The sequence below is a fragment of the Castor canadensis genome, chromosome 11 (assembly GCF_047511655.1).
Source record: "Castor canadensis chromosome 11, mCasCan1.hap1v2, whole genome shotgun sequence".
Taxonomy (NCBI): domain Eukaryota; kingdom Metazoa; phylum Chordata; class Mammalia; order Rodentia; family Castoridae; genus Castor; species Castor canadensis.
The window spans coordinates 118744801-119033158 of NC_133396.1; the positions used below are offsets into that span (position 1 = coordinate 118744801).

General features: G+C 37.1%; 1 protein-coding gene and 1 pseudogene across 8 annotated transcripts; one reads left to right on the forward strand and one right to left on the reverse strand.

Annotated features, from left to right (window-relative positions):
- Positions 1-6594: 6594 nt before the first annotated feature.
- Kcnk2 (potassium two pore domain channel subfamily K member 2) lies at positions 6595-197354 on the reverse strand. 8 transcript variants are annotated; one of them, XM_074048329.1, is made up of 8 exons: positions 196931-197330; positions 154767-154896; positions 122577-122887; positions 87646-87763; positions 53371-53531; positions 50865-51051; positions 39209-39348; positions 6595-9680 (listed from the first exon to the last, which is right to left on the reverse strand). In XM_074048329.1, exons 3-8 carry the CDS (start codon positions 122763-122765, stop codon positions 9363-9365), a joined length of 1113 nt encoding a protein of 370 aa, XP_073904430.1. In that variant the 5' UTR covers positions 122766-122887; positions 154767-154896; positions 196931-197330; the 3' UTR covers positions 6595-9362. The 8 variants fall into 8 exon arrangements, with proteins under 8 accessions (XP_073904430.1, XP_073904428.1, XP_073904432.1 ...); XM_074048327.1 differs by lacking the exons at positions 154767-154896; positions 196931-197330 and adding an exon at positions 125803-125936 and having other exon boundaries at positions 6595-8818; positions 9329-9680; XM_074048331.1 differs by lacking the exon at positions 87646-87763 and having other exon boundaries at positions 196931-197354.
- Positions 197355-268238: 70884 nt separating this feature from the next.
- LOC141414409 (small nucleolar RNA SNORA70) lies at positions 268239-268332 on the forward strand (annotated as a pseudogene).
- Positions 268333-288358: the final 20026 nt, after the last annotated feature.

Below are 288358 nucleotides of genomic sequence, written 5' to 3' on the forward strand. Positions count from 1 at the left end.
TACTCCCACTGCGGTAGGGTTGGGGCTGTCCCAGTGAGGTGACTACTGATCTGCAGAGAACTACTCTATAAAAAAAAAGCGATGGGGTCACTGGCCCAGCCAACTCCATCTGACTCAAGCAACGAGAGTCCACAAGCATTATTGTGTATGTTTTCATTTGTTTTTCCAGTTTAATGCAGGAGTTAATTACAATTCTGTTTCTGAAGAAGAGAAGATGTTCTGGGACTATATGTAAAAATTAACAGAATGAAATCAATTACTATAGGCAGGGCTAAAAAAAAAATCACCCTTGTTCATGCTTTGTTGCTTCAACGTTCTTACCATAAAGAGCATGCACACAGTAGTTACTATAGTGCCAGCCCACTGGTAATTCTCAGTTAACATTTGGTTGACTATGCTTATTTAATTCATATGAGAGGGATTTTGATCTGTAATGAAATACCCCTGACTGGGCTTATATTTAGAAAGGGCATTTTTTCTTACCAGCATTGACTATAGTGACTTCTAATGTCAGTGATTCCCACTTTTATTTCTCTAGCAGTGATCCCTGACTTGGGCTCAAATGAGTATTTTAGATGAGCATGGATGGTTTCATGTCGTGACTCCACAGGCACCTTAAATTCAAAATCAGTCTCACCCTCAAACCATCTCCCCTTTTCTCCTGGCTCCAAGATCCTAATCCCAGCTGAAGTGATCAGTACCCACCCAGTGCCCTAAAATGTTTCAAACCTGAATCCTTCTCTCAGGCACTGCTGAGGAATTCTCTGGTTTTTCTACACCCACCTTTGTGTGTCCCCCGAGTGCCAATTACACACTGTTGCTCTAATGTGCAGATCGACTCACATCACCGTCTAGTGTCAACTGATCCACTGTGAAGTTCAAAATTCTCCAAAAGGCATTATGATTCCTTCTGAGCAGTCTGGCTGTAAGAGGCCCTTAAACCTACTCCTTAGTTGGGCCCATAAATTAACTAAAGCCAGGAGAGAAGATTGGTATTTTTGTCTCCATTTTTTATCTGCCTTTGTCTAAGCCATTCACCTTAGAGTCACCTTGGAATCCAGGAAGGGCAGGACTTATTGATAACTTGTTTATCAATAAACAAGGGATGGAGGAACTGCCCCACAGGAAAGGAACATCAGAGCCTCCCCAGGACAAGCCTTAACAACTTCTGCAGAATTTCTCCCAAAATGAGGGCTGAGGTAATGACCCACTGGAACACACCCATGGCTGGGACTACTTAACTGAGCAAACCTTTCGCCCCTTGCCCTAGTTCTTAATCTATTGAATGCTCAAGCTTGTGTCTGTACTCTGAAAATGGCTACTGATGGGCTGAAGTGCTTACTTTGTGTCTTTCCACAGTGTGTCCTAGGCTGTGGAATAAATCTCCTTCTTTGCCTTTCACCAAGTCTCTTTATTTGATGTGTAGGGGTGAGTGGCCAAACCTGATAGATGGAAGCCCAGGAATTTTGCCCTGGGGTTCAAAACTCTGGTTTCATGGCTCCTGGCCAAAATTGCATGTGTGATCTTTCAAGTCCAATCACAGGCAACTTGGAGGCTTTCCTGGGAGGACTCCTGTGTGCCGATATGTGGTAGGGGAGGGGTGGGGAGGATTCTCTCTTCCTATACCCAGGACCTTGTGTAGAGCTAGTGCTCTTCAGTTTTCTGGAGGGAGTTGAAATCAACAACTCGGGCCCAGGAGCCTCCATTTAAAGACCTATTTGGAGCCTCGGTTGAGACCTATTTTTCCACTCTGACTCAGTCACCTTCCTCTCTTTGTGTTTCCTTCCACCCTCCTCACCTCCAGCCTCCAGGCTCCAGGAAAAGAAAAGAGGCTTGTTTTCAGGATTTGTGTGAGTAATCTTTCTGTTGCTGTGACAAATTGTCTGTGATAAATAACTTAGAAGGGGAAAAGATTTATTTGAGCTCATGGTTTCAGTCCATGTTCACTTGGCCCTGTCACTTTGTGCTCACAGTAAGGTGGAACAGCATGGCAGTGAGGATGTGAGAGAGTAGAGCTGCTTACCTCATGATAGCCAGGAAGGAGGGAGGGAAGAAGGGAGAGAGAAAGAGGAAAGGAGAGATGAGAGGGGGGAGAAGAAAAGGGAAGAGAGGGGGAGAGAGGGTGGGAAGAGAGAAGCATCAGGGTCTCAGTATCACCTTTAAGGGCACACCCTGATGATCTAGCATCCTTCCATTAGGCTCCACCTCCTAAAAGTTCCACCACCTACCAATAGCACCACTATTGATATTGGGGGATGTTTCAGATCCAAACTATAACAGGGCTACTCGGTACTGTGATTGTCCCTCTCATCTGTGTAACAAGTTCTCTGACTGTCACCTAGCAGCATTCCTGAAGAAATGAATCACTAGGGAGCCTTTGCCTGTCTCATTTGTTCTCCAAATGAGTGAATCTAGGCTTTTTATTACTTTAAGTTTGGTGATTTGTGTTAATTGATCGTCTCAATGCCTGGCAGCTGAAGGTCTTAATGACTCACCTCCAGTCAATCTTTCTAACATCTTTCTTCTTATTTATACACTATGTATTACTATCAGTTATAGTGCTTATAATCAGTAAATATTTGCTGAGTCCTTAGAATGTTCCAGGAATTGCACTGACCACCTTACATGGATTTGTCCATTTAAACCTCAGAATAAGTAAGAATTGTAGCTCTTTATTTTTATTGTTTGGATGTACTCAGGTTTGAACTCAGAGCCTCAAGCTTGCTTAGCAGGAGTTCTGTCACTTAAGACACATCCCTAGACCTAGAATTGGAATTCTTGTGTGTATACTTAATATATTAAGACAGTGAGGCATGCATATGTTGAAAAAAACTGCCTAGAGTATGGCAGGGAAGGGGGGCTGAACTGAGGCCAGGTAACTCCATACTTTGTGTCCTTACCAATTTTTCAATAACGTCAGGCACTCCCTGCTTGGAACACACAAAGCAACATACAAGTGTCTAATCGTGCCCTGCTTTTGTTTAAGATTAAGTTAATGTATGCCTGGTTTTTAGGGGGAGAGAACCAGAGCCTCTTGATCCTAGGCAAGAGTTCTACCACTTGTGCCATGCCTCCCTTTCGCTTGTATTTTGTTTAGAGCTAGGTTCAAACTAACTTTGCTTGGAGGCTGGCCTCGAACTGGCATCTTCCTGCCTCTCCCTCCTGAGTAACTGGCATTACAGGTGTGTGCCACCACACCTGGCTTCCATGTATCTTAAATCCTATGAAATTCTTCCTATTTTTTAAGACCCGACTCAGACATGATTCCTCTATCAGCCTTTTTCAACTCAGATCAATGGCTTTCCTTTCATCAAGGTACTTGTGGCACTCCTAGTACCTTTTTGCATACCTTTTTGTAATATTTATGACCTTGTATTTTAGGAGTTTGCTCTCGTTTCTGTCTTACTCATGACTTGCCATCCCTCAGAGAGAGAACATTGATTCATCTTAGTATTTCTAGTGATCGATGCATTAAAGGCTCTTGATAAATTCTGAGATGGTAAACCACACGCAAGGTAATATTTAGTTTGCACATATAATGTGCTCATTGAAGGAATTTATGTATTTGGGCAATCTGGTTGTGTATGTCTAGAACTTAGTAATATGACAGTAAGCTTTCTTAATGCATGTATAAACTTTGAATTATGCTCCAAACTTACTAAGAAACAAAATGAATTAGTTAGGTTTCTTGACAGTATCTTGACACTCTATCTTCCTAATTCTGAAACACTCGATCAATGGCAATATTTGAATCTGGGCCAGAAAATGTCATTTGGTGAATGTTTGATAAAACTCCAGAAGCATGTATGATACAAAAAGGATGCTACCTACAAAGATCAGGCACCAATTGGGTGAAAAAATAACGTTTATTCTATGAGTTAATTTTATAAAGTATACCATGTAAGTGGTTAATACTACCTATTGGATATATTTAAATGTCAAATAATGGATCCTTTCCCAGACTCCTTATAAATTTGTTTAAGCATGAAAACACTGAATTTTATTTTGCGAAGATACTAAATGTACATTTGGCTTTCTACTAATAAAAGGCACCCATTTATTAGTATTAGCAACTATGTTTTAAAGTTAATTTCTAAACAAAATTTCAAGATTAAATTATAATTGAAAAACTTTGATAAGTGTCTACTATGAGTCAAAATTTGGAACTGAAAATAAAACCCCTGTTGATAAGGAGTAAGAGTGTATAATGACAAACTGTCTCTGTACTTGAAGTAGTTTTTATATTTTTGTATATGCATTTGGTAAGAAAAAAATGCAAGTGCTATTTGTATTACGTTTACTAGGAAGCCACTAGGAGAGGTTAAATTAGTGTTTGAGGAACTGAGAAATTTTCAGATAACATGCACAAGGATGTTTTGAACTGTTACAATAGTTAAATCCCTTGATGTTTTTTGTTTGACATTTGTCTGATTTTTTTAGTGGTGGGGACAAAACCTAGGGCTTTCCCTTTGCTAGGCAAGCATTTTACCACTGAACTAAATCCCCAACCCCTACATTCCTATTTTTATCTTCATTCATTCATCATGTATTTTTTGAGAGATACTAAGTGTACTATGCAAGTATCTATGAATAAAATAGTAAGCTAAAACAAATGAATTCCATCCTAGCAAAATATATAGTAATGAATATCTAATCATAAACTGAGTGAATGGAATGGAAATTTGTAGAGAATATTATAAAGGTGTGCTCGAACTGGTGCCAGGGAAGGCTTTCAGAGAAGGTGACAGTTGAGCTGAATTCTGAAGGGATGACTTGGAGTTTGTCAGGTGAAAAAGGCTGAGAATGCATTTCAGGCAAAGAGGACACCACCATCTGCATGACCTTGTAACAGAAGAGAATGATCTAGTGGGCAGGGACACAGAGAGGCAGAGAATGATACAGATGAGTCTGGAAAGGACACAGGAATGAAGAACAAAAGGAGACTTTGTGGATCATTTAAAGGATTCTGGTTTTACTCCTAAAATAGTGAAAGAGAAGTTGCAGGTTTGAACTAAAGAACGGATTGGCATATTAAAAACACCGTTGCACCATGAACAACAGAAGCAGAGAGCAATAGAATAGGAGAAAGGGAAAGACAGTGGTAGCTTAGATTAAGTTAATGTAATGTGTTCAAATTCAAGTCTCATGTACGATACAAGTCCATAGAGCTTAGTGATTGGGGGGGTATGGAGTTGACGAAGAGAAAAAGACATCAAGGAAGATTTGCTAAGGCAGACCGAGGGTGTACCATTATCTAAAATACATGACACTAAGAGATGGTCACCAACACATCTGGAGAAAATGATAGGCATGTTAGATATGGGATATCCAATGAGAGCTAGATGGATGTGGAATCCAGACATAAATTCAAGTTCAAAATGCAAAATAAATAAATAAAAATAAAGACCAGGCAGTGAGCTTTGAGTGAATGTATAAAATTTCTTTTTGGAGAGATAGAGTAAATCAAAAGAAAAAAAGAGTTGTACATTGAGACATGCCTAACAGAGAGAAAACACTTTATAAAGCTAATACTAGGGAAATAATAAATAGCTGTATGAGTATTAAAAATAGTAATATCTGGGATTTAGTGAAGAAACAATATTGAGTCGAAACAAGACTAGAGTAAAAAATGTTGGTCCTTGGAACCAACTCCTGTCTTTCTGGAAGAAAGAGTTGAGTTATAGGTGCAAAAATATCACAAAACAAATGAAATTTAAACTTTTGAGGGGAGGTGGGGATAAAGAAAGCAAGTAGAACCTATGATGTCTTCCCATCATTAAGAGAACAATAAGTTACTCTCAAAAGTTCATCAAAAGTAACTCGGTTACTCCAGGCTACCTTGGGACTGACCCATGGCCAATAAGTTTCACTACAAAAAAAATTTCAGTAAACTCAAGCAAAAGCAAAAAAATCATATATTTTTAATTGGTATGAGATTCAAATAGAGACATCTTTATACAAAAACAAATTTATAGTAATACTTTAATAAGAAATGCAAACCACAAATAAGTTATGATTTTATGAGAACAGTAAAAATTTAAAGAAATAAGGAAAACAAATCCAAAGGTTGATGTAGACTTTTAGTTCTTAGGCATACATAGCTATTGTAAGTCTTCAGAATGTATAAATTTGATTTTTTTGGTATCTATCTGAAGTTTCCCTTAGTTTTCTTTTTTTAACTTCCAGCCTCAAGACTCAAAGGATTCTCCTGATGTTTTGATACAAAGTTGGATAAGATTTGGTCTCTCTTGTCATGTGCTCCTTGGAATTTGAGAAAGAAACAAAGCACTACTTATGGCTCCCCCAGTCCTTTTTTTGGAGGCCAAGATATATTCAGTTTCTTTTTGGCTTCAAGAATTTCACTTTTTCCTACATGACAAGAGTGAATATTACCAGGAAAAAAAAGTGTGTGAAGTAAGTTATGGAGCAAAGTATAGAGATCTCTGCAGAAGATGGAAAGAACTCCAGAGGGACTTCTTTACATTTAGCTGCTGAAGGGTAAAGAACTTCATCTGTACTCCACATCTAAGAATATGGATCAGAGAATTCCTGATCCTTTCTGGTTCTAGTACTTAATGTTTTTTCAGATATTCTTCAAGGCAAAACTACTTATTCTTATTCTGGTTTGAAAGAAAAATAAACTCATTAGGAAATTTAAGACTCTGTCAAAATACTTATCATTGTTTTCCCCCATAAGAGTAAACAACACAAAGCTTGAGAAAATCAAGGTGGTAGCAACTGGTATAATACAAAGGCTTTGTTAACTTTCCCCAATTCTAAGGATAAGGTTGAGCCAGTTTTCTGATACTTACTTAGCATCAAGTTGTTTAGGAATGAATCAATAAATTGATGTAGGATACTGACAAGATAAGTAGTCCAAATATCTGAGTTATAAGGTTTAGAAGGCTAGTTGGTGACTATCTTTTTAAGCGTCAATGCTATCAAGGATGCTTGATTGAGTTTTTCTTACAAAAAGCAATCAGTTGTTTGTGTTCAGCATTCATAGTACTTCAGTGTCAAAGCCAGTTGTGACAATGATAAATTGTCACAAAGCTAGTTGTGACAATGATAAAATGACATAGATACAACATAATGTAATAGAAACAGTCTTGGCTTTACATGATGTTTTAAATATTAATTTAAAATGACTTTCAGTATATCTACTTTTGATAAATAACCTCCAAAGAGTACTCTGCATATATTTAACATGGATAGTTTACTGCGTCAAAAATATTTCTTGAAGTCAAGTGTGATGGCATGGTCTGTAATCTTAGCACTTGGGAGGCTGAGGCAGGAGGACTGATAGTTTGAGGCTAGCCTGTGCTACATGGTGAGACTATATCACACACACACACAAAAAAAAGAAGAACCAAAAAATGTCTTGAAATTTGCGAATGCAGGAGCCACAAAAAATTCAGCAAGAAAAGTGATATCTTTTAGTTTGACTTAGCTCAAATCAGATTTAAATTCTTAGCAGCAAACAGGAGACTCAGGAAATGCTGACTTTAATTACAAACTTTATTTGTCAATACAATTCACAGTTTATACATGGTGCATTTCACCATATGAACTTTCAGAACAGTTAGTGAAGAAATGGGTGTTGCTTTCTTTCTAAAAGAGCCTGACTTCCTAAAATTTTGGTTAGAATTTTTTAGATTTATAAAAGTACCTCCAGCAAGTTAACTGAATATTTACACTTCTAGCTTAAATTTAAAGTTGGGAAAATAAGCATCTATTAGTTTGTTTTTAAAGATTCTGGGTTTATATTTTAAGACCTTAATCTGAATGCCTCTTGTTTAGATGTACTCATCTCCTTCCCCCCAAAAAAGTAAAATAAATTAGTTTTGCAATTGTATTTAGAGAAATCATTTTCCTTATGCATTTCAAAATTTCATATGCAATGTACAGCAGATCTAGGTATGAAAATAAAGAAAGGGTAGCAATTTTCTGGGTGCTTTTACTGATATTTTTCTGAATTTTGGAAACATTCAAAGGATATAAAGTTAAACTAAAAAGGATTATCAGCCTTTTCTATCTTCAAAAAAATAACTCTCAAAATTTTTAAGTTGTGCTATCACAGAATTTTCTCTAATGCCAGAGATGAATTATGCCTGCAATCTGCATTTTTCCATGTGCAAAATCACAGTGATCCCAGTTTCAGTTTCTGCGTTCACACCCAATTACAACTCCAAAGAGACCAGTGGAAGGCAGGGACTGTGCCTTCCTCTCACTGGGTGTCATCGCCTCTCGTTTGGCAAAAGTCACTCAAGGAAAGAAAATGATATAAGCCTTTCATACATCAAAAAGCAAATAGTAGCTGGCAGTATAATGTTTATTAGCAAATACTCATAAGACATTGTTTTGCTTTTTTCTTTTCATCAGAATGAAATCACACCAACTGTTTTAAATCACTTGTAGTGACAGCCATTTTTAACAGTTTTCTTCTATCAGGTCATTTATATGTATATGAACTTCTTCCACCTTTAAAAATGTATAGTCATTAATAAATGATAAATTCCAAGTACTGCCAGGATAAAAAGGGACTATTGGGAACAGCCATTGTTACCAGCCTGGTTTTAATTACACTGTATATCTGTACCATCGGTACCTGAGTCAAATAAGTACTGAGAGGGGTCGGCTTTGCACCTCCTTTCTCTGCAGTGCCTTTAATGCTAGCTTCTGGTGTTGCTTCAGTGTCCTTCTAATTTGGCATCTATTCCTTCTTCGGGTATCATCACTTCAGTCACTTTACCCACTGTTTTCCAGCAAGGTATGGTATTCAAATGGGAGAAGTGGGGTAAAAGACTGCGGAGGGAACCTAGGAGTGGGGGCGGGGAGGAGAAACCACACATTAGCTAGAGAGGTTCTGTTTCTTCATAGGATAAGGCACTGACAGAAAATTTCTTAGGTAAAAGGCTGTATAAGAATTTCTTGCCATTTACAAAAAGAAACGTCATCCATAAATGGTCCGTATCTAGGCTCAGTTAGGTAGACCCTGAAAAGTTAAGGACTGATCCCTCAAAGCTACATTATTCAAAAAACAATAATTCATTCTGAGGCCTTATGGCACATTAGGGGAAGGGGGAAGGGGATGGCAAACAGTCTGGGCACAAAAAAAGGCATCAGACATTGCTTGTCCTTCCACTGGCCAGTTAAGTGGGGGCATCTCACAAGCCTCCTTAGAAAGATAGTGCTGGCTCAGGATTTCAAATTCCCTTGATGGCAGGTGACCATGATGGGTGTATCTACTTATTTCCCCATTTGAGCTCATGCACAATGCTTAAAATGCTACCAGCAACAGTCATAAAGAGCACAGAGAAGTCCTCACCTATGGCTACGCCTAAGGCTCTTCCAAAAGAAGTCTACTTAATATTCTCAATCACAGCTATCTCCTCGCCAGGGCAGTGTGGCGTCAAACCATTCAGATAGATACTCTCCGTCTTCAGTAAGGGGGGCAAGACCTCCCTCTCGCTGGTCAGGTGGTTCACCGACAAGGTCCTCCTACAAGGAGTCAGCTCCTGGTTGTGGTTTCCAGCCAGTTCTGCAGAGAGCTTCCTCTTAATGGAGGTGGCACGCTGGAACTTGTCATAAATCTCCACACTCAGCCGCCTCCTGGTTTCTTTGAACTCGGCCGTGACGTTGGCCGTCCACTCAGCAGCATGTGCTCTGAATTCTCCCACCTGTAGACAGAAGATGAGAAGAGGTAAGGAGAGACGAACATGGAGGCCACTGTGGGCCATTTTACTGTCTTTGTTTTCTATGGGGGCTTCAGAAAGGACAGTGAAGTGGCCTTTTATAATACAGGTGGCCTGAAGTTAATGTAATCAGGCAAGTTGTACATGGTGTGATTCTATTTCTCATAGATATGGCTCTAAAAACTAATTATGAACTTAAGTTCTAGAAATCAAATTATATTTCAGAGGCACTGCTGTACTTGTTTTTTTGTACCTGACTCATGATATAGAAACTTAGATGTTGTTAAAACAAAAAAAAAGGCAAACTCTAGGTCAAAAAAATTGGAATATTTGTACTTACTCCATCTGTATGCAACTTCAAGAAGAATTTGGATGTGGGAAATAGTAGAAGCAGTAAGGCAGAGGAAAAGAATTGGAATATGAACCCAGGTGAGCTGGTGGGTTCTGATAGCAGTGATGCTGTTCAGTTAGGATGTCAACCTGCGTGCAAGAATGTCATATCCAACCTCATGGTGGTGATTTAGGAACTCTCCACTTCCTAGATAAGCTATAAAGTTCTGATTTTGCTTTCAGGGAAGCAAAGAAATGAGAACTGTCAAGACTACTCAGCTTGGGGAATGATGAAGTTCAAAGCAGTTTCTCAGTGAATGCAGTGGAATTAGGGAAGTGGTTCAACCCATATGACCTGCTGTTTCCTCACCTGTAGAGCAGGGGTCTTCACAGCACACACCTAACAACATGGCTGAGCTAATGTGCTCTACAATCTGCAAGATCCTATGTAGTTCTCTTTTGAGGGTTAAACAATGGAAATTTGCTCCATCACTAGCAGTTCTATGCACACATGCTGACAAATTATTTGTTTTTCTCAACATATCCCAATCTTCCTTTTCCATATTATCATTAGTACTTTCACACGTATTGTCATATACTAAGCACATTGTCTTGAAAACAGATTTTTTTTCTCATCCAATTTTAGTCCTCTTTCCATGTTACCACTGTGTATCTGTGTTTTTTGACCTCTCTGGCTTCAGTATCTTTGTGAAACGGGGGAAAACAAATGGAATCCTCCTATTGTTATAACAGTCAAGACGTTAATGACGAACACAAAGTAGGCATTATAAATACGTATAGAATTTTGCACTTTCATGACCCAGACCTGTGTTCATGGTGAGAGTCCTTTTTGCTCTCAGTGTGCATTGAGAAATATTTTCAGACTCAGAATTCTTGGCAGCTCCACTATTGCCTTTCTGCATACTCAGGTGCAAATTTTTGTCTTTTTCATAGCAAAAAGAATACCTGATTACTAGCATCCCCATAAGAAAGTTAAATAAATTGGGCAAAGAATGAAAATCTTCCTTAGCTCTAGTCCGAATTTTCCCAAGAAGCAAATTTCACAAACTCACCATGATCTCACAGGCTCCACTAATAATACACACAGAGAACTCTCTGTAGAGCCAATAGCTTCCACAAGTTACCAATTAGAAAAAGGCCAAATGCAAGAAAAGCTCAGACTTGCTGGAGTCTGTAAGCTTCTTTAATTTCTTATCTTTAATTGCACTTAATCGCTGGCAGAGTCAGGTACTTTTGTCCACTTTTGGGAACATGTTTTTTTCTCTACTTTCTATAGAATTCCCAAGGGTGGAAAAATAACCTCTGGAGGTCATAAGAGTTGCAGTGAGCATAGTCAAGGGGGGCAGGGTGAGTAGGAGATGTTCCAGCTCTGATCACCTCATTTTGTGTACCCACAAGCAACCATTTCACCTCTTCTGAGTTTCAGATTCATTAGTGTAAAATAAGGATAATAAAATACTATGAGTGAGATATATGATTGTGTGTGCATATATGTGTGTGTATGTTCTTAAAATATAAAGGACTCCCCAACTATAATAAGGTTAGCATTGACATAGGTTCCAAGGGTACCTTCATTAGTTATGAATTCTAAGGAGTAAATATCTTTTGGAGAAGTGCAAAACAAATTCACACTATATGGAAATACACTCTACAGCAGGTTACATTGAAGTTGAGTATGCACTGCCTTAAGTTCTTAACGATTTTGAAATCAATGAATTGACATGTAAAAGCAAGCCCATGTGTTACTCATCAAAAGCAATAATGGTATGTGTTCCCTCTTCATTGTCCCCTATCTTTCCACTATTCTTCATAATACTAGACTTAAGAAACATAACTGCTCAATGTGTGAAAATATGGAGGAAAAAAATCCCTCAAGGACCAAATTCTAACCTTATATGATTGTTTATGTATTTGTTAGTCATCAAACATATAGTGTCCTAAAGAATGGATTCATCTTTTAAGGGAGATAAAATTGTATAGTCTAGCATAAAATTGTATAGTCTAGCACTAATGGTATTTTTTTTGGCCATGCTGGGCATAGAACCCAGGGCCTTGTGCATGCTAGGCAAGCAATATACCATTGAGCTACACCTCCAGCCTTAAAAGTGCTATTTTTTCTTTTTCTTTTCTGTTTTAGAATTTCATTCTTTCTTTTATTTGGTGGTACTAGAGTTTGAACTCAGGGCCTCATGCTTGCTACGCAGGTGCTCTACAACTTGAACGATGCCCCCAGCCTTGTTTTTTGTTTTTCAAAAGAAATTCAAAATTAAATTCCTGAAAATATCATGTTTATAGACATAAAATTTTCAGTGATTGAAATATTAATGCTTGTGGTGTTCTGGATAATTAAAGTTAATCCTTAGGCATTAAAATGTTCCATTAAATTTTAATAAAAATCTTTCAGCAACCTAATCAAACAGCATTTTATCTCTCTGTGATTAAACAATTCACATCATTGAATAACAAAGCTGAGGACCAAACTGTAAGCAAAATCAGCTCTTCATGGGTCACAGCAAATGTCCTGCAGCTCATGCTCATCACTGCAGAAAGAGGTCTTAGCCTGAATTCCGTGTATTCCTGTCAACTAGTGCTCACCAGTGAGCTGATATACAAGTGGAAATGTGGGGCTACAAACAGGTATTTGCCTCTAGACTATTGGGACTGCTTTCATTCCCATCACTGAATTTAGTAGGCCATTTCATGTCCTTAATTTGTTTCATCTTCACAGCTTCAAATGGCATTGCTGATTGCCCTTTCCCTTCCCATCAGTCTTTGCTCATAGTTTACAAATCAGCACTTTCTCTCATAGTTCAAGTCAATTCTGAATCAACTCTGTAGACTTATTTTCTTTTACTCTCCCCTTCCTACCTTTGTTCCTCAGGATTCTAGTCTTTTCATTTTCTCTGGATGATCACATCCTTCCAACTGTGTCAATTACCATATATTTGGTGATGACTCCCAAATCCTTCTTTCTAGGTCGTTTCTACTGAATCTTCTATCTGTCTAAACTGATTTCTTATTGGATATCTCTCTTCAGACAACTCCCAGTCGTTCCAAATTCAACATATATCCCCGAATGAAATCACTGAGTTTCCTGAACCTGTTTTTTAACTATATACCATAGCTCAATTAAGCACTAAGTTTCCCAAGTAGAACTTCAGTATAATTCCTTGTTCTTCTTCTTATTCTATCTTACATCCCATCAATGCCAAAGTCTTACAGATTTGCCAGTTTTCCTGTCAATTTCTTCACTTCTCTCCAGATCAAAACTGTGGTCCATCTACCATTCCTTCTTGTGTGTTTTACCTCACTTGTCTCCTAATCAATCTTACTGACTTCAGTCTCTCTCCCTTCAAATCATTTTCCACAGAGCAGCCACAATGCCTATTCATAAACACAAAGTGACCAAGTACCTTCCCCTGCATAAAACTATTCCACTGACCCTCAACTCACAATAAATTTCTAACTCTTCAAAGTGGCTCATGTGATCTAGGGCCTTTCTACTGCTCCAGCCTCAATTCTATCCCTATCAAACTCAACTTCAGGGGCCATTTCTTTTTTTAAAAAAAGTTTTTGTTATCGTATTATTGTTGTACTGGGAGTACATTAGGATAGTTACAAAAGTCCTTACAATATATCTTAGTGAAATTTGCCCTCTCCACCATTCTCCTTTATCCATCCTCCCCATTCTTAAAATAGTTTCAACATATCTTATTTTTCTATTTTTATACATGAATATGTAATATTTATATCATATTCACCCTCCTACATCCTTTCCTCCTATCTACCCCTCATCCATTGGTACCAAACCCCAGACAAGATCTGATTGATGTTCCTGACCTCTGTTTTTGAGGGGAAAAGAAAGACATTTTTGTTTGTTTAACATATCTACACACAGTTTCATTATGACATTTCCATGTTTATCTGTATCCCAAACTGGTTCATCACCTCCATTTCTCTTCTTTTTACCTTAGTCCTCTTTTATGGTGAGTTCAACAGGTTTAAAAATTATATATTCATTCTTGTATAGAAAATACATTACCCCTATCACCTTGTTCACTTCCTTCTTTTGCCCTTCCTTTATTAATGCCTTCCCCTTAGTGTGACCTATTTTTCATTTCTGTCCTTCATTATTTAGGTGTCTGTTCATTGGCCAGTGAGAGCTTTGCCTTGGTATTACACCTATATATACTTTGTGCTTTACTCAATTTAACTCCCCTCCACTGCACTTCCTCTCTCTTTTCCACCATCCTATGTTTTCAGGTGTCTTGTTCCTACACAGATACGATATATTGGCTATCTTTCATTCCTCTTCCCTTGGTCTCTTCTACCAGTCACACTTATGGATGCACGCTCTGTGTGTATTTTTAATGCATATTTAACATTGCTTGTATTAGTATTGGGCCTATATTCCACAGATAGAGAAAACATGTGGCTTTTGGCTTTCTGAATCTAGCTGACTTCACTTAAGATGTTCTCCGGTTCCATCCATTTACCTGGAAATGACAAAATTTCATTCTTCTTTACAGCTGAATAAAATTCCATTGGATACAAATACCATATTTTGTTAATCCATTCATCAGTAGTGAGGAATCTTGGCTCTTTCCCTAGTTTAGCTATTTTTAATAATACTAATAATACTGCAATAAACATGGGTGTGCAGGTGTCTTTATTGTAACCTGACTTACATTCCTTCGGTTGTATCCCTAGACCTCTCTCCTAAGATCATAAGACAGTTCTATTTTTAACTTTCTGAGGCACCTCCATACTGTTTCCATGGAGATTCTACTAATTTACATTCCCACCAACAGTGAATGAGGGTTCCTTTTTCCCCACATCCTCACCAACATTTGTTGTTGTTTGTGTTCTTATGATAGCCATTCTAACAGGAGTGAGGTGGAAACTTATGATTTTGATTTTATAGCCAGGGATGTTGAGCATTTTTTCATGTTTTGGTTGTTTGTTTGCCTTGTCATTTGGACTTTTTCCTTTGAAAAAACTCTGTTCAGTATTTGCCCATTTCTTCATTGGGCCATTGATTTTCTTTTTTAGGGGGAGGAGTTTAGTTTGAGCTCCCTGTATATTCTGGTTAATTAATCCCTTGTCAGATGTATAGCTGGCAAAGATTTTCTTCCATTCTGTGGGCTGCCTCTTTAGTCTGCTGACCATTTCTTCTGTTGTGCAGAAGCTTTTTAGTTTCATGTAGTCCCATTTGTTAATCCTTTCTCTTAGTTGCTGAGCCACTGGAGTTCTATTTAGGAAGTTATTGCCTATGCCTATTAATTCTAGTCCCTGCTCTTTCCTGAAATAGCTTCAAAGTTTCAGGTCTTTCAGGTCTTATATTAAGGTCCTTATTCACTTTGAGTTGATATTTGTACAGGGTGAGAGACGTGGATCTAGTTTCAGATTTCTGCATGCAGATATCCAGTTGTCCCCATGACATTTGTTGAAGAGGCTATCTTTTCTCCATCTTACGTTTTAGATACCTTTGTCAAAAATCAGGTTTGTGTTGCTGCATGGATTCATTTCTGGATCTTCTATTCTGTTCCACTGGTCTTCATATCTGTTTTTGTGCCAGTACCATGCTGTTTTTATTGTGATAGCTCAGTAGTATAGTTTGAAGTCAGGAATTGTGATACCTCTAGCATTGCTCTTTTTGCTCAGTATTGTCTTAGCTATTCTAGGACTTTTGTGCTTCCATATGAACTTTAGAACTGATTTTTCAATCTCTGTGATCAATGTCATTGGAATTTTGAGGGGGGTTGTATTGAACATGTAAATTGCTTTTTTCACAATATTGATTTTTGCCAAGCCACAAGCATAGGAGATCTTTCCATCTTTGTAGTCTTTGATTTCTTTCTTCCATAGTTTATAGAGGTCTTTCACTTCCTTTGTTAAGTTTATTCTCCGGCATTTTTTTTGAGGGTATTGTAAATGGAATAGTTTTCTTATATTCTTTCTCATTTTGTTCAGTGTTAGTATACAAAAAGACTAATGGGTTTTGTAAATTGATTTTGTATTCTGCTACTTTGCTGAAGGTGTTTATGGTATCTAGGAGGTTTTTTTTTTTTTTTTTTTTGGTGGAGTTTTCCAAGTCTATTAGGTATAAGATTGTGTCATCTGTAAATATGGATAGTTTGACTTCTTCCTGTCCTATTTGAATTCCTTTTATTTCTTCATCCTCTATCATTGCTCTGGCTAGGAATTCCAGGACTATGTTGAATAAGAGTGGAGAGAGTGGACACCCTTGTCTGGCTGAACATTTCTTTAATCTTCCTAAAACATGACTTGTCATTCTCTCTATCTGGAATAATATTGTCTTCTCGGGGAAATTTCCTATTCATGCTAAATTGGACATCCTTAAGGAGGATCCTTTGTATCCCCTTGTATTCCTGATCCCCTGGAATACATTGGGATCATCTGTCATTTGTGCATATACCACTCAGTATACTTTGCAGTTGCCTAGTATTGTTTTCATCATAACTTATTACAATTATTAGTTTAGTTATTCATTGACTTCATGACAGTTCAGAGACTATGTCTGCCATATCCTATTTCCAGCTCCCAGATGAAAGCACATAGTGGGAATTCAATCAGCATTCAAATAAATAAATAAATTGCAAAAATAATCACATTTTTGAGGAACAATTGGGTAAAAAGAGTCTGCTTCATTGTTTCTCTTATAAGATAAGCTTGTTGCTTTCAGCAGTTTATGAAAAGCATTGACCCCACAGTCAGGTGTGTTCACAATAGAAGTACAGACTTTGTGTCTTTCAAACTAACTTTTTATTAACTTTAGAGCCTCCTTACCATTCCAAGGAGGCTGTGAAGAATCTTATGTGTGCCTCACAGACACTTTAAATCAGATTTCCTTTCTCTCCCTGCTCCTTGTTAGCCCCTAATCATTTCATTTCTCCCATCAGTTTGCATGCTAACTGCTGCCCAGAACCAGGGCTTTTAACATCTTTCTGGAATGCCTTCTCTAAAGTTAAGGAAAGGTTAACAGCATCACTGGAGAAGAACCACTCACATCTTCCTCAGAAACTATGAACTTGTATTACATGCTTTTCAAGGCAGCAAAGTATCATAATTATAAAGGGACAGAATTTGCCTACACAATAGGGGTCCAAACCCTACAGATCTTTGGTTCTTCATGTTATCCCAAAGAATACTAAGAAGACCACTGTAATAGCAGCAGCAGAATTTTAAAATAAGCACTTGCCATATCCCAACATTCTAGGGCAATTTTCCTACATCCCCAAGATTGATAGGTTGGCCTAAGAAGGATAAGAGTTCACTCTTCTGTGTGCTTGCAACTTATGAGCTTTACAGAAGCTCATTTGTGATCATAGGGTACTTATCACTCCATTGGCACTAATCAACTACACGGCAGACTCCTTGAGGGTAAAGGCCATGACATTATTTCTTATCAAGCTCAATATTTTAATAAGAATATTGAAAATCATAACTGTCACACAGAATAAAATATTTATGAGAAGTCCATTAGCTGTAGGAATTATTTTCTATGAGTATGATTACGTTAAGTGATAAAACTATATTTTATTTAACTGACAACAACAATGAATTTATATAGCAACAATGAATACATATAAGCAAGAATGCTAAAAGAACATAAAAATGAAATTGTGGATTTCAACAGTTGAGTATCTATTATGTGCCAGAACTTGGGCTTAGTGAAGACTTGTAAGGTGAAAACATTTGTATGTTTTTCTTTTAAATCTCCTGCACTGGACTATCATATTTTCTGTGTCTATTTGATACACAGCCAGCAGCACACTCAGCATTGAATAAGCTTTGTGAAGGCAGAGCTCTCCATGGGGGCTATTTATTTGCTCAATGTAACATAAGCATCAGAACTGGACTGCAATTGTTCTTGGGAATCTTTCTTTCCCAGATATCAAAACAACAACAACAATAATAATAATAATAAACTTGAAGGAATCTCTGACTTTTAATGTATGAAAATAAAAAATGACTAAGACTCTGAGTCTAGATTTCTGAATCATAACTCTACACTGTTCACTGTTCACTGTTAATTGATCACACTTAACCCTAAGGTGATGAAGTTGTTTATTTAATGACTTCACTTCTGAAAGCCTGCCCAGCTCTATCCCAGGCCAGTCATATCATTGAGTCAAACAGTCATTTCATTTTAACACAATGTCTAACGTGACATTTTTCAGTCTTTTCAGTTTGAAAGTTTTTTTCTGACATTGAAGTTTTGAAATCTTTGGTTTTTGTCAACTGCCTATCTATGGAGATTATTTTCCTCTAAGCAACTCTGCAAAATGTCAGCTACATATTTTTCCAAGAAAATAAAATCAATTTCAAGAAGCAGTACTTTCTTACACTTTTTTCCCCTCTGACTGAGTTTTAGTCATGCATTGTGACAGGAAGACTGTCCTGACAATTTTTTTCCGCACTGAGGACTGAACTCAGGGCTTTGCAAATGCTAGGCAAGCACTCTACCACTGAGTTACATTCCCAGGCCTACCCTGATGTTTGATAAGAAAATAGTTTCCAGGGTAAGTTTAATGGAAAAAACGTCTTCTCCACCAGCTGGAGCTTCAAGGAATATGACTGTCGGGTATTAGCTTAGATTATTTTGAGGACACTTGAAGGCCACTTCCTGCAGACAGCTCCCCAGTTTTAAACAATGCTGTCATGCAAGTCCTGTTTTCCATAAAATTCATCAAATAATCAAGAAATTGAATATCATTTCAAATCTGCTATCTAATTACCTATATTAATTTGAGAAACTCCTCAACTCAAAATTCCAAACAAAATTGTTTATTTACCTTAATTAGTAATAAACAGGTGAATAATTTGCAGTCAATTTTGAATTACATTTTCAGAGACCATCTAGACTCTTTCAATTTGACTTCCAGAGCCATTCAAAGCTTTGCCCTGCTGAACAAGTCTTCGGCCCTTCTGTGTCTTTCCATTAAATGGAAAACCTAATGTTCTCTGTTCTTATTTTTCACCCACTATCCTTTCCTTGCCTATCTGTTGGCTTTATGTCACACAATTCTCCATATAGTTTTGGTTTCCAATCATGAAGAATAAAATTCCCAAATTTGCTAGTATTCTAAATGTTCCCTCTACAAAAGATGACTATCCCCACAATATTAATTGTAATTATTTGCAGCCAGCACTTTAGAATGGAAATCTGTGGTGTGATTTGGGAGTGTGGTAACAGCAACTGCCAGTGCCCTGGGTCAGAGAGAAATTTGTTCCCCCCACCCCCAAGCCCCTTCCGCCAATCAATTCCTTCGAATCACTGCCTTCCCATTCTCACTTTATGTACAGGGACATGTTTTGCAGTCCTTCAACCTTATCCTAGTTCATTTTCTTCCTACAGAGCTTTCCCTGTCTTGCTTATTTTTCATCCTAATTGGCTTCATCTTCTTTTCTCAAATAATCCTCAACTAAGAATAGCAATCACTTGTGAAATGTAAGCCAGTCCCTGCCCTGGATCATCAGTAAATGAAAAATTTCTACCTGAATCTCTAAGCTTTTTCCAATTACCAATAGCCAATTCAAGTATTGCATAACACTCATAAGCTTCAACTTCTCTTCTTAAAAAATCCTACTTATGTGTAGATATAATCCTGTTTTTGATGTGGGTAAAGTAACATAGATAGAGAACCTTTTCCCTGTAGGAATCTGAAGCAAAGTGAAACATTTAGGGTTTCCTAATGGCCATATTTTCTTCACTAGGAATAAAACTAAAGAGGTCTTCCTCATTCTTGAAGAAAACTTTTTTTTCCCTGTTCCTTTTGGCTGTGGGATTTTAATTTACTTTTCTCAGAGCTCAGTTGCTTATATACCTTAATGCTTTGAGAAAAGTTAAATATTAAAGCTAGCTGAGTTGAACACATCCCTGTGGGTACATTTTTTAAAGTAACTGGAAGCCTACTTTGCATTCCATTTTCAGAGGCTGCCTGGACTAACATTCCTAACAATTAGCATTTATTCATTTCTGAAGAATTGACATTCTATTTTAGCATTAAAAAGAACACTTTAAATTGTTCTCTTTTCCAACCATGTTAAAAAAAAAAAAAACCTAAAAGGATTAGGTGTCACATTATTCCTGACAGAATAGTACATGATTTTTATTCTGGTTTTTATAAATTCTCCTTAATGCAAACTACTTTTTAAAGTTAGCAGTTCCTGACCTGAGTTTCTTATATCACACACATTAGTGTTACACACAATAGCACATGTTTTCTAACAGTGAATACCCTGAAAATTCTCCCCACCATTCTGGTTAATAAATTATTTTTATTTTTTTAAAAATAAAATTCCACACAGTTATATGATTGAATTGTAGTAATCAGGGTGTTTTAGTCTCAGGATATAATACAGAAACTCTACAAGTAACACTTAGTCCGATGTAGGGATGGTGGAGATGGGGCTGGAGGTAACCATCAGTTTGCTGTTCAAATTCTTAAAGGTGTGCAAAAAATACCATGTCAAAAGTAATTAACTGAGCTGGAAACTTACAGGCATTCATCACAAAATGTACTCTTTAGTTACTTGATGAAATCAAGATATTTAATGACATGTAAAAACTCTTCAGAAAGCCTAGATTTCATAATTGTCTATAACAAAAGAGTATTTTTATTCACTGCAGAAATACAGAACCAGTCCACTAAAAATATTTTGCTTCTATTTCACTTTCTCTTCCTTTCTTACACAATTCAGCCCCCACATAGTTAGATGGAACAGAATTAGTTAAGAATCAGTACCCAGGTTTTGGGAGGCAGCAGCCCAGAATGAAGTAACAGACAGAGTCTGAGAGGAGAGATAAGGGCAACCTAAGGAAGGGAGCCCAGCAGATAGTGTTGGAGATCGAGCAGGGTGAGTGAGAAAGGCCTCTCTGCAAGGTGGTGGCAGCAGTAACAGTTCAAGATTGGCTACATACAAAGAGATTGGTTCCGTAATAAGTTAAGAATAACAGGAATCAGTTATTTCACTCTAGGTAAAAAGTTGCAAAGATTAAAAAAAGCAGAAAACTAAAAGGGCCTCTGTTATATTAGATTGAAGTTGGAGATATTGATAAGAACTAATGGTTTGACTGACTAATAGACAGATAAATAGAAAGCAGACTTATGGAAATGTGTCTATGTTTGAATATAAAACATATTCTTATGGCCTTTTCTAGTGAGAGTGCCTGGGAACAGTACACTATCATTAGCGACCCACACCAAAATCTTTGTCTCTAGCTACCATTATCCTTTACCCAGTAGAAGAAGCTGCCTAGAATGTCTAATTGTGCCAGAGTACAAATTCAAAGAATGAAGGGGATATGCCAAGAAGACATGAGAGGCGGTTCCAGGGGCTCCCACTAACCAAGACTCAGAAAACTTAAGGATCAAAATAAATGACTATAACATATTGTAAGCCATGGATAAGACTTAAATAATGTATGTACTGACAAATCAATCAATCAACCAATAAACATGGAGAATGTGATGAAGAAAATACCTCCTCACAAAGTTTATATTAGTTACACAGGCAAAAGAGGAACTTCAGAGTGAAGTTTAGCAGACAGCACTTTATGTACTCTAGTTAGTACCCAAGTCTTGCCGTAATCTGAAATTATATGCATCTGATAGGAGACTATAAGAGTCTTTTCCTATGTTACTTAGATTTGGGTTGCTCATCAATTTGTTGTGATACATATTTTTAGTTGGTACTGGGGTTTGAACTCATGACAACATCTACTTTATTCTTATAGAGTTGCTGTAACATTTAGACAGAATGACACCAGTCCCTTCCCTCAGTCCCTCTAGTCTGTAGGAATGTTCAGGAAGGAGCAGAATGTCAGAGAGCGCCAGATATATAGGGTGCCCTCACTTCACTGCTTAAAATATAATGGTGAATTATAATTTATGGGTAGTGGGGTATCGGCAGTGGGGTGGATCTAATAAAACCAAAACCTTTAAATAGAATTTCGTGATAATAATAAGATGGGGGTGTAGCCATGACAACTCTTACATACCAACAAACTGGTTATCTTGTACCATAACAGTTAAAGATTGCCTATGCATGTTTCTTTCTAAAATTTATCTGCTTTGTGATGACAAATGTTTTATGCAAGATGCTATCTAGAAGATACTTTGAAACAAAGAAACCCAACTAATTTACCCCTTTAGGGGTTGTAAGAAACGTGAAACAGCAGCTGCTGTTCAAATATTTTTTCAATGTGTATAGAGAAGGAGAATTTTTGGAGGTGGGACTCAAGTGGTAGAGCCTGCTTTGCAAGCATAAAGCCCTGAGTTCAAACTCCAGTCCTACCAAAAAAATAAATAATTAAGGAGAGTTTTTTAAAATGTGTTTGGAAATGTTGTCATTGCTATATGTGTTCCAATACAGTGCTCCTTATCAAGCCATCCTTAGCAATCTGGGAAGAAGTATTTTACACTGTTCAGAATTTCTCCAAAAAAAGGGTTTCAGCAGATGTTGAAGGTAGACTGGGCTAAAAAACAACAGTTTGACATCAGTGGAGATGAGTGTTTCCTCAATAAAACTATTTGCACATTATTGAGTGACATCAAAAACTAAGTACCATGTTTAGTAGGCAAAATCAAACATGCACTTCTTTCATTTGGATTTGTGGATCTGCATGAGTTCCCTTTTTCAGATGTAACATCCATTAAATTAAGAATTCAAATCAACTGCACTTCTGAAGCAGAAAGACGATTTGCTATAGCAGAATGTAAAATACAGAGTTAGCACATCAAACAATAATAGAGCACACAAATCACACTGCTATTATTAATTTTTAGTGAGGGCAAAAATATTTTGTATTACCGGTAAGTATAATTAACATATTTAAATACTAGTTCACATTTGTCTTTTAACATGTATGTTTGCACCCTTTTAAAATCTATAGTAAACATTTTAGTACAGGAATACAGTCGTACATCTATGTAATATATGAATACATATGCATATAGTGGAGGTACTTGCGCAAAAAAAATTTTTTTTTACTATTAATTCACAGTAGGAATTTGGAGACTAGTGAAAAAAAGGATTGGGTTGTTGGGAGGGGAAGAGGGAAGGAGGACAAGTAGTTAGGATGCTGCAGGGTGAATCATGTACACAAACATGGTATACTTGTGCTGCACACATCCACTATGTGATGGTAGCATGGAGACAGTGCAGAGGAAAGCATTTAGACATACTGGGGTCATGGTATCAGTAGAATTTGTGATGTGCGGGTGAGCCATATGGGTGAAAAAGAACAAATATCAAGGACAGAAAGGCTGATGGCACGATCAACGTGATGGACTTTGGGTGCTATTTACTGAGAATTGGAACATCAGAGTAGGAGCCATGGAGTAGAGATATCAGGCTGTAATGCAGGGAATGCTGAATTTGAGATGGTAACTAAGTAGTTGTTTTGTAAAGTGTTTGTTCCCCTTACAGTTGCTATGCCATCATCTTGGAGGAATTTCCATCTCCATGTGAATAACTCATCGAGCATAACAGCCCCAGTCTTCTCATCACCGTACCCTTTGCTGTTGGTCAGCACTCAGTTGCGTGTTGATATCTTGGACATAATCTCTGACAATAACACTTTTCTCTTGCTGTTTTTCTCTCTTACTGCTATAATCCTATATTGGGACCATGATAAGCCCTGTAGACACGTGGTCTATCAGAGCCTTACTCAAGTGTTCCCCTTTGACCTCTTCCTTCATTATTCTAACAGCTCCCTGTGAAGCCTCCAGCACCCTGTGGATCTTCTCTTTACTCAAACATCATGGGTATACATACCTCTCCTGCACCACTGTGTCATGGCTGCTGGTTTATGTCTATCAAGTTAGACCCCGTTAGACCCTGGTAACTGTGACTTGAAACTGACTCATGTAACTTTTAATCTCTGGTCCCACTATCAATGCCTAAAATAAAATGCTTGTCCAATAAAACAGTAAAAAACTAAACTAAGCAGATAAAAATAACTGCTCTTTCTTTAAAATATTTACTCTAAACCTATAATAATATGTAAATCAAACATACCAATGTTCAAAAATTAAATTCAACAGATAAACTAAAGAAAATCATTTTAAAATTGAAAGCCATTAAATATAGTTCATAGTCATTAAACACAGCACATTGGAAATTCTATTACAAGCAATGCCAGATATGTATTTTTTTTTCTATGAAAGTCATGGGAAAAATTATCTCTGCTTTCCTGACTAAACCAGTCTCTGATCAAGTGTATTACCAGAAGAGTATCAGTATAAATTATAGATGCACAGCTGGTGAGTTTAAGAGTGTGAAAAGAAAGACAAGAAGTGAATACTAAGTGGGCAAAGAATAAGTCTTCATTTTGTTGCTCTTTGTTGCTGCTGTTTTCAGAGGTTAATGCATTTATCTCTGAATACATGTTCTATTGGCTTAAATATCTTTATCATGTTTTAACTTTGCGTAGTGTAATGCTGAAGCAAATATTCATGTGATATAAGCAGATCCAGAAAAAAATATATTTCCCCAACTTCTTTTTCAAAGGAAAAATTGCTTCCAGAAATTTCTTTTAGAAGTAAACTCTCCCATGTACAACTGGGTGGGGGAGGGTGGTCCACATTCACAAAAGTCCTCTCTGATACTTGGTGATCATAGTGGATGATCACTTTGACACACTGGATGAAATGCAGAGGTAGGAATAGATAGATATAAGAAGGCTTAAGATGTTTTCCAACAATTCCTTCAGAATGCGGAAAAAGTAAGTGATATGAACTTACACATTTCATTGTCTTTGTGTTTTATCTTTTATTCTTTTTCTTTCTAACTCCTTGAACTAAGGTTTATTAAAGACAGTAAAATTTCTAGGAGGAAAAACATAGCCTATGTCTTTAGCACAGAAGGGGTAGTATTGTTTAAGACAGGTTACTGCCAGAGATTCTGAGCTCAGCCCCTAGATGGACAGCCCATCTCACCAGTCACCACCACCGGAGCTGTTAGATGGGGACAGTTTTATGAACTATAAGTGTAAAGTACACTAGACTTTGAAACTTATTGCAAAAATTTTAAAATACCTTACTCATTATTTTTATATTACTCAATACTTACATCAAAAATGATGTTTGTATATATTGTGTGAAAAATATATTAAAATTAATTTTAGTGCTTAGTTTTTATAGAGTCTATTAGAAAATTTTAGATACATATGTAGTTCTCAAATTGTGCCTATATGATATGTCTTTTGGAAATATATATGTTTGTGATTTATAGCAATATGTAAATATATAGGATATATATGAATATTATTATGTATAATAACATTACACTATGTGGATATTATATATTCATTCTGTATCATATTACTCTATATATGATCTTTATTATTATATACATCAATGTATAATACAAATATGTGTTATATATTTGTAATTATTTTATGAAGCACTGGTCTAAAGAATGCCTTTTATCACATCTTTAAACTGAACTACAATGAATCATGCTTTTATCTTTTTTATGAACGTATAGAAAAACTTTCAGGAGTAGTTGGTAATACAAATAAAATGTAAAAGTGGCCATGTATTTTTGGAAATGTTCCCCATCCTATTTCAACAAGGAAAAGTAGCAGAGAGAGTCTAACAATGCAAAATGTTCATGCACGTTGGGCAAACGCTCACAGCTGTCTTTTCCCAAACCAAATATAGCTCCACCAAATTAATTCTACAGAAGAGCTGTCTAACAAGCATAGCATGCTGCTGTACTTTCATTAACTTGGCTAAACTGTAATGAGGCTGCCTAAGAAACTGGAAGAAAAGATAGAAAATAAAATAAGAGGTGATAGAAATACCATGGATGTGACAGGAAGGGAGGGCTAGCTTCTCACCCTGGAGGAGTGAGACAATATACACTCTCAGCCTGCTGTATTCATGAGCCTGTTTCCCCAGCTGTGTCCTCTGATGGCTTATGAGTTTAGAGTTTAGGAAAAAACAGAGCCTCTGAATATAAGCATAAAATATGGAAAGTTTCCACTGTGAATGAAAAGTTAAGGAGCTGCAGCACTCTGTGTCCTCTCAACCCGTGCTTCTCAGCAGTATTTGGCAGCCAACATGATGGGCACCCACAAGCCACCTCTTTTCTGTGGCCATAGGAGCTATCCATTCACTCACAGTACCTGAAAAGAAAGGAGTTCTGCCAAGACAGAAAATGAGATGGAGCCCCTTCACTGCCACTGTCAATCTCTTTGGGCAGGCTGACTTCCACATACATCACTTACAATATTACTTTATGCTTTAGAAAACACAATTTGACCTATTTTTGTTTGTACCTATGTAACAGAGAGCTATGTTGTAATAGGTTTCTGTTACAACTTGCTCTGGTTATTTTATAAAACTTGGGTTATATAGAGTACTAAAGAAATACTTAGGAAGATGTGAAAAGGCAAGGAGAAGCAATGACAAATTTGAACGTCTCTCTAGCACCTTGCCAATATTACATAATTACATACTGTTGTTTATTTGATATTGATGAAAATAAACCCAGCTACATTGTGTCTTCCACTAAATCAGTGCTTAGAGTGAACGGAGTTGGCAGACCCTGTGCTTGGGTCTGATTTAACATCTTCAGGGCATATAATAAACCATTCTCAAGTTTCCCTTTCACTAGCCTCCTTATTGTTTCTTTCCATTAGGTGTGAAAGTTGGTTGTTTGTGCCATTTGTACAATGGAAGGCAAAAACTTCCAGGGAAAGAGAAAAAAGAGGGAATTAACCAATTCATTTTCTCTAGAATCTAAAATTCTCACCGAACTGCTGGTTTCTCTACTAGGGGACAATCCAATCCAGGTATACCTGGCTGCTTTGTAAGACAAAATGCCAGAGAGCTTTAGTAAATACAAGAATATAAGCTACTCATGGTGCCAATTGTGGGCAGATGGAGCTTTCCTTTCTGGCTGAACTGAGGTTTGAACTCAGAGCCTTGTGTTTGCCAAGCAGGTGATCTACCACTTGAACCAGTCCACCAGCCCCAAGGAACATATCTGTAATACGAAGGTTTAAAGAGGCAATGACACAGAAATATAAATCTATAGCTATTTATGGCTCAATTAATAATGTCCGATTAGGGATGACTGCAAAGACCCCCCAAAGGGACAATAGGAAAAATTTATTAAAATGAGCATGTCTACCAAATATAAAATTCTAGAATTTTGACATTGTCCAAGAACTTTTAAAATAACACTTTTCAAGGATGTGCTTTCAACTTAGAGAATCTACGCTTATCATAAAACCTAGGTCCATTTATAAGGTAAGGAATCTAAAAGATTCCAAGTTTATATTCTTAACACTTTTTCGGTTTAAGGAAGTATGTTTTAAGAGATCCAGTTTTATCTAGAAGATTAATAATAGCAAAAATTTAAAATAAGTTTATAGCTTTAAACACTTATAAACATTTTGTAAGGTTTTAATCTGCTTATCTACAATAAGAATACTCTAGCCTTGACAACTTTTTGTCAGGTTCACTTAACAAAACCATTAACAATGGCATCATCTTTGCACTACACAGAAAGAACTGCACAAAGCAGGCCGACTTCCCCACTGGTAAAGTGTCTGTCGGTCTTGGATGTAAAACTATATAAAACATTTCCATTTTTGACAATCTTTAAACTGTATGTGTCAAACCCAGGAACACTTTTATTCCAGGTAAACATAAGCATCCCCAGCTGTCTCCACTCAACCTATGAGAGAGCCAGGCATAAGATAACTGTATTTTCTAATTGTAGGTCTTAGAAAAGCTATTAATTCCTCTTTGAAAAATCCTACAGAATTTCATGTTAAGAACATGGGTTTGCTAAGCACCCCTTTCATATTCATGAAATAATAATTATAATAGTGGTGTTTACTGTTATGTGTATTTGTCTCCAAAAAACATACCAGTTGCATACAAGTGGCCTTTCTGCCTACATTTTTCTTCACTCATGCATAAATTTTACTTTTCAAATCAAATGTATGCTCTTCAAGTGAGCAAATTTGCCATTTTACATAGTTTAAAAAAGCTTAAAAACATTGAAAGCTTCTAGAAAATGTTACTCAAGCTGAAAGTAGAAGCTGTTGTTGTAAGTGGTGTTTCACATGTGGAAAGGGGATACTTTTCAGCATAGCAGCAGAGAATAATGAGGACTAATTATTTAAAAATAAAGCAAGGCCAGGCTTTGTGCCTTACCCTTGTAATCTCTGCTGTTCAGAAAGCAGAGATTGGGAGGACTGTGGGTTAAAGTCATCCTGGGCAGAAAGTTAGTAAGATCCCCACTCAACAAATAAACTGGGCGTGGTAGTTTATGGCTGTAATCTACCTATGAAGGAGGTATCTGTAGCAGGATTGCAGTCCAAGGTCAGCTCAGTCATGACCCAATCTGAAAAATAACTAAAAGCTAAACGGGCTGGAGGCATGCCTTAAGTGGTAAAGCACCTGCCTAGGAAATTCAAACCCCAGTACCACCAAAAAGGACAAAGGTAAAATAAAAGTAAAGCAAAAGATCAGTAGTATTGAAAGTGCCAGGAAGCTTCCTGTCAGAACACCATGACTGCAAACATAAAGACAAAATTTTATTGCAGTCAGAGATTAACTTTTGAGCCAGCTTCTAATCTGATGTGTCCAACTTTGTTCTATGTCTTACAGTAATTACTCAAGATTTTTAAATTGAAATATGGATTGTTCTAGCGTATTAAAAAATTTAAATAGCTTATATGTCAAGCTACTTAACTATGAATTAATAATTTCTTAAATATTAACTATGATTTATTTGTATCTGTAAGCAATAAAAAAGTGAATAAAAACCACCCAAATAAATATACTTTGGCTCTACTGAAAACATAAAGAAATGAACAAAATTAAAATTTTACTTTGGATTTAATAGAAAGGGAAAACTAGCTATTCTATTTTTGTTACTGCAGTGTAAAATATGCCAACATTGAAAATCAGCATGAAAAGAAACTCCTTGCATTATTTTAGGTCTATCCAGAGTTTCTTGAATTCTGAATTGAATCATTTTATCTCTATGCTTGCTCCTTCATTCAACATGACAAGCATATGAGTGCTTGTTATTTACCAAGCAAAATTTCACTTGATTTTTATAATGTAAAACAGCAAAAATTTCTTTCCTTATGAATAATAGCTTCTAGGAAGATAGGCGGTAAAGAGTAACCCATAATAAATGCAGAAATCATGTAAGATGTTAGACACTGGTAAATGGGAAGAAAATGTAGAGCAAGGCTAGGAGAATCAAGGGAGCTGATGGGATAGGAGGCTGTACTTTAAACAGGATGGTCAAAGGTGTGTCTCATTGACAAAATGGTAATTGATAAAAGGACTGAGAATGGAGGGAACAGATAAGGGAAGGTCTTTGGGTAGGACTCTGCCTGATGTGGAGGAACAGCAAGAAAGGCAGTGAGGCTGGAGTGCAGTAAGCAAAAGGAAGAAGAGTAAGAGAAGACACACCCCCTACCACCAGAGTAATGAAGGTTAGTTACATCATGCAGAACCTTCCATGCTACTTTGCAGATGTTAACTTGAACTTTGAGGTCAATGGAGAGCCATGGCAGCATCTAAGCAGAGAAGCGACAGGACTCAGTTTCAAAGAAACAGTCAGGCATCTTTGTTGAGAAAAGACTTTAGAGCAAAGATGAAAGCTGGAGAACCATAAGGAGGCTTTCTGGAGTCATCTAACATGAGCTAAGGGCACAGGAAAGGATATGGGAGGTCAGAATGGGTTGGATTCTAGACATATCTGCAGATCAGTGCTACAGGTCTGTTTGATCAATTGATTGTAAAATGAAAGAGAGGTCAAGGTATTGGCTTCTTTATGCAATTTTCCCCATTTCAGTCCATTAAACTTAGTAATTAACATCTGTGTGCGCCACTGCACACAAAGCAGCTTCTTTTATGTCTGTTTCATGTCTGCCATATATTAATTATCAATAGACACCTACATGGTCCTATTCACCTTTAAATTCCTCCTTAAGAGCCAATGCTATGACTTTTCAAATATTTTAGTAGGTATCCCCAGCACCTAGTCAAATGCCTCACACACCACGGGCCATTAAATGCCTTTGGTAAACAAATGAATCAAGGAGAACTTGTGGAAAGAAGTCATGTGCTCTAGGCACCTTTTGTGGGTAGCATAATAATCCCCATAATGCGTGCTGGGAACACTGTTCAGTGAAATCCTTATTTCTTCTATACTCAGACTATCATGCCTTTTGGTGAATCAATACTTTCTATGATGTTGGCAAGCTGAAGTTCATGTGGTTTCAAAACAGGAAAGCAACCCAAAACAGAGCAGGCTCTGTTTGCATGCATCCTTGCCTAGTAATTCAGAAACATATATTGAACATAAGACAGTACTTATTAAGGTGAATTAGAGGTAGGCTAAATCTGTCCTAACAGGTTCTCAAAGTATGGTAGAAAGGACAGGAGTGAAGATGAAATACACACACACACACACACACACACCTATATGAGTACATATAACTAGAAGATCAAAATACCCTTACTAAAAGAAATAGCTTCTTATAAACAAGCACCAGGAAATTGAAGGGGCCACTGATGGATTACAAGCCTTGGCATTGGTGAGAAATTCTATAAAAAAAAAATCATATTTAGACTCACAGTCTCCAATTCTGAAAAAGATTTCCTTTGTATAGTAAGATTTTCCAATATGATGGATTTTCTACCTAACTTTAGAACAATATTTCATATCAAGCACATTGCTCAGAAGATATTTAAGTGCTTATAGTTGCAGAAAGGCAAAAAAATAGCAAATCCATAATGGTTTGAACAACTATGTGGAATAGGAATAAACTGCTATAAGATGTGAGAAACATTTTCTTTTCAAATTAAAGGTGAATAAAAGCAAACATTTCAAAGATTGTGTTTGGTGTATTGTTCTGGGTGGGATCTGGAATTTATTCTTGTAGAAGGACCTCCTACATGATGAAAGAGTACTCTGGTAAGCATTTTTGTTTCTTTTTCTTTTTTGTTTGGCTTGATTACTTATAGACATATAAATTAAGTACCTATTCCCCGCTCTTGGCAACAACCTTACCTAGATGAAAGTCTTAGAAGTTTACAGGGTTTTTATCTGAGATAATAATTTGATACTAAAAGTGAGCATTTACCTACAACATACACTGAACCAATGGCATATTACATACTTATAAAGAAGGTACCATTACTCCCATCCCATAAAAAAAATGGAGACTTAGATTTGGTATTGTGTGATGTTTGAGGGCTAGTAAACAATTGATGTAGAATCATACAAAACATTTCCATTCACTTAAAGGAATGTCAAAATTTTAGGTTTCAAGACATCACTAATCTAGGCATAGCACAACTAATGACCAAATTAAATTTTGAAATTTAAAAACAACTTAGCTACAGGACTGAGAATGTGGCTTACATTCTTAGACAGCACTTTGGAACTGATGCATCTTTCTCCTAGTAAGACATTCACTGTGGTCACGCAGTAATAAATAGGTGAGATTTAGGCTCTTGTTTCTAAAGAGGAAGAGGTGGGAAGGCAGAGGAGGAGGGATATGACAGCACATATGATCAATATTTTGAGCACTTGGGAAGTAGTATAGCAGAAGGGTGAAAATATGTGGCCGTGGAGTTAAGTCATGTGGGTGATTCTACCACTTACTACTTTAGTATCTCAATAAGGGAACAATGATAATAAAAAACACTAAGGAGAAATTTGAGGGGAAGAAAGTTTTGTACTAACCAGTGTTGTCCTTCCCCTGCAATATGTGAGAAATCAAAGCAACAACCGTAAGGTCAGATGCACAGTGTAAAAGTAAGAGGAAAGGAGGAAGGAAGCGAAGGACAGAGGGGTGGCAGAATGAGAAGGAAGAAGAAAAAAGAAAAAAGTAAGAGCTGATCCCTAGTCAAACACTAAATGCTTTCTTATTCCAAATTCCGTTTTCTTTCTTTTTTTTTCATTTTTTAATTTTATTGTTTTTACATTTATTCACATGTGTATACATTGTTTGGGCCACCTCCCCCCTCCCCCCACTTCCAGGCAGAACCTGTTTCGCCCTCTTCTCTGATTTTGTTGAAGAGAAAACATAAGCAATAATAAGAAAGGCATAGCATTTTTGCTGGTTTGAGATAAAGACAGCTGTACGGACAGATTCCTAGCACTGCTTCCATGCACATGTGTATTGCAGCCCACGCTGGTTCATCTCTATCAGACCCTTTTCATTACTTCCTGGTCCCCTTCCCATAGTGGCCTCTGCCAGTTTAAGATTACTACTATATTCGCTCCTATACAGTGAACACATCAACCACATTCAGGTTTTAGGTTTCCTTCCCTTTCCCTATTCCTCCTGTACACATTCTCCCCTTAGTGTGTGACCCATGTCCAATAATATTACTTCATTTGTTTTAGATCTATTATCCCCATATGAGGGAGAACATGCCGTTTTTGGCCCTCTGAGCCTGGCTTACTTCACTTAAGATGATGTTCTCTAGCTCTATCCATTCCATTTTCCATCTCGAGAGCAAGAAAAACCAAAGCAAACATAAAGACCAAGAAGGAAATGCACCACCTATGAACTCTTCCCAGCGAAGAGATGGACCACGAATCACCACAGGTAACATTTCTCCCAGCACCTAATGTAACACTTATCATATTATGTTTAATAGATATTTTTGAATGAATGAGGAAATAATTTAGGAATGAACTATACATTACATAATTCTAAATCTTACTGGTCCCCATGTCTCCAGTTTCTCCCTTTTCCAGCACTGCCCCACGATACCCACAGCTCGCCTCCCCGCCAACCACCATCCCGCTTTCAGTGCAAGTATGCGTGTGTGCCCAAGAACAGCTGGGATGGGGCTGCTCCAACCTCTATGCCAGGGCTCACAGGTTTCTATGAGTTGGGCTCCAAGGTCTCCCATTTCCATAGAAACACTGTGAATGTTAGCCTTCAGAATTGTGCTTGATGTGCCTGAAGAGCTACCTTGGAATATACCCACTGCATTGTACAGATTTAGAGGGTGACATTTATGCTGCTTTCTACAGAAGTGGCATCCAGGAGCACAACTTCACAGAGATCCTAGTTCTTTATTCATCTATTTTATGTTATGCTAATCTTTTCTTGGATTCCTTTTCTTTGCCCTTGTCTTTAGTCCATACGATCCATCACTTTCACCATTCTCTCCTTAAAACATCATCTCCCTTGCCTTCCCAACAGACCCTACCACAAAGCAATTCATTTCACTAAATTATTTGCTAAACAGCCCTTCAGAGTCTCCACATCCAGTTCCTTAAAAGCTTAAATGAAGGGTTTTCTCTAGGTTCACTTTATAAATATCACAAGGTGATTCACCTCTAATCAAAATTCCCATTATCATTTATGTAGTCATGACCCTAAACTATCTTCCCAGCTTCCATTGTTCCCTACATTCCAGACATCCAATTCAATTTCCTAGACTTAAGTTAATCACCTGGACATCCAACACATTCACCAATCACAATATGTCGTTCCTCATTCCTCCCATTGACCCAAACGCTCTCATTTTTCTATGTTCTTCCTTGTGTTGGGTGATCCCAGTCAACATTGGAATCATGGATGTCATCTTTCTGTTTCTTTTTGCCCACAGCTAATGGGTTAACAAATTCAATTCCTTCTAGTCCCAAAACAGATTTGAAATCCATATGTTCATTTCTATCTCACTGCTACCTTACACTTTTCATTCTGTATTACCTGGACTCCTGGAGTAAGCCCTCCCAACTGAGTTCTCTGTATCCAGCTCTGTTCGCTTCTAATCTCTTTTTCAGTGTTGCCAAAAACATTCATTCCACTTACTTAAAATGCTTCAATGGCTCCCCGAGGTTTTCAAAATAAAGTCTAAGCTATTTTAAATTGGCCTATAAAACCTTTCATATTAAAAGCACTTCTATGAGAAATGATGATAAATTTCTCAATTGCAAAATTTTCAGGGCCCAGCATATAACTGTTGTTTAACTGCTCATTTCTGGCCACAATAAGGAACCTCCACATCCTGCTGTTCCATTGAAAGAGTCATTGCCACCCTAAATTGAGTTCAGGGGAGACCAATGCGGTCACAAGGTAATCAATAAAACAAAACTATGTTCCTTCATATTCTTAGCTCCCAATACTGGATCCAGTTCAGGGACAGTCTTTCAAGGCTTCTTAACACTAGGGTTCCCCCAAATGAAGGGTGTTTTCTTAAATGATACAAGGTCATCTCATTAAAGTGAGTGTTTAATTACACAAACACCTCCAGAAAGTAAAGAAATGGTATTCCCAAAGAGATACTGCTTGGTTATCCTCCCACGATGACCAGCTGCACTCCTATAAAGCCTGGCAACATTGTCATGCTGTGGTAGGGGCTGAGCTGGTGTTTGTCCCACATGGACACAGGAAGTTCAAACGCTACCATGCATGGACATCAATAGAAATGGTACATAGAAATCACAACTTTCAAAGTGTAAGAAATGTGAACAGTATGTAATTCAGCAATGCCCATGCATAAAAAGGATGCACTATTCCCTGATCACTTTCTAAGCAAGCACAGGTGTATCTTCTGGGTGTTGTGGTCACATCTTATTTTTAATATACATGTCTCAGATATCAGTAATAGTGTATGATGCCAAATACCTAAATAATCTCCCTTTTCTAAATGGAAACTGTTTCCTCAGAAGGGGGTAAGTGGGTTCATAGAAACCATAATTAGTCTTTACTGTTAAACATGTGCTTACTCCCCACTAGAATTTAAAAAATAATGAAACAGACACTTTTCAGACATGCATATGTCTCCAGGGGAAAATTACTGAGCTCATTATTGCTTTCTTTGAAAAATGCAGATCAAGTCTAATTATATGTGGCACTTCTGAAACAATATGGTGTTGTTCCAACTAATCAATTTCTCTCCAAATATTTCAGATGGATTAGCGATACCAACATGTTTTATTTCAACATGCTTATGAAAAATAATAGTTTTCCTTACTTCCAAATATCACAATTTCACTAAAAGTAGTCATCATTGCAAACAGCATACTTTTTTATTGTTTACTCATTTATTCATATGTGCATACACTGTTTGGGCTATCTGTCCCCTCTGCCCCCCGCCCCTCCTTCTCCCCCTCGCTTCCAGGCAGAACCTGTTTTGCCTTCTTCTCCAATTTTGTTAAAGAGAAGACATAAGCAATAATAAGAAAGACAAAGTATTTTTGCTAATTGAGATAAGGATAGCTAAAAAGAGAGAGTCCTAGCATTGCTTCCATGTACATATGTATTACAACCTGAATTGGTTCATCTCTACCAGACCTCCTCACTATTTCCTGGTCACCTTCCATAGTGGTCTCTGTCAGTTTAAGATTACTTTATTTGTTCCTCTACAGTGAGCACATCAAGCACTTTCAAGTTTTGGATTTCCTACCTTTCCTTGTTCCTCCTGTACAAGTTCTCCCCCTAGCATGTGACCCATGTCCAATAATATTACTAGCATATGAAATAAGGCCATAGATGATTAGCTCTGTACATTCATATTTTACTGATATGGTTTAAACAGATTTAGTTTTGAAAAAAATAGTAGAGACAGAACTTATTATTAGCTAAAACCGACTCTTTCTTTTAAGGGAATGCATGTGTCTTAGTATTAGCACTTGGGAATCTGATTCTATGATTTAGTCTGTGTTTTTAAAATCCATGGAGTGAATTATTAGTTATTAAAAATATTTAGAATATTTATTCATTAAAACCAAAAGCTAAAAATAATCTTACTGAGCTGAAGGTGTATGTCAGTGGTACAGTGGGCCCTGGGTTCAATCTCCAGCACGATAATAATAATAATAATAACAACAGCAGTAATAATAACCTTGCTGTGTCTGAACAGCCAAACATTTTGGAAGCTTTTAAAAGTTGGAGTGTCTAGAATGGTTGAGGCATAGAAAGTAAGGATACGGATTAGTCACCTAGCACTGGCTCATCTACTTAGAGATTACAATGAGAATACATTTAGTAGGTTTTCATTTAATTATACCCTTTAGTGAGTTACTTCAATGTTAGAATTCTCAACTAACCTCTTTTTTCTATTGCCATAAACACTGAAGTACTATTTAATCTTTAAAAACTTTGCTCCTGATAATCTTCAGATAAATTATAAATTCCCTTCCCTTTCTTATTTCACATGCTTGGTTGAATTTGTGACCCTATTCTGCATTTCCCTAAATTGCATTATAAATCAGAAAGTACACATCTTCTCAAATTAAAAATTCTATTTCAGCTGGCTCAACAATCCAGAGCAGCTGCAGCCTCAGAGGACTCACATGAACTTTTGGTCACGGCCTTTACTCATGTGAGTTTTCTACAAATGCGACTGCCAGAAAGTACATGTTACTCAAAACAGTAGGTAGAGCTAAAAAGTTTGTGGTAAGAAAAATAAAGTTTCCTCCTTCTCCATGTTTAATCAGCATGGGAAACATGCACATAGTTGAGAGTCATGGAGATCCCTCAAAAGTACTCACATAACTCTGTTTTTCATATATAATAAACCACTTATGTAGAAATATAAATCAGTTTTAAAAGATAGTGAAATAGCTTGAGTTATGTCCTTCCAAAATGTATATGTTGAAGTGGTCACCTCCAATGTGGACTGGATTTGGAAATAGGGGTATTAAAAGGGTAATTAAAGGAAGTCATAATCTGATAAAACTGGTGCCCATGTAAGTAGAAGAGGAGAATTGTGTGCTCTCTCCAAACACAGGTACATAGAGAGGCCTTATGAGGACAGAGTGAGAAGACACTATCTGTGAGCCAAGGAAAGAGGTCTCACCAGGAACCAGCTCTGATAACACCCTCTTGGACTTACAGCTTCCAGAATGTGAGAACATGAAGGTCTGTTCTTTAAGCCCCCTGATGGGACGTGTCTGTAATAGCCCAAGCACACAATTATAGCTGGTCATCTTATACTAAAGTATGCTAAAGCTTTCTATCAGCTTGTCCTATCACAAAAAAACACTGGTTTTTAATAATATGAGTTTTAAAACTTTAAACAAATACTCTATACCAATTTCAGGAATTTCAGTAAGATGTAAAATTCCCCCCACCCCCGTATTGTATGTGTTTTAGTGGCTTTTTAAACTTCATGACTAAGATCCATAATATTAGTGTGTATGTACATAATATATAGTATATATATATAGGTGTGTGTGTGTGTGTGTGTGTGTGTGTGCATTATAAAATGATATTTTCCTAATTTTAAAATCCATTTAAAAATTAGTTTATGAATGTATGTTTGAGCAGTTCTCCTTTTACCTATGTTATCAAAAACATTTCCTTTATTCCCTTAGCTTCTCAAGATCCTTAAAAGTACACAAGAAGTCAGAATAATCAACTCCCTCCCTCCCTCCTTCTCTCTCTCTCTCTCTCTCTCTCTCTTTCTAACACACACACACATACACAGAGAGATAAATACACACCCAACATACAAAATGAGCCTAAGACTGAGGTGAATCCACTCAAGTCCTATTCAAGAGTTTTCACACAAGTTATATTGGCATATCAAGTACATTGTTTTTTGCTGATTTATTTAAAATAAAAAGATTTTGGTTTTATGGTGCAATTAAGATGTAGATTAATAACATACAGGCTAAGTATGTGACTTTTCATTTGGAAATATGGCACCCATGAGAAGGAGTGTTAGGTAACCTACACTACCATAGGCACCCTGGATATCAATAAAAAATTCTGTGATTTAGAGTCTTTTACTCTCATTTCCTGGGGGGAAGGGAGCTGGAAATGATTCTCTTTCTCCCCTCCATGCCCCACTTCTCTGTATTTTATCCTGCTATATTAAAATAAATCCTTGCTAAAACTTCAAAAAAATTGTGTGAGTTGACAAGTTTCAATGAAAATGAAGACAACATCTTCTGTAGAGATAAATCAATTTCATATCTTGTTTCATTTCTTTTGGGTATATCTTTAACAAACCTGTGCAGGTAGCAATCATAGACTTGGAGCAGATGTCTTTTGGCCTATGAACAGCAGATAATGAAATAGAGAAGACAATCAAGGGAAGACCATGAGAACTACAGGTGGGATCTATAGGCATATTATTCTCTTAAACAGTCAGTAGAGTTGACTAAGACCCAGAAACAAAAACTACAGAATTAATTCGAAAACTCTACTCTGTCTCATTCAAGCTAACAATACTTCTGGACATGCAAATATGCAGTCAAAACTTAATTTCCCAAAAGCATTTCAAAATCAATATTTGATTTAAAATTTCCAAAATTTCATGTGTCAATGTTTAGATCAGGCAATGGTGGCTTGCATCTGTAATCCCAGCTACTCAAGAGGAGGAAATCAGGATGATTGTAGTTTGAGGCCAGCCAGAAAAATTGTGAGACCCTGTCTCAAAAATACCCAACACAAAAAAAAGGGCTTATGGAATAGCTCAAGTGGTAGAGCATTTGCCTGGCAAGTGAAAAGCCCTGAGTTCAAGCTCCAGTATCACCAAAACAAAAACAAAAATCCAATGTTTATTTCCATATGTATAGTTGTACAATTAAGTAAAGGGACACCATTCTAAATAGCTGGAATATGTACAAAGGAGAAAGTGGCCATAATATATTCAGCTTTGGAGTGGAATGTGTGCGTACATATGTGCACATGCACATATGTATGTAGACATAAGAAAAAGAAAATAAATGAATGGAGTAAAAAATTCAACATTATATAAAACACTCATTACTTCATGCTACTGTTACCTTGATACAAATATTTCCTATTATAATTTGCTTTATGAAGTGAAAATCACTTTGTACTCTTGAGGGTGAAAACAAAAGGAAAAGAGAAATAAGAAAATATTTGAAATGACATCTTCTTTTCATTACAAATTAACTTCAGTTCCTAGACACATCTGGCACACAAAAAGTGTTGAGTAAATATTTTAAGTGAATGAATTATAACTCATGTGATATATTTCTCCATTACCTCATACAGCAAATTCATGTCAAATGCAAATACTTACAAGTACTTAAATAATATCTAAATATTTCAAAAAAACTATATTTTTTTAACTTTTTAAAGACCCCTTACAGAATTAGCTAAACAGAAGCATGTTTGTCACCCTCTTAATTCTCACCTCTTCTTTTGTCTTTTTAGATAACACTCGGAGCCAATCTCCAATCATGCTCAAGACAGCAGCAAAGTAAGCAAGTCCTACAAGGATCCAGAACCACACAACAGGCTTGTAGAAATCCAGGTATTCAATGTCTGACCCACCTGTGAAAGAACAACAAAGAGGAATGAAATAACTTCATATTCCCAAAAGTAAATGATCCAAATAGTCACTTAAATTATCAACTTAAGTTTTGCTTCCATGACACAGAAAGTCAATAATCTTTTCAATTCACCCATGTTTTTTCTTCATATTGAATTCTTTGTTTTTACTTATATAACCTTTATCTGTTTTTTCAGGAATAACTCAAATAAGTACTTCTTAATTGCTTGCCCAGGTCATAATGATTTTTTCCTTGCTCCATGTTTTTCTTTTCTTTTTTTTTTTCACTTACTATAATCCATGTCAACAAGCCTAGTACTTAATTATTCCATATGTACTGAATGTCTCTTTCCATTTCTATTACAATAAGCAGAAGGTATAGATTGTACTTTTTTTTCAGTATGCACTTAACTTTGCATTTACCTTATTGGAAATAACTGCATGCTTCCCAACTGACTTAGCATAAATTAAACATAAAGTGGGCAACTCTAGTGACAGTTCTTATGTTCACATCACCAGTACAGTGGATTGATAACAAATGCCAAAGAAAATATCTTGATGGATATAATGAGAACAAATCGTAATTGCAGGTAATAGTGCCATGATTATTCTCTGACTTTTCAGAGAAATTCCCATGTATGTAATAAATTTAAACCTAAGATCTCAAGAAAAAATTGGCAAAGGAACTGTTTTTCTTTACTCTCATCCTTCAAGTTTTTCTACATCCATTTGGTACAATAACTGTACCTATGAGAATCTGTAAACATTTCAACATGTCCTTTTATCCAGTGCCAATTAGTGGAGGTATTTACTAAGTCCAAACACTGAAACTGCTACTTATTTTCACAAATAAATAATCGTCACTGTTTCAAGAACTTCATAGTTTAGCTTGAGAAATAATCACATAGATCATGAACTACAATGGAATATATTGTGTAACAGCAAAAGAGAGTTTAAGAAAAGGATGGTTGTGAAGGTAACACACACGCACAGGAAATTAATGTGAGTCAACTCCCTGTATAGCTATCCTTATCTCAACTAGCAAAAACCCTTGTTCCTTCCTATTATTGCTTATACTCTCTCTTCAACAAAATTAGAGATAAGGGCAAGATAGTTTCTGCCGGGTATCGAGGGGAGAAGGAGGGGGCAGAGTGGGTGGTAAGGGAGGGGGTGGGGGCAGGGGGGAGAAATGACACAAGCCTTGTATGCACATATGAATAATAAAACAATAAAAAAAAAGGATGGTTGTGAGAGAACCAGAAGAACCAATTTTTACTTCTGGAAGGGGGAAGGTAAGAAGGCAGAAAGGGAGTCGTAAATAATGATCATCAGGATGTGGACTAATTCAGTGTGAAAATATACGTTTTATTCAAAGGATTTTTGTAGGGGATAATGTTCCATATGAATGGGGGACCGGGGTCAAGCAAGTAGGACAGAGGAATCTAGAAAAGTAGGTTGTGTCAGATGAGAAATGCTTTGACCCTAACCCAACAGGAAGTAGGTAAACAGTTATAGAGAAATAGGTCCTATATTCATGTTTGGCTATATGAACAGGAAGATACTGGTGACACAAAAAGTAGGGTCAACATGGATGCCCCAAAAGGAGTTGGTGTAGAAGTAGATGGAAAGTGATTTTGTCTGACCTAGGGCAGACAAGGGGAAGAAGAGATATTTTAGAGACACAATTATCAGGAACTGATGACCAATTAATTTGTGGGATACATGAAAGGGAAAGCTCTCAGATGGCCACAGCCCCTCACTTGGAGATGACACAGTAACTGACTAGTGGCTATAACAGTGACTAAAACAAAAGTGATTCAAGCTGAGACTTGATGGGTTTGAAGCACTTCAGATGCAAATATTTAAAGACACCTAAAGATCCTTAAATTCAGGTCTAACACTTCACGGCGCAGAGCAGGAGACAGGCGTTTTACCATCAGCAGCCTAGACACTAGTGATGCTTAAACAGGGGTCATGAGTTTACTCAGTTCTCAAAAATTCAAGCTATACATTCAGAAGAACAGCTAATAAATATTGAGTGTACATTAAACCCAAATATAAAATGCTGTGCATACCATTACTCTAGATAACTTAGACTTTGGATTAGCCACAATGACATTTTCAAATATTAAAGAGCAAAAGTTAAAAAAAAAGGAGGCACGTTTGTCTATCAGGTAAATAATGTGACTAGACACAAGTTTAGCTTTCTTTTGGGACAATCTATAACTTTAAGAATACAATTTACCAAGGGAATAATACTAACTTCAAAGTATTGTTAAAACTTTTTACCTCTTGCAGGATTTTATTTTAAAAATCATTTATGGGAGGCTAAAAGCGTTTTGTGATGGTTAAAATTTAGCCAATGGGGAACACAGCTCTACAAATTCACAAAACTAGCTTCGGAAATGTGTGGAAACCTGATATATGATAGGCTCACCAGCAAGTTCCATTTCTCAAATATTTCCATTTCAGTGAAACCAAAATGACATTTTTCCTCCAAGTACTTTCTCTTTCAAAACCAGAAAGTCTTCATCCAAATAGTTGTGACTCACTTAACACATAAGTTCACCAAGATGTTGATTTTAGGAGAGCTAGCTCATGTTCAAAATGGCTTTTTAGATGTCCTCTTTCTTATAAACAGGATGTTGCAGTTGGAAATGAGTAAATTAGCTTAATCACTAAAAGGCCTATATTTGGGTAAAATGCTCAACCCACAAGTATTGGTGGATTCTAAGCCCTGGGGTAAAAACAGGATTTTCCTTTCTTAATTGCCACTCTTAAAATGAAATACTGGCAGTCAGATGATTTAGGAAAAATTAATATGTAAGGAGTATTGTCAAACAATTCACAAACCCTATTTACATTCTGATACCTAAGACTTATGAATTAATTCCCATGTGAATCAATTCACTTGGTCCAAGAATCATATCCAAACTGGCACATTTGTATTGTTTAGGATAACTTGCTTTAAAGAGTTGTTAGTTTTATTTTAAAATTAGGAAATTGAAAAAAATCTTGCCAGTTACAAACATTAATTCCCTAGATATGTTCAACAAGTCTATTCACATGTCTGTCTCTTGCTTATTAATGATGTAGAGTAGCCATGTTGGTGGTCATGCCTATAATTCCAGCACTCAGGAGACTGAGAAGAAAGTGAGTTTGAGGCCAGCCTGAGCTACAAAAGCAAGACCCTCACTCAAACAAACAAATAAGTGATAATAATGACACAGAGTAATTCTTCTGTCCTGGATTGGCTTCTTGTTACCTCCCCACCACCATCTCCACCACTCCATGTTTTACTGTTCTTTTTTTCTGAAATGTAGACTGCAGATGCTCCATATTTTACTCTTCTTTTTTTCTGAAATGTAGACTGGGTTCCCCACTAACCTGGCAGGAATAGTCATTCCACTGCCTTTTCTCTCTGTTGCCATAGAAAATATGCACTTGAACTCTTTCCATTTTAAGAGTGTTCTGGCTCATTATAAGAGAACATACAGATGGTAATAAAAATAGCAAAGATGGGTGGAGGTAGAAAGGTTTTGGGAATCTTACAAAGTTTTCCTAGTAGTTAAAAGAAGTCTAATCTTTCTGGGTTTCTTACCTGATGTGTTAACAGCACCACACTCTTTTTGAACAGCACCTTCTCTCTCTGGATCTCTTTGCCCCAGTTTTTGCAAAAGGAACTCATCCTGAGCCTAATCCCATCTAACAGATTAAACTACTAAAAGCATAGCTCAGGGAAGGGTCAAGTTGTTCACACAATAAAGCTAGGAACTAACTCTCTCCATAAAGTGGAGAGATTTTCTGCAGACAAATCTTCCTCCTCAGCATTAAGAAAGCTCCTTTCTACCTATTCTAGATCATTGGTTGAGGTAGGGGAGAGAACAATCCATGAGGCCATTGCAGGCACCTCTGGAAGGTTTTTTTTTTATTCTAACTCTGGTAGCCCTAAATAACCCAGCTCATTTCAGCTGATGTGCAGAATATTCAAAATCTGACTGAGAGAGAAAAAGAGACACTAAGACTTATTGATTGCTTACATAAATAGAACCATTCCATCCTTTAGAATTGTAGGTAAGTGTAGAGGGGAGTTGTTTCCTTACCCCTCACATTTGTACTGACTTAGGGCAGGGATGTCAATATGATCATTTGGCCATAGATTAAAGCCGTGTCTCCAGCTGCCTTTATTTGTAATAAAGCTGATGAATTAGCTCCCAACTGTTTCAGTCCATTCAAAATTCAAGAGTGACAGACAGGTCCACATTGGTTCCTTGAAATTCTAACAGTAAGTATTCCTACTGTAGAGATGTAACAGTCTCAGTAGAGAAAATAACCTACGGCAAACCACAGAAGAAACAGGGCAACAGAGCTAGAATCCAAACCCAAGCCTACCTGTCTCCAGAACACAGCTCTTTGTATTGGACCCAATTGTCCATGTCACCCTCATTCTCAGCTGCTATCCTTCATATCCTTTAACCACTGACTTATTCCATTTTTTTGTGGCTATCACAGAATCTTGAGAGGACTTTTATGTTGCATTGTGGAAGGAGGAAAGGTAAGACAGAAAGCAAGAGGAGGACATACTTGCCCCCTTTATAAATAGCACCGATCCCACTCACAATGGTGGAGCCATGACCACAACACCTCCTAAATTTCCCACCTCTTAGCACCCTTACAATAGCAATTGAATTACAATATTTTTGAGGAGACAAATAGGTAAACTGTAGCATTTACCAACATATTTTGCCCATCCTGTCTGGGAGATAATTTAGCCAAGACTAGAAACACTAAGTCAAGCAGGCATCCTGCTTCCCCTTATCAGTTCTTACTGGGAAGCCATGTGGGTCTGAGGACAAACACTGTTTTACCAGGTGCCACCTTAGGTTGTCCTGTCCTTACACCAGTGGTTTCCAGCATTTGGCCTTGTCATGTTCTAAACAGCTTGAATACAATGCCCTTTCCCTCTTAAATTTAATATTATCTGTGATTTCTTTTCAGAATAAAAATATTTATAAAGAAAAGAAGAGAGATCCTGGTTTTAAAGGATAATCTGGTCATTCTGAGCTAAGGTTATCAACTTCATGGCATATATATTATTGAATTTAGATAAGCATACAACTTCACACTGAAGAAAATGAGTGCATTAGTTTCCCATTATTAAGACAAAATACCTAAGGCAATTTATTTGTAAGTGGTTTATTTAGCTCCTGGTTCCGAAATTTCCTGTCCAAGATCAGGTGGCCCCATTGTATTGCAACCCTGATAACATCACCAAAGGGCAATGGTAGGGAAGCGTGTGTTAGGAACCAGGAAGGTAAGAAAAAAGAAACAGGGTCTCTCCATCTCTTATGAGGGCACATCCCTCTCAATACAGCCTTCTTTGGGGGACACTCATCCAAACCATAGTAATGGGAGGGGGAGCATTTCTTTACACTTGTCTGTAAGTACTGTAGCTTAGATACTGACTCTTTCAATGATACTGTGAAGGCCTGTGTTCTTTTCTACAAATGGAAATATAGCCAGTAATAAACAATGGCTCACTTACTAGATCCAAACTTCTACAATATGTCAGGCTTACATAATTGTTATCTCTAGAAATTTCAATACCGAACAATTTGGAGACTTCATTATACTTAGCACAATTTACTCTCTGCTTCACAAAGCTAAAACTATCAGTCACTGAATGTTTTCCTCCTTGCTTTTCTCCTCCATGTTTCTACGAAACTTCTATACGTCAATTCTGAATCTTAGATGTCAAATAACTTCTTGGCTTGTCCACAATCCCTCAGTCCAATTCCATTAATTAATCATGCCAGATGACTATCAATTTTCTTGCTACTGGCTGGGACAAAAGATGAGCAGACACTTACCAGCATTTTCCTGTATTATAAAACAGGAAGAAAAGAAGGCTTCTTACTTGTGTTATGGATTTCTTTCCATAAAAACAGGAACCAGGAACAATCATTATCATACATGCTGAGCACAGTATCTCACTAAGCATCTGAATGAATGAATGAATGAATGAAAACCTCTCCCTAGCAATGATACAAACACTGCCTTTCTGATCAAAGCCATTTTTTTGAGCCAGGCCTGTGGTGATGGTGGAGACAGTGCCTGCTATTCAGTAGATCTCACTCCTTATCAGGTACTTTCTTTCATATCTGTTGAATTCCTAGAAATTTTTGACGTGATCAGCTTAATAACTGAAATTTTAATAGCTGGCCTCTGACATAGTTGCAAAACTCAGGCACTGTTTTCTAGAGGGTTTTGAACAATTAAAAAATGCCATGGTTTTTAAGCAAAGATTTATATTTTCATGACAAAATTCCCTTTGATAATGCAAGCTCTCGCTGAGTGAATCATGTTTTCTGTTATTCAAGAAAGTAATAGTTTGGTTACTAAAAGCTGCATTTCCAATGACTTCTAAAATATAATTCCAGGAAAACTTAATTCTTAATGAAAAATTCAAATATGTCTTATCCAAGTCAAAAATGTGATAACAAGTGATTAGAGAACTATGAAAATTTACAAAAATGTAGTAGAAGTAAATGTACCAGAGGAAGAATTTAAGCTGAGGAAGTCCCAAAATTTTTTCTTTATAAAGAGGAGCACAGAAGGCACTAGGCATGAAGCATTCAGTGTCTGTATGTGTCATGAAGAAAATTCCAGCAGTTAACTATATTATACTAAATTTCACTGACCGAAATTCCAAGAGGATATATTTGGACAGCTAAAAAAACTTATGCTAAGAAGAAGTGTGTGTTTTCATTGTATCAACCAAGCTTTCTTAGAATACCTTAGAAATCTTAGATTGTATTAGAAACTTAGGTAATGCAAAGACACTGCTTTGTGAAGCTATATGTTTGTACCAGGTTTTCGTTAATTCATATTACCTCTATGAACTAACCTAACTTGGAATATGAAATGAAGTATTTTCAAGGACTTCATTTTCCAAACAAGCTGTGGAAATGCATTTCTTGGCTTGCATGTCCCTCTCTAGCAATATATATTAGAGGAGCCACCAGCTTTGAAAGAAAATTTCAAATTGTGTTAAGTTAGGGAATTATTTGACTTTTCGCCAGGTTTGAAGAATAACCAAGGAATTTTCGTGGGGTTCGTTGTTGTCATTTTTACAGTCAGGAATCAAGAAAACAAGTTGTAAAAGCAAGCCTGAATAAGCAAAAGACAATTTTTATACATTTCCCTATGATTAATACTACTTTTTTAGATTTTAATGAAGAAAGGCTGACTTAACTATTAGTCTACAGGCAAGCATAACTTAACATCTTCCCTAATACGTGTTTGAGAAATAAAAAGACAAAAGTTAAGAAGTAGGACAAAGAAAATCAACACTAAATCTCAAATACAATTTTGCAACTAATTGAAATTTACCTCTGCAAATCTGACTGTAAATCACAGCACTTTGCTAAACTGCCTCCTTTCCCTCTTCACTGCACTCATCCTCAGCAAAAGGGGTCAGCTTATTCCTATGTCACATCACACAAACTTCTGTGGCCTCCCCTGCTATTTCTAGCCTCAGGACATTGAGCACTCGTGTGAGGACAAAAAAAGGCCAGCAGAAAGGATCAGATACCAATCACCAAGGTAACCATCAAGCCACTACAACATGTCCCCTGCATAAACAGAAACAGAAAAATAAATTTGCAATTTGCCTGGAGATCTCTTCCTGCAGATAGAGCACAAAAAGCTCAATTTCTGTGTTCATTTGCATCCACAGAGACACTTGACTGCTGTGTCTGTCCTTATGCTTGGTCTCTAAGTGCACTCGATTCAACATTGCCACCCCTGAAAAAGTATTGCACACACAAATTTAAATATATATTAATTTATGAATTTGTTTAGTGCACTTTAATATAATCTATCATATAAATAATGATCTATAAAAAATTAGATAGCAAGGCATGAGTTTTGAAAATACATGGAAATAAAAGAGTCATCATATTTTCTTCGAATGGCATAGTCTACCTGCATGGCTTTCTTGCTAATTGCTTGGATTCAAGTAAGTTCTGGTCTATATCACAGCATCTTAAGATGCTCCTAATTACTACATTAAGAAATATGGATATACTACAACCTGCCTCCTAAATGTTTATAAATGACTTTTCCAGACATTATTTCTGTCCCTTTAATAACACCACAGTTTGAAAAATAACTTTCTACTGAGTGTAGCAATCTAACTGAATTCTATTCGCAGTAGGTTTTGCAGGCTGAAGGCATTCGCTAGCTAGTGTGTTCTCTAGAAGGCTGTGCTTTTTTTGTTTTTGGGTTTTTTTTTTTTTGAGATTTATAACCTAACAGAGATGAAGTTTAGATTACAGTAATACCTCTTGCTGTTCCCTGGTAAAAATACCAAAATTAAGTGAGAACACTGTCTATCACAACATCTAATAGCAAGATGGAAGATTCTATGAAGTAAACAACCAATATTTCCCAGGTAGAGAACTTGACTTAGTGCAATAACTAATTTTATAGTCAGAAGGTACTCAGAAGCAAAAGCTAATTTTGTCTATCCTTTTGAACTATATGAGGCAATTCTTTTCCAAGAGTCTCCAACAAGAAAAACAACTCATGATTTCTGTTTTTCTAAAGATTCTTACAAAGGGCCTATATTTCCTACCCAGTGTTTGCCACATCTGTCCCCTTGTCCACATTCTCATTCGAAAAAATATTTCCTGGGCACAAGAACCTGGCAAACAAAGTCTGCAGTATGAGGACAAGGTTCTACAGTTTCACAAAGACCAACATAGCTATGAAATACGTAAAATAAGGAGACAGAGATGAGTCAACAAACTGTGTGTCATTCTGCCTCCCTCTAAATTATTCTTACCCAGCATTTGTCATTTTAATCATATCAAATTCCTGTGCCAATATTAGCAAAGAAAACTTCCACCATTTTTTACTAGTTCCTCTTCAAAACAAAATAAAATTTTATGAAATTAATGCATTTAATGAGGGATACAATTTCACAAAATCCTACTAGCAACAGAGTTGTTTATTTTTCTTAAGGGCAGGCAAGTTTCATTTTGTCACCCCATTTTTCTATGACACTGGGCCATGACTCTGAATTCAGGGTTCCCCCAGAGACACTTGAGATGTTTTCATCAAATGCCTCTCCTTGGAGAATGGTCACTAATAGACCAATGTGACCTAGCCAGTTTCAGAGTGTGGATCTTTTGAAGGTGAGTGGTTTTTTTTTTTTTTTTTTTTAATTTTTCCTCTTCTACAAAACCACGAAGTAAAATATTTGCTTTATTCCTAAGTCAGTTTATACAGTGGTCACAAATGAAATATTATTTTAGGATTCCACCCATATTTTTTATATTTATAATTTTTTTTATTTTTAAATTGTCTCAGACCCTGAGGCCACATCCCAGATTAACAAAATCTGTTAGTTGTTTAAAATAACACGTCATATGAAGCCATTGGCCTGAAAACATAGACTCATCACATAATATCTATATAATCCACAATTTTTGTAAGACCTTGTAAATTATGTTTATAAAATCGTAAAACAGCCTAAGATTAATGAGGCGCAATTATACTTTTTGTTGTTGTCAGCTGGATCTCACTTTTTACTATATTAACACACTTTTCACTTCTGCTTAAGCCAATTATATACACTTCATGGAGAGGCAAGAAAAATGTCTATTCTAAGACATTAGAATACATGGTTACAAATATCTGAGAGTCTTCTCTTCCTTTTGTTAATTATAAAACTAAAAGTTCTCCAGCAGAAATCTCTACCCTCTACTCCCAGTACCTCCATCCAGTACAGAGATGTGTGCACAGAGCATTTCTGGCCAAAAGCAAAGCTTTTCTCATGAAAGTGACCCCAGTCTTCAAGGACATGACACAATCTCCACAAAGGAGGTCTTTACCACCAAGTTAAGCCCTAATTAACAAGTCAGTCAACAGAAACAGATGAGCTATCAGTCCTCTCTGAGATTTTATAAAACTACAGAACAAATTTTCTTTTCTGAAAATATTTAAGGATGTTTAGGTCAAGGAAGAACAGTAAACAGCCAGCAAGTACAAAACCCTCTTAAAACTAAATTAGGCTGATGAGTTTATTCTGGGAAGCTTAATAACATATTACTGTTATACTATTTTTCACATTTTTCTAATTCTTCAAACTGGATTTGAGAAAAAATGATGGTTTTGATTTGGGAGAATCTGGTCAAAATGACCCATGATGGGTCATCAGCACACTTATTTTCACCATCAACATTATACTTTATGATTGGAGATTTAGTAATATCATAGGGCCAGGTATCAGTGGCTCACACCTGTAATTCTAGCTACTTGGGAGGCTGAGATCAGAAGAATCATGGTTTGAGGCTAGCCTGGGCAAATAGTTTGCAAGACCTATCTCAAAAATAACCAGAGAAAAATGGACTGGAGGTGTGGCTCAAACAGTACAGTACCTACTTTACAAGTGTAAAGCCCTGAATTCAAGCCCCAGTTCCACCAAAGAATGACAACCACAACAACGATGATTGCAATGATGATAATATAGCTAAGAAAGTGAGAGTTGAACTGATAAAGAAGATATAAGAAATACAACAATAAAGCAAACAGTAGTTACAATAACATACATAGAAAAGAATAAATAAAAACATGTGAATACAAAAATGTAGACACGACATGGCCTGCTTCAGGTAAGCTCAAAAACTCTACACTAAGAATTGAATGAGCAAGTATTATAGAATAAAGATTTTTAAGTAGCCAAGAACATGGTTTGAAGTTTTCAGCTGTTTTTAAAACTAAAACCTAAAAGAACCTTAATAGAAAGGAGAAAGATAAGTGGAATTTGAATTCTTATATACTGTGAAAAAAATCAAGAGGCAGATATTTGGTTTACAAAATTATGATAAAAATCTAAAATTCTGAACAACCAGCAATTTAACATTTCTTGCACAGAATAAAAAGTAAATGCTCAACTTATCCTTCTGTTTACTTCCAGTGTCAAGGAATCACCATTTGTCGTTGTCACTGTTATGAATTGATATTGTGACCTCTGAAAAGACATGTTGAAAGTCCAACACCCAAATTCCTCAGAATATGATCATATTTAGAAATAAGGCCCATGCATCTAAGATAGAGTCATAGTGGAATAGGATGGGCCCAATATGACCAAGTCCTTACAAAAAGAGAGGAATTTGTACACTAAAGCACAAATACAAGGAGAACATCGTGTGATGGAAGACAGAGATGGGAATGATGCAGTTGACAGCAAAGGACTGCTAAGGACTGATGACAGCATCCACCAGAAATTAGGAAGAGGCAAAAAACAATTCTACCCAGAGTTGTGCAGGGATCACAACAGCCCTCTGATTTCCTAATTTCCAAGAGATTGTCCTTGATGAAAGCCACTCATTTTGTGGCACTTAGATATGGCAGTCCTAGGAAGTGCATACAACCACTAGGCTTCATTATAAACCCAAGTTAAAAAAAAAAATCTAACTGAAGAGCAATGGCAGAGGCAGAAAAGCCTTACCTGCTACGTAGTCACCAAATCCGATGGTTGTTAGAGTGATAACCACAAAGTAAATGGCATCCAGTGCACTCCATCCTTCTATGTGCTTGAATATGATTGCAGGCAGAGCAACAAAAAGCACACAGCCGAACAGAATAAATATGATGGTGGAGATGATGCGAATCTTGGTCTGACTAACATTCCACTTCTAGGAATGAAACAGGAAGAGAGAGGAGGGAGATTACCATCATGCTGGCAAAGCTAACTTATTGAGTGTTATCAGCAAGGGAGCACATGACTTTACTCCTTCCTACACTTGGTTTTCCATTGTCTTTGCTTATGGAGATTGGTATAACATAAATAACTCAAAACAACCATGCTAATAATGATGCTACTGAAACTTACATAGCTTGCAACAGGTAACATGGTTTTTGAAAGTATATTACATAGCACTTGGAAATATGACTTCACATATGCACCATTATTTATTTACCTGAACTGCTTTTGAAATATTCCAGAAATTACAACTGATTGTGAGCCAAGCACACTCTCAAAATATATGCAAATAGAGAAAATTGAAATAAGAATGGTTTCATAATTTATAATTGGGAATTGGGAAACACAAATTGTGAAATTAATTCAATTGACTTGAGTATAATACTAATGGAAGTCTGAAGTTTGATTCCCACATAAACCACCTGAATTGCTTCTTCCCTTTTTGGCTTTACACTCTATAATAACAGAGCTACAGGATTTGTAGGTAAGGATAGGTTTCAACAACCCACAGTCATAGCTGTCATTGGAACAGCCATATTTTTATCTTCTTTCCAGTAAGAAATCTCTATAGTATAAAGTATTAACTAAAGTTTGAAGTCTGCACTTAAACAGTTCTCTATTTCTATTTGGGATTAACTGTCTTTTTTCTTTTCTTTCTTTCTTATTTTTGAGAGAGTCTCATTATGTAACTCAGGCTGGCTTTGAACTCACTATCTTCCTGCATTAGCCTCCCAAGTACTGGGATTACAGGCATTTACCACCATGCCTGGTTTAGTTACCATGAATTTTTAATCTTTGAATGGATCTCCCTTATGTACTTTTATCCTGTGCCATATGAAAATCACTACATGTTATAGAATGAGAATTTTTTTTCAGATGAAGATCTGAGGAGTCATAGAAAAGAAAGAGGTCATAGGAGTCTCTCACTATCTTCATCTCATGTGAGAGTTAAGTGAGCCTGTATTTGGAAAGTTTTTAGGACAGTGCTTTGTACCAGACACTGAATCATGACCCCAGGAATGGTATCACTGTGAAGGCATGGAATTTTCTAGTGCACTGACATGTATAAAAGCACTCAGAATCTAGTAAGCAGTCAAATATTTTTTGAATGGACAGATCGACAATTCAGGGTTATCAAGCTCATGTCACTAATCTACCCTTTAGATTAATATAAATACAGGATATTTTGATGACTATACAAGGAAAGTATAAAATTCCTGCTTTGGAACAGTCACACTTATTCCATGCTAATAATAAAAATGAGAGCTAACTTTGATCTTAAATAGTTAAAGTAACTAATGCTAAAATTGGCGCTGTAAACTCAATTCAAAAACAATATTCAGCAGTTTTATTTCATCAGTGAAGTTAAATGTAGATATTTTGTTGAACTTTATGCAAAAAAAATATTATTGAATAATAAAAAAATTCATTGTAATACTGGTGACAGTAGTAACAAATGATTTATAATCCTAACCCTCTAACTCAACCATTTTCTTCTTACATAATTTTCTTCAAAACTATAAGCTTATAATCATAGATGCATGATATTTTTACTTAAAACCTCAATAAAAGTACTTTTTTTCTATTGGACATATGCAACTATGAACATATTCATGTGTATTATCTTTGGTTCAACTAAATTACTTTCTTAGATAAATTTCTGTCAATGGCATTACTTAGTCAAGTTATATGATGATATATTTTGTGTTGGTTATTTAATACTACACTCTTCCCAATGGAGCTACACAGGTTTACAATGCCACCAGCAATAAACAAAGGTGCCAAAGAAATCTTTAAAGTAAGAAAATATTGTCAGTAACTTGCTACCTATGTTAGGGTTTAACTTATACTGCTTCCACCGCTCAAAGCAATGCCTCTGGTACCATTATTCATCTTATACAAATAAGAAAATAGAGCTTTGAAGGGGAAAAAAAACTACTTTAACAGAATATATAATTAGGAGGCAGAACATCTGGAATTTGAACCTAAGACTGTTGGATTTCTATTTTTTCACTTAATGTAGTTTTGAGTTTTTGTCATGTGCAATTTATTCACATAAATCTGAATACTTAATTCAGATAAGTATAAACATTATTAAAATATAGAGTTACATGCTAGTAGAGATGCACATAAATTGTTATGGAAATCCCAATAACTGGGTTTCTAACTCTACTTAAAGTGAGCTAGGAAAGGTATTATATTTTAACAATTAAACAAGAAATATATGTAGCTAGAAGTCCATGGTACTCACAATAAATGTATCTTCCACTTTGGCAATTCCTTTTCCAAATATCGTCCCTAGTTGATCTCCAACTCCAGCTAACAGAAAACCAAAGAGGGGAATTCCCAGTAAGGCATAGATAATACAGAATATTTTTCCGCCTTCTGTGCGTGGTGAGATGTTTCCAAATCCTAAAAAAAGAGAAAAAATTCAGTTCTTTATAAATGAGTAGTAATTTAGTTCATCTGACCTCAAGATTAATATGGAAATTTCCAAATATAACATATCAATTACTGATTTCTACTAGTTAAGAATCCCTTTTTATATTACTTTTTAATTTATTTTGATATAATACATTCATAAGCAAATATTCCAACAATATATCATGGACAGCTGTTTCAATCAAATTTTGATAAGAGGATGGGTACATGCTAACACGTGTCAATATTTTCATCACTTTTACCTCCATATCTCTGGCACTGACACCCTGACTCTAAGGCTTTTCCTGTCACTCAGAACACATTAAGTCCATGTTGCCTTAAATGAAGAGTTTCTAAATATGCTTAAATTACTTAAAAATTAAAGCTGAGTAGCAACTTTTATGTCTTTTTTATTCAAGTACACTCTGAAAATCAATGAACTAAAAACAATTTTTATAAAGTGCTGAGGATTCTGAAGTCTTTCCAGTTTTGTGGAGGACTATATACTTCATATGATCCAACTCTATTTACTTTATAATCACAGAAGCAGTCTGCACCCACGTTTGGGGTAAAGGACGTGTGCCTCCTCAAAGTGCATAGATAACCCTTTTACTGCCCTCCCTATTAAATTAATCTGGAACTTTAGTTTTAGTTTTCTCCTACTCAAAAATGTGGACAGATATTTTGAGGTTGGCTTTCTGTTGTTACTTTCTAGGTTTTTGGTTATAATTAAAGATTATGGTCTGTATGATTTTTACTTTGGAGGATATAGTGAGTTTTTCTTTGTGGTCTTATTATGGTCAACTTTCAATATTATTTGAAAGAATATAGATGGTTTGTCTGTTGGATGAAAAAAGGCATACATGTGTGGGTTATCAGTGGATTAGTATTTGGTCATTTTAACCCATGTGTTTTTTTAACCCACTTTTCCCTTCCTCCTCAAGATACCTTAGTGTTCATGACCAATCAACTTAGCTACTATAGGATTTTGTTCAATATTCCTCATTTTCAGGAACTTTGATATTTTTCCATGACTTTTTTCTGTTCTCATCATGAAAATAATAATTCCATGCATTTTTGTTCAGTGCTGTCATGTATTAACTCAATTCTTTGAGAGAAGTCCTACACTTCCTTTATTTAGGTGAGTTTCTCAAGTAGTTGATTATATGAAAAATCTCTTCTATTTTCATCCTTGTAAGCATAATTCAGTGCTAGGTTGATTTGTAGTTGTAGCTGGAATGTATTTCCCTGACTGAATAAGAATTGTGGTTGATCTGGTAGTACATGGAAGATTCTGGTTCAAGGAGCTGAGGTGGTTGTGTTGGTTAGGGAAAGGAGCTGAGGTGGTTGTGTTGGTTAAGGAAAGGAAACTGGCACCTCGTGTGAGTGTGTGCATCACCTGACTTCCAAAAGCTGCTCTTCCAATTCTTCTGGCAGCCACCAGTTCACAGCTGCGTTACTGTTTCTCAGACCCAGTGCCTGCTCTGGGAATATCTGTACATAACACTCTTTTAAAAGCTAATATTCACAGCTTAGTCTGAGGCAAAGACTGAGACAGCTACTGTAAAATTTTCAACTAGTGGTTCCACAAAACTAATTTATAGACTGGCTGCCCACAGACCCACTTCTGCTTCTAATTTTCGTGACTTTATGAAGTTCCCTAAGAAAAACTTTCTTTTTTAAAATCTTCTGTTTTGCTTCTATGGGAAACAGGGGTTCCTCAACTCAGAAAGATTTCACTATCGTTCTGAATCCATATGTTTCATAACCTCCCCACATCTACTCCCACTGCCATTCCCTCAAAATACCTTCCCTGCTTTCAAGAAAACTCTGGAATTTTCTTTCAATATTTTATAGGTTTTTCTCTCATCTCAATGCAACTTTTTAGAGATGTAAAATATTAAATATTGATTAGCTTATAAAAACCCACAGATTTATAATAAAACATGCAAAGCACAGTTCTTTAAAGTCTAAAATTAACTGATTGAGACTGTATCAGGGTAAAACCTCGGTGAGGATTTAGCAATGTATTATAGCCATTCCTGGTTCCATTGCTCATTAATTATGTGACCTTGGACAGATGTATCTGTTAAAAAGGCATAAAATATTCTTATTATTACTTCCTCAAGTTGTAGAAACTCAGTAAGGAGCTACATGAAAAGTGCTTAGGAAACTCTACTATATGATATGTATTCAATAAATGTCAGGTGCAATCACACTTATGATAATTATTAGTACTAATATTATTGCCCTATGATATAATAGCTTTTGGTTTTCCACACTCTCCCCTGCATTACAAACTGATACCCCCACAAACAGTCCAAAGCAATGGGTCTCAATCTTGCATTAGAACCTCAAAAAATTTGCCTAAGTAAATCCTTTCTATTTGTAAGTTAATATTCTCAGGTTTTTTGTTACAGCAACATGAATCTGATTAATATTATAAGGAAGATGAAGGCTTGGAATAGGTTGATTCTGATATGTCAGTGGTATAACCAAAGAAAAAGTCCACTGAATATAGCATACATGAGTCTGAAGCCCCAGAGATGGAGATATCAAAGCCTGAGCTGGATGATATAGATCATGATATAGAAGAGATAGACCATGATATAGACCATGGATGATATAGATGAACTACCCAGCAAGAATACATAGTCTCAGAAGAGGAGAGAGACTAGGATAAAACCCCAAGCAATACTTAACACTGATACAGGCTTCCCATCTAAGTTAAAGTCTACATTCAAATTCTACCAATTATCCCACTAATGTCCTTTATAACATTTTTCTCTATTCCTGGTCTAAATCAAGATCATACGGTACATTTAATTGGCATGTCTCTAGTCTCCTTTAATCTCCTACTTCCCAAACCTGCTTTCATCTTTCAAGACTTTTATGATTTTGAAAAAGAGAAGCCGGTTATTTTGTAAAATGTTCTTCAGTTTGGATCATATACTTCCTCACAAGTAGATTCAAGTCATGCATTTTTGGCAGGAATACACCTTTCTCTGTACTTTAGACCTAGAGGCCCATGATGGTGCCTTCTATAAATGATAATATTGATTTTGAGTACATGGTTAAAGTAGGTGCACCAGATTTCTTAACTGAAAGTTTGCTGCTCTTTTCCTTTGCCAATAGTAAGTAATTTATGGGGAAACACTTTAAAAATGTGTACCTATTCTACTTCTCAAGCTTTCACCAATTAGTTATAATACTAGGAATAAATAAAAATGTGAATAGTGCTAGAAAGAATACATGAAGGCAAATGAAACAATAGTATAATAAATCACATAATAATCAATTAAAATATCCCCCAGTGTATTACATACAAAGATACTGTTTTTAAATGTATAATAATTTGCTTTTCTGAGTTTTTTTATACAGAAGGGAAAAAAAATGTTCTCAACCACTGCTCCTGTTCTGCCCCCAGTAGATCCCATGGGGAGACTCAGAGGAGAAAATAAGTTCCTTTTCCACCACATGTCCCCTCAGTGGGATGCAGTTTTAGAAATCTCCACGAGTTGTAAAGATCCAGAAATTCTTGTCTGCTTGGAGGATGAAGAGGCACTGAGAGCCCTGGAGTGCAGAAGGAGAAGCCTAGAGTAAGGACAAAGGAGCCAGCCATGGTTGGAACCCCAGCACCTAGGGAAATCTGGCAGGATGGTGAACTCTGACATAACCAACCTCTGCATTTAACTAAATTGTCTCCCACCTGCTCTTGCTAACTAAAGCGATGGAATACTGCATAGCAGAGCAATAAGTACAAAAGATCCTTCTAGGGCAAGAATGATAAAGGTCCAGAAAGCTCCTACTAAGATAATTTGAAGAAGAGTAAGACCATCCCAAAGACTAAAAAGTCAGGAAATGTTTAAAGTGACTTATTTGGAACAGTGTACCATCCAAGAATGGAACTGAACAACTTCAAGTTCATCCCCCATGTTAGCATCAATAAACTGAGCACCGAGAACACAAAAGTCTTGCCAAGTCAGCAGGGCAGGGCACACTATTTGGATGAAAATGGGTCCTATAATTCCAGAAAGTCCTGAGAAGACCCAATGCTCCTTCTGTAGCCTTCTCCAAATGAGTAAGTATTGGGCTACATCTGGTGCCCTGGTACCCTACTCTGTCTCTCTGTCTCTCTCTTTGCATAGGAGGACAAATGTCTCTAGTCATATTCATAAGAAGTAACCAGCCTCCAGCAAGAACCAGGGAAGGAAAATAAAGGATACAACTTTTACTTTTTTATTTTTCATTCTGACTGGAGCATCACTGCAAATAGGTTTTACTGTTTAATAATAAAGGCTAAGCTGTTGGGAGAATTCAATTTGATTTACCACCATGCAAATTAAAAAGGCACAAGAAATGACAGCTCCAGGTTTTCATCAATCAGCAACTAGGATTTAGCCTAGAGGCTACTATGGAACATCTTCAGAAAAGCTGACAGAGACTTTCTCAGGAAACTTGTTTACATCACCAATGAAATGGCCCACATCCAAAGAGAATTCTAGATATAAGAAAAGCCAATATGCCTTTCACTGATCACAAAATGCAGACAAGTCTCCGATGGCATATCTGTACTTCATTTTTACTGTCTGTGACAAGGTTAACAGAAGGCAGACCCAAGAGAATAAGAATGAGGAGCCCTGATATAGCCTTCTAAATGTTCTGTTTCATCTTCAAAGGATTTCTCTAGGGACCATTAACTTGAGATCGAAGGCTGAATCTGTGCTTGGCATCTCTCACACAGTGACCACTCCCAGTGTACAAAAAAAAGAGTGAGCTATTTTCTGGCATAGAGAACATGCTGCTTGGAGCTCCTCAAGCATTTCCCTGGGTGACAGAGTGGAGTGGCTGTTCAGGGGATGCTGCCTCATATTTTCTTCCCTACATAAAGTAAAAACAGATGTCCCTCCACAGATTGTCCACAAGATCTAACCAAGGCCTAGGGACCTCGTTAAATGACTTAGATGTATGGGCTTCAGGTGAAAGATAGCCACTGATATCAGCAGTACAGTAGACTAAGCTTCTAAAACACCTAGATTTGAGATTGCCTGGACCTCTGACTCTTCCCCTGGTTAATCAGCAGCAGCTTTATTGCCTCAAGGTGAAATAGCACAGCAAGATGAAAAAACAAACAATAACTTTAGAAAATATTAAGTTTCACTTTGTTTTAACTCCTAAAATAAGGTGCTTATACATACTCAAAATGTGCTCCTTGAGGAATGCAAAGTTTTCAGTTTATGACATAACAACAGACTGAAGAGAACGATAGTAGATCCAACTTCCAAAGAGGTTGAGGGAACAGAGAAAACTGCACAGTGATGAGGTAGCGCAGGCCAGGGACCTCGGAAGGAGTGGAGAGGAGGAGGGGCTCAATGGAATATTGCAGCTGGCTTATAATATGAACTGCTACATTTTCAGGAATTTTGCAAGTTGGCTGACTTCATATTGGCAGCTTGGAACCAGCTGTAGTGGGGATATTTACACCACAGAAATTGGCAGGCACTATCATTTCGGTCTTTTATTTTTCCTCCCTCAGCCTGCTAATATTTACCAACACAGCATTAAATAAGACAGAGTCAGTGTCTCCAGGGAATGTAAGTAGTCTGAGCCAGGGAACTGGATGGAAGTCAAGCTAGTACACATAGGTCAACCCTTGATACTACACAAAACAGCTATCATCTCTTCTTCGCATTTACTCTCAGGGAAGGATCTTCTGTGGACAGCTCCTGTAAATTCACTGTAAGCAGATCATCTAGCAAGAGGTCTGTGTATGCCTTTATCTGAACAGTCCCAAGTTGACAGGCCATTTTTCTTAGTAGACTTTATTAATGATAAAAAATAAAATCTCCTTTAAGCACTGTACACACGTGAAATTATATAATTATTTGCAATAATCTAGCTTATGTCTATCTTTCCCATTTGAGTTCCACAGTTTATCTATTTATGTATCTGAAGATATATACAGATAGCTGATAGATGATATGTAGATAAACAGATAAATAGATATGGGATGATTTTAACATCAGAACTTTGAATGAGCAGTGGTTTAACTAGTACAAATTTAACAATCAAAAACTTATCTCTTGACTGGTTTACATAAATACAAACACCTCAAAATACTTTGGAAGGGGGGAAGAAGAAAAAACATATAAAGAAATATAATGCTTCTCTGTGGCAACTAATAAATTAAATCTCTGCCTAAGTAATTTATAAATTTACTATAGTTGCAGTTGGAAATTACATAGTTTGTAAACATTTTATAATAGTTATATGATTCTAAAATTCATTAGGATAAAGTGAACAATAATAGCCAAAAAGACTAAAGTGAACTAAAGTTTACTTCTGAATTAAAAGGATGTTATCTGTTGGTCCCATTCCCTACCTCCTTCCCCCATACTGGGGTCTGAGGTCAGGGACTTGTGCTTGCTTGGCAGGCATTCTACCACTTGAGCCACACCCCAGCCCTTTTTTGCTTTCATTATTTTCTGGGTAGAGTCTTGCCTTTTTGCCCAGGGCCAGTCTCAGACTGCCATCTTCCTACCTACAACCTTCCTACTTAGCTAGGATTATAGCTGTGTACCATGATGCCTGACTTATTTGTTCAGATGAGGTACCACTAACATTTTGCCTGGACTGTCCTGAAACAATGATTCTGATCTTTTCCTTCCTAGTACCTGTGATTATAGGCATGAGCCATCACATCTGACTTTATAATGTTTTTTTATTAAAACTATATGGAAAGTCAGTGAATAAAAACAATAGAAAAAGACTCTAGCATGTAAATAAATTCAGTATTGATAAATACATTACAGAATAGTGACAGTGACAGTATAAGTAGTAACAAGTTACTTAGAAACATTATCTCTTTATCTCACATAATGTACCACATATTATCAGATGAACTAAATCATTAAATGTTAAAAATGACCATAAAATAGTATAAAGAAAAAAAGGTAGAAAAATTATTTAAACATAACTTTGTGGCAGAACCACAAAACCCTAAATGGGAAGGATAAATATGATCACACAAAACTATACTGACTGCCACAAGGCAGCAAAGAAAGATCCATGTGCTGACTCGTCTTGATCAAAAATATAAGCTTTCATTTCCTTTTGAGGGGCAAAGATGGCCTGGATTCATTCCATCACCTCTATATTTTAGATATAATTTAGAGGGCTATAACTTAGCGCTCTATCACAGTTATTTAAACCTTGAATGATTACATAACAATACCTACTTACTGGAAATTTCAAATACCTGTCATAATAAGCCCTAAGTACATCATTAGTTAGGTGAGATAGCTAATAAAAGTATCTCAAATAGCCAACTTTTGCAAAAAATGTTTCTCTCCATTGAAAAAGGTGAGGCCAAATTTGTAATAACCAGTATTTTGGGATAAAAGTAGCCTTTCTAACTTCTGTTTGTGACTTCTAAAATTAAAAAACAGTGTTAAACTGTTTAGATTTGTTTGCTGCAATTTGTTTACTCCAGATACATAACAGTTCTACCTGAGTAGAAGGCACTTCATGAAAATTTGAGTCTCTTAGCCAATGGGGAGGCAGTAGTTTATATTTATTGACAAAAGTAATGATAAAAGTAGCAATAAATTTGAGATTACATTGAAAAGTATGCATATAAAGTTAAACACATTAAAAAACACCTCAATAATTTTGACATAAAATTTGGTAGTAAAACTCTTCTACCCACATCACATGGTGAGAATCTTTAAATAAGGAAAGGCATACTCTTATTTTACTCTGATCAATTCTATATCAGACAGTACCAAGCTACACTTGAAAATAATCAAATATTACCACTGCAAACAATATGATTTAATTCTGCTAAATGAAAAATATTTTTAAAGAATATTGTTTGCCAGTCACCGTGACAGATACTGAGGACACAAAGATGAACAAAATTCTTTTCTAAAAAAAATCCAAATTTTTCATAAAATCAACTAAATATGCCATCCACCAACTTTCACTAAAAACATAAATGAAGGCACACAAATGGACAATGACTTGCTATACCGAAAACCAAGGACAGCAATATGTGTCTGAGAAACATTCCCACTACAGCACTGCATTTAAATGGCTGAGAAAGCAAAATTTGGGTCCCATGTTTACTTTGATCTCTGAAATACAAAAGCAAGCGAACTTGGAAGCAGACAGGAGCATGTTTTTAGCAATTCTCCATTGACAATCGTGATGTACAAGTCCTGCATTTTCTGGTAGTGTCATAGTCGCTCATAGTCTCCTCTACCTTATCATAATTTACCCCTAAGTTTAGCTGTTAAAATGCTATATCTACTCGGGGATCTCAACATGCAAAGACATCCAAGAGAGCAAGGAAATAGCTCTACACTGGGCACTGTGACAACAACTTAGAGCACTACTTTAAAAAACTAGAAATAGAAAATCATTGTCTTATCATGACAAAGAATGTTTACCTCAGAACACTTAATATCATACTTAATATTAAAGTTCAACTAGAAGAATTCCCTTAAAATCAGGAAAAAAATGACATCCATTCTACAACAATTATTTATTTTTATTCTGAAAGGTCTACCAGGTATAATATTAGTAAGAAGTAAGAGGAACAATTATTATAAAGAAGACAAATAGATTATTTGTGGGTGGAATTAAATATCTGATAAATACAGAAGAATACAAAAACTTTTTGAAAAAGAAAAAGAAAAACTTGGTAAAATAGCTAAGTACACGATAAACATGCAGAAACCAACAACATTATAATATTTTAGCATTATCTTAGACATGCTAAATTAAATGGAAAATATTCATGCATAATATTAGGGGAAACACAAAATACCTTTTTAAATTTTATCAAGACAGATTCACAAGCTTTAGAGAACAGCTTGAGCTAGTGTAGAATGGGATGGAACAAACCAGAATAAGGTCAGAAATAGCACATATTTATTTTTAAATGCACAACAAAAAGAAGCATGAGAAATAAGTTGGAAATTGAACTATTACTCAATTAGTAATCCTGAGGAAATCGGTTACTCTATTGGAGATACAGTAAATTGTTACTGGGCAGAGAAAAGATTCAGTCAGTTAACCAAACTCCTTTTCTATTGACCCCTCTTAAGTTTCTTCATTTCCTCAAATGCACATACTCCCATACCTACTGCTCTTCACCTGGTTCACACCTAAGAGTCATTCATTACTTGGGTTAGACTTCAATTTCTCCATGAAGTTACCTGAACCCTCACTACATACTCCCACAACTGGGTTCATTCTGTTCTCACAAGCATGCTTTCCTCTCTTGAAATTATCGATGACATTGTAATCTTTAGTTTGTAATTAGAAGTCTGTAAGGTCAGGCACTGTGTTTTAGTTATCATGGTAGCTTTGTCATATTTCAAGTGGCTATCCAAATGACTACAAGCTTCCCAAAGCTTCCTTTCTATAGTCTACACCTCATTGCACCCTCTCTCCATTTACTCTGGCAGCTCCTCATTCTAAGTGCTGAGGTTTTTGAGTGCCTGATGAAGTTTCAGACCTAACATGTTCTCAAATAGCCATTCAGTCATAGCTTTCACAGAAATGGTGGGCTTAGAAAAAGATGGCATGTGAAGACACTGTTCTACTTTGTTACCCTTCGAAGTCTGCTCTTCACACGGGTTTTATTTGCAATTCCTGCCTATTGATTGGACTTCTCATTAGTACTTTTTCTTTTAAAATATTCAGACCAGCTTATTTCATCTTCCTCCCTATAATAATTCAGGGTTTTGTACTTAGGAAATGCCTAGGAAAGAACTATTACATAACTAGATTTGTCTTGCCTTTCTCTTTTAATGACCTTTTTTAATAAATACTTCACGGATGGCATTACAAACACATTTTGTTTGAATGGAGCAACTTTTCATAGAAACTGCCCTTTCTCTGGCACCCACATCCCCACTGATATATATATATTGAGGTGGCCCCAAACTCTGTGTGTTCCAGATAATATCCTATGCCTTCCTTCTCCCCAATGCTCATGTCCTCAACAACACTATTGTATCATGTTTGAATCATTCACCACAGGCCAGATTTCTCAAATTTCCCTCATCCCCAAATCCCAAAAACCATATGGCTTTGTAGGTAAGGAGGCCAACTCCCTGACCACCAAAGTCCTTCAGTTCTTCTTCCTTGCTTCTTAAGAGTTCCAGTGCCATTACCTCAAGGCATCAAAACAACCTACCTGTGGACTTTTCTCACCTGAATCCATTTCATAATAGCTAACTCTCCCTAAAGCACAGCTTCAATCTTGTTATTCTGTAGTTTTTAAACCCCAGAGCATTCCAAGATCTTTAAGTATAAATCATCACTCTTTATGCCCCAATACTTCCTGGTGTGCAATTACTCTACTTTCTAGTAACACCCAAGTCCTTACTACTCACTGAGAAAAGTAAACTGAATATTTCTGATGCCTTACATCTTTTATGTTGTTTGCTCCTTCCAGCTCTTCCATTGGCATGCTGAAATCCTATGTCTTTCCTGCTTACCTCACACACCATTGCTTCTAACACATAGATCTTCCTCACCCTGTCATCCAAGAGAAGGGCTCTTGCCTTCTTTCAACATACACATTATCTTCTATTTCCTTTAGAGGAACTGTGCCTGACTCCAACACGAATTCTTGCCATTTGGCTACCTGCGTTTGCCCCTCATCTAGACCATGAACTCCCTTTCAGTCACTTTTCTTTCCTTTACCCATTGCGTGTGTGAATTTGCTTATCATAGGTGTTCAAGAAAGGAGGTTGAAAAGCATTGTCCACAGATTCTTATTAATGCCACATATTTTAATTATACGGACATGCTCAGTTCTAGAGAGTTCCATTGCCCTCATTACTTTTAATTTTACTAAGGACTGACAAGAAAAAGCAAAATTCTTAATACATGCAAATTATTTAAAAATCAACCCTTAAAGTAATAATTAAAATACCGAGTGTAAAGTGACACAAGTTATTTTAGAAACAGAAAAACAACATTAATATCATAGGATAAAAGAGTAAAATGGTGGTGGGTTGAGAAAAAGAACAGAAAAAGTTCAACAGGTGCTCAGTTAGTTGTGTAAGAAGAGCAAGCTTTTCAGGAATCAAAATGAAATGACAGCTGCATCTTACCTTTGTAAGAAAGCTAGTCGAAGTCATAGTTTTGTCATATGAGGAAAGAACTTAAGCTAACATTGAAGAAAAAATATGGCTCCAGAAATTGTGATTCCAACTGAGAAACAATGAAATGGTGTCTTGATGGAAAGAATGCATTCATTTCAGAATGCTCACACTGTGGGTGCTGCTCTTCTCATGTCTCTGGTTTGGAACCAAGGATTCATGTCAGAGTCACATAGGAAACTTTACAATGTCCATCCTATGACAACTAAATCATTGTTTTCTACCTGGACTAGAGGGGAATGCACACATGCATTTTTAAGTGACTGATTTATAATCCTGTGACAGAGGCATGGTTTGGAGTTTAAAGCTATAAAATATGAAGGGAGAGGCTTCTGGAGGAGCAGGGAAGAAAATTGGGAAGCAACCCCAAGTAAGTACAGTCCTAACCTAACCTTTAACTTCAATGTAAGTCATCTTCTGTGCCCTTGTCCTTACGATGACCTTGATTAACCATCCCTTCTAGACTGTGTATGGTATCACTATATTAATTATATTTTCATTACCAACAATAAAATTGTAAAAACAATAACTGTCATTATCGACAAGTGTGGTAATGGCAAGCATCATTATTTATTGAACATTCACTCAGTCACTGTGTATCAGATATGGTGCTAATTCCTTAATATATATATATATATATATATATATATATATATATATATATACACTCAAGTTAACTTCCAAAACAATCTCATGAAGTTTAAGTACAACTAATTATTCCCACTCTCTGACTGTGGAAACTAAGGTTTACTGAAGTGAAGTAATGTATTGAAAGAAAAGCAAGTTACTCATCATTAAGGCTGAGATTTACACTATTAATAGTTCTTCTCACATATATAACCACAGGTAGAGAGCCACCTCTAGACACGCCATTCTGCAATGTCTTCCATTTTGATGAATGAAGAAGTACATCAAAAATAATGCATCCACAGTAACTAAGTCACAGGGTGGGTTTGACATTTTGTGCTAGCTTTAATATCACCCAACTTCCTCTTGGCCCAGAAGCCAGGTGCCTGCAGTTCAAACAGTATTTCACAAGATGGCTCCCTTGCTATTTTTAGGTGCAACTTACATAATAAAACCCAATATTACAGTTGTCGATTTGTAAATCTAAGGGAAGCTGAGCTTTCTTAAGTTAGGTTTTGAATGAGCTCCTACCAAACATTTTTTTGCTAACAAGATACATTTACATAACTTACAACTGCAGCTAAAAGTTGAGGGGAATTCATTACAAAGGAATTTTGTCAAAGATAAACAATAAAAATATATCTACATATGGTCTCCTAACTTCTTTAGCCTATTTCTTTTTTTTTTTTCATTTTTCTTTTATTATTCATATGTGCATACAAGGCTTGGTTCACTTCTCCCCCCTGCCCCCACTCCCTCCCTTACCACCCACTACCCCCCCTCCTTCTCCCCCACAGTACCCAGCAGAAACTATTTTGCCCTTATTTCTAATTTTGTTGTAGAGAGTGTAATAGGAAGGAACAAGATAAGTATAGCTATACAGGGCATTGACTCACATTGATTTCCTGTACATGTGTGTTACCTTCTAGGTTAATTCTTTTTGATCTAACCTTCTCTCTAGTACCTGTTCCCCTTTTCCTATTGGCCTCAGTTGCTTTAAGGTATCTGCTTTAGTTTCTCTGCATTAAGGGCAACAAATGCTAGCTAATTTTTTAGGTGTCTTACCTATCCTCACCCCTCCCTTGTGTGCTCTCGCTTTTATCATGTGCTCATAGTCCAATCCCCTTGTTGTGTTTGCCCTTGATCTAATGTCCACATATGAGGGAGAACATACGATTTTTGGTCTTTTGGGCCAGGCTAACCTCACTCAGAATGATGTTCTCCAATTCCATCCATTTACCAGCGAATGATAGCATTTTGTTCTTCTTCATGGCTGCATAAAATTCCATTGTGTATAGATACCACATTTTCTTAATCCATTTGTTGGTGGTGGGGCATCTTGGCTGTTTCCATAACTTGGCTATTGTGAATAGTGCCGCAATAAACATGGATGTGCAGGTGCCTCTGGAGTAACAGTCTTTTGGGTATATCCCCAAGAGTGGTATTGCTAGATCAAATGGTAGATCGATGTCCAGCTTTTTAAGTAGCCTCCAAATTTTTTTCCAGAGTGGTTGTACTAGTCTACATTCCCACCAACAGTGTAAGAGGGTTCCTTTTTCCCTGCATCCTCGCCAACACCTGTTGTTGGTAGTGTTGCTGATGATGGCTGTTCTAACAGGGGTGAGGTGGAATCTTAGCGTGGTTTTAATTTGCATTTCCTTTATTTTTAGCCTATTTCTTAACGTGGTGTTGAGGATATGGATCTCAAAGTTCCTCTCAATCCCACATGCCTTTCATAAGGACAGCATCTGACTATTCTGCATTTGATTTAAAGTATTTAAAGATAGGCAATTTTTTGATGAAATGAGCTCTAAATGTTGGCCAACATTTTTGACTCTCAAGCCAATAGAGATCTGTTCGAGGCATAATGGCTTTAAATTCCTGTGCTAATTAAATGCCTGATAATCTGACTTTACTCATATCCTAACAGGGGAGGAAAATGATACAAAAGCACCAAAGAAATGGGGACTTAATTCTTATCAAGAAATTCAAATAATGTGCATTTTCCCATGTACTGAAAAAAATTGTAAGTCAGGAATAAACTTCTATATGATGTATTTCTGGAAAATCACACTTTAAAGATCATCTTTAAAAGCCTTTTCCTATAGGAACTTTAGTATAAGTTTGATACTGTGTTCTTGACATTGGTGTCAAACCACAAATCATAAAATCAATAGCCAAGCTATACTGTCTATAAAAAGCAAGATAATAGAACTGTATAATTCTGTTGCCAACTTGCCTGAAAGTTATTTGATATAACAAATGCAAAACTTTATTTTTTTTCAGTTAAAAAACATGGAACCTGGTGAACATAAATAATTGAAATTGCCAAGATAGGTTATCTTTGATTAACCATAATTTTCCTCATTGCAGTCACACTATTCAAATTTATGTCTAAGTATATGACACAATGCTTTTTTTTTCTTTTATTATTCATACGTGCATACAAGGCTTGGGTCATTTCTACCCCCTGCTCCCACCCCCTCCCTTACCACCCACTCCGCCCCCTCCCTCTCCCCCCCTCAATACCCAGCAGAAACTATTTTGCCCTTATCTCTAATTTTGTTGAAGAGAGAGTATAAGCAATAATAGGAAGGAACAAGGGTTTTTGCTAGTTGAGATAAGGATAGCTATACAGGGAGTTGACTCACATTAATTTCCTGTGCGTGTGTGTTACCTTCTAGGTTAATTCTTTTTGATCTAACCTTTTCTCTAGTTCCTGGTCCCCTTCTCCTATTGGCCTCAGTTGCTTTTGAGGTATCTGCTTTAGTTTCTCTGTGTTAAGGGCAACAAATGCTAGCTAATTTTTTAGGTGTCTTACCTATCCTCACCCCTCCCTTGTGTGCTCTCGCTTTTATCATGTGCTCAAAGTCCAATCCCATTGTTGTGTTTGCCCTTGATCTAATGTCCACATATGAGGGAGAACATACGATTTTTGGTCTTTTGGGCCAGGCTAACCTCACTCAGAATGATGTTCTCCAATTCCATCCATTTACCAGCGAAGGATAAAATTTCATTCTTCTTCATGGCTGCATAAAATTCCATTGTGTATAGATACCACATTTTCTTAATCCATTTGTCAGTGGTGGGGTATCTTGGCTGTTTCCATAACTTGGTTATTGTGAATAGTGCCGCAATAAACATGGGTGTGCAGGTGCCTCTGGAGTAACCTGATGACACAATGCTTAAAGCTACAGACTCCAGAGCTCTAGCCTCTATTTGAATCCAAGCTCTGCCATAGTCTGTATCTCAGGTTCATCATTTGTAAAACAGCATGGAGGAGGGTCTAGCAAGCATAAAGGTCTTAGCACAAAGATGACACATGATAAATAGCCAATGTGTCACTCTACTGGCCACAAAGCTTGGCTCAGGTACCACCACTAGTGTTAGAATAAGTAGCTATTGTTGATAAAACTAGTGGCGGAAATGATGGAATAGCTAACAATGATGGTACTTTTCCTCCTGAAATGTGTTTAAGGAGGATGTGAGGCAGCATTCTGTTTTCATATTCTCTGCAGATCATGCAAAGGTATGAAAACAGATACTTGATATTATTAGGTAACACCATTTGTGATAGAGACGTGCAAAGGAAACCTAAAATGCATGATTCTTCAAGGCCTCTTAAAGAAAAACATTGTAATTAAAATTTCCAATTCATGCCTGCAATCCTAGGTACTCAGGAGGCAAAGATCAGAAGGAGCACTGATGGAAGCCAGCACAGGCAAACAGTTAACAAGATCCCCATCTTCAAAATAACCAGAGCACAATGGACTGGAGCTGTGGCTCAAGTGGTAAAGTGCCTTCCTAGAAAGCTCAAGGCCCTGAGTTCAAACCCCAGTACTGCTAAAAAACAAAAGAACTATTCCAATCTTTAACAGTCTTTGTTAAGAACAAAACTGTCCACCACGATCATGGAGTGTCAAAAGACATTTTTCAGTCACCCATCCTAAGGTGTCCATATCAGTTCCTGAAACAATAGATCTTAATTAACAAAACAAAGAACCTAGGTCTGTAACAATCACCTCAGCGGTCAGGTAAACCCAATAAGAGTTTGTACATTGTAAATTTGTAGCCCTACCTAACCTCCAGATCTTAACTGTGACTCCAGTCTGTGGGCTGGTGCTAAGGAGTGACTTAATGCTTCAAGCTCCTTCCATCTCAACAAAACTGGTGCCAGGGTAAAAATACCATTCTCTGTTTTGCTCTAGGGAAGCCCACTATACTCTATTGAAAGTGTACTCCTTTCCTTATGAACTTTGCTATCATTTTCACTATATTTTCATGCCTTCCCTGAATTCTTCTCTCACCAGATGTTAAGGACCAAAGTAGATACTTTTTTCAGTAACAATATCTAATCAAATAATCTATGGTGTGAATTGCTCTAAGCTACTTCAGTCCACCTTTCATTCTCAGAACCAAGTAAACATTAGCAGCTATCAGAATATTTCACCCTTCATTAGCAAATATAATAACCCTTTACCTGATCTTTTTTCAGAGCTACTCTGACAACCCTCATAAGATTGCCAGATAATACCTTGTTTGAGATGGCTTATTATATACTGCTATAGTCACAATAATAATAATTTTAAAAGTACCATGAATTGAGACAGGGAAAGCAGGTGAGTTTTTTAAAACAAAATCATAAAAACTAACAAATGAAATGGTCAATAGAATAAGAACCCTATCACTGTAGTAAAAAACAAAACCAAAGTCAAGAAAATCAAATATGGACAGTAATTAGGTAGCATAGATTAAAGAGATAAAATATAAAAATTTCAAGTACTGATTATTGCTATTTAATACAATTTGGCTTGAAATTAGTGTGTAAGGAAATTACTGTCCTTGCCTTGGCTATTACCTTGGGGCAATAATTCAACCACTGTTATTCTTACAGTGAGAAGACAGAGAAAGAGTGACAGCCAACCTACATGAAAGATGCACAACAATCCTACTGAATTTGAGTGATGACAACTGGGTCATTCAGATGAAAAGATACATCACCAAACTATTAACAGGTATCCATTAAGTTCAGTTTAAATACAACATCCACTAGCATCTTCAACATCCAGCTCTGGTATGGGATTAGACTATTTATGTTCTTTGATTTTAACAAATTAAATATCTTTGAACTAATTTATTTGTGTGTCTTATATTTCACAATGTACCTATAAAAGTTACACTGCACATACATTTACATATTTAAATATTTAAATGCTTTGCAGTTAAAGTAGAGTAATGTCAATTAGCTTAAATATCACAGTTTTCTCAGACATGGTAAATGAAGATAAACTTAATTCAATATTTATAAGTAAAAAGTATCTGAAGACACATCAAAGACATCAGTATGTTGTATACAAATTACTTGTAGAAAGTAATTTTCCAAAGATAGCAATATTTACTCGTAGAAACTAATTTCCCAAATAACAGTAGCATAGCCTTTCTAGTTAGGAAGGTGGAGTCTCAGAAGCAAGCCTCTGAACAAGTCACAGGCACAGACAATTGGATATCATCAGTTCATTCAAAACTTATGGTAAAACACATACTTTCATTTCTTTAAACTATGATGCATTATGGTCTGTTTCACCCATCAAAAGTGACAAATCACAGGTTACAAACGACAGCAGTACCACCAGGCCCTGTGGGCTTAAAACCACAGTGCATATACTCACTGCATGACTTAGGTACATTGTTTAGGATTTCAATGGTTCAGTTTACTTATGGCAGTACCTACCTTATGGAGTTGTTGCAAGGATTTATTCTTCTTAAAACAGTAGCCCCGTCTATGCTCCACTAGGCTTGAGGCATGGCTCAAGTGGTAGAATATCTGCCTAGCAAGCAGGAGACCCTAAGTTCAAACCTCAGTACTACCAAAAAAAATAAAAGTAGCCCCCTCTTATCTAAGCAATGCATTGCAATAAACGTTATTTAAAACCTGTGAATTGTTTATTTCTAGAATTTTCTATTTAACATTTTCATTTAACATGGCTAACTGCAGGTAACCAAAACAGCAGAAAGCAAAACCACAGCAAAGGAGAGACTGCTGTATACTCAAAGCACTTAAAACAGTACTTGGCTTTTACTGCATCCTATATACTATTGCACAAGAGACCACACAGGAGACAAATCCATTAGTCTAAAGTCATAATTTTCCTGACCTCTCAATGTTACTCAGATGTTATAGATTTTAACAATCTACATATCTTCTTTCTTTTTTCCAAACTTAGTATACTTTATTTATTTATTAATTTTGGCAGTACTAGGTTTGAACTCAGGGCCTTGAGCTTGCTAGGCAGGCACTCTGTCACTTGAGCCACACCCATTCCAACATCTTATTTATTTCTGTCAAGCAAAGAACCAACAAAAAGCACAAATAATTCATCCAATAATTCTGGGTGACTACTGGTGATCATAAGCTATAATCTTTTATTGATTCTGTCCTAATAAGGGAGATTTTTGCTTTACATGAGGAGTTTCTTTGCTGTCTAGAGTTTATTTGCCACAGTTCCCCATAGAGAATACAATGTACAATGTGTGCTATCAGACTTGGGATTGGGAGAGAAAGACAAAAGGAAGGTGCAGCCCACACTCTAACTGAGAACACTTGATCTGGAGAGACGTAGGCAAGGACCTCAACACTGACTGAGAATCGATGATGAGCGAGGCACTGTGATATACTATGACCCATGGTTTATTTTCCAGTTAATTCCCAAAGGAACATCCAGGAAAGAGTGTATTGAAACTTCTACCAAGGCTCAGCATGCTGAGGATAAAGTGGAAGTAGCAAAGCCAGTGTTTAAAGGAAGCTCTGCTGACCTCAGAGTCCTGCCAATGGAACCAGGCAAGACCTTAGATGACAGATCACTTCCCATCCTTGCCAACCACACACCACACACACACACACACAAATAAATCCACTTATCCTTATTATACATGTTAGAAACTTACAGGTTTTAATTTAAAGCTAGGATTCTAGGGAGGCACGAAGCTAGAAAAAATGGGAACAACCACTGTTGCACACCACACTGCATCCTCACACTCAATTCCTTACACTCCTTCTCATTTAACTTTGAAGTACCAAACACAAAACAGGTAATTACAAAAAAAAAGGGTTGCTCTTGCTCTAAATGTGGACTTTTAGGCCATTTTTCCCCTTTTTATAATCTGTTCACAGTATAGGTTAAGTCCTTCACTATACGTCTCTTCTAGTTGAAAACTTAATCCTACAACTGAAAACTTTAGCAAGAAATCAACAAGATCATTCCCAAAGACAGCTCAAACAACAGCTAGAAAAAGAAGATATTTCCTTGCTTCTGCTGCCATTCAGAGACTATATCGAGAGAATATCAGATGATTGTTCCACTGAGCAGAAAGCAGTGGGCTGAAATGCACCGAACTAATTACACCCCTACTATTCCACTTATGAGGCTGACTCACAATGAATAGAACAGAAAGGACTTCAGAGGCCCCTGATCCCAGTCTGTGTCCTTTATTCAGAATTTTAAAATTCAATTCCAGGATTAAGTGTGTGTGTGTGTGTGTGTGTGCGTGTGTGCGTGTGCGTGTGCGTGTGTGTGTATGTGTGCACACACTTTTATATATCCAGTGCAGGACTATTTAGTAGCAAACAATGAATGGTCATCAGTAGGAGATCAAAGAAATTATGAAATATCCTTAAAATGGAAGAGTACATAGCTGTTATAATAAGAAAGCAAATCTTCAGGAAATTATAGGAAAAAATTTTCAAGATCTGTTACGTAGAGGTAGCGAGGTACAGCACAAATTTCATTTGTATAATAAACATGTCTATATTAATTACAGACACATATACTTACATATGCAAGTATGTACACAAATGATCACTTGTATAATAAAGGTACATACTTATATTAATTATAGGTGCATATACTTGTGCACATATATAGATACATGATTATATATATATAAATGATGATTATACATGATTTATATATATATATATAAATGATTTCTAGGATGGCAAGAAATAGTAAGTGTGGCTGAAGCAGCTACAGAGGAAGTCCTACCTGTAACTTTGTATTATTTATATGGCTTATTTGACTCATCTGTTTACTAAATAATGTGTGTACTCCCTACTGATTTTCTTAAATGAAAGAATACAGCTTTTCAGTTAAGTGAGCATGCCATTAGTTCCTCAATATTTTATACCCAATGTTGCCGAGTTAAAAAAAATGATTTCCTTTCTGTATTGATATAAGCAAAACATCTGTCTTGAATTGCCTTGATTTATATGTGTTCCCTAAAGTTTCCGTGCAGTTTAAAAGGCAATTAGCACTATACATCTTCAGACTTTCAGCAAACATTCATAAAAGTCAACCAAGTCAATAAGGAGGCATTATAAAAAGAGCATTTGTGTAACGTGATTCACAGTTGGGAGTACACTATTTCCTTTCCATCATTAACAGAGTCTTTAGCATACCAATCTTCTTTTCCAGTGTCATAAATCTACAATTTGTACCCTCTGATTTAACTACAAAATAATATATTGGCTTCTCTTTGTGGTACTAAGAATTCATTTCCTTAAATTTTTTTTCCAAAGTCTAATTTTTTAAAATTTTTTTCATAGATTGAGATTGGTAGCACTCTAGTTTTCTAAGTTATAACATTTCTCATCATGCTTACTGAAAGCAACTCAAAATCTGCAAGAATTGGCAAGAACTGAAAATATCTGACCCTATAATATCATTCAGAGCTAAGCAGCAGAATTGTCCTTATTTTTATAAATGAATCTCCACCTGGCTTCTTTCTGGCACTGTACTCAGCTCTCAAAGCAGTCATTTATTCCATTCCTATCTATACCAGCAAATGGCTAATATGTTTCTAATATGGAATTTTCTCTCAAATTTTGAAGGATGACAAAAATTATATTTTTATAAACCTGAATATTAAGATAGAAATTATTCAAGCCAATGATTCTAAATTCTTTTGTGTTTTGTGGACCTCTGATGGTCAATCTTTATTCTCAACTTAATTGGATTGAGAAGTGCTTAGGCGATTAGTAGAACACACCTCTAGGTGTGTCTGTCCGGGTATTTCCAAAAAGGATACTAAGGGGGAAAGGTCCAACATCCCATAGGCTGGACATCTGGAAGGAGAAGGCTGATGAACACAGGTATTCTCTCTCTGCTTCCTGGCTATCATATGAGTTGCTCAGCTCTGTAACACCTTTTCCACCATAGTGGACCAGAACCTCTAAACCTGTGAGATAAAATAAATCCTTTCTTCCTTAAGTTATTATATCAGGTATTTTCTCACAGAGCCAAGAAAAATGACTAAGACAGAACCCCTTTGAGAATCTGATATACAGTGTGCATCTGCTCTCCAGAAAACATGTTTATTGACCCTTGAAGCTATCCAAGTACCTAACAGAGAAATTAAGTCACAAATCTTAGTTGGACCGTCATTGAACAACAAAGAAAAATGGAGCTATGTGGTATATGCTTAAAAAAACAATTTTATTTGCAAAATTATGGAATATTTTAAATATCTTATTCTTTGAGTTTTCATAAAATCCCATGAGACAGCAAGTGTAATAATATATTCATTCAATTGAAAGTCATTCTGACTACTCACATAAGAAAAAAATAGAAAGTTCTCTGATATGGTTCAACTCACATGATGAAGAAATACTAAGAACAGGATTCAAATCCAGGTTTTCTAATTGCTAATCTTTTTAATTTTTCTTGCCTCATATTCTTTTCTTTCATCTGGTGATTGACAAATTTTTTCTGTGAAGGGTCAAATAGTAAATATTTTCAGCTTTGGAGGCCACATGGTCTCTTGGTAACTGACTCTGCTATTAAAACATCAAAATTGCTAAAATCAAAGCAAAAACAAATGTGTGTGGCTGGGCCCTGTAATTACATTAAATAGATGACAAGTCAGATTTTTCCCATGGGCAATAGTTTCTGATCCCTGCCTCTTTTTTTTTTTTTTTTTTTTGGCTTCTTTCTGTTTTTACCTTTTCTGGTGGTACTGGGGTTTGAACTCAAGGCTCCATGCTCGCTAAGCAGGTGCTTTCCCACTTGAGCCATATCTCCAGCCTTTTTACTCTGATTATTTTTGAGATAGGGTCTCATTTTTTTTGCCCAAGATGCAGTTGAGATGGGGTTTCATGAACATTTTGCCCAGACTGGCCTAGAACCACAATCCTCCAGATCTCAGCCTCCCTTGTACCTTGAATTACAGGTGTGGGATACCAGCACTCAGTTTCTCCTTTTAATTTAATTTCCTAAGTAGTATGAATGCTTATCATTATGTTTTTGACCTTGTTAGGTGGTCATTGCCACAAAACATTAAATGCTTGAGCTGCTACCCAGTATCATCAACAACAGCAAAATCTTTGGCAAAAAGCTACATATTCATTTTCATTTTGAGACAGTTTCACTGATGAAATCACTGTCTAAGAAGGCCTTTTTGGAACACAATCCTTTTTGATAATTCGGCAGTAGTCAATATTTTATGGGAAATTTTTTTTTAATCTATAATGATAGTTAACAGGATACAGTTTGAAGAATCAAATTAAAATATAAAAAATACATTGTTATCATAATGTTAAATGAATTTGAATACTGAATAACATTGCAGGAGGGCATTCATTAGTAGATTTGTTTTAAAAGAGATTGTAATAGTTATTTGACCAAATACCCTGGCTCTTCTAATCACACAGTAGGACTTCATTTCCCCACGGTCACTCTTGAAGTTGGAAGGCCAACGTCATGAAGTGAAATTAAGGTGTGCCTTTGTATAAAGCTTGATTAGCAATGTGCCCAGCTCTCTTCCTAAGCTACAGTAGTTGTGGGAGGACTCAGAGAGAGAGAGAAAGGGAGAAGGACCCACAAAGGTCTCTAAGCAAGGGTAATGAGCAGAGGCCTCCTGCCTACCCACATTGGCATTCATTATGGAAAAAACAGAAAATAACTTAGTATATCCTAACTAATATAAAAGTTTAGACTTTAAAAAGTAGTATACTGATATTTTACTATACTCAGCTAATAGTATCACTTCAAGGAGACATTCTATATTGTTTTGATATTCATCACATTTTGGATAATTTACAGATCATTAAAATAATTCACCAACACAGTTAATTAAGTCAAAATATAACTTACTCAAGTCTTACACAGCTTTTTGTGAATAATAGGCTTGAGACTAAATTTTACACATTCAAAATATGTTCAACAAAATCTGAAGTTATGTGAAGGGAACCATTATATTTATTATAAGAATAAAAACATATGGAAAAGCTCTAAGAAAAAATGTGTTTTCTTTCTTTATAAACACTGCTGACATAGATTAATGCTTAAAATAGTATTGTCTTACTGAAATATAAAATAATAAAAATTACTCCATAATAAAATCAGCTTACTGTAAATTAGCATCATGTCATTCAGTGTAAAATCTACTTTCACATATGTAATCTTATTTAACCTTCATGACAATTCTGATTGTGAAAAATACTGGCTCCATTTGACAAATTAAAAAAAATAAGGATAATAGAATTGCGATTTGCTCAAAAGTACAACCCTAGCTAGAGGCAAAGACTAAATTCTGAACTTAGGTTTTCTGAAATTAAATCTGATGTTCCTTCTACCAAATTACTCCTTAAAAAGACATGGAGAAGCACTTTCATTCTGGTCCATGAAAGCAGAACATACAGCACACTATTTGGTCATAGTATAATAATAATAATAATTGTAGAAGATCTTGCTTACAATCTTTTTTGGACATCATCTAAAATTTTTTTTAAACATAGTTTCATTAAGTTGCTCATACGTACCATTGAAGTTATTTCTTAAAGCATCCACTCTTTTAAACAGTAGTTACTTATGTGATTATGACTTATTTCATACTCCTTGTAATACTGTGATTTATAAAAAAGAAATACTGACTTAGGTCTTCGTCCCCAGTTTCTGATACAGAGTAATAAGGGTACTAGGAGAATCTTTGATTCTAATATTTGAATTTTGACCCTAGTTCCTGGCACAGAGCTTCAAATACCATGGTATTTCCTGGGTAACAAAAGAGTCTTTTATTCTAACAAAATGGTTCTTGATAGGCTCCTGGATGAGAACTGATCACCACAGAGACCAAGCCATGAATAGAAGCTGAGAACTTCCAGCCCTACACCTATCTTTCCAACAGAAGAGAGAAACTGGGCATTGAGTTACTAATCAATCATGCCTACATAATGAAGCCGCCATGAAAATCCCTAAACTACAGGATTAAGGGAGGTTCTGGGTTGTTTCATTTCTATGTGGAAGTGCCTTGAGGGTGGGGCTCCCATACAGGGCATGGAAGGAACTCATGACCCCTTCCCACGTAGCTTGCCCACTTAGCACTTCACTTCAGTGTATGTGTAATCTTTTACAATATCCTCTTTAATAAACTAGTTAATGTAAGTAAACTATTTCTCTGAGTTCTGCAAGGGACTCAAGCACATAATCAAACCTGAAGAGAGATGTTTGGCAACCCAAGTTTAGAACTGGTGGATCAGAAAGACAGGAAGTTGGACCTGTGACTGGGTCTGAAGTGGGGACAGTTTTGGGGGTCTGAGTCCTTGACCTGTGGAATCTAACACTAACTCCAAGTGGATAGTGTCAGAATTGGACTGAATTAGACTGATATCTGCAGGAGAATTGCTCAGAGTGAGGGGAACCCCCACACATCTAGTGTCAGACGTGTTCAATGTGAAGTGGTGAGCACATAGTGGGAAAAACCATTGGTCTATTCATTTTTCCTTCACACCTCTTCTTGCCTATGCTCTTCTCTTTCTCCTTGCCTTTGGTAATTGTGTTCTCTTTCATCATCTTCAATAAGCCTAGAGGGGAGAATGTTTGACACATCAGCTGAACCCACTACTGTTTGTTATTTTGTTTTTAAAAGAAGTTTAAAATGAGTCACTAATGAGCATTTTTTGATAACCTGTAACTTTCAACTGTTCATATTATCACTATTGGTCCCAATGCTACGCTAGCACCAAGAGTTGGCTGCACGGAATTCCTTTCCACTTAGAGTGAGTCATATCTGCATTGTACTTTTCGTGCACGTCAACCACAATACTTAAACATGAACCTCAGCTGACACAGGTACTTCCTTTGTAAACATCATGCAATACTTACAATACCACATAACAATGCCAATTTTCCAAATGTAAGATTGCACAAGTCTAAAAAAAAAATTCAAGCCAAAGGGGGGAAAAAAGGAACTGAGAAGGAAGCAAATACGTAGTATAATTACCAGCTGAAAGTAGACAAGCCTGGACAAATGTTATTATATTCCTTCCTTGTCAAATGAAATACTTGATATTCTTACAAAAGATATTTTCTCATAATCATCACCTAGTTTTAATCACATTCAGGGCAATACCTGCATCTCCTGTGGTCAGTCAGACGCTTTATAAAATCTAAGGCAAGCAGCACTGTGGTGCAGAGGTTAGAAAGGGGGAAAACAAGAACAAATGGATTTGGTATTTATTCAGGGCACCACAATTCCTTCAAAGTTTTTGGATAATTTCAAGATCTCAACAGTCGATAGTGATTGTTTTCTAGAAGATTAAAAATATGTTATTGCAATCTTTTCAAAACTATGCAGAAATAGGCCAGGCATAGTGACTAATGCCTATAATCCTAGTTACTCAGAAGGCAGAGATGGGGAAGATTGCAGTTTAAAGCCAGCCAGGGTGAAAAAGTTCTTGAGACCCCATCTCAATGAAGAACAGGGTGCGGTGGTACACAGCTATTATCCCAGCTAGGCTGGAAGCTTAAACAGCAGGATTGTGGTCCAGGCTGGCCCACACATAAAGCAAGACCACATCTTAAAAATCACCAAAGCAAAAACAGTGCTGGCAGTGTGGCTCAAGTGGTAGAGCATCTGTCTAGCAAGCATGAAGCCCTAGGTACAAACCTCATTACTGCCAGGAAAAAAGTGCAGAGTAAAGAAAATTATGTTTTGTTTCAGAATATGAGCAACTCCTGATTTACACCTGAGATACAAATAGGTATGGTACTAATACCCAATGATCCAAGGACCACTTCTCATCTTTCTGGAGGGTCTGTGAGTTCTATATTATGCTGTTCTGTGTTCCTCTATTACAAAAAAAAAGTCTGACTCCCTACCACCCCCACATCCCTTTTAAGCAGTAATTCAGTTTTATTGCCCGTCTATTGTAATTTTGTACTCTGCAAGCTTAACCCTTATTCACAGCACATTTTCTCTTACAAATGTATTTACTATTAGAAAATAATCCTGTATGCAGATTTTGAATGGCAGAAGCATATGTTCTCATTTGAGATGAGTTTTATTTTCATTAATTTAAGTGTAAGGGAAGGGAAGAGCAACAGAGAATCAAACATCCAAAACAATTTAATTTCAACTTCTGTATTTTAATTTCACAACAACAGAATTACATATTTTAAGAAAGAATCATTCTCTTTACAACACCAGTATAAGGAAAATGCAATGTGATTATAAAGGCACAGTTGGAAGTCACCCTACAAACTTACTTGCCTTTTAAGTTGCCTAAAAGAACCTTAACTTTCATTTACAACAGGCTTTCAAAGTCAGTGCACAGTTCTCTAAGAGACTAGTGAAATGCCACAGAGTTATGAGTGCACTAAACTCAGAAGTTAGCATGCAACACCCAAAGCTGCAATGACATCATCTCCTGAGAAAGGGCTTACTGTCAAATTCTACACCACTGCTTCAAGTCCATTCGTTTTCAAGTTCAGATTGTAACTTGTGTGGTCACAAAGATAAACAGCAAACACTAAAAATTTCTCCTCACACTTTTAAGTTATCGTTGGCTATTCCATAAAACAGAAAATGTCCTAGACTCCTTGCCCAAAACAAACTTAAGGCTTTATAGTGTTCAACATACCCTGAATTTCCAAAATGCATTAGTTTTATTTTGTTAAAATTGTTTCAAATATTAAATTTTTCTCATGGTTTTTCTAATCAAATATTATGCCCAATTAGCAAAAGTTTGCTAATTGCAAAAATATCATGATAACAATTTAGCAATGCAATTTAGGTAAAAGAAAATTGAAAGCCTCAGTGGCTCTTTCAAAATATACCAAAATAAATAAACAAATAAAACCTGAAAAGCTGAATTCAATTCCAACTCTTAAGTGGTAGGGAACAAGAATTCTCTGAGAAATATTACTCCAAGGAAAGGTTTACCATTCAAACTTGACAGGGATGCTTTGGAATCTTAAAGTCACTGTAGACCAAAATGGCATCCTTGTGATTTGCATTCTGAAACTCAGAGGTTGTGACACTCAGAGGTCATGACACATGAGGCAAATCCCAACCCTGTCATTCCAATTCACTTGTCACTGGAAAAATTCACTATTTTAATATGTTAAATTAAATTAATTATGAGTATATATTAATATATAATTATAGTTACATATTAATATACAATTCTATCAATTATAATTGTTATGCCTTCAGGTAATAAAGTCATCTTCATTTTATTCTAATCTTTAAATTGACCTCAAAATCAAATGCAGATATCCATTACTTTTTATTCTTTTTGGAAACAAGGTCCCACTCCATAGCCCACGCTAGCCTCAAATTCACAGTCCTCCTGCCTTAGCCTCCCTAATGCTGGGATTTAGGCATGTATCACCACACTTGTCTCATTACATAATTTTTGTCAACTGCATTTCCAAGAGTTAACTGATTTCTTATGAGCTTTAAAATAAGTTAAATTTAAAAACAAACCTCCACAGATGACTTAAAATTTAAACCTTAATACTCCTAAGGCACTATTCTAAGAGATATGTATAGCTCCACCTGAAGACTATTTAAAATTCATTTGTCCACTGTTTACCATCCTCACTGCCACCTTTTTAGTTCAAGTCAAATCTTCTCTCATATTAACTAATAACATAATTAATACAATAACATCATAGTTAGGTTTTTCCTACACCCAATTCTCTGACTCTCTGACACAGCTCACTTCAATTCTGTGGGGCCCAGATCTACAGATTGAGGCCTCAGTCCTACAAGACTGGCCCTGCCAGAAGCCAGCAGTAAGTGACATGCCCAGGCTGCCTACACTTCTGCCTGGCCAACTACAAATTCACACTACAAACTCCTCCTCATGTTGGATAACTTCCAAGATGGATTCACAGAACTTTGGAATGCTCTGTACTTGCTAATACTGGTTGATCATAAAGACTGTAACTCAGGAAAAGCCAAATAGAAAAAAATGTATAAGGCATACACTGAAGGGTGGATCAAGGGTGGGAGGGGCTTCCATTTTCTCTACCCCTCCCTGGCATACCACCCTCTTACCACTTCCCTGCATTCACACACCCAGAGCTCTTTGAACCCTGCCTAAGGTGTTTCATAGAGGGGTTGGGGATGTGGCTCAAGTGGTAGAGTGCTTGCTTAAAAAGCCCTGAGTTCAAACCCCAGTACTACTGGGAAAAATAAAAGAGAAAGAAGGTATTTCATAGAGGACTTATTACATGGGCATGCTTAATAAACCACTAGCCATTGGTAATGGAACTCAACCTCTGGCCTCTTTTCCCTCCTGAGCCTGAGAGTGGGGCTGGAAGTTCCACTCCAAATCATACGATTGATTTGTGTCATGGTTTGAGTGCATCTCCCAAAGTTCAAGTGTTGCCAACTCAATCTCCAAAGTAACAGTGTTGCTGGGTGGGACTTTTGAGAGGTAATTAGGTAGGATTAATGTCATTATTGTGGAAGTAGGCTCCTGATAAGTGAATGAATACAACTCCTTCTCCCCCATCTCTTTCTTGTGTTTTCTCACCCTCCTACTTTCTGCCATGGAATGATGGAGAAGAAATGATGTACCAGAGAAAGCTCTGTGATCTTGAACTTTCCACCCTCCAGGACCATGAGCCAAATGGCCTTCCATTGTTTGTGTTTTATCCAGTCTGTGGATTCTGTTATAGCAGAAAAAAAAAAAAACAACAACAACAAAAACAGACTAAGGTAGTTCTTCTGATGATCAGCCCCCTTTTGCACCTTTTGCAGGTCTAGGAGAGTCACCTCATTATCACAAACTCAGGTGTGATTGAAGAAGTTCATTATGAATATAAGAGGAATTTGTGCCATGAACCTGACACAAAGATCAAATGTATTTTTGTATTATCTTTCTTAGTGCATTTTGTGTTGCTAGAACAGAATATTGCTGTGTAGTTTAAAACAAAATAAGTCAATTTGGCTCACAGTTCTGGAGGCTAAGAAGCCAAAACAGCATGACATGGTTGTCTGCAGAGCATCTGGTAATTCTTCTTGCTCAGTTAACCAATGGCAAAAGGTAGTAGGGCAAGAGAGCATGCAAGAGAGAACAGGGCCTTCATGACATAACTACCTCTCCAAGATCCCATCTCTCAACACTGTTGTATTGGGGGGAACTTTGGGGACACATATAAACTTTGGCAATCATACAGCACCTCTCACTGGTTTTATTGTTTCAGCTTTTGACCTCCAAATAGCAGTTGGAGTCACGCCACTGCTCTCTTCTGCAGAAATCTTGCAGTAGCTTCCCACTAAATTCAGAGTTACCATGACCACCGAGAACTACATGCTCTTGTTTCTGCTTATCTAGGCCTCCAGGGTCTGCCACATGGCCTCATTTGTATTCCTTGAACATGCTGAAATCCATCCCACTCAGGGTCTTTGCCATTGCTATGCCCTCTGCCTGAACTTGACTTTCCACTTGTCTTTACATGGCAGATTTCTTTTCATCCTTCAGGTTTCAGAATAAATGTCACCTTCTCAGAGAGCTCTTGCATCAGCTTCTTTAGAACACCTCCCACTCCCTGCTCTGGCTTCGCTCTCTTATTGCACATGAACTTCTACTGTAGCATTTATTGCAATTATTGATGGTCTTGTTCATCAATGCTTTGACTGGTCACTGATCTTAGAAACCCCAATGCAAGCTCCAGGACAGAGTGTAGTTACCTTATATTCCTAGTCTAGCTGAGTTAAAGAACAAACGAACAAATAAAAATTGAGGGAGGGAAAAAGTACTATAATAGAGCTTCCTAAAATAACACAAGATATAAAATCTTGACTATTGTTTTCTTTTTTACTCCTTTCTCTTAATAGGATTGACCAGTACACTCAGAATTACAAGTCTATTGCCTGAATGTTCATTTTATTTTCAACACTTTGATTCTTCTTTCTTCCACTAAGTCACCAAGACTGGCTGCTTCCTGCATCTAATCCTTTCAACATTTGGTCTTCTCTTCCTTCAATACCAACTCCAGTCTTCCCCAGCTGTACTCCCATTCCCACCTATTGGCCATAGCCATGACCAACTAATAGCTCCCTCAGCTGAGCTATCAGCTTCTGCTTCTCCTCTTCCTGACACATATATCTCCTAATGTCACTGAAGGCTTTCACTTCACTCTTTAAAAATCCATGCTCTATCTTATTCTAATAGGTACAGAATCCTCAATAATTGAAAATTTACATTCAACCACATTTTTCCCATCTAAAGCAGTCAATGATATTTCCCATTAGTCCTTTAAACAACTCTTTTGGTCCACTCAAGCACTTATCTTTCTATTCTCAAAATAGGTCAAGTTCATTACTCTATTGGATTTTTTCTTAATCATGCTGTAGATTGTTTAAGACTTCTTCAGCTTAAACAAAATGTTTTCTTCAAAGCATAGTTCACACCTAGCTTCTGACATTAGCCTCTCTTTTCAGTTCTGGGTCACATGTTCCTTCCATCTTTCCAGTTGTTAGAGCACTTAAGCCTTTATTCCATGTGACATTTGATTACACAAGACTCATTTTTGTTCTTCAATTATTTCAAATGTGTAAATTATTTCTCCCAAATGAGACTGCAGCAAGGTCCATGTCCTTACTTCCTTATACTCCCACAGTTGCAAAAGTAGAACTCAGACAACAGGAACCACTTAAATTGACACTGACTTCCATGATCCTAAGGGTGAATCCCTTCAAGTACAGCCAGCTATTCCAGATGACTTGCCATTTTCAAATATAACCCACTATCTCTTTCCCCTGATCCTTTCCACCTGAGCTGTCCATCCCAGAAATGCTCCCTTTCATTCAGGCAAATCCCTAATTCTCTTTCCAGTCTCAATTAGGACAATACCTAATTTCAGGGAAATAGCTTGTCCTTTCCTCACCTGCCCAACTACCCTAATATCTAAATAAAGTGTCACCCATTAAATGCTTTTCTAGTACCTGGTCCACTAGGTTGTAAATGTTTATTTGCCTGTTGGCCTCTCTGACTGATCTGTGTGAATCTTAGGTTCAAAGAATTTCTTTTTTATCTTTTAGACAGCAGAGAAATGGTGTTTTTATTTTATGTTTAAAATAAATGAACATGCAAGCTGATAATGAAATCTTTTGACTGAGCTAAGAATTTGTTATTATACATATATATCAAGTTAGTGTTAGTAATGTCCAATATGCCATAGCTTACACCATTTAGAATCCTTATTTGTTTTTAACACTGAAAATGAATCTTAAGCACCATATATCAGACACTGGGGGTATGAAAAAGACCCAAACAGATTTAAAAAAAAATCACTAACCTAAGTATCTTTCTAGCAGAGACAGGGGAGAGATGTAGCTTTTGCTCTGACTGAGTTGGAAATCACTGAAGAGTTCTGAGCAGGTTTCTGCAATGATGCAGACATGAGATAATCCTAATTTGAACCAGAATGGTGGCAGTTTGAAAGATAAGCAGTAATTAAAGTATGGATCTACTTTAAAGAAAAGCCAATAGGGCTGGTTGATGAACTGAAAGTGAGGTAGAAGAGAAAACAAATGATCAAGGATAGACTTCAGTCTGTGCAACTGTGGAATAGAAGTTTGTGGAAGGTTTGAAAGGGTGTGATTTTGAAGAAAATGTGTGAATATATGAAGTAATGTTTAAAAATATGTCTTATTTTTAATATGTTATTTTGCATTGAGCATATTTCCAGTGAATAATGTTTGGGTCATGTTTGCTTCTTAGATAAATCAATAAAATGAAATAGAAAAACCTTGGACACTGCAATCAGCCTAGTTCCATGAGGCATTGCCTGTGCTAGGTACCCTATAAAAGCCACTGAAGGCTGGAGGCTTGGCTCAAGCAGTGAAGGACATGCTTAGCAAGTGGGAAGCCCTGAGTTCAAACCCCAGTATCAACAAACAAGAAAAAAAAAAAAAAAAGCCACTGAAATTTACTTTCCAAAACACTCACAATTTCTATTTTTCAAAATAACCAATGCAATGCACCTAGGACTACAGGTTATAATTCCTATGACTACTAATAAACACTAAAGTTTTTACTAACATTAGCAACATCAATAGTTATATTTTGAATTGCATCTATTTATAATTCAGATGTCAAATTGACACTTATGAAAGAGGCTGAAATTTTTACTCTGTTCTAGCTCTTAATCTAGTCCAAGGTCAGAAGAGAGGGACTTGACCTAAGAGCAAAAGACCACGGAGTAACAGGTCCCCATGTGGATGACTCAGAATGACTTCAGCCACCTAAGACTAAATAAATACTGAGGGGGAGCAGTAGGAGATTCCAGCTTTCATGCAGCTACCTAAATAACCTAAATAATCACCTACTGTGCTTAACAGCTATCATTTGGGGGTAAAGCTGGTAATAATGGTTTATTTATTTTTTCTTGCGTAGAAGTATATGTCTGCAAAACTTACTGAATTTGGAGATTCAAAAAATGAGACTGTTTATAAACACATGATGCAACATAGGCTGTATAATGACTGTGTCTCTTGCAAAATAATTTAGTGGAGGTCATGATGAGTTATAACTTGGACTTCGGAGTTTTCACTGGGCAGAAGCAAACCATTCTCACTCAGTCTCTGCATTTTTTTTTCCTCCTTGCAGTCTCTAAGTAGTTTACACAATAAATACTTATTTCCATGGTAGAAATGGCCAACATGTCTAAGCCTCAAACTTAACCTATCATTATGGTTAGAAATGAAGGTTGCCATTCTTCCAGATTTTCACAGCCACACAACTTTTGACCTAGCTGATGGAAATGTAAGCGTAAACATGGGTTCTTGACCTCCGCACAAAGGCAAACATTAACACACAAAGGTATTCATCTTGCTGGCAAGTGATCTAGCACGAAAGGCACTACAGTAGACTCACATAATGACAAGATATTACACCTTCCTGTCAAGGGAACAATTTTAAGTGAGAGTTCATCCATAAATTTCCCATGTTCTTTAGGATTTTGATAGAAAACACTGATTTGAAAACTTTGTAAACCATTCACTGATGACACTAAAGAATAAAATAGAAACTTCAAGAATCTTAATTTACTTCATAACCAGAGATCAGTCTCATAAGAGGAAAGAATATTGTAAGAACTTCCCTTTACACAAGCATTTTCTCCACCTCAAATTCAGTGAATTCCCTTACTTTTCTTAAATATTATACTTCAAAATCACCTTCTTCCATAAGCAGGAAAACTATACCCTTTCCAAACATCACAGAATAGCAAGCATGGCTTTTATCATGAGATCTCCTAGATACTTCTTCGGCCCCAAATAACTGGTTAACAGAGAGAACATCTCCATGTACCCATTCTGCTGCCTCACAAGTGTTGAATATATGCATGACCAAGCTCAAAAATGAAACTACGTTCCATTATGTAAGAATTTCCAGCTTTATAACAAACATTGAGACTAGCAAAACATAGTCTAAACTGCCCAACTTTCTTGTAATCTTTGTATTTCAGTGTTAACTTTTTATATGTTGGTGCTATTGCCAAAATATATAAAACCCTGAAGTAATCATAAATCATAATACGTAAGTACAGAACAACACACACAGTCTGTTGAAATGCAGAATTAGGATTTGCAAATTGAAAGACATAAAATCAAAATTTCATGAAAAGAATGTTAAAATTGTATTCGAATTCTTTCCTACTACACTAAAGAAATAAAGATGCAAGAAAATCAAAAACTACTTTGTTCAAAGAAACCATTGTTTCAAGCCAATCTTGACATACCATGCATTGCTCAAATGACCTCACTGGGTTGCTCCAGAGTTTTATATATATCTTAAAATTAACTCTGTATTCTAAAAACACTATCTAACTCATTTCTATCATTCCTTTGTTTAACCTTTAAGCCTTCTTTTCAAGTCAATTTATTAGAGTTCAGTTTTCTACTTTAAGTAAACCTTTTGACCAAGCATATAAAAAAAATTCAAACAAATGAATTTTAGGCCACAAACCATACCACAATAAAACACAAAATAAGTTGTCTCCTACCGATGGTTGTAATAACAGTGCCAGCAAAGAAGAAGGAACTTCCCAAATCCCAGTGACTGATTTGATTGGAGCTGTTTCCTAAGGGGATAATCCCTGCATTTATTGCTGTCACTATTTGCTGCAAGTTTAAAAAGAAGTTTATCAGTACACATCGATCACAAGGAGGCATCAAACAGCACAAACCCCACCCCAGAAATGACTAATCAGACAGAGAATCAATACTAAGCTTTTGCTTTTCTATTGAAAACTTTATAGTGAAAATTTTAATATTTTTAATAATTTACTAATAATAAACTTTACATTAGATATCAATTGAATGAATCTTCATGAAGCTTTGAATATTGTATCAATATGCATTCATATAATCTCCATTGACAATTACATATTTTGAATTAACATAATTGAATTAATAACGAATTATAACATTGTACTCTAGTAAGCACCACAGACTAGTTATGGATTTAAATATCAGACTGCAAAACTATAGTTTAAATAAATAACATGTAATAGCTTCACTAAAAAAGTATATTTCCAAAGTGGTAATCATTTCAAATGTTAAGTATATACATCCAAGCCTAGGTTGTCTATAATTAGAAAGAGCATTTATCAAAAAGATCCAACAAAACAGGCTGAGATGAAAGAGGGCAACAGCAATTCATTGCCAAGCTGAAGTGAGTCCAGTCAGATTTAGATTCTTTGAATTTATACAGATTCTAATAATAATTCTATAATATGAGAATCACCAATGACTGTCATCTGCATTAGTCACATAAGGACCAGAGGGTTTAGATGCTCCAGGAGGATGACTAAGAGCTAGACAAAAGATGACATAAACTTCTTTTACCATGAGATGCTGAGAAGGTAAAGGAGAAGACAGGGAAGCCCAAATGAAAGACAGCATGCTGCAAGAAAATGTGCAGTAGAAGAGAGACACAGATTAAGAAAGAACATGTTTCTGTTAGAAATACAGCTTTAGAGATCTTTATTGCTTCAGTTTCAGATTTTAAAAAAGCAATTCTGAAAACAGAAAGACTACCCCCAAGAAGTAACTGGCCAATGGAAAGAGCAGGTAACCAGGAGCTAAAACAGAATTTCAATTCTCATTTCAAGCTGACTCTTATAATATGTCTGATTTATCTTAATCTATAAATTACGTAAGTTGTGTGCAAAGTCAGTGGAGTTATATTGCTTTTCTTTACATTACCAAAGACACATGTTCATTGTAAAAAATTAGGAAAATACAGAATGGTTTTAAAAATAATAAAAACAATTCATAATTCAAGATTCCAGAGATAAGCATTGTTAATGTATAAGCATACATACTCCTGGTAGTTTGATATACTTTTTACATAGTTGGATGAATGAGTTACATGAAATATTGCATTCTCTATTCTTACTTAATTACAATGAACATGGTAATGGCAAAGAAAAAACCGCATCTGGACTAATAGTAATTATTAGTTTTGTCATTACTGTATTTTCTTAATTATAGTCTAAAGTGTAGGCACATATGTTGCTCTAAAGTTCATGAATATATTTGTACATAAACACTTTCTCATTCCTGAACCTTCTCTTGAGAGAGATTACTAGAAATAAATTTGTCATATTAAACATTGTGACTATTTTACATTTCTTGATGGACAGTAGCAAATAGCTTGATGGTTCTTCCATTTAAGATTGTCCCTAACAGCTTACAAATGCTTAACAATTCCTCTAATTCTAGTGACTTTTTATCTTTACTGGATGATAGAAATGCACACACACATTAATTATTGGGTTTTTTGTGGTACTGGCATTTTGAACTCAGAACTTGCTCTTACTAGGCAAGTGCACTACCACTGGAGTCCCACCCCCATCCTTTTCTGCTATTTATTTATTTTTCAGATAGAGTCTTGCTTTTGTTCAGGGTCAGCCCTACCCATAATCTTCCTATCTTTGCCTCCCCTGTACCTGGGATTAAAGCATGTATTATCCCACCTAGCTTGATTTTTGAGATAGGATCTCACCAGCTTTTTTTATCTAGACTGGCTTCAAATTACAATCCTCCTACCTCTTCCTCCTAGTAGCTGGCATTACAGGTTTGTGCCAACAAAACTGGTCCATGCATCCTATTCTGTGAGAAATACCGGACATTAATGATTCTTTATCTTACATTAAACATACAAAACCAGACACATATACATATACATGCAAAGCACACCATGAAGTTAACTTTGAGATAGTTAATTCTGTCTTATATAACTCTCTGTTCCAACTTTAATACCAGATAATGCAGGTCTCCCTTTTTATCCTTCCTTTAAAACATGTTTTGCCCTGTTATTCATGCATAAACTTTAGAATCATTTCATTAAGTTTTATAAAAATTTTTGTCTCCATAAGTTTATGGAGACAAACATATTTCTATTGAAATGTTAAATTTTACAAATATTGCCTAGGTGTGGTGGTGTGTGCCAATAATTCTAGCACTCAAGAGGCTGAGGCAGAAGGATCAAGAGTTGAAGGCCAGCCTAGGCTACATAGTGAGGCTCTGTCTCACCAGAAAAAAAACATCACCTATTGGAAATATATTGAAATCTACAAATTAATTAAAGAATGTGAACATTATTATGATAGACAAATTTCCTACTAAGGAACATGGTATGAACCTCTATTTATTGAGGTACAATATACCTACAATGTTGTTATGGCTATTTTAGGTATTTTACTTTTTTTAAGTTACGATTTTTTTTTAATGGTGTTCAATGCAAAATACATATTGCTAATCCTTTACATCATCAATTCTTTAATATTTTACATCAAAACTACTTTATACCCTCAAAATTTTTGAAGACATCAGAGAGCTTGTATTTATATTGTACATATTAATATTTACTGTATGTTTGAGTTTTTAGTTTTTGAAACCTTTTGGTTTAATTCATGTAAAAATAACAAGATGATGCATGTTTGACATAAGTAACCTAATTTTATTTTAAAAATTATGTTTTCTAAAACAAAATATATAGTGAGAAGGGCAGTTTTATAATTTTACAGATATGCTTAATATCTGGCTTAATAGAAAACAACTATATTCTAATATTTGGTTCTTTATTTAATCACATGGTTCCTGGAAAACTCTACTTTACACTCATAAAACAATGATGAGGAAAGGACAAAAACACCTAGCATTATTTAAAAAGAATAGCTTTGGCATTGTTAAATCTCTAAGAGGATCTTAGAGACCACATTTTGAAAACCACTGCTCAATACTGAACTCATTATTTCTCTTGTTTGTTTCTTTGATTTTGTTTTTTACCTGAATATCAAAATAAGCAGGCTTATTGCTTATAAATAATATTTTATCTCTATGCCTTTCAGTTGCCATGTTTTCTTATTTTTCTTCTCTTATTGCATTGGTCAATATTTCCACAACCATGTTAAAAGAACAGTGAGAGCAGATTCTTTGTTCTTATTGTATAAAATCTTCATTATAAAAAATCTTCATTATATAAAATCCTACTATATATAAAATCTTATTATGTAAAATCCTTATTATATATTTAATTTATTACTAAATATATTCAGTGTTGGCAAGAGAATAGCATTTAACTAAAGAGATTAAGTGATCAAGCAAAGAAAAAAGACAATAAATAAAATTTTAAGAAACTAAAACTATCTTTAGGAAATATTTTAAAATAGTAATACCCACACAAGGTCTATAATAAGCAAAGAAATCAAAATGATTCTATTTTAACATAAGTTAAATAAAAACTATTGGTTCATATACTCTAACTCTAGTGAATTCATAGCCTGTGTATGTAGCATTTAAAAAGTCAAGGAATCATAAATCTGAAGGAGCTTCTTTTTTAAATGTTTTCTTTTTCTTTCTTTTTTTATGTGGTACTGGGGCTTGAACTCAGGGCCTATTGAGGTAGGTAGGGGCACTACCACTTGAGTCACTCTGCTAGCCCCTGAAAGAGCTTATTATAACCTTGCTGTTACCTGGCTGTTCTAGAGGGAACAGCCTCACAGCTCATACACATGGGGCACCACACAGATTCATGAGTCACAAACACTGTAAGCACAGGCACCAGCAACTCTAGGTTTATAACTTCCAGGAGAAACTAACACTTTCAGTAAAAATCAAGAAAAAGGAAAATTTAGACAGATTATAATTGCATCTAAAGTATTAGTTTTATGTTTTATAGACATTTCTTTAACATATTTATTGATTCAAAATCTAATTATAAGTTTATGATGCTAGGCAATGGGGAAGCAAAGTAAAAATGCTGGTGATATAGATAAGAAAAGGTAAGACAAATCTTCCGACCTTGCCAATTAAGTAAAATTTATAATTTTATTAATTAGAGCAAGCTAATTCCAGCAATTAATTTAATACAGTCTTTATGGCTAACACTACCATTTTATCTTAACCTTTTCCTTGTCAATAATGAGGTGAACGTCACTCAGTCAGACACTTGGATGAAGTCCACAAATTATTTATATTCAAAACAAGTAAATGCAGAGTTATAATCAGAGACAGTAGTGTCTGGCAATGTGGGGGATATAAATAGCTATCACAGAGTTGTGATTATTGGAACAGAGGCTTCAGATCAGACTAAAAATATCTCAAATCACTACGAGAATGAGTCTACCACATGGACTTTTTTCTAGTTTTTATAAACTTATTTTATATTTTTGTATAAAATCTGTTGGTCAACATTAACAGAAAACCAGATGCCCTCTCCTACACACGTCCATAGATCCAGAAGTCTCTATGATGCCATCATCAATTCAGGTCTTCAGAACATTTAACAAATGCCTTCATGAGAACTCTTTCCCAGTGCGCCATGTTTTGTGGCTAAAGTAACATGATCACTTAGTGGATCATAAAAATTCACTTTTCCATTAAAGATGACTTTTGTGGACAATTAACTCAAATTGACAACCTATGAGTAGGTTGGATTGTTTAGGTTAAGATACAGGGAATGCAAGCTTCTAAGCATTTAATCCTAATATCTGATTATTCAAAATGCTAATTAAGAAAGTGCTTTTAATCTTAAATCCTATGAATATTAAATCGTCATTGAACTCGCACTTTGTTTTGTTCTTCAGTTGATAAACAAGCACAAAAAGTGCCCCAAGGAAAAGAAGTTGGACACGTGGTTCTGGTTAAGAATATTCCCTTAAATATAAGAAGCACAGCTCTAAGAAGCTGGTACCACACAAATGACAAAGATAATTACTCACAAAGATAGTGACAGGAAATCTTGGTTTCCATAACAATGATGGCTTTAGAATTAAAGTGCACAGAGTTCTACTAGGAATGTGTGCATTCTTGAGTTATAAAAAGTCGATATCTCAAATGTCATCTAGCATATTGAAATGATATTCGGTTTTAACACCAAACACTGTAAGACACACTTCTTTGTAATCATGAGACTAGCACAGACTTGGAATTCAAAGAAATAACTGACAGGCATGAAAATGCTTCCATGAGTCCAACACCAGGGAACAACTATTCATGTGGCACAAAGTAATAGCATGGTTATTTTTTTTTCATTAAAATGAAGGGTAGTGAAAATTGAGCAACTTCCAGAAACCCTGAAGAATCTATTGTCTTCAGACAAGTTTCATTGAAGATCTGAAAGTTCTGATTTCACTTTTTCCCCGATACTCAGATGCTCATCTTCTTCAAAAACAGTACAGAACATTCTGAATGTTTTCTACAAAGTCCTCCTGTTAATAGCATAATCAGTATTTCATAAAAATACACTATCACACATAAAACCCTAAATGTAGAGCCATACCAGTAATTTGAACATTTTTAAGTGTTTTTAAAAAATTCTGAGCATCAAGTAGAAGGTATTACATCTAATTAGATTACACCAATAATGTGTGTATAATCAGTTCAATGGTAACTTCTCTTAAATAGATATTTAGAAATATTCTCATTCTTCCTTCCTTTTAAAAAAGGACATTATTATTGGGCTGGTGGAGTGGCTCAAGTCATAGAGTATCTGCCTAGCTACTGTGAGGCCCTAAGTTCAAACCCCAGTACCACTCAAAAACAAGGATATTATTTTCAATAAATCAGTACAATGTCCAAATCCAATTATAATTATACTGACATCTGACTAATTATACATTTCCTCCATAATACAAGAATTCCCTTGCCAAACTTCCATTAGGTGTAACTTATCATTATTTCCTTGTAGAAAATTAGTTTCCCTTGAGAGGAGGCTAGTCTTTAGGAAAAAAAATTAAAAATTCACTGTATTTCATCTGACCACTTCAACCATGTAAGCAAGGTTATTATTAAAAATTTGAAGAATGCAACAAGAGGAAAGCAAAACAATAAATGATGCTCTCATTGTCAAAGGATGACTTATGGATAATGATCACATGTCACTATCACAGTCATGTAAGAGCATTATTGCCAGAGGCTGTAGGATCTTCATGCAGCTCTCTCTCTCTCTCTTTTTTTTTTTTTAGCTTGTGGTACTAGTGTTTGAAGTCAGGGCCTATACCTCGAGCCATTCCACCAGCCCTTTTTGTGAAGTTTTTTTTTTTTTCCAAGACAGGGTCTCACAAACTATTGGCCCAGGCTGGCTTCGAACCTCAATTCTCCTGATCCCTGCCTCCTGAGTAACTAGGATTACAGGCATGAATCACCAGTGCCCAGCTCACTTCTCATTTTTAACCTCCAGCTATGTGTCAACATTCTGGTTACCTAATTCTAGATGATGTGAGCTACTCTGAAAGGTCCTGCTAATAAAACCAGAGTATTTCAATATGGGCCTTACTCTTAAAAGGCTCAGAATATACACAGAGAACTGGTGGACTCTAGCAACCTCAATTGGTGTTTGAATCAATGAGGAATCACATTGGATTACTTATTTCTGAAACATTTTTAAAATTTACGGAATATACTTTACTGAAATGTTATTTATGAACATCATTTTGACAAGAAGAACCTCCTCTAATGTCAGTGATATGCAGCAATCTATATCACTGGAGCTATTTCTTGACCTATTATAGATTCCAAAGTAGGATCCCCCAATGTTGACAATATATGGCTTTCTTGTGTGAACTTGCATACAAAACCATCCCGTGACACATCCTTTGCATCACTGTGAATAAGCGCCCATCTTATTCTTCTCCCTTGTCTTTCATGAAATTCTGGAAGCTAAAGCAATGCCACGGGCTTCTATCATGAGGAAAGTAATATGCAATATATTTAATGCGAAAAATATGATTTAAGAGTCAGAATGCCGCTTAAGGCGCTGGTAATTCACCAAGGGAGCAAACAACTCTTTGAAAACCACATTACATCCATATAAAGCTCATTAAGAATATTTCAGGAGTAGCTCTCAGCTGATGGTAATTTTTATGTAGTAAAACCATATAAAATTGCTAACATCTGAGCATTTGGGGCTTAATTTAATATCAGCATACAAAAGAATGGTCCTTGTGTTTCAATGAACAGTGTGCAATAACATGATAAATGTCATTACAGTGTGATATTCATTATTGCAGAATTAAAACTAATTCCCGTAAGAAGGATGTTGTTATTAGCCAATCAATGTGTTATGATCTTGGAAGCAATTGTACAGTGAAGAATATGTATTTATTAGTTTAAGTTGAATCTTATGCTGATAAGAATTTTATTGTCTGAAAACATGGACTGAATGTTGAATCCTGATTGAATATTCAAATTATATTAAATTTTTGCACCTATCCAAAAAACCCAAATATCCTGGATATTTAAGATTATATTTTATAGAAGTAAAATTGTATATTTGTAACTTGATCAAGTATTCCAAGAAAGGATAACCAGTAGGGGTGAGTATGATCAAAGTATATTATATATGTGTATGAAAATATCATAAGGAGACCCATTATCTTGTATAATTAACATATGCTAGTACAAACATTCCATTTCAATAAGTACACTCTCTAACCTCTAACTTTATATAAATGAACTTCTGTTTCATTACATGAAAATTTGTTTTTCAGAAATTCTATAGCCATATGGACATGGCATACTTTTGTTTGTTTTTCTTCCCCAACCCCCAGGAAAAATAGAGGCATCTACATAAACTCAAAAAAGAAACAAAAAGAGTATCTCAAAATTACCCTTCACAGTTAAATTAACTGTTCTAAGTACTGACAAACATTATTACTTTCTTTATGTAACATCAACAGTCCCTTTTTTAATATAAAATATAGTTCTGATTTCACATCAAGAAAATGGATGGAATAGCATTTTTGCATGTTTATATGAAATACAGGTTGATTAAATCACATCATACTTAGAGACCGGTAAAGAGTACATTTTTAGGGTTTCCCCAGAGTATATACTTTGTAAGTAAGAAAGATAATGTGTAATATAACTTTAATTTATTGTTTTTGTTGAAAACAATTTGAGTCAAAATATATTTCATGTTTTCTCGAAAGCCCTTGTGTGTTTTCAAGTAGGACATGACCTAAGTACATTAACTATAAACTTCTTATGAGGAAGCATACTTTTTAAAAGAATGAAACCTAATTCTTATGTCTGAGAAAAGGCTGCATTTCCTTCAGTGTTCTAAAGAAGGCACGTCTTAAGTCTGCTTGCTTGCCTTCTCACCTCTTCTCTTCTATTTAGGGATTATGCAGTTGCATGTCAAATCTAATTAAGGGTACAGTTCTTTTTTGCTCTTTTGAAAGTGTAAATTTCTTTCCTATTAGTAGAAATAAAACCTTAAAATCCAAAGCAGGGAACAACAAGGTTGGGAGCAGATGACATTGAAGGCTCAGAAAGCAAAAGCATGCTGCTGGGTGGGAGAACTATCTTTCTAGGCCATATTCCACTTAGGAAGATCTCTTAAATTATAAAAATAGTATGTGTATAATTGAACATTTGGAAAAATAGTACTAAAAGGAAAAAAATGCAAGTCCCTAAAACAGGCTTTTCCAAGATGTATATGTTTATACATATACATATGTAATCATTAAATAGTTTTGTAATCATTAAATCTGCCTGCAACTATTTTCATATAAGATAAGCATGTTCTAAGGTATTTTGAAGTCTTCAAGGGCATCATTTTTAATGGCTTGAGTACCTCACTGAATAGTTACATGTAATATACTTTACCTAACCATTCTTCCATCACCAGATACATTTGAAATGAATGGTATGAAAGTGCAAGTGACACTTTGCAAAGTTAATAGGGAAGATTATGTACATCTAACAAGGGCTAAACTTGAACCACTGAAATTTTTTTAGTCTTTCAGACTGAATAGAATGAGCACTGAACTTATAGAAAGAAGGCAAGACTCTTGCATCCTTGCAAGTCTGAAGGAGCCAGAAAAATAGATGCAAAGTAAGCGTACTGAAACCTGCATTTCCTCACATGAGCATTTTTTCCTTGAGTCGGCCCCAATTCCGAACTGCTGCGGGGAATAATATTAATATTTGTCTATCTTTCTGGCCACCTTCCACCCCATCTCAGCATGGAGCAGAGATTAATAAAAGGAAAATATGGAGAGAAAAGGAGGAAGGGGATGAAGAAGAGGTCAGAAACACCAAAGAGCAAGTAGAAAGAAAGCAGATAAGAGCTGTCTTAAGTTGTAAAGAAGAGACAGTTGTTGAAGAACAAGATAGGAATACATTATAGTCACTTGACATATCTCAGAATTTGCTTTAAGAGAGACTGTCTTCAAAATAGGATTTAAGTAGGCAGGAACCTGAAACCAAAGAGACAGCACATAAGACAATATTTTTAAACTATTTTGCCCATGGTATGCTATACCAACCAACATATATTCACACACTGTATTTTTAAAGCCTGGATTTCTAAACTGATAAGAAGAAATAAGCTAAACTGTGACAAAGGAAGTTTTACTGTCAAGTACCTGCATCCATAAAGTTCCCAATTTTAGAAAATTCTGATTCTTTTTCCAATAGAAAGTCACTGATCTCTACTCACTTAGTTTTCCAATACACATCAGCCTGTATTTCTACAACAGATAAACATTTAAACAACAAAAATGTGTTTATATCTCTATAAAAGTAATCATAAGGAAATTATTCAATTTTCCCCAAAAGGCAATTCTAATTATAAGCTTTAAAGACAAATGGATTTTTTCTTATCCTTCTTGAATACATAAACTAAAAATTCACACCAAAGATGAGAAACATCTAAGCTTCCATAGACATTCACCTACATAAATAACAAAGTGGCCAGTTAACAAAATGTGTATTTGAATCAACAAACTTCCTACAACCTCAATTAGCCATCAATAAAAGCCAGACTCCACCATACTAAAACATTGTAATAGCATTCTGATAGACAGAGCCTGTTTTAGGCCTCATAAAATTTATGTATTTTTTTCACTTCTACTGAGTTGGCTCATTGCCATTAATAAGCCTACAAGAAATTCCTGTGCTTGTAAATTTCCAGGTAAAATTTCTTAATATACTGAAGAGGACGATTACTAATGACTTGCTAACACTATGCAGGAAAAAGGAAGTCTTGCAAAACTGTTTAATATGTTTATATTTCTTGCCTCAATGTCACAAAATCAAGACAGCAAAAATAATCTATGAGTAACTTCCCCAAACACTGTAATTCATACTCATTCTTAGCTTTTCTCCAACGTCCCCCGCCTTTCTCTGTTACAAACTCATACACTAATTTACTGCAAATACTGAATTGGCTGAAATCTCTTTTGTTGAGAAAGAGGAACCTGAGAGAATTTCTTGTACTTTTTCAAACGAGCTGAGCAGTAAAGTTACCCCTTGACACCTGTCCAGGAGTTATTACACAAAAATGCAATTAAATCTTTCCCTCTGGCACAGTTCAGGCTGACATGAGAGTGTCACACCACAACCATCAGTACTTGCAAACGAACCTGGCACCTTTGCTCATGTTTTCTACATTAGTCACTCCTTTAAGCTGTACTCTCCATCATCATTCACACAAGGATACCAATCTCAAGAGCAACCTGTGAAAGAGAAGAAGCCCCCAAATTCACATGGTACCTTGACTTCTCCTGTCCCTCAACCTAAGAATGTGTTTAAGCTGGTATGACAAGCAGGAAATGTGAAAAAATAAAATGAATGGAAGAGAAAGAAGAATGAAAAGTCACAATAAGCCAGGTGTGGCAAATGACTGTGATCCCAGAATTTGACAGTGACAGGAAGATCAACAGATCAGACTGGGGGCTATATACAAAGACCCAGTTTTATTTTCTTTTGAAAAAACAAACAGAAAACCATGAGCAGTCTGTTGAGGACCCAGAAGCCATTACAAAGAAGCTGCTTTGGAACCATCCTTGGCAGAATAACCTTCACTTCCCCCTCCCTCAGTTCTTCCACAAATTCATTGTCCCTCTCTAATCCTTTTATGTCTCCACCCTTATGCCCTGCACTCTAAATTATAAAGCTCCACCTGAATGGTTAAGATGTTAACTTGTTAAATTTTTCTTTAGATTTGCAGAATCCAAAACATCTGATGACCTTTGTAGTGCCCACCCTTTAGTATTTAGGTATGCACCAACTAACAAAAAGAATGAAACTACAAGAGCTAGCCCCAGGAGCCTGAGGTCCACTGTGCTGTTCCAAAGATGTTCCGTGATGAAGACCCTACTCACCACCAGTCTTCCTGTCCTACTCCTCCCGGCCCTGTTTTATGTACTCAAGTATGAAAATGGAAAAATGAGACCGTTGAAACTATTCTAAGAATGGGGGGGGATACTGAGGGGGTGAATTCAGCTATAATATATTGTAAGAAGTCTTGTAAATGTCACAGTGAAAACTCAAATACAAGACATTTATTGTTTCCCAGTCAGAGGAGGGAAAAAAAAGAAGACATGAAGGATGGGAGAGACAGGAGGAAAGAAAGAGGGAAGGAAGGAAGGAAAGGAGAAAGGGAGGGAGAAAGGGAAGGGAGGAGGGAGAGAGAAAGGGACGGAGGAAGGCAGGCAGAGAGGGAGGGAGAGAAAAAGGGAGGAAAGAGAAAGACAATAGGTTTTATGAAAAACCATCAAGTGGGTAGATATTTAAGGCCATTTACAAAAGTTGACAGCTACCACTCTATTCAATGGTGAAAAAACTAAATGCTTTTCCTCTAAGATCAAGAGCAAGGCACTGTCACCACTTCTATTAAAGTGCTAGAAATCCTAGCTATAGCAATTACGGAAGAAACAAATAAAATCCATCTAAATCAGAAAGGAAGAAGTGAAACTTTCTGCTTTTAGATGATATAATCTCATATGCAGAAAACCCTAAAGACTTATTAAAATATACTGTTAGTATATTTATTGGTACTGTTAGTACCAATAAGTAAATTCATTAAAATTGCAGGATAAAAAAACCCAACACATGAAAACCTGTTTTATTGCTGCATACTGTCAATAAATTTATCAGAAAGGACATTTAAAAAATTCTGTTTACTACAGTACTGAAAAGAATAAAATACTTAGGAATAAACTTATTGCTGAGAGAAATTAAAGATGACACAAATAAGTGGAAAGATATCTTATGTTCATGAATTGGAAGACTTAATATTGTTAAATATCCATGCCAATAAAGTGATGTACAGATTCAATGCCATTCCTATAAACATCCCAATGGTAGTTTTATTTTTGATAGTATTAGAGTTTGAACTCAGGGATTTGCAATTGCTAGGCAGGTACTCTACCACTTGGGCCACTCCCTCAGCCCATTTTGCTTTGCATATTTTAAAAATAGGGTCTTGAATTTATTCTGGGCTGGCCTGGACTGCAATCCTCTTATTTATGCTTCCCAAGTAGATGGGATGACAGTTGCACACTACCACACCCAGCTCTTTATTAACTGAGATGGGGTCTCATGAACTTTTTGCCTAGGCTGGCCTCAAAATGTGATCTTTCTGAGTAGCTAGGATTACAGACATAAGCCACCACATCCAGCTCTATTTTTGCTGAAAAAAATTCTTAAAATTCATATGGAATCACTAGGGACTACAAAATAGCCAAAATAATCTATAGAAAGAAGAACAAAGTTAAAAAACTCACACTTCCTTACTTCACAATGCATTACAAAGCTACAATAATGAAAACAGTATAGATAAGAATATGGAAAAGAAACTCCATAGCATATGTCATCAGGGAAATTCAAATCTCAACAATGAGATATCATGGCATACTTATTAGAAGAGCCCAAATCTAAAACACTGACAATGCCAATGCTGTGAGGGTGTGGAGGAAAGCTTCCCGTTTAATGCTGGTGGAAACGCAAAATAGTCAGCCACTTTGAAAACCAGTTTGTCAATTTCTTATAAAATTGTGTGTACTTTTACCATATAATCCAATGATCATACTCCTTGGTATTTACTCAAAGGAATGAAAAGTGATGACTACACGAAAACCTGCACGTAGATATTTGTAGCAGCTTTATTCAGATTTCCAAGACTTGAAAGCAACCAAGATGCCCTCTAATAAATGAATGAATATGTAAACTATGGTGCATCAGACAACAGAATACTATTCAGTGCTAAAAGTAAATGAGCTACCAAGCCATGCAAAGACATGGAGGAAACTTAAATGCATATTACTCAGTGAAAGAAACCAAGTGAAAAGGCTACATACTCCATGACTAACTATATGACTTCCTTAAAGGCAAAAGTATATAGAGAGTAAAAAGACAGTGGTTGACAAGACTTAGGGATACTGAGGCATGAATAGGAAGAGCACAGAGGACTTGTAGGGCAGTGAAACTACTCTGTATGTAATGGTGGATACATGACATTTTTACAATCTGTGCAGGTAGAGGATATAACGATATATATTGAAAGCTGTTGAATAATGGGGGGTGAGAGGGAGGGGATAGGGGAGAGTAATGGGGTTGAATGGATCAAACTAAAGTAGACTCAGTGTGGATACATCAAGAAATTCCTTTGAACATTGACTTAGAAACTAATAACAAAGACAGGGCTATAAAACAGGTGCAGTGTAAGGGGGTACTTCTGGGAAGGGGAAGGTGAATGGAGGAGATGAAGGTGAGGGAGCATGGTTGACAAGCTTCATATACATATATAAAATAGCACAATGAAACCTCTTGCAATTGTTTTAAGTGGGTCAGGGAGGTAGGGGGAGATGGTGGTGCAAGCTAACCAATGTACAATGTAAATCTATTTGTAATTGTCACAATGAATGCCCCTGTGCAATCCTAATAAAAATGAAAATAAAGAGTATGAATGCTCCTCAAAACATTACAAATGGAACTAGTATATGATAGAGCAATCCCACTTCTGTATATTTACTCAAAAGAACTGAAAACAGAATCTCAAAGAAGTATGTACACGCTCATGTTCCCTGCAGCATCATTCACCACCACCAAATTAAATTGAAACAACCTAAAAGACCATTGATGGATGAGTGGACTAAGAAAATGGGGTATATAAACAATGGGAAATTATGTAGCCTTTTAAAAGATGGAAATCCTGCTATGTGCTGCTGTATTGATGGACTTTGGGGACCTTTGCTATGTGGACCAGTCACAAAAGGACAAATACTGTATGTTTCCACTTATGTGAGATATCTAAAATAGTCAAACTCACAGAAGGAGAAAGCAGAATGACAGTGGCCAAAGGCTGAGTGGCAGCTGGTATAGTTTCAGTCATGGAGAATGAGAAATTTCTAGATATCTGCTGTGCCAGAAGGTAAAAAGTCAAAAATACTGTACCACACACTTAAAGATTTGTTAACAGATCCCTTATTATATTTTTACCATGATTTATAAAAAAATTACATTTAATTACATTAATTATATTAATGTAATTTAATTATGTTAATTATATTTATTATAATATAATAAAATTACCACAGGAAAATCATTTAAAGAACTATAGTCCATCCATAAAATCAAATTTCATGGAAATTTTATGGAATCAAAAAGATTCCATAAAGCTATAGTTAAAGATATGAATACATATTCATGATATATTGCAAATTGAGTCAATCGTGTTATGAAATAAATATGTTTAATGAAAAATAATTTGGAGGAGGAACTATCAAAATCCCAAACAGTGCAAGACAGAATAGGCACTCAATAAATATTTTTTAACTCATCAGATTTTCATTCATTTACCAAACTGATAATTTTTTAAATTGTAAGTTGTCTCACTTCTCTTTACTAATGGAAGTTGGATTTATCACCCTTTAATTAGTGAAGTCCTTCTTAAAAATCTGTTTATAACTTCTTTTGGTGATTTTCCTTAGAATTTGGAAGGATTCTCCACAATCCTAAGGTTATGAGATTTTCACTCATTCATTTAGCAACACATAGAATGCAGCAAGCAACCATGGCAAGAAAACCGAGATGCCGAAAGCAAGGTGATGAATCACACGTGAGTGGAGTTTGGAGCAGACTGCCTCTCTGTAGGACAGAGATTAAATCTGAGGATTATTTACTTCAAAGAAATAAGAAGTGTTAGAATAGCTAGCTCAGATCCTAGAAGGATAATACTATTTATAAAAGAGAGAAGAAAAAAGAAATGGGGGAAAAGAGAGAGAAAATGGAGAGAAGAGAGTTCTGAAGCAAGAAGCCATGGACCTAGCTTTTTGTCACTCACTGGTCTTGTGTTCTTAGGAGAATGATCAACCTGATAGAATTTGACTGGGCAATATCTACTGTATATCCTAAGTTCCAAATTCAATCCGAAGTTCCAAAGTTATTCCTTAGAATGTCAATATCCAATTAATTCAAAATATATTATGATAAAAGATTGCTAGTACGTTCTCTCTGCTTTTCAGATATGCCTGCTATTTTTGCTTGGTTTTTTTTTTTTAAACACTTTCTTAAAAACCTGAATGGCCCACATCTCAGTTTGGCTTATGTATAAGATTAACTTATTTTTTTTCTTCTTCAACAACAAAGGTAGCTCATTCTATCCCTCTCATAAAGGTTTATCTAAAGCCATTGAATCCTGCATCAGGAAAGAGCTGCAGTGAACAGTACAGACTTATGCACACCAGCTGTCTGTGGGTCAGGAGATAAGATTGTAGAGTCCTAGGCAACAGAAAATAAAGCAGGAGTTCTCGTCCCATCAAAAAATTCTGATTTGCATAATAACACAGTACAGCAGTCCAAGAAAAACGTGCCTTGAGAATGATATCATTATAAAATAACACCATTTACAATTTTAATTAAACCAAATTATTTTAAATTACCCTCATGAAATAGATTTTTAGGTCTGCTCAAATGAAAAGGAAAATGTCATTATCTGATAAAATATCTTTCATAAATGAAAACTGGTTTGAAGCATTGGTACTTGCTAAACAGAGAGAAAAAAAGAAACCCATATTTGTTAAGGCCAAAATAAGTATACAATAATTTTTGGTGGCCTGAAAGCTGTAATATGCACAGAAATATTAATCTTGTAGAAAGTTTTAAATAAAAAGTAATTTTAAAAAGTGAAATATAGTTAGAATTTATTTTGAGAAAATATAAGAAAGGGCTCTGCCACACTAAACTCATGCAAAAGAATTATCTAGTAATTAACTATGTTCACACCTGTATCTTGTTCTTCAAGAATCTTAAACACATTGAATTCAACATCTATTATCAGCTTTGGGATCCTTAACCAGCCATCTCCTCTCTCCCCATATCTTCCCCAGAAATATAGTCATTACCTCACTCAACTCTTCCACAAAGTTATTTTCTCTCCTCATAGCCTCCCTCTTGTAAAATTCTTTACAAAACCAACTTTCATTACAATTTCTCCAATTAACCTTTTAAATTTTATTCAATATCATCTACCAACAGGCCATCATATTATTTGTCTAGCACAATCACAGTGTAATTATCTGCTTCTTTCTGAAAAATTCTATATATTTACTTCCCATTACATTTAAAACTAGACCACTTACCAAGGCTGTATCCTGACTCTATCACCTCATCTCCTGTTCACCAGTGATGGCCCAACCACACTGGCATTTGTTTGCATAGGTCTAGAACACTGCAAGAATGCTCTAACCTGTCTTCTCTTTCTGAAACACTCCCCCACCGAGATCTCTCCCTGAGCCAAGTCTCTTCTCAAATGCCACCTCCTCAGAGGAGACTCTTCAGAACATAGCCCGTTGAGAGGACGCCCACCTCCCCTTGTTCTACCACTTTATACTGTTTTTAGTCTTTGCAACACTAGCAGTTTGTAAAATTATCTTGTTCAGATTCTTATTTTTGCTAATTTTAGTAGCTCCCCACTAGCATAGTAGCTTCGTGGGAATAGAGCGCCTTCACTTTAGTTCTGTGTTGATTATTCCCAGGCTCAGAACAAGACCTTTCAAACCCAGAAATGCAGAAACGAATGAATATACAGTTCCCTTCTTGCTTTAGATGAATAGGCCTTCACACCAAATATCTTACCTCAGACCTCTGTGACACCTAACTTTGCTATTTGGACCCGATAGATAAACGTAAAAATGTTTAGAAAGAGAGCACAGATGACCCAAACAATGTATGCATATGTGAATAAATGAATATTAAAAAAAAGAGAGAGAACAGGATGTCCTATGTGCACCCAACTGTCCAAAAAGATCAGACTCACAGATCTATGCTGCAAATATATTCTCTTTTTTTTTTTTTTTGTGGTTGGGAGCATGATAGGATCGGATAGGATCGTGTGTTTATACCCAGGCCAGCTGGACCTCCACCTTCCTATTTATACTTCTTGTGTAGCTAGGATGAAAACCACTCACCACTAGACAAAGCTATTGTTTGGAATGGGATCTCACAAACTTTTTTGCCCAGGCTGGCCTCAAACCTCAATCCTCTTGATCTCTACCTCCTAAGTAGCTGGGATCACAAGTATGAGCTACTATACCTGGTACCACCTCAATTCTTTTTTTTCTTTGTATGAATGACAAATAATATTGAGCAATAAATCATTATAACTTTGCCTTAAAACTTTTACCTCACAACAACTAGGAATAATTATCTCTGTTTCTGTTATGTATTTCATGATATGGACGTGGATTGGGATAGCTACCTGCCTCACCTTCTGAGAAGCAGAATAAAATAGGTGTTCTGAAACCATCACCAAACTCTACTACAAGAGGAAATTGGAATCCTACCCAGCAATCTTTAAATTTATTCATTAACTTTAGTATCTGAAAGAAGCAGTCACCAAAACCAGCTTTAAAGTCAAGGCTTACAAGACCTCTGTCACATTCATGGATTTCTTTGATCAAGAAGCACCTTAAGTTCTAGACATCTGAGATGCTACTGTGTGAAAAAAATGTTGGCCATCAACGTAATTTGTAAGCCTCTTTATGACTATTTAAAGGAAAACAAAATCTTCCCTTTACTGTCAATGAAAAACAAAATGCAGGAATTCTGGGTCTATCTAATAATGGTGCTTCTTCTATTCTGTCCATCTGGGCATGCCAGGCTTAGAAATCTGTTTTGGCATTCTTACCAAATGGTCACCCTACGGAGACTCACACACACCACAGAACCATGGTAGGGGGACGTGTGAGTTAACCAGAGTATTCCCTAAATCTGGAGAAGAGAGTGGCACCTGAACTCTCTGGGTCATCACCAAAGTGTCTAAATGGTCACAAAGCAATGTTTCTTTACTCATAAGTCTCAGAATCCACTTCCTCTGTACCATGAGGGTCACACTGCTGTAGAAACTGCAACATCCAAAGGCATACACGTTCATTTTCCTATATCTGTCAGTGAAACCAAATACTTTCAAGTCACCCATTATAGCATACAAACAACAGTAACAGGAAAGAATTTTTCATTTTCCTAAAAAGCACATGGACTGTTTTAGCAATTATGAGTTCATGATGAATCCCCTTCTTCCTCTAAGAGAGTTTAAGGAAAACAATAGGAACACAAACACACACACACACACACACACACACACACAAAACACGAGAACAGGAACTTTACAATAGCCAAGAAACTATGTCAGGACCTTAAAATGGAAAATTTAAGAGTTAAACGCACTTTTTCCTAGAAAGCGCTTCAGTGTAATCCATGTGATCATGAGATGGGGTCTACTGAGATGCCCTTCTTCCCTCTGTCTTGATATGCATTTCCTTTCTTCCCAAAGCTTCCCTTCACTGTCAACTCACCAGCAAACACATTAGACTTCATACACGTACAACTTCTGGTAAATTCTGATTCTTTATATACCTCTCAAAGAAATGCAAACTTTTTCACTTAGCAGTCCATAAATATTGGCATTTTCACTTACTATTACCATAGACTAAAGTACACTGACCAGAACTGTCTCAATTTCATGCAACAATCAATTCTAAAGAAATCTGAGTTTCCTGAGAAAAACTCTCAAAAACAGAGTGAAGTCACACGAATAACATTTTTGAACACATATTCATACTGAGCAATAGAAGAATTCTGCATGGAGAAAACAGTCTCCACCACTCAAAAGCTAGTATGAAAAGATAACTTAGGACAGAAATTTCAATCACATTCTCAAAATGTAAGTAGTCATAAAAGATTCCTAGCCAAGACTGATAAAAATTGATTCCTTGCACAAATGAGTATGTTTAGTCACAGATTTATAACAAAGGATTTTAATGGTTTAAAAAAAGGTGGAGAAAATAAATATATATTTGAAGGGATAAGTGTACATCTAGGTGAAAAAGGAACCAAGAAAGTCTGTGATCTTTATGATTGTGAAATGTCCAATGTTCAATTTAAGTTTTGTAAATCTCACAAACCAGGGAAAAGAGACACATAAATGACAACTGAGGTTCATACTTGTCATGTAAGAAATAACAGATTTGTCGTTCAAGAAGAATCAATTTAGAAAGCAACACATATGTACATGGAAGAAATACTAGAAATCTCCCTATATTGCTATCCTTACCTCATCTAGCAAAAACCCCTGGTCCTCCTTATTAATGTTTATACTCTCTCTTCAACAAAATTAGAGATAAGGGCAAAACAGTATCTGCTTGGAAGCGAAGGGGTAGGGGGAGAGGGAGAGGGTGGGGGGAAGGGAGGGGGGTGGGGTCAAGGGAGGGGGTGAGGGGAAGGGGGGAGTAATGACTCAAGCATTGTTTACACATATGAATAAAGGAAATAAAATAAATAAATAAATAAATAAATAAAAAGAAATAACAGATTTGGAAGAAGATAGGCCAGGCTGTGCTTTTCAAATAATGGTTATAATACCCATGACTTTGCCTAAGGACACCAATCAACACCAATATGCAAAAGACTAGGCAACACTAGAGAGATAACAGAGAAGAAAAGAAGAGAAGGAGAAAGGGAGGGAGGAAGGGAAGGGAGGAGGGAAGGAAGGAGGGAGGAAAGGAGGAAAACCACTCTAGTTCTACATTATGATTCCTCCTCTTTTGGAATATTTCCCACAATTCTAGTTGGCACTTAGCAAAGTTTTAACCGAACAGAATGTAGTTCTAAAAACGTCAAGTAAAATAATCAAGGAACACTTTAACCATGAAGGAATTGATTAAATAACAAAATTACTAGAAATGCAAAGACCCAAGGCACACATGATGATGGATTATAAAAATGTAAAGAATTGAGACCACAAATAGTCAAGGCAATGCTCAGCAAAAAAAGTATGCTGGAGGTATCACAGTACCCAACTTCAAACTATACTACAGAGCCATAGTAATAAAAATAGCATGGTAATAGCACAAAAACAGATATGAAGACCTTTGGAACAGAATAGAGGACTTGGATATGAATCCACACAGCTATACCCACCTTATTTTTGACAAAGATGTCAAAAACATACGATGGAGAATAGACAGCTTCTTCAACAAATGTTGCTGGGGAAAGTGGTTATCAGCCTGCAAAAAAACTAAAACTAGATCCATGCCTATCACCCTGTACAAGTATCAACTCAAAGTGGGTTAATGACCTTAATATCAGATCTGAAACTCTGAAGTTAGTACAGGAAACAGCAAGGAACACTCTGTAAACAATAGGTATAGGCAAAGATTTCCTCAGTAGAACTCCAGCAGCCCAGCAACTAGACAAAGGATGGACAAATGGGAAATTAAAAGGCTTCTGTACAACTAAAGAAATGGTCTCTAAACTGAAGAGACCACCCATACAGTGGTAGCCAGAGAAAATATTTGCTGGCTATACATCAGACAAAGGACTGATAACCAAAATATACAGGAAACTCAAAAAACTAATCTTCCCCAAAATCAATGAACCAACAAAGAAGTGGGCAACTGAACTAAACAGAAATTTTTTCAAGGAAGCCAAATGGCCAAATAAAACATGAAAAAATGCTCACCATCCCTGGCCATAAAGTAAATGCAAATCAAAACTACACTAAGATTCCACCTCACTCTTGTTAGAATAGCTATCATCAAAAACACCACACCAACAAATGTTGGAGAGAATACGAGGAAAAAGGAACACTTACACGCTGTTGGTGGGAATGTAAGCTAGTACAACCATTTTGGAAAACAATATGGAGGCTTCCTAGAAAACTAAATATAGATCTTCCATGTGATCCAGCAACACCACTCCTAGGGATATATCCAAAGGAATGTGACTCAGGTTATTCCAAAGCCACCTGCACACCCATGTTTATTGCAGCATATTCACAATAGCCAAGTTATGGAAACAGTCAGATGCCCCACTACCAACAAATGGATTAAGGAAATACAGTTATTTTTACACAATGGAATTTTACTTAGCCATAAAGAAGAATGAAATTTTGTCATTTGCAAGTAAATGGATGGAACCGAAGAACATCATCTTAAGCAAAGTTGGCCAGGCTCAGAAAGCCAAAGATCATATGCTCTCCCTTGTATGTGGATTATAGACCTAAAACAATTGCAGTATTATTGGACATGGGTCACATGCTAAGGGGAGAACACGTACAGGAAGAATAGGGAAAGGGAAGGAAACCTAAAACTTGAAAGTATTTGATGTGCTCACTGTAGAAGAGTGAATATAGTAACCTTAAACTGACAGAGGCCACTATGGGAAGGTGATGGGAAGTAATGAAGAGGTCTGGTAGAGATGAACCAATGTGAGTTGTAATACACATATGCGTGGAAGCAATGCTAGGAATTTCTCTGTATAGTTATCCTTATCTCAAGCTAGCAAAAATGCTATGTCTTTTTTGTTATCTTTTATGTTTTCTCTTCAACAAAATTGGAGAAGAAGAGGGCAGAACAGGATCTGCCTGGAAGCAAAAGGGGTGGAGTGGGAAGGGGAGGGGTGCAGGGGAGAGAAGTGGTCCAAACGATGTATACACATATGATAAATGAATAAACAATAAAAAAATTTTAAAAAGAATTGAATGAGCATGAATTCTAGATAAAGTTAAGAAATAAAGATTAAAAAAACAATGTATCTGTAAAAGGGAGTTCTATTACTTTGCTCACAAAACTCACTAGACAAATGGCTTAAAACTTAGAGGATGTAATTTTTTAAATGATCATATTCAAAATTTTTATTGAGTAGAATATGAACCACTTATCTCAGGAGACAATATAGGCTAAAATATTGTTAAATTCAAAATTTGAGAATAAATAGTAATAGACTATCAGAGCCATGACAGATTTTTCATAATATCATGATGTTTAGGGCACACTTCCCTGTTTTAAAGCACATGTCTCCCTTTAAAGCTATTGCACTGTTTTTAAATGTCTCTTAGTACCATTGCTAAGAACAGAAATGCCAAGCTAGATGAACTTCTGTTCTGGAGTCAGCCATGTTATCAAAATGTTCATGAAAATGAAAGGCAGAGAAACAGCTGAAACAGATAAAATCCTTCATTTATTCCCTTACTTGTAAGGTATTACCTAACATATATGTATCTTTAATCAGTGGTAAATAAGAGTGAAGAGGGCCTGTGATAGCTTTAAATCACTGTAATAAATATCTGAGATAATCAACTATAAAGATAAAAGATTTGCTTGGGCCACAGTTTTGGAGGTTCCATGACTGATGGGCCCTGTTACTTTGGGGCCTATGGTGAGGTAGCACATCATGATAGGAACAAGTAGAGGAACAGAACTGCTCACTTTATTGCCAGGAAACAAAAGAAAGAAGAGGAAGAGACTAGGGTTCCATAATTTCTTTCAAACGTACGCCCACGAGGACCTAAAGGCCTCCCACTAGGCCTCACCTCTCAAAGTTTCTACCACCTCCCAACAGCATCCCAACAGCATCCCAACGGCATCCCAACACATCCCAACAGCATCCAAACAGCATCAAGCCTTTGGCATTCAAGCCATTGCAGGGCATTTAAAAGACAAATTGTAACATAGGCCTATGAGTTGGGAGCAGAAAACTCTTGTTGAATGGCTAAAAGCATCTACATTCAGTCCCTAGAAGTCCTCTTTTGCAATGCTATGTTTCTTATCATGTTTACATTGCTTATTATGAGAATGAGCCATTTGGACCAATGGGCAACAAGGAAGCTTAAACTTACTTTACCTGCCCTCAACTTCTAAATCTCACTTTAAAAGAGTCGCACAATAGCCATCATAATTCCAACCAAATACACAAAGAGATTGAAACCTCCTAGAGTACTTTAGTTGAAGTTCATGTGCCACCATCTATTAAATACACTGTTAGAAATTAAAACAAGGGTAGACTTGGTCTTAAATTCATCCAGTAATGAAACCGTAGGAATGAATTCATCAGAAAGCAAGAAAATTATGTCATTTCAAATACTTCCAAAAAACCCCTTTTCTTAATTAGAATTCACCCCCAAAAGATAGAAAGCCAATAACAAAATATGTTTAACATTTTTAAAAGAAAGAAGTAAAAGAAGGAAACAGAAAGTGAACAGAGGAGGTGGAGGGATGAAAAGGAAGGGAGAAAGATGAACATGTGTGTAAGTCCTAAATTGAGATGAAAACCATGGTTATGGAGTGAAGAACTTTTCGTTCTCTACTAGCATACTTGCCAAAAATGTCCTTACCCCTTACCTGCTTTTCTAAAGCATTTCTTTTAGTATAATCATATTTTTAGTCTATATATGAATATGCAATCATTATCCATAGGCTAAGACACCTATTCTTGGTAACTACAGATATAGATTTTTATAAATGCATTTTAGGTGAAAGCCCTTTCCTTTTTGGTTGATCCATTCATTATTCTGCTTGTTGGTCATATAGAAGTAGAGCTCAAAAACATTTCCTCAGACAATGAGTTTTCTACCCTGGCATAAATTCCTGTAAGGATCTAGGCTCTACCTTCAGGAGCACACAAAGCAAAGTTTTTACTAGTACAACCTGGCATGACTCTGGTGAGCTCCACTTGTGCAGTACTGAACACTGTGAAATCTGATGGGAAGCTTTCTATTTGAAGGAACTCTATGGTTCATACTTTAATTTGGCTTTATGGCAAAACATTTCCTTCAAAATATATTCTACCAGTTTATGACTATGTCATCCATCAAAATATATGAACTCAATACAGCCCCTGTTGTTAGAATCCTTAGAGCCTCTTTACCAGAAACAGCAATTGTATGGGGTTTCTCAGGCACTATTCTACCCAGCTCCCCAGTGTGAGGAGACTTAAGAGTTGGTACCCCAACCCTTAAGGATTTTGCTATGTCAAAATCCTCTCAAAGTATACATAAAAAGCAAGTCTTAGGGGTTTAGGAGTATCGCTCAATTGTAGAGCATGTGTTTATTATACATGAAGTTTCAATCCCCAATACATAAACAGTAAGAAGGAAGGAAGGGAGGGAGGGACGGTGGGAGACAGGGAGAGTGGGAGGAAGGGAGGACAAGACAAATATTCCTGAATCATCCCCTATATAAAGGTAAGTGAAAAATCTAGATGGGAAAGTGGCATGCATGGATGATCTTGTATGTGTACATGTGTGATATCTCTCCATGCACCCATATGTGTCCATATGCCTAATGGGAGGTGATGGTCAACTCTGGAGGAATTTCTGATATTAGTTTCTTCTTTTTACCTTCTTGTATTATTTGAATTTTGTACAAGACACACTTAATACTTTGTGAACATTAGAAATCAAAAGAGAGGTAAAATCCTGTAACCTTACAGGTAAAATGTTAGCCTAGCATGTCCTTGCAGCTATTTCCCTCTGCTCTTCCTCCTTCCACCTGCTCTTCCTCAGGTGGTTTCCCTCACCTGGTCATGCTCCAGCATGCCTCACACCCAGCTACATGAGCTCTAGCATCCATTTTAGCTGTCCCTTGTCAGCCTTATTATAATGCTCCAGTGTGCCATGAGTCCAGGTTTTGCCTTCAGCTCTAAGGCCTGCCGTGTCTTCTGTAGCTGATCTTTGCTAGGACAGCAGGGAGCTCACAGACACCATATCCAGGGTTTACTGGGTTTACAATCGACCTGCCACTTACAACTAAGGGAACATGTCCTAAACGCACAGCTCATAAATCTGATTTTGTTTGTAGAGTTAGGTAAAAGAAGATCCTGGAATAAGAAAATATAACACAATAATGTTCAGTAACTCCAGAGGCTATGTGGTATAACAAAAATAAGCCTTCAAGTCACCTGAATGGTAGTTCTACAATTTTAACGCTATTGCTAAAAAGGGCTGAGTGCTCTTGGGTTAAACAGTCTGCACCTCAGTTTGCTCATATGGAAAAGGGAGAAAAAGCTTTCTGTTTCCTGAAACAGAAAACAGAAAATTTCTTGTTTTTATACAAGAAAATATGTATAAAAATACTTCTAACAAGACCCATATGCATGAGTGTTGCCATGGTGTGGATTTGGTTTGTCTCCCAAAGGTCCATGTGTAAGAGGCCTAGTTCTCAGTGTTAAAATGATGGGCTTTCAAGAGCCAGGGCCTAGAGGGACATCCTTAGGTTAGTGGGCGTACTGTCCTTGGAAGAGATTAAGGTGATGCACATGGGACTTCTTGGTCATTCTCAAGAAAGGGTTGTTTAAAAGCCTGAGCCTGATCATAATGATTATGATGGTGATGGGACATGAATGTATATGGGGAACTGTCAGGGAGATCAACAGGAGGAGGGAGGGAGAAAGGAAAAGACACTGAAGGGTGAATAGAATTGAAGTTTACATACGTTCGTATGTAGTAAAGGTGGAGGTGAGAGGAGGAAATAGGAAACATAATGGAGGGGTGAACGTGTTCAACTTGTTCAACTGTATGAATGTACAGAATAATCACAATGAAATCCCCTCATATTCTTAATGTGTGCCAATTCAAAATTAAATTTTTTAAAAACCCGAGCCTGGCCCAACCAGCTCTCTCTGGCCTCATATTTCAGATATGATCACTTCACACACACACACTTGCTCCCACTACTGCCATTCTCTATGATGTGACACAGCCTAGAGGGCCCTCTCCAGAACTGAGAAGATGCCAGTGCACCTGTGAGCCCCCAAAACTGTGAGTTACCACAGCCTCTTCCCTTCATAAGTAGCCTGCTTCAGGTTTTTCAGTACAGTAATGATAACCTGATAGATACAGGTATCCACGACTCATAGACACTGTGTGGCACCCGGTGCTGTGTAACTAAGAGAAAAGCACAGGAGATGGGGCTCACGGGAAGAATCCAATCCCAGTGCCATTTTGCCTCTTTCTAGACTGTAAAGCACTTTGTGCCTAATTCTTTGCTCTGCAAATGTGAGTTACAGCATGCATGTCTAAGGACATTAAGTAAGTAATGTAATACCCCTTAAAGTATAAATGTTATATAAGTATATGGTGAGATCCAAATGTAGAATGTACAAATCTAAGCATTTTGCAGCCATTGTCATAATTGATATTAACAGATCTACACTGGACAAACTGGATTCTAATATTCCCTATTTGAACTGATATTTATAAAGTTTAATTTTTAGCTTCAAGTCAATAAATGGTCAGCCAAGAATATATACAATATATATAAGTATATATTGTAATATATTTTAAAATGTTAGAATAATTTCCCTTATTCTCAAATAACTATTCCATTTATCAAATACTCTCCTATCCATTATTTTAAAATACTATTCCTTTGTAATCACATCAGTTTGAGTGAATTTTATAGTACTTTTTCTAATATTTTTTACCATTATTATGTAGTTAACCTTCAAGTATTCTTCAAAGGCAACATCATTTCCTGACAAACTACTTTCATGTTTTATAACAAAAATCTAAGTATTATTAGGAAACAACATGTGAAAATATTCCAATTGTCCCCTGAGATACTTTCATGGGAAAGTAACTCCCTTTTAATCCTTTCATTCTAGAAGTAAAGACAGCATGAATGTATGGGCAGGGAGTAGACTGAAGAGTGGATTACTCCACCGAGAAAGTAGCACGTGGGGAAGTCCTAGGAAAACTGAACATTGACAAGGCTTTCTTTCAGACTTCCATGTCCCCATTTGGTAACTCTATTCCTTCCCTTTGAAGCACAGACATTTATGTGGCACCTAGTTAAACCAACTAGGTGAACCAACCCAAGCTACTAGGTTAATATGCATCCAAGAAAGTTATACATGACACTGCTTAAATGTGCTTTCTTTTTCCCAAGAATTAACCCAAAGGACATAAAGTATTTATAGGATGTTGACAGAAACTTAGCTGACTGTTTTTAGGTTCCTAAAACGTGTACTTCAATCTAAGATGTTAAACACAAAGAATGAAACATTGGTAAGAAAAAGGGGCATGTTTGGATGCATTCTGGACAACAGAGTCACAGATAAAATGATAAAAGATGGCTATACTCTTTCTAAGACTGAGGTGAGGCTGGAGTCACAGAGCACCTGCTTAGCCAGCATGAAGCCCTGAGTTCAAACCCCAGTACCACCAAAGGGAAAAAAAAATATTTTTTTTAAATGAAGACTGAGACCAATATTCCATATAACTATATGCTAACATAAACTAGAAGGATAGTGATGAAATTACTGGACATGTAATGAGGTAGCATGACTCACTGCCTCACACAATCAGCTCTGAGTCCAATCTTCATACACCAAGCCATCCCCTTTACCATGAGGACAGCCAGAATGCAAAACATAAGTTAGCTGCCCTCCTCGCACACCTTCAATAGCTTCCATGCCTAGAAATACACCTCTCAAACCTTCCTTTTAAAGGATCTTAGGGATGGTGGAGTGGCTCAAGTGGTACAGGACTTGCCTAACAAGCATGAGGCCCTGAGTTCAAGCCCTAGTTCTACAAAAAAAAAAAATTCTTAAAAGCAAAGAAAAACAAAACTTTCAGAGGTCTGGGGACATAAGATGATACAAAAAATATCCTTGAAATCATAGGTTTTAAACCCATTTTTCACTTGCATTTTGGATTCTTTTTCTTGGCAACTCTACATGTTGAAGTGTTCTTGGATGACATCTCTAATCACCTCAACCTACACTCATGGTCTAGGAGATTTTACCAAGCATCTGGCCTTTAAATACTTTCTATTACGATGACTCCCAAATGTGTACCTTCAGCCTGGTGCCTCCCCAACACTCTAATCTCCTACTTGCAGCTTCCTATCAACATCTTTACTGGCATTTCCTAATAAGCATCTCAAATTTAACATGGCTGGGCTGGACTTTAGTTAACCTGAGCTGCGTTACTAAAGTATCACCACGGTATGTAAAAAGCAATGAGACATTCTCATCAAAAGTGTAACTTTGGCTGGTGGGGAGGGGGTGGCTCACCCCTGTAATCTTAGTTACTCAGGAGGCAGAAATAGGAAGTGTTGAAGTTCAAGGTGAGCCCAGACAAAGAGTTCATGAGCTCCCCTCTCAACCAATGGGTGGGTGTGGCAGCCCATGCCTGTCATCTTAGCTATGTGAGAAGAGTCCAGGCCCACCCAGGCGTAAAGTGATACCCTATCTCAAAAATAACAAAAAGAGCTGTTGGAGGGGCAAAGTCATAGAGCACCTGCCTAGAAAGTGTGAGGTCCTGAGTTCAAAACCACCAAAAAACCAAAAGAGTGTTGCTTTACAACATTGGTTGAGACTCCCAGAGAGTTTTGCATTTAAGGCTGGCGATGTTGAGAATGAACCTCAATGAAGCAATGCTTAAGAACCCTGGCTGACAAGAGTATTCATGCACATATTGGTGGGTCATGACCCCAAGAGAGAAGTATGTGTTGATATGACCTTGCCAAGGGAGAACAGCTGGAGCTGACACCTGCCTCTCCTTACTCCTTGTTGTCATGTGGCTTTGGCCTGTGATCTATTATCTCTATCTAGGTGCTGTGCTGTACTGCATCATTTTCCTGCAGTAAACTGTGGGTCTGAAAACATTGTTACTTGGAGTCCCATAAGTCTTCTTCAATCACCAAAACCTGTATGACACCATCCATGCAATATCCAAAACTATGCTCCTGACAGCATCCCCAGGTCAGGAGTCCCTCTACACTCTTCCTTATCTCAGGAAAATGGGAGTCCTAATCTTTCAATTCATTAGGGTGAAAATTGAGGAGTTATCTTTGACTCTTCTTCTTTGCACTATACATCTGGTCTATCAGTAACCTCCACTGGCTCTTCTAAAACACATTCAGACTCTGTGTCTCTTAACTCCCACTGCATTCACCTTAGTTCAAAGCCTCTCACCTCTCCCCAGGTCTATTACAACAGCCTTCTAGCTGCTCCTGCTATCTATACATTCTACTCTAAGCACATCAGCCAGAATGATCCTGTTGAAACACGAACCAGATCAGTATTTTTATCTGCACCAAAAAAAATCAAACTCTTATTTTAACTTACAAGGCTGTTTAAGACATGTTTCCCATTATATTCTACCACTCCCTTCCAGGATCTTTGCAGTAACTCTCACCTCAGCCAGGGCCTTTGTATGTGTTCAGCCTGTGAAGTGTTATTCTGCAAATGGCCACGTGGCCTGTTCCTTCAACCTCTTTACTTAAAAGCCTCCTTATTGGTGAAGTTTCTCTGGTTACCTGAAATTAATCATCATACATTTTTCTATCCCCTTTCATAGCTTTATTCGTTCTCCTGAAATTTATCACTAACAGACCTTCTTCCTTCAGTGGAATTTAAACTCACTGAGGGCAAGAATTCTCAGCTTCCACTGTATTTCAGTGCTGAGAATAATCTACATGATAGGCAGTCAATAATGTGTTTGAATGAATGAATGACTATAGAATTAATGTAAAGCAATGCTTGTTTGTTTTTTAAAGTCTTGTGTCATTGGCATTGTAGAGTGGCATGTTTATATTTTTATCCTGTGGTTACAGATATCCTCTGATATACAACCAAGTGGCCACCAAGGCACATCCATCCAAGTGGAGAACAACAGGCTTAGGATAAAGCCCACTTCCCTGGTATGAAAAACAGGCTTCAGTTTATTCTGTTGGAGCTGCTCATGTCCCTGTCCCTCTTGAATTACCTGTCCAGGTAATTCAGTTACTGCCTGGAATGTCCCCTGATCATCTGTTCTTCCCCCTGAGCACTCCAGTGCACTTAAAAATCTAATGTGCCTTTCACCTCTTCTTCTGTGTCTTCCCAACTGTCATTAAGCAGTTAATTTCTTCCTCAGTGCTCCAATTCATAGCACTCTCAGCTCCAATTTGCAAGTACTTCTATTGTAAATGCATTTAGAGCAGTCTTCTCTCCTTGACTGTGTATGAGGGGGCAATTTTAGAGAAGCCAAATTTTTTCCATTATTTGATTTTGTTCAATACCTAGCAAGGAAGTCAATACATTGGCAGTCCTCAATAAATGCCACTGAATTAACCAAAATGAGAAGGAATAGTGTAATAAGAAGACACCATAGATCTAACACCTTAGGCCACCAGTTGCCTTTGAATAAGATGACAAGTTTCTTTACCCCAAAACAGAGTATCTTCCCTACCAGGTTCACAGACTGTGGGGTTCAAACTAGAAAGCAAAGGCAAATATCCCACAAGATATTTTTATTATCAATGCATAGATCATAGATTTTGTCATATCTTTTGAATCCTAAAAATGATTCAGTAAATATGGAAATAACTGGAATAAAGACCAGATATGTCTAATGTAGCCATGCCTCTACTGGTCTAGCACATTCAAACAGAACACTGATATAATCTTGTTGTCCAAAAAAGAATATTAAAATCCAGGCTATATAATCTCTCTGTTGGAAAGAGAGATATGCTATATACATCACTGTGTACAGAGAGCAGTTTAACTTAATATTCATTATACCCTAAGTCATGGAATAAAAGAGAACTTCATATCAAATGTTTATTAATTTTGTTTTCAGGCAGTAAATAAAGGAGCTAAGAGCATAAACTCTGAAGTTTGTCCATTTAGGTTTGAGTAACATCTGTACCACTGTGCACTCTTAGAAAATTAAGCTTACCTGCCTTAGGTTCCATGTAAGTTAAATGTAGATAATAAGGCACCTGTCTCATGGGGTTACTTAAGAGAATCAAATGAGATAGTGCATATAAAGGATTAGAACAGTGTGTCATATGTATAAAGTGCTCACTAAATTTTGACTATAACAATAGTATATGTGAGTCTTAAAAATGTTTTCCTGCCAGGTACCAGTGGCACACACCTGTTATCTCAGTTGCTGCAGGAAACATAAACACAGTCCAGGTCCACCCAGGCAAAATGAATGAATGAATACATAATTAATCTAAAACAATGGTTTTTTTAAGTCTAGAATCATCGGCATTGTGAGTAAAATGTTTATACACATATGCTGTAGCTCCAGGTATCCTCTGATACACAACCAAGTGGCCACCACTTGAGACAGGAACATGCCTGTCTCAGAAATGATCAGAGCAAAATGGGTAGAGGCATGGCTCAAGAGGCAGAGCACCTGCTTACCAAGCACAAAGCCCTGAGTTCAAACTCCAGTTCTGCCAAAAAAAACAACAGTTTTCATATGTATTTCTTTGCTAATATCACGTTAACTTAAATGTAATAGAAATTGAAAAATGCACTACTCTAAATACCTCAGCCCAGCAAAGATTTCTCTATCTTGATATTTCTATCCCTCCTCAATCTTGAAGTGCTGGGTCAAAAACAGCACACAGAGTGATACACAGGCTTCTGTCACAGAAGCAGTAATGGCTCTCATCTGCCTCAACACTCCCCTCTTCTCCTCCACTCCATCTTGCAACTCAACCATACCATAGAATCAGGTGACTATAGTCCACTCAGAGGTGTAATTAACAACCTGGGCCTGAGACTAGATTAGACTCATTATACCTGGTATCAACCTACCCACTCTTCCTTCCCCACTCTCCAGAACAGGAGTCTGGAATTCCGTTTCCACCAACACAGAGATCTAATGGCTACTCACTCACACATTTCCCCTCCAGCACTAAAAGAAGGTAAAGCCCAGAAAGAGTAGAGACTCCTCGGTCTAATTCCCGACCAAAGTCTGATGAAGGTGACTCTCATGTTGTTAGTGCTATGTGGATAAGTCGCCTAGTCTTTCTGTATCTTAGCTTCCTAACCCTTAGCACGGTGAACCGACTACCTAACATATCTACTATATGTTATAAATAAATGTGGGAGAGAGAAACACTGGGAAATCATGAGAATGACATGATGAAATATAATTCTAATAAATGATTATGGGCTCATTTGCCTTCCTCCTTATTTGAATACTGATCCTGATTCTTGAGGCCATTATATTCATTTCTTTTATCAAAAGAATTTATATTCAAGGAGAAAAATACAATTTACTAAAACCACTGGATTATAAAGATAGTATAATACATAATAGGCAACTGCATTGACAATTACTGAATAAGTACAAAAAAAGATTTTTAAAGAGCAAAAATTCTCAACCATCAGCAGTAAATATTAATAAAGCTAAAATGGATTGCCCATACAGAGCAAAAAGAAAAAAGAAAAAAACAAGCACTGTTTGTGCCTATTCCAAAAACAGTGTAGCAAAAAATGACCAATAGTCACAAGAAATGGTTCCTACCTGCCATGACCGTCAACTTATTTTCAGAGTTCTGAATAAATCTGGGTAGAACTGGACAGTGAGATCATTTTCAAATTCAGTTTCCTCCAGCACTGACCTGAAATTCCACTCTTTTGATTTTTCCTACCCAAGACCAGTCACTTCACTCCAGGTGCTAAGGAAGCAACAACCTGAACCAAATACTACAACTCAATAAAGGGAAAGACCAGGCAGGGACTGATAATAACAGCAGCAAACAAACCTACTGCTTTTTGAGCACCTCCGTGTAGGTTATCTCTTTACTCTCAAACAACCCTACTTGATAGGTATAATTTCCTTGTTCCAGAAGGATCATTTAGGGCTTATAGGGAAACATTACTTGCTAAAGATGACACCTTGGGGGAATCTAGCAAAGCACTCAAACATACCCTATCCAATCCAGAATCCCAGAGTTTGGGATTTAATTGAAACCTCTGCCTCCATCAAGAAGACCAAGAGCTCTTAAAATCCACAGGAAGTGGGGAGTCTTAAAAGATTTCTCATAGGATTATGTGGTACAAAGAAAGAGTGAAGTGCAAGTCATCTTATATAAGATCACAGAACAGGACGACTAGGACAACAATATTAGTTTTCACTATCAATACTGAAAATGCCATCATGGTCTAAGCATAGTGGAGACATTAGTATATGAGTACGTGAAGAGCATTTTCAAAACTTTAGTGTATATATCAGTTAAAAAATAAAATTAAATATTAACAAAAATTTAAGTCAGATGGGTGAGATGCAGAAATATTTGAATGTGGAAGAAGCTAAACAGATAAGACGATACTTGCTCTGATAGTTTTCAGTAACACTTGAACAAGAACGTGAATAAGTATGCTAGAATTAGAGCTATGAACAGCAGAGGTAGGTAATAGTATTTCAAGGAAAGGGGGGCTGGTGCTCTCCTTCCTACTGCTATTGGAGTTCCAAGTGCAAGGAAAAAAAAAAATAGGAGTCAGACCAAGAAATTTAAAAAACTAAAAGAAGGTCTGAGGAATTCCTAATGTCAAGATGATGTTAAAGTCCAAAAACAAAAAGAAAGAAATGGGATTAAAATCAATAATAATCCTTCCCTAAATCTACTCTTCCAATTCATCCAATGTTATAAAGCCAAATATAAAATGAGAAAGAACATGCCAGATGATAATTTTCATCATAGGTAATTTTCAGTCCAATTTGAATTAAGCCAGGCAAGAAAAGTAGGCTATGTAGAAAAATAAATGTAGCCACAATTACAATGTTTTCAACAACCAATTAGGTCTCTCCTTGTAAGAAAATTTTGAAACTTTCACCTCAGCTGAGATTCTCAGTTTGATCAAAGAATTGTCTTATGGGAAGAAATCTACACCAAAAGTACAGTCATCTCTCAGAAGCGTAAGACTTGTAAATCATTCGGGGATTAATGTTGAAAACAAAATGTTTCTCCATGAGGACACTGCTGCTATTGCAGAGTAAGTTAAAACTAAACTAGCTTGTTTCAAAACCTCTATGTTTCTGTTTAGTAATAAACTGCTTTTAGTTGGGGTCTAAAGAAATGATAATGAATCACTTCTCCCAAACACAGTTATATCTGGACTACATTAAATAAGTTTACCATGAAGGGTACCCATCTCAGGAGGGTCACACCACAAATCCATCTTTTCTACCTTATAATGGCCACTGCTAAGGTTAAAGCTCTTTTATTTTCCCTCATTTACCATCCTATACCTTGAGGGCCTCCATCAGGGTTACCTCCTGTCCATGGGTGTCCACTGGCAGTTCTAAGACAGGGAAAAGGGAAAGAAAGTAAGAAGAAAAGATGAAATAGTTAAACAAGAGCAGGAGCAGAGAGGATAGAAGGAGCGTGGGTAGAGGAAATAAAGGAGGAGATAAGATCATTGAAGTAAGGGGGAAAAAAAGGGAGAACAACCAGAAAGAAGACAAAGAACCTGGGTGGGAGACAGAGGTATGTGTGAAGGCACGTAAGGCAACACAGGGTTCCTACAGCACATCAGGAATGCACTGTGTGGGCTATGTTCTCCTTCCTTCACTCTTTCTTTCCCCTTAAGGGAGAAAGAGTAGTAGCTCCTCTTCAGCCATTACCTGGATGAGTTCGTCCAGCTCGGTGGAATTGACACAGGAGTGCTGGGATATGAATGTTTGCTTCTGGATCACAATGGTGGTCCTCTGTGAAATCTCCTGAGGCTGCTCCAATGCTTTGAACACAGTGGCTCCGATGATCAGGTAGAGGACAACCACCAGGAAAATCGTGGAGACCGTCTTCCATTTCATAACATTAATGGCCGTGTCACTCTCCACCCGGGAAGCAAGCACTGTGGGTTTCGTGGAAAATGAGAGCCTCGGTTTGGAGTTCTGAGCGGCAGATTTAGGATCCAGCAAGTCAGGAGCCGCCACTGACAAGGACAGAGAATGAGGGTTAGGTTGGAGAAGATGGGAGGCGAATGGGTCAGGCTGCTTCTTTAAGGGGTTTGCAAGGATTGGCTGAATACTGCTTGCACTTCTGGTGGAGGCTCTGGACTCTGACCCAAGAACGCTCTGTCTAGATCACATGCAGGACCATATATATGGATTCAAGGAAAAGGGGGTGGACCTTCACTCTCTGCTACTATTGGAGTTCAGATGAAGGAAAAAAAAATAGGAATCTGACCAAGAAATTCAAAAGAAACCTAAAAAAAAGCCTAGGGAGTTCCTAATTAATTTCCAAATTTATATCTGTCTACTCTGCAAGTCAACAAAAACGTGAACTCCTCCTTGTAAGAGTTCATGGTACCAAACAAGATGTTTGAATGCTCATGATGAAAGATGATGGTTTTTTCCTATTTCTTAAGAGCCTTTATACCATAATCAATCAACATAAAGAACATTCTCTATTTAAAAAAAAATCATTTTGTACTATAAGAGAATTTGTGATCCAAACAGTGCTGCTCAAAAGAAATCATTCATAAATTCCTGGGAAAACATCGTGTAAATAAACCAGTCAGCCCAACCATATTTTTTTGCCTACCTTTAAAGTGGGTTCATTAGCAAGCATTGCTACTCAACCTCTAAGATAGCTACAAAATAAGTCACTGCTCACTCTTGTGGCACAATCCTAGGCACAGCCAGAAAAAGACAAGTCTCTCCATTTCAACAAAAACCACAAAAAAAGAGAATTAAAACCTTGCTCACATGTTAGACTCTACATGCTCGCTAATTGCACCATTAGAGTATATTTACTTGTCCTCTTACAAATTCCCAGATACTCTGAGGTGACTCTAAACCCATATATTATTTATCCCAGCTCTTCAAAAATATCTTTAATGGATTTCTTTTTAGAAAATACAAATCTACTAGACTTCCACTTGCTAAAAGGAAAAAAAGTCATCTACTATAAAATATTTGATTGAATAGGCAGTGTTGAACTAAAAAGGGTTAATAGAATGAGTTTAAAAATATGGGACTTAAAATACCAACTCACCTAGAATAATCAATTTAAAGTCTATTATTTTGATAGTAAAATTTCTGTCACATATATAACATAGGCTTCAGAAAATGATAACCTTATCTAAAACACACTGTTAGGTACGTATATAAGAAATCCTCACGTAATTGTCCCCAAATGCCATACAGCCACTTGAGGATGGGATGCTTGTACAGGGTGTCACTTTTCCCATATATCCCCCCAGCCTCCTCCCTCTTGCCTAACACTGGGTTAAATGTAAGCTACCATAGTTGGAGCTTATAAAAGAAAAAAAACAAAAACACTTCAGTTGCCCATCAGCAAACACTTTCCAAACAAAGCTATTTGAAGCAGTAGATGAATACAGTGTTGTAAAATGATGGCACACGACAGACTCATCAGCCAGCTCAGACTGACTTTGAAGAGATGAAAGCAGATGAGGACACCCACCATATCCAGGGTTTCAAATGGAGACTCCACATTACAGCGTCTCACAGCAATTTCCTAAGGTTCAACAGACTACAACCAGGTACATTCACATTTAGCTCCTGATGCATTCATCTGTCCTCAATAAGGTCACAAACTAGGAGACACATTTAAGGTATTTACAAAGGCAAATTTGCTCAAAATTAGCTTAATGTGCTTAATGTTTAATGAAACATTTAAGTATTCTTAAAAAGAATACTGTTCTAATAGAAGTGTTACAATAGCTAAAATCACTATCATCTTCGGACTTGCCAGCAAACACCCCCCCACCCTGCTGTTTAATAAATTCGAGTGAAAAATAAAAGTCATAATCTAAAATTTAGCTATTTGTGAATAAAAACAGAAAATCATGGGGAAACTTCACATCATCTTCCTAAAGAAGATTTGCAAGCTTCCTCTCTACACATCTTCCGAGTCTTCTGATTTTTCACCTCAGTGGTTTCTAGTGTGCAGAACTTGAAAACACTAGGACTGTTTACCTTGAGGCTAGCAAATCACAACCTGAAATCCCACTAAGACATTGTCACAATATGCTTTGGGGGAAAGAGGTCAGATTTTGTTTTTTAAGACTGTGTGCATGTGTGTGTGTGTGTGTATTAATAAGCTGTTAGGTTTCCTGAAGGAGTGTGATTCCTTTAAGTAGCCGACTTATTTTTAATTAGCAGAAATCTATATATCTATCTATATTGCACATTTGGCAGACAGAATGGTCAGAAACTGGAGAAATACCAAAATACATACCACACACACACACACTAAAGCTCTTCCTTTCCTCTTGATCTAATATGACAATATGGGGCTCCTCTGAGTTTCCATGCCCACAACCGTTTTATGTACCATGAGGGAGAGAGACTGACCCTTCCACACTTCCACACACACTCTGCACCATCCCTGCCCCTTCTCCTCCCCCCACCCCCAGCACTTTCTCTTATTCCTGGTCTCTAGTCCTCACCCAAACCTGTCTTCCATCCGGCCACCAATGACCACCAAACAGCAGCACAAATGAGCCTTTTTCAGCACCACTACGTGTCTCACCATGCGATGGGCAACAAGTGTAACCAGGGTCACCACGCAACCTGCCTGTGATCTACTCTCAAGGGCTGACCCTCTTCCTCCATCGGAAACTGTCCCAAGGTGTTCCAAACCCTCAGCCCAGGCAGATGCAAAAACCCCAGGCGCCAGCTGGAGATGGGGGAGAAGCGGCCAGGAGAGAGGATCCAGGGATGGGTTTGCTTTCAAATTCGGATCATGACCCAACACTTTGGACGGGAAACGAAGGTGGGAAACGTCTGCTGGCCGCGAGGGGACCTTGCAGTCCTCCCAGGACAGACTAGGGCAGGAGAGCGCGCGATTTGGGGGAATGAGGGTCCCAGGGGGTCTCACCTCCTGCTCTATAGCCGGGTCTCTCCCGCGAGGCGCTGGGTATCATGAGGCATGCAGCATTCACAATGTTTTGGGTTTTTTTTTTTTTTTTCTTTCTTTTCTTATTTTTTTTTTTTTTTTTTGGAAAAGACGGACTTGAAGCTTTTTTTTTTTTTTTTTTTTTTACAAACACGCCATTGTACTCACTTCTTATTCAGAGACGGGCTGCGCGCTCCGAGCTGCACGGGCAGGCATTTTCCCCGGCTTTGTTTTACAAGGTGGGGAGAGCGGGGCTGGACGCGGGAGGGGGTGTGGGGGGAGCGTGAGAAGAAACGAAATCGCGGGAAGGAGGGGACACCAGCGGGCTGGGCAGAGGGCGAGGCCGAGGCCAAGTTGGGCTCGGGTGCCACCGCCCCCGCGCGCTCCTGCGGCCCGGGCCAGGGTCACCCGGAGAGCGCAGGCGACCCGGGTCCTGCACCAGCCCGCAGCAGCAGCCGCCACCGCCGCGCACTCGGCCCGGGGCTCCGCGCTGACCCGGCTCCGGCACGGCGCGGCGCCAGGGCGATCGGTGCAGCCCGAGTGGCCCTGCGCCCCGGCGTCTTTGTGCGCGAACCTCGCTCAGCCCCTCTTCGCATGTCTTTGTGCGTCTCCCCCGGCCAAAGCCTCGGTGCCCCGAAGCGGGGGTGTGGCACGATGTCGCCTCCCGCAGCTCCTCCGCCGCGCTCCGCCGCTCGCCCTTCCCGATCGCTGCTCTAGTCCCTCGCCCGCTCCTTTCCCTCCTTTCGGAACTCCCTCCCCCTCGTCTCCAACACCCACCCCTTCGTCTCCCCGCCTGGGCTCGCCTCCCCGCACCCCCTCCTAGCCCAACCCTCTCCGGCGTCGCCCCTGCTAGCGCTCCCTTCCAAGGTCTTCCCCCAGCCCGCCTCCTGCCTGGTGGCATAGCAGCTTAGCTCACCTGCCGCCCGCTCCTGTCAGCCCCTTCCACCAGGCCTCCCCCCATCATCTCCTCACTCTATCTGGCTTGCAGATGGCTCCATCCCACCTCCTTTCAGGTCCGGATGCGTGGCGTGCGACCCAGCTCTGGAGCGCAAGTCCCCAGACCCCCGCAGGTGGGCATTTTCCTCGCTCCCGTGTGCCCCCCGCCCCACACCAGGGTTGTACCAGGAAGTGTCCCCATTGGTGCTCTGAGATCCCTAGAGTGGGGACCGTGTGAAGACGCTGGCCTTTTCCAGTCTACACCTGGGGAAGGGTTAGCGAGTCCACCAGCAGCCTCCCCACTACATCTCCAAGGGTGCTTTTCTTGGACCGGGAGCTCTGATCCGAAGGATGTCCTGGATCAGAAAGGAGCCTGGGTGAAGACCGCTAGAGATGTAGAGGGAATGGAAGAAAACCGATTAGGTTCTCTCGGGGCTGTCGGTGTGACTGCGAAGTGGGAGACCTCAGACCTCATTTGGAACTTGTTGCTCCCCGCCCCTTAATCCCCACCCAGATCCCAGTTTGGCAGGTATGGTCCCAGCCTAGACTCAAACAGGGCACGTGAGCAGCCTAACTCTTGGCAGCTAGGATGCGGAAAGGAACCCGCCAGGGAAGAAAGCAAGATTAGATGCTTTCCTGGTAATAGGCGCATCCTCTCACACACAAGTTGGAGCGGAACTTCAATCGGTTTGTAAACTTTCTCTTCCTTCCCACTTTCCCAGTGGGAATCCCCTCTTGACCTCCACCTTCCCATCCCTGCTGCTGTGTGCCAAAACTGCTGCTCAGCCAGGATTTTCCCACTCACAAGAACTTCCTAGTGAAAACTATAGACGTGGCTGTAAAAAGAACCTAGCAAACCTTTTTGCAAGGCTGTCCCACAATAAAAGATAAAAAAATGCCGAGTTGTTTTTTTTTTAGATTCCAGAATAAATTCAGCACCACTTTCCCCTATTTAAAAAAATATATCCTAATATCTGTCCTGCTGGAATTTAAAGTTTTCCTGGATTTCTGCTCTTAGTAGTAACATAGGTCCTTTCTAAAAATGTGATTCTAATACCCTCCCAGACTTAAAACCTCTCCAATATCGCTAGGTTACATACAATGTGATTCTGGATCCAGCTTCCTTTTCATTCTAGGCCCTCCTTCTGGGCACATTCACCTTTCCTCACAATTTCCCCCACCACACACACTCCGCACACCTTACATGATTAAGGTATTTTCTAGACAGAGCACACATGCATGCACACACATGCACACACACACACACGCACACACACACACACACCATGACAAAGATTTATTTTAAGGGATCGGTTCACACAATTATGGGGACTGGCAGGTCCCTCTGAAACCTGCAGAGAAGCTCCGGGCAGGCTGCAAACTCTGGCAAGACTTGAGGCTTCAGACTTGAGGCAGAATTTCTTTTTTTAAAGGATGTCTCATTTTTTGCTCATAAGTGATTGGACAAAGTCCACTATGTGGTCTGGAGTAATCTCCTTTTCTCAAAGTCATTGTAGATGCTAATCCCACCTATAAAATATCATTACGGCAGCACATAGATAGGTTAGTGTTTGATGAAATAACTGAGTATTGTAGCTTAGCCATCCTGACACATAAAACTTCCATGCTCATGAAAGTTTTCTTAGAATCCTGGCTAATTGGGTAGCATATCATTTGTTTCCCAGGCCAGCTTGTACTTCTATCTTTGTACTTGTCACATTATATTGTACTTCTTTTAGATTGTAAGCTCAGTGATGACATAAACCATGTCTTTCTGTTCACCATAAGATCTACAATAACTACTGACCAGTGCTAAATATGTAATTATTTACGGATGCTTTCTGAATGAAAGTGTTTGCAGTCAATAGCTGACATTTTCATTTACCTGCTGTCCTTCCAGGTATTTGGAACCAGGATAGCCTGCATATATAGGAAATGGAGATTAATTCATCAACTTCAAAATTTCTTTCTACCCTAGACAGACTTTTTGTTCTTAAGATGATATGACTCCAACTTGTTTGTTCTTCTCTCCTTCCCTCCTTTCTTCCTTCCTTCTTTCCTTCCTCCCTCCCTGCTTCCATTTCTCCCTTTTCTTTTTTTTTCTCTCTTTCTTTCTTCTTATCTTATTTACTTTTGCCATTTTGTTCAACTTGGTGATTTTATTCCCCTCCTTCTGGACTTTCTACAGATACAAGTATAGCACACCTTGTCTAGCCCTTGTCCTCTATCATGGGCTAATGCTTACTGCAGTGAGGGGTGGGCTCACAGTTGAAATGAACCCCAAATAATTTGATAGAATCAAGAAACCAGTCGGTCCCCACAGATTCCAGTCCCACTTTCCATGGCAGCCCCCACAACCCTCTCCTTTAATACTCGTACCCCTTTATGAGTTTTCTTATGCCAAACTCATACTAACAGTGTTTGAAATAAGAGGGTAAGAAGGAAGTAGGCTAGTTTGTGTACCATTGGAAATGAAGAAAGAAGGAAATAGGATGGTTTAGCCTGTTTAGTTTTATACCCACATTACTTGAAGTTACATTTTCTCGGTAAGTAGATTCCATGTCTTCCATTCTGCAGAACTACTGCAACTACTCAGTATCCCTTAGCTTTAAAAGGACAGAAAAATCTAAAATGTATAATAAAAATATTTCACTCCTCTAAACCTACACTCCCCCCATTCTGCTACTTTCAGATCTCTTTTTCTGCTCTAAGTTGTACTATGAATTCAACACAACTTCACTTCTGTGTTTATTTTGCTTTTGACCTTGGCCTGCTTAAAATGCCACAGTGAAAGAAGCTAAAATAAAAAAAATAATAAGCATGCTTTTGTCTTTTTAAATTATTCCAATCACGTCCAAAGACTTCTGTGGTTATCCTACCTCTACACCTTCTGAACTATGTGATTTTCAGGAAGTCACATTATCTTTATGACCATCAGTTTCCTAAGCTATGAAGTAGGAATAATTCACTGAACTCACAAGAGTCCTGTAAAAATTCAAGTGAGGCATCAAGTTAGGAAAGGTGGCTAAAGCCTTAATCCTAACTACTTGGGAGGTGGAGATCAGGAAGATAAGGGTTCCAGACCAGCCTGGGTAAAAACTTTTGAAACCTGTCTCAACCAATGGCTGTTCTCAGTGACACACACCTGTCATCCCAGCTGTGCAGGAAGCACAAATAGGAGGATAGGTGGTCCAGGCCAGCCCAGGAATAAAGTGAGCCCTTATCTCAAAAATAACCAATGCAAATAAGGTTGGCAGAGTGGCTGGAGTGGTAGAGCACCTGTCTACTTTGTAAGTGCAAGGCTCTGAATTCAACCTCCAGGACTGCCAAAAAAAAAAAAAAATGGCTCCATTCTTTTGGTCCTTGGCCAGGGAACACATCCTGGAGGAGGCATGTGACAGAGAAAAACTATTTACATCATAAGCAAAGAGGCAAAAGAGAACAGGTTTTCACACTCACCTTTAGAGCCATGCCTCTGATGACCTAAGGACCTCCCACTAGGCCCCACCTCCTAAAGGTCCAGCACCTCCAAATACTGCCACTCTGGTGATCAAGCCTTTTACACATAGACTTTTAGGAGAAATTCAACATCCAAACAATAGTAGCATATATGTTTTTAATATTATAGATTCCCAGAAGAATTATATTCTCTCCTGTGCTTAACCTGAACCAGGGACCTCCTCACCAAGGGAGACCAACAAATTCCAACTCTATAGTGCTCTTTACCAATTATTTAATCTTCTAGGCAGCACCATTACACAGGTATAAAATGAGGAAGACCCAATCACATTTCATCAAGTATCTACTGAATGCCATCAGATGTGTGAATACAGAAAGACCTCTGCCTTCAGAAACCTTATGGTATAGAGACCATAGGTATTGGACAGGCATACAATTACAACTTGGATAAATGTCATTTTAAAAGTTACTGGGTACTATAACAGTATTTAATGTTAGAAGCTCAAAGATGGCCACTCTAAAGAAGTAATATCAAAATTGGGCCCTGAAGATAAGCAGCATGTTGAGTGCTATGCATTAGGAAAAAGTATGAAGTAAGGAAAGAGCCTCCCCATCAGAAGAGCTTGTGAAAGACTGGTGGGAAGCAGCTGGGAGAATCTGAGGAGCTCAGAGAGTGAGGATTGTTGGAGGTAATTTTCTGTATAGCAATAGATATCTAATACAGCCTCTAACTGTCAAATTCCAAGCAAGCATAAAATGTCAGTCAGACCTAAGTTGTGCAAATTACTTTAAGAAGGCAATGCCCCAAAGATCAAAATTTGTTTATCTTAAAGAATTCATATTGTCAACATTAGAATGTGTCAATCAGAAGGGAAGTCATACATCACTGAAGGATGGAGAGGAGCAAAGAGGTAGATGTTAGCAATGCCCATACAAGTACTGTGTATGGCAGGCCGGGGACTCAAACTTGAATGTCCATCAGAATCACCTGGAGGGCTTTATAGAACCCTAACTACAGAACCTGTATTCAGTTTTTGATGCATTATATAACAAGTCCCCAGGTGATGCTGATGCTAGCAGCCACCCAGGGACCACACTTTGAAAACCATTCAACTGAGAGGCAGAATCCAGACTCAGTCTTCTTGGATAGCCCACAGTCACAGAGGGAGTGGTGAAAAATTGGGCTAGAGGTCAACATAGCTGGCAAATCATGATAGACATTGGCAATTACCAACATCAACTCTCAACCTCAAAGGTGTGAAGTTCAATTTTTCCATCTGCTACACCACCTACATGTTTTATGCCATGTATTGTACAAAAAACACATTTATTCAACTAGTATTTATTAAGCATGTACTATGAGCCAGAAAAGGCATTTTTCCAGAATTTGGGGATATACAGTAATGAAGGCAATCATCAAACCCAGGTCGTCATGGAGTTAACACACTAAGGAAAGAATGACACTAGTGGAACTATGTCCATATCTATTTGCTAAAACATCATTGAATTAGGAGTGTTTCAAATTAAAGTGCCTCACCTCCAAAAGACAAAAAAAGTGTTATTCTACCATAAAGTTGCAAAATTCATCAAAATTAGCTAATTTGTACGACAAAAAATAAAAGTTTATCCTAAATATGCAACATAACAGTATCTTTTCAATGGCTTTGTAAGTTTACCTACTTTAAAGCAAAGACACAAAAATATGAAGACAAGTTTTGTAATGTAAATAAGAATCTCTCTTTCATAATGGTAGCTCTTAGTCCAATATGAGGTCTTTTTAGCCTTGAAAATTTGGGTAAGACAAAACACATTTACTGCATAGAAAGATCAGTGCTTTAATTAATGTACATGCCATGAATATTAGGTATTAAAAATAAGCTAGTGTCCATATATAATTTTGCCCAACAGGAAGTAAGATATTTAATAAGGGTGTTGTAAAGGAAAGAAACCCTTATAAAGTGCTAGTCTGTAGGAATAAATTCAGAAAACATTAAAATTTGCTTGATTTACAGAGAGGAAATTGTGCTCCTAGCTTTCCTTTTCCCTTTTAAAGCTGAGTATCATAATAAATATCACAAGGAAAGGAATATTTAGTTAACACATACCTAGACTTCAACATTTTCTACCTCTGGTATTACAGGTCAATCTTCCACTGAAGATTTTTTAACTCTGCTAATATTAGGCAAATTAATTATATCAAATGTGATACCTTTTTTAAAAAAAATCAAATATAAATCCAGAGCGAACAAATGCATTTTCAATGTTTCTTGAGTACTTTCACTGCTTGACTTTTCAGCACAGCCAGTACTTTGTTTAAAACATATTCATTGTGAACATTTGCCAGTCCAGCATTTTGACTTTACCTGAGACTACAAATTCTGATAGCACAGACCATGGATGGCTTTGTGAAGACCACATCAATCCAATTTCCCTTCCGAAATGAAGTCACAAGGCATAAAGACAATAAAAAAGCAAATAAAGAATGTAAGTATCTGAACTCTCCTAAAAACATTTTTAATTTGCCCAGAAATCAAAGATGCTGACTCAATGATGTATATAGAATACAGCTTCCTCTTATGGCTTTTTCCGTCTATGATTGAATGAGCAGGGCTACTTGTTAAGTTTATAGAAGAAATAAAGATTAAAAATCCATGTATCACTGCAGGGCATATTTGTTCTAGAAGAAAATCCTAAAATACAGAAGAAAATGTTGAATTCCAAAATTTGTTAAGTTGGTTGTGAGATTGTCCCAAAATTCTACAAATTGATCAAGCAGGATGGCCACCATCACCTTCTTGGTCACCTCTCCCTAGGGTTTTTTACCCATTACCTCTTCTCTACTGGTCTCTAGTCCATTTTCCATATTTCGGCCACATAGAATTTTTAACAATAAAATTTGGTTATGTTGAAACACTAACTAAAACCATCACTTATTTCCCATTGTGGAGGATGCAGACCACAATGTGAAGGGCATCCTGGGGCCTGAATATCCTATCAATAACAATAAGAAGAGGAATTGTAACATTAGGTAACATCTATCAAGGGCCTGATACTAGCCAGGCATTCTTTTAAGACCATTATTCATTTATTATCTCATTTATTCCTTATAAGAACTATGTGAGGCAAACACTGTTGCTATGCTCAAAGAAGTTAAATAATTTCCCCCCAAAAAACACAGCTAAATCAATGCATCCTGTTATATAGGGCCTACCTTATCAGGCTCCTCAGTTTTCTGTCTGTGACTTAGGCAGCCACTGAATTCCAGTTTCATGAATATGCCCTATTTCTTCTTCCCAAGAGCCTTCACACATAACAGCCTGGACTATGCTTGCCTTGTTCATTACTAGAATACAACTCACCTATCAGACCTCAGCTAAAACACAACCTTTTCAGAAAAGTCCCCTTATCCTCCAAGGGAGATTAGCCCACCCACCCCACACATATACTCTTAACGCTCTCTCTACTCTTCTTTCCTTACTACAGCCTCATTATTATTAAGAACTTATTCAAACTTACTCAAAATACTCAGTCTTTGCTTTGAATGGAATGAAAACATGGGAGGTTAAAAACAATCTCTGGAGACCAGAGGTCAGAGATCAAGTGTCAGCAGGACCATGCTGTCTCCAAGGAAGGTAAAGCCTTCCTTGCTTCTTCTAGCTTCTGGAGTTTTCTGGCAACCCTTGGCACTGCCTGACTTGTGGATACATCACTGTAGGACCATGGTTGCCATCTCCCTGCACATCTTTACATCGTTTTCCCTCTGAATGGTCTATCTCCATGTCTAAATTTCCCTTTTAAAGAGACTACCAGTAATATCGGATTAGAGACCACCCTAATTACCTCATTTGAACTTAATTACCTCTGCAAAGACCCAATTTCACAATAAAGTCACATTACAAAGCTCTGGGATGAAGACTTCAACATTTTTTTAAAAATATATAGTGTGGGGGTGGGGCAGACAATCCAACCTATAACACTCCCCGTAAGACTAAAATAAATTCCAGGAGGGAAGGGATCTGGTCATCTTAGTCCTCAGCAAAAATCAATACTTATTCAATGGGTGAAATCCTATCAGCAGTAGCATTCAAAGAACCCTGCAATTAATACTGGCTCCAAACCTTGTTGGCAAAGCACCAAGCAGGTAACACACGTATATGGAGTAGATACAAAGAACTAGAGAAAATATTCCAGTCAGCTCCAATTGCTTACTGCCATGAGGAAATGAAGATTGAGAGCTTGAGATCTTCCAATTTTTCAAGAGAAGCCAGATACCCAAATTGTATTAGGAAAATTGCCCAATTTTCAAGTGGGGACTACTAAATCAATTTTCAAAACTAAACAACTTTAATAGCCAAAAAAAAAAAATTTCTGCAGACTGAACATGGCCCTGTGAGGTCACATTTACAATAAAATGTGATGATTCTATTCACTGAGGTACAGTGTGTGCTAAAACATCTCATGTCAGCTATAGCAATGCAGTACCAATGCTAAGGAGATTCTCCCTCTGGCACACAATTTAAGGACTGTCCCACCCCCCCCTAAAAAAAACCACACAATAATATTGATCAAAATAAATACTACTTAATTAATATAGTTTGAAAAATCAACATTAATGCCAAAAAATTAATGATAAGTGAATACATACAAGTCTCCCTCCTTTACTTCACCTTAGTTTAAGCCCTGCTTGCCTATTTTACTTACTCTCCCTGCTAGATCACTGAGTTAGTGAGCTTTAGCTTACTGTAACAAATACCTGAAATAAATCATCTTATAAAGAGAAAAGGTTGATTTGGGCTCACAATTTGGGAGCAAAACTGTGACCCATTGGCCCTATTTCTTTGGAGAGCCCAAAGTTAATGGTGAGAGCACACGGCAGAGCAAAGCTATTCACTCACGGCCCAGAGGCTAAAGAAAGACAAGAAGAGGATTGAATCTGCTATTCCCAGGTAGGGCATGATTCCCGTGCCCTATGCTCTCCCATGATGTCTCACCTCTTAGAAGTTTCACCACCTTCCAAATAGCATGAAGCCGGGTACCAAGTCTTTAATACATGAGCTTTAGAGTGATAGTCCAGATCACAACTATAGCAATCATTGAATATGGTATTAATCTTCTCCTATTACATCAGTTTCCCTTTCCTGAAGCTCCAGGTACTGTGCTATGTTACAGAAGAAGCAACCCCCCATCCATCCACAGCTCTCTGACCAAACATGCATTATACTGCAATTTTTATGAACTGACTTACACTTTCTGTGGATTCTCCTGCTCATCTCCCTGGTCTGACAGAATGAATAATTTCTCCTCCTATAAAATGGTGCTGCAGGCTTCTGAGGGAATTGTTTTAGTTATATGTATTTTTCCCCAAGTTTCTGCTTAATCCCCACTCACTTCTGCCACATTGCTAGATACTTCAAATGGGGCTCTGTTTCTAGACCTTCAATAGTCTGCTGCTGGAGCCAGCAGATGAAGGTTAGTTACCCTGGAATGCTCTTATGTTGATTCAGCAATCAGCTTGGAAATCACATCTGAAGTGTTTTAAGGCTCAATAATATAAAGGGCTTGCTGACCTTTCCTAAGTAGCCACTCAAAATACAGACATTCTTATTCATCATTAACACACCCTGCCTCTGTGAGATAATGGGCATGATTTGGTAATAACTGAGGGCAAAATGTTGATTCAAGGTTGTCACAAGCTTCTCTCAAACCCTGAGAATCACAACACTTGTCAACATTACACTAGAGCTATCATGGCTAATTATGCAAATATTTTTATAAAGTGTCAAAATGCCCATCCAGAAAACTATTAGAAACAGCACAGAAACTTTAATACTACAAAATCTTGGAAATTATGACTTAAATATGAACTAGATTTGATGGGGAAAGTTCAGCTTGACCCCAAGTGTTTATGAAATTTACTCCTTCATACATTAGATGATGAATGATATAATTAGAAAAATGTAATTAGGTTAATAATTAATTAGATTAATTTACTCAATACAGTTGACTGATTACATATTCTGGGTATGCTTTTAATAGAATCATTCCTCTTCTTTACCTCTGATAAACTTCATCACAATTTCTTGAGTGCTAATACATACTCATGTTATATTTTATATTTGCATGTACTTTTCTGCATGTCTGGTTTCCACTACTAGACTAAAAGCTGGTGAGGCAGTAGAGGGCAAATATCTCATCCAAACTCTTTGATTTCTAAGTAAACAGGTTAAGTATTCAAATATTCATTGAATGGATGTGAAAAAAACATGATCACTACCCAAGCATTCACAAAATCAGTTCTTATGACCTCTAAAGAATTCCATCCTAACCATGATATTTATCATGAAAAAGCATTTAATTCACATTAAGGTACTGACAGAGGTGTTAAGCAGGGAATTAGGAAACCTGTTGTCTACAACTGATGGCTTGGATGTTGAGTAAAAAAGAAAAGGTCACATCTTGGCCTGCTGACATTAATGGAACAATGTGTAACATACAGCAAGGCATTACTGAGCCTCAACCCCATAGCCAGAGGAAAGCCCTTGTCTAACCATCTAAGGCCAAAAGTTTCCCTGCCTGAAATTTGGGAGTAGTTAATGGTATATAACCCAGTTTCCTGAAGTTAATGACATAGAAACACAGTTTTCCAGGACTGACCACCCCCTTGTCTGCAGACCCCAATAAAAGCTTGAACTCCTGTCACCCTGAGTGCAGCTGCTTCTTCTTAGCCTGCCCACCCTCCTATGTGAAAGTTGCGCATTCACTTTACTTTGCATTAATAAACCTGCTCCAGCTAAGTTTCCTCTGAGTCTAACCTTGAATTTTGAGTTCTTTTTCTGACATGACCAAGAACTTTCTAGCCCTGAGAACTGTTGCCTCAAATCTGATAATAGTGCTTCTGGTACATCAAAAGTCATGGTATTTCTTCGGCACACTTCGTTATCCCAAAGAATTCTATTAGGATAGCATTGAAAATCAGCACCGCCTGCTGGTGGAGACTGTGAGATGTTTAGATTTAAAACCAGGACCAGCCAATTGTCAGCTATGCCTCAGTTACCCCATCTTTGAAATGAAGGTGAAAACTGTATCAACCTCAACTTATTAATGAGACCTAAAGGAGTTAATACTTGAAGAAGTGTTCAGAAGAGTGCCTAACATATAGGAAGATCTCAATAAACATTGTTCACTACTAATGTTCTTATTACCACTGACAGAACTGAACTATGGAAAGAGAGAAGACAGGTCTGAGATAAGAAGTGAAAACAAAAAAAAAAGAGGTCAACTGTGCTCTGGAGCTTGCTCCAGCAAACACTTAGAAGCTGCCCTTTATGAAAATAGGACACAATCAGATAATCCAGGTTGCAAAAGAGAGACTTATATTACAGTTCCTCTGTTCCAGAGAAGGGATGAATCTAACTCAAGAAGTTCTTTTATAGGGCAGGGAGCCTTTCCCATACTTACCAGTATGAAAGAAGTCCTGACCAGAATGCAGCCAACAAAAGGTGGGTAGGTAGGTATGAGTCAATTAGTTTAGGAAAAGAGACTAGAGGTGCTTAAAACTGGACACCCAGAAACAGTCTGTCTTTACCATTCCATATGCAGCAATCTCATTAGTCTTTACCACCCACAGATTCAAATTTCTCTTTGTCTTTGTGAAACCAGGAGTTTTGACTGTTGCTATCTGAAACTGTACCTTAAATTGTGTTGATGTTATTTTCTATCTCCTCAACCATCACAATTGCTTAACGTGCTTCCGGATTTGCTTGATTTTCTTCTCCTTTCATTGTTATCAATGCTGTTTTCTGGACCACATAAAACTCTCCTTTTCTACAAACAGGTTTCTATAAAAGTAAGATCTTATAATTCCAAATTGCTGGTTACTAAGATGACCAATGTATGCAAACAATATATAAGCATAATAAGGACCCAGAAAGGATACTGCTGTTAAGCTAGCAAGTGTAATAGGTATCTACTCCTATGACTCATAAATTGTACCTTTTCCCTTTTGCAAATTTAGCAGGGAGCTTTCTTATTCTTATCACCCAGTATCACATTATGCTCATTTTAATTAAAACTGAGATGTCAAACATTTACTGTTCTATTTTTAACAATTGGTGAAAATCTGTTAGCCATGAAAGATAGCTATTAATAGAAGAGATTTTTTTTCCATTTTTATATCTATCCCAACTGTGGAATGCTAAATTTTGTGGTGGTTTTCCTTTGGATGAAAGTTGGGTGGAAAAAAAAAAACTTGTTTAGTGTTTTCTGCTGATATTTTTTCAGGAAGGAGAGCCAGTAGTGCATTGTTCAGATTCCAAACTCCACTGCCAGTGCTCTTGATAATTAACTCTAGTGTTTCTTTTGCCTGAGATAACAGTTGCCATTGACACCATTTTCATATGTGGCATTATATTCTGCATTTGCTATATCTGCATGTTTCCTAGCAAAGCAGATCTTAACTAGATGTCTTTCTTGTTGTCTCTGACCCCAAATATTGATTTTGGGGTTAAGAAGCCCTTTACTATGCTCCCATAACACCTGATAGCCATTCAACAAGAATTGAACCATTGTTATTGTTTACATAGGACTGTACTAAAAGTTCCAGAGAACGTATGATAGATACATGAAAAACAGATACTCATCTGTGTAGATTTGATTTCCTAGTTGGAAAGACATTTCCATGAAGAATGATTGAAATGAAACATAAAGGCAGATTTGGAAGGGACCATGTAGGAATATCTACTAACAAATATAACTATTTATTCAAATAAATTTTATGAGGACTCAGGATGCTGCTTAGTGGTAAAGCACTTGCCTAGCATTTTCAAGGTCCTGGATTCAGTTCCCCACACTACACATAATCAAATAAATAGTATGGAAGAATTAACCAGTTGTATTTTGAGGGCCTTTCAAGACTACTTTGTTTGCAGCTAGTAGAAATACTAAACATTATTATTTTAAAATTATTTTTTTATTCAACAAGTATGACTTTTTGCTATTAATGTGGTCTAAATTTTCTTAAATTTTTTGGGTTCATCATAGCCAATCATTGTTTAGAAAACATTACACATAACATGATTGTCATTGCCACTTTGTATTAAAGATATCTGCTACATCTCTTTTTTTCTTCTTGACAGTGAGTAGCTTGGAGTAGGGACCCTGTTACCCTCAGATTTATATTCTCAAATTCTAACACATGATAGATTCTCAGTAAAGGCTGGTTGAAATGAATTCAGCTATTTCAGCAGCAACAGAAACTTAGGTGTCAATCAGTAGATGAATTAATGGAAAAAATGTGCTGTATAGACACAATGGATAATTATTCAACCATAGAAAGAATGAAATTCTGTCATTTGCAGAAACATGGATGGAACTGGAGAGCATTATGTTAATTTTGAAATTTTTAATTGTTAAATATTTCAGAAGTACAAAAAAGAACTGAAATAAGCATAAATTTAGATTTAAAAAATGCTAACCTTTATCAGATTTGCTTTAGATAGATTTTCTTCTTTTTAAAGTAAAAACCACAGTCTCAGTTCAGCCCTGTCCACCACTGTTCCTTTCTTCTTTCTCCTTCTCCATAAATAACCACTTACCTAGAATTAGTATCCATCCTCCTTGAAAACTGAAGTATATTGTTCTGATATAAGTAGTGGGTAGATATAAAATATAAATTATTTTACAAGTTATATAATTGTATCATAATGTAAGAATTCTTTTCAACTTGCTTTCTTTTATTCAAAGGTTATGTTGTCAAGATTTAGCAATGTTGGAACATGCAAAGCTTTCTCATAATGATACATTTTCCCTGATCAAATTAAGAGTAAAAATCTTTATTTTCTAAAAGCTACTACTTGACCTGAAGTTATAAAAATAAAATAAAGATGCTACAAATGCAAGGCAAAGACAGGCAGTGAGTCTGTTTCACACGTTTTTATACTACCACACTCCCTTGTTTAGCAGTCTCAACTGACTACTACACTGAAGCAAAACACTTGAGATTAGAGTCACAATCAGAAATGACAAGCAAGGTTTGAACTGTGCACACTAGTCTGCAGATCCATATCAAAAACAATCTAACAGTCACCAAATTCGCACTTGCTTCTGAGTGTGAATTTCCATTGGCAAGGAAAGGAGATGGGAATTTCTTTCTGAAAAAATCCAACAACTTTTCTTCTAAAGACAAATAACTTGTTCATAGTCAGATTGCCTCAGTGTACATACAGCTAAAGCAAGAAGTTCAAATTTTTCCACCAAATGAAGGAATATTGTATTTATAAAAACAAATCAGCAACTTGGAAAGAGTAGCTTGCTGGTTAAGTATATGGGTAAATTCCTAAAACTATTTGGCCACACAAATTCCCTTGTATTATTTGGCTCCTGGGCAACTAATGCTCATTTAATGTGAACCTGAAATTTAAGAAGTCCTAACTTCAGTGATCAGATGATTGCTAGTAAGGACAGAACTTTGGTTTTGAGGTTTTAAATGTTCCAATAAATACATTTCAGATGAATCAAGTCATGAATTTCATGCTTATGTCCATTTCTTGATTTTCTTTCTTTCTTTTATTTTTTTCTGAAAATTTGGTTAAGGCTAAAGACCAATCAAAATTGTTTTGAAGAAATTTAAAGAGAATATTAGTTTCTCTGCAAATTCTGATTTATAGGTGTATGTTATTAAAGATGTCCATGTATAAAATCCAAACTTTAAAAACAGGTAAAATCAGATGACAGGCACTGGCTTTGTACGAGAATTTATCTCAGGACTTACACAAATTGGGATCACCCCTACAAATCTTATTACATTTTCAAAGTTCTCGTTACAGAAAAATTTTTAAAATTTGCTATATTTAGATAAACCCAGATGGGTAGAAAAGAAAACCTTGGTTATATAATGTCTAATTTCCCAATCTAAAACTACATTAAATAAGTGGAATATCAGAACACCTAAACATTTTAATCCTGTATCATCCTTTATTTCCAAAGATTCCTCGACAAGAAGAAATCAGACTGCTGGAAATTGCAAAGGAATTTGAGTAGAAATCATATGATGACCAGAGATGGAGTTCATTCTGGCACTTGAGTATTAACTCTGCCCTGAATAAAGCATGGCCTTGATGTTTAAGAAAAGCAGAGTTGCCTCTATCTCAACTCCCTGAAGACCATATTGTAGTGTTCTTCTTTGCTTCCCAGAACAGATTCTAGTTGTATTTGTTATAGCAACTTCGAACTTACCTCCCTCCTTTCTGGAGCAGTTCTGTGCTTGAGTGGCGAGCTCACTAGGAAATATTGAGCAAGTCCGAGCCTATTGGAGTCACCCAGAGAGGCAAACCATGCTCTAGACACTGGATTCTGCAGCCTCAACACGAAGGTGAGGCATTCATATACCCTGTGTCTAGGACTTGGTTAGTTTCTGTATTTTCTATACTATGTGAGACTCAGTCAATATTTCTATTTCCATATTAAACACACACATTTTCAAATACACACACATACACCAGAAGCAGTTATCCATAGCACAAAAATTTTAATATGTGTCTCTCTTTTCTTTCTTTCTTTTTCTTTTCTTTCTTCTTCTTTTTTTTTTGGTGGTAATGTAGATTGAATTAGGGCCTCATATTTACTGGCATAAACGTTTTTAAAACAGCAAAATCGACACCGTTTATTATCACAATCTTAATTATCAAGATATTTCAGATATGTTTCAGGTAAAAGTGGTATTTTACCTTGAATGATTCATTCAGAATCTCATTTCTCTAATTCTGTTTGTAAGACTGACCACATATGAATCTACATAGCTTAGGTTGATTACATCTAAAAAATGCTAAAAATTTTACCTGGTAGATAACAATGATTTTTTTTCCCTCGGATTTGTCAAACACCCCTCCACACACATATATATCATATTACTTTTCATACTTTAGAACTCAACTCAAACAAATTCATCCATCAAACCTTCCCAGAAATACTCACCATGCCTCTTACCCTTCTGGTCACCTTTCCACTCTGACCTTTACAGATCTAACCACCTGTTAATTTCATGTTTCCTTTCAAAATATTCTGAAAGAAGAATTTTCTGCTGGCTCTACTTCTTTGCATTCTTTCCCCATATCCATTTGGCCTCTATCCCTTCAGATACTAACACATCCCAGGACCATGTTATGACACTCTATTAAGGAACAGCAGGTTAGGGTATCATGTATTATCACTTTCCTAATTCTCCTCCCAGTCAAATGTGCCCTGCTTTGTGTAGTCCTCTTTCAGAAGATTTTGGGTGGGAGATAACTAACTAGCAGGGAATGTTATCTGATGATAGGTGTTTTCATCTGACAGCATAGGTGCATTAAAGGATACCTTCCTTAATTTAATGGTATTTCACTGAAGAGACAGATGTGTTCTGTAGGAAATCCAAAATAGAAGTATGCATGGAGAAATGGATGAAGACTGATCAAACAAGATGACAGGGTCCCTTATCATTTTTCGCCTGAGTTACTGCAGCAGCCTCCCAATTGGTGCTCCTGCCTCTGTCATGTATGTCTCTAACCTTTTCTTCCCACCATGGTTGGACTACAGATCTGACAGTAGCACAACTCTTCTGTAAACCTGCCAGTGGCTTCCCACAGCCTTCTGGGTAGAAGTCAAGCCATAGGCAAGAAATAGAAGAGTCTTCAGTTGCATGTTTCCTCAGTTTCTTATTCTACTGTGCTATGTCAAGACCTGGCCTTGTTGTAACTCACTGTTCCCCCAAACAAGACAAGCTCTCCCTTGCTTCAATCCCTCTGCATAAGCTCTTCTCTCACTGGCTCAAGTTCATCTGGCTGACTTCCAGTCAACCTTCAAAACTCCCTCTGTAACTGAGTCTTACCTTCCCGACTTTTCTTCTGTAACAGGAATTTTTCTGTACTCTTTCTTCTAGCCCCAGGTTCATCCCTATTTCATTCTTATCCTACTGTATTATATGTACTCATTGGTTTTCTGACCTATTCATCCTTCTTTAAAACCAGACTCTGTATCTTTTACTTATATCTCAAAACTTCCAACCAGCACCTATAAATTATAGGTATTATAGTAAATATTTGAAAAGTGAATAAATGAATTAGAGATCAAAAAATCATTTGAAAAACACCAAAAGATTTTTAAGACAGTCCTTTGATCTATGGTCTTGTTTGCATAATGGCCTAACCGAGTTTTTTAAATAATGATAAAATAAGCTTTAGTCCCTCCCCTATCTAATTATGGTGAACTTTGATGACTTTATTATGTATTTCGGGCTTACAGTTCTTATTGACTGTATGTCTGTCATACTATCCTCTTAGAGTTGCCCTTTTTAGAGACTGACAGCATGTTCTTTTCCCCAGTGTGTCCTAGCTACATGGTAATAGCCAGTGTCATAGGATAGCTAAGGGACGAGTCACAGGATTCTTCAGGTCCTGTCACATGCCTTGTTCATACCCTAAAAAAATAAAAGTTGTAGCTATTCAAACTCATACCAACTGTCTTTGTTTGCTGCTCAGCATTCATCTCCTCTCTTTAAATTAAAGTCCAGACTCTTATCTGGGTCTTTAGTTTCCAGCATAATGTTTTATTCCCTGACAGTAATTTCTGGCCTTTTTTGAACTGGCTTAGACAATTAACTCTGTCAGAGACCTGTGTAGTATTTAAAGAAAGTCAAGTACTGGCTAGTGCAGAAAGGGAGCGTGTTACCATTGTAATCATAACATTGTGTTGAAGATTGTTAGCATCTATTATTATATTATAAAATGACTTCAAATGCACTTATAATTTATTAATAATTTTTGGAGTTTAAAGTCCAGTGTTTTATTAAAACATATATAACTCCAAGATAATTTCCTTTTAAAAATAAAACAAGCAAAATTCCACTAATAATTCCTTTTTTATCCCACACATCCCACAACTACTTCCTAAATAATCTTCTCCTAAAGAAACAACCTGAGTCACAGTATTTTAGGTTTATGCTTAGTTGTTAAAACTAATTCCAAGGACAGCCATTTTTTATTAGAGGAAAATAACACCTCTGGAATATTTTTAAAGAAATCCATTTCCTTTTTAAATCTAGCCAACTCCCCACACTAACTCTTGAAATATTTTTATATGAAGGTTCTAAGAGTTAGTACTAGTGAGTTGGTTAACTTTAATCAATAAGACTATTTGAATATTGGATAGACAATTGTAAGTTTGAGGTTTTTTTAAGCTGCACGAAAGATTTTTGAATCACAAAATCCCACACTTTGGACCAAAGGAGAGAAGAAGATGCATTTCTGACTTTCTACCTCTCCTCTCTTTTCCACTTTTCTCCCCTTTGTCCAGGGCTGGAATCTACATAGTTTTCTTTTGATTATCCTTCTTGTTTGTAGCAGATTATCCATAAATTAAATTCTGTGGTCTAGTTTGGCCAGGCCTGTCATTTTGAACTCTTCAAAGGGAGGTATAGAAATTTTGAAAATCTCTCTTTCTACAGTACTAATGCCTTTTAGTCATTGATTTTCTTCATGCTCCCATTTTGAAAGTCACACTATAAATATTTCTTTCTTTCCTTCACAGTCTTAATCACACCATCTCAAGGCAGACAGTGTACTGAACCAATCTAAGAGAAATGCTTATTCACTGAAATTTCTTTAAAAATTTTTTTTCTAAATTTCTAAATTTTCTAATACTATTTTTGTTGCTATTGATTTAACGACTTTTGTTCATTATTGTTATCAAATTACTGGAGCATTGGGAAGACTTTCAGAATTATTGGCTAGCTTATCTGTAAAAACAATTCAAATATTAGTGAGTATTCTATATTCAGAAGTTGAATCAATTTAGCAGCATTTATTGAAATATTTATTGAGTTCATGTTGTCTGCTGGACACATTTCTTGGCACTGAGGGAAGATTTTTGTCAATTAGATAGGCAAGCCTCTGTGCTACTAAAGCTAAAATTCAAGGGACAGGGAGACATACACACTTACAATGCCCACACCAGAAAAACAGAAGTGAGAAATGGCCATGTAAACAAACAAGAATGCACCCATGGTCTAGGGCATTGTGTGACTTTTATGTAGAATAGTGCTCAGAAGCCCCTCAGAGAGTGACTTTCATGCTAAAACTACTCAAAACAAAACAAGAAACAAAAAACCTCACATAAAAAGATAAGAAAGAAAAGAAACAGCCATTCAAAAGGCCCTAAAAGGGGAGTGGGAGAACTTGGCAATTCCAGAATCATAGAGAAAAACATCTTCAATGTGGCTCGAGGGTAGATTGAAGAAGAAAAGTAGAATGAAATTGAAAAGGCCAGTGGGGGCAATTATGGCAGGGCATTGTGAACAAAGAGAAATGATTTTTATACACAGTACAAAAGGAAGCCACTGAAGAGGTTCAGTGGGGGAAGGGAATGATTTTATCTTTGCAGAAAGATTAAATGGCACAAAAGAATGAAAGCAAAGATGGTTATAGAAGTCTGGGCAAAAGTGAGATAGTAGTAGAAATAAAAAGAATTTTTGTGCATGTTTTGAAGGTAAAATCAATAGAACTTATTGGTGGGTGAAGGACAGAGGAATCAGGAATAATTCCTTTGTTTTTCAGCATTCTTTGAGAGGATATATTGAGTAAGATAAGCATATATCCATTTCAATGTGCATAACTAACAGGTCTGGATTCTGTCTTTAGTGAAGTTTCAGCTCCTGCTGACAAAAGACACAAGTGTCTCTCCTAGAAGGGAAAGGGCCAAAGGTTACAAACTAGGAGAGCAAGTGCCTCTGCACACCAGTGAATAGGTAAATGGCAAACATTTATCTGGTGGAGGTATATGGTCATGGGGAAGGAGAAAGAGAAGTCACCACTGAAGAGGACTGAGGGCAAAGCCACAGGCAGATGCCTCTGGCATTCAAAAAAGAGTTTCTCTCATGTTTACCTTTTCCCTCCTTAATGTTCATGTTCTTTTTTCCCATTCCTTACTTCCCAGACTTCTTCTCCATCTCTATTTTTATTTCTTCAATCCTTCACGTCATCATCATTGCTGATCGCCACCATCATTGCCCTGTTTGGTATTATTATTTATTGAGTACTAAACTGGTACACATTTATAGTATGAATAATTTCCCCCAACCTCCCTGTGAGGAAGCTATGATTAACTCCTTTTGATAGGTACCTTTGGGCTTGGCAAGATGAAGCAGCTTGCCCAAGGTTGCCAGACCAGGAAGAAACAGAGGCAAGAGGTAAAAACAGGTTTGTTTGATTCTGAGGCCCTTGTTTTCATCTTGTCCTCCATTGTTCCATTGCCCCTCTCTCCTTCCCTCACACTCACTGCCTTTTCTCTCCTTGTCTTCCTTTTCTGTTTTCTCTTCCTCTTGCCTTCCCCTAGACTTCCCTTCACCTGCCTTTCTCTTTGTCTTCATTTCCTCTCATTCTTTCTTCTTCTACCTTAACCATAACAGACTGTTCCTGTCTGGTATCTGTTCTCCCCTTTGCCATGAATAATCTGAAATTTGGTATTATTACAAATAGAGGATAGAAGCCATAGGCTCTTAGAGCTAAAAAAAAAAAACTTCATGTCAGAGCCAAGACATAAAAACAGAAAGGCTTCTGTAGCACAAAATCACAGCTCCTGACCTACCAACACAGACCATGGCAGGAACAACATTTTTCACATTGTTACCTCCATGGGTTCAGCTGTGACCTCCAACCCAGTTCCTCTACATTCATGGGACTTTTACACATGTCCAACCAGAGTTATATACACTTAAAAGATTATCTTGCATCTCTTCACATCACCCACCACAAATAATTCAAATAAAAGTAACACTAGGCAAAAAACCCCAAAAGAATGAAAATTTAAAAATATAATTATAATAATTCTATGCTTAAATATGCATTATGTTAGTCACTCATCACTATGAAAAAAAAACACCTGAGAAAACAATGTAAGGAGGAAGGATTTATTTTGGCTCATGGTTTCAAAGATTTTAGTTCATGATAGCAGGGAGGACTCACATCATGTCAGCCAAGAAGCATAGGAAGAACATGCCTGGGTTAGAGGTTAGAGGGCTCTCTCCTTTTTTCTTCTTATTCCATCTGGGCCCCCAGCCTATGGGATGGTGTCACCCACATTCAGGGCAGATCTTCTGCTCTTATTTAATTCTCTCTGGAAATATCCTTACAGACATACTCAGAAGTCTGCTTTACTAATCTCCTAGGCATTTCTCAATCCAATCAAGTTAACAATCAAGATTAACCATCACAAGTCCACCACTCTGTTAAGCTGACAATCAAGCATAGCTCCTTAAACATTCCATCCTGCCATCAAAACGCTAGGTCCATCTCATAATGTACAATGGATTCAGTGCATCTCCCAAAACTCCCATAGTCTTAATAGTTCCAACACTGCTCAAAAGTCTAAGTTCAAAGTCTCCTCTGAGATTTAAGGCAAACTCTTAGCTGTGAGCCCCAGCAAAATCAAAATCAAATATCATACTCCCAAGACAGGATTGAGGCAGGCTAAAATTAGGGAAAGTTTGGAACTCATAGAAAGATATTATATTTCAAATTGACCACACTCTGGCTCAGGACCACACTCACCTGGCCAGGCACCACCCATGCTCTTCCCCACTCACTGATTATTGGATGGAAATCACCTGGCTCCTCCCTTCCCATAGATTAGTGTAAGTTTTAAAAAGCACCTAGGGAAGAGAAGCTCTCTCTGCCTTCAGAGTCCACCTCTGCCCACTATGATCCCTTTTGTATTTCCTTTCCCCAACTTTTAATAAACTCCATTTATACCCACATGTCCTGAGATGGATTCTTCCCCACAGGACACAAGCAATTTGAAAGTCTTCTGATCACAGACTGCACTGGCACCATTAACAGGATGGCACAGAGTAAACATACCCATTCCAAAAGGAAGAAATGAGGTGTGGGCATGTGTTAGTTAGTTTTCATCATTGTCATGACAAAATACCTGACATAAACAACTTAAGAGAGGAAGAATTTATTTTGACTCATTGCTTCAGATGTTTCAGTACATGGTCACTTAGCTTTGTGTTTCAGAGCCCATGGAAGGCAAAACATCATGGCAGTGAGAGTATATGGAGGAGGAGGCTGTATACCTCCTGGACAGAAAGCAGAGAGAGACAGAATAGGGCCAGGGACAAGGTACTCCCAAAGAGATGCCACCAGTGACCTACTTCCTCTTGCTAAGCCCTACCTCCTAAAGTTTCCATCACCTCAAAACAGTGACCAGCTAGGGACTTAAGCTTCATCACATAAGCTTGTAGGGTTCATTTCACATTCAAATCATAACAGAAAACACAGAAAGGAAGAATGGGACCAAAGCAAGACTGAAACCCAGAAAGGCAAGCATTAAATACTGAAACTCCATGTATGGCATCCAGGGTAGGTATTGTCACAATGCGAGCTCCCAAGGGCTTGGGCAGCACTGCCCCTATGGCCATGCCATTTGCAGCCCACATGCTCTCTCTCTTGGGCTGGCTCTGCTTGCTGCCTGTGGCTTTGCTAGACAGATGCTCCACATTCCTGGCATCTCTTACATCCTGGTGTGACTAGAAAGTCAGTGCAGCTATCCTGATTTTTGCATGTGGAGAGAGAAGAATTCAGGCAAGATACAGAAATGTAGTGAAAGTAATAGCAAAGTTTATTAGGAGGTGAATACACTTTTAATAGACTGAAAATAGGTCATCTAAGAAAGGGAGGTTGAGAATGAAAATTATTTCTACCCTAACATGAGTTTTTATTGAAGTGGAAGGGGCTTTGAGCATTAAGTCTCTCCCTAGAACCCGCATGAGGCTAGAGTAGGCCTACAGATTTACATCATAAATTATTATTGGGTTAATTTGACCACTAGGTATGGTTTATACACCTGTTCTATTAAGTTAAATTTCAATTAAGATTGACAAACCCTTACCCAACATGACAAAACAGAGGAGGAAGAAAACCCAAATTAATAAAATCAGAGATGAAAAAGGGGACAAAACCACAAATACTAACAAAATCCAGAAAATCATTACAGAGTACTTTGAAAACATATATTCAAGTAAACTGGAAAATCTAGATGAAAAGGATAAATTCCTAGATTCATATACCCAACCAAAACTGAACCAAGAAATTAGCCACCTAAATAGTCTTATTACATGTAATGAAATCGAAGCAGTAATGAAGAGTCTCCCGACAAAGAAGATCTCAGAACCTGATGGATTCATAGTTGAACTTTACCAAACCTTTAAAGAAGAACTAACACCAATACTCCTCAAACTTTTCCAGGAAATAGAAAAGGAAGGAACACTACAAAACTCATTCTATGAAACCAGCATTACACTCATTCTGAAACCCAATAAAGATATAACCAGAAAAAAAGAGAATTATAGACTAGTATCTTTAATTAATATATATACAAAGACTCTCAACAAAATACTGGAAAACAGAATTCAATAACACATCAGAAAGATCACACACCATGACCAAGTCAGTTTCATTCCAGGGATGGAAGAATGGTTCAACATACCTAAATCCATAAATATAATACAGCATATAAACAGAAGCAAGGACAAAAACCACATGATCCTTTCAACAGACACAGAAAAGCCTTTGGCAAAATCCAACACCCTGTCATGATAAAAAAGCTCTGAAGAAATTAGGAATAGAAGGAATGTTCTTCAACATAATAAAGGCTATATAAGACAAACCTAGAGCCAACATCATACTAAATGGAGAACAACTGAAACCATTCCACTTAAAGTCAGGAATGAGACAGCGATGTCCACTTTCTCCACTCCTATTCAATATAGTTTTGGAATCCCTAGCCAGAGCAATAAGACAAGAGCAAGAAATAAAAGGTATTCAAACAGGGAAAGAAGTCAAACAATCCCTATTTGCAAATGACCTGATCCTATACCTAAGAGACCCCAAAAACTCTACCAAAAAAACTACTAGAAATCATTAACTCTTTTGGCAAAGTATCAGGATACAAAATTAATATACAGAAATCAGTAGATTTTCTATATACCAACAATGCATAGACTGAGAAAAAAATCAGGGAAACAATCCTATTTACAATAGCCTAACAACAAAGTACCTTGGAATAAATTTAACAAAATAAACCAAACACCTTTTTGATGAAAACTATAAACCACTGAAGATAAAAATCACAGAAAACATCAGAAAATGGAAAGACCTTCCATGCTTGTGGATAGGTAGAATCAGAATTGTGAAAATGGCCATACTACCAAAAGCAGTTTATGTGTTCAATGCAATCCCTATCAAAATTCCAATGACATTCTGCACAGAAATAGAAAAAACAATCATGAAATACTATGGCTCAAATAGCCAAAGCAATTCTGAGCAAAGCTGGAGGCAACACAATACCTGACTTCAAACTATACTACAGAGCCATACAATAAAAACAACATGGTATTGGCACAAAAACAGACAGGAAGATCAATGGATCAGAATAGAAGATCCAGACATAAACCCACACATCAATAGCCAATAGATCTTTGACAAAGGAGCCCAAAACACAATGAAGAAAAAATAGCCTCTTCAACAAATGCTGCTGAGAAAATTGGATATCCACATGTAGAAGACTGAAACTAGATCCCTGTCTTTCACCTGTACCAAAATCAACTCAAAGTGGATCAAAGACCTTGATATAAAGGCCTGAAACTTTGAACAACTCCAAGAAGCAATAGGAAATAAATACACTGGAATGATAGGTATGGGAAATGACTTCCTAAACAAAACTCAAAAGGCTCAGCATCTAAGAGAAACAATGAACAAATGGGACTGCATCAAACTGAAGAGCTTCTGCACATCAAAGGAAATAGTCACCAGACTCAAGAGACATCCCACAGAATAGCAGAAAATCTTTTCCAGCTACTCATCTGATAAAGGACTAATATCCAGAATCTACAAGGAACTGAAAAAACTTAGCCCCCAAAGAATCAACACCCCAACAAAGAAATGGGTACATGAATTAAACAGGGAATTCTCAAAAGAAGAGGTACAAATGACCCAGTAGTACATGAAGAAATGCTAAAGTTATCTTGTTATAAAAGTGATGCAAACAAAAAAAAACCACTTAGATTTCATCTCACCCCAGGCAGAATGGCCAAATTCAAGTATAATAACAACAACAAATGCTGGTGAGGATGTGATGAAACAAGTGCATGCTGGTGGGAATGCAAATTAGTACAACCACTGTGGAAAGCAGTATGGAGATTCCTCAAAAACTTAAAGATAGAACTGCCTTATGATCCAGTGACACTGCTCCTGGGCATCTACCCAAAAGAACATAAGACAGGATACAGTAGATACACCTGTACACTGATGTTCATCACAGCATTATTCCCAATAGCCAAGCTCTGGAAACAACCCAGATGCCCCGCAACTGATGAATGGATCAAGAAATTGTGGTATATATACACAATAGAATATTACTTAGTCACAAGTAATAATGGCAAGGTAAATGGATACAATTGGAGGACATCATGTTAAGTGAAATTGGCCAGGCTCAGAAACACAAAAGATGCATGTTTTCTCTCATACATGGAAGATGGATCCAAAGATAAACATATACTCAAAAACAAGCATGATCGTATACAAACTCAGAAGTAGAACATTTCTGTAACAATGGAAGTACTCTATGGAACTCAGAGAAAGAGGGAAAGGAAAAAAGAATAATAGAGCATCAGTAATATTGTGTGCCATAAGATGTAAATATAGAGGATATAAGGATGTGTATTGAAAACTATTTAAAAATGGGGGGTTGGGAGGTAAAAGGGTAAGGGAGATTATTCAAAGAGATTGAACAGACCAAAGTAAAGCACACCCACCATGGGCATACATCAAGACACCCCTTTGAACATCAAGTTGAATATTAATAATGAAAACCAGGACTGTAAAATAGGCACAGTGTGTGTGTGTGTGCGGTGATGAGGAGAGGGGAGAGAATGAAGGAAGGAGATTAAGGTGATGGTATATGGTTGATAGGCTTCATATACCTATATGAAACAGAACTAAAAAATACTTGCAAATTGCTTTAAGTGAGGTGGGGAGAGGGCTGAAAGGGAGAGATGATGTGGGCAATGTAAATAATGTACAATATAAGTCTGATTGGAATTGTCACTAAGAATCTCCCCCATATAATGAATATATCCTAATAAAGAATTTATAAAATAAATCTGGCTAAAAGCACCAAGATTAATGTTAGAGTGCCTAGAAATTTCCTCTGCCAAATTAATTAATCTGTTACCTTAAATTTAGTCTCCCGCAAAGTCTCAGGACATGCATAAAATGTAGACAAATTCTTTGTCTCAACATAACATGAATGGTCTCTATCTCAATTCCCGACAGAATCTTCCTTCCCATCTGGCCTTCAACTGTCTGCATTCCTATTGGCATTCTGGTCATGTGAGCTCCCATCAGAATTGTCCAGCAAACTCTACTTACAGCATTCTAAGCTTTATCTAGCCTGTTATCCAAAAATTTCCAAATTTCCTTCAAAATCCAGTTCTAAAGGCTTCTAAACAACGCAGTCAGGTTTAGTCAGAGCAACAACCCTACCTCCTGGTGCCAATTTTCTGTGTTAGTCATATTCTATTCCTGTGACAATATTCCTTTAAAAACACTTAAAGGTGGGAGGATTTATTTTGGTGCATGGTTTCAGAGGTTTCAGTCCATCATAGTGTGGTGAAGCAGAGCAGCTCACATCATAGTGGCCAAGAAGCAGAGGGAGTATGCCTATGTAAGCTGTCTTTCTCCTTTTATTTCAACCTAAAGGATGGTGACACCCACATTTGAGGTAGATCTTTTCCCTTAGTCAATCCTCTCTGGAAACACCTTTAGTGACACACCCAAAAGTATGCTTTACTTATCTCTTAGATACCTTTCAATCTAATCAAATTGACAATCAAAATCAACCATCCATGAGTATCTTAATTTTATTCCAAACAAGTATTGTACCTTTAATTTGCTATTGCCTCAACACAGAATTAATCTGATGATTGGGTAATCCAACTACCTAATGAATAGCTGGTAAAATGGCTAGCAGCAGGATGAGGAAACAGCAGCAGTGTACAGACTTAGAAAGGAGTGGTGCAGCTATCTAATAAACTTGCATGGTGTTTGGTCTGTGATATTAGGTGGGAAGATATTTACAAACAGTCTTTACAACAAATATTTTAAACTATTACCAGTATTGTTCCTATTCTATTGATGAGGCAGTTAAGTCTCTGGGTTAGTAACAAATTACTGTGAATTGGATCTGATTCTCATGTCTCCATGGTCTCAGCAAACTTGAATTTCACTCCCTGAATCTTCTGCCTTAAAAACATGGTGTGGATACTATTTTTTTAACAAATGTTGTATGTGTTAAAACATTTACATAATTATGGTATTATTGTCTTAATGCATTTCACATTTCTTTCTTTCTTTTTTCTTTTTTTTTTTTTTTTTTGGTGGTACTGTAGTTTGAACTCAGGGTTTTGTGCTTAGTAGGCCAGAACTCTGCCATTTAAGCAGCACTTTTAGTCTTTTCTGCTCTGGTTATTTTGGAGATAGGGTCTTTCTTTTGCCCAGTCTGGCTCCTATTTTACCTTCCTACTGTCACTAGGATGACAGGCATGTGTCACTGTACCCTGCTATAGATTGAGGTGGGGTCTTGTGAACATTTTGCCCAGGCTGGCCTGGAACTATGATCTGCCTGATCTCAGCCTCCCAAGTAGCTAGGATTACAGGCGTAAGCCACCGGCATCTGGTGCATTTCACCATACACTGATAAATCACAGATATTGTTCTGCTATGTATACAAGAATATTGGCAAAACAATTTAAAGAGACAAAGTTCCATAGATAAATTTAAGTAATATGAACTAATTATTCATTCAAAACTTTCAGGATCCTCATGTATTTTAGATTTAGTGATAAATTATGATACTCGTATAATATGCTTAAATAAACAATTCATCTGATCCAATTAGCACAGAATTTTAATTCTACATTTATTGTTCAAATTAGTGATCTATCCCTTAAATTGTGTGCCCCATGTTCAAATTAGTGCCTTAGAAATGATTTGATGAACATTTTGCTTCCTTATAATATTTGGTATTTGGTAAAGACAAGTAGAAACAAACTTTCCTGGAAGAACACTTTAGAAAACAAAAATAAAACAACCTAAAGTACATGTACACTGAGCAAGCCTTGATTAGTTTGCATGGAAAAAGGCCAAGAAGCCCTCTCTTGTGACTGGAAAAATGTCCCCAGTCAGGTAATATTTTCCTTGCCTCCACATATTTTATGGTTTGCATTATCACTTGCTATTTATAGAAAGACACACAAGCTACCTTAACACTGAATGTGCAGACTTTCCCTTCTGCACAACAACTCATCGTTGGTGCCTTCCTGTCCCTGAGCTCAGGACACTGTGGGTGTACAAAGCAGCCTGTGGGAGAATCAAACGTTTGAAGCATGCACTTAGTCTCTGTCTGGGAAAGCCAAGTTACACTGAACAGACTATAGTACCTTTTACACTCATGTGATGAATTACCTGTTTCTGGTGCAGGGATGGTCTGGAAAACAAAGCAGCCTTTGAGACTTCTGACAATTTTTCACATTGGCCCGAGGACTTCTGCAGTCAGAGCTAACATTTAAAAGGATCTGTGTGCAACCCTGTTTGACTTGGAGAAGAAAGACTCTGTCAGTCTCTTAACTGTTCAGTTCCTCTTCACCAGGCTACATGACATCAACCATTCCAAATTAAGGGAAATCTGAGCCAACATACATATCTTTGATCATGGATTTAATACTTATAGAAAAATCCAAACTCAAGAAATATAGTTGCAGCTGAAAAATTATAGTCATGTGTTTTATGAAGTCTATACTATCATTTATTTACAGTGGAGGCCCATTGTGATTAACTAGAGAAGATAGCTTTGAAAAGTCACAATATATAAAATCAAAGCACAACAGCCAAGGCTTATTCTTAATTCAAAAGTGTCTATCTAGTAGTACAATGGTTACCAGAGGCTGGGGAGAATCAAGGTGAGGGGAAGGTAGCGAGAAGACAATTAACAAGTACACAAGTGCAGGCACATAGTTATAACTTCTAATTGTCTACGAATGGTAGGATAACTAGGGATAAAGCATTTGATCGTATACTTCAAAATAGCTCACAGAGAGGGTTTTGAATGTTCCCAAAACAAAGGAATGATATCTTTGAAGTGATAGATATTTCAATTATGCTTGTCTGGTTATTACCTATTATATACTGAAATATATATATTATATATTGAAATTACACACTGCCCAATAACTATACAGATGTTATATCAGTAAAATTTGTTACTCAAAAAATTTAATACTTTCCTTCTCCCTTGTAAACTAGAAACAAAATACAAAAGAAAGAAACTTTTCATTTATTTTCCCACTTTCTCTTTTCTAGAAGTTCCTGGCTATAGTTATGATTTTACATTTGAACATAGAAATACAATTTTTTCAGGTGAATTTAGAAAAACTTTCACATCTCTTGCCTACTTGTTTGTTCATTAGTCACTGCTTATTCAGTACATTTCGAACAATTACATTCTCTCCATGTCCACATTAAGGCCTCAGACATTTGTAAATTGGTAGATTGGTGCATGTTTGTGTGCTCGGCACTGAACCCAGGGTCTTATACATGCTAGGCAAACACTCTTACCACTGAGCTACATTCTCAGCCAATTAATTGATTTCTGATTTTTTTTATCTACTACCCAGAATTTCTAGCTAAAGTTCATCTTTCAAAATTGATGCAAAGTGGTTAGCAAGATGGTCACATGCCAGGTATTCAATAAGATTATATTTACTAAAATTCTCCCAAACTCACTATTATTAAGGGAATTGATGCTAATATATCTGTCTGTTTTCTGTGACAATAATCTGTTGAAAAAGAAAATTAAATCATATCTAATTTTTCTGCAAGTTGAACCCAGACAATATTTTCCTATCATAATGCTGAAATTTCTCCTTTTAAATCTAATAAGGAACCTTAATGCTTTTCAGTCTTTTCCGGGTTCTATCTAAGAAGTTTTGAAATCATTATTAACTTTATCATCTTAGATAATTTCCAGAAAACTTAATCCCTGAGACAAAGTCACAATTTCACTTTTACAAATATTAGGGGTTTTTTTCAACATGTTTAATCCAATAGCAACCTGCATCCTACTTGAATTTCAATACTTTCTTGGATCAAAGGCTTGCAACCAGTAAGTCAAGGTAATGCTCAGATGCATATCACATGATAAAATCAAAAAATGTATCTCTTTGTGCAAACTACTTTTATTGTCATTTTAATTTTTTATTTATATATGTCTAAATTTTATAATGTAAACCAGGATATAACATCTTATTTTTATAATTCAGGGTTTTAAAAGGCTGAAAAATCTAATGTGAGTCCATGGATAATTCGACAAAACCTATATTGGTTTGTTCAAAGGACAGATTTCTCTCATCTGTCTGACACTTAGCTATTTGTCTATGAGGTTTCAAAGTTGAGAGCACAGCTTCGGATGAGTATTTTATATCAGAAAATAAAGCCTCCATAGTTCTGTATTCTTATATATTAACACAACGCCTGGACAACATTAAACTAATATAGCACTAAAAACTTATATATATGTGTGTGTGTGTGTGTGTGTGTGTGTGTGTGTATAAATATATAAAATCCTTTAAAGATTTTTTTCCTAGATAACCACTTTTTATGCCAAGGGCCCTCTCTATAAAACATACAGCTGCTCTATTTCTCAAATGGTATTTTCCAAATCAAAACCATTTGCTGACAGATATTTCCATTCCAATCCAGAGGACAATTTCATTAGGCTTTATTTTCCTGGATATGACCTACAATTTACAAGTCTGAGTAGAGCTTAATATTTGCAAGTTACTCCAATATTGAAATCAGCTCTTGCAATGCCAGATTTTTTCATGATTACTGGAACTCTGAATACATGTATTTCTATCCTACAGAAAGACGTAGAATTCCATTTGCAATGTTCTAGAATTGTTTTCACAATATAATGGATGTCTGTGTTTTGCCAGTGGCAAGTCCTTCGACAAAGTAATTACTACAAATTGACTACACCAGTATCAGCGTCAAGAGACATACCAGTGCTCTTACACAAAGTGCATAATTGTTAGCAGGGCAAAAACAGGGGCAACAGAATGGAAAATTTTATTTTTTGATGTGATAGCCCCCAAAACCAATTGCAAACATATACACCGCCTTGGATGACTATTCAAGGACATTGCTTTATTTTTTTAAAAAATTCAAGGTCAACTACACACAGATGAAAGAAGGGAGCTTTCAGATAATACAAGGACATAATTTTTAGATATGTCTATCAAACTGAGCAAGGATTATATGCATATTTTGAGTAATTTTAATTTGTATTTAGGAAAAACTCAACATATGCATAATCTTTTTAAAATCATTATCTCACTGTTACTCACAAGGCCATCTTTTGATGAACAACAAGCAAGATGACAGTTCTCTTTGAATTTTATTTTGCAATGGAAAATTATCACTTTCAGAAAAGAGATTAGATTCCTTCAGCAGCTCATATAGGGACATAATTAATGATACAAAGACACAGGCAAATTAGTCCTCCAGTCTGATATTGGATTTCATATGTGACCAGTAAGGGCTACTTTACTGATAGAAACAGTTACAGCCTAATAGTTAAGCTAATCTAAAATTGATATTTGACTTTGTTCACTTTTTAAAGAAATGCTTCCAACTCACAATCAATATACATACAAATACACAAACACACCTTACCCCAAGTTTCAAGTTATAGAACGCTACCATGACCAAGTTTCATGTTATATACACTTCTATCCCCAATGAATGCTAAGTTTTCACTTCCTTCATCAAATTACATATAGTAGTCCCATTCTTTTAGGATTCTACTTTTACATGTGATTATAAAATATATGGTGATAGGTTAATCAATTAATTAAATCAATCAGCTGCTTTGCCAATCAACCAAAACTACTATTCAACCTAATTATCCCTATTTTATAACTGAGAAACTCAAATAACTGGGATTCAAATCCAAGTCTCCTGATTAAAAAAATCCCAGATCTTTTCAATTAAGTCCTCCTTTCCAACGTGTGGTTTAAGAGTCACTAGATATTTTGTTCAAATAATCAGGAAAATTCTGGGTTAAATAAAAATTAATAGATTTCTTTACCATAGGAGTTACCAGACATAATGCATTACACAAACCACCAAGAGAAAGATAATGTTTATACTATTTCTAGGAAAAATACCCTCACAGAGAAAGCTATGTTCCACACTGACTTTCAGTCCTATCTGTGACTTTCTCTATAAATATTGTCTGTGAAACTATGAACTCATACAGAGAAAAGACCATTTGCTTATGCCTCTGTTATGGTTTGGGTCTTAAATGTCCCCTGAAGGCCCACATGTTAAAGGCTTGGTCCCGAGCTTGTGATGGAACCTTTAGAAAGTATCTACTTCACATTTCAAGAGTGGTCTAGTGGAAGGAAGTTAGGTCATTGGGGTGTGGCCTTAAAAGACACATTGCAACCCTCTATCTTTTTCCTTCCTTGCCTCATAAGGTAAACAGACCTCCTTTGCTATCTGTACTGTGCCACAACAGGCTCAATGTGATGAAGTCAATCATGGTGTCTTAATTCTGTGTGTTTCCCCATGCACACGTAAATTAAAGAACACTGTACAAGTTTTAAAGACAAATATCTGAGTATAAAATTCAAATTTTTCAGCAAAATAATATCAAAATCTGATGCATATAATTTTCACAACAGTATACATTAATAGTAAATAGGGACATAGAATATCTCCAAATTTCATTTTAGGAAAACACAAAGTTGTCCTTTCCTATAACTTTGGGCCAGAATTATAAGGAAAGCTTTAAACATTTGATTATTATCTCAAATATGTCTGAGCTCTTCTTGCCAACTAACTACTACTTAGCACATTCTATGATTCAGGCTCTCTGTTAAGCACTTTATGTGTATTATCATATCTTAATTCCTATTATAACTTCTGGAAGTAGCTTTTAGTATCCTTAGTTTACAGACAAGAAAACTCATCCACTCTCGAAATAAAACACTAAGAAGTGCTGGAGCCATTTAAGCTATTAACATATAACAAAATGGGAAGATGGAGTAACACATAATCTTCTAATTGAGGATTTGGTTCCTGAAACCCTGAGTGCTGATGCTGGACATCTACTGGATTTTCTTACTTCAGCTAGAAATGAAACAGCAGATGGAGAGAGAAACATGTGAATACAAATGTTTAAAAGGAAGTTAAACTCTGGGTTCACTTCCCATACTGTTGTCTGAAGGCTTTATTCAAACCTTCTTTGCTTAGCTAGCTGATTCTGAAAGCAACTGTAGAGCTGTCCACAGCATGGACCTTCATTTCTTCAGGACACAGACGCTGTGTGGTCAGTAGTTTCATATCAAATGCTTTATTGGATACTCAAATGGCCTTTGGTTAACATGTCTGCTGTAATGTTGGTGGGTACTGAAAGCTGGCTGAACCCCAGTAAAAGGTGGAAAAACTGATTGTCCAAGACCTGAAAGCTAGCAAGTAGCCACACTGTCTAAAACTCCAAAGTACTTCCTACTACACCAGGCCCATTCACAGAGGTACTCTTCAATTCTAATGCAGTGACTTTCCAATTTCATGAGCAAACACTTCCATTAAGTGAGTAGGCTCTTTGTGTACATTAAGCCTCAGGACTCCTGTTAGTCATAAAGTTGTGTAAATTGAGGCTCTTAAGGATTAACTACCCTTTCTAATGTCACTCAGTTACTTAGAAGCAGAGCCCTCATCTGGTGCAATCATATTGAATAATCTTTCAAGTCAAAAAGGCTTATCCTCAGGTTGCATTTTGTCATTGAATTTGGCAAGCATAGGTGACATATTGCCTCTCTAATTTTTTAATCACTTGTGATCTATAAAATAGAAATCATAATACTACTTTCCTTACAGGGTATTTTAAAATTAAGGGTAATCATAAATATTATATAGTATTAATTACTTGCCATACAACAAGCTTCCATGGGTGGGTAAATTATTACTTCTTAATAGATAAAGGCATAACTGAGAAATAGGTTAAATAACTTGCCCAGTCTCTCATTAAGAGTAAACAGATTCAAACACAGACTGCCTGACTCAAAAGCCTCTGCCCACAGCAGCGCTGTAATGTCTAGTAGATAGCACAGGAACTGGGATACATTAAACCCTCAACTAAGGGCACCATCTGTGATACTGTGCTATCCTTTCCCATTTCTTAAATGCCTGAGGAATGGTATTCCACACAGTTCTACAAAGTGGCACGGGCAGATGGCTAAGTCCCCAGTTAATTGCAATTCACTACAGAGAATCAACTTTCCTAGGAGTCAATAAACTATGATAGAAAAAGCTTTCATTAATTTCTTCCCTGTCTGAGGCACCCAGACTTCAGGATGCTCAGAGTAGATGAGTTCTCTAGAGGGTAAATGAAAAAGTATTATAAAGCAAATTGTATGTGATGGCAGAGATCCAAGGACTGAACAACCTAACAGTCTGAAAGAAGAAAAAACATTTGTAAAAAAAGAACTTGCAGAGAAAAAAATTTAAAGACTCCATGAAATAGAATTCTGTTTGCATCCTTTTTAAAATTATCATGTTATTGTTGTGCTGGGGGTACATTGTGACATTTACAAAAATTTTTACAAAATATCATAGATGAATTCACCCCCTCTATCATTCTCCTTTACCCCCCCTCCTGTTCCTGAATAGTTTCAACAGGTCTCATTTTTCCATTCATGTTTGCTTTCTGACAGCAGTTTAAAAAGTATTCTGAGGTCATAAGTGTTCCCTACTCTGCTAAGCTCCAGTTCAAATTTTGTGATTACTGTTAAATTCAAATTGAGTCCCTTTATCAATTTGCAAGCTGGTTTACCTTCAAATTACTTCTTCTCAACATCCAATACCGTATTACTTGACAATGATTCATTTCTAATTTCGAAAATGATGGAAACATACCAATACGGATGGGGCTTATTTGAAGTCTGGGAAAAGAATATCCCAAATGAAGACTCTGAAGAAACTACTATATAACTCAGTGGCTTCTGTGATAAATGGTTGATCAAGCACTACTTCATCATTCAAGATTTTATTTTTAAGTGAGAAGCTTTATTGAAAGATGGGATTGAAGAGATGCAGTCTCAGGTATTAGTTTATTAGGACTATATTCAGGTTAAAGTAAGATTATTTTTAAGTTCAAGAAATTGAGAATAATTAAAGAGCAATCAGGACACAAAATGACACTCTCGTTGGCTTTGATGTATGAGCAAAACTCACAGAAATGGCTCCAAATTTGATTTCACTTTCTTACAGATAATCTTAAAACAAAGAGACTAATTACTGATTTGTGTCTTATTTTCCTTCAGGTACAAATTAGGTATCTTTTCATTTCTTCAACATTATATGCCCAACCTAATTTCTACCCTAACTGAAATCTTAATTCTCTTCTTTTGATAGCATAATTGTTTCCATGGCAACAACAAAAGATGAGAGAGCCTTCTCTGCTGCTGGTGAAAATAATCATAACATATTGATAAACCATCTTAAGATACCATTTTCATGTAAATGACCTGTGAGGAGAGAGGAAGATAAAGAGAAAGGGAAGCAAAGTGGCTTTCAGAAAGCAGAAGTGTTTGGAGTAAAATGTTTTTCAGCAGTTTCAGTGATGTTTGATGAAAGGTCACATTAAAGGAGAGCTTCAGATATCATACCTTCTGATTAGTCATTGTTCACAAAGACTATTTCTTTAAAATTTACTGGGGAACATAGGAAGACGTTTCCTTAGAAATAAAATCAACTGATTCAGCTTCCCTTTCCATTGGAGAGAAAATGAGATATATGAAGATAAAAGTAAGAAGTAATTCCAGAGTTTATCTGTAATAATATAAATAAAAACACAGTGTGAATCTTTAGAGTTTTCCAGCCAATGGTCACAAGCTTAAATTTTATAATGAATAGAGCTTAGACCCTGAAATAGAAAAGGTTATCCCCTTAACATATCCCATCTCTATCTACACTCAACTCAGTGTGAGAGGATATGTGAAAAAGAATTGTGAGCCTCCAACATTTTGGACCAAACTGAAGTTCAGAGGACACTGACAAGCCCTAGGGCAAGAAATTGAGTGAGGAGGATTCTAGAGAAAGCTTGCCTTCAGAGATCTTTGTACTCCTGGATATGATCAGTGGTTCTGTAATGTCTCTGGTAAATTCCAAATTCTCTGGTGTACAAAAAGTCACAGACAAAACTGATGGACTGAGTTCTCTCCCCAGCTATCAAAATTAGGGGAATACAATGAAACTGGGGAGCTTAAATCTTCTTTCTTATATCTTACAAGAGGATGACAACCTATGTAACTGAACATGCATAGCTACCTTCTATTACCTTGAGTACCACTCAAGAAAAAGAGAAGAAACACAAATTACCATCATCAGCAATGATAGGGACTACTATGGAGTCTGCAGATATTAAAAAGGTAATAAGAGCATAGCTTTTGAAAGTGATGCCAATAAATTTGATTAGATGAAACTGAGAAATTCTCTAAATAACACAAACTATCCAAACTAACAGTGGAAAAAAGGCTATGTTCATGTTAATACATTCATCACATTAAAGAATTGTAAGTTCAAATAACATCATTGATGATGGTTACCAACATTTTAAATAAAAAATAAAACAGACAACTCTTTCAGAAAATAATGAAATTGGGAATGTTTTTAACATGTTGTATTTTGTTTAATGAATTAATTTATTTTGGGGCAGTGCTGGGGCTTGAACTCAGGGCTTCATACTTGCCAGCAGGCACTCTATGGCTTGAGCCACTCTATCAACCCTGTTATGTGCTGGGTACTTTTTGACAGGGTCTAATGAACTATTTGCCCAGGCTGGCTTCAAACCTGAATCCTCCTGATCTCTGTCTCCCAAGTAGCTAGGATTACAGGCATAAGCCACTGACATCCAGCTTCACATGTTTTATCATGTTTTATGAGATCAACCTAACCCTTATTTCAAAACCTGACAATGGTATTACAAAAATAAAGGAAGAAAGAAAGAAAACTGCAAATCCATATGCCACATGAACCTTGAACTAGAAATCCTTAACAAAATATTAATAGTTCAAGTGCATAGCTACATGAAAAGGTCTATTCATCATGACCAGTTAGAGTTTGTCTCAGGAACATGAAATTGACTTAACATTTGAAAATCTATCGGGATAATTAACCAGGTTAAGATAATAAAGAATAAAAATTAAAACCATATAATGATTTGATGATTGCAAAAGATGCATAAAACCATTCATCAAAATTCTATACTCATTCATGATTAAAAAGGAAAATCTCTCAGCAACTTTATTGACCTAACAAAAGTTTCCTACCAAAACAACAATAAGAAACACCAAAACCCTATGGCTAATTACATACATAAGTGATGAAATAGTGACCTTTGACTGCTTTGCTCTTTTCTTTCTCCTGATTCCCCCTCCTGTGGTGCTAGAGATTGAACCCAAGTCTTCACGCAGGCCAGGTAAGCATTGTACCACTGAACTATGAATCAAGCGCTGCATTGCCCATCTAAGATCGGGATACCCATGCTCATCACATCAATATTGCACTAGAGTCCTAGCAAAGGCAACAGGCAAGAAAAAGGGAGTTAAGAATGAAGAGGAAGAAACTAACCAAGTCTCTATTACAGATGGCATCTTAGAAAATCATAAGCCATCTACAAAGCAAATATTAGAGTAAAATAAGTGAATTTATCAATATTTCAGGATACCAGATAAGAGGTCAATACTTAAAACCAGTTGAGTTCTTGTACATTCACAACAAACAATTAAAAATAAAATTAAGAACACAATATCATATTTAATGGCACCAAAATCCATAAAGTGCTAAGGGATAAACTTAATAAAGCATTTGCAAAGTGGAGAGCTGTAGCATGCTAAAGAATTAGAAGATTCAACCCTGTTAAAATAAAATTCTCCCAAATTGATATATAGATTTAAGAAAATCCAGTTCAAAAATCTCAGCAGGCATTTTAAAGTAAAAAAGCTGATTCAAAAATTTATTGGAAAATATAGAAGACAAAGTAGCTAAGATAATGTTAAAAAGAAGAGCAAAGTTATGAGTGACACTAAAATTCCAATACTTTCTAGACAGCTATTATTGTTAATGCAATGTGAGATTGATGTAAATATGGAAAAGACAGATCAACAGAACAAACTAAAAAGTCCAGATGTTGACTACACAAATGTAGACAGCAGGTTTTCAACAAAGGCCTGAAAGTATTTCAGTGGAAGAAAGGAATGTCTTTTTCAACAACTAATGCTGGAACAATCAGATCTCCATATGGAAAACAAATGACCACGATGCTTATCTCATTATATAGAAAAATCAATTTGATGTAGCAATAGGTTTAAAAGTAAAACCTAAAATTATAAATTTTCTAGAAAAAAATCACCGAAGAGGCTCTTCACAACTTGAAGTAGTCAAGGATTTCTTATACAATACACAGACAGCACTAACGAAAGAGTTAATGAGTTGGAATTCATGAAATTACTTATCAAAAGATATTATTAAGAAATGAAGAGACAAGCAGTAGACTAGGAGAAAATATTCGCTATATGTATATGTAACAAAAGACAAGTGCCCAGAATATATAAAGAATTCCTAAAAACCAATCAAAAACCACAACACTAAATGCTGATAAGGATGTAGAGAACTAGGACCTCTCTTCACTGCTGTTGGGAATGCAAAATATATAGCCATATTAGAAAGTAGTCTAATTTTTTTAATAAAGTTAAGCATATACTTAACATAGAAACTGACAATCTCACTTCTAAGTATTTACACAAGTGACTTAAAAACTCATTTTCTCACAAAACCCTGTGCACTAATGTTTCTAGAAGCTTTGTTGATTATCACCTAAAACTAGAAACAACCAGGAAGTAAGTCAGCAGGTGAATGGATGAACAAATTGTAGTACATCTACACAATGGGTTGTTACTTGGATCATTTATGAAACAACACAGGTAAAGCTTAAGTGTGTTTTGCAAAATGATAAAACCAGGCCAAAAAGACTGCATATATAAGATTTCAAAAGATGATGAAATAGGCAAATCTGTAGGAAGAAAGGACAGATCAGTGTTTTACAGGAGTTGGGGAATGGTTCTTACCATATTTATTCTATATTAACTTAGGAAGTCTAGTAAAAACAATGAAGTAAGGAAATTAGATAGTTGGTATAAATATTGGAAATGAAAAGATAAAACTCTCTCTCTCTCTCTGGTAGTACTGGGGTTTGAACTTGAGCCATTCCACCAACCCTACTGTTTCTCTTTTGCCGATACAATGTTCTACTTAAAATTCAAAAACTTGAAAAGAGAAAATTTATTGGTATTGATAAAATATTTGATGGAATGACAAGATACAAAGTAAGCCTATAGAAACTAATAGATTTTTCTCTTTTCTGGTAATATACACTTAAAAAAAGATGGGAAACTATTTCATCCTCCAATGGAAGCTAAATAAGAAGTACACAGAACCTATGAAAACTATGAATCTTATTGAAGGAAATAAAATTAGATCTGAAGAAGTTAGAATTATATACTCTGTTCACAAATGGGATAAGTTAATATAAAAATTAATTTCCCTAAGGTAAGAATATGTGTATATATTCATTTTTTCCATTTTTATTTGCATATATTAATTGTACAAAGGGGTTTCACTATGATATTTTCATATATGCATACCTACATATACACGCATGTGTACACACATGCACACAACACCACTCTTATTAGAATGTTATGATTCTGTTGTTTAATTCCATACAATAATAGTACTAGCAGTGTATATTACAATAATTATAGAATACTATAGTAGTATAATGTGTTTTGAATTTTGTGACATCTTAAAAGTTCATATGAAATGGAAACATCCATGAATAACCTAAAACTAAAATTAAGGGACTATTTAACCTTAACCAGACATCAGAACATTTCACAAGGATGCTCAAATTAAAGCCACATAGGTATGTCATCAGTATAAAAAAATTAGGTCAGTGGAAGAGAGAGAATTTAGACAGACAAGATATACACAAGAATTCCATATTTGACCAGTATTGAGCGTAACTCAATTTGGAAAAGAAAAAAAGATTATCTGTTTAACAAAATTCCCCTTCAGAATGGATATGCATCCTGAAACAGTTAAAATAATTATCACATTTCATGTCAGATGTTAAGAAACAAGTAAGCAGTGAATATAAATATAATATTGCTATCTTACTATGGTTTCTGGGGAACACCTAGGTAAAAGCTATGAATAATTCTCACGTGGCAAAAGATACTATTAAAAAAGACATTAAACAAATGGTAGACTTAGAAAACAGTTTACAATGCAGATGACAGATAAGGATTTAAAGGCTGTAATTATATGAAGAGAGTCTTACAAATTAACAAGAAACAGACAACAACCTAATAGAAAAATGAGCAATGAATATAAATAGCTGATTCACAGATGAGCAAATAAATGGCCAATAAGTATATGTAAGTATTTTTCAAATTCAGCAACAAGAAACTAGAAACTGAAATAACAATAAACTATCACTTCAAATCTATTAGACTGGCAAATGTTTTTAATAGTGACAATAGTACTATAGTAGGAATATCTGGGAAAGTATTTGAAATGTCGCAGGTAACAGAGCAAATTGGTATGGCCTCTTCAGAAGCAATCTGGCAATGTTTAGTAAGACTTAGAAGTACAAAAACCCTTGGTCAAGCAATCCCTCTACTTGGTTGAAACCCCACTGAAAAAAACCCACCAGTAAGCTGGGATATATGAATTCAAATGTTTATTGCAGTGCTCTTTGTAGCAGCAAAAATGTATATGAACAGGGATAAACTGTGGTAATCCACAGAACTCAGCATTATTCAGCCATACTGACTAACTCACTTTTGTAGGGCAAACAACAGCAAAAGCCCAATCTGTATATGTGTGCATCTATATACATGTGTGTATGTTGCATGTTTCTCTGTGAAATGCGGGCAGGTAATCATTTGAAACAGTACATCAGGGTCCATATAAGGCTACATTAGTTAAGGGGCTTATATTTAATGATGCATAATAGCCCTTAAAGTGGTTGGGGAGAGGCAAATACAGGGGAGAGAAAACAGGGAGTAAGGAACAAAGGAAGAAACAAAAAGTAAAGCAAACTTTACATACACAAAAAAGCCATATGATAATCTCACTTATGTGAAAGTATAAAAGTTTGTGGGTATGTGTACATGTGACTTGTATGGGCAATGGATAACTATACTTATCGACTGTGCTTTTCCAAGTACTTTATACACACTCATTTATTTACCTTTTACCTCAGCCCTCTGAGGTTCAAACTATTATTATCCTCATTTAGCAACTGAGAAAACTAAGAGGTTAAGTAACCTTCCTAATGTTACACAATTATTCAGCTCCAGGGCTTAGATTTGAACCCAGGCAAGTTAACCCTAAAACCTTGGCCCATAACCAGTAGACACATTGGCTCTCCACCAATTTGTGCCCAGGACATATCATTAAGCTAAATGAACAAGTTGCAATGTAAAGTATGCAATATAATTTTGTTTCAGTGAAAAAATAAACTCTCATAGATGTGTGTTTGCTTGAGCAAGAAGAAAGACATAAAGAAGTTTTAGTTCGTCATTTTAGTCTGTAGTCTTTAATTTAGACTATTAAATTTGTTAGCTTTGGAGGATGGGGTTGGATATAAAAGCAATGGTGGGTAATTTAGGGCTCTTTGATTTTTTTTTTTTTTTTGGTGGTACAGAGGATTGAACTCAGAGCCTCATGCTTGCTAGGCAGGCACTCTGCCACTTGTGCCACACATTCAGTACTTTTGATTCTAGTTTCTTTTTCAGATAGGGTCTCCCATTTTATTAGACTAGTCTCAGACCAAAATTCTCCTACCTCCACCTCCAGAGTAGTTGGAATCGTAGACATAGACCACCACACCAAGCCAAGGCTGTTTGATTTTTAAGCAGCATTTGCTCAATGGGATTTTCAGGCATTTAATGCTTTATGGAAAAGATGGCATTTAGTTGATGGGTAAAATTTTAAAAAGTTGGGGGAATAACATGAGAAAAAGCTTAGGGAAGAAAACTGCAAGACATCTTTAGGCGTATTGCTTTAAGAATCTGGGCTAGGCATGGGTGTTTTTGTATGAAAGCAGTGTTATAAATCTGGAAGATTACACACACTTATATAGCCTTGAAAGCCAGGATTGGGAAAGTATTATTCACTGTGCTAGTAGACAGGGCTCCTTCAACACTGGACCTCTTAAAATTGTACACTGGTCTTATGAGACGTAACACTGATTGATACGTGACATTGCCCTCTCTTTGGCTCCAACCTGGTCATCCTCAACCAAACAGGCTCCAGAGATTGCTTTAGCTCATGAGACTCTTCTATTCCACAGATGCCTAGTGGATCAGTGAATCCACAGGATGTCAGGATAGGGCTGTATCTGGAAGAGGACCTGTCATACCTGGTCTACACCTGCTCACTCCACCTCTACTCTTCCTGAAACAAAATAAATGTCCTCATCCACAAAAGTCCCATGTTTCCTTCCTTCTGCCATTTCTTGATAGCAGCTTTCCTCCCTAACCCAGCTACATTTTCCTAGTAAGTTTAGGAAAAGCCCCACAGTAGTCAGTCATCAGCTTTTCTCCTCTTTTATGTCCTAGCAACAAGAACCTCAAAGGCAGTAGAGTGGAGTACAGAGAAACAAAACAAAAGAAGCAAAATGAAACAAACAGAACAGAGCATAATGTAAAATTGAGGGCAGAGAGGTCTAAGATTACTACAGTATCAAAATCAGCATAGCTTTTAGCCACTCACTTCTGTAAACTATTTCATTTGGAAAACAAAGTGTTTTGCTAACAAAAAGTTTCTTTAAAAAATTTATAATGGTCCTTCATCATTCTCATTGAAATGATGAAAATAGGTATCAACATAAATTGGAGAATTTGGTATTTGTTAAAAAAATTTTTTCTGGTTGGTAGACTTGAGTTGTAACAGTCTTAGATGCCAAATCTGCTTATAGCATGGCCAGGCTTGCTAACTAGGGCACTCAATTACTGACCATCATCACTGTAGAGTCACTAGATATAAAATTCTCTCGTCTCTTTCCATTGTCTAACTTCTTCGATGTAGCTCAATTCAAACTATTAAATCATATTGAAGTGACATATGTATGGCCAGGGGACAGATTTTTAGAATGTGATTAATTGAAGGGTCACTGGACTGGCATGTTCAGTTAGGTACTGCTAGATAACATGGCAGGGCTCTCTTTGTCGTGAGGGTTGTGCTGGAAGATGTCTGTAGGAGACTGCTGGCTAGAATCCAATGAGCTTAAATATTTCAAAGAATAAATTTTATTCCCTATCTAACCATGCAGGGGGGAAAACCCCCAGCTAAGCCTTAGAGAAAGTCCCTAAAATGTAAGAATAGAGACTTTCTTTTGGAAGGGATTTACACAGCAGTATCACAGTAGCAATAGCTCCATTAAAATGGAAAGTTTGCATTTTTGTGCCACCCCCCTTCAATTCCAAAATCTGTAGGCTGTGGAAATCCACATGTTAACAGCCATACTGTTCAAACTTGGATATTGCATAACTAAGTTATTTCCCTTTTCATTTCTAGTCATTTGTTTTAAATCATGTGACTCTGTGCCACTGATTAAGTCACTTCCAGACTTTCCAAGGAAGAAAAGAAGAAAGAAGTAAATCACTGACTTTAGAACTTCAAAACCCGAAGTCTTTATATAAACATTAAGGTTGAAAGAATAATGATGTGTGAAATCCAGTTTTTTTTTTCTTTTCCATTTCAGAAAAGATACAGATTAGCTGGGCTGGAAAGAGAAAATCAGGGAGAAGAGAAAGATTAGATGCCACTGCATCTTTGGGAAGAGACCCTTCACCTTTCCCCAGTCCAGGTCAAGTAAGACAGGAGAATGATTGCATAGCCCCAGACAGGTTTGAGGATTTGAGAGGGGGCCTATAGCTAGGACTTGCTTCAGCAGATCACAACGGGGAAATGTGTGTCTTAAAAATATCCTGACTTGCTCAGCAAGCTAGTAGTTGAAGTAATAAGGTATCCGGTCAAAAGGGGGCTGAGACAGTGTCAGGAAACTCCTGTGGAACTCTAGTGGCAGAAGAGAACAGCCACACATTCCTCTTGTCTCCTGAGAGGGTCTCAGAAATTGCCAGACTTGAAGAAATCTTATGTGTAGGGCAAAGAAGACACAGTAGCAACCTGTTAGAACTTCGTGAGCAAGGATGGATGTAACACCAAATGATAGCAAGGCAGTTTGGAGGAATCCATTGGTATAATTCAGTCTGAGTTCAAAATCCTGGGAACCAGAGGAGTACATGGCATAAGTCTCAGTCCAAAACTCATGGTCTGAGAAACTAAGGCCTCTAGTGCAAGTCCCAGAGTCAAAGTGCTTGAGATCCTAGAGTTTTGGTGGTCAAGAACAGGAGAAGAGAGTTGTACCAATTCCAGAAGAGAGAGAAAATTCACCTTTCCTCTGCATTTTGTTCTAGTCTATCCCTCAATGGTTTGGAGAGTTTGCCTCCACATGAGGTGAGAGTCAACATTCTTTCTCAGTTCACTGATTCCCAAAATATCTTCATAGACATATCTAGGATTAATGGTTTACCAGCTGGGTATCCTATAACCCAGCCAAACTGGTGCCTAATATTAATCATTGCATTGATCAAGATTAAAATTTTTCCAGGTAAAATGGGAAATTTGAAATATAAGTTAAGATCACATACAGGAAAATGAGATCACATTTCTTAAACATTTTGGTTTGTAAACTGAGAATCACAGCATTTCATATGGCTATATGAAACAAATTTTTTTTTACTGCTCAATGACAGATGAATATTATTGCAAAGTTGAAAAATATGTTCTTAATGTCCAATACTCAACTATACTCCATCAAAGAAAGTACATAATCTGATTTTTTAAGTGGGGTGGGGGGGCAGGAGAGAGATGGTGGGGGCAACCTGACCAATGTACAATGTAAGGCTATTTGGAGTTAGCACAATGAATCCTCCCTGTATAATGAATATATGCTAATAAAAATATTGATGTGATTATGTTTCTTAACATCATTGAAAAGTATTTATTAATGCTATAAAATTAGAGCTAGGCAGATGAGGAGACTTATGATATGACATTAGAGGAGATATCTTATATATAACATTTAAATTGGAAGTTCTTTAATCCCACTATTTGAGACTACATAGAGGGAGGAACATAGCATAATGTATAAAGCAAACTTTCTAGAATTCACACATCCAAATGAGTCCCATACTTCTAAAATCACACTGAGTAACCACTGAGTTACAAAGGTATTAATGTTGAAAATATTTTTAGAATCCCTCTTTTGAAGTTGACTTCTGAGGTGGATATAATAAGCCCCATAAGAAAAGAAGTGTGGTCACTAGGTTTTAACCAATTTACAAGCTGTTCAAGAAAAGCAGTCCAAATGTCTTTGTAGTCAGACTTTATCTTTGGTTATTAATATTTGTAAGCTTGACACATTTATTCAATAAATTTAGTATCAAATATAATTAACAGAGTTCACAACACAAAACAATCCTTAAAGAATGTTCCTGTTGAAAATATCTAAAGCATCACGTTTCTGAGAGGTACTTCTTAAGGTACCAAAGAACTGGCAAAAATGGTAGAAAATGCATACTCATTCAACCAAGGGAGAAAAGGATAGCTAATACTATGAAATTTGGCCAATAGGGTTAGGATAACTCATGGTGGACTAAATTCTTGTAGATTTTTTTTCTAAATACAGTATGTAAAAAAATTATGATCACCTTTGTAAAACAAGACAATAATGTTGTGTCAAAGAAAGGCAAAAAGCTATGAAATGCATGTAGCTGGCATGTTCTCCATGAAGAATAGTTAAGGACACTGAAAAATAGAGACAGAAAAAAAAACAAACCTACAACATGTATCTACTATAAGCCTCTTTTTCCTTTAACGCTCACCAAAAGTGTTGTGAGTGGTAGTGTACCTCCAAACTCTGATTCCAATCCTCTAGAAGGTGAATTAATTAAACTGTGTTCTAAGTGAAAATCAGAAATATGATTTTGATATTCATGAGCAGGATGAATTTTAAATATTTAGCAAACATTCACACATCAGCATTGATCAATTGGAACAAATGTGGCAACTAATGAACACTAATCATAAACAGCTACCGTCTTCACACTGGGTATCTCAGCTGTATTAACCCCACTCATGAGTGTTTCTCGGTGGGAAAAATAGCTCCATTTTACATAAGGATAGTTTTGTTCTTTATGTATAAACTCAATAAAAAACACAAGTTTCTATTGCAACCCATCACTTGAGGGCTCATACTTTGTTTCAGAAAAGGTAAAAACAAAGCATAAATGTAAGTAATTTTCTGTTCAGAAGATTAAAGCAAAATTATATCACTATACTAGATGGATACCTTATGCAAAAGTTCTCTTAAATGAGGCAAGGTGATGCACACCTGTCATCCCAGCTACTGGTTCTATCATACATGTTATATTACATGTGTGCTATACTATGCCTGGTCTTAATTACATATATACAATTTATATGTTATATATGTGTATAAAATACTTCATAAATTAATCTGACATCCCTTATTTAAATTCAACACTAAAAAGGTTTTATTTAACTTCTAGATTAACCTGCATCTTATTTTTTCCATATCAAGAATCATGGTTCTTAAGGTTCCAAGGAATGATAGAATTAAACTATGCAATAATTACTCATTTGTTTTTTATATGTGGTACTCACAGAATAGTCTCAAATTAATAGCATTGACATTACCACCAATGAGGACATTTAAAATTTTCTTTGGCATATACTATCTGGAATACTCTTCCACTTTAAATAAAATACTATCTATACTTTAACAGAGCATATACCCATGACATAGTATATTCTGTTCTTTTCAATTCTTCTTTAAATGTAATTCTGTAAATAACCACAGGCTTGAGGCTCGCCATGGGTATTCCCTGAAAAAATAACGGGAACATTTTTCTATCCAACAAGAAGTGTGTAAAAGTATGAACTTAGGAGTCATCCAGTTCTGGAATGGATGGATCCCTGGTTCATGGATTTTAATAGCTCACACTGAGCCTAGACTCTTCTTGCCCCTTTAAATCTTACTTTGAGCCCCTGGTACTTACTGCTGCTGAATTAGGAAACCCCCCTCCCACGTTGAGCTGATGCTTTCCAATTGGCCTGCCATGCTTTTCAGCAATTAACATTAGCTATGTGAATTTTTGCTGATCACAAGAACCATCAGATGAACCATTGCTCTTTTCTGCTTTGTTCCATGAAGACCTTGGCAACTTTTGCCCCTGTACACTCAAAACCTAACATTAAATAAACAAAAATAAATTCCATAAGCAATATTGTAGTTATCATATATGTTTTAAAGTACACTGTGAGACAAGCACACACATTTCTTGACTGACATATAGAGTTCCATCCTGGTAACCCCATCATAAGTTGAAAATATCCTAAGTCAAAAATGTATTTAATACGGGGTTAGTCAGCTTTCTGTTGCTGCAGTGAACACCTGAGATAATCAACTTATAATAAGTAAAGGTTTATTTTGGCTTGGAGTTTTGGTAATTTCAGTCTGTGATTGATTGGCCCATCGTCCTAGAGCCTGTGACAAGTCAGCACCTAATGGTGCTACTGCATGGTAGAACAAAGTCACTAAATCCACTAGAAAGTTAAAAAAAAAAAAGAGTGAGGTGAGAGTGAATCCCCACTATTCCCTTCAAGGGCATGCTCCTTATGACCTGATAGCCTCCCTCCAGGTCCACCTCTTAAGATTCCACCATCTCCTGATAGTGCCAGGCTGGGAACCAAGCCTTTTAACTTATGGGCCTTTGGGGGACATTCCAGATCCAAACTGTGGTAGGCACCTAACCTACAAATATCATAGCTTAGGCTAGCCTGCTTTAAGAATGCTTAGAATACTGTAAACTGGCCTGTAGTTGTGAAAAATTGCCTGACACAAACCTATTTCATAACTGTTAAATATCTCATGTAATTCGTGTCATACTGCATAGTACATTGTGGAGTAGCAGTCATTTACTCTCAGGATCGTGTGGTTGACTGAGAGATGAAGCTCACTGCCACTGCCCAGCACTCTAAGAGAGGATCATACTGGCCTGGCATAGTAGCACAGGCCTGAAGTACCAGCTGCTTGGGAGGCAGAGGCAAGACATTCTTGAATTTGAGACCAACCAAGACAAAGTTAGCAATACCCTATCTCAAAAATAAACTAACCTCCACCCCTCAAGAAAAAAAATAAGGTGTGGCTCAAGTGACAGATTACGTGCAAGCCCTTACATTCAATCCCCAGAGTGGGGAGAGAAAGAGAGGGAGAGAGAGAAAAAGAGAGAGAGAGGGAAAGAGAGAGAATATGAATTACATAAAATATTGCTAGCCTAGAAGGGAAAAAGTCAAAATTCAAAACATGAAGTACAGTTTTCTACTGAATGCTTTTTACTTTTGCAACATGGTAAAGTGAAAAAATCCTAAACTGAGCTACTATAACCCAGGGTTCCTCTGTATTCTCAACATTTTTCTTTTCTTGTTCTTTTCCCTGTATGGAATGTCCTTGTCTTTTGACCCATATATTCAAAAGGTTACAGATTTATAGCAGATAACTAAACTTATTTCTTCTTTTTGTTGAAACCCTAGTCACATTCATTATTTAAGGAGTAAGGGTATGCTCAAGTAAGCATCCAAGGGCATGTCTCTCTCTCAGTGACACTTATAAAAAGGCAGTTAAAAAAAAAACTCCAATTGCTTTTATAATTGTGTGTCAGGAGTCTTAAAGTGCTCAACTTGATATTTATAACCATTATTCCAGGGTCTAGAACCATCCCCAATGTACACATGTCTTGGTCTACTAGTAGTAAACAGTGTTTTTTTACTGCTCTTTCTTGGCCAATGCTTTATCCAACCATTTGTTTCAGAATGCTAGATTTTTGCTCTGTTCCATGATTTTAATCTCTCCCTCTTTATGGCTTCCCACCATCAACATAAAAATTGAGCTAAATTTTCTTCCAACTAAAATATAAACTTTTGCTATCAGCTAGTGTGCTTATTATCTTTGTCTCTCTGTCTCTTCTCTCCTCTTTTTCTCTCATTGACTATAGTCAACAGTACTATTTTTATTTCCACCTTCCTTCTACTTCACCACTTCAATTTCCATGCCACCTCTTCACTTTTCTCAACCAGCCTTCTCCTGCCGTCATCCTGCTTCTTCCTAGCCATCATTTATCTGAATAGTGTCTTTCCACCTTTCTCTCAAACCCCATTGAAATGATTCTCTTAACTACAAAATGCAAAGGACAATTTTTGGTCCCTTTTCAGTCCTATCTATGTATTGTGATGGCATTGAATATAGTTGACCATTTCCTTAAATGGTTCTCTTTTGACTTCAAACAGATTTTCTTTGACTCTGTTCATTCTCAGTTCCCAGTTGATTCTTCTCTCTCTACACATTGCAAGTTGATGCTACACATTACAACCCCCGGCCCTCTTCTAAACATGCCTCCCCACATCTGACTCAGCTATAACTACAGATACCACTAATGACTGAATTTTCACCTTCAATTTTACAGACATACTTCCAGTGACTTATTGGGCATCTTTAACTTTCCATCCTCTTGACACCTCAAGCTCAATATATTTTTCATTTGGCTTTCTTATTCTCAATATGCTCATTAACTTTACTTAAAAATATGTATTGATCTCTATTATGTTCAGCATTTTTCTAGATATGACAGTGAATTTGGTAGGAAAAAATTCTCTACTTTTGGTGGATTCAACTGCATTAAGGCTACATTTCAATGAGGAACTTACATTATGGCCTCTTACAAGGAGTTCTGTATGAATACAGGTTGAGTTGCTACACAGCAATGCATGTGCCACAATTTCTTTCACCAGGACCACTTATCCATCTGCATTTGTGTAGAATTAACTAGAGATAGAATTGTTAGATCTGGGATTATCTATATCTATAATATTTACAAACATTCAAAATTGCTTCCATAAAGCCTATACCAGCTTTAACTGCACCTGTAATTTACGAGACATTTGTTTCCCCACACCTTTGGTAGCACTAACACCAAAATATTGTCTCACCTGATTTCTCAAACACTTACAGAGAAAGTAGCTATCAATCTAAGTAATATTCCTTTGGATGTAATCCATTTTTCCTGGTGGCTGATTTTAAATTCTTCTATTTATCTTTGAAATTTTATGATTTAATGACACATTTTGAAGGTGTGGTTTCCTTTCTGTTAACCTGCTTGACATTTTGTATATACTTGAGGTTACATGACTGTTATTATTTCTGAAAATTTCCTAGTCATCATTTATCTGAATAGTGTCTTTCCATCATTCTCTCAAACTGAAACCTCAATTGAGCATTTAATCTGCATTCTTATTTTATTCATTATGAGTCATTTTTCAGAGTATTCCAGAAATTCTTTTTTTTCCTCTACACATTATATCCATTGGCACTATTTATGTATTTATTTATCAATAAGTAAAAACTGCATATATTTATGGTGCTCAACATGATGTTTTAATGCATACACATAGTGGAACGGCAAGTTAATTAGCATATGCATTACTTCAAACACTTACTTTCTATGTAATGAGAACATTTAAATCTACTCTCTTAGCAAATTGTTGGTAGCTATAGTCGCCATGATGTCCAACAGACGTCTTGAACTTACTTCTACTAACTGAAATTTTGTATCTTTTGGTCTACTGCCATACCACCCTGAACACACCCAATCTCGTCTGAAATTTTGTATCTTTTGACTAAAATCTCCCAGATTCCCCCAACTTCCATTCTACTTTCTGCTTCTATGAGTTCGACTTTCATAGATTCTACACATAAGTGAGATCATGAAGCATTTGCCTTTCCATACATGGCTTTCTTGAATACAATGTCTTCCATGTTTACCATGTTGTCACAAGTGACATCATTTCCTTCTTTTTGAAGGCTGAAGATTATTGCATTGAAAAAAATTATATGTATATATATATGTGTGTGTATATACACATCCATATATATAATGTGGTATGTATTCACAATTGTGTGTATGTATATTCACAAATATACATGTTCAATAGGAAATATTGAATAGGAAGCATTCTTCATCCTTTCATCAATTTATGGGTGCTTGTGTTGAGTTCATATCTTAGCTATTGTGAATAATGTTGAAATAAACATGGGAATCCAAATATGTCTTCAGCATACTGATTTGAAACCCTTTGTATATATAATGAGTGGTGGGATTGCTGGAGCATATGGTAACTTTATTTTAAATTTTTTGAAGAATGTTTATACTGTTTTCACAATAATAATCTACATTTCCTTCATCAATGTGCAAGTGTTCTCCTTTCTCTGTATTACAACAAACACTTGTGATCATTTGTCTTTTCACTGATAGCCATTCTGACAGATGTGAGTTGCTATGGCATTGTAGCTTTGATTTGCATTTCCCTGATGATTATTGATGTTGAGCATTTTTTCATAAACCTGTTGTGATACCTGAGCTTGACAGTTATGTTTAAGTCTTTAAACCATTTTAATTGATATTCATATATGGTGTGCTATGAGAGTTTATTCTGTATGTGGACATTTAGTTTTCTCAGCCCCAGTTATGATATAGACTGGCCCTTTCTCTATTGTGCCAAAAACTGATTGACTATAAATGGATGAACTTATTTCTGAGCTCTCTCTCCTTCTCTTATTGGTCTATGTTTCTGTTTTTATGCCAGTACTATGCTGTTTTGATTACTATACTTCTGCAGTACATTTTGAAATCAGGTAGTATGACAACTTTAACTTTGTTCTTATTTCTGAAGATTTGCTATGTGTTCTTCCTGTATGCTCCATATCTTGTCATCCTTTTGTGTGTTGCATTTTTTTATTTCCCTAAGTTCTATGCTCTGAATAATTTCCTTAGAATTACATGTCAACTTAATCCTTCTTCAGTTTTGTGCTTTGAAGTTTATAGTTTTCATTGCTCCAATTTATTGTTGATTATGTCTGTTGGCTCTCAGTCATGTGACATTTCCTGAGAATTTGGTCAATTTTGATAATATATTTGTATTTGGTGTCACTCGATCCTGGGGGCCCAAATTGAGAATGCTTTCTTCCAGAAGATACTAGAGGAGTTATTCATCTGAAACTCCATTAGCTGTTTTCCATGCTTCCACTAATGGGAAAGTTTCCAATTGAGAAGGAAGCCAGGCACATGCTGGTACTGGTACTCCAGGGCAGCCCTCACTTTTGTGCTTGCTCAATATTCTAATTTCAGCTCCTTATTTTAATTTTCTTTTATTTTATTCTCCCTTGGATCTCTTCTAGTTTTTGGTAATCCATCAATATGTTAAATATCTGTGACAAATCATTCAGGTCCAACCCAACAATGGTTGGACCATTTATAACCCAAGGGTTATAAATTGAAAGAGAACCAATGGTGCTAAGAAAAGAATTGAAGCTCCATGGGCAAAACGGGAGAGAATAGTTCTGTGCAACTAGGATTTTTAACAAAGAAGAGAGAATTTCCTCCTACCAACCACAGGCTCACAAAGAAATGAATTATCTATTCCAGGTCATGAATTCTGGATACAGAATTACATGCAAAAGATTCCAGAGCCTGAATGGGCACCAGTAGCTAAGAGCTGTAATCCTAGCTACTTAGAAGGCTGAGATTGGGAAGATCATTGTTTGAGGCTAGCTCAAGCAAAATGTTTGTGAGACACCATCTCACCCAACAGATAAGTACAGTGGTGTATTTCTATAAGCCCAGCTAACAGGGAAGCTGATATTGGGAGAATCATGGTTCCAGGCCAGCAAGGAAGAAAGTTTGAAAGACTCCATCTCAGCCAATAACTGGGTGTGGTGGTACCTGCCTGTCATCCAAGCTATATCAGGAAGCATAAAATAGGAGGATCTCAGTCTAGGTTGGCCTGGGCAAAAGGCAAGACCCTATATCCAAAGTTACCAGATTAGAAGGGTTGGAGGTTTGGCTCAAGTCTATTAGAGTGCTTAACTAGCACAAAGTCCTGAGTTTAAACCCCAGTACTGCCCCCCCCAGAATAAAAGATTCCAGAGCTGTGTAAGTCTCTGTGTAAGTCTGAATTTTGTGTGGTTCAGAAACCTTACTCTGAAAAGCTGATATGGAAAATTATTTAGAATCACTAAACTTCCATAGGATGTGCACTGGGGCCACCAGAAACCACCCACAAACAGTCAGTCACGACCTAGGAGACACAAAGTTCTACAGCAGGAAATTATCTTGGGAAACAGAGTAATCTGAGGACCTAGAATGTGGGACTCCAATACAGAACACTGGACATTCAGGGACTCGTATCCCCAAAAAATAGATTTCATGCCTGAAACACTGGAAATACGAGGGAAATGGGAAAGGAACTTTAAGCTTATAATGTTGAAATTGTCCAGGTTTAGAGATGTATCTAAGATCTCCAGCTCACAAGTTTCAATCAAGCACTCCAGCTACAGAGTTCACTTCCATAATTACTGAATCCACTATCTCGACTTCTCACATTGTGACCGGGTGAAAAGGATTAAAATCTACCATCCTGGTCAATTTCGTTCTTATTTCAGAATTGAGAGCTGTCTTTCTTTAGCTGATATTCTTTGGTACCATAATACTATCAAAGCAGCTTAAATCTGTATCATCAATAGGATAGATAAATGTGGGTTTTCACTAAGCATGGAAAAAATCATCGGTCTGTAGAGCGTCCCTATTACAATATTCAGGTTGGATGTGGAAACAACAAATTAACATTCCTTATCAATTCATGAACAAACCAACAGATGCACATTTTGCATAAATGAAACTTCATTACAGTTAAGTAAGAATGAGCAGTGTTCCTGGCTCAATATAGTTTCTCAGCTCACATCATATTTGGATTAACATGCTAAACAATCTATTTTTGAGACAAGTTTATTGAATTTCATCAATTATGTGTTCCACTTGTTTTTATTGTACATCTTCTAAATTACTATCCTCTAGATGGAATAGTATTTTTCCAGAGCTGCTTAATTTGTCTCTATTAATTTGAATAAAACATGTTATTACCACCAGTACAGTAGGAGAGTCTTGAAAAGCAGAATTTCTGACAGCTTAGAGGCCAGCATTATCTTGACACTAAGCAATAGAAAGGCAGTACAAGAAAACTACAGACTACTATCTCTCATGTATCCATATGTGAAAGTCCTCACTAAAATATTAGCAAATGAATCCAATGGTATAATAGAAAGGAGAAAGATGGAGGGGATGCACCAATTGGGGTCATAATATATATATACGTGGAACTGTCATAATGAAACCCCCTTGATAGCTATCTTAAACAAACAAAAATGTCTTTTTTCAAAAATGGAGGATAGGAAGGTAAGACAAATCCTGTTTGGGGGTTGGTACCAGTGGGAGGGGGGCGAATATGAGGAAAGGGTGTGTGAGAGTGAATATGGTTGAAATACTATGTATTCATGTATGAAAATGGAAAAATGACACATTGAAACTATTCTAAGAATGGGGGAAGGGGAATAAAGTAGAATAATGGAAGGGGTGAATTAAACTAAGATATATTGTAAGCACTTTTGTAAATGTCAAAATGTATTCCCACTATAGCAATAACATGATAAAATAAAAAATGAAATAAAAAGAAAAAACAAAGCAGTCCTCTTTAGTTCAATGATGCTCCACTTTCTGGGCCCACTGGTGTGGCAACTTGTCTGTAAGGATCTGCAGGGTGTCTCTGTCCCCATGGCCCAAAGTTTTGGTGGGAGCCTGCCTGGCCTATTGAAATGGAGGTGATGTCCCTATACAAAATCAATCAATCAATATTTGACCTATGGACCCACCAAGCCCCTGCCAGTGTGGCATCTGATCCACTTCCAACAGAACCATCCTCTCTGTGACAAAAAATAGAGTCCTTAGGACTGGTGAGCCACTGCTGCCAGCTTCAGCCCCATCTGAGCAATCACAGTAGCATGCATACTTGTGGAGAGCTGCCTCTCTGCCTTCCTAAACCCCTGCATTGGCATGCCAAGAAGCAAACATCTAACAAAAGACTGCACCCAGATTACAAGAATAGCTTAGTAACATGGGAGATGGGAAAGCTACAAATGAAGGAAGAACAGTGTGATACTGGCAAATTGAGGACCCAAACTCCAGAGCCCTTCACTGGAGATAATATTCAAATGTCCAAATTTTCCCCACTTCCACCATTCCCTCACTAGAAAAAGAGCAAGAGGCAGTAAACTGACACCATTCTAGAGATGGGTATTCAAATAGACTGTCACCTACTGGACTGAAAAAATGCAGACACTGGGTGGTTGGGTGGGAGAACACCTGCTAAGAAGAACATACAAAATTCTGAAATATTCATATATGCTAATTCATTTCTGTTACTGTTAAGTTTTGGATGTTTAGATTTTTTTTAATGTGTTTATATTTTTTCTGTGTATCTAAGTTTGATAATTTTGCACTCCCTTCCATTTTTTTCTGTTTCTGCTTTTCTCCCCATCCTTTCCTTTATAGACATCTTAAGAGAACCACAAAACCTGCTTTTCGGTATTCAATATTAACCCTTTTTGTCTCCTTCCCTTTCCTATCACCCTTCCCATTTATATTTTCCCCTTGTCTACACAGGCTCGCTAGCTCATATTTTCTTCTATCTCTGTTTGCCCCTCCATAATTCTTCTTGGTTACCTATATGTCTAGCTGGTAAATAGATTTCCAGATCATCTTCTCAGCAGTTTATGGAATTTTCTCCAAAATAGATTATATTTTAGGACACAAAGCAAGTCTTAGAAATGTAAGGTTGAAATAAGTCCCTATATTCTATTAGACCATAATTTAATAAAACTAGAACATAACAGCAAGATGAACTCTAGAAAGTATTCAAACGTATAGAGACTAAACAACACACTTTTGAGTGACCAATGGGTCATAAGAAATAAGGGAGGAAATCAAATAGTTCCTAGAATCTAGTGAAAATCAAAATACAACCTACCAGAACCTTTGGGATACAGCAAAGGCATGCTAAGAGGAAAGTTTATATCTTTATGTGCCTATATTTAAGAAAAACAGAGAGATCACAAACAAATAACCTAAAGATGTATCTTAAGCTTTTTTGAAAAAGAAGAAAAAGCTAACTTCAAGGCTATCAGATGAGAATAAATATTTTTTTTAAAATAGGGTCAAAATCAATGACATAGAGAGACCAAAAAACTACAAAGAATAAATGAAACATAAATTTGGTTCTTTGAAAAGATAAATAAGATTGATAAATCCTTAGCCAATTAGAGATGAAAAGGGGGACTTTACAACAAAAACCACAGAATCATTAGGGAATTCTTTAAAAACCTACATTCATGTAAGCTGGAAAATCTAGAAGAAATAGATAAATTTCTAAATACAGCTGACCAATTAAAATTGAACCAGGAAGATATAAACCACCTAGATAACTCTATAACAAGCAATGAAATTAACTGAAGCAATAATAAAGAGTCTCTCAACAAAGAAAAGTCCAGGACCTGATGGATTCGCCAATGAGTTTTACCAGACCTTTAAAGAAGAACTAATACCAATACACTTCAAACTTTTCCAGGAAATAGAAAAGTAAAGGACCCTACCAAACTCATTAAATGAAGTCAGTATTACATTCATCCCAAAACCAGACAAGGACACACATACACAAAAAAGAGAATTACAGGCTAATCTCTAATGAACATAGATGCAAACATTCTCAATAAAATACTGACAAACCAAACTGAACAACATAGCAAAAAGATCACACACCACCATCAAGACATTTTCATTCCTTTGTATGAAAGGAATGAACTTTTCCACAACCATGTGTTGTGGTTCAACACATGCAAATTGATAAATGTAATGTAGTATAAAAAAAGAGATAAGGGGGTAGGAGAGGGCAGGTAAATGGAGAAGATAAAGAAGGGTGAATATGGTCAATGTACTTTACATGCTTGAATGAAAATAGAACAATGAAACCTGTTGAAGTTGCATTAAGTAGCGGGGAGAGGGATGAGAGAGAATGATGGAGGAGATGAATCTAACCAAGTATATTAAAAGCATATATGGAAATGTGACAATGAAACCCCCTGTACAACTAATATATACCAATAAAATTGTTTAAAAACAATGAAAACTAGACATCTTTTTCCACAAAGATCAGAAGCAAGGCAAAGATAATTACTCTAATCATTTCTATTCAATATAGAACTGAAAGACCTACCCTGTGCAATAAGGCAAGTAAAAGAAATAAAAGACACACACCAGAAAGGAAGAGATAAAACTGTCTCTATTCATAAGTGACTTGTTCTGTATTTAAAAACTTAAATAAAAATTTCTCCAAAGAAGTTCCTAGAACTATAAAATGAACTTAGTAAATTTGCAAGGCACATTCAATATACAAAAATCCTTGCAATATATATCTATGTTCTAGCAATGAAAACAAGAAACTTTTTTTTTCATTTCTGGGGATTGAATCCAGGGCCTCACACAACAGACAAGCACACTATGTCTCCACTGGGCTACAAACCCAGCCCTGAAAGGTTTTTAAAGTACCATCTGGAACAACTTCAAAAAATAAAATACCTATATGAATCTAACAAAAAACATGCAGAATCTGTAGGATGAAAACCACAGAGCACTGATGGAACAAACCAAAGAAGAATTAAGTAAATGAATTAGAAGGCTCAATATTGTTAAGATGTCAATTCTTCCCACATTGATCTGTGGATTTAACAATAAATATCCCAATAGGATTTTTGTAAATACCATCAAACTGATTCTACAATTGATGTGGAAAGGCAAATGACCCAAAAACAATTTTTTGAAAAAGAGAAATTTAGGGAGATTCCAAGATGGCAGCTGGAGAGAGGAAGCAGAAAGCGTGCTTCCTAAAGTAAAATCTTGGAGAGACGCTGCAGATACATCTTACAGGAAAAACCACCGAGAAGAGGCAAAACTTTGACTCCTCCACACCCCCAGCCTGTGCATAGCATCTCCACTTCACATTAAATGGAGAAACCAGAAGGGCTCCCGCCAGCACCCATATGGCTTGGGTAGACATAGACAACAAGGTGAGCTAAGTGGCATGCAGTACTCCCACAGAAAACCCTGGGCCAGATCAGCATAGCCCCCTGCACAGACCGACCCCCACCCAGGGAAAAAAGAAAAAAAAACTGAATAATAAGCAGTAAGAGAGGATGCATACAGCAAAGAGTGTGGGGCAACCTGAGCACCGAAGAGGGGGGGAAGGGGAAAATCCCTCACAACAAGCCGTCAAAGAAGGCAAGAGTGGGGGTGCACGCACAGCAACCAGGAGCAGGAAGCCTTGTAAAAGTGGTGGTGGAAGGAAAACTCCACAGGAGAGGGGGGAAGACCCACTTCCCACATGAACTGTAAATAAACATGCAGGCCTGACAACGCGGGTGCAGTGTCACCTCCCCCAGTGTGCTTGGAAAGAGGAAAGCTTGTAGCAGTGGCAATCGCACCCAGGAAAACTCTAAGTAAACAAAGCCTGTGAGGCCAGGTGAGTATTAAGCTCACTCCTGAGATCTGCATAAATAAAGCCTCAGGTAGCCATTCACAGAACTGTCTCCAGACTCTTTTTTTCTCCCTACCTTTGATGAAACAACAACCGAACTACACCTGCATGCTGAAAAACTTACTGAAACTGTATTGCATTTGAACTTTGGACACTTTGTGGTGTTTTTTTGTTTTGGTTTGGTTTTTTTTGGTTTTTTCCCCTTTGATGAGATGACAGAGCTACTTCTGAGACATCATTTCCAGGATTGGAGGCTGAAGGACTAAAACCAAAATTACTAAGACTGAAACTTCATTGAATTTGTACTTGGAGATTTTTTTTTCTTTTTTTTTTTCATTTATTTATTTCTTATTTCTTTTTTTCAATCCTCTCTCTGTCTCTCTAATGCCTGTTCAGCTTACTGTTGATTAGTACACTATCTCTACCTGTTTATATCTTTGAAACTTTTTTGTTTGTTTGTTTTGTTCTTTTCTATTTGTTCCTTTACTTGTTTTCCCCTTTTTCTTTAGCTTCTTTGATTTCCATCTCCTCTCACCCTTCCATTCTAAATGTCACCATTGTTATTATTACAAGCTAGAAAATACTTAATTGCACACAGTACAGGGACAGTAACAATACCAAGGGCAATGATGGGAAGACAGAAAAAACAGGAAAACCAGTCTTCCCACAGCAAAAAATTAGTACAGGAACAAGAGGGAAATGAAGAAAACAGATACTCAGATCCAGACTCCAACAAAATGAAGATAAACTATGCCAAAGAACCCAATGAAGCCCACAAGAATAATCTAAAAGAAGAAATCCTACAGGTAATCAATGAGAATTTTATAGAGATGAAACTACTGGACATGGTCAACCAAAATGTACAGGAGACACTCAAGAAATTCCAAGACAACAAAAATGGAGAATTTGAAAAAGCACAAGAAGATAAAAGAAACCATAGAAGCACTGTATAAACATCAAAGTGAAACGAAGAACACGATTAATAAAGAGATAAACGAACTCAGGACAAAATATGCAACATTAAAGAGGAAATGACTCAGATATGGAAAACCTTGGAAAAAAGAATGAAACAGAATTGCAAAACAAAATGGAAGGCCAATCCAGCAGAATAAAACAAATAGAAGACAGAATCTCAGAACTCAAAGATGAAATGGTAATTAAAGGAAAAACCGAAGAACTATCAGTTAAACAACTCAAGACCTGTGAAAAGAAAATGCAAGAACTCACTGACTCCATCAAAAGACCAAACCTGAGAATCATGGGCATTGAAGGAGAAGAGGTGCAAGCAAAGGGAATGTGTAATCTATTCAACAAAATAATTACAGAAAATTTCCCAAATCTAGAGAAATCTATTCCCATACAGTTGCAAGAGGCCTCCAGAACACCAAAGAGACCAGACCATAATAGATCTACCCCACGGCATATTATCATTAAAACAACAAATACAGAGACCCAAGAAAGAATACTGAAGGCTCTAAGAGAGAAAAAACAAATATCATACAAAGGTAAACCCAACAAAATCACAGCAGACTTCTCAACAGAAACATTAAAAGCAAGAAGAACTTGAGGTGAGATCTTCCGGGCACTGAATGAAAATAACTTCAACCCCAGGATACTCTACCAGCAAAACTATCATTCAAAATAGTTGGAACAATAAAAGTCTTCCATGATAAGCAGAAATTAAAACAATATGTGTCCACAAAGCCACCACTACAAAATATTCTTCAAGGGATTCTGCACACAGAAAGTGATACCCAACATAACCATGAAAGGGCAGGCAGCACCAAACTACAGGAAAAGAAAAAGCAAGAAAGTAGAGAGTAACCTCAACTTAGGTACACACAATCAAACTTTCAAACAACTAAGACAACTAAATGACAGGAATCACCACATACTAACACTTAATGTTAACGGACTTAATTCCTCCATCAAACGGCATCATTTAACAAACTGGATAAAAAGGAAGATCCAACTATTTGTTGCTTACAGGAGACCCATCTCACCAACAGAAATAAGCATAGGCTTAGGATGAAAGTCTGGAAGAAGATTTACCTAGCCAGTGGCCCCCGAAAACAGGCAGGAGTAGCAATACTTGTCTCTGACAAAGTAGATTTCAAACCTACATTGATCAAATGAGATAAAGAAGGACACTCCAAAACAGTGGTGGTGGGAGACTTTAACACCCCATTATCATCAGTAGATAGGTCATCCAAACAAAAAAATCAATAAAGAACTCCTAGATCTAAAATATACCCTAGATCAAATGGACCTAGTGTATATCTACAGAACATTTCATCCAACTTCTACACAATATACATTCTTTTCAGCAGCCCATGGAACCTACTCCAAAATAGATCATATCCTAGGGCACAAAGCAAGCCTCAGCAAATTTAAGAAAATAGAAATTATACCATGGATTCTATCTGATTACAATGAAATAAAACTACAACTCAACAACAAAAATAAAGACAAAAACCACGCAAACAGCTGGAAACTGAATAACTCATTGCTTAATGAACAATGGGTCACTGATGAAATAAAAGAGGAAATTAAAAAGTTCCTGGAAGTCAATGAAAATGAAAACACAACCTACTGGAACCTATGGGACACAGCAAAGGCAGTCCTGAGAGGAAAGTTTATAGCCATGAATGCAAATATTAAAAAGACGGAAAGATCCCAAATCAATGACCTAATGATACATCTCAACCTCCTAGAAAAACAAGAACAAGCAAATCCCAAAACAAATAGAAGGAGAGAAATAATAAAAATACGAGCTGAAATTAATGAAATAGAAACCAAAAAAACCATAAAAAGAATTAATGAAACAAAAAGTTGGTTCTTTGAAAAAATAAACAAGATTGACAGACCCCTGGCAAACCTGACTAAAATAAGGAGAAAAAAAACCCAAATTAGTAGAATCAGGAATGCAAAAGGGGAGATAACAACAAACACCATGGAGGTCCAGGAAATCATCAGAGACTACTTCAAGAACCTATATTCAAATAAATTCAAAAATCTTAAAGAAATGGACAGATTTCTAGATACATATGACATTCCAAAACTGAACCAAGAGGAAATTAATCACCTGAATAGATCTATAACACAAAATGAAATTGAAGCAGCAATCAAGAGTCTCCCCAAAAAGAAAAGTCCAGGACCTGATGGATTCTCTGCTGAATTCTATCAGACCTTTAAAGAAGAACTGACACCAACCCTCCTTAATCTGTTCCACAAAATAGAAAAGGAAGGAAAACTGCCTAACACATTTTATGAAGCCAGTATTACACTTATCCCAAAACCAGGAGAACTATAGGCCAATCTCCTTAATGAACATTGATGCAAAAATCCTCAATAAAATAATGGCAAACCAAATTCAACAACACATCAAAAAGATCATTCACCACGACCAAGTAGGCTTCATCCCAGGAATGCAGGGATGGTTCAACATACGAAAATCAATAAACGTAATAAACCACATTAACAGAAGCAAAGACAAAAACCACTTAATCATCACAATAGATGCAGAAAAAGCCTTTGGTAAGATCCAACACCATTTCATGATAAAAGCTCTAAGAAAACTAGGAATGGAAGGAAAATATCTCAAGCTCATAAAAGCTATATATGACAAACCTACAGCCAGCGTTACACTTAACAGGGAAAAACTAGAACCATTCCCTCTAAAATCAGGAACTAGACAAGGATGCCCACTATCTCCACTCCTATTCAACATAGTACTGGAATTCCTAGCCAGAGCAATTAGGCAAGAAGAAGGAATAAAAGGAATGCAAATAGGTAAAGAAATGGGCAAAATATCCCTATTGGCAGACAACATGATCCTATACCTTAAAGACCCAAAAAACTCTACTCAAAACCTCCTAGACATCATCAATAGCTATAGCAAGGTAGCGGGATATAAAATCAACGTGGAAAAATCATTAGCATTTCTATACACTAATAATGAACAAACTGAGAAAGAATATATGAAAACAATTCCATTTACAACAGCCTCAAAAAAAATCAAATACCTAGGTGTAAACTTAACATAAGATGTGAATGACCTCTACAAGGAAAACTATAAACTTCTGAAGAAAGAGATTGAGGAAGACTATAGAAAGTGGAGAGATCTCCCATGCTCATGGATTGGTAGAATCAACATAGTAAAAATGTCTATACTCCCAAAAGTAATCTACACGTTTAATGCAATTCCCATCAAAATTCCAATGACATTCATTAAAGAGATTGAAAAATCTGTTAAATTTATAAGGAAACACAAGAGGCCACGAATAGCCAAGGCAATACTCAGTCAAAAGAACAATGCTAGGGGTATCATGATACCCAAGTTCAAACAATATTACAGAGCAATAACAATAAAAACAGCATGGTACTGGCACAAAAACAGACATGAAGACCAGTGGAACAGAATAGAGGACCCAGATATGAAGCCACACAGCTATAACTAACTTGTCTTTGACAAAGGTGCTAAAAATATACAATGGAGAAAAGACAACCTCTTCAACAAAAACTGCTGTGAAAACTGATTAGCAGTCTGCAAAAAACTGAAACTAGACCCATGTATATCACCCTATACCAATATTAACTCAAAATGGATCAAGGATCTTAATATCAGACCCCAAACTCTAAAGTTGGTACAGAAAAGAGTTGGAAATATCTGGAATTAATAGGTATAGTTAAGAACTTTCTCAATGGAACCCCAGCAGCACAACAACTAAGAGATAGCATAGATAAATGGGACTTCATAAAACCAAAAATCCTCTGTTCATCAAAAGAAATGGTCTCTAAACTGAAGAGAACACCCACAGAGTGTGAGAAAATATTTGCCAGCTACATATCAGACAAAGGACTGATAACCAGAATATATAGGGAACTTGAAAAACTAAACTCTCCCAAAATTTATGAACCAATAAAGAAATGGGCATGTGAACTAAACAGAACTTTCTCAAGTGAAGAAATTGAAATGGCCAAAAAATACATGAAATAATGCTCACCATCTCTAGTGATAAAGGAAATGCAAATTAAAACCACACTAAGATTCCACCTCACCCCTGTTAGAATAGCCATCATTAGCAACACCACTCACAGCAGGTGTTGGTGAGGATGCGGGGAAAAAGGAACCTTCTTACACTGCTGGTGGGAATGTAAACTAGTACAACCACTCTGGAAAAAAATTTGGAGGCTACTTAAAAAGCTAAACATTGATCTACCATTTGATCCAGCAATACCACTCTTGGGGATATACCCAAAAGACTATGACACAAGTTACTCCAGAGGCACCTGCACACCCATGTTTATTGCAGCACTATTCACAATAGCTAAGTTATGGAACCAGCCAAGATGCCCCACTACTGACAAATGGATTAGGAAAATGTGGCATTTATACACAAAGAATTTAATGCAGCTATGAAGAAGAATGAAATGTTATCATTCACTGGTAAATGGATGGAATTGGAGAACATCATTCTGAGTGAGGTTAGCCTGGCCCAAAAGACCAAAAATCCTATGTTCTCCCTCATATGTGGACATTAGATCAAGGGCAAACACAACATTGGGATTGGACTTTGATCACATGATAAAAGCGAAAGCACACAAGGGAGGGGTGAGGATAGGTAAGACACCTAAAAACTAGATAGCATTTGTTGCCCTCAATGCAGAGAAACTAAAGCAGATACTTTAAAGCAACTGAGGCCAATAGGAGAAGGAGACCAGGAACTAGAGAAAAGATTAGATCAAGAAGAATGTACCTAGAAGTGTACACACATGCACAGGAAATCAATGCGAGTCAACTCCCTGTATAGCTATCCTTATCTCAACTAGCAAAAACCCTTGCTCCTTCCTATTATTGCTTATACTCTCTCTTCAACAAAATTAGAGATAAGGGCAACATAGTTTCTGCTGGGTAGCAAGGGGGTGAGGGGGAGAGAGAGGGTAGTGGGAGGGTAAGGGAGGAGTTAGTGGAAGGGGAGAGAAATGACCCAAATATTGTATGCACATATGAATAAAAAAAAAAGAATGAAAAAAAAGAGCAATTTAGAGGACTCACACTATGTGACTTTATCACTTACTCTAAGCCTATATTAATCAAGACAGTCTGCTACCAGTGAAATTATACATGGATAAATTAATAGGACAAAATAGAGAGCCCAGAAATCAACTTACAAATGTGGTAAACTGATATTTAATAAATGTTCAAGGGCAGTTTTATGGATAAAACAGTCTTTGTGTCAAATGATACCAAAACAACTGGACATTCATATGCAATTCATATATTTATCTTGACCCATACCTCATATCTTATATAGAAATTAATTGCAAGTGGTTCATGAATCTAAATGTAAAACATAAAATTACAAATATCCCGAAAAAAGAAAATTTTCTTGACTTTGATTTAGGAAAGGAATTCCTAGATAAGACATTAAGAACAAAGAACATGACCCATAGGAACAAGACAAATAAACAAAAACCTGTTCAACTCTACTTCACCAAAACTAACACATTTTTCTATGTAAAAGACCCTTACTCACTTTTAAGAATAGCGGAGAAATGAAAGAAAAACCAAAAAAAAAAAAAAAAACTCGAACAAAAATAACAAGCATCCACAAGGATGCAAGTAGCTAGAACCCTCACATTGCTGATGGGAATTCAAATTGATAAAATCATTCTGGAAAACTGCTTAGCAATTTCTTATAACATTCAATATACATTTATCACTCCTTGATAATGATTCATCCTAGAAAAATAAAAACATACATTCACACAAAAATCTGTGTTTAAAACACATTATATTTAGAACACCATTGTTCATGAAAAATTGGAAACATCCTAAAGTTCTTCACTGGCAAATGGACCACAAATTCTCTATTACAATGAAATACTTCTCAGTGATTAAAAAAATTGATGCATACAACAGCATGGATGAATTGCAAGTGTATTCTGCCAAGTGAAAGAAACCAGACTCAAAAGATTGCAAACTGATGATTTCATTTATAAGATATTCTGGAAAAGGCAGATAAGTTGGTCCCAGGTGTTATGGATGTGGGAGGTTGTGACCACAAAGGGGCAGCACAAGGAAATATTGTGGGGATGAAGAATCTGTTCTATATTTTGACTGTGGCAGTTGTTATAAGACTCTACATATCAAAACTTGCAGAACCATATACACAGAGATTAGAGGCTTTGTGTTTAAAAGGAATTCTAAATAAACAAAAGCAAGAACAAAAACAATCAAAAATATGTCTTACCCTGAAGGAGTGAGAATCTTTACCTTTCTCAAAAATAAAACAAGCCTTAAGAACAGGAAGGAGAACATGTAAGGCTTTCACTACTCAGAGCTTTATAAGATCTAGATGTGAAAGTCACTGATTACTTTCATACATTACTGTTCAGTTCACCTTGACTACTTATCTGGGTTTTCAAAAGAACAAAAACATGATGATAGGAAGCAAACACTTCAGCTTCATGCTACTCAATGACCTGTAATCTCATCTCTTACTAACTCCACTGCACTTTATTGAAACTTAGAGGCTGTTCTCTCACAAAAGGAAGGAATACCGAGGAAAGTACAATCTGAGATGTGCACACACACAGAGCAAAAATTTCTCTATTTGGTTGAAATGCATGTAAATCCTATTCCATGATTTTCTCTTTAATCCTTCATTTACAGGAAATGCCACCAACCAAAAGTATTCTGTGCACAACATACAACATTAAGTTTTCAAATGGAGAGAAAAACTAGGAACTGAGCAAAGAATTATTGCACATACAAAACTACTTATATGAAAAACTCAATTTAGTTCATATCTTAAACACCTCATAGTTGATTTGTGTGAGATATTTGGCCCTCCACTGTTTTATAGTTTTCTATATTTCTCTTGCACCTGTAAACTATAGTTCCTGCAGGATAAAACCTTCAGTCATGCCAAGGAAAGTATCTGATAACTAGGCTGAAATCACCAGGTAAACTGTATCATGAGCCTCAAAATCTATACAGTAAGAGGTAATTTGTTGGCCTTTGATGAGCTATGGAACAGAGTTTTAACTGATACTGTTCACTGCTGGTTTGACATATACACACAAACGCACAGTCAAAATGCAGTTGTCCAAATCCATGTCATATCAGCAGCCAGGAAAGACAGCCAAGAGCACATCTGTGGCCTTGAATGTATTATAAAGCAAAAAACCTAATTGAGTAAGAATGAACACCTTCACTCTCTAAAGTGTCTGGGATATAATAACAGTAGAGAAGACAAAGAATTCCAGACACTATGGTTTTTCTGTACATCTGACTGAGGTTGCACCCAGTTATACTATGTCTTTTTTGTGCCAAATTGGTTGGGTCTCTGTGGATGGTCCAATACAAAGTAAGTACTAATTAATACTCAGGTTTAAGACCCCTATTAATGCATGAGAAGAGTAGATGAATATGTCACAGGATAAAAATCAGAAATGATTATAAAACCACTAAACAAATTATGCTACATGCAAAGTTTCGTTTCTTCATTAGACAATTCTTACTTTCTGGGGTTAGTATTCTTATCACACAGCAAGTGTAGGGAATGCAACTTCTCTGTACACTTCAAGGGGAAGAAAAAATGAACTGTAACATGTGGAAATGTTTGGAAAAGAAAATGACACTATATAGACAGAAGATATTCTTAATAGCCCCTACTGACACACTTCCAAATACAAGTGGGTTTCCAGATAGTAAATCTAACAACTAGATTATTTTTTTTTGGTAGGACTCAGGTTGAACTCAGGGTTTCATGCTTGCAAAGCAGGTGTTCTACTGCTTGAATCACACCTCCAGTCCCTTTTTTTTAAAAAAGTTTTTCTTTTTTCTGCTAGATTATTTCATATCTCTGATGTGATGTGCCTGTTTAAGTTTTAAGTAGGAATAATGGTTCTTCCCAAGTGCTTTGCATGTAAGCTTAGAAAAAGTGGACACAATAAATTAAATCATCAAAGTACACAGTCCACACAAACTTTGATTTTCACAGGCACCACAGGCAGAAGTCATAGGAAATGTTCTGAAGATGAATATTTTCAAAAAATCACTTCTATGAATGATCTCTGCATTGGGTTTCCTATGACTAGATGCAGGTGATATACAAAAGATGAGAGGGGAAATTAATTAGCAATGGCCATTAATTATATATTACCACTGTATTAATCATAAATGACTGTAGCATGGTCAGTCAAAATGAATTTTGACCACTGGGCATCTGAACCCTTATATCTAAAACAACAATCAGAGTCTCCTCATTACTTTTAACTCATGCTTGCTGATTGCCTTAGTCATTCTTTATTGCACTTGTATCTTTGCTTTATATTTTCCTCATCTTAGAAGCCCAGAAAGTGCAGAATAATTATTTCTATCAAGTTACATCTTTAGATAACATGTAGTACCATCAAGGAATTTAGGTTAAAGAACAAAAATTATTAAAACTTCAAAGTTAGGTCCCTAAAAGCCATGTCATTTAAGCATCTCATCATACACTTGCTATATGCTAGGCAGTTGACACAAATGACCTCATTTAATCTTACAATTATTCTAAGAAGGAAGAGTTATTTATTCATTTCACATATGGGGAACTAAAGGCTTAGCATTTAGGCAATTTGCCTGAAGTTTCACAGTTTATGAGTGATGGATCTGGAATTCCAACACACATTTGTCTTACTCAAAATACTTGCTTTTTTCTCCTTACTGAACCTTCTTATCTATAACCTAACCAGGGAGCTCATCCCTCCTGGTACAACAAATATTTGAACAACTCTGGCTATAGATTGTTTCAATGTCAAATAACTAACTAGTAAAAAACTATAACATGCCAAAATGTTCAAGTCATCATTTGTCATCCATAAGCATACCTTGATACTGTCCTACTCTGGAGTTTAAATCTACATTTTCCTCAAAATTATAATCATTCTACCATAGAATACTTACTTGACTTTCAAACAACAAACTAATGCCTTTCCTTTCCTTCAAAAAGAAAAAAAAATGTGTTAGGACTTCTCAAATGTTGCATCATTTCTTGATTGAGATCCCAGCATTCTGCATAATAAATCCAGATGAAAAAGTATTCATGCAGTTGATATCAACCAACCTCCTAACTTTTAGAAAAACTTCTAAGCAGTTCCTACAGAGTATCTCATTATAATTAGAATTACATTCTGATGGAACTGCCTGGAAAAAGTACCTGTAAAATACACCTCTAAGTAGAAGACTTAACTTAACTGTCAAGAGATAATTTAAGCTTATCCATTTTTATATATGATATTATGTACGTTATAATTTAAGCTTATCCAAAAGCTACATGTAATTATCCAAAAGTATTTTACCTCAGTGATAATTGTTGCTTAGTTACAGCTTCTGTCAGTTCCTACCCAAAGGACCCCACCACCACTTCTAATTAGGTGCAATAAAAATTACATATGCAGCATTCTTGTTTGCTACTTGTGGTAGCAGAAGGACATGTGTATAGTTTAACAAATGTCTATATCAACAGTTTTATCTGACAAAGACAGAGACAACATCATTACTGAGTTTCCCTAACCTCTTCAGCTCTTTCCCACTTGATTCCTTTCCTTTGTCACTCAGGAAACACTCCATTAGACTCCAACAGTCTTTTCTCCACTGACTTCTCAGTTTATTCGTGACCCTTACACCTGAAAGATGATCTCCCTAAACAAGGTCTTGGCCAGTGTCCTGTACTACTTAACAACCCTCAGCAAACGAGGCTCCCAAAAGTGTTAATTCCAACCTCCAAGGCCATAAACCAGCACCAGGACCTTACATATTAATTAGAAACAGTCTGGTACCTAATTATTTGATGTGATGAATTGCTCCAGAGACTTTTTGATTCCCTTTCAAATATACAATAAAGTTAAACTCTTTTACATTTCAAGAGAAAAGCAAAATAGCAATTAATTGGAAATTTAACTTTTAAAGAAATTTCTTACTGAAAAGCTCAGTTATAATAACTCAGTTATTATAAAATTCTCTGGTACATGCTATTCAATCAACTCATGAATAAACTCAAAAAGTAAAACCCTGACATAAAATGATTACTATATAACCTTGATATTTGTCCAATTCTGCGAAAACAGAATTTATTCAACATTCAAAGAAATCTGCTAAGTATATATGCCAGACACTAAAAATGTACTTTTCTATATTTAATGTTAATATAGGGATTTTGCTTTTGATAAGTATCATTCACATTTCTAAGATCACAATATTCCTATAGGTAAAAAGTCTTGCACAGATATCTTTAAATAGTTTTCAAACAACATTTACCAAATGAACTATAGAAATGTAAAAGGAACTCAGGTCCTAGTTCACAAGATTTAGTTTAAGCTATCATGCCTGCTATTCCCTCATTTCCAAGATTCTTAGATATCTCGTCACTACCATACAAATAAGATACATTCATCAATGGCTAATATTCTTTCTAAATTACAAATAATATGAGGGAATCTATTCCTGAGCATCTTGATCAGAGGAGTAACCACATGAAGCCAAAATAAACCTACTTTAAATTGCCAGAATCCAAATGGAATGGGATTTATAGATACATATGTTGATCAATTGTGCATTGCCAGAAATAATACATCACCCAATAAAAGCCAGATATAACATGCCTATCGTACAAACCATTCCCAAATTAACATGCAATTTATTCCAGTGTTGCAAGGTCATGGAAAAAATTCCAGTAACTAACCCTCTGCTGGAACCACCCAACGAGTTTAATTATAGACTTGTCTATAATGAAGACTCTACATCAAATGCTTGCTTAGAAATCTACTCAGCATACTCTAGAAATTTTAAAAACAAACAAGACACTTGATTATTGCAAGATACTTACAGTAGAAGTTCCTTTTTGCTCGTGGGTTCATCATTTGGTGATGTTTTCATCAGGAGTCATCATGCTTTTGATCTTTAATGCCGTTCTTCCTCCAAGGTTTCTTGTCCGTAATTTCCAAAACAGAGTCACTTGTACTAACAAGCCATCGTCCCATACTGTTTCCTTTTTTGTGTGAATGTTACCCTGTAGATCGATTTCCTGCCCAAAAATACTCAAAATGAACAAACGCTTCTGTATGCAAGTAAAATGTGCTACTCAAATCCTCTGTTTATGCAGTTTGGTTAAGGAAGAAATTCCCTGATTAAAATGAGGAATCATATTCCAGTTGTTTCATAGAACTTAATAGACAGGAGTTTCTTCCTTATGAATGAGCAAAGCAAACTTGCTAGCGTCACTTATTCTTACTAGTTTGTGGCTCACGTATTATTTACCCATGAAACATCCATGTGCTCTGAAGACCCTCCCAATTGCCACAGTAACAAAATCCCAACTATATTTTCAAATCAGGCTTAGTGTGCTTTGAAGTCATAATGCTTTCCATTCCTGAAAGGACAAAGAGATCTACATTGTCAAAGTTTATTTTTAAGCTCATGTGCTTGCTAAGTGCAGTGGCAAACAGACTTTCTGTGCCTGGAGTACCATTGCTGGAACCTATTAATGCAAACAGATGAATCGTTGGCCCCGTTCCACATAGGCTTTTATTTCTCTTTTTCCACCTTATCTACATTGCATTGATTATAATTTTAGAAATCAGGAGTGTTATCAATTTTCTAAAATTACTTGTTTTTATTTCATCAATACAGAGCAATGTAAGAAAGGTGAATGAGAGGAACATTTCAAGTAACATTTGCTGAGATAAGAAATTTAGTAATTAAAGATACATTCTCCTTCTGGAAGAAACTGGAAGGACATTTGGAGACAGTAAAAATGGCAACAAGCTTTAAATAAAGTACTGAAAGATAAAGAATGAAGGAGAGAGAAAAGAGATGAGAAGAGAGAAAAAGTGGGAGCAAAAGAGAAAAGACAGAGAGCGAGAGAGAAAGAGGAGATGTATTGACTATTAGCAATAATTCTTACCATATTTTCTTATTGTTGGGAAAGCAAATTGCTCTGGTTTGTATAACGTCCTACCGGTCTACTCAACCCACCAGAATTAACCCACATGTCATCCAATACCAGACTAAGACTTGTGGAAACACATCATTGAGCTTTTAAAGCCAAAACAAAATACAGCTGAGCAGTGAGCATTAGGTGGTAGGGTGACCCCGAGGTAACACAATCCATATTATGGAATTTCTAGCCCAAATTCTAAACATCTGGTTTTGATATGGTAATAAATATGATAATATACATTAAACACCAGTCTTCAAGTAACGGAATCCTTCCATGTGACTGAAACAATGAAGGCTTTTCAAATCATACAAGAGGTCGTTAGATAGATGGACACTTATTTTTTGCACACAAAAAAAATGTCCCAAAAGAAAGAGGTTCTGTACAAACAAAGAAAAAAAACAAAAGACCATGTCCCTCATATGCAAAATGTACTTGTGTGCACATACGCTCACATGCACGCACACAGACACACCCACAGCAAGAGCACATAAACTGTCAGGTGGGTCTTCCAAAATTAAGAGTAGATTTTTATCAAGCCCTTCTTGTGGTATCTTTTCTGGCCACTTTTTGCTTAACTGCAGTAGTTTATGGAAGACTTGGCTCAAGTTGAGGGGAATGGTACAGAGAATGTGAAAAACAATCAGATTTATTGGACCAGACAAACATGTGAATCCCTGCCTTTGCTTCACTACTGCCATCTCATGCTATAATCTGATGAAGTACCCAGCTGCTAGCAACCTGAAGAATAAACTAAATCAGATTAATCTTATCCTGTCAAAACTTCAGGGGAAAGAGTTGCTGTATTTCAATCTCAATTTCAATTTCAAATATTACTATAATATTAGCCACCAAGTAATTCAGTGCTAGAAATGATGCTAGAATATAGAAGTTAAGATTCCTTTAAATTAAGACCTAAGAATTAGACCAGTTGGTACAAAAGTGCTAACTCCTGAGCTTTTGCTAACCTTCTCTATGGGTTTGCATAACCCCCTCCCAGCCTGCTGAGCTCACCAAAATTAGACTGGATGTCATCTAATACCAGACTAAGACTTGCAGAAACACATTATTGCTCTATTAAAGATGTAATTAAGTACAGCTGAGTAGTTAGCACTGGTGATATGTGACTTACCATTTGATGACCTTTTATGCACACTAGAAAGCCAACAGAGTGACCTGGAGAATAGAGATGGTGCAAGGAAGCTTTGGGGACAAAAGTCACTCTGGGAATAACAAATGGCATATTAACATGGAAATGAGAGGTGAGGGAGAACGCAATGTTGACTGAGAGTCCATGTGTTACGGAAAGGGGAAATTTTATGTGGTGTACTGTGGTATTTATTTCCATTTATCAAGCATCTACTATGCTCTATTTCTACACTAAGCACAATTTTGTGTGCTGAATACAATAATATAAATATGTACAAAAGATGAAGGATCAGTTCATTATATTTGACAAGGTTGAGGTTGATGTCTGAGCTGAGTTTGGGAAAGAAATTGCAATTTACAAAGTAGACAACAAGTGGTAGGACATTTCAGAAGTGGAACTAGCATATACAAAAGTGAGGTGAGTGAACTGGCAAAATTATTCTGGAAAAGTGTATTTATGGATTCTAAAATTCCAGTGGAATTTTGGAAAGGGCAGAACAATTTGGTCTCTCTTACTCAACCATGTGAGCTATTTAAAGGGAAAACTAAGTCTTGTAGACCTTGCTATCACCTACATTACTAGTGCAAAATAAATTGCAAATAAACAAACAGCAATGCTTCTCTGTCCCCCAGCAAAAGGTGTAAGAGCTCCTCTTGCCCCAGTGGTATTCTGGTCTTTCTCACAGGGAGATGTTTCATTGAAAGTGTGTTTGAACATCAAGAATGTTCAAAATTTATTCACCCCCTTGTTTCCTCCTGATGTTCAAAGCCTCATGAGTCAGGTGAATGGCATTTGCAAAAGCTGGCACAAAATAAAAACCCCAAGTGCTCTTTCCTGGTTTGAGCCAAACCCAAACCTTTTCAAAGGCGTGAAGATGCAGCCACATTGGATTGGTTTTCCCTTTCCTGGGCTGCTTTCCTTCCTGGTGCTGGCCAGCACCACACAGAAGTCTTGCGACATAAGTCATTTCCACGGAATTTTAAGTTCTGCCAAAAACAAGAGGGATTGGAAATTTCGTGAGAATGATTATTCTTAGGAGATTTCCATTCCAGATTCGTAACTTGTGTGGCTCAGATAAGCATCTAAAATGCACTGCCAAACCTTCTGAGGTTCACTAATGCACTCACTTCCACTCACATTTCTGCCTGGCGACCTCAAAAATAACAGTAAATGTAATATGGGTTGTCAGAAATATTTTCTGACTGCCAATCCAAGATTCCCTTACCTATGTGGAAATGGGTTTGGAGTGCTATTTGTAACACAAACATTCGGTTTGAATGTCCCCAAAACATGTTCAAATTTTAGATGAGACCTATTTACATTTCTCCAAAATCAAAACAACCTACCCCGAAGCAACCTACCCCGAAGCAACCCTTCAATTTTCTTTCTTTCTCTCTTTTTCTTTCTCTTTCTTTCTCTCCTTCTTTCTTCTAGGCAACTTCAAAATTGGATATAGTTTTGGCATAATAACTGTGTGACTACTCAAGCTCTTCCTATAAGCTCATTTCTCATGAGAAAAATATATCAAAATACAACTTAAATCTCACTAAAAGGTACACATCATAGGTAACTGATGATCTTGGCTGAATTATTTAACATGGCTGTCAGTTGACTGCAGGCTCATCCAAGATATCTTTAGTTGAGACACTAAGACCTTCTACTTGTGTTCTCACTTGTACATATCTTTCAAATCCCTTCAGCAGGCAAGCCCAAACATGTTCTCAGCCTAGGATGATTTCAAGGCAACTAGAGACTATAGAAGAAGTGGAAGTGTATTTTAAAGCCAATGTTTGAGTCAACTTGTAAAGGTCACAATGGCCCAAGTAGATACAAGATTAAGGTCAGTGTCCATGTAGGAATGTATTCTCTATCAAAGAAGGGAGACATGAAAAATTGGAGCCAGTCAATCTACCACAGGCACATTAAAAGTAAGAAACTTGTCCTATTCAATTACTTAGATGGGGGGCTCAGACAATATCAGGTACCTCAACCCATGAGTCTAAAGTCAGCTTTCAGTACTAAGGAAGAAAAAGAAAGCCAAATCCCAAATTGGAGTGGGCAGAAAATGTCCCAAGAAAGCACAGGTAAAACATTAAATATGGTGCCCATGTCAGAGGCTGTGTTGGAGATGTAGCCAGAGACAGAAATGAGGAACACATAATAAAAGCTAAATAAAACTGACAAGTATGTTGGAACCAAGTTGACAAATGTTAACAGGCTGTTAGAGGATGAAGAGTTGGGTGACACCTCTCTGGAGTAATTTAATGAGGATTGCTTGGGTAGGAGAGGTGTCCCAAAATCACTTGCTGCAGGAGACAGGAGAAACCAAAAGGCTTTGATTCTGTGATACAAAACTTGTGAGAATAAGGTAAGTGGAGAGCCCCATAGCAAGGGTGCACTGGCTTCTTAACTCCTCACAATGGTTTCCTTAAAGGACTGAGTGACTAGTAGGGCCAGGTATCAAAATTTTAAAAAGAAGCCTAAAACTGTAATATTTTCTGATATTTTTAAAACACTATGAAAAACATCTACAGGCAACATTTACTCCACGAGCCACTAAATGTGCTTCTCCAGGCATAGCAGTTTCCTTGTCAAAGGATGACCATTCATGTATTTATGTTGATGATTTACATCAATGAATTAAATGATCTGCTATTTGAATACAACCAATTAGCAAAGAAATGACTGGATCATTCAACAGTACCAAACAGTACAAAATTAACGTGCTCCTAGTTTTATCTCCCAGAGGGTTGGTTTTCTTTGTTGATTTTGGTTTTTTTGCTTTTTGTTTGAGACAGAGTTCACTGGCTAACCTAAGCTATCCTCCAACTCATGATCCTCCTGCATTCTGAGATTACAGGTGTAAGCCACCCTTCTTGGCTCTCCAAGAGTTTAAACTCATGCTCCACCTGCATGCTGGGATTTAGGCACGAGCCACCATGCCTGGCTCCCCAAGAGTTATATCTCCCCAAGAATATTTCCATTTTCCATATGGAACTCTTGTAGGTACTTCCAGAAGTCCACCTTCAAGTTAATTGTCCCTTATCCCTAAAACAACTTACTGTGGACATTTTATGACATACAACTCTCATCTAAAAGTATATGAGCCTAGAAACTTTATTGTGAGCTTCTGCCCTACAATGTTGATCTCTAGAATGCAAATTTTTTCCTATGTAGATTCTTCCTACAGTGTCTAGAAAACATATTTAGGATTTAGTGCTTGTAGTTCTCAGTGTTGTTTACCCAAAAGACTATTATACACACTGTGATTTCCTGGATTTTGTGTTTATTGATTCAGCTTCTCCACTGCATTGTTGGCTCCTTGACTCTTTTTGTTTACTCTCTAGGCAACCTGGAGGGAAGCTCTTTGAAATCCAAAGATCTAATTTTTCTGCTCTGGGAAGGTATCTCTTCCTAAGCAACTTATTCTTGGCATATTTTTAGATGATCATTCTGTCAATTTCCAGAAAAGCATGATTTTACTGCTCGCAGTTAATCCAAGGGCATAAAAGAGGTAAGATAGTTCTCTTTAACTTCCTATGTTAGGTCTCCTAAATACAACTTAATCATTCTGTTTTAAAACTTTTGTTGGTTCCCAGTGAATATAAATACTTATCCCAAAGCTCCACATATTTTTATGTTCCAGTCTATATATGCATATACATCCCATTTTTCCTCCTTTTATGCAGTGATTTGAGGACATATCATATATTTCTATTATTTTATTACTGTTTCAGGTGACATAGATTTGTGTTGCAACAGACACATCTTATCTTATGGTCCTATTGTATTCTCTTTTCCTCCCTATTCCTCAAACCCTCAGCAATCCCGCATCTCAGTCACCAACTTTGAGACCTACCTGAAGGTCTGCTGCATGGTTTCATACCGAAGCCAAAGAAGCAATGTTTCTGGAATTCCTGCTTTCTCCCACTATTTAAAGAAGCACACACCATATGGAATGGGATCTAGCTTTACAAAGCTGATAAGGGACCAGGTTATATAAATTCTTAAGAATGAGGGACTTAACATCTAAGGGTAAACTTTGACCCACAGGAAGCAGAAGGAAGAGAGTTGGGAAATGCATGTCATCACATTTTTCTCACAGATGGGCTCTTCAGATGCAGAATTTTGTCACAGTGTCCAAACAGTGTGACTCAGGACAAATAAGGGTACAGCTGTGGCTTTTTGTGGTATTTTGTAAAGCCATGGCCAGCATGGTAATGCATATTTTGCATTTGCTTCCCACTTTCCTCTACCTCACTCAAGTCACCTAAGGTTTTTCTTTCCAATTAAGTATTAATACATTAATCTTGTCATAACTCAGTTTTCAAGGGAACTCATGGTAAGACATCTATATAATTCTGTATATATGACTATACACATATAGTTTCATAGATAGATATATAGCTGTATATGATTATACATTGTTACATACAGATAGCTATATATAGATATGTATGTATAATCATTTATTTGCCTTTGCTATTTTATACAAAATGTCATGCAACAGTGACATTATGAAGCAAAATATTAATACAAAAAATGATGACCTATAGAAATCCAGAGATTTTGTTCTTTTTATGGTTTATGTTGTTCCTTACCAGTGGCGGGGAGCTTCATACAAAATCATAAATAAAAACTTTGTGAAATATCAGTCTTAAACTTTGGGAAATTATCAGTAATAACACTGATCTGTTAGGAAAGTAGGGTTTTAGACTCTCAAAACAAATGAAATGAGGACTTTGGAGGCATAACTTTTAGCTTAAAATATTTTTACACTTAAGTCTTGTGGAACGTAAAACCAAACTTCTGTTTTGGTTGCAGAACTAACAGTGGTATGTTAGCCAAAGCATATTTTTAAATAGCATAAATGCTATTTTATGTTATTAAGCAGAAGACAATGTACACTTCTAAGATCCTAGTCTACTTTCATACTGTAGTTAGCAAAATAGTATAAATATTGTTAGTTATCTAGTTTTCATCCTACAACTGTCAGAGCCTCAATAGTAAAGAGAGAAATGAATGCTGAGATGATTCTATTCCTGAGGTGAAAGATGGAGGGTGTGCCTTTCATCCTCTGGGCCAATAAGAAAGCAGCCTGAGTATCTTAAGAGCCAGCCCTTCCAGGGTGGGTGCCACTGGAGTCCGGTGTGCCCCTCTCTTCTGGATCAGGCCGAAAGCAGGTCAAACAGAGAAGAGATCCTATGATAAGAAGACTGAACCCAGAGTGAGAAAAACAATGCTCTCCTGAGTCTAGTCCCGGGATGGCACACAGTAAGTGTTCCGTGCAGGTTGTATGGGATAGAGTAACTAATTTTAGTTCTGTGTAAGCAATGTTCATGTGACAGTAAGCCAGTCACTTCCTCACTTTGGGGGTTAGTTTCTCCATCTGTACATTGGGAATAGCAATTCTTACTCTCAGAATAACTTCAAGGATGGTATGTATAATAATATGACTTTATGAATTCCAAAATACTGAACAAATTCAGTGATGTCAAGGTAGAATGCTGTAACCACATTGCTGCTTTCAAAACACACAAATTATTACTGTTTGCCATCTTTTGGCTTCCCCTCAAAAACAGACCCTGAGACAGGAGGACTCAGATGTAGTAATTTTAGGAGTAATTCCAAGAAGCAGAAGAGAGAATTGGAAGAATTAAGGAAAAGGGAAAAACTAATTTTCAAGTCTACTGCTATGAGCAACTGGGGCTTGGTCTTCCTGGGCACTTTCTGAAAAGTATTTTAATGTCTGCCTGAGAATCAATAGGGATGCATCTACCTATATATTCCTACCTCCCATAAGGAATGGCCCCAGTGGTGTTAATCCCCTTTCTTTCAGGTATAGACAAAAGCTGGATAAGACAGCAGACTTTTGGGTACTATTGTCATGAGGTACACCGAAGTCTACGTTGAGGTGAGAATGAAAGGATTTGAAAGGTGTCTTCAGAGACATCAGGTACCATTTTAATGGCTGAAATAAAGGGTCAATTTTCTCTTTGGCATTCTTCTACTTAGCATAGCATATAATTTAAATTGTAGTATAATTTCAGTGTTTGTTGGACTCACTTGCCCCACAGAAATTTTATTGAATTTAGCCTTAAATCCGAGGCCATACTAAGATCCCATAGACGTATTTATGAATTTAGTAACTTTATGACTTAATGTATCATGAGAGGGAATCATCTCTTACTGCATGGCCCGTTGCTTGCTCCCCAATATATTATCATTCTCTAAACACCTTCCTTGGACAAATGTGCCCCATTTTCTTTCTCAAAAGACAAGTTCCATCCATCCTTAGACCTTAGAAATTTGGTTTTTCCTAACAAAATTACATTTCTACCTATAAGAAGTCCTCCTATAGTTACTATTAAAACATTTTTCTCCAAATCACAAAATAAAGCATACATTTTTCCTGTGAAATTCAATAAAACTGTTTTTGAATGGAAAAAAAAGCATGGTGATAAATATTTCATTTTTCTTAAGTATCCTGGCACAAAACCTAATACCCATAGTAACCTAGCTCAATTCCCCCTTTTAAATTCTTGCATGGCTCAAAGCATTTCTCCCCTTTGAAGTTATTGCATATACTATTTTTCTTTTATTTTTATGAATTTTGATTAATATATGGTTCATCCCACTAGACGAGAATGTAGCAAGACATTCTGGTTTTGTTTGACACTGAATTTTCGAACCTGGTAATAGCCTGGCATAAAAGTTAATGATCAATACATATTTATTTGTTCAGTGAATGAATGAATGAAATTATATCTATAAGCTAATTCATTTCATTTCACATATATGGAAGATGATGACAATTATAGAGAACAAACACCATGGCCCAGAAAAGTGACATGTCCTGCCCAAGGTCACACAGCTAATTTATGGCAGCGATTTTAGTTGTTTGTTGTGCACTGACCTCAGTCCTCTCAGCCTTCCTTGAACCTTCAAATTTAGGCTGTAATTCATTGCGATATTGCCTAATAGAACCGCTACTATTAATCCAGTGCTTTCTCCCAGAGCCATATGCTTACCTGAAGAATTATCAAAGAAACTTGGTTCCAGCATTCCCTGACTTATTTTCTTGTTAAGAGATTTCAAATTAGTTTACACCTAACATTGAAAAGTAGCACTTTGGGCTGTATTCCTCTTTTGAATTCACTGCTTTAAAATGTCTTCTTTATTTTCACTGGAGCATTTGGGGACTTAGGACAGGGATCATATCATGACTACACTGAAAGTCAACATGAACTGAGTTTTCATTTCTTAAGCATACAAGAAGTGAAACCATTACAGTGGATAAATACTCACAGGCTCTGCAAAAATAATGGAGTGGAGTGTTACTCTCCTTGGGAACTTCACAGGGTCCCAGAAATTCATGTACAAGTAAAGGGGTATAAGGAACATCTGAATTTATTTTAACATATCTTCAAAGACGTGACATTCAAACATAAATTTTCACTTGGAGATAGATTTGTTTTTTCTCTTCTATTTTCTTACTTTTTTCTAGTCTGTAACTATGAGTGTGAATTGCTTAAGAGCTCAGGAACATACATTTGTTATTCCAAGGTCCACATTGACTGAGTTTCTGCAAGAAAGGTTGTGAAGGAGAGAAGGAAATTAAATTTTTTTTTTTTTGCTGGGGGTCAGAAATTCAAGCCTATATCAAATAATTTGCAATTTGTTTAAAATATAAACTCTAAATAAGAAACTCCTCCACTTTTGTTTACCCTTAGTTTGCTTCTGAAATAGACGTCACCAAAATTTACGAAATGCAATAAAACTTCACTATTCCACACAAAGCAAGGGAAGACGATGGTCCTATAAAAGGTTTAGTGGTTACACTTGATTAAACATGTTGACATTATTCCCTGAGAACTTGCTTACACATTTTGAATGTAGGTGTTCTATGGGATAATAAACCTCAACAGAGCCTCTGCAACATAAATTCAAAATTGGTATGGCTAAGGTCAAAGGCATTTGCTATGAATACACTTGCAAATAATCTCTAGCAAGTGATCTCCACCTGTGATCTCTAGCAAGTGACCTCACCATTGATATGCAAAGCCATCTAGAGCACAGTGGCTACTTGCCTTCCAGAAGGAGGCCTTGAATAGGTTCTCATTGGACAAGATGATTCAAGGCTTATTATGATAAGAAAACTTTGCTCTGCCATATAGAGCACAGGGTAATTTCTCTTTCCTTCATTTTCCTTTCCTTTATACTACACCCTGGCTCGTGAAGCCAATGGTACTTAAAAAAAAAAAATCCTACAAAAGCCCAGCTTTCTAACATGTTCCATATGTTTAACATACTTCATAAAATAATTCCACATTCATTTCTCCAGTCTTGTGTTTGGATCGTGACATCTATTTTTTCCTATGTTTTCATGATTTATTTTGGTGTCCATGTGAACTTGCCTTACAATAGTAAAAGGAATTTGCTTAGATTCCCTTTTCTTGGAGTATCTTCTAGTGCATTGCAAACCAACAGACTTCCTACCATACAAGGTCCCCAAAGCCACTGTCAAACCAGCTCTTTCACTGGCTGGCATATAAACTCACACAAGTTATTTGTCCCTGTTGACTTCAATTCCTGGATCTGTAAAATGTGGATGTTAATGACTATAGGGTTTCAGAAGGCTTATGTAACTGATCATATGTATACAGCACTTTGATCAGTGCCTGGCCCATAACAAGGTGTTGGTGCCTCTTTCCCCACTACTTCTTTGCTGGTGTTCAGTCACTCAAGCCACTCAACAAAAGGTTCTCAAGTGTTGGGGAAGAGGACAAGAGGATACAATCAGTACCAAGTAGAGCCATATTGTAAACTGGGGTGAAAGAAAATCAGTAACACAGACAGTATCTTAAAATTAGTTATATTGTTCCTCACAGATATTTGCGTTATTTTTGACTTTTTAAAAGCATTTAACTAAAAAACATAATAGGTATCTTGATTACTAGACTTTGGACTTCTCAACCCTCCACCACTATCCACCCCAACTAAATTCATAAAGAAAACAAGTGCTTTGTTTCTTAGGTAGTTATAAGTAAAAGAGACCCAGTTCCAATCCTGGTCATGGGGCTAGTAATGAAGTAGGAGGGGATAGGATTTAACAAGGTGCTTACAAAAATATGTAGATGCTTCTCTGCTGAAAGTATATAAGAATTTCATATTTTCCCTTATACTTATACTTGAAAATAAGTACTTTTTTGACAATAAGAGCTCAAATTTTTCATTTTTTGTGTATAAACAGGTAATGAAGTGTTCACTCTGTGTCAAACACTTCTGTAGATGCTTGGCAAGAAGAAAAGGAGCACATCATTTCCACCTTCATGGAGTTTTTATTCTAGCATGGAAGAGAGACTGTAGATAGCACAAATAGATAAATTAGACCATCTGTGTAATGCTGGGTTACAAGCAGAGGAATATATAATGGAAAGGAGAATGAAACTGTAGGGAAGAGAATCAAACGTTAGCTAAGTTATCACTGGAATGGTAACCTTTGAGTAATGAGCTAGGGGGCTGTGAGAATGAGACTACTGTAGATACCTGGAGGAAGAACTGTCCAGGCAGAGAGAGTAGTCAGCCAGACCAGGGCAAGGAACCTGAGGTTGAAATTCACCTGGAGTGTGTATGAAAATGGAGTGTCAAGAACAGAATGAGTAGGAATTTAGAGCAAAAAGATCATGGAGGGCTGTTCAAACTAACATAAGGCCTTGTTTTACACTCTGAGTGAGAGGAGGAATCACTGACAGGACATTCCTCGAGAGTGATGAGATCTGACATAGGCTAACAGGACCAGTCCAGTGTGTGCTGAGAATGAGCTCCACAGGACAAAAGACAAAGCAGGGCTAGTTTAAGGCTTCTACACCCCCTATGTCAGATGTACAGGTGGCTTGGACCAAAGAAGTGCTAATGGAGGGCATGGTCAAATTCTGTATTTTGAAAGTAGAGTCAATAAGGATTATTTGTCTTCACCTTAAATGTGGCATGAGAGAGAAAAGCAACCAAGGACAACTCAAGATTTGGGGCATACACAATGAAAGGATGGAATTGCATTGATTGAAATAGGTCAGACTGCAGAGGAGAGGTCCAAGAGAGGATATGCAGGAGCTCACTTTTGGACATGTTCATTCTAAGACATCTGTTGATCAACAAATGGACATGTGAGTAGGCACTTGGGTCCAGGTGCCTGACTCTAGAATTCAGCATACCAGTTGGGTGAAGAGACAGACATTTGGGTGTCAACAACATGTTAGTGGTATGGAAAGCTGTGGTACTAGATAAAAGCATATAGGACCTATTTTGGATTTTGTTTCTCCCCCACCCCCACCCCCAGTGATACAGGATTTTGAACTCACTTGGCTAGGCAGGCACTCTACCACTTGTGTCACTCCACAGCCCTCATATTTTGGATTTTAATGTACCAAAAGGTACTAACAAAGGAGACTGAGTTGGAAGCAAATCAAGAGAGGGTGCTGGCTGGAAGTTGAGTAAAGAAAGTATTGTGGAACTGTCATGCTGCTGGTGGGCCAAGCACGGTGAGGAGTGAGCACTGTGAAGTGACTTTGGTGACACAGTTTCAATGGAATGGCATTAGGGGAAGCTTGCTTCCATGGTTTCAGAAAAAAGATAAAGGAGAATTATTTTGACTTGTGCTATAGAAGAAAGGTGAGAAATGGGGCAGTGACTATAAGGGAAAGAGAGATCTAGAGAACGGTTTCAACAATCTTGGTTTGTGTTTTAAGATGGGGAAAATACTACCTTGTTTGTACAGGACAGAGGACAACAGATGATGGCAAAAAGAAGATGTAATGATATTAGGTCTGGTCTGATGATGGTGTGATGATGTGCAGATTGTGTGTGTGTGTGTGGGTGTGTGTGTGTGTGTGTGTGTGTGTGCACATGTTGGGAAAAAAATGCCCAGGGGAGGCAATGAGGAGTAAGGAGAGCAGCATGTCGCACTGAACCCAAGCCAGTGGTTCCAGGAACACAAGTGAAGACCCCAGAATTTCTTCCCTAGCACAATTAGGCTAAGGCTGAGAATCTGCATTTCTAACAGGCTTCCATGTGATGCTGAGGGTCCCCTTCCTGGGAGACCCAACCCACTGAGTCAATCACTCTTCGGTAAGATGAAAGTACTCCTCACAGGAAAGATTCTTTTTTATTATTGCTATTGTTGTGCTGCTTGAGGGTATACTGTAGAATTTACAAAGGTTATTATAATGTATCAAATATATCATACTTGAATTTACCCATTCCACTGCTTTTTCATACCCCCTCCCCTGACTCTTGGAACAGTTTCAACAGGTATCATTTTTGCATTTACATACATGTGTATATATTATTTGCACCATATTCATCCTCTTACCTTTTTCCCTGTCACCTCTTCCCTCCCATTGGTGCCAACCCCTCCTTCCTGCAGAACCTGTTCTAGCCTCCTGTTATTCAATTTTATAGAAGAATAAATATAAAAGATAATAAGAGAAAAATGGTGTTTTTACTGGTGTGAGATAAAGATATCTACACAGGGAGATTCCTTATGTTGTTTCCATGCGTATATGTATTATGACCCCAACTGGTTCATCTCCACCAGTCTTCTTCACTCCTCCTTAGTCCCCTTTTCATGGTGGCCCTGGCCAGTTTAAGATTTCTATATTCATTCCTGTAAAGTGAGCACATCAAACACTTTCAAGTTTTTGGTTTCCTTCCCTTGCTTTATCCCTGCTGTGTGTGGTCTCCCCTTAGTGTGATCCTTGTCCCATAATATTTCTGCATTTGTTTTAGTTCTGTGATCCACATATGAGGGAGAACATGTGCCTTTTGGCCTTTTGAGTCTGACTAACTTCATTTAAGATGATGTTCTCCAGTTCCATCCATTTACCTGCAAATGACAAAATTTCATTCTTTGTGTCTGAGTAAAATTCCGTTGTGTATAAATACAACATTTTCTTAATCCATTCATTGGTAGTGGGGCATCTTGGCTGTTTCCATAGCTTAGCTATTGTGAATAGTGCTGCAATAAACATGGGTGTGCAGGTGCTTTTGTAATGACCTGAGTCTCATTCCTTCAGGTATATCCCTAGGAGTGGGATTGCTGGATCATATGACAGATCTATATTTAGTTTTTTAATAAATCTCCATATTGTTTTCCAAAGTGGTTGTACTAGCTTACATTCCCACCAGCAGTGTATGAGGGTTCCTTTTTCCTTGCATCCTTGCCAACATTTGTTGTTGGTAGTGTTCTTGATGGTAACTATTCTAACAGAAATGAGGTGAAATCTTAGTGTGGTTTTGATTTGGATTTCCTTTATGGCCAGGGAAATGAGCAATTTTCCATGTGTTTTTTAGCTATTTAGACTTCATCCTTTGAAAAAGTTCTGTTCAGGTCAGTTGCCTATTTCCAATGGCTGGTGGCTTGGCTCAAATGGTAGAGCACCTTTCTAGGAAAGATTCTTTAGGTTTGTGATCTCTAAAGGTTTGCAATCCACTAAACCTTGGTCCAAGTAAAATTAACTCTATTTATTATTATTTTTTAAAACAACATTTAAAGATTCATCACCAAACACAGATCTTATTTTTCCATGTTTCTTGACAATATTTGTGAGAATTTTCGTTTCAAACAGTGTAAATACAATTGCTTATTAGTTCATGGAGAGAATAAATATGTGCTCTCATCATATTCCAACTATTTTTCAGCCCCTTGCTCATTTTATTTGTAACCTTTAATCTATGCTGTTCATCTTGAAAATATTTTACATGGAACCTATTTTTTATTGTTTATTAATTTAGCAGATATTCAATGTGCACCTATTAAGTATCAAGCACCATTCTAGCACTTGAGATAATAGCCACAAACAGAAGCCTCTGGCCTTTGGAAAGTTATATTTCCATGTGAAGAGAAAAAAGACAATGAACAAATAAACAAGTCTATGCAGTACTTCAGGTGGTGACTTTTGTGTGTGTGTATGGCACTGGGATCTGAACTCAGGGCTTCACATTCACAAAGAAGACACTCTACTGCTTGAGACAAACCTCCAGTCCATTTTGTTCTGGTTATTTTGGAGATAGGATCTCATGAATTGGCCTAAACTGGCCTCAACCTACAAACCTCCTGATCTTACCTTCCCAAGTAGCTAAGATTACAGGCAGGAGCCACCAGCCCCCAGCTCAGGTGTTACTGTTACGGAAGTAAAAATATAAAAAGGGAAATGGGTACAATGAAAAATAGGATGGATGGTCAGGGAAGGCTTCATCCAGAACAGAAAGGAGGAAGGGAATTGATGGACCCAGGGCAGTCTATTCCAGACTGGAAATAAAAAGGTTCAGAAAGCTGGAAGCATACCACCCTGGCATGTATAAAGTACAGCAAAGTGTCCACTATGGGCAGAGGAGAAGGGGAGGAGTCCATGAAACCAAAGAGGCAATGGAGAAGGTCAGGGTGAGGGATCATGGAAAGTCTTGTTGGCAGCCTAGATGGTTTTGGCTTTTCTCTGTGTAAATGAGGAGCCAGTGGAGGGTTTTAAGCAAAGCAGTGACATGACTAGTTTGCATTTGAACAGGATACAGCTAGCAGTTGCCTTGAGTAGCCTACAAGAAGCATGGGGCAAAAGCATGGTGAGGTCAAGGTTGGTGGATCATTGAGGTAGGCAAAAGGAGTTTGGAAAGTGACTGTAATGAGATGGGAAGGAACAGTGGATCCTGGACAGGTTTTGCCAGTGAAGTCTGTAAGAGTTGCTTCGGAATTAGATGGTAGGTGCAGAAGATTCCAGGGTGACTGCAATGTTATACCTTGCTGAATAAAGCTGCCTTTTCCTGAAAAGTTCTGGGGCTGAGTGTTGAATATGTGAGCACGCCAAACAGGAGGCAGTCAATTGGGTAGATGAATCTGGAATTTCAGGAGCATTTGGAATGAAAATATTAATTTTAGAATAAACTGTATTGTGATGGTATTAAAAGTCATGAGATTATATGAAATCTCCCAAGAAGTGAGTATAGAGTATTGAGAACCAAGAAAAGAAGCTATCTAATGATCCAATATACACTAACATTGGAGGATGGAATAATAAAGATGGAACCTGCCAAAGAGACCCAGAAAAAAGTGAGGCAGAAGGACAATCGAGAGAGTTTGGTGCTTTTGAAGCAAAGTCAAAACCATACTTGAGGGAAAAGGGAATGATAGGCTATCTGTACCAATTTCAACTATTTGCTTTGTTTTTTTGTTTGTTTTTGGCACTACTGAAAATTGAATTCAGAGCCTCCCACTTGCTAAGCAAGTGCTCTCCCACTTAAGCCACATTCCCAATCTTTTTGCTTTTAATTTGTTTTTCAGATAAGATTCCCAGATTTTGCTCCAGCTAGCCTGGATTGCTATTCTCCCTCCTATCTCTGCCTCCTGTGTAGCTGGGATTACCAAAGTGTGTAACTACACCTAGTCCTCATTTACTTTCTATTCGGATCACACATAATGTTAAATATATATATACACATATTTATACTTGTTTGTTTATATTTATATTTGTATACATATATTTAAACATATATGTGCATGTGTGTATATTATATATGTATGCGTGTGTGTGTGTGTGTGTGTGTGTACGTGTATGGTGAACTCTGAGGGAAAACATGATTCTGTACACAATATGGTTTTCAGACATTGCCATGATTTTTATTCCTATTTCATCATAACACATATCTTCTTTAGAATGATTTACTTAAAACTAAAATATGGTAAACAATTGACTCTCACCTTGAAAGGGGTGGGGAAAAAAGACATAAAATGCAAACTAAGTCTGTGGCTGCCAAGAATATACTTTAACAAATTCTAATTACACCTACATCTTGGCACCCATTTCTCCTTGAGAGAACCTAGGAAAATTCCACCTCTATTTCTATAGTTCCCAGAAATTTATGTTTTTGCAAAGAGAACTTGACATGCCTACACATCCATCAAAATCCTCTCCTCCAAACACTTGGAGGAATTTTGCAGGGTACAAAAAAGAAATATCAAACATACATGCATCCTCACATATGTACATACACAAAAAGGTACATGCTCAAATGCATATGCACACACACATGGTTTGTGAGCACAGACATGCATGGGCAGGCATACACCCTCCTCCTCCCCCTCCCACACACACTCAAGAACCATTTTATTTTTTGTTATTCTGTGACTCCAGCAAGATCTCAGCAAAGTTTTCTAGTGTCCCTCCTGCAAAGTTATCTCCATGAATGTCTCATGGAACTTTTTTTTTTTGGTAATTATTTTAAAGTTATTTGTAGCCTTGGCAGAGTTTTTGCATTAAACAATATTTAACATTGAAACATACAAGCAGTCGTCCCAATTGGGGACACAGACTGTCTTCCACAATGGTCCTCAGACTCCTTCATTCAGGAATCTAGCAACATCAGGAAAAGCTTCCTTTGTCTCCAGGGCATGCCTCAGCAGTTTGTCACCAGCCTTCTGAGTCCCACCACTATTCATAGTACTGTGCCACTGATGGTTTGCTTTGTCACAACTCATCTGTCTTCTTTTTAATCAGCTCTAACCCTAATTAAGTTTTGTCATCTTCCCTTGGTAAATCTACAGAAAAGAAGTGGAAGAAAGTCTCCCTTGGCCTGCACAATTTAGTTTCTTATAGTGAGGCCACAGGTCTGTAGCTAGAAGGGGAAAGGAATACAGTTCATTTCCCAATCACATATCAGTGAGAACTCCAGACAGCCTCACCATTGCTGCTTAGCACTAAAATCTGCAATGTGGGAACAAATGATACAGTCATCTTTTTCTAACGGTAGTATCCATTAGAAAGAACTGAGCTCAACTGGTGTCATGGGCACGCTATGAAATAATTATTAACCCCAGTACAGCTGGGTTTCAGCTGTAAACAGAATTTCATACATGGAAAAGTGCTCTGTGGATGTAAATGATATTCATTCATGCTTAAACAACTATCACTCTTCATTTAAGATAACCAAGAAGACCCCTCTACTCTTTCTCTCTTCTACAACCATACACACTCATAATTTACAGCATGACGAAGACACAAAAAGACATTTAACATCATAACCAGGGATAGTGATGTTTCCACACTGGTTAGGGCAATATAAATTTGGGGGAACAAACAGCCAATGCTCTCATTTTGATGGGAGGATCATTACAGAATTTTTTCCCATCACCTTATCTGGAATCTACTGATGAATTGGTTGAAGGGTGTTTTAATGAAGAAAATAATATGTGTTTCTGGGAGGGACTACAAGATTCAGATTCAGAAGTGATTGTGCCAAGAAGAGAAAGAATTTTCAAACAATAGAAGATACTACTACTAGAGTCTCCAACTTTTCCCCAAGAAATCTTACTAAAAAAAATAGACCTCTAAGTCCCATATCCAAAGGTTCTGGTTCAGTGGTCTGGACATGACCCAAGAATTTGCACCTGTAACAAGCTCCCTGACAGTTTGATGCTGATAGTCTGGAGACCGTACTTTGAGAACCACTCTACTAGAACATTGGACACTATAGGAAAGATACAACTCTAGGGCGGAAAGAAGGGCAGACATCCCACAGAGTTTCTTCCATGGTCCCTACTGTGCTGTGAGGAGAGCCCAGGCTAGTATGGGAGAGAAAAAAATGAGTGAGAAAGAAGGGATGAGGGAGAAATAAAAATAGAAGCAGAAATGGGCATGGTGGTAATGCATGCCTGTAGTCTCAACTCTCAGGAGGCTGAGGCAGGGAGATTTCAAGTTTGAGTCAGCCTGGGCTGCTTAGCAAGACCCTGTCTCTAAAAACCAAAAGAGATGTCAAACATGATGTAATTCTAGCTACGTGGGGCTCAGATTGGGAGGATGCGGTTTAGGTCAGCATGGGCAAAAAATGTTAGAGACACCATCTCAGTGGAAAAAAGCTAGATGCAGGGGTGCAAACATGATAGGATGATTGTGGTCCAGGCTAGGCTGGGCAAAAAGTGAGACTCTATCTCCAAAATAACCAGAGCAAAAAGGGCTGGAGGCATGGCTCAAGCTATTAAGTGCCTGCCTAACAAGAAGAAACCTTTGAGTTCAAATACCAGTATCACCAAAGAGAGAGAAAGACAGAAAGAGAGAGGGAGAAAGGGAGAGAAGGAGAGAGAGAGAGGTTAAAACCCTCTCCCACTGAGAAGCTGGTATAGTTAATGTGAAAGCCAGTGACTTAGCTCACGAGGGACACAGTAACAAAGTAGTACAGACTGGCTGGCTTAAACAGCAGACATTGACTTTCATTTCTGGAAGTCTTAACAGCTCTTCTTGGTTTATAGGTCATCACCTCCTGTGTTTTGATGTAGTCTTTCCTCTGTGTGTGTCTGTGTCCTAAGGACACCAACCATATTGGATTAGGGTCCACCATGTGATTTCATTTTAACTTAATTACCTCTTTAAGGACCCTGTCTCAACAGGGCATGATGACACATGCTTATATTCCCAGCACTTAGGGACTGAAGCAAGACAGTCCATCTAGTGAGTTTTAGGCCAGTCCTGGGCTACATAGTAAGACCCTGTCTTAACAATAAACAAACATCAACAAAAAGAAAACCCATCTCCAAATGTAATCACATTCTGAAGCATTAGGGGGAGGGGAATGGGACTCTAACATTATGAACTTGGAGTGGTGTAGGGCACAATTCAGTCCAGGGCAGCCAGTGAACTGAGGGTCGTGAGCAAGCTCTGCCACCAAAATGAGCCAGCAGCCAGTGAGCAGATCCCACAGGAGCAGACAGCCACACAGCCCTCCAAAGTGCCCAAGGACCAGAGAAGGCATGAGGAATTTACTCTGTAGGGCTAGTGACGTGGTGAGAATTGCACATAGGCTGCAAATCTGAGGGAGACTGATCCTTTGAATCACCAAAGTATACTTGTCACTGAGTATAGAAAGTTAAATCTTAGTTTAACCTAATTTAATAGATGAAAGACCAAATGCTTTTTTAAGTGGGACACCCTGGTCTGCTGGTGGGTTTCTGTGAAGGTGGTTATTTAAGCAGAATGAGGCATCCAACCTTCTGGAAATTAAGCCCTTAAGCTTCCTCACAGAACTAGAGTGCTCAGGCTCTCCAGGGTTTCTCAGCCTGGACACCATTGATATTTTGAGTTAGATAATTCCTCATTGTAAGGGACTATCCTGTGTATTGGAAGATGTAGAACAGCTTCCTCACAATCTGTCTCCACACTCTAGACAATAAGGACAATCAAGTCCCAGTCATTACAAGTGACTCTAAATCTCAGAAAGCCAACCTCGCAACAAATTGGATAATGAAAACTTGTCAGGTTCCAGGTCCAGAGGAAAACATCATGCCACAGTGAAAGCGAGGCCAATGTTCACACCCAGCACATGTCCCGGGAGCACCACTGGACCTCCAGGGGCCATTCTTGCCGCAGCCTGAAAGATAGCTGTCAGGCAGAAACTTAAAATTGGCAAGGTGTGACAAACACACCCAGCCCCCTGTGATTTACCAGGCAAAGCACAGCTTGTTAGCCTGTCAATTATTGTCACTGTGGTGCCAGACTGATTTTGGTTCTCTTGTCATACACATGAAATACTTTGTGTTAGCAGGGAAACCCTTTTGGGAGTGGAAGTCCTGTGGCTTTGTATTTCCTTTTCTGAATGTTTCTTGAATGTCGGAGGTAATCCGTTGCTTCAGAGGAAGTAGATGAATAAACAACCTGTCTTAAGAATACTCAAGGAAATAAACTGAAAGCATGTTTGGTCAAGCAAAAGAGACACTCATTTTATTCCTTCACATCACAACTTTTGCAGAATACCTAATTTGTGTCCTGTCTTGAGCCAAACACAGGAGACTCACTGATGTACATGACATGTGCCCTGCTCTTCAAGTTCACTCTTGCAAGATACTTAATCAATTAACTACAACACAGAGGTGCTCAGGTGTTCAGTATAAGGAAAAGGAATAAGAAGCCATATTAGGGACAGAAAGGTCAGAGGATAAAAATTCAGTGATGGCCTTCCTTAATTAAATTTTTATCTGAGCAATTCTATCTGCTGGTAATTCAAAATGAGAGAAAGCCAGTGGAATAGAATCCATCATTCCATTTGACTTTTCTTCTTGTAATCAATCCTTGGGACCCCAGGCTTCCACCTTCTTCAACTGAGACACAACTAACTGTGTGAATCACTGCAAAGAATCACTGTGTGTCATCCTTTCAACAATTCCTTACGAACTGAATTATCTTATTTGAAGACTGTTCACCTATCCTGAATGGTTCTTTTTTGCCCTTATTTCTTGTTTTTAAGAATGACCTCCTTTCTTCCTGGCTTTTACCATTTTTACTCTACTATTAAGTAGAGTAAAAATTATTATTATTATTATTATTACTATCCCACTCTGATGGATAATTCTCTGCTTTTCTCTCTTAGCTTTTCTGCAATGAGTTTGCATTTTCTCAGTCAAGAGACAATGAGAACTAAACAAAGCCAGATATTATTTCTAATCTTGCTAATTTTTCTTTATTGTAGCTCCAACAGCACCTCAGGTGAGATTTCAACCAGGACTTGTTTGAATCCTTTTAAAGGAAAGAGAACTGCAAGAGTTGGTCTATTTTGCCCTTTGAATATAAAATGATAACTTTTCTTCAAAGCTACAGTTCATACAGCACTACAATTGATTTTTAGTCTAAAATGATCAGAAAGGAGCAGACTAGATGCCAACAGTAGGATTGAGCAAGTTGAATCAGTCAGTGAAGTTTTATTTTGCCAAGAATAAATGCCAAGACAAAATTAGAGCAAATAAAGCTAAGTGTTTAGAAGCTGGTGTTTGATGAGAGAAGGAGAAACATATAAACTCTGTTTATTAATAGCTTTTTAAATTCAAATAATTCAACTTAATATTGTGATGTAACAGTGATAAAGTCAGATCATCTGGAAATGTATGAGAGAGCACCTCTACCCTTGGCTTTGTCAGATGAGGAAAAAGCGAAGGGAGGAAGGAATCTCCTCTCTCTTTTCTTAGCTGGTCCAGGAAGTGTCCTGTGCATAAACACAATCAACCTGAGTAAATCAAGTGCTCAACCCATCTGATGAAAGGTTGAGAGAAGTAAACAATTCACTTCTTTCATCTGATTTTTTTCTCTCCCCTGGTGGGAAATGAGACAGAGAGTGTTCCTCGGTCATTTTCACACACTCAACCTCAATGGGTAAACTCCCAAAAACAAATATCAAAATGAGTACGTCCTTCATGCCACACCCATCATCTGCTCCAACCCAACTGACAATACCTATCAGTCTATGGACACTCAAAATGTACCAAATGCTATTCTTTGTGCCTTACCTCCATTTGGATGTTTTGTGCCCTTGTAACCCTTATGAAAATCCATGAAGGAGATCTTGGTATCCTCATTTTACAGATTAGGAAACTGAAGCTCAGAGAACTGAATAAATTAACTCAAGGTTATATAAACATATAAGTGATCCAACTGAGGTTTAAATCAAGGCTCCCTGAGCATTCCTTCTGGCATGCGTCTCTTTTCTTGGATCCGCCATATACATTCCTCCTAGAAGGCCATTCTGTTCATTCCCGTTAGTGTGGTTTTCCCATCTCAAGTCTATTCCTGACTCTTTCACAGAGCTTAGTCTAGCCTTCCTAGCAACTGCTCCCTCATTTCCCGTGGTGCCTCTTTCCTTGGCATTCAACAAATGCAACCTTCTGTTGCTCATCTTTTCTGCAGCAGGGGTTAAGAACCAACATAAGCTGTTTACCCTCTGAATATTCAGATATTTAGGGGTTTTAATATTTTCTGCTAAGATACATAATGAGAAATACAGACTGTTTCATCCACCACCATATCCCCAAAGCTTAGCACAGGAACTTACAGGTAGTAGTGGTTGATATATTTTTATTGAATAAATAGATATTTACAGGGTAGACAAGGTGAGATATCAGGAGACTTAAAAGGCAAAGAACATCTTATAAAAGTAATTTATTTTGAACAAAAATTAATCTAAGCCCAGTGGGTCAGTGTGGGAGAAGAGGGGTAGTTTTAACTGCCACCTGAGGTATGTTGTTCTCATTGCCCTCAGACCCATCACACTCCTACCCAATAATTCTAGCAGAACTTAGCTTGAAGTCCTGGGACTTAGTGTTTATAAAGTAAATAAGCAAAGCACTATTTCATTAAGCCCTCCACAAAGGATAAAAAGTGATGTTTTTTTTTTTGAAGGCCAAGCAATAGACCATAGCAATAAAAGGCACAGAAATCATTTTCCTCTTGAGTAAGACAGCCATTCAGAAGCAGGGACCCATGAAACATGAAAAGGGAGAAAAATCATAGTAGCCTGATGTGGAGTCAGACTTGCCAACAGATGCAAAGAAGAGAGGACATTATTAAAAATGGGTGCTGGCAAGAGACATCCGTGAAGATCCAAAACCAAGACATTGAGAGGGTGTTCTGTTGTCAAGATGGAAAGATGTCTTGTCCTACTAAGGATTGATGAGACTCCTAGACTCTGCTTCACAGAAAAAAAAAAAAAAAGAGTCTATGTTGATTAGCATAAGTGAGCTACTCTCTTGGGGTTTTCTGAACTACTTGTGAGATACTTACTATTCCCACTTGAGGTAAGAATAATAAGCCAAACTATACCTAATAAGGTATTAGTATGGCAACAATGTCATTGCCATTGTTGGTTTGGTACTTTTTTTTAATATTATTTTAAACTTTTTCCAGGGTAGCCCAGGGATACTCTTATTTCAGCAATACATGTGCTGACTTTTGATCATAATCCCCTAGAAATGGAGACATTATATTCATTTTGGTTAGTAAATCTTCACAAAACGTTCTTCATTAGACAATACTAACTGAATGTTTGACACAAAGATGGTAATGGTGATATACAACTTAAGAGATCATTGAAAATCACCTTAGTTTTCTTTCATAGAGTTACTATTTTTTAATGCTTTGCCTCTGCTTGAAAATAGTCCATTAACAGCAATAATTATATCTTAACCAATCAAAGAACCCCCAAAAGCCTTTTGCATTTTTAAAAGTCTTCAGTACAAATTCTGTTGCCTCATAGAGTGACACTTTGAGGAATTCAGGATCAAGCAAACTTGCCAAAAACCACATAAACAGAATACCCCTAGACATCACAAAACAAAGTAGAGGGCCTAACCTTTTCCAAAAGAAAACAGATAAAACATGAAAACAATCTGGCCCCCGCAGGGACCCATTTGTTCCCCAGTAGAATGTGAGATGCACCTAAAGCAACAAGCGCCTATTGGACCCTGAGTTGCCAGGAAACGGAACCCTCTTCTCACTCTAATGCCCTTCACCACTCTGAGAAAGCTGATTTTCAGAGCAGTGGAAGAAGACGACTCTTTTTCTTTCCTTTATTTATTTTTCAATTGACCAATGAAAGTATATGTGATCATCATGTACATATGATGTTTTGAAGTGTACACGTACATTGTAGAATGGTTAATCTAGCTAATTAACATATACATTGCTTCACACAGTTGGTGAGGAAGAAAATTAGTATGGCCATTGTGGAAAACTGTGGAGGTTCTCCAAAAAAGGAAAACCAGAATTGTCATATGATCCAGTAAGCCCATTCTGAGTATATAGTCAAAGGAAATGAAATCTGCATGTCAGAGAGACACCCATGCTCATCACAGCACTATTCACAATAGCTGAAATCAATGGAGATGTTCACTGATGGACAAATGGACAAATGTTGTATGTATACACCATAGAATACTATTCAGCCACAAGAAGAAGACGACTTTTAAAATCCATTCATTTGGGCTAGTAGAGTGGCTGCCTAGAAAGCATGAGGCCCTGACTTCAAACCCCAGTACTGCCAGAAAAAAAGCTTCCATTTATAGAGGATGAGAGAATAGCATTATAATAATTAAGACTATTTTTAAGTTGTCGGGAATGCTTGAATTAAAGTATTGATGCTAGTGGAGAGTGAAAATTGATTTTCCCTAATTAGAGTCTCCTCACAATAACATAAAGTTCCTTTCATCATTCTGTAGATTTTAAGTCAGTAAATTCACCAGACCAGTTCCCACTACAAATGACAGAAACCCAACTTAAAATCACATATCCAAAAGGCAATTATTTGGACAAGAAGTCAGTGGTAGGTAGTGCCAGGCTGCACTTGGAGAACACTGGAGTGGGGCCTACCCCATGAACAGGGTGCTCTCTAATCGTGCCAGTCTGCTTCCTCTTGAGTTCCTGCTTTTCTATTCAGAGTCAGAAACGTGACTGTTTAGTGCTTCCCACTTTATATAGTATGGTTTTGCTTGTCACTCACTTCCCTTAGACTACCTTAAAAGACCCTGGAATTAACTGGCTCAGCTTTGGTTCAGTGCCTGCTCCTATTCCCAAGTGAGTAGGTTACAATGATGGGGAACCTCACCTGGCACAAGTGGAGATTGGAGAACTTTTCAAAAGGAAGGGGAAGCTAATCTAGAAGCAAGGACAGCAGTTGGGCAGGCATTAATGTTAGTCCACTATTCCACCTGCTGTGGTTTAGATGTGGCTTGTCCCCAAGGTCTGTATGTTTGAGGTCTAAATTCCAACATGGAAACTTAAGAGATAGGGCCTAGTGAAAGATCCTTAAGTCAACTGGGGCACTGTTCTTGGAAGGGGAGTAAGGTAGTTCTCATTTGAGCTCTATGTAGTTCTCAAGAGAGGGTTGTTATAAAAGCCTGCGTCTAGCCGCAGTCAGTCTCTTTGCTTTCTGTCTGCTAATGTGATCATTTGGTCCTATTTTTCCTCATGCCATTGCCATCCACCATGTATGATGTCGTGCAGGTGAGAGAACCAAGCTGATCTAGGCACCATGACCTTCAACATTGAAAACTGAGCTAAATAAACTTCTTTTCTTAATAATTAGCCATCTCAAGAATTTTGTTACAGCAACAGAAGCTGACTAATACATCACTGCATACAAAAGTTCTGCTTCAAAATAGGGAATATTATGCACTTAAAATCAATTTAATGTAAGGTTCAGGAGATATTATCTAGATTTAAATTTTCTTGAATTTCTTAAAAAAAAAAAACTTCCTCACTAATTCAGACAATCAAGAAATTACTGACCAAGCAAAATAGAATGTTTACAAAACAAATGTAAGAAAGCACAGTAAGCATTTTGTTAAAATACTGTTTCCCTCACTCTCTAGGGTCTACCCAATCTGCTTCTCATGCCTTATACACAGGTCTTAGCTTTGCATATGGACTCCTTTTCCTTGGATGTTTTTTTCTCCTAGTTTCCATTAGTTTGATTATAAATCTCCTTTCTCTGCTCTTCACACACACACAAACAGAGTTAAAAAAAAAAATAAAGGAATAAGTAGTATGAGCAGAGGAGGGACTGGGTAAGGCATGAAGAGTCCAGTAGGTATATTGATATTCTAGGCAAGGGATGATCAAACTAAAATAGTACTAATCGAAAGAGAAAAGTCAGGACAAATATTTGGAGATAGAATTTGATTTCTGCTGCAAAGTAAAGATGAGGGAAGACTCTAGTATAAAAACAGGAACAAAAGATTCTGAACAATTCCTTGAGTACGGCAACATAGCTTTTTCTTGTGCACACAGGGAGGGTTGATAGTTTAAGTTGCACAAGCCCACACAATCAGCATCCCTTGTCATTGCCAAATTTTTCTTAACTTGAATTCCTAACACATGTACCAAGATTGACTTGACTCAGGTATTTCACACACTGCCACAGCACTTGTAATGTTATAACTTACATAATTATCATAATTATTCTCTTTTATGTGCCTTAAATGTCAGGCTTCCTGAAGTAATAGCAGAGCAGAAAACTAAGTAACTTTTGCAGAACTTCAGATGTCTTAAGTATTTAGGCAAATTTTCAACATCAGCAACTCCTACCAAATATTGTGATTCCTTGGGATCTCCTCCCAAAAGGATGCCTCTAGCAAGGTGTAATTATTTCTTAATTGGGAGATGACATACAAGCACTCATTGGAGTGTGGTGCCCTACCTACCCCTCCCCCCACAAAAATGAGCTTCCCCCAGATAGGAGAAGCTCAGATGCCACTTTGTCTTAAGAGGGAGGTTTCAAAAATAAACAATTAGACAAGGCCATGCAAAATTTTCAGGTCCACAAATAAGATGGAAGGATTGGGAAACAGATGTTATCACCTAATTCTGTTCACCCCAACAACACCTGTCTAGACAGGAAATGTGAACTAGGAAAAAAAGATAATTTGGCACAGAATAGAAACAAATCATGAGACTTAACCATGAATGAAAGGAGTAGGGAGACTGTGCCCTAACTCCTCATGTCCTCAGGCTCAGCCCCCATGGAGAGCCAAAATCACCTTCAGCCCTCTAAGTGTTAGATCCAAAGTTGGGAGGAGCTGGGCATCAATTTTCAGGTGAAGTCTTTGGAATACATTTGGCTGTGCCAATGGGATGTGCCCACCACAGAAGTAGGAGCTAGGAACAGTACAAGAGCTTCCTCCATCCCCAGAAGTAGTGGGAAAACATCCAAAGATCTCTGGACTTCCCCAGAGTAGGCACAACAGTTGGCTGAAAGACATAGTACTGGTGACTGCAGAAAACAGCAGCCAGATTGTGGATGTAGATACTGCAAAGTGCTCTGTCCAATAAGAGTTCAGCAGAGAATGCTGTTGAAAGGCCAAATGCCATTATAGTGGAGACCAGCCAGAACGTCAAATGAACAGACTACAGCAAGCCACCAAGACAAATCCACATTGTGAAATAGACATCTCTCCACCATTTATACGGCCTTCTGAGTGTAGCATTAACTCCAGGGAAAAGACAGGTACAAACAAGCTCAAACCTGAAATGACAGGCAAACCCAAATATGACCAAGTTTCTCTGGTAATAACTAAATGAAAATGTTTGCATTGGAAACAGTGGGGATTGAGACAAATTAATTGTTTATAAATAAGTGAAAGAATTTACATATTGGCTCATTTGAGTAAGTAAATAGGAAATTTGCATATGAATTCGTATCATAACAGTTCGATCTGAGGCCATCTCTGCCTCTTACCAACTATGTGGCCATGAGTGATGTCTTGTACACACTCAGCCTTAGTTTCTTCACCTGAGGTCCTCATCTTACTTAGATTTCTAATGTTTATTGGTTTACCAAACTTAATTCCTTCACCACATATCTAGCTGGGCCTGGCAAACAAATTCCATCTTGTGCTCCTCCTATCCTTCCTGGTTCTATATTTATATCACTCAAGATCCTTATTTTCTAATTTCCAGTTTCAGTTTCTGATTTCTCCTTTTCTAGGCCATCCTAACTACAGCTTCACAACAATTAACTCAGGAAGGACAGATTAGCCAAGTTTCATGCCTAGAAATCCATCCCTTGATGTCACAGTTGAATGTCCTCCCGAACAGGATGGACTTTCATTTCAGTTGACTCTGTTCTGATTTTGAGTGTAGAATCCACCAAGATTTTAGGAGGAAGGAGTAATGAAATAGAAGAAGGGACCAGATTAAATGGTGCTTGTTAGGCAAGTGGTGCTAAGAACTTTAGGTGACAGAGCTGTTAATTAGAACTCTGTAAAGTACAACAAGTTCCCAGAAAATAAATAATAAACACAGAGAATATTCCTATCAGCAAGGAACATTAGCACTATCAGAAACACAGAGAACCAAGCTACAAGTAACACATGCAGAAACCAACTGTGCTGTAAGGTTTCCTCACCTTTGGATTCATCACATTAGTCTTTTTAGTCCATCTTTACAGCAACTTTCCCAGGATCATGCAGAGTGGAGATTGTGGCACTTTATACAAGCCTATATTTTACTGATTTCCCTGTATTTACACAAAACATGACAGAGATAGGTAAAGCCCTGTGGATTTTCCTTCCTTCAAGGGAGAATTAACAACCTCAATTTACTATTTTTTATTGATATGAATTTCTCTAGTCTTGAACTCCATAAGCATATATTGCTAAATACTGTATACAGGAGATACATATACATATGTATCTCCAAGGAGCTGCCCCATTTCTCAGAGGAAGAAGCTGAGGCTGAGAAAGGATATTTGACTAAAATTAAACCTAAGTGGTCACCCTGAATCTCTAGGTTTGTTGGGTTTGCTGACTTGACTGACATTCCTATACCTGTGCTACACTGCTGTGACACTCTGCATGGAGTCTCAGGTCAGTAGTAGCCTTGGTCTTTGCTATCAAACCCCTAGAATACTCATCCCAACATATTCCCTTCCTTCCTTCTCTCCCCCTCCTTCTTTGCTTCCTTCCTTTCTTTTTCTTCTCCTTTCTCCCTTCCTCTCTTCCTCATCCCACTTTCCTTTTCTTTTTTTGCAATTCTGGGGGTCTAACCCAGGGCCTATACCTGATAGGCAAATCCACTGCCACTGAACTACATCCCCAACCTTCATTAATATTGCTTAACTCCAGACTTTTCCAACTTATGAAGGAAACCTAATGCCTCATAAAGGTGGCAAAGTGCATTCAATCTGTCCTAAACCAGTGGGTGTCAAAACCCTGGTAATCTCCCTCAGAAGTCTGAGACAAAGTTCTCAAACAAGAATTGGAACTCCTTCTTTGTTTGTGGCTTTATGTGCAATTGCATTAGTTAGGATATACTCGTCTGAAGATCATGCATCCTGAAGTCCACTACTTGCCCCTGTGAGCAAATGCATCTTTTTAAAAGAAATTTGGGGGGCCTGGGGATTGAACCCAAGGCCTTCTGCATGCTAGGCACCTACTCTACTACTGAGCTACACCTTCAGCCTGAAATATATCTTTTTTAAACCCTTTGGAGTTTTTGCTTCTTTTGATTTCTCTTATGAGAGAAATTATTAACATTTTAATAATAAAAAAATATTTAGGGCTGGCGGAGTGGCTCAAGTGGTAGAGTACCTGCCTAGCAAGCATGAGACCCTGAGTTCAAACCTCAGCATAGCCAAAAAAATGAAAATTGAAGTTAAAACTATTTAACATTGAAAATATCTCAAGAGGCACATCTGAAAAATCCAGAAATGGATGGTTTACATTTTATATTCAGTCTATTTTCCTGTATTTAATTGATTCCATTATTCATGTTTCCACACTCAAAACTTACTGATTTTTTTTTCCTTCTTGGTGCTCATGCACTTCAGGAATGCGTAATTATTAATCAAAAGATCTATGCTCTTCACTTAACCAAGCTATCCATGATAAAATCTTTTCATCTTCCTTGATAAATCAGTTCTTCCAGCTGCTTCATTATTTTCATTATTCATGTCTAAGTCCTTTCCAAATATTCTGAGATGCTTAAAATTTCTCATTGTTAAAAATTGCACAGAGGGAGATACATTGCTTCAGACATAATGCCGTTATAATTCTCTGAAGTTAAATGAGTATGGACATTTTTTCTTTCTGTTGCTCAAATCACATTTAATTTTCTGGCTTTCAAGATGGCAGATTTTCTGGTACGGCTTCTTCCTTAAGATCTGTTTCTAGTTACTCATTGTCTCTGTGAATTGGGATGAGACTCTAACAAAAATAAAACTAAGGCTGCTGGAGTAGCTCAAGTGGTAGAGGACTGCTTATCAAGCATGAGGCCCTGAGTTCAAGTCCCAGTGCTGCAAATAAATAAATAAATGAAAATAAAAATCAGACTAGCTGGGTATTTAAGAACCAAAAGAGCAAGCAGTCTGAAACATTCAGAACTTACTCACTGAAATCTATCTGAATACTAAGTTCAGTGACTCTAGAACCATCTGATCTTGACTCCTTGGCACAAATATGTAAACAAGTCATAAGAGTGGCTTTTACAGTATTTGGGGGTGGGTAGTAAATATATTTTTCTGTAAAAGAGGGACAGAATATACTTGGTAAAATTTGGTCTGCAGTGCCAAGACATATATTCATGTGTTGATTAACAATGGTGATATGTTCTGAAAAGCAGGTTGTAAAAGCAATTTTGTCATTGTGCAAAAATCATAACTAGGATTTACTCAAATTTAGATGGTACAAATTTAGAAGTCACCTGATGTGGCTTCTTGTATGAGGCTGCTGTCAATGTAACACTGCTGTTCTACAGTAAACTCTTTTCTCATTTTTCTTAGGTATTCACTCTAAATATAAATTAAAGTATAGCATAGTTAATGCATAAACCAGAAACATAGTCATTTATGAGAATTGTCCAGTGTTATGTAATTTACATAATTGTATTGCTTTACTTTTATAGAACTGGCAGAACAACAGGTCCGTTTATACCTGCATCAACATGCACACGAGTGATACATTGCACAGTGACAATATAATGGCTGATGTATCACTAGGTTTTAGGACTTTTTTCAGCACCATCACATTATGGGTCCAGTATCATATATGTGGTCCCCTGTTGAAATGTCATTATTTAACACGTGACCTGTAAGAAGTTATTGGTTAACCCTCCACTATTTAGACATTGATTGCTTAATACTCATACAGTCTTGGCCATTTTCTCCTTCCTGTCCTTCCCTTTGCCTGAAAGAGACATTATTATCCCCACCAAGGCAAAGGAATGAGAAATAGAAGGCAGTAAAAATAGGAAATTACTCTTTCTCAAGTTTCTCCTATATATTGAGTTCTACGCCAACAGATAATTTTACCTGCTACCTGTCCTGGAGTCAGATTTCTGTGTTACTGGGTCTGACATGAGGCACTCTGAAAATCACACACACACACACACACACACACACACACACACACACACACAGAGAAATCTGTGAGTGACAACCAACCAAAATATGGTTTGATGTCAATTGTAGATTTCACTACCAATATTAGTATTGCAGTGCTTGCCTGTAATACCATGGACAATTAAGAATGAAGTATATGTGAATTTCCCTAACCAGGGTCAACCAAAATGGCAAGATAGAAAATTAAGTATCATCTCCTAGAACCAACCTTTTAAAAGAATCACATCGTAGTAGGAAAAGATGTTATCTTGGTCAGTTTTTTTGTTGCCTGGGTAATTTGTAATGAACAGAAATACATCAGTTCACAGTTTCAGAAGCTGAGAAGTTCAAGATGCTGGAAGGCCCTGGTATCTGTCGGGACGTTCTTACTGCGTTATCACTTACTGCGCTCTGTGAGCCCTTTCATTGTGCATTAATCTACTCGTAAAGGCAGAACCCTCCCATGTGAACACCTCCCATTGGGCCTCACCTCCCAACTCCCATGTTGGTGATTAAATTTTCAACACATGGATTCTGCTAGACACATTCAAACCACTGATATACAGGTATAAATGCTACTTAATATACTAAGTCTGGAGGCAGAACGATTGTATTTTATCAACAAATTTACCAACCCATTGGAATACATCCTAGACATACCTCCTGTCAAAAATATAAGATTTAGGATTATAATTTACTAATAAGTTGACTCTACTGAATTAGAAATTATAATTTCCAATACATCATCAATCATGCAAATACAATTTTCTTCTATCATCAATCATCTCTCTTTCTCTTATGTTTTAAATTGGAACCAAATCATTAATGTTTTTATTTAAACTAGAAAGACACATTTTTTTATTTTTATTCTACTTTTGAATTACCATATAGTAATAATATAAGAGGATTTTATTATGATAATTCCATACATTCATACAGTGTACCTTGAACAAGTTCACCCCCTCCATTATATTTCTGCCTTCCCCTTTTTAAACAGTATTTGGTGGGTTTCATTACACTGTCTTCATAAGTGTATATGTAGCATACTTTCATCCTCTTTACGCCTCAGTATTCAGAAAGGTATATTTGTAGAATAGTAAAGCTTGAATTTCTAATGGGATCTTGGATATAATTGGCTGTTACTCTCTGATTGGAAGCTCCTGGAATTTTTCTGTTGTCGCCTTACAATTAATTATCAGAGAGTCAGCATCCATCTTTGGCAACAAATATCTACACTCTGAGTAAGTCATGGTTCCTGTTGCTCATTGAATATCCATTTAGTAAAACCTTGATTAACTGGAAGTTTGAGAATTGTAATCTTTGGATCATGGGACTCTTTTGGGTCAATCAGACATGAGATATAATAATGAATGTAATATTCCTTTGATTAGTGAAGGCCTAGTATGTTTAGAAACAGTAGAAAAAACATTTACTGGTGCCTCCAGTACAGTAACATAAGTATAGTTGAGATCATTCTGCATACAAGCTCTCACAACATGTTATAAATTTCCTTTTCATTTCACCTGATAGGACAATCATATCCTAGTCTCTTTCACTCATCTCATTCTGCAAAAGCATAGAGTTGAAAAAATATCTAGTTAATTAACAGGTCTTCTTAGCTTTTTATTTTACTGCTGAATTTTCCATATATAATTCAGTGCCATTTCTCTTTTCATGACACATACAGAAAATAGATGGCAGAATTGCTCCTAAGGATGACAACTTGTACCAGTCTTTGTAAATGTGAGGAGGAGGAAACTCATACTTCTTGAGTGCCTGTTACATATCCAGCAATTTCCATTTGTTTCTTGTAATACTCAAGGAAATCTTGCAAGATAGAAAACACTATTCCCATTTTTGAGATGAGAGAACCAAGGCTCAGAAACATTAGTTAAACCCCCAAGTCCACAGAGTTTATAAGCAGCAGGGTGAGGAATAAAATCCAGAGTGCATAATTCCAAAGCCTGTACACTGCTTCTTGCCCTAGACTGTTTCTTTTGGAAGTTATCAATACCATCAAAAGGGGGAAACAGATGTGGCCTTATATGCAACTAAATTAGAATCTATCTGAGCTTGCAAAAATGTTTCAAAAGCCTGGCTAAGCCTCACATTTTATAGGGAAGAAGATCTGCTGATCAAGGAACGCTGGTGTAAAGGGGAAGAACGCAAGATGTCCAGAAAGGGAAGAGAAGGTGGGACGTTCAGTATCAGATCCACAAGAAAGTGGCATCTCTCCACAAGGATGAGCTATGTGGGGAGCTGCCTTGGCTCTACCTGAACAACTAGATAACTTCAGGTGTCTGAACCCAAGCGCTAATGGTCTGAAAACCTGATGTCCTTCAGAGGGTGTCTGACTCAAGGGACTCCAGAGAAGCCCCTTCCTCCACATGCAAAAGAAGGGGCACGTCAGGAAAGTCAAGTTGGGGTCTGTGGACAGCAAGCACCCTTTGTGGCATTTCCACCAAAAGTACTAAGTACCTGAAGCTTTGTGCAGCTTCTGTTAATCAAGAGTTCCCTTGCTGTTCTACTGCTACAGGAGGTGGAGACCTTTATTCCTCTACAGAACAGTTCTGACAAGACATTGTCAAGAAAGCTAAAACACCTTGAACAAAAATGTGGCAGGTGAAAGAAAGACAGTGCTGTGACAAAGCTGTCTCACTCAGACTGCAGGGAGGCAGCACTAACAACCCAAGTGGCCTGGCAAGAGGAGCTGGGAACTGGCCATTGTTGAGCAAAGGCTTCTAGCCAGCATCGTGTAGCTATGGCTACACAGTCAAGCCTCAGCAAATCCCCTTCCTCCATGCATTCAGCATCACAAGTCTTTCAACTGCTCAAACTCAGAGGAGGCAGGCTGCTCAAGATGTCAGCTCTTTAATGCAATGGGCTCTTGACTACTCTCAACTCATAGCATGCTCCTTCATGTACACAAGGGGTTAGACCCAGTCAATGCAAGCATTAGAACAGTGGCGAATTGTTCCTCTGTATGCATGGGAAAGCTGATGGAAAGTGAGTGAGACACCATTCTCCATTTGCTGTACTGCCACTCAGGAAGAGGAAACAAAGGGCTGCTGCTCCTTCCAGGCTGCCCCACATTCCTGCCCCCGCTTTCCTTTCCATCTCTGAGAAGCAGATTTAGGTCTATGCAGTCCCAACTCATTATGTTCCACATCTTCCTTTCCTTTAATCTGAATCCTGAACTCCTATAAAAAAAATAGAAAGAAAGAAAAGATCCCCAATGGGGATTAGGAACAGTAGGTTTTAGCTCAATTTTTAATGTTATGTGGATAAAGAATAACAAAAACTTTTTTGAGAATCTATGTTAATTACAATATAGAAGAATCTCATATTTCTCCCTTTCATCATATAAAATCTTTGGTCTATGGCTCACCTTTGGTGATTTCAGAATAGTTTCAGAACAAATATCTACTCACTTCTCACATGAGAAGACAAGCCACAGCCTGGGAGAAAATTTTTGCAACAGGCACCCAACTGAAGAAAATGTACAATTAGTAAATAAGAGTATGGAAAAAGGTTCAACATCAAGTGTCACTAGGGAAATACAAATCAAAACAATGAGGTATGACTATTGTATTCATCCATTTTCTGTTCCTATAACAAAAGACGTGATGCTGGTCACTTTATGAAGAAAAGAGGTCTCCTTAGTTTACAGTTTTTAAGGCTGAAAGTCCATTATTTGGTAGCACTATTGATTTGGCCTCTGGTGAGGGTCTCAGGGTAAACAGTCTCATATTAGAAACAGGTGCAAAAAAGAAGAGATCATTTGGTTATATAAGGAACCAGAGAGATTCAGAGACCAGACCTGCTCTATTATAACAGGTCATTCTCAGACGAACTAACCGGGTCTCACAAGAGCTTCATTAATCCATTCTGAGAGCATGTCCCCAGTGACCTAATCGTCTTCCAGTAGGCTCTGTGTCTTAAAAGGTTTTTGCCACCTCTTAAACACACTAGGGACCAAGCTTCCAGCACACGAATCCTTGGAGGAAGCACTGAAGCCATAGTCAAACCATAGCAATTACATATCCATTAAAATGGGACAAATCCAATCCACTAAAAACACCAAACACTGCCAAGGAGATGAGCAACAAGAACTCTCATCCTTAACTGGTGGGAATGCAAAATGGTACAGTCTTTGTGGAAGATAATTTGCCAGTTTCCTACAAAACTAAACATATTTTTATTATATGATGTAGCAATCGTGCCTCTTGGTGTTTACCCAAATAAGTTGGAAACTTGTGTCCACATAAAAACCTGCCCAGGGCTATTCTGGATATGGATTCATATCAGCTTTACTCATGATTGCCAAAGCTTGGAAGATGTTTTCCAATAAATAAAATATATTTAGTTTATTTAGCACTTTTGGGCTATCAGGTCATGAAAACACATGGAGAAATCTTAAATACATATTTCCAAGTGAATAAGCCAACATGAAAAGACTTTGTGCTATATGATTCAAATTATGTGACATTCTGGAAAAGGCAAAAACCATTGCAGTTTAAAAAAAGTAGTGGTTTCCAGAGGCTCGTGGGGAGGGAGAAATGAATAGGTAGAGCACAGAGGGTTTTTAGGGCAGTGCAAGTGCTCTGTATAGTAATATAAAGGTAAATGTATGACATTATACATTTGTCCAACCCCACGGAATGTTCTATATCAAGAGCAAGTAAAGTCCATATGAGCTATGGACTTGGGTGTTGAGTCAGTGTAGATCCTACAATTATAACAAACGCCTCGCTCTGGCACTGGATGGTTAACCCTCCGTACTTTCTGCTCAGTTTTACCGTGAACCTAAAACTGCTCCAGGAAATAAAGCCTGTTTTTAAAAAAGTCAGTTCGCCCTCTTTAAGAACTTCTGTGTCAATCTGCATTTAGGACCCTCAGAAAAATGATCTTCAAAATAATGTCCTCTCCCACTCTGGCAGATGAGGAAACTGGAGCAAGGAAGGTATAAGCAAATGTCCTGCTGTCAACCACAGCACTGGGGAGGGGAAGAGTAAAAAATCAGAGCCTTGTGACTCTAAGCAAGGGCTCTAAAAGACACCTTTTTATACCTCTATTTCTCTGAAACTGAGTTGTATAAGGCTCTGTTTCATAGTATATTATTTTTTGTAATATTGGGGAATTTTGCAAATCTTTAAAAGAAAAATTAAAGGCTAACTCTGCTCATAAAGTTTTATGCCTATGATCAGAGAATCTAAGTATTTACACACAAAAATTCAAAATAATGCCACTGCTTGTTGACAACGTTTTGTAATTTGAAGTCTTTTGTAGGTGTCTCCATTTCAGAGGAGTGACTTGTAGGTCCCCCAAATTGACTACCCCTTTGTTTGTTGTTTTTTTCAGAGAACAGAATTTCATACTACTGAAACCCTTTGTCTATACTCCCAGGCAAATGAACAGTACAGAACTAATTTTCAGTGTTCAGTCAGTCCAACCATAAAGAAACAAAGCAAGCAAGAAAAAGAATGTAAGGGTTTCCTTGAATTATAGAAGATAGGGGCTCCTTCTCACCTTTCTAAGCCTGAGCGACTGTGTGCAGTGCCCATAACATCAGCCATTTAATGCCCTGCCTTCAGAATTTGCCAGAAACCTCCTAATTCAGTTTTCACCTGACCTTATTAGCGTAACTATCACTTACCAAACCCATTGGAACTATGTAGGCTGGAGCATATCTGCTGGGTCCTACGTCACTTGAGGTTTTTAGATCTGAACCACAGAAGCTGACTCTGATTGCTAGGAATAAAGTGAGTTGATAGGTATCGGGTATCTTTCAGAATCAGCTAGAGAACCAGGCCAAGGGCTGTGCCCAGGCACCATGGCATGGTGCAGCAGAGCTGACATGAAGGAAAAGGTTGCTGCCACCATCAAGTATGGACATTACTGCGATTTCCCAGCCAAGACCTATGCCTCACAGTCATGGCTCCCACTCCTGCTGACAGAAAGCAGGACAGAGAGTCAGTACCTCCACTGTCACAGCTGCAGAGCTAATCTGACTGACAGACTTTTTATCACATGCCTGAGCCCTGGTACAGGGATCATCTCCAGCTTTAAAGGGAAGTAGTTGGGAGAGGATAGCGAATTCCTCCAACATTTCAAAACGTAAGAGATGTACTTCCAAAACAAATGACAAATGACCATTTCCTGGCACAATAAAATAAATAGGACACTCTAACTTTTGAGTTGAGAAAACAAGAGAGGTATAGGAACTTGTCTGAATTCATAACAGCTAACCAGGACTGACACTTGTATTTCTGGTTCAAAGCCCATAAACTTCAACTAAGCTATGCTGCCACACACTAAAATAAGAGCACTTTGAGTTCAATATGCTACACAACATGGGGACATTTTTGATGTGTCTATACATGCATATGATGGGCTGTGATCAAGTTCACCCCCTCTATTACTCTTTCTTATGCTCCCTCTTTTTTTAAATATAATTTTTATTGTACAAGGGGACACATTGCAATATTTACATATGTGCTTATGATATATCTTAATTAGTTTTACCCCCTCCATCATTCTCCCTCTTCCATCCTCCCTTCTTCTTAGAACAATTTCAACAGGTTTCATTCTTTTCTTTTCATATATGAATACAAAATACACCCACCCTCATTCACCCTTTCCTTATGCCCATCTCCTTCTTAGTGGTATCCACCTTGGACAAGACCTATTTTACCCTCTTGCTCTTCAAGTTTTTATATGTATATTGATAGTCCAAGGAGGTTTTACCTCAGTACTTCAGGCCTGTATATATTATCTTATGCCCCCCTTTTAAAAAATTATATTGTTGTGGTGGGTGGGGGTACATCGTGGCATTTTAAAAGTTCTTATATCAAATATTTCATACTTGAATTCACCCCCTCCATCATTCTCCTTCATCCCTCCTTCCCCCATTCCTGGAACAGTTTCAACACGTCACATTTTTCCATTTATACACATCTGTACACAGTATTTGTAGCATAGTCGCCCTCCTTCACTATTTATCCCTCTCCTCCTCCCCACTCCCACTGGTCAGTACGTGTTCTACCCTTCCGTTCTCTAATTTTGCATAAGAAAAAATGAAAAAGAAAAAAATACCATTTTCGCTTGTTTAAGATAGCTACACAGGGAGTTTCCTTGTGGCACTTCCATGTATATATGTATTATAATCCAATTTGGTTTGTGTCCTCTATTTTTCTTGTTTTCATACATGTACACAAAGTGCTTTGATCATACTCACCCCCATTACCTTCGCCTTTTGTTCTCCCACTGATTCTCCCAACCACACAGCCCTCATTTTACATTTACACCCTTATTTTTGTTTTGTTTTTATGTCTAGATTCCACAAATGAGAGAAAACACATGAGACTTATCTTTCTGAGTCTGGCTTAATTTGCTTAAAATGACGATCTCCAGTTTCATCCATTTTCCTGCAAATGATATAATTTCATTTTTCTTTATGGCTGAATAATACTCTTTTTACTCAAAAATGTCAGATACAAAAGACAGCTTTTGCTCTTGATCACATTTTTTTCAATAAAGCCTCAATATCTCAAAATAATTGCTACTGTCCAAATATCAAATAATCTACCTACTTTTCCACTTTGGGTTAAGTATGGAGGAAACATTGAATCAAAATGCTATAATTTTAGATTTCTGCTCATTACCCTACAGAACATTAGGAAATGCACTGAGAAAGCGGTTTACTGTATGAGCCTGCCTTACCATGGAGCTTTAGATCTGTGCAGATAAAAATACCTATTCATTAAGCTGCTACAAGCTTTCACGGGACTGTTCATATAGGCTTTGCAAAGAGCTATGCATTTAGGATCCAAAACAAATGTGGTCTCTGCTGGCATGCAACTTAGAACCTAGAGAGGAAGACAGAAATTAAACAAATAATCATGCTAACATTTAAATACAATTGTAATATGCACTTTCAAGAGAATAGTTTGATAAGAGTTTGTAACAAAGTAAAACTTTCATAACCCAGACAAGGTAATGGGGAAGGCAAAACCATTCTCCATGGGTATTTCATGTGCACACATATTTTTTTTTCAATGCTGGTGATCAAATCTAGGGTCTTGCCCATGCTAGATAAGTGTTCTGCCACTGAACTACACCCCTGTGTGCACATCTTTTCCCAGTTTTTGCTCTATATTTTCTTTCCAAGGATGTTTTAATACTAAACAGTCTTGGAAGACAGAGGTAGTGCTTCCCTGTAAGGTGAAGGGAAGACTTGCTTCCTGATCAGTACAATAAAGCAATGCTTCCCTCTAGGATAAAAGCTGTCAGGTTTGCTGGAAGTTCCCTTTAAAAAACTGAAGTTTCTTAAGCTCCCACTTTCCTCAACTGTGCAGACCCACTGTGTATGCAGCACTGCCCTGGGATGCTCCATGTCACCAGCATGAGACAGGGGACACCAAAGAGAACATGCACTCTCCTGCTTGCTCTGCCCTGAGTAATAATGTTTTTTATTTCTGACCCAAGAGTCTCATGTCTTCTGCCAGTGTCTATGAAACTACAGTAAGACAGGTTGTTAACTGACACAGAGGTACAATCTCAGACTATTTAAGGCATGGAGGGGATGATGCGATGTCAAGGGTCTCCGTAAAGATCTGAGGTTTAAACAGAAACCTGAAGAATAGAGTTGAGGATGGAAGTCCGTCATTTCAGGCAGAAACAGCCATGTTGCAACTCAGGAGTTGATGAAGGAACTGAGTTCCCACAGCACTGCAAGTGCAGTTGGAAGGATGTCTACATGAGACTGCAGAGGTAAGGGAGGCCTTGATTTTATCAACATGTGAAGGACTGACCACATGTTGGGAGACAATTCTCCATAGACCTCTCATTTGTCTATATATTTTCATGCTGCCTGCTTGCCTATCCCTTTGTTTCTTTAAGAATGTTTGCATAGTGAGAAACTTTGGAAGACAGAAATAATGTTTCCTGTGGGACAAAGGGCTAGCGTGCTTTCTGCCCATTATAAAAGATTTGGGTAATCTATGATTTAAGGTCCCTTCTTTTAATGTAACCTACTAAGTAGGCAGGAGCTACCTGACTCTCTTGGTAGCAGCCTGAAGAATTGCAGCTTAGGGAAATAGAAGGAAAATGCTGTTAACTGTGTCTACTGCTTCTGTTCCGGGGAATCTCTTTCTTCTTTCAGCTTCCAGGAAGCTACAACAGGCTTTACTTGTCCACAGGCAGAATAAAAAATCTCACTCTTTGCTAGGTCTTTTCTTGAAAAATGTCTCTTCATCTCTTTAGCCCATTCTATTAATTTTTTTTCTTTGCTATTGTTTGAGTTCCCCTGTATGCTGGACATTAACCTGTTGTCAGATGTATAGCTTGCAAATTTTTTCCTGTTCTGTTGTCTCTTTGCTCTGTCCTTTACTACACAGAAGCTTTTTCATTTGATGTAGTCTCATTTGTCAACTCTTTGTTGCCTATACCACATAAAATGTACAAATATTATGTGTCAGTGAACAAATTAAAATGTATCAAGTCCTTCACATTTCTTGACAATACTTTATTCTAAGAGCACAAGATGTTAGACAGTGGTTTCTTAGAGTCCCATTACTTAAGCTTTTGTTTGGTATAGTAAACTCCATATCTCCATAGAGTACTGCCATAAATTAAGGAAAAGAAACATCCGCCCCTGGAGTGGCATTTGGCACAACAAGAAACATAAATGCTAAAAATAATCACTGTTTTCAAGGAGCCTAGAATATTCTTGGCACAACTGTAGAGTAGTGTAACACAAACCACGTGGAAATGATGTAGTCAGGACTGGGTTCTGCCCCATGCCAGCTGTCTGAGACTGTACAAGCCACCTGATCTCACTTGCTCTTGAATTCATCACTCACTAAACAAGGGTAATGAAACCAATGCCCCATAGTTCACAAGAGGGTAAAAATGACACAACAGCATTTTTAATAATAGTAATAGGTTTCTCTACCAAACCCTTCTTAAATCAGCCGACAGTATCTCCTTCTGGGAAAGTTAGCTGTTGAGAGACAGAAAGTTTTTCAAGTTAAATTTGATCTTGATCTAAAACTTTTTAATATTGGGTCACTGATAACCACCCATATGTGACAATCTTGGTTTTCTTTTTCAAAAAGCTCTGACAGACCCAGGGAACATGGTTAGGCCAAGTATATTAGATATTTGAAAATATGAGCCACTTCCCATTCTCAGGGATTTTCTTTCCTATAACCAATAACCTCACACCACTTAAAACACTGCTAGTCAATACTTGAAAAACTATTGCAGTAAAACCACAGTAACCATCTAAATCTCCAGACAACCCTTAGAGGCACAGCTGCTGAAATGCTGAAAATGAAGCAATATGTCAAGTCTCCCAGAAATGTTGAATGCCAGTATCTTCAAATGCAAGTAGCAGGTGAGGCTTTTGTTTTCACTTCTAGAAAGTAGTGAAACATCCTCACTCTCGAACTGATAACAAAGCCCAATTCTCAGTTTCCTCTTTGTGACTATCAATCTCTTAAAAATTCTGAGCAAAGAAATTTTCTTTTCCCTTCATCTATGATGTTTTCTGGCACTTGCTTGAGATTACAATAAATCAGAAAAACCTGATTATTTAAAGCCTCAAGTTAAAAATAAGCAAACGCCTTGGCGATATTGCTTCTTTGTTATTTTGCAGACAAGAATAATAAACCCAAGAGGACCAGGGACTTTGTTACAGCAAGCAGGTCTGGTCTGGCCCTTATATTATAGTCCCCGACTAAAAGACCATTAGGATTGATTTAGGGAACTTTCAAAATCCACCCAAAAGTCATTTCAACTATGGCACTAACCCTTCATTCTTTTGCCTCCACTTACCTTATACATATTTTGGTTATGACTTCTGTATCACTTGATATTAGTTTAATTTCCTTCCTTAAAATTCTAGAGATTGGGGAAGAGTACATAGCTCAGCAGTAGGGCATTTGTGAAGCATGTACAAGATCCTAGGTTTGTCTCCAAGCACCACAAACAAAGCAAAATTATAGCGATTGTATTATATCTAAGTATTTACCCTCAATAATTAACGCAGCTGCTTAATAAATGTTTTCATTTTAAATTTGAATGAATTAATGAATAAACTATAACTAGACTTATTCATTAGGGTCCACAATAGAAGCAGGGGAATTGTCAAGAGAAGTCACAGGATAGTGTTCAGATAGGAAACTGAAGTATTTAGATAATATTGCAGCAAGCAAAGTGAACTGAGTTTGCATTTTACTTATTATTATTTTTATTTTGGTTTTTTGAGACAGGATCTTGCTATTATAGCCTAAGTTGGCCTTGAACTTGTGATTCTCCTGCCTCTGCTGCCTGAGTACTGAAATTATAGGTGTGTACCACCACACCTGGCTACATTTTAAAACTTAAATTAAGTTTCTTTTCTTTTGCTGATGGCTATTTACGCCAGGGGAGGGATGGGGGGCAGACAGAGAACAACAATAACAACTAAAAAGTTTTTACCTTTGTCCTCTACCTTTAGTTACTAGGAGTTCAAAAATGGCTTTAGTATTATGAAAGGCTGGAGATCCCTAGAGGATAACAGACAAGTCCCAGCACAGTAGTTTCCAGACACAAAGGAAATAAGGAACTTGCTCCTCACAGTCTCTAAGTGGAAGCAGACCATGGAGGTGCCCCATCCTGAAGGGATTTTTCTCAAAATATTTAGTCATTCCTCTGAGAGCCACAAGCTGACCTGGGGGTCCAGCAGGTATAGCCTATGTCCAAGCTGAGCATTAGATGCCTCTCAACTGTCCCTGTGCCCAACTGCCCACACCTTTTCAGTGCTCTGTTAGCCTCCTGTCTTGACAGGGGAGTTTTATTATCAAAGAGATTTTGTCAGTTCCCAATTTATGCTCAACATTTTAACTAAGTACCTTTTCCTCCAGCACTTTAGACATCCTTAGCCAATACACTATCTGACCAACACAATAACTTTCAACTTTTTGGTTTACATACCCAGTGATCATTAATCACAGCTAATAACTCCATTGATCTGGTCTGAGTGTTTAGAAAACTTAAAAATTCATATGTTGAATTATTTACCCCCAAGACAATGCTTTTAGGAGGTAGAGCCTTAGGGAAGGGATTAAGTCATGAGAGTAGAGCCCTCATCAGTGGGACCAGTGCCCTTATACAAGAGACCCAAGAAAGACCCCTTACCCTTTCTGCTTTGTGAAGTTAGAGGAGAAGATGGCTGTCTGTGAGGAGGTAGGCCCTCATCAAACACCAAATCTGCCAACATTTTGATCTTGGATGTCTCAGTTTCTAGAACTGTGAGAAATAAATTTCTGTTCTTATAAGCTATTTAGGCTATGGTATTTTGTTATAGAAGCCCTTGAATCAGAATTAGTACCATTACACACTGAACATAAAAGAGTAAAGGACTTTGACAAGTTAAGGATTACGGCCAAATCGCTCATTACCACACAAAGGCAGAAATACAGACACCCTTGCACATCAGTGAGACTGAGTAGAAGGTCGTGGGATTGTTCCATTAGACAACAAAACCACAGCTGACATGAGACTCAAGGGGAAGAAATGATGACTTGTCCTGGGCACTGATTCAAAGCAAAGAGGAGGAAAGCTTGTCCTGAGATAAGCTTGAATCCAAAAAACTGGAGAACTAGACAAGTATTAAGACCCAGCTTACATTACAAGCAAGGATTTAGACACAAGAGGCAGAGAAGGAGCCCATGTAATTGAAAAGGGCCCAAGTGAGAGCACATTCATTCTTCCTAAGTGGGAAGCCTTGGTTGTAGGCCCCCAGTTGGACTCCATCTGCTGTCTAGCAGTAAACATTAGAGCTCTGGCAGAGACATGAGGTGAGATAGGAACTGCAGCCTCCCGAGTATTGTGGCAGGAAAAATACAACAAAGATAACTTGTCAAAAGTTGGGATTTTGGAAGACTGCTCAAAATGAGAAGGGCCAATATCACAAGCAAATTTGGAACATATACCTAAATTTTTAGTCTGTACATGCTGCTAAAACAAAATATCCAATACTGGGTAATTTATAAAGCACTGTGTTTATTTCTCGCAGTAAGTAAGTAAACTTATGGAGGCTGGGAAGTTTCAGATCAAGGCACTAGCTAATTCCAAGTCTGGTGAAGGCTTGCTCTCTTCTTCCAGGGTAGTGGTCTTATTACTACACTCTTACATGGCAAAAAGTAGAAAGGCAAAAGGGTTGATGTAGTTCTCTTATATAGGGGTACTAATTCAATTTATGAATCTTCATGACTTAATCACTTCCCCAAGTCCCTCACTTCTTAATATTATCAACATTGGGTATTAGGTTCCAACATACAAGTTTAGGGAGGCATATTAAAACCATAGCACCATCTGTTTGCAAAATATACCTCCCTTTCACTGCCCATGTGCCTCTGCATGGAGTCTCTTGTATATTGGGTACTGTATTTATTTTTAACTTTTCCTCTCTATTGTTTTTTTCTCAGATCTCTGCTCCTCCCCTCAGCCCATGAGCACCCAGTGCATAAGGAATAAGGATACTCTATCTAACCACCAGAGACATTTTCTCCTCATTTTAAACTTCTAAACTCCACGTAAGCTTTTTTCAGAAACTTCCTGAAATTTTGAGCCAGGGCAAATGGGAGTTACAGTCCCTGATGGAATTTGAAAAGAATGCTTCTCTTCTGCATTTCCAAAATAGCAGCAAACTTTGAAAATAGAGAAAATTCCCTTCTAGATTTAAGCTGATAAACTCTTGTAATTTGAAAGTAATAATTTAAATGGAGACCTCATCCCATTTGTTTGGATATCTATGAAGATGGTATAAGATACATCAGGTCAATGACTGTCTCTGACTCATTTACTGATGCATAGCCAAAACTGACACAGTGTCTCCTACATCATAGACACTCAGGAAACAATGACCAAACAAATTAATGAATTGTCTTCTTTTACTAACCTTTATCTGTATTTTGCAAATTTAAAGTTGGAAAAATAATTTACAATTAGTTAAAACACGTAATGTAATCTGTAATTCATTTAGGCTGGGGATGATGAACGAGCCTTATCCCTACACAATACTCGATGTAACCTTGCCCCTCTCTCACTGTTAGGGAAGGAAACTCAAACTTTCAATCTCTCTTTAATTGACTTGATATCTTGAGCTCCTCGTACAGAAATCCCAGGCTCAGATCATTTCTACATTCTCGCCTGCTTCATTCCATGTTGATTTTCTTCACTCTTATTTTACACCTCCTACCTGGTAGCCTTTGCAGTGTAATCACTGCATTAATGTGTGTTTTCCTACTGTTCAATGAAAACTTAATTATTAATAAGATAATGCTAGAGAAGCAACAGAAATTTTCTGCATTGCTCTTAAAGAAAGATGAACCAGGACTTGGAGGTTACATAAATAACTTACTTCATTATAAATATTTATTTATTTTGTTATGAATAAAACCTAAAAATAAGATAATGGCAAATAGATATCATTAATTTTTTTATATTTTCCACTTCAATGAGTCTGTCAAGATCATTTCCTTTGCTTACTAACAAAATTATATGCACAAACCAAACCATAGAACAAGGAAATAATTTCCACCATTTCACTGTCATTATGATTATCATCATTAAAATTATTAGATTGGCCATTTTCCTTTCTGCAGAGCAAAATGCTCCTAAAATGTGCATGTGGGGGGGTGGGGGAAATAATCTATGTCCACTGAAATTCTTTCCTATCTCAGAAGCTTACATATCTACTGACTGCCAATTCTTGGCACTGTTTCTCAAAGAGTATAATAAACAAATGACAAGGGAGGGCTATTAGGGTACAAAGTAACTGGCACTCCTTTCCACTGGCACTAAGTTTGAGTGAGTTCAAACTTAGAAACCTGAGGCCCTGCACCATTTAGTGTAAGGCAGAGGCTTTCTCATTCTGCCCTATTGAAGGTCATAGGACATGTAAAGAGAAAAAGCAGTAAGATTGAGCAAATATTTTCTTTTCCTTTATTCATATGTGCATACAATGATTGGGTCATTGCTCCTCCCTTCTCCCTGTCCCTTCCCTTTTCCCCACCCCCTCCCTCCCGCCCCTCACCCCCTCATTTCCAAGGAGGAACTGTTTTGCCCTTATCTCTAATGTTGTTGAAGAGAAAAAATGAGCACTAATAAGGAGGACTAGGAGTTTTTGTTAGTTGAGGTAAGGATAGCCATATAGGGAGATTCCTAGTATTGCTTCCATGTACATATATGTTACTTTCTAAATTGATTCTTCTCAAACTAACTTTTTCTCTAGTTCCTAGTCCCCTTCTCCTATTGGCCTCTGTTGCTTTAAAGTTTCTGCATTAGTTCCTTTGCACTGAAGACTTCATTGAATACCATGTAGCCGTAAGATGGCGCTTGCTTTACCACTGAACTACACCACCAGTCCTCACCTGATTTAAACTGAGAATTGTCACTGTTACAATTAGTGTTTCATTTTAGAAATAGGCATTCATGTCTTTCAGTCTGGACATTGTTGCTAATGGCCTAGTAACCTAGGTACCTGACCCACGCTCTGCAGGTCAATTTTCTTCTGCATCGACTGACATGATCTCTGACTACTCCACAGAACTTACTGGTGTTAATATATGCCCAGCACTTCTCTGGCAAAGTGTAGACACAGTAGAATAGTGTCCACATTGTAATGTGTGCTTTCTTTATGCATAATCTTACTTGTCAATCATTTTCTAAAGGAAAATTAGAATTTTTCTAGGATGAAGACAAAGAAGGACAAACAATAAATGTTCTGATTGTTTGAAAACTCACAAATAGGCTCTTGAAGCCCAAAAAAGCAAAGTATAGAGTATTATAGGATGAATTACCACCTCACCACAATTTATTTATGATTTCAATTTACAATTGAAGTCATAACCCCAAGTACCTCAAAATGTGAATTATATGGGAAGAAAGAAAGGATCTTTAAAGTTAATCAAGGTTAATGAGGTCATTGGGGTGGGTTCTAATCCTATATGGCCGGTGTCCTTATAAGAAGAGGAGACTGGAACACAGACACACATAGAGAGAAAACCACAAGAATAAACGAGAAGCCAAGAAGAGATGCTTCAAAAGAAATTCACCCTTTTGAAACCTTGATCTCAGATTGCTAGCCTCCAAAACTGTGAGAAAATAAATCTCTGTTTTTTAAGCTACCCATCCATGCCATTTCCTTCTGGTAGCTCTTACAAAATAATAGAGAGAACTCATGCCACAATAACAGATTAGAAACAAGGGAGAAAGCTCCAGATTCCTTTTCTGCCACAGGAGAAAAATTGAAGAACATGTTCAAGAAGGGGCTGGAAGTATGAAAGAGTACAGCTCTAGAGAGGATTCTAGAGGAATACAGCTCTAGAGAAGGAGCCTGGACAAAGAGAGCATGGTGGGGATCCCATAGAAGGCAGCTGCTTAACAGAGACATCTGAGAGAAGCCGACCATTTCACCTGCTCCCACCACCACCTGTACCACCACATGGATTCATTCCAGTGCCAGCAAGGAACAATTCCAACCCGGGAAATCCAGAGAAAGTTTGTCAGTACTCCATTTTTATCATAAACATCAAGAAAGGCCTTTTAGTAAAAATTCCAAGCAACTCTGAGTCTAGAAAAGGGAAAAAGAGGCACTATCTCGGGAGATGAATTGTGTAAGAAAGTCCCGGAAGAAGTGGAAATTTCATTTGAAGTCTGAAAAGAGCAACTCCTAAGGAAAAGCAAAGGAGCACACACTTCCTCTAAACAGCTATTTACAAGAAAGCCCTGGATATTAAACTGCTGTTCGCCCACGGAAGATTTAATGGACTTTCTGAGAGAAAATCCTGGGAGAGAGTGTTTCAGAAGTAAATGTACCATTAAAAGAACAAAAATGGTGGAAACAGTTGAAATTGGAATGAGGAGTTCCAAACCCCTCTGCAAATCAATTAATTTCGTTGGTTTGGAGATATGAAAACATATTTGTACTTTTTCACCACTAATAATATAGGATGATATTATGTAATATGTAATACTTTAAGGTATCTTTACATGGCATTTCATCTTAAAACATTCAGTCTGGTTGGGCACAGTAGCTCACACCTGTAGTCCCAGTGGCTCATGCTTGTAGTCGCAGCTGGTTAGGACACGGAGAGCAAGAGGATAGTGGTTCAAGGCCAGTCCAGACAAAAAGTTAAAAAGATCCCACCTCAATCTTAGCCAGATGTGTTAGTACATGCCTGCAATCCAATCTAAGCAGAAGGGATAGGAGGAAGATAACCATCTAAAGCCAGCCCTGGGCAAAACCATGAGACCCTATCTGAAGAATAACTAAAGCAAAATAGGGCCTGGAGTGTGGCTCAAGTGGTAGAGCACCTGCCTAGCAAGTGTGAAGCTCATAGTTCAAACCCCAGTACTATAAAAAAAAACACACTAAAATTACTACCACTTTACTGAGTGATTTTTCAAGTGTTTTTCATATCAAGCAGAACCAAGACTACATTTTTCTATACCCCAAAGTTTGCAAGCAGTTCTTTAATTCTACCATTTAGTAGAAAACCAGGAACAAATTGAAGATAAAAGTCATGAATGGTGTAGTTTATTAACATGGTTTTTACTTTTATATATTCCACTAATTCATTACTTTTTATTTACCCTAGAAAACTTTTATCTATCACTCATCTTGTGCCAGGCACAGTATAGGACACCAAAGATACCAGCACAAAAAAGGTGTTTTCATTATTCTCAGGAAGACCAGAGTTAGACAAAGAGTTACAAGAAAAATTGTTTAAGAAAATTAAAGGTATGAAAATAAGACTCCATTTCAGAAAATAACTCAGGTAAGAAAATTTTGGCAAGAAAGAAAATAAACTCCCAGCAAATTGAATACTGATTTTTTTGTGGGGGGTGCGTACTTGGGTTTGAACTTAAGGCCTCTACCTTGCCAGGCAGGCACTCTACCACTTGAACCACACCTCCAGCCCTGAATACTGCTTTTTAATGTATGGAAGAAATTCACCTCATTTACCAAGCCTCCTTAGCTTCCGTTCCTTTCTACACCTTCAAACTTCTGAGAATGGAAGTTTGCTTTAGTTCCCTCAGAAAAGAAATTAATCAAAGAAAAGAATTTTATTTCTAAGGGCTGGTGGAGTGCTTTAGCAGTAAAAGCACCAGCCTAGCAAGTATGAATCCCGAAGTTCAAACCCCAGTGAGGGCCAAAAAAGAAATTTTTTTTGTAAATTGGATGTGTTTCTGAATATAGATCCTGTTCCTTCATATTTTACTGAAAAATGAAGGCGCTGAAGTGATTGTCAAGGGGGAGAATTTAGAAGCTGTGCCCTTGTCTCGAAGGAGAAATGAAGACATCAGAATGAGTCATAGCTCATTCAGGCTGCTATAACAAGGCCATAGACTGGGTGCCTGATGAACATAGAAAGTGAGTGTTCACAGTGGTGGCTGGGAAGTCCACAATCATGGTGGACATTTGGTACCTGGCGAGGGCCCAGTTGCTGGCTCACAAATGCTGTCTTCTCACTGTGTCACAACATTGTGGAAGGGACAGGGATCCCTTATGGGTATAGTCTCATCCATAATATGCCTGTTCATCCACACACCATTACATAAGCTATAGCTCTAAGGAAAAATTCAGTATTTGCTGTGTGTGTATTTCTATGTCCTTAGACTTTGGTGTATCTCTTATAAAGCCATGAGTTTCATTGTTTAGAGAGAATGACAATTACTATCTCTGAAATGTAGAGTTAGTACAATAATATTTATTATGATGATTGGTATATGTAGATTGGCTTCTATAATATCATTTTATATTGAACTGCTGCTCTTTTTCTCTTTTCTTGACTTTTTTCAATCAAATGAGACTTTTATATTCTTTTCGCCTCTCTCTAGCCTGAAAGCCATGCACTAATATCTCTATTCTCTTACCTTTCCCCCACAATTTAATATGCACACTTATTTAGCAAAATACAGGTTTTAAGAGTCTTTGAATTATTTTTATACTGTGTACAATGTCCATGTTACCATTTCTATAATCCAATAAATTAAACATTATTGTTATTCTCTTATACTCTCAATATTTATTTAGAATTTCCCATGGGTTTTTCTCCATTTCTTCTTGTAGCTCACACCTTTTGAAATATTTTTCTTCCTCCCAAAGAACTTGCTTTAGAATATCCTTTAGTTATCTAGAGGCAAACTGCCAATTTTTGTTTAATTAAAGCTGTCTTTGTTGCTTTCATTCTTGAAAAATAGATTCAGTGAGTTCTAATGACAATTATTTTCACTTTTTACATCTAGCTATTTAAAAGTTAAATGTCAGTTTAATTATGCTTTTGTTAGTAAATTTTCTTTGCTTTCTTCAGCTGTGTATCTTGCTCTTGCCTCTCTTTATAGTTTTACATACTGTGCCTCGTTGTACACTTCTTTTAAATTACCATGTTTGGAATTTCCTGAATGTAAATCGGTATCTTTGATCAATTCTGGAAAATTCTCAACTGTTTTTTTCAATGTATTCTATCCTTCTCCATTGTCTGTCTGTTTTCCACTTCTGGAAGTCTAATTAGATTTATATTCTTCCTTTTTATGCTTTTAAAATCCTATAAGCATCTTGGTATATTTTTTTCCATGAATGCTGGGGAAGTTTTTAATTTTTTTTCTTTAGGTCTACATTCTACGACAGTAACTTTATCTGAAGCTGTCTCAAACTATTATTTAATTCATTTATAAATATGCAAAATTTGATACTGTTTTCCAGTTTTTGTGTGTTCTGTTTCTTTTTCTACTGACAAAGAAAATTGCAAGTCTCTTATTCTTCTCTTTCAACTTCTTTTCAGCTTCTATGGCATATGAAACATTTATTTTATATAGTGCATTGACACTTGAGTTCTCTGCAGGTCTGTTTCATTTTGATTTTCGTTCCTGCTGATTCTCTCACAATAACTTATGTATGTGTTTCTTTTGTAATTTTTGTAACTTTACTTTGACTTGTGGGACATTTCAGGCCTAAGACAAAAGTTCTGAGCAAATCTATTTGCTTCTGACAGGCAAACCTGAGGCATTACAATTTCAGGACTATTTCCATTGAAATCTCAGATTAAGGTGTTTGTTTTCCACAGAAAGAATAAATCAAGAACACATCTCTGAATGAGGATTGGATCATTGGATATTTTTAAAAGATTATTTTCCCCCTTCACTCAGTTGCAAGGTTAAGATGAGCAAGATCCCCTCACTCACCGTTTAAGGAATGTTTTCTTTGTAGTTTATACAAACAGTAAAAGTGTAGAAACAGTTGAGGTCCTAAGATATTTAAGATCTTGGATGTATAAGATTTAAAGTCCTTTCCTTGGGTGAAAAACTCAGAGCAATTCCCTCTTCAACTATTTCTCCTTTACCCATTATTTTTCTTTGTTCTTTTTTTATGGGGTAGGTGGTGGTATTGGGAACTGAACTTGGAGCCTTATACTTGTTGGCAGGTGCACTACCACTGAGCCATACCCTCAGCCCTTTTTGCTTTAGTTACTTTTGAGAAAGGTCTTTGTGTTTTCTTCTGGAGCTGGCTTCAGACTACAATTTCCTACCTCCACCTCTTGAGTAGATCACAGGCACCAGCTTGTTCTTTGAGATAGAGTCTTCCTAACGTTTTTTGCCTGGGCTTGCCTCGAACCTTAACCCTCCTATCTCCACCTTCCAAGTAGCTGGGATTACAGCATGAGCTCTTTTCCACTATTTTTCTATTGCAAACTTTGGAATTTTGAGTTAGGTATATTTTAGATCTAGGCTTGGTCAGTGATTCTGCATTTTGCAGGCTCAATGTCACAACAGTTGGTATGCTCTCAAGAAAAGAGCACCTTAAATGTATATATATACTTAGCATGAGACTTCCCATATTTGCTGCATGTTTGGCGTTTTGCATTATGTAAGTAACTGTAATTAACCGATGTAATTCTGGGTACCTGATACACAAATGCTAATACAAGTGCTGGGGATGTTCTAGTCTTCCTTCAGATCTGGAACAACTGAGCTTTGAAAGTTTGGCTCTTACTGTCCCTTGCGTTAAGTAGAATCAAAGAGTGACATTATTTTAGAGCTGAAAGAGATTCTGTATTCACTCCAAAGAAACATGTTCCTTCTTTCTTTACTCATGGCAGATCTTCCTTATCAAGTGTGTCATATTAACTAATATATAGTATGTGGAAAATGAACAATACAAGAATTATCTCATATTTTCCTTTTAATTGATATTCAGGTAGAAAGTAAAAGAGAAACTCACTGAAAAGATCCATCTATAATGAGAAATACTCATTATAACATAGCATAAGCAACATAGATTTTTCAGTAGGCCTCGAGGTGATCAGGACTCGAGAGAAATTCAGAATAGATTTTTCTGTTACATTGGGTTTAAAATTTCTGATGAAAAAGTCAGATATTTAATGAAGACAAAGAGGGTGGGATGAGGAAAAAGAATCACATTCTGAAAAGGGTAACTGGAATGGAGGAAGAACAGACAGAGGGACCAAGAGGACACTCCCAAAAAGATGACCAGAGTTGCAACCACACTCCTGAGACAGGAACAAGAAACTGAGGAGATGCAGAAGGAGCAGGCTGTTCACCTCATGGGTACAGGGACAAGGCCAGTTCTACTATTTCCAGGCCACTCAGCAAGGTAAAGTAGATTTCTAGCAGGAGCAATCCACTTGGACCTCTCCTCAGGGATTCTAACAGTATCAAACAAGTGGGAAAAGCAGTGAGTCTTACCACCACCCAGGCCAGTGACTACACAGTGGAGGTCACTGGATCTCTCTGAGTGTCAGCTAATTTGTCCTGCCAGAGTCCTTCTGGTTCTGAGTTTCTACCACAGTGCTCTTAACCAGAATTGCTCGTGAGGAATATTGGGGAGCTTTGGGAATATTCCCATGCTTTGTACCACCTTTATAAATCCTGAGTGGTTCTGGGGAAAGGCCTGGCCAATGCTGGATTAAGAAGGAATCCAGTTTACAGTTGCCCTGGATGCCTATCGATACTGAGCACTGAAACATTCACTAAAAGAAGGTGGATGCACCCAATGACTTTGTTTCCCTGAGCATGGTCTACAGTTCTGGAGACAAAACTGATGCCCTTCATCTGCTCTCCTCCCACACGCCACTTCATGTGTCCTCTAAATAATTAGGCCTGTTAAGCAGTTGACCTTGAGTCTCTGCATATCTTTTGACACTGATGTTCCCATATGCTACCACCACCCTCAGTTTTATCTCCACACCAGCAAGAGCTGCTATTCTGAGAAATAAACTCTTGGGAGTGTTTTGTAATTCAGAAAGTACTAATTGAAGTTAGGTACCTTTATTAAATTCATCTCCATCACCACTGTCAGGAAAAGGTGGTGTGATACCTAATAAACAATTACCATTACTGCCATTGGTATTAAAACACTGGATATTATATTTCCCCCCTAAGATTAGGGAACTCTAGGACCCGACTACCTGGTTTCTTCTACTTTCTACCACTGTAAACCTGGGCACTTAATTCATTTCTCCATTCCTCAATTTCTCCATCTGTAAAATGAGGAGAATGATAGTGCATACTTATAAATTTATTAGGAAAATTAACAGTTAATACATATAGATGACTTTAATAGTCCTTGGAATTTAGTAAATACTCAATAAAAGTCAGTTCAATTATCATTCTCATCGTCATACTATCACTGTTATGAATTAAGGTGAACCTGGAATCAAAGCAAGTGCAACCCGCATCAAGCTAATAGAATTTTGTTGTCGTTGTTGTTGTTAAGGACCCAGAAGAAGCAACTGAAACTCACCTGACTTCAACAATTATTTTCCGGAAACTGTCAGGTACAGACAGAACCTTTATCCAGTAAAACCAATAGCAGAAGACCTGGGCCCAGATTTACGACCAGTGTCAGAACCTGGCTACCTAGCTCTGAAATCCAAAGCTGAAGGAAAAGGTCCAAAGATGAAACTGGGACAGACCCAAAGAATCACAAGGAAAGAGCCGTTTTAAGAAATTATTAAGCAAGTTGATGTTCTCTGGCTTCTGTCATAGATAGAAACAAGGTAGGGGGACTTGACCCTTTGAGGTAGGTGAGATTATAATCTTTTCTCAGAAAGTAAAGTGAGCTAGATTTATTTGACATTGAAGAACTGCAAGGGATGTTCTGAATTTCTGTGAAAATGAAGTGGGATTGTATGGATCCACTTGGTAACACCACAGAAATGACCATAATCTGTCATTTATGTAAAAGTAACAGAAATGACAATGAAATAATCAGCTTTCCTTTTAGTTAATTACCAATAGAAAAATTAAGCTGTTGCTATTTGGCTTAATCTATTCTGGCTGCTATAACAAAATACCATGGCAGGGAGAGGGGTTATTCAAAAGAAATATGGTACTGGAATTCTGGAGGCTGGGTGTCCAAGATCAAGGTGCTAATGGATCCATGTCTAATGAGGAAACTTTTCCTCACAGACAGCCATCTCCCATTCTTATCTTACGTGGTGGAAGGGACAAAGGAGCTTTTTGGGGGTCTCATTTACCAGAACACTAATTTCAATTATGGTATCATTATGATCTAATCAGCTCCTAAAGGCCCAACCTCCTTGGGGTTGAGGATTTCAATTTGAATTGTGGGGAGGCCATAAACATTTAAATTTATTAAATTGTCTTGATTATGTAATTACTTGTGTGTCTTTTTTCTCCCCCTAGTAACAATCTCCTTCAGTTTCTTGACTTCTATTTTATTTCATTGATAATTGTTTTTCTCCTTCCTTGACCCTCAAACTTTATTAATTCCTATCCTTGGGAGTCAAGTTACTCACATGGCAAATGTAAAAGAGGGCTTAGTCAGACCTGCATTTTTATAAAGTTATCAGGTAACATGTATATAGGTTAAGGTGTAACATTAAGATGACTTGTATCACACAGGACAGGACCTTTGATATAAGCAAGCCTAGTCAAGGTCTTCTCTCAGGATTGAAATATATATGTGAAAAAGAAAGACTTCCTTTCCTTTTAAATATCAAGCCATAGAGTTGAGTTGTTGGTTATCAAAGTCATCTTTTCTGCTACATGTGAAAGCCAATTAAAAAGTGTATTTAGCAATGGAATTTTATGCAGCCATGAAGAAGAACGAAATGTTATCATTCACTGGTAAATGGATGGAATTGGAGAACATCATTCTGAGTGAGGTTAGCCTGGCCCAAAAGACCAAAAATTGTATGTTCTCCCTCATATGTGGACATTAGATCAAGGGCAAACACAACAATGGGATTGGACTTTGAGCACATGATAAAAGTGAGAGCACACAAGGGAGGGGTGAGGATAGGTAAGACACCTAAAAAATTAGCTAGCATTTGTCGCCCTTAACGCAGAGAAACTAAAGCAGATACCTTAAAAGCAACTGAGGCCAATAGGAAAAGGGGACCAGGAACTAGAGAAAAGGTGAGATCAAAAAGAATTAACATAGAAGGTAACACACACGCTCAGGAAATTAATGTGAGTCAATGCCCTGTATAGCTATCCTTATCTCAACCAGCAAAACCCCTTGTTCCTTCCTATTATTGCTTATACTCTCTCTACAACAAAATTAGAAATAAGGACAAAATAGTTTCTGCTGGGTATTGAGGGGGTAGGGGTGAGAGGGAGGGGGCAGAGTGGGTGGTAAGGGAGGGGGTGGGGACAGGGGGGAGAAATGACCCAAGCCTTGTATGCACATATGAATAATAAAAGAAAAAAAAAAGAAACAATCAAAAAAAAAAATGTATGTAGGCCACATTAAGGAAGAGAGGGTTAAGAGACAGAGTGAGAGACAGAACCAAATAACATTACCTGAATTACTGCCGTGCTTGCAGTCAGAGCCATTCTTAAAATTCCCAAATGAGTCAATAATTTATTTTTTTTGCTTAAACTAGTTTGAGTTGAGTGATTTCCATTTGAAACAAAGGTTTCTGAAATATAAAATGTCAGTCTATTATAATATACCAATCTTATCCATCAAACACCAAATGATACATTTACCATTTCGGAGCAACTTTCAGAAAACAAATTTAATTGTCAGTCTATTTCTGAGCCACAAGCTTTCTAAAGGAAGCAATCTATAGTCAAATAGATAAATTTTATACCACCTTGTCAGGAAAACCACTTATCTTCTTTCATGTCATGTTAGCTTCCCCCTCTAGTTTTATTCAAGTACCTCCCAAGCCCAAGATTCCTAATTAGTTAAATTGGCTCACACTGTTTCTTCTGTTGTGCAAACTTCAATAGATGGATGGAAATCAATTAGCATGTACCTGAATACATTTAGAAAAGATTTTCAAGTGGTCTTTTACCATGACAATCTGAGCAGTCCGATAAAAATAAATCAACGAGCTTTGGGAATACAATGAGGTTGGGAAAGAGAGAATTTCTTTTCCATCTGGGTTCATAATATTGAATGGGCTAAGTAAGCAGAGTGATGGATAACTACTAAAGAAAGAGGAGATGTCTGCCAGTCAGGTTTCCATTACTGTGTCAAAATACCTGAGATAAACAACTTATAAGAAGGAAGGGTTTATTTTCTTATGGTTTCAGGGTGTCAGATTATGGTCAGTAGGTTTTGATACTTTTGGCCCTGTGCACACAGTCTGTCATGGAAGTAGTGCATGGCAGAAGTCTTTTCACTTCATAGCAGCCAGGAAGCAAAGGGAGACAGACAGAATCAGACCAGGGTCCCATTATACCTGACAAGGGCACACCCTCAATGACTTTACTTCCTTCCACTAGGCCTACTTCTTAGACATTCCATCATACCCTGATAGTACTCTAGGTTGGCAAACAAACCTTTAACACATAGGCCTTTGGGGGACCTCATCTAAGCCATAGCAGGAAGTTTCCTACATAAATTAGACCATGGTGCTGTAAAGTGTTGAGAATAGTTTTTATTCTCTGGAAAGACCAGCATAAAAATGCCTTTATTGCTACATAAACATGAGGGATGGAAGAAGACGGTATTTTTAAATCCTCTTTTAGGGAGCTCCTCCAAAGGTGTCCTCTTCAAGGACCAATCAATTATCAGTGAGTTTTTTTATCTTTATGACTTTATCCAACTTCCTATAAGCAACATGGAGGACAATGGGATTGCTTTAATGGTTTTCTTTAAATTGTAAGACATCAAGGCACCAGTGTGTGTTCCTGAGTCCTCAAAAACATAATCTTTTTTATTTGACCTATTAATATGCCTATCATAAGGCATTATAATTATTGAAAATCCAAAATAAAGCACATTAAGCCCCAAATAAAATAAAAGTGTTGAATGAAACAAGCTGTGCATGTCCCAGGTCCTTGTGTCTGCCATGGCTTCAGCTCACAATGTTCTCTTTCTGGTTTCTAAAACGTACGAAATTATTCCTGCCTTAATATCTATGCTTCCAAAATGCACAAAACTGATTAAAATTTGCCCATCCCCAGTCAAATGATAATTCTAGGAACTAATGTTTATGGAGCTCCCAGCATTGATGTGATTGCATTACCCATATAAATTCACATAATCATCAGAATGACCCCACAGGAAAACTATCCCGGTTTTTACGAGTATTTTACAGATATTTATAGGCATTTTTCATCATCCTTATATTACAGGTGGAGAAGAAGAGGTATAGTTATTTCACAAAATCATCCAGGGAATAAGCAGAGAGCTGTGGTTTGCACTGTGCTACACTAACTCTCTAGTCTTTTGAGATACTTTTCTCAATAAAGACTCATCACCATTGAGAGAAAATTTGGCAAAGCTTTAGATAATAAGTAGACTTACCTGAACATCCACAGACAAGTTGTTTTTCCCACAAACTTAAATTTGAAAGCCTTTTCTTAGTGACCCTTCTTAGATTTCCCTCTTCTCTTTCCCCAATCCCCATTTGGAAATAGCCTAAGAATTCCAACATAATTTCATATTTCTTAAAAGTACTTGCCCCAAGAGTCCGTTGATTACGGTTGTATATGTGATTTATTGGTCCAGCTAAACTGCAGCTTCAGAGAGCTGGAGCATTTTAAAATTACTATTACAAAGAATCGATGCAGTGTTTTGCATGGAAAAACTTGCCAGTTCAATTAATTAATATGTTAAGCCAAAATTGACTTTTACCTGAAGTACAGGTCCAAGTAGTTGTCTCAAATCTTTTGGAAAAAAGGCAAGAATCATGAAAGGTGATGAATCATAGAAGGTAAACAGAAAGAAGAAAGAGAATCTGAGTTCAGGGTAATTTTTTTAGAAAGTAACTATTTCTCAAAGGAATTTTGATAATTCACTCAATACCCTTGTAAATATCTACCACCAATATCTGTGCAGTCACCTCAATATTCCCTGTTTATTTGGCTTCTTCCAATTCCTTAGTGAGAAAGTTTGTGGTAAAATAATGAGATAATACATTCAAAGCAGCCCTAGTTAAGTAGAAAAGCAAGGCACCTGTGCATTAATTCTTATTGCCTAGTTAGAATAATAATAGCAAGAAGTAAATGTAATGATAATGATCTCAGCGAGCAATGTTCATCTCTCTAACCATCTAAAAGCTTTGTAAGGAATATGGCAATGATAGTTTCTGGCAGCCCCTGTCTCAGAGATGGCACAATGGTGTGAAGCCAGGTCTTTCAGAATAGGTGCTGGGGCTCACGTCCAGACCCTGCTCTCTGGGCCACCTTAATTAAGTAAAACACTTTGCTTGCTGATTCCTGCTAATGAAAGTCCCAATTTTATAGGGCTAATGTGAGGTACAGAGGGCATACTAGGCACTCAGAATAGCAAATTATATATGTAAAAATCATCCAGTGACTATTAGATACTATTTTAAAGAAGTTTTATTGCCAATAGTCATATCTCCCTATGATAGGACTACTCCTCCAAGTCATGACGATAAACCATTTAAATCCTAATTGTAACAGAGTTTACATGCATGAGGAAGGATGTTGCCTATTTGGTAATGTTCTAAAAGTGACCTTTTGGTTCTGTATTTCTCTGTGAGCATTTCTGAGAAGGAAATGGTCATGAAAATTATTTGTCTTTTGATGTAATTATTCTGTTATGAATTCATATTTATGTATGTTGTTATTTGCCTCATCAGGTCTTTCGTCAATATGAGGATCATATTCAATATCCTTCTATTATATCTTGACGTAATGGGCTTAAGACAGGCATGGTCATTTGTTTCTGTACTTCTAGGCAAGGAAATACTAAAATGAGCCTAGAAGAAAAAAATCACATGGATTTTGAAAATCTGAAATGGTAGAACAGTATCTTTTTTAATTTCTAAAAGGCTGTATATTTTCAATTTAATTCATTCCTCCTGAGACTCTTAATGTAGTGCAATTTGCATATTAATTATATTGCATCTCAATTAATTGGTTACTTCAAATAAATTTAGTGGGATTTTCTAATGAATTGTCCTAAATGATGAGAGAACCCCCACAGTAATGAAGTGAGCTACAGCCCACACAAGAAAGTTTCTAAAAGAACTCTTGCATGCTTAATTGAAATTAATCCATGGTTTAAAAAGAGATGGGCCTTATTTAGAAGCAGACTTCTGATGCAATCCCAGGATATTTCATGCTTCTCTGCGTCAACTCAGATGCTGAGGGAAGTCTCAAAGGCTGGCAGGGCCTCACAAAGGGTCTGGATCAAGCTGTTAAATGACTCAGATCTTGACCTCAGTTGTCATCTGATTAAACACAGATATGTAATTTGGATTACAGCCAAATACAAGGCTATCTTCCAAGGCTATGTGAAAGACTGCTAGCGTGGATCCTTTCTCCTTAGCTTTTCATGTGTCTTGAGAAATTAACATTTTTCTTCTTGAGATCCCTGACTTTGGTTCTGTATTTCATTGTGTAGATTACCAGCAAAGTTTATACCCTTCTTTCTTTAACATTGCAAAAGTGTGGACTTCCTTACCCAACTGCAACAGGTTTTTACACATGTCAATCACTTTGCAAATAGGTTTGCATTGGACTGAGAATCTGCATAATTTTGTTAACAGATAACCCTCACTTTTTTCTTAATCAAGAAACCAAATGTAATTATTTTTGCTGCAATTACCAATGTGCCATATTCCCAAGCTTTTTGACAAATGATTCTATAAAGTACAACTTGACTTTGCCATCATGATGAAGTAAACACTTTATCAAAATAATTACCTCTGGGTTTCTGGCATTTCCACGTTCCTCCTTCGAAAAAAAATAAAATAATAATTTTTTTCCTAGGTACATCCTTCCCAGAAATGTGGAACTACCGAGTGAACAGATTTTTGTTCTAAAACACCTGCAAAAATAGTTATACTCATGGTCTTCTTCCAAAGAATTTTCATCCTGTGCAGCACTGTTCAACATTTAACACATCAAAGTCATGTCAAATTTTCCTATCTTCTAATCTTCCTTTTACCAGAAGTAGGCAGAATATTGAGGGGAATCATTAGAATTCTTTCTTAAATCAGATTCATTGAAATCCACAGTGCCATACCTATGTAATAACTCTCTTTTTCACCCTGCTTTTTAATTTTCAAAAGTAAAATCATATCTAAAAGGCTAAGCTAGACCTAAAGTGCATATGTAGTACAAATTGCATGAAAATTGGAATTTAGCAGACCTAAGTACATTGTCAAAAATCATAGCTTACCTCTAGAACTTCTTTATCTATGAAATGGGAAATAATAACCTGAAATTATAATATCCACCTTCCAGAACTACTGTGAAAATTAAAGCAAAACAAAAAAAAAAAAAGAAGAGTACTGTGTAGTCTTTCAATAAATGGCAATGGTTTTGATTAAATTGTTTCATGGACAGAATTCATCAATTCCTTCAAGGCTATTCAATTTGGCTTGTGCAGATAAAAACAGGAGCTCAAGAGACAAAAGAAAAAAGAAAAAAAACATAAATAAAATAACCTCAATCTCAGATCAACCTGATCTCACACCAAACAGGAAGAACTATTCAGAAGAAGGAAATAAGAGTTGAGCTGGTAATTCTCCACAATGAATCTTACAGAGTCATTTAGATAATTAGTTGTTTCATTCATATATCATAGAACTAGCAGTTTAACTGGTTCACTTAACCCCTTCCTTTATTCTTCCCCTTCCTGTATTTTCCAGCTTTCTAGGGGTATTTACATGAAAGCCAATCCACACTGTAAGAAATACTTCCTGGTGTTATGTCATTTATTTTGAGTTCAGAAAATTTGAAATCAAATAAAAAGATGTGATTTTCAAACACTATTGAACGGCACACTACGATGTAAATCTTAAGCTTGATTTTTGTGTTTTAATTTCTTAGATGGTTTCTTAAACTAGTTTTATATCAGGTGTTATTTTCTAGTCCTATTTAGTTTTTGTTGGAACAAAAATCTTAATATTTTCTGTAGGCAAATATTAATTTTGAAGATAAAGACTAGTAGGGATCTGGATATACTATCCAAAATTGTGGCATGTTGACACGTTGAATATTTTAAGGTAAAGGAATTTAAGAAAAGACAGAGCCACAGAAGTCTCTCTGACCTTTGTCTGCCCTTCTCCAGTGAAGCTGGTCATAAGAACTAGGAACATCTTCTGATGTTCCCAGAAGCTGATCATAAGACCATCATGTGAGAACTACTTTCCAATACCTGGAGGCAAAAAACATCCTTCTATTGGGACACAGAGAGGAATTCACACAAGTAGGCCTTGCTCAAAGTCCCCCATTTTCCTGCCATGATATCGTATACTTTTAGCCCCACTGCATTTCTCACCACTCTCCATTCTTCATCAACCTACAAGAAAAAGCACTCAGGTTTAGCTATTTCTTCAGGTCTTTGTTTCTTTATGAAAGCTCTCATGCCAGGTGGAACTACACTTTACTTACATTAACTAACTTTTGGTTATCTGTCTTTTGTTGCAGAGGACCAGCCAATTAACCTAAGATAAGAAGAAGGAAAAGATATTTTCATTGTCTCCTACAATATTGTGTTCTTTCTTTTCTGGAAAATTACATGGACCTAGTAGAAATGTCTAAGTTAATTCTTAAAAATTAAGCAAATAAGAAAATAGCTAAGTATATTTTTCTGAATTGATCAATAATGAGTATTAAGATCAAAAATGAATCCTGACGTATCAAAATTGCTAGCTGATGGTTCCAGCCCTAGCCAATGCCAAAATAGTTGTTCAAGTACTAAATTAACAACTAGCTACTTCTTAATTGGTTGTAAAACTTATATGCTAGATAAAATGATAATCTTCAATCAACACACTTTTGTTATTTAGAAGAGATTTCATACTGAAACTCCTCATTGTTGATGCTAGGACCTCAAATCTGCCGGGCTACCTGGAGGACCTGAGTGATCAGGGCATAATTTCTCAATTGCAAGGGTCTGCAGTAACCTGAAGACCACCAGAATACTATGCAAAGACAAATGTCATCAAATGGCACCACTTTCTTTTATGAGATCTAAAGTGCCATCCACCACTGTTGACTCAAACATGGCCAGGTTTGTTTGTTTGGCTCCCAGTATAGCTACTGTCTTTAGACATTGACTTTGACAAAGATCAAGAATCTGCTTTCCCTCTAATTTAAACCAAACTGCAAATAAACATGGAAAACAGGCTCCTCAAACTTCAAAGCTGCCTCCCAACTGAAATGCTCTGGTTTTAATAGCTGCCAAATTTCCCTGTACAGATACTCCATGACTTGCAATGGGGTTATATCCCAATCAACCCATCCTAAATTGAAAATATTATATAAATGTGCATTTCATACATATAAATCTATGAAACATTACAGTTTAGCCTTGCTTGCCCTAAATATTCTCAGAACACTTCTATTAGCGTACATTGAGGATAAAGCTGACAAAAAGTCAGTTTTATAATAAAGTGTTAAACATTTCATGTGAAATGAAAGTGAAAACCAGAATGGTTGTATGTACATTTTGTACCATCTAAACTAAAAAAAATTATTAAGTTGGAGCATTGTAAGTCGGAGACCCTCTATATTCTTCTGAACAATTCTGCAATCCTCTGAGCACTTGAAAAATTGCAACACCACCATAGTCACAGTGAAGGCTGGCCAGTCTTCCATGATCCAACAAATCAGAACTCTTATAACCAATTGATCTGGGCCAACACTTGGACTTACCATGTTTTATAATTCTAAAAAGACTTCATAATTAGATGTAATGACTGCATAATATTCCATAGCATCTGAGAAGCCACCATTCCTCTATAAAGTCATTTCCATTGATTCGTATTTTCCTATTTGTTAAATGGTGAGGTAGTCATGCTTTCTCATATAAAACATTGTCCTTTTCCAAAATGTCTTCTCAGAAATGGATTCTCAGAAAAAGGACTGCTGAATCAAAGGTAATGACTATTAAAATTTTGACGTAGAATGCTAAAATTCTTTCCAAATATGTTAAGCCAGTTTGTACTACCAATAATAAGAAAAATATCAGTTTTACTTTGCATTTTACAACATGGCATTCATTCAGGTATTTTGAAAGTGGGCAAAATAATGCACTACTTTTATAAAACTGTGCATTACTTTTTAAAATCTATATTACTCTTGCTACAGGTAATGCTTTCTCTTATTTCATATATTAGTCTCTTCATCAAATTTTTTACGTTATTAGTCCTTTCATGAAAAACTCAGACAATTGCCACAGATAGCCATTGCAGATCCTTTACCTCTTTTTGCCAGCCCCAACGTTGTCCTTCACAATCCCCTGACCTTCTTCATTCTATTTTTGCATTCTTTTCACTGTTTCCTTGAGGTCTTTTTTTTTTTTTTTTTTTCATTCAGCAAATATTTGTTCTTTATTTTTTTTTTTATTTATTTTTTTTTCATTTTTCTTTTATTATTCATATGTGCATACAAGGCTTGGTTTATTTCTCCCCCCTGACCCCACCCCCTCCCTTACCACCCACTCCACCCCCTCCCGCTCCCCCCCTCAATACCCAGCAGAAACTATTTTGCCCTTATCTCTAATTTTGTTGTAGAGAGAGTATAAGCAATAATAGGAAGGAACAAGGGGTTTTGCTGGTTGAGATAAGGATAGCTATACAGGGCATTGACTCACATTGATTTCCTGTGCGTGGGTGTTATCTTCTAGGTTAATTCTTTTTAATCTAACCTTTTCTCTAGTTCCTGGTCTCCTTTTCCTATTGGCCTCAGTTGCTTTAAGGTATCTGCTTTAGTTTCTCTGCATTAAGGGCAACAAATGCTAGCTAGTTTTTTAGGTGTCTTACCTATCCTCACCCCTCCCTTGTGTGCTCTCGCTTTTATCATGTGCTCATAGTCCAATCCCCTTGTTGTGTTTGCCCTTGATCTAATGTCCACATATGAGGGAGAACATACGATTTTTGGTCTTTTGAGCCAGGCTAACCTCACTCAGAATGATGTTCTCCAATTCCATCCATTTACCAGCGAATGATAACATTTCGTTCTTCTTCATGGCTGCATAAAATTCCATTGTGTATAGATACCACATTTTCTTAATCCATTCATCAGTGCTGGGGCATCTTGGCTGTCTCCATAACTTGGCTATTGTGAATAGTGCCGCAATAAACATGGATGTGCAGGTGCCTCTGGAGTAACAGTCTTTTGGGTATATACCCAAGAGTGGTATTGCTGGATCAAATGGTAGATCGATGTCCAGCTTTTTAAGTAGCCTCCAAACTTTTTTCCAGAGTGGTTGTACTAGTCTACATTCCCACCAACAGTGTAAGAGGGTTCCTTTTTCCCCGCATCCTCGCCAACACCTGTTGTTGGTGGTGTTGCTGATGATGGCTATTCTAACAGGGGTGAGGTGGAATCTTAGTGTGGTTTTAATTTGCATTTCCTTTCTTGCTAGAGATGGTGAGCATTTTTTCATGTGTTTTCTGGCCATTTGAATTTCTTCTTTTGAGAAAGTTCTGTTTAGTTCACCTGCCCATTTCTTTATTGGTTCATTAGTTTTGGGAGAATTTAGTTTTTTAAGTTCCCTGTATATTCTGGTTATCAGTCCTTTGTCTGATGTATAGTTGGCAAATATTTTCTCCCACTCTGTGGGTGTTCTCTTCAGTTTAGAGACCATTTCTTTTGATGAACAGAAGCTTTTTAGTTTTATGAGGTCCCATTTATCTATGCTATCTCTTAGTTGCTGTGCTGCTGGGGTTTCATTGAGAAAGTTCTTACCTATACCTACTAACTCCAGAGTATTTCCTACTCTTTCTTGTATCAACTTAAGAGTTTGGGGTCTGATATTCAGATCCTTGATCCATTTTGAGTTAATCTTGGTATAGGGTGATATACATGGATCTAGTTTCAGTTTTTTGCAGACTGCTAACCAGTTTTCCCAGCAGTTTTTGTTGAAGAGGCTGCTATTTCTCCATCGTATATTTTTAGCTCCTTTGTCAAGGATAAGTTGCTCATAGTTGTGTGGCTTCATATCTGGATCCTCTATTCTGTTCCACTGGTCTTCATGTCTGTTTTTGTGCCAGTACCATGCTGTTTTTATTATTATTGCTTTGTAATATAGTTTGAAGTCAGGTATTGTGATACCTCCTGCATTGTTCTTTTGACTGAGTATTGCCTTGGCTATTCGTGGCCTCTTGTGTTTCCATATAAATTTAACAGTTGATTTTTCAATCTCTTTGATGAATGTCATTGGAATTTTGATGGGAATTGCATTAAACATGTAGATTACTTTTGGGAGTATAGACATTTTTACTATGTTGATTCTACCAATCCATGAGCATGGGAGATCTCTCCACTTTCTATAGTCTTCCTCAATCTCTTTCTTCAGAAGTGTATAGTTTTCCTTGTAGAGGTCTTTCACATCTTTTGTTAGGTTTACACCTAGGTATTTGATTTTTTTTGAGGCTATTGTAAATGGAATTGTTTTCATACATTCTTTTTCAGTTTGCTCATTGTTAGTGTATAGAAATGCTAATGATTTTTCTATGTTGATTTTATATCCTGCTACCTTGCTATAGCTATTGATGATGTCTAGAAGCTTCTGAGTAGAGTTTTTTGGGTCTTTAAGGTATAGGATCATGTCGTCTGCAAATAGGGATATTTTGACAGTTTCTTTACCTATTTGTATTCCTTTTATTCCTTCTTCTTGCCTAATTGCTCTGGCTAGGAATTCCAGTACTATGTTGAATAGGAGTGGAGATAGTGGGCATCCTTGTCTGGTTCCTGATTTTAGAGGGAATGGTTTTAATTTTTCTCCATTAAGTATAATGCTGGCTGTTTGCTTCTCATACAGGCTATGTCTTATAGACCTATGTTTGGGGTCATTTTTCTTTACATAATGCAAGCAATCATAAATTATGCCAAAGCTAGTTGACTTAATATCACTAAAATGGGTCCTGAATACAATAGCAAAGACAATATCCAATTTGGTCTTGTGTTCTTTGGCTAATTTTTCCCAAATTTTTGTCTTAGGTACTGTTACCCTCTCAAGATTAAAGACATCAATAACCATTTGCTTCCTCTGAAGTAACTGAATGGTCATGAACGTCCTGGTTTGGATAGTTATTATACCATTCATGATGATAGTTGATCGTCAAGCAGCCAAGGAGAAAAACAGTCATTTATTTATTTCCTCAAGGGAATGGTAACTATTTGCTTAATGAGTGATTGCAGTGTACAATGTGAAATACAGCAATAAAAAAAATACCCAGGGAAAAATTTTTCAACACATATGACAGAAGAAAACTTTAATCTCTTTAAAATATGAAGATCTATATAAATTGATGGAACAAAATCATTAAGACTCCCCATCAGATAAATGGAATAACATGGTCTTATCATTTACTAAAGGGATTGAGGGTGGTAGAAGTAGACATATCAAATTGTTCAGTTTAAGATGCATTAAAATTAAAGCTTCCATGAGCCACAAAATCACAACATCAAGTGGGTAATATTTGAAATATAAACCAGAGCTCAAAGAAAAAATCTATACTGAAGGTATAGATATAGATATTGAGAGAAATGAGCATCAATCAGATCAAATATGGAGAGAGCCTGAAAACAAATATGCTAGAGGACCCAAGTAAAACAAAACCAATATTTAGCAAAGAAAAGAGAGTAGCAAAGAGATTGAGCAGTTACTGAGGTAGGGGGAAAAGCAAGAGTCTGATGTACCGAAAACTGTAAAAGAAGGGTTTCAAAAAAGAGGGAGGGCTGGGTATGGTTCATACACCTTCAATTCCACCTACTTGGGAGGCAGAGGTAGGAGGATTGTGTTCTAAGGCTTGTGTAGGTAAAAGCACAAAACCCTATCTAAAACAAATAAACATACCTAAAAGCTAAAGGATTTGGGGCATAGTTCATGTGGTAGTGTTGTTGTCTAGTAAGCAGGAGGCCCTGAGTTCAATCCCTAGTACTTCCAGAAAAATAAGAGGAGGAAAGGGCAGGGGAGGGAGAGGGAGAAGGAGAAGAAAGGGACATCTCTTTGAAAAGTTGATAGGAAATAAAGCAAGATGAGAATAGAGATGTATAAATTGGATATTTATATTTGTTTACAATAGCTTAGTGATGTTAGTCTCTTCTTCCTATTGTGATTAAATTGTAAATACACTGAAAGCAAAGACAATGTTCACTGCTATCTCTGTTTCATCAAAAATGCTTATCAGAGGACCATTCATTAACTGCTTAGGGATGTAGAATCACAGCAGTGGTAGAAGGTTTAGAAGTTACTTAGTGAAGTCTCCTTGATTCTACAAATAAAAAAGCCCACACCAAAAAATGATCAAGCAAATTTTCCATAGTTACCTTTCCAATAAATGGTAATTTATAAGGATACAAAGTTCATGCCTGTGTTCCTAGCACATGGGAGACAGAAACAGGAGGATTAAAGGTTTAAGGCCTGCACGGGCTTCACAGTGGCCCCCTTAAAAACAAGACCTATAATTAGACCCCCACACTACCAATTCCCAATCTAGTATAATTTTTACTATTTTATACCATAGGTTTCTTTTTATTTTCAAACAATGGTGAGAAGAGGAAATTTTTTCTTCCCTTAACCAAACTCATCTTCCTAGGCCTAAGTCAAAGTTAAAGTGTTAGATCTAAATTAGAAGGACTATGAAAATCAAGGAAATGTTGAAAATAGTTCTCTCTGTATTGAATTTCTGTGGATAAAGACACATATTTTCATGCAACAAAACAAGGATGGCACAATGACAAAGATTGAGGAGAAAGATAAAGATACATAGAGAGAAGATATGTGTTTGAGCCCTGGTTTCAGTCATATTATCTAGTAAATTAAACTTCTTACTCTCTGATTTGTTTGCTTCCCACTCAGACTAGCCCTGTTCAAAAACCATCGAAAGCTGAAGTCTTTAGCAGTGGGCCTAGAATCTTACCTCTATGCTACCAGTCATTAGAGATTCCAACGAAGACAGTGTTTAAAAAAAAAACAGTGTTGAGAAGTTAATACAAAACTATTTGAAGTATGCAGCTACATTTAGTAGTTGGTGACATCAGCTTTACATATGAAACAGGGTTTCATTGTCTTTTGCCAATATTCGATCAATTGTCTAAAAGTATAAACTAAGTGAAAACAAATACAGTATTTCTTATCTTCTTAATTTTTACTGGCTCCAAATCCCCACCATGTAATTAAATGCCATATTTCCTGTAGATAGTAAGTCAAATTGAAAATTCACTGCAAATATTGAATAAATCTGTAGTAAAATCACATAATAAATCCTAGGATTATTACCTAGTGAGGTCTCACCTCAAGAGGTTAATGCCTCTATCTGATTTTCTTTACTGCAACTGTTCATATTCTTGAGAAGTTACTGAAAAATATTTATAATAATTATGTATAATGTTACTTGAATTTCAATGTGTACTATAAAATCTATATTAGTTCTAAAGTTTCTCACTAGTTAGAAATTAACATAAAGGGCTAAATAAAGCATGTCATTCTCTAATGTTAGAGATACAAAGGGGCAGATGGTTCTAGAGTAATTATTGTGATATCTTTAGTTAAACACATTTTTTAATTGTATAAACAGAACTCAGCAGAAAGATTAACCAAAATGGAAATTAGGAATATATAAATGCAGAATACCATGAGGATGTTTTTAAGGAATTTGTATTTTCCTTTCTAGTTAAATTTATTTCATTTCTAGCAGTGAACATATCTTGAACATGCCTTCATCAGTTATTTCTTGAAAGACTTTCACTTTGATTCAAAATTCTGAAAGGTTTTCCAGTTGATCTTGTCTCCAGAGAGTTAAACAGCCTTGACAGAATTAAATGGCATCTGTCTTTTAGCCACAATAGATGAAATTACCAGACATTATCTCAAAGAAAGAGCACAATATAGATAATAAAATTTGATGCACAATTGCCCAAGCAATACTAGCTATACCTTGCCAATTTTAGTACTTGTAGAAAACTTATCCCTAGAGAGTAATTTCTTTTGTAATGTGCCTCTATGGAGGACTAGTTGTTGTTTTTCAGCATTCTCAGTGGTTAAGGTTGAATTATTGTTTTGTTCTTCAATGACTTCATGAGAAACTGAGCTGACAATGCTTCCTTAAATGGCTATAGACTCTAGGATAGTTGCATCTAATGATTTGACTGTTGTTAACCCACACTGAGAAGAATGGTCCACATGTCTGTCCCTGATACTGGAAATGCCATATAACACAAACTCTGAGACTACCACTCCACCATTTGTAGTAAAAGCTAAGTATGCAGCAAGAGCACAGCATCTGTGTTACCTTCTCTTTGGTCTCTCAAGGATTTAAATCACCTACACAGAGAAAATAGAGCCATATTTGCAACCATTTCTTCCAGAACATATACAGAATCCTCCAAGAAAGCACCCAATTTCTTGAGCAGATGCTGAAACAACATGCCACAGATCTAGCTATAGTTGTCTAGCTATAATCAACAACATTATAAGTTTAAGTGAAATAAGACACCTCTAAAATAGGCTCAGGAATGTTGTCACCTGGTTTGGTGGAGTAGTTCAAGTGGTAGAGCACCTGCCTAGCAAGCACGAGACCCTGAGTTCAAACCCCAGTGCCACCAAAAAAAAAAAAAAAGTTCTCACTAAACTGTAAGTGTTGATGTTGAAATATTTAAATCACTTGACAATGACATCTTTTCAGTAGTTGAGAGCTTTTTAAACTTCTCATTCTTAAGCAAAAGAAAACTTTGTGGTGACATGTAACAGCTATGGGGTAGAGTTCCTGGCTTTACTGCAGAGCTACACCTAGTTAGAGATGTTCTCAATCTCTGGGAAATGTGTCTTCATTGCAAAATAGGCCCACTGAAAGAATTAAAGGAGAAAATAGAGTCAAAATATTAGTAGTTTTAATACATAATAAATATTCAAAAAAGGTATTAGCAGAGATGAAGAATTAATAATCATGGTGAGTGGTGGCTGCAGACAGTAGCTTCCTCGATAGTGTATGCAGACTGTTGCTTGTGTGGGTTGACCTAAGAGACCTTGGAGATAGGTCCCCAGTGTGTACATGTCTCTGGTCTCATACTATCACCAGTCTAGGCGCCAGACTGGTATGCAGGGTGCCTTTGGGAAGTCCCACGACACTGTGGCCAGGGTTCACATTGGCCAAGAAATCATGTCCATCTACACCAAGCTGTAGAAAAAGGAACATGTGATTGAGGTCCTGTGCAGGGCCAAGTTCAAGTTCCCTGGCTGCCAGAAGATCCACATCTCAAAGAAGTGGGGCTTTACCAAGTTTAATGCAGATCAATTTGAAGACATGGTAGTTGAGAAGCAGCTCATCGCTGATGGTTGTAGGGTCAAATATATCCCTAATAATGGTTCCCTGGACAAGTGGTGAGCCCTGCACTCATGAGGGCTTCTCACTGTGCTGTCCCCTCCTTAATCACCTTAGTCATGTGCAACAATAAATCATCCTGTCCACTTATGGAAAAAAGGAATTAATAATTATTTGGGCTCCATGGATACCAAAAGTTAAGACCATAGCATGTTTCTGGTTAATGTTTTCTCCTTTGATTCCCCATAGAATGAAAACTCAAGAAATAGGTAACTTATATGGAATCCTTAAGTGTTCACCAGAGTAGCCCAGACAGGATTGTTTAGGAATAATTTCATGTTCAGAAATATATTCACTTAGTACCAGGAGATCATAAAATACCTATTATCATCCAACTTTCTGTATACCAAACTATGATCAGAAAGTGTAAAGATTTAAGATTACATACTGAAAGAGGATGTGTAGTTCTTAATTTAAAAAAAAATTACTACTCCCAAATCCATATTTACTTTGCAGGATTATCAATGAAAATATCTAAATAGCGGATCATTTAATAACATTTTAATAAACCAAAACTGAAACACATCAGCATACTATATGGCTAAAGATAAGAGTACTTTAAATACAATGTATAGTAAATATACACATCTCTGTAGTTTAGCTCTTGAATGTCCCCACCAAAGGCCCATATGTAAAAGGCTTGGTCCCCAGGCTGTGGTGAAATTTGGAGGTGGTGGAACATTTAGTAGTTGAGGCCTACTGTGTAGAAGTTGGGTCACTGGAGGAATGCTCTTGAAGGAAATAGTATGACTCTGGCCCCTTCCTTTCTCTCTCTGCTTCCAAGTAACTACTTCTATTAAGAAATTTTTCAGTATTGATTAGATTTTTATGAGTGCATTTTAAATATATTTGAGAAATCATTGACTTATTATATTGAGCTATCTATTATTATTATATTGAACTATCTATATTCAGTTAAACTTATTTATAAGAATAGTGTGGTAAACACCTTTGATATTAGCAATTACAGTTAAATACAGCCTTTGGCACTATTAAAACATGGAAGCGACATGCAAGTATAGAGACAAATTAACATTAATCACTAAATGCATTGATATTATGTTCAGCTATTCTGTTTAAATGAAGGTAAACAATGGGGGGAGTGCAGCACTGGAGATTGAACTCAGGGCCTCTTGTTTGCTAGGAAGCACTCTACCAATTGAATCACACCCCACCCCCTTCGCTCTTAGTTTGATTTTCACATAAAGTCTCATGCGTTTGCCAAAGGCTGACCTCAGTATGTGATCCTCCTCCTGAATAGCTGGGATTACAGATGTGAATAACCACTCTCAACCTGACAGCTTTGTTTTTTATAAGTTTCTGCCCCCCATCCAAATCCTACAGTGAATGTCTTTTCATGCAAGCAAAACTGTCCAAGCCACAGAAGAATTGAGCCAAATGGCTCTCTCTTCTGCTGGGCACCACTTATAACAGGTGCCTCAAGTTTGTCATGTGACTCTAAGAACAGTCATGCTTGCAGAGATTTAGGCTACTCTAAGCATTCAGTGAAAAATCAAGTGATAAATCAGGAACAAGAATTATTCTCTTCCAATTTTCTTCTATTTTAGGTGAAAGTGCTTCAGACCAAGATTTCCCAAGAGTCTTTGTCTCACTTAGCATATTTAGTTAATATAAGATCCTAAGCTAAAACTGTTTATATTGTCCTCCCCCTACCATAAAAAACCTTTTAAATATTGGTATGTAAGCTATTCTCTAGATCAGATATGCTTTTAATACCTACTTTCGTCTAACAAGGAAATCACCAAATATATTTGGTGGGTTAGCCAGCAGTTGGACAAGCAATATTTTTAGGCAAAACAGTTAGCATTCTTAGATTAGTATTTTAAAGTTTTCACATATTATGCATAAAGAACAGCTCGGAGAAAGTCTCTAAAACTCTGAGTTTTATCCAGGTCAACACTAAAGCCTGTCTTGCTTGTTGTTCTTGTTGAAAGCATTCCTAAATGTTGATCTATTTGTTCTCTTAGAATGTTGAGAAGAGGAGAAAAAACTCAAGCTGATTAATAATGTTTTTCTTCGAGTTTGTTTTTTTGAGTCCCACAGTTCAGTATTTATATAAATGGAAGTCCTGCTGCTGTTAAATTGCTCATCTGTTTATCTAAAAACTCTTTCCTATAAAGCTAAACCCATAGGTTTTGCAACAATTCTTCCCACTCTTAAAAATATTTCTGAATTTCTCCTTTCTATCATCCTTGATAAGTAGTCTAGAATTGATTTCTTAGTCTCCCTGTGAAACATTAGAAAATGTGTAATAATAATAATAATAACCAATATAACATCCTCCACAGTTAACTATCAAGTTCTAATTCTTCATTTTCTTGAAGCTTTTCTTGCTTATCGAGAGAGAAAAAACCCTCAGTAACTTGACTATAAGAAAAAAAAAATGCGACCATTATAGTCAGAGTTTTTAGACCATAAAATTGCAACCAGCATCCTTCTTTTCCAAATACCATAAATACTAAAATTTTATTTTTCCTAGTTTTGGGAAATATGAGGCAGGGACTTTTAAAAAAAAATTCTTTTAAAAGGCATGATCATAAATTTATAAGGCTGAAGCCCAAACTACTGAATTCATTCGTGAAAAAAACATCACAGAGCAATCTTTCCAGTCTTGCCAAAGAAAAGGAAAAAAAAACCTTACTTGTTAGAGATATAGTAAATTATAGTGACTTTTTCAGGTCATCAATAATCTCCCAAATAAAATCCTAAGGGACTTAACCCAAGCAAGAACCTTTCATTTTCAGGGGGAGAAAATTTTGAAAGCAACTGTTGATACACGGTACAGATGCTCAATGCAAATATCATCAGTGGCTGAGAAGCATCAAGGCTAATGGCGTAAATGACTTCAGTTCTCTTACCTACCCTCTCAATTCATTACCCTTTAAGCTATTTGATTTAAAAACAAGCTGTGTTGTTATTCAATTATTTTCCACCCCATGTTGGATGATAGGAACAGACCTCTATTTTGCCAGGCAGCACTCCCTGAGGACCCTGCCTATTCACCACTATTTTTTTTCAAAAGAGATAAACATGCTCTTGTCATCCACAGCAGTTCCTCCAGATGTTCCTGAGCCAGGACCAAAATCAGCTCCTCTGTCCCTTAAACGTGGTCTTCTTGGGAATTCTAGTGAAAGCTGCCATCTCCTGTAGGTGAGTTCTTTCACAACTCCAGAGCACAACAGGACTCAGCCCTTGCCTTCTTAAGGACATCTGCCTGCCAAGAGCAGAACGAGGCTCTCTGGCCAACTCAACCAGGAAAAGGCAACCCACAATCAAGTGAGCCACCAGGGAAAGCAAGAACTGGTATCAGCCAGGAGCTGGCAAAGAAACCACAGTGAGATTATCCGTTGTGGGGAAATCGGAGAGCTTGTTTGCTGTTGAATTCTGAGTTCATTTACTGAGGATGCCCTGTGGATTGTATGGTTCATATGCATAATTTAGTTTTATCTAAATCTTACTCTGATATAGTGAATCTTACCATCATGTATTGCCGAAACAAGGGCTTAGGGTGCGTGTAAAATCAGAATTCTTTGCCTGCGATTGCCAGAAATCCACTCAGATTAGTTTCATAGAAGAGACTTCAGTTGGCTTCCAGACCTGGTAAGTCTACAGAGCTGCCTTCAAGCCTGACTAAGTCCAGAAGTCCAAAGTTTATCATCATATTTGTAGCACTTCACATTCATTTCTCAGCTCTGTTTCCTTCTGTGTTAGATTTATTATGAGATAGGTAGGATCTATGTGTATCAAAGATGACCACCAGCATTCTAGTCAAATATCACCCTTATAGCTAGAATTCCCAGCAGGAAGAAAGGGCATTGTTCTCCTGAAAATTCTAGAAAAAAGTCCTGAGGATTGGTTCGACTTGGATCATATACCCATACCTGAACCAATGGCTTAGTTGGGGTCTTCTGCCCAGTCCATCTCATGTGCCCACCTCAGTGGTGAGAGGGTGTGGTCAGACTCTACCAAATCACGTGAAAAGGGTTTCCAACTAAAAAAAAAAAAAAAAAGAGTTCAATAACCATAAAAAGTGAGAGGAAAAATACATGCTTGACAAAAAACAAATTCTGTAGCTACCGCACTCACAGAAAGAAAGTTTGCAAAACCTGCCTGCAGCTACCATGCTGAGATTCAGCTTCACCTAAACCAACTCAAATCCCGTACACTAGAGAAGAAAGAGGTGGTGGACATACAATCAAGCCTGCTAAAAAGGAAAAAGGGACACTGTATCCACTAAACAACTCCAAAATACTTTGGAAGTAAATTTAATGAAGCAGTTGTTCTTGAGGTGTGAGATCCTCAACCACAGCTAAGCAGAGATCTGTTGAGAACGCTTCTCCTGAGTGATGGTTTTTAACTTAGCATTTGGTCTCGTAATCATTAAATGTTTATTATTCAATTTAACTTGTAAACAAAGCATTCTAAAATGTGTTTAAAATATTCTTAGCATTTTAAGAGAACGTTTGTATGGCATATCATGACTCAAAGTCATCAACGTAAACTTACACCATTATAATGTACAGCAACATGTATAATCATAGTCGAGGATCTACTGAGACTGGTAGGACCACTTACCTATATCCTAAATTTACATTTTCCTTATCATCTTTTGTTATCTTTCTGTCACCTCCCTCATTTTTCAAGACAATATAAAAACTAAAATAAAACAGTATTTTGAGCTAGATAAAAGTTATACCCCGCCACTCCTAGCTTCCTTCAGTGAACTCCAGTATCTTCTGAGTCTTGAGAAATACAGTGAGACTAGAAACAAGATACCCACTCACTTTGAAAACAGTGCAAGTACGCTAAATTAATGTTTCTAGGAATTGCTTCTTTGTAAATGTACTTGTAAATAAATTTGTTGCCATTGCTGGTTTTGTCGGATGATTGAAGTATTAAGAAATAACATTTCTAAGAAAAAATATTTGATCTATAGTTACATTGGCAATATCTCAAATATTTAAAGGAAAAATAATGCCAGGCATGGTGATGCACATCTGTAATCCCAGCTACTCAGAAAGCAGAGATAGGAGAATGCTGATCTGAGTCTGTCCTGGGCAAAAGCACAAGGCCCTACCTGAAAACCACACAAAAAGCAAAAGGATTGGGTGCATAGCTCAAGTAGTAGAGCAGTTGCCTAGCAAGCCGAAGGTCCTGAGTTCAATCTAGTACTGCAAAATAAATAAATAATGCATAAATAAATCATCAACCTCCTTAAATAAAGTAAGTTTTACAATATATTAAGGAGATAAAGAGATTGTGGTGAGGCAGCTGATCTGTGTGTCCCTCTGATTCCCAGTGTGGAAAGGTGGCAGCAGAGATTTTTTTTTTTTTTGAGGGCTTGGGATGTGAGGTGAGACAGATAAAGGTTTAATTCAAAGACTGCACATTTTCATTATGTTCCGTGTTCTGTTTGAGTTTCAAATTACTCACTTATAAACAAAGCTAGTAATAGTTTCTTCAAAAAATACTTAGGAGAATTAAATAAGATGATGTTTCGAAGTACTAGACACAATTACTTGGAAAATGATGTTCAAATCATTATTGCTGTTCTCGTAACTACAACTTTGATCCAATGTTACCTAATCACATGACAGGCCCAGAGTGGACTGAAATCTTTTCATTTATGCAGTGCTGGCAATGAAGCCTATGGCATTGCACATGGTCAGCAAGCTCTCTACCCCTGAGCTGCACCCCAAATGGACTGGATTTTAATAATATAGCATTGCAGGATGGGGTGGATGGGTGATGAGAAGTTAATACAGTAGAGTCTTATAAATAAAGTAGAATCCTAAGTCCATGAGTATCATGCAAACTAGTGAAAATGGCCAGTTAGCCCATATATCATACTTGCTAGCACTGTGCATAGAAATATAGCAGACCTGTGTATCAGAATCTAAGATAGAGACTCCAAGCATCAGGCTATAAAGTGCATATGCTCAATGATTAAGGAAGCATGACACCCTCCTCTTATTAATCAGGGACCAATATGCACTAGCAGTATAAATTGACAGAACTTCAACTTCAGTCCTATACTGCTTCCCTGTGTTCACTGTGGGAGAAGACTTCCGCACCTCGCTGCCATGATGGTGTTGGAATAGAAGGCTGGTGTCCAAACTCAAAGTTGGCTAGGGTTGATGCTCTTAAGCATTGACCAAAAGCTGGCTTGATGGAACTTCAAGTAAAAGCAACAGCTTTACAGGAAGACCAGCCTGTACGAGATCAGTGCTGAGTAAGTTATTTGCTCTCAACAGGTAAAGCCATCATCATTGCATATAATCAAAAATGCCCTTGAAGTATCCTTCAAATTTGCCCAAAGTACAGTATGCATGGATACAATACACAATTGTGCACAGTAATCTTATGCACAGTGGAATAGAAAATCTCCTAGGTAGAAAAGTCTATAGCAACTATAGCAAGGCATTCAAACTATTTGGCTTAAAAAAAAAACAAATTCTAGGATGAGAACTCAATAGAGAACACTACAGTGTGCTTATTCACATACAGAGCTTACTCTATTCTCCTTTGGTATACAATTTTTATAACATTGGCATATGTTATAGGACCATTTGTTATTAGAAAAATTGCATTAATTTGTAACTTAAATAGACTTTATTCAGTTTGCAAAGGTTGTTGATGCAGTAAAAATTACTGAATTATTTTTTATTTTCACATGTTGTCTAAGCATTTTATTTTCCTGGTAAATAGGTACTTTTTGGTCAAATAAAAATAAAAACATGCAAAATATTACAAGGAAAGATAAATTTTGATTATTATAAGAAACATATTATACAAGACATGGGATTGCTGGATTACATGGTAATTATTTTTTTAGTTTTTTGAGAAATTCCCATATTATTTTTTAAATGGATATACTTATTTATAATAGTAATGATTTATTATTTCGCTATAATTTTTCCAACAATTGTTATATTTCATCTTTTTGATAATAGCCAAACAGATGTGAAGAAATGTCTTATTGTGGCTTTTAATTTGCATTTCTGTGATCACTAGAAAGGTTGAACGTTTTTTCACATATGTGTTGATCATTCGTAAGTCTTCTTTTGATAAATGTTATCAGATCCTTTGCTTGTTTTCTAGGATTATTTTCTTGTTATTGAGTAGTTTGAGTTCCTTGTACATTTGGTAAATTAGTGCCTTATCCAATATAAGATTTGCAAAGATTTTCCACCAATTTGTGAGCTGTCTCTTCACTCTTTTACTTATTACTTTTTGCTGTGCAGAAGCCTTTTAGCTTGATGCAATCCATCCATTTGTCTATTTTTTATTCCTTTGCCTGTGCTTTGTGCTCTTGATAACTTTGTTGAAAATCAATTGACTATAGATATTTGCGTTCATTTCTGGGATCTCTAAACCTATTCCACTGGCCTATGTGCATGCTTTTATGCCAGGAACATACTGTTTTTATTACTGTAGCATTATTGGTCAGTTTTAAATTGCTACAACAAAAATACCTGACACAAGACACAACTAATGTATTTTTTTAAAGCAGTTTATTTAGTTCACTGTTTTGGAATTTCAAAGGCATGTCATCTGCATGGGCTCAGTTCTGGTGAGAGTGGTATATGATGGCATATGGCAACAACATGTGTAGGATAAAATGCTCACATCTGGAGCCAGGAAAAAGAGAGACAGCCCGGAATCCCACAATTGTTTTTGTGGGTGCACCCCCAGTGATTTAAAGATCTCTCACTAGACCCCACTTCTCACAGGTCCACGTACACCCAGGAGGCATTCATCCAAGCCATAGCAGCAGCTTTATAGTAGATTTTGGAAGCTGATATTATGAAACCTGAGCTTCATTCTATTTGGTGAAGATTGCTTTGGACATTTGAAGTCTGATTGCACACTAACTTAGGGATTTTTTTTTCTCTTTCTACAAAATATCAAATTTCTCTTTCTATAGTTTCAAGAATGACATTAAAATTTTGATAAGGATTGCACTCAATTTGTAGTTCATTTTGTAATACCAAGATGATAAAGAGATTTCTATACTCCCATGTTAATTACAGCATTAATCACAATAGCCTAGATATGGAAACAACCAAAGTGCACATCAGCAGATGAATAGATTTTAAAAAGTGGTGCATGTATACAGTGGAATTCTATTCAGCCTTAATAAAACAAGAAATTTGGTCATTTGTGACAATATACATAAATTTAGAGAACATTATAAAGAGTGAAATAAGTCAGAAACAAAGACAACATGATATCACTTCTATGTGGATCCTAAAATGTCAAATTCATATTTGCAGAGACTAGACTGTTACCCAAGGGTGGGGAAAAGAGGTGGTGATGAGAAAGGGGAGATGTTGGTAAAAGGATATAAAGTTTTAGTTACCTAGGAGGAATAGGTTCCCACAGTACAATGATTATACTTAGTATATATATCAAAATAGCTAAAACAGTGGATTTTAGGACTGGGCTGAGCCTCAAGTGGTAGTGCATTTGCTTAGCAAGCTCAAGGCCCTGAATCCAGTCCCAATACTGCCAAAAAAAAAAAAAGTGAATTTCAAATGTCCTCGCCATGAGGAAAGAATGAGGTGATGGATATGTTTATTAGCCTGATTTGATCATCCCATAATTGAGACGTGTATTGAAGTATCACCACATTGTACCTCATGAATGCAACTACTGTCTATCAATTAAAAATAAAGGTTTTTTACAAATGCAGTAATATAATTGCACATGGGTCACACACTAAGGGGAGAACACACACAGGAGGAATAGGGAAAGGGAAGGAAACCTAAAACTTGAAAGTGGTTGATGTGCCCACAGCAGAGGAGTGAATTAAGTAATCTTAAACTGACAGAGGGCACTATGAGAAGGTGACTAGGAAGTAGTGAAGAGGTCTGGTAGAGATGAACCAATTCAGGTTCTAATACACTTGTGCATGGAAGCAATGCTAGGTAGGAATCTCTCTGTATAGCTATCCTTATCCCAACTAGCAAAAACGCTTTGTCTTTCTTATTATCGCTTATGTCTTATCTTCAACAAAATTGGAGGAAAAGGCAGAACATGTTCTGCCTGGAAGTGAGGAGGATAAGAAAGGAGAGGTGGGCAGGAGGGAGAGATGGTCCAAACAATGTATACACATATGAATAAATGTATAAACAATTTAAAGAAAAGTTTTCTAGAGTGAATTTTTAAAATAAGGAATGAATGTTAATGAATCAAACATACCACTTTTCTTCTATCACTTTATTAAAGGAAAACTGTGCCGATAACATTCCTAACCACTATCTGGCTTAATTCTTACAATACTTCTGTGACATACATTCTAGTTTTATAGGTGAAAATGGAGGATTCAGAGATGAACAAGTTGCTTTAGTTTACACTGCACTTTTGAATCCAGGGCTTTCTGCAGTTCCCTTGCCACTAGAGCATGCTTTTAAAGTAACCTGATATTTAGACATCATGGTTAAACATTAAATGCAATATAAAAATTCATTTGCTTTTTACATTGTTGAAAATAGGCATGAAATGAGCCCATCAGCTCTTTAGCTAATGGTTATACCTATGCATGCCAAATCATGATTCAAGATATCACTAAAATATTTTGTGGCATTATTTGGTTCTCAACATGACTAGAAATATCACTTTGAAACCTATGTGACTGTATTTACTCATGTACTTCAGAAATTTCAGTTACTAAAATCTAACTCAAATAGTTTCCCAGCCAAGTGTTTCCATTCTTGGCTTTCCTTCTTCACAGTTCTGGAAATAGGTCTCCCTGTTAATTGCTACAACAGCTTAAAGACATTTTATGACTTTTTAATTATTATTTAAATAATCATATAATATTATTACAAAGGATGACATTTTAATGTAATAAATTATAATGTAATATTTAACAATAGTTTACTCAATAGTGAATGCTCTAAAACTACTGATATTTATTGAGTCCTATTCACACTCAGACACTCCTCCCAGTGTAAGATATAATAATGCCCGAGGCAGACAAGATCCTTGCCTTTATGAATCACCTCTTAAAAGCAAGAGACAAACAGTGAACAAGTAAACAAAAATAATAAACAACAAATACAGATTACAAATGGCAATGTATTACAAATGACATTGAAGGACACAGAGAGCTATGGAAAGAAGTAACAGGTGTGTTGGGAGATAGGTCACAAGGGAACTTCTTTAGCAGAAAAGTCAGAGATTTCCCAGTATAGATACTTGAACTTGTAGCTGAAGGTAAGAAAGAGCTGATCATGTTAAATGGAGAATAAAGGCTTTCCATTACAGAAATGGCACATTATTGAGGCAGGAAAGAATGTGGCTATTACAGCAGCCATGGAAGGCATCAGTGGACAAAGATGAAAGCAGACAGTGGCAGGCAGGGGCTAGATGGCACAGAGTTTGTAGGCCACGGTGAAGAATTTGGATGTAATTTCAGGACCAAAGAGAAGCTGTTGACTTAGCAAGGGAGGCATAGAGTCTGGATCATGTTCAGTCTGACTGCTAGTAAGGACTCTCACTTTGTGCCAACATCATACTGAGACCTCCCCTATTTACCCCACGAGTTTGTCTTATGACTTTGTAATCTGAGGAAACAGAGTCATAATGGGTTAGTTATTCAGCATCACTCCACTGAAGGTTTGGAACTCATATATCTGACTCCCAAAACTTAACCACCATGTCTGGCCCTGATACTAAACAGCCTAATCGATGACACATTGTACATTGATGATCTTTGATTTTCAATCTGTTGAGACTGACTGGGATCCAAACTAAATGAATAATCTCTTGAGATCTAATGCCATCATTAGTTTAAGAATAAGGTTGTGTTAGAATAGTCTTAATCAAAACATGAGTGAAATCACTAGAACTCAAGAATAGGAAATCAACATGTGGTTGGTACTGAGTAACAGCCTTTATTTCCCAAAGGACCACTCAAGAATAGAATAGGATTAAATTAATAAAAAGCATTTACAAAAACACTACATGAAGGTTAGTAAAACCTTGCAACACAAGAACAGACAGATTGCTAGTGTGAAAATGGAAATAGAGTTGATGCTCCACCTGGGTGGGTAAATAAAGTCCAATCAGACATAAGTTTCTCAACTTCCCAGGGTGTTTCTAGTCTCAGAGTCTAGTCCTGTCATTTCTGTCTCCTCTGATATTCTGTACATACTAGAAATGTCTAGCACTGAAATGCAAGTGTTCTGGATCTTGGTCCTTTTTCTGACTCATCAACTACATAATTTTTCTCATCTTTACCTTTAATATTGCTCTTTTCCAAAATCACTTATTTTCTTGTAATTCAGGGCATCTTTTCAACAATGAGATATCCAAAGATCTGCAGTAGATGTTGCTAAAGGTGTTCCCTAATTGAAGTGACACTATATTATGTAAATTGATTGGACTCCATAGAGAATTACAGAGAGATACTAATACTGTCTTGGATTAAATAATAGTAGTAGAAAACACTTTTTACAATGCCCCTTAAAACATTAAACATTCCGCTAGGTGCTTCATGTCATTTGAAACTACTGGGTTGCCTTATTATTACTTTCATTCTATAGATGTTGAAACTAAAGCAAACACAGATTAATCAACCTGTCCAAGACTACTAAGCAAGTCAAGGGGGAGTTTGGATTGAGTTCCAGCTGTCTGGCTCCAAGAATGTGTTTATAGACATTTCTTCCTTGCTGCTCCAATGACAAGATCTAGAAAATATCTGAATTCATGAAACTCATGGTGTTTTAATAAATGTCTAAAACTTAACAGAACACTTGAGTGTCTTAAAGTTAGGTGAATTAATAATTTTCATAGGAGGGAGAGTTTCTTACCAGACTACAGTGAATCAGTCAGAGATAAGCAAAATAGATGTTTTAGTACAAAGGCATTGAGATAAACCCCACTAAAGGGTTTCTGAAGTAAAAATGAACTGTAAGTAGATGCAATCCTGCTAAAACTACAGAAGTTGGTGGATGATTTATCCTAGCATCAATCTGTAAAAGTGCAAAGATTCCTGCAGCTTTATTTTATCACTGACCACCAAGACTGTGCCCCTAACAGACAATGTAAAGATTCCATTTTATCTATGCACTCACTTTCCCAGTGTGGTTCAAATGATTGTACTTCTTTATGATAGGCTTAATCTTGGAGTGTTATCATAATGTGCTAGAATATGAAGAGTCCCATATAACAGCTAAACTGTAGTAAGACCTTACCATGCCTACAGAGTTTTACCTGCATTAATCCAACCATATTAATGAACTTTGTGTCACTGTAAGACAATATCTGAGATAAGCAACTTAGTAAGGGATAAGATTTATTTTGACTCATGGTTTCAGTCCATAGCTGCTTAGTCCTGTGGCATTGGGCCTGTGACAACACAGTGTGCAATGGCAACAATACATGGTAGAGGAGGCTGCTTGCCTCATGGCAGTCAGTAGGTTAACCAAGAGGGGTTCCAGTGGTCCCCTTCCAACACACATCCCCAATTACCTAACTTCCTCCCTCTCCTAAAGTTTCCACTACCTCCCAATAACCCCATAGGCTGGAGACCAAGCTTTAACACATGGACCCTTTGTGGACATTTCAAATCCATTCTCTAACTGTAGGGCACCATTGTTTGGGGAAGGAGCTTCTTTTCCTTGCCTCCTGTCTCCTTCCACATTCCTTTCTAGCTACCCATAAGATAGCTCCTTAGTTCCCATTGTGGTTAGTTATTATTATTATTATGGTTAGTTATCATGTTTATTGTATAAACATGTTGATTGCAAGTCGTTATGGAGAATTGGAGTGATCAGTCAAGTACTAAACCTACCCTTCTCCCATGCTTCTAATGGTATTTTCCCATCTTCAGATACAAGTGAGGGACCCAATGTTTAATTAGACTAAGTGCCATGGTGCAAGAAATACTTAATCAAAATCATTTTTTGCAGAAAAGACTTTAATTCTTGTTTCCATCACCTGCAAAGAACTAAGAACAAATCTAGATCCCAGAGTGTGCCCTTCCATAGTGGGAAGCAGAAAGAGGAAGGAATTTGAGACTTGATGATCTGTCTTGGGTGAAAGGACTATTATGTTCAATAAAGGGTAGAGAACTAGAATTGGGACAAGGTGGTTCTGATCCCAGATCTTTACCATTTAATGTCTCTAGCATGGTTACCCTTTGCTACAAAAGGAAAACACAGCATAATCTCAAATTACCTCTCAATATGACAAATATGAAACAACTTTCAAATATTTACCACATACTCTGGAAATGTATTATTATAAGGAAAATCATAACAAAAAGTTTTAAGAGTCCTCAGGCCAAAGTATCCAGGTAATTTCTGACTTTCCCCCTCTCTGGATGCAATTTCCATACAAAGACACACTCAAGAAAGAGCCAAATGGCCTAGATTATACTTTAGAGCAAATGTCTCTGTTTTTGTTTTTAGCCTGATGTATGTCTCTTCCCCAGATGGGTTCCTTCGAATTGATTTCACAGGAAGAACTCCTATTGTCACAAAGGAAATTTGCACCTGCAATCTATGGCAAGGCAAATGGGACTCACCAGGAGAATAAGGAACCCAACAGGCTATGCTTAAATCAGAGCGCCAGGAAGTAGGAAAGTATCAACTTGAAATTACACTTTGTCATAACAGCTGAAATAGAGAAGTAGGCAGTATACTAAGGAAAATAGGCAGTATTTATAAGCAAGGAAAAGACCATGTGATAGATTGGAGACAGGAGAGAGGAGACATGGGCATTTTTAATATAGCAAATGAGCACAATGGAGTCAAGTTCACACCATCAATTATTAAGAGTCTGACTATTTTTAAGGGATTTCACCTACATTAATCTAAAAAATCTAGAAAATAAGGTGACCATTCTCACTTCAAAGAAAAAGAAAGCAAAGCCTAGGAGAGAAGAACTACTCCAGTAACATAGATAGTTAATTGGAAATTGGCTCCAGTATAACCTCCAAAATAGTCCTTAAATTCTCTTCCTCTACATTTCTGTAGTTATCATCGATGTCTTTGTTTTGGCAGTGGGGAGGGGATTGCAGTGAGGAAAGCATCCCTTCTGAACACAACTGAGCATTCACCTCTATGTTAACATCAGTGTGGTGTCTGTCCCATGGACTCCAGGGCAGAAGCCACAAATACTGATCCATACACAGCTGATTCTCACCCACTTCAATCATGGTGACCTTCTTGTGCGTTAACTGTGCAGAGAAGTCTCCTCTTTTCCAACCTCTTGCAGCTTGCCACACTGTCAAGTTAATGGGGTACAAAATGCATGCCAACTCTACTGGTCTCCCTAGAAGTGTTCCTCAGCGTGATGGAAACAAGTTATCATGTGTGTTATCCTTGGGGAAACAATAATGCTGGGGATTTGCTTGTGTAGCTTTGCCTCACTGCTTCAGAATGAAAAAGGGACAAATCCACTGTGACAGAAGAAAGAGCAACTGAAATATGCAAATTACTATCGTATCAATAAATGCCATGCTTTGTGGCTGTCAAAGAACAAAATAGGCTTTTAAATACAGTTTTTCCATCGAGGACTTCTTTTTTTTTTTTTTGTATCTCCATAGTGACCTGAAAGATTTTTATCTACTGAGCTTCATTTAAGTTAATTAATTCATTTGCCAAATTTTGTTCATCAAAGATGAATGTATAGATCAAAACTTCTAATCAGTGTGGGATAAATAATATTTCTATATTGTGCTAGTTATGGTTTCAAACAAAAGCAAAGAAACTTGACATTCTAATTAGCATAGATGGTTTTCACATCCATACTAAGTGGGCTATTTTTATTGGCCTTTTGCAAATATTAAAAATATTTCCCAGTTGTCCTATGGATCCAATATAGTGGCTGTCATTAAGGACCTGGGGTTCAGAAACAGTAGAGTTCCCTGTCCTCTGAAACTGGGTCACCTACAGACCCTTTCCAACACACCTTGCACATTGCCTTGAAGTTGTCTTTTCATATCTACATAACTAGACCTTGATTGTGTAGCTGCCATCCTTAACTGCTTGTGTGTACTTACCAAGTTTCTTCCAAACATGTGCTTCCCCCAAGAAGAATTCCAACAAATGTTATTTTCTCCAACTCATGTCACCAATATTTACTTTATAACACATCAATTCAAATATGTTGGCGCACATACAAAGATATCATTCAAAGAAGTGAAAACTTCTTTTCTTCAGACTCCCAACTAAAATGGGCAAAAGCAGACAGTTTGTGTGTCAGGTGACTAAACTTAGAAGGGAGGGCACAGGAAGAGGGAAAGGATAGAGAAAATATTTGAAAATTTATCAAGGAATGAGCTTAGCCAGACAAAGAGGAGGTAAGCATCTTTGCCCAGAGGAGAGAACGGAGCTCAGGATGTGTTCATTAGCTGCAATGAACTAGAGTTTAGAGACTGAAATGGAAATAGCAAGTGATCATAGTTCAGGGAGCCAACCATGTGTTCATTGATGAGATATTGACATCCTAGAGCCAGGAGCAGTGACTCACATATAATCCTAACTATTCAGGAGGTGGATTGGGGTTGAAGGCCAGTCTGGACAAAAGATTCGTGAGACCCCATCTCAACCAACCTGTGGTCATAGTGTCATATCCTTGCAATCCCAGCTATGCAAGAAGCATAAATAGGACCATGGTCTAGGCCAGGCTGTGCATAAACACAAAACCTTCTTTGAAAAATAACTAAATCAGGGACTGGCAGAGTGACTCAAGTGGTAGAGGGTCTGCTTAGCAAGAGTGAGGCCCTGTGTTTAAACCCCAGTGTCACCAAAAAAGAAAACAACTAAAGCAAAAATGACTAGGGGTGTGATTCAAATAGTAGAGAACCAGCCTAGCAAGTGCAAGGCTCCAAGTTCAAACCCCAGTATCATGAAGAAGAGAAGAAAAGAAAGAAGGAGGAGGAGGAGAAAGAGGAGGAGGAGAGGGAAAAGGAGAGAAGGAGAAGGGAGAAAGGGGGAGTGTGAGGCAAGAGGAAGAGGGGAGATGGGGAGAAGAAGGAAGAAGAGGAGGGGAGAGGGTAAGGAGGAAGAAGAGGAGGAGGAGGAAGAAGAAGAAGAAGAAGAAGAAGAAGAAGAAGAAGAAGAAGAAGAAGAAGAAGAAGAAGAAGAAGAAGAAAGCAAACACAATGACTCTGACTAGCTATGATCCTGTCTAGTAACACATGGAAAGGCCTGTGAATCTCCCTAAACTCCTACCAAATGCATGTTCCCATTGAGTTCTGGGCGACCAGCCTGTGCACCCAAGTATATGAAGGATTGTTGACATGAAGACAATGAGGAAGCAGGTGCAGGAATCTTCTCTGTCCTCCCTCTATTTACCTAAAAGATCATAGAGTTACAAAGACTAAAGGTATCCTGCATTCCTCGTCTACCAGGGAGAACAAAGGTGCTGTGGTTTGGATATACTTTAAGGATGCTCCCCAAGAATTTATGTGTTGAGAGCTTGGTCCTCAGTGTCGCAATGTTTAGAGGGATGGGACCTTGCAGGAGCTCCTTAGGTCATTGAGAGTGCTGCCCTCAGAAGAAGGCTTGCATGGAGTCCCTGAATCAGTTCTCGATAGAACAAGTTATTATTAAAGCTTTACCTTGATCCCTGAATCACTCCCTGGCTCTCTGTTTCTTTATTTGATCTCTCCTTTTCACAAACATTTCTACCATTGTAATGCCATCTGCCATCACGGCTCTGCTGATACTATCGCCATGCCTTCAGAACTGTGAGTTAAATTAATCTCTTTTCTTTCTGAAGTTTCCCAACATCAGCTATTTTATTATAGGAACAAAAAATGGACTCATACAAAAAGGGTTAACCACTGAAGACCGCAGTCTAGAGATGATACCACAGGAATTTATATAAACAGGTTTTACTAACTACCCTTTATCTGTCAGTGACTTGCCTTCCCCTCTAATTGTCACCTATAGAGACTCAAAGATGCAATATAAACTAAAATTTAAAACTTCTTCTTTGAGAACTACTCATTCTCTGGTTATCTCCCATTTGTATATTAAATATACATCCTGATAAACAGGTTTGCTTTTCTTTTATAAGTCTGTCTTTTGTAACAAGGGTCTGTGCCAACTAGACCCTTGAAGAAAAATCCCTTTAGAGTTCTGCTAATTTCCATGCTAATTAAAACCACACTAAGATTCCACCTCACCCCTGTTAGAATAGCCATCATTAGCAACACCACCAACAACAGGTGTTGGCAAAGATGCGGGGAAAAAGGAACCCTCTTACACTGCTGGTGGGAATGTAAACTAGTACAACCACTCTGGAAAAAAATTTGGAAGCTACTTAAAAATCTAAACATAGATCTACCATATGATCCAGCAATCCCACTCTTGGGGATATACCCAAAAGACTGTGACACAGGTTACTCCAGAGGCACCTGCACACCCATGTTTATTGCGGCATTATTCACAATAACCAAGTTATAGAAACAGCCAAAATGCCCCACCACCGACGAATGGATTAAGAAAATGTGGTATCTATACACAATGGAATTTTATGCAGCCATGAAGAAGAACGAAATGTTATCATTCACTGGTAAATGGATGGAATTGCAGAACATCATTCTGAGTGAGGTTAGCCTGTCCCAAAAGACTAAAAATCATGTGTTCTCCCTCATATGCAGACATTAGATTAAGGGCAAACACAAGGGGATTGGACTTTAGTCACATGATAAAAGCGAGAGCACACAAGAGAGATATGAGGATAGGTAAGACACCTAAAAAACTAGACATCATTTGTTGCCCTCAATGCAGAGAAACTAAAGCAGATACTTTAAAGCAACTGAGGCCAATAGGAGAAGAGGACCAGGAACTAGAGAAAAGGTTAGATCAAGAAAAATTAACCTAGAAGATAACACACATGCACAAGAAATCAATGCAAGTCAACTCCCTGTATAGCTACCCTTATCTCAACTAGCAAAAACCCTTGGTCCTTCCTATTATTGTTTATACTCTCTCTTCAACAAAATTAGAGATAAGGGCAAAATAGTCTGCCGGGTATTGAGGGGGTGGGGAGGAGAGGGAGGGGGTGGGGGTGGTAAAGGAGGGAGTGTAGAGAAGGGGGAGAAACAACCCAAACATTGTATATATATGCACATATGAATAAAATAAATAAATAAAATAAACTATATAGGATTAAAAAAAAGAGTTCTGTTAATTTCCAGAGACTATTTATTTATTTTCTTTCAGTTCTCAGGTTTCTGATTTCTTACCACATCAATCCTAAGAGGATTTCTAATTCTCTCCTTCAGTTTCAAATACAAAGAGAAACATTTTTTTCATTTGCACCAAGTCTCTGGCTATTGGGTGATATTTTGGCTTATATATTGGATTGTTTTGAAAACTACAGTGAAGACTTCTTAGGGAGAGACCCAGAAAGGCTTCTGCCCCCAGGATGTAAGCTGGTGGAAATGAAAGCATTCTTTTCTTCTTTTCCACTTTTCCTTGGGCCCTTCCCTCATCCCTTGCTCAAAGTTCTCCCTTTCCTCATGTATCACTGTAATTCTCTCACTCCTCCTTGGACTATCCTTGGGCATTTTGGAAAACGTTCTTTATATTAGACAGAATGGTGTGCCCTTTGCTCTGATTGCAGATGTCCCTGTCCTGGGTGATTCCACAGTCACTCCACCAGGCATGTCAATGCTGATTTCCATAAAATGCATTTATTTCCCCCTTTCAAGAAATTCTCATACCAATGTCTGAGAGAATTAGATCTTTATCACCCTGTTTAAAATTACTAAAAGAAGGCAATGTTATGCTGGTTATGATGGCTTACACCTGTAATCCTAAATATTTGGCAGGTTGAGATGGCAAATAGTCCATGTGACCCCATCTCCAAAATACCAAGCGCCAAATGAACTGGAGGTGTGGCTCAAGTAGTAGAGCACTTGCTTTGTAAACATTAAGACCTGAGGTCAAACCCCAGTCCTATCAAATAAATAAATAAATAAATAAACAGCAGGGTTGCAATGGAAAAAAGAAGTTATTTTGCAGCAATATGGGCATAAATGAAAGAAAATCATTGCAGTACCAATAAAAATTACTTTAAGAGAAAATATTGAAGTGGAATCAGTAGTGCTTAAAGATTGACTGGATACCATCTTTGTGGACAGAGACATAGAGGCAAGGGCGATTTCATTTTCTTTCTTAGAAAAATGGGATTATCATGTAATTAACAATATTCACTAAGATATAGAATAATACAGGAGGAAGATTACTTGGCATGTTCTTTTTTTACATATTGAGTTGAGATGTCTATGGAATATACACTGAAGACATCCAGAAAGTAATTGGATATACAGGTCTGTTTCCCTAAAGAAACTTAAACATCACCAGAATGGTGATTTTTAAGATCACCAGATTTGAAGTTATAGATTACATCAGAGCTAGGGAATAGCACATAAAAGCCTAGCACAGAAGCCCTGGGTACTAAGCAGCACCACAACAAATAGTAATGAAAAGAGTACGTGGTATGATTCTGGACCAGTGTAATGCACGTGAAGGAGAGAAGGAATGGTGAAACCAGGACACACCTACATAGATCAATGGAGACAGATAAAGAAGCCCCCATAGAACCTGGGGAGCTACTAGAGTAGAGAAAAATAAGGAAAAAGCTTGTATCTTGAAAGCCCAAGGAAGAAAGAATCCAGGCGTTATCTAC

Bases quoted from the DNA above. Each gene is read 5' to 3' on its own strand.
- Kcnk2 (XM_074048327.1), bottom strand. From the start codon at position 125,848: ATGATACCCAGCGCCTCGCGGGAGAGACCCGGCTATAGAGCAGGAG. The intron at 122,888-125,802 runs GTGAGACCCCCT...TGTCCTTGTCAG, and splicing joins ACCCGGCTATAGAGCAGGAG to TGGCGGCTCCTGACTTGCTG. The intron at 39,349-50,864 runs GTAAGGCTTTTC...GTTCTTTCACAG, and splicing joins ATTTGGTGACTACGTAGCAG to GTGGGTCAGACATTGAATAC.